Source organism: Schistocerca cancellata, chromosome 6 (assembly GCF_023864275.1).
Source record: "Schistocerca cancellata isolate TAMUIC-IGC-003103 chromosome 6, iqSchCanc2.1, whole genome shotgun sequence".
Lineage (NCBI taxonomy): Eukaryota > Metazoa > Arthropoda > Insecta > Orthoptera > Acrididae > Schistocerca > Schistocerca cancellata.
In genome coordinates this window covers 706,663,327-706,912,818 of record NC_064631.1, presented here as the reverse complement: position 1 = coordinate 706,912,818, position 249,492 = coordinate 706,663,327, and the positions used below count along the sequence as shown (strand labels likewise).

The following is a 249,492-nucleotide window of genomic DNA, read 5'->3' as shown; positions in this document are numbered from 1 at the left end:
CTTTTAATTAATGCAAAAGAGATGTCAAAAACAATTCATCAGGATCTTTTTGTGGTACAGCACAAGTTGAATAATGTGTCAAAACTTTTACCAACTCTCTTCCAAATGGACCCTGAAGTTTCCTTTTGTTTGCTTTAGCAGTGGAAGGCTTATCAGCAGTGTTAGGTGGCAATGTACTGTCTTCATTATGCTTTTCCGCTTCACCATCCTCAAGAATAGAGGCATCAATCATATTCCCTGAGGTCCTGAAATTAAATGAAATTTTTTTGGAAAAATCCACATGTCAGTTTGTACAGTACAAATGTGTGTGATGTGATAAGCAAAAACTAAGTCGGTATTAAGAAAGTAATTAACTATCATATCCAATGGAAATACATTTAAATGTTATGGAATTACAGAAGAAAATTTTTACTTACTGCCTCAATTCCATGGCTTCTTGCAGGAAAGACATCTGTCTATAGTAGACATATGATTTTTGTAGTCGTTGTGCTGCCAGTCTTTTTATTTTATTTTTTTAAATTCTTTCAGGCTGCGACTGTATGCATCACACATTTTTTCCGCCGCTTTTGTACTTCTTTTCCTGTAGGAACATTTAAAAAAATTATTCTTACTCCTGCTCATTGAAATTAATTAATTTCCACCAACCTGTATTGTGTTTTAGACTCTACTTATTTATAACAGGTACCTTGGAATGGGATGCTCCATGAAGTCTCTGCAATATGAGTTTGTACTAGGACGCTCAACTGTTGCATTTATAATTGAAGATACATGCAGAAAAAATTGGAACAGCTTACAACCAAAGTACATGTCAATGCAAACGAAAAAGGACGTTCAAGAAATATCTCTGAATTTTGAGAAAACTACAAAATTTCCTCACAACATAGGTGCTATTTATGGTAAGCAAGTGTGGTTGGTGAAGCCGTCAAATAGTGGAAGTGAATTTTTTTGTCTTAAACAGTTTGATTCCATAGTGCTTATGGCATTTGTGGATAATGACTATTGCTTCGGGATACATTGATATAGGAGGATATGGAAATGATGATGATTCAAAGATTTTATATGGAATAACTTCAGAAGAGCACTTTATATTGTAAGGTTATCTTTTCCAGACGCCAAACTTTGACTGATGAACCAAGCAATGAAGATGCGCCTTTCGTATTTATAGGCGGCGAAGGTTTTGCTCTTGATAAACACTTGATGCGGCCTTTTGCAAGAAAATCACACACATTCTCGAGGAGAGTGTTTAATTATAGGCTGAGTAGAGCAAGGCATGTAGTAGAATGTTCGTTTGGCATCCTTGCTAACAATTTGCGAATTTTCCACAGGGACATAGACATTAATATTAACTTGGCTGAAAGTTTTATAAAAACCTGTTGCATGCAGCATAACTTTGTGTGGAAGCATGATGGCTATCGGTTAGAAGATACTTTAACCTGTTCTTTGGAATCTATGGAAAACGTAGGACTAAGAGGTAGCAATTATGGTTGTTACATTAGAGACATGTTTTGCAACTGCTTTTGCTCTGTGGAAGAATCAGTTCCTTGGAAAAATGCATACATTGTGGATAAAGATAAATAGACATCTACAGATGAGGATGTCAAAAGCCATACTTAGTTGTACTAATAGTTGATACATTTCATGTTCACATTGTCATGTTACACTATATAGTTTATGACTTAAACACATAATGCTATGAATACATTCACAAGAATACCATTCTTTCAAACAACCCTTATAGTTTCCCTTTTAACTTTTGAAATAACTTATTCCATAAAACCTTAAGTTTTCGACTTTTTTCAACTGTATCCTCATAACGTAAGTAATATTGGGTCATGATATTAGTAAGAAAAATTTGTACAAATTCAGAGTATTTGCATATTTTTATTACTTTGATAAAATATTGAAAATAGTCTGAAAATATCTGTAAAAAACATTGTGTTAAATAATGCAAAGTTTCAACACAATTAATGAAATTGTTTTGGCTCAACAGGTTTGTATGCATGTCAAACTATTAGAGGGAGAATGAAAAATAAAAATTAAATTACTTTTTTTAGTAGTTGTCTAGGTGAAAGTTACATCGATTGTTAAGATTTTTTGCATGCACCTATATACAAGCATGTATGTATATCATCTTACCTATTGCATTGTGTGTATCCAGTGATGACGAGTTCCACTTCTCAGCCCCACCAACATCTGCACACAGCTTCTACCATGCTTCTGTCTTCATTAGACGATTTTCATAATCTTGCGATTTTATGTTGTAGAGACAGGGATATTTCTCCATCTCAATTATTATCAGTTCACTGTCCAAATGGTCCACTGGAACGACATTTGCAGAGTTTTCGGATATTGCCACACGCAGACCAAACAGAACTGTGCACAGTATCCTTGTGGCTGGCTGCTGCACGAATGGCGATAGTAACAGTTTAGTGTGGCAGACATGCTGACGATTATTGCCGCGCCAAAAATAGGCCTGGGCTCATCTGACAGCGACAGTCCCGCATGGAAACTTAAAGGAGCGACAATTACAGCCCATTGTGACACCTTCCGTTTGCAGCATGGAGCTCCATTTCCGGCGCAACAAAAATCGTTGACCTTGAACAGAGAAAATCGCCTAGCCTAACGTTGAAATTTCTGGTGACATGTATGTCATTTGAATGCTCAAAGTCTAGTTGTGTAATATCAACAAACATGATTACTAAAATTCTATGGACACTCGTGAAGGAATTGTATCCGCCTGACAAGGATATGTCCAGGCAACCGACATAAAACTGTTTTTTCGTTTTGCAATAATTTGGTGAAACTGACATGCATTACGCAGACCTCCTGCTAGTCACTGCGGATATATGACGCATTTTTTCGAAATGGAAGCGTTTTTCCAAATTTGTTATCTAATTCACCAACCTGCACTGAACTAAGCAATGTCATAGAGAATCCTCCGTCGACCATTCTGAAGTGGTATATACAATGATTACTCTTGCATAGGTCTATTAAAATCGTTTTATGTTAAGAACACCACTTCAAACATTGAATCTAAGGTATGGAATGAAAAAAGGTGAATTAAAACAAACAGTGCACACTAACGCTGTGAGGGTGATATATGAAGCTCTGTCAACATCTGAATGGAGAATATTGTTAGACTGTCAGTACTTGACCTCAAACGTTCAATATGTATTGACAATACCAAGAATATTTTGAAGGCTATCAATACTGCTCGTACATATTTCTACTACTGACGTCCTCAAACAGTTAATATTATTGAACGTGCGAAGGCACAAGAAACTTCCGTAAGGGCCAATTGTATAATCTCCGGTTAGCTGCCGGTAAGCGCTATTCTCTACTACCGGAATAGCGCGAGAAACGCGTTATACGAAACTGGAATAACGCCTAACAGGAGAATAAACAAGGAATAACTAATCGGCGATTTCTGGCCAGGTAGCGAGCATAATTTGGGAATAAGCTTTCAAGGTGGTGGAAATACTGACAAATGCTGCTAGCGATGATGGCATTTTGGCTATAGTGTTCATGAGAATGAGGAAGAAGAAGAAATAATGCCGATTCCGAATTTATGTCCATATTTCTCTTATCAAAGGAAGCTATGCTTCGTCTTTCCAATCTTGTAAGTGAGAAACTAGAGCATATGACACAAGGTGAGACTATTTTTCTGTTTTCTTAAGTGATATTGTTTGTTTATAGTAATATGAATTTGAATTCAGTACTTTGTGAATTCTGCCGTGTTACTTATGCAAACCAGGCACATTACAAGGACTATGCGTGCAAAAATAGCCTTGTTTATCTGAGCTGTGTTACAATTGCTGCAGCAATGTAAAGGACTGTTTCGCTTTATTTAGCAGACAGAGCCGCAATAGAAGTAACCATATCGAAAAACCGTATGAGTTACGTATACTAATTGTACAGGGTGTCTATAAATGAATATTGTGGTTTTAACGCTTTATAATATTTACTACATTAAACTTACATTTATAAATGATATGTCAAATGAAAGAGCAACTCAAACAGTTTTACCAAGAACCTTAAAAATGTTCAACGTGAGCGCCATACCTAGATTGGTTGAACTTCACTGTACCAAAGCGCTGTATAGGCCGCAAGGGGCCCAATGACAGTGCTTCCTTTGCATGGCCTTCACATTCACCTGACCTAACGCCATGCGATTTTTTCCTTTGGGGCTTCATCAAGAATCGTGTCTACGTGCCTCCGCTACCAGCAGACCTCCCTGAATTAAGAAACCGGATTGAAGTAGCTGTTGCTACTATCACTGAAGACACACTTAACAACATTTGGGAAGAACTCGGCTATAGACTTGAAGTGTGCCGTGTGACAGATGGTGCTCGCATTGAACATTTATAAGGTTCTTGGTAAAATTGTTTGAGTTGCTCTTTTATCTGGCATATCATTTATATCTGTAAGTTTAATATAATAAATATTATAAAGCGTTAAAACACCGATATTCATTTATAAACATCCTGTATTAACAGCTTTTTCTGTTTTAGACAAAACATCGACTTTTCGTGTGGCAAAACGCTTTGATAAAACAGTAGTATCCCAATTTCACTCAGCCGCATTACGTCAATAGCAGAAAATATTGTCCCACTTTGTTTTCTATTATGAATGACCACAGTAGTGTCAGAACGACTTCCCGTTATTTAGTGAAAATGTAGGGATGACAGGTCCATTAATACTTCAGAGCAACAATATTATCTTCCAACTACCATTATTCACTGAAGCCTGTGAACTATTTGTGCGTGCACATGCTAAGTTTAACATACTAAGTTTAAGAAGAAAGTTAGATGTGATGCTTACCCAGTACAGAACGTATCTGCTGTGTTTTTCACTTATTAGTGTTATCCACGCACCATATCTATCCAAAAATAATAGCTGTATACATCTTTTATAAGAGACAAAGAGGAATCTAGTTATTGAATCTTCATCGTTGTAATATGAATGAGTGCATAGAATGCTTTGTTTTCACCTTTTCTTAAATATCAACTAATTTTCAGTGTCTTCCTTCATGTGAAGTTGTAGCTAGTTGAAGGTAACTTTAATTGAAATATCTTATATTTACTTGTGTGAAGTACCATTTTTATGAAATTGATGGCTTATTCTGATTGTTTAATATCATAAAAAGTGTAATAGGACACTAATGTCCTGAGTTCATTAAGCTACATCTGTGGCAGAAAATATTGTTCGCTCTTATCTCCCCTTGGGACAACATCTTTCTGTCTTTTGGTGAATGCGTCAGAGCAACAAAATTGTCCACCAACTAGCATTATTCCCATAAACATTTAAATTATTTGTGCTTACTCAAGCTAATTTTAACATTAAAATTAACAGGAAAGTCATCTTTTTAAGGAAGCTATAGCAGATAGGTGTTGTATTTCTCAATTATTAGTATTATCCACATAACTACATCCATATTCATTATAAAATAATTGTTATCTCTGTGTTATAAGAACATAGGTACTTGTCATTCAGCTAACAGGAATCTTTAGTTATTGACTCTATATAATCATAGCAGTAGAAGGAGTGGCTGGCAAGCTATGTTTTTAAATTTCTCTTGAATTGTCACATGTCATTCTTTTCTTTCTTTCAGAAATGATTTTGTTCCACCCATGAACCAGCTACTAATGACACACAGATATTTTGCCTCTGGTGATTTCCTTCTGTCCATTGGAGACTTCATTGGTATTGGCAAGGGGACAGTCAGCAGAATTATTAAGAGGACGCATATGACACTGGACAACATGCAGGGGAGACAGTTTTTTAATTTTTTAAGTTCTCTGGTGCTATTAAATGAAAATAAAATAAACCAATGTATATGGATTAACATAGTTTTATTCTGAAATCATTTGTTTTAGTTTTCATTTTGTGATCCTCCTTCTGAGCTTTACATAGTTCTTCCTCCATTCTCTGGTTCTTGTCAAGCTACTTTCGCAGCAGTGCCATCTGCAACTCTGCTAATTCTTTTACATTTGAGAACATGGATTTTTTGTTCTGAAAACGAAACTGACAGTTCTAAACTTCGGTGACTGTAGACAAGAAGGAAGAACACAGTGAAGGTGACACATCTCCAGTTACTTCTCCTTTCCTCTCAGATTACATGTAGCTGCTAGAGATGATTGCACAAGCCAAAACTACGTATGAAATAATTACAGGGCAAAATTATGTATTACTTAGCTACTGTTAATCTAACATTTAGTGTCACATACAATAACAACACCCTCCAGTTTGGTATGTGCTATAGGTAAATATCTGCTCCAGGATTATAAAAAAAGGTCCCTGGATTTACTCTGAGATTGTACAACTGGCCCTAATTCACTTCTGAAAGTAAATATTTTCCTAACGTGTTTACAGTAGAACAAGAACTGGCGCAAGTTTTCTTCTGCTTGTACCTGGGGAAGGAACTTGCTGCAAGTAGTTGGGAAGTCATGTCAAGGCCAATTCACACTGACTGTCACGTCACATCATGTCCCATCCCATCAAAACATTCTGCAATGCATTGCAAATGGCGGCATCCACACTGGCCATCCTGTCCCATCATATCATATCAAGGCACTGTCAAGGTGCAAAGATGTTTTGATGACTGAGCACTCATCTGATGTTGATCACGTGATCCCCAAGCTAGTTTACTCCTGATATATGGCCATGCCCAGGTATCCATATTTCGTTTAGTTGTGGTTTTAGTACAGTTGTTTTTTTGTTTGTTATTTGTCATAAAACTGATTTGTTCGTTATTTCTTTCGTTAAAATTCATAATAAATGATGTAAGATTAATTGAAGCAGTGAGACAGCAGTCTGTGTTGTATGACAAGAGAATACTAAATTACTTGCTCTCTACTGCATTTATAAAGCGGATTTTTGTACCTACCGGTATGATATTTTATATTTTACAATGAAATTCATGCAATATGGATGCAACTGAAAGTTTGGACAGTAATGTGGATGGAATCAGATTGATTAGTAGGAGGAATTTATTTGTATATTGCTGTATTCTCTGTAGCCGCTTTTTTGTCACCTCATTGTCTCTGTAGAGCTGTAGAATGGGAAGCAAGGAGAGGAGGTTGGTTGATGCCGTTCTGTAACATAAACAGCACACAGTTATTAACTGGGTCCGTTATTCATAAAGAATGAGTTACTTACCGTCTAAGGTGCTGCAGTCATTGACTGTGCAGCTGATCCTGGAGGAGGTTCGAGTTCTCCCTCGGGCATGGGTGTGTGTGTGTTTGTCCTTAGGATAACTGAGGTTAAGTAGTGTGTAAGCTTAGGGACTGATGACCTTAGCAGTTAAATCCCATAAGATTTCACACACATTTGAAAATTTTGAGTTACTTACCTTTATTCTCCATGTGCTGTGGTACAAGCTCTCTTCTGGGGCCCTATTCTATATCGTTCATATCGATCGGTGTAGTAGGTTTGTCTCGGTAGTGATATCATTTTCGGTTCTTTACCGAAATATCCTATTCAGTAAGCTTCTGAGACTTGTTACCGAAAGGTCCTCCCACCGATTTTACAATTGTACCGAAAGGTTTTGGATTTCGGTGTGGCCCTGGCGATCGGTGAGCTGTGGTTTATGTACACCTATAATTTGTTATTTTAAACATATTTAGCGGTTTTAGCTTTGGATTTAGTGACTGTGTTACTAAAGAGTCACCAGAGGACGCATCCAGTTGGAAAGTGAGTTCATAGTAGACTATGTTCCTTTGTTAGAATTGTGGTTACGTTAGGTTAGGTTGTTACTGTGAATGATTACATCAAAAAAAGTTTTTGGTCTATATTCTCTCAAAACACGTGTTATTTTTATGCAAATAAGAGTTTAATGATCATTAAATATAAGGACATTGGCTGTGCTTACGAATATTACATGACTGTGAACTGACATTACTAGTGACTTTGTGTACTTTTTCCCACAAATGGTTTAGTTAGTAATTATCGAGTCGTGTTTAGCACTTTCAAGTAACAATGGAAAGCAATCATGTGAAGCCTGATATTGGAAACCTCCCAAACTATCACGCATTTATGCCTTACGCAGCACCGTTTGGCAATGAAGTCAGCCTTCGTTCCTCTCCGCTATAGTACAGGAATTGAGCTTTAATTTCCGTTGTTTGGCGTGGCCAAGTGGTAATGAGGGATCAAAAAATAAATAAAAGTGGTTAGCACGCGAGAATGGGAAATGAAAGACCACGGGTTCGCGCACGGATGGGTACAAAAATATTTTTTTTCCTCTTCATATATGCAACACGTTCTGAGACATTGTTATTCGTGTAAGTTAAGATTTTTCTGCAATGTTCGTTATTACTTACATGTAAGAGCGCACATCCTCAGTAATGATTTCGTGATTTCTGAGTGTTTAAGAAACGAAATATGAAATTGCTGGAGATGAAATTTCTGTGAGTGAAACAACCGACAGCGACCTCTATATTTTTTCTTGTCAGAAATAATTCACCATTTTTTCTGAATATGTAGCGATTTCCGAGTACTTGGTTAAACAGGAATCTAAGAGCACAATTTAAATTTCTGGGAATGTAACTAGCAGCAGTCATCTTCATAATCTTGCTTGTCACAGGTATTTATCTGCGATCGAATCCTCAACAACAGTAGAAAGAGATAAAAGATCTCCGTCATAATATTTTTAGACTGTAGTACCATATACGAAATATTTTCATTCATGAGATGCATGTTATAAACTTCGACGAACTGCAGGAGCTCTCGAAAACGCGTTTTTTCAATTTTGTTTTTAAGACCCAAATCGTTGACGTATCATATAGGGAAGTGGGCTACTTAATCATTTGGATCTCTAGGAGCGAGTTACAACCACATTCTGTTTATCTTCTTATTCTTTGAAACTCTCAGAATCAAGTTTTCGGGTGTTTTTATAGATGTATTAGTACAATGTGCTACTACCCATTATTCCTAATTCATTTTCCGAAACATAAAATCCAAAACACGATGTCAGTGTGAATAAGAATAAGATGACATAATGTGGCATTTACGACAATCTGCAGAATACAGTCAAATACGCTATCGTTATCATGCATGCATGGAAACGTTTGGTCAGGGAAACTGTAAAAAATTTCAATGCATTTCAGCTGAGAATCATGGAAATGGACGTACTGCGCCTGATACTGTTAAGGAGGAGGCAAGAGTGATGAAGGCGCACATGTCAGCTCGTTGGAATGCGGCGTCATGCGTTATGCCATAGCCTTATGGCAGCGTAAACACAATTTTCGGTAGTTCGAAGAATAGCGCGGCTGTGTCGTCTGCTAGCCGCTTTGTGTTCGTGGCGCTGTGCGCGCTGCAGTGCGCATGCGCGGATCTGCGGCCGCTAGCTTTCGATTGGCTTGCGTGATGCGAACCGACAACAGCGCTTCAGTTCTCTAGAGCCGAACGGTTCGCTTCCTAAGCGCATACAAAATAACACAGGGGCTCTAATTCGAGTACTAGACCGTTCGGCGCTCCTGAGTACCGGAACGATCGGCACAATGGCGGAAAGATACAGAATAGGCACCCTGTATAGTCCACGTACCCTCAGTGCTGTTGAAGTCCACTGTGTTCACTATAAGATTACTATATGCTGCCTGTCTCTATGCTAGAGGCTAAGTCTGTGGCTCCATTTTGGTGACATGCTGGAACTCGATGGTGCACAGCCTCGAATTACCTAGCTACTTACTGGCCCTCTGGTCCATGGCGGCGATCCTAAATACTGGCGGCTGAGAAGGCATTGGTGGTATGTTTCCAGCGAGTCTTGTCGTTGGCCTGTATCGATACTCTCATTACTTCTATGCCACATGGTGGGCTGACGCCAGTGTACGCCAGCACCTATATAGGGTGATTCTCGAAGGTATGCAGATATTTTAATATATTATTCTACAAGTAAAACTAAAGACAAAAGTTCATATAAACATAAGTCTGAAAATGTTTAGTTAGGGACTTATGGCTAATAAAAGATTTGGCATTAAATTTAGCAACTTCGCTAATATGAAGCAATCACACAACTGTACAAGGTAAAAGTAAAGCACGATTTCCATTTATTTTGTTGTTATTGGTCTGGTGAATCTAATAAAACAAGTCCCAGACGTGTATCTACAGTAGTTTTCCAGAACATCCAGAGAAGCAAAGATTATTATGTGAGTAAATTCGTCTACATTAAGAATGAAGAAACGTTTATGCCATTGTTGGCAACCATTAGTGAGTTGTTTCAGTCGTTTCCTAACCTTGAAACGAGTTCGTCTTTTGTATTTTTCAGTGAAAGAACATAATAACAGTGTATTTATGTGAAACCACATAGTAACTGTTGCAATTTGTAGATTATATATGAAATAGGGATGCCTTTCAAATTTACGACATAGGAATACGCCAATATGGTGATTATTTATGCAGATTTGATGGTAGTGCTCCGGTGCAGTTAACTAATATCGTGTATATTATCCAACTTGGATGATTCTGAATGCACGAGCCATTAGTGGAGTACTGTATTTCGAATGTTATGGAAGACAGGTTTTCTACCTAGCGTCCACAAACTGGATGCTCTGGAAAACTACTACAGGTACATGTCTGAGACATGTTTTATTTGATTCACCAGATCAATAACAACAAAATAAATGGAAATTTTGCTTTACTTTAGCCTCGTACAGTTTTGCGATGGCTTCATATTAGCGAAGTTGCAAAATTTCAGGCAAAATCTTTTATTAGCTGTAACTCTGTAACTAAACATTTGTGGATGTATGATTATATGAACATTTTTCTTTGCTTTTACTTGTAGAAAAACGTATTAAAGTATTTGCAAATCTTCTTGAATCACCCTGCATTTAAGGCATTTCACTTCAGACACTGCTAGTTGACTGTTTGAATATATGTTTGCGGCAGGATTATTTACTGTTAAATAGCTCTCTGGATGGTGTGTGGAACAGTTTTGCAGGTATCAGTGGTCAATATTTATGTGATTTCACTAGCTAACTCAGTACAGATAAAGCACTTGAACTATTAAAAGCCAAATACAAGACGGAAAGAAAACCTATAAATCTTGAAGGGGAAGCTCTTGAGGGAGATATGATTATTGCACAAAACTTTGCACTGGAGTAACAACGAAACTTAACATTAAACAAACCATTTTTTCATGGGATGTGATGACTGCTCGTAACACTGTGTTTCTTTTAGTAGTTCTGGGTACAGTTGGAAGTAACAAATAAAAAAACTGATGCTTCGACTTCCTCAAATATAAAATAAAGATTTCTCTTCCTTGAGCTCCTTGAATAGTGTGTGAAATACCTTCTCTGTAACACATAATGATAATTTTCGGACCTGAACTCTTTCTTTTTGTTGTCTCCCTTTTCTAATACAGGAGGTATCTCTGCAAATCATTTGAGTCCAATAAATGTCATTTTGGGAGAAATGTAGACTCAAATATTCGTGTGTATAAGCTACCACGCTGTGTATGTACACTTCATGTGTATAAACAGTTGAAAATCATCTAGCGAATGCCGCGATACCTCCGAAAAAAAAACAATTGAGGACAGCCATGCGAGTTGAGACCACGTGACTTGAATTGACCTGACGTGCTGTGATGTGACAGACAGTGTCAATACACCTTGACTTGACGGTGCCGTGACGTGATGGTGCCGTGACGAAGAGTGTGAATTGGCCTTTATTAGTTAGGAAAGTGTTAAATGAAATGAAATGTCATGTGGCTACAGACTCCGGTCAGGCACGCCGGTCCCCTGGTGCAGGTCTTTTTAGCTGACACCATTTCGGCAACTTGCATGTCGATGCGGATGAAATGATTATGATGAAGACAACAGAACACCCAATCCCTGGGCAAAGAAAATCTCTGACCCTGCCGGGAATCGAACCTGGGCCCCTCGGCATGGCATGCTGCCTCGCTGACCACACTTTTTCTTTTTTTTTCGTTATAGTTCGTTGTGTTTGGTCTGGGCGGACGTTATAAGACATCCGTTCAAGTTGATCGTTGATTCCTCGACTCAGTTTTTTTTAAATTACAGAGAGCACGCAGCCCTCTGACCGAACACGCTGAGCTACCGTGCCGGCGTTTTCAAGGAACATTATTGACCTAACTATTACCTGTTCATTTTACAATTGTCGATGGCAGAATGTGGAACTAAGTCTACGGACGGGACCAAAGGCTTCTGACAGTACTCGATAGTACCAAATGAGAGAAATGGCTCGGCACTGTACAGTCACGATTTGTCATAGTGCATTACTACTGTTGTGTATTCTTAGCACCTGCTGAAATGGACATTCATCGAGCAAATGTATGTTGTCAGAGAGTATGCTCAGATGGAAAAGTGTTGATTGGTAACGTAGTGCAGTTCTGTTGCCAACAAAAAGGGAAATGTTTTGCCAACACCTTTAGAAAGAGCTCTGGAGTGAGCAGCAGCCACATTAGGAAAGAGTGTAAGGATAGTGCATAGTGTTGTGAACGATGTTAAGAAAGCTAGATAGAGTGGTCAGAAAACTGTGACAATAAGGACGACTTTGATAAGAGGCAGATTCGGGCTCAACAGAGACAAGTGCTTTGGACTCTTCCAAGTCAGCAGATGAGGCAGAATGGTGTACAGAAGAGCTAGGTGTTCAGCCTTTATATGGATTAAGGGTTGTTGAAAACATTGTATTAATTTTTTCACTAAGTCAAATTTTTTATTCTGGTCTTTCTTTCTTCTTTTGGAATCCTTTTGTACGTGATTTTAATAATTTTTATTTATCTGTCATAATACTTAAACGTTTGAAAATGCAGATTTATTGATTAAAAAACAAAATCAAAATAATCTGTTTCTGTTGGTTGAGCAATGCAGCTAAAAATGTATTTCTCACTACAAGATTTAATAATATAGTGATCAAAGCCATTTCGATAAAGATTTGAAAATAAAAAAATTACAGCACCTGACGAGATTTAAACCTATAACCTCTTGGATAGAAAGCAGACAGGTTGTCCACTGCACTACTTCAGCTGTCAGTACTTGTTCTCAGTTTTAGTGTTATATAGTGTCACGTCAAAATCCGAAACGTTTTTTTCTTCATCCGTTACTTGTGAACGAGGGCCCACTAAGGTAAATCGCTCCAGGATGTGATACCTGGGATACAAAATCTTATATACGGTGTCAAAAGTCGATCCCCCCAGTAGGGACTTCACTTTGTTAGTAATTAGATCTTACGCCAAAATTTCTATTTCATTTTCATTTCTTGTGCTTTGTCGTTGAATGATGTATTAACAATGAATGTATTTTTATTTGCTGCTATGAGATGGGCGAGTTCGTGAACACTGTCAAAAATGCCCTTTGTAGCATTCCAGGCACGAATAGTCTAAATGAGGATCTAGACAGGTTACACCAAATGAGGTCCATTGGGCCTAGCAAATTCACTTGTTTTAGCTGATGAGCTGTTGAACTGTCATGCGAATACTGATGCAGCTGCTCATCCATAGCTTGTGCTGCCCTAAAGTGATCATAATGTATTCCAAAGGAAATTTTAATGACTCCAGAAAAAAATCAGCCACTACATTTTCTGCCACTCTTAGGTATCTTATGTCTGAATTACCCAATGAAATCTATCTGGCAGAACCGCTGGCGCGAAAAATCTTCCTTGATCTTGCTAACGGCGAAAGTGATCGGGTTATGATCTGTGTAGGTTGTGAAGGGTCTAGATTCAACATTAAGGCGGTAGTTTCACACAACTTTGTAAATGGCCAGCAGCTCTTGCTTGTATGCACTCTAATTAGTTTGAGCCCTTGTTAGCTTCCAGAAGAAAACCCCAAAGGTTCCCATCTGTTCTCGACGTATAGCACGTGCAATGTATAGCACCCAATAGCCTGTTGGATGGCATCCACCACCATCGCTAATGGAGCGTTATGGACTGTGTGGGATAAGAGTATTGCTTTTCGCAAACCAGTCCTTACCTTTTCAAAGGCTTGCAGCACTGCATGTGTCCATGGCAGGGGACACCTGCCCATAGCGTTGTTACCTGCCACTGTGCCCTTTAGCAGCATCTACATCTCTGCTGCTCTGTGTAGGTAATGTCGGTAATCGTTCATGATCTCCAAGAATATTCTTAATCGCTGGTAATCCGACTGCCGATGAATTTTCTTAATGTTTTCTATCTTCTCTTTAAGAGGACTAATACGCATAGCTGAGACAATATCACAGAGAAATGCCATCTGTTTTTTTATGCAGAGGACATTTTTCTTCATTTATTATCAGACCATGCGTATATTTCCTGTCAAATACTGCCTTAAGGTATCCCTCACGTAATTCAGCTCTCTTTGAAAATATCAAAATATCGTCTAAGTAGATGAAGCAGAAATTCAAGCCCCCTAGGTCTTCGTCTACAAACCCTTGTCATGACTGAGCTGTATTCTTTAAACGAAATGGTATGGATATATATTCGAAGAGACCAAAAGGCGTTATTACAGCAGTCTTGGGAATATCTTCCTTTGTTACTGGAATCTGGTTATAAGCTTTCTTGCAGTCTACAACACTGAAAACTGTAGCTCCAGCTAAAACGTTCCTGAATCCCTTAGGTTACTCACAGGATAGTGGACGGGGATTGTTCGTGCATTTAGAGTGCAGTAATCGCCACTGGACCTCAAGGTGCCGTCTCTCTTTTGACTAGATGTAATGGCGATGCCCGTGGGCTGTCAGTCCTTCATATGATGCTTGCCTGTAACATATCTTGAAATTCTGCTTTCGCTGCTGAGAACCTGTAGGATACTTGTCTCTTTGGCCTTTCAGAGACTGGTTGTCTGGTTGTCGTCTTAATCTGATGCACTGTGGTAAGCAATACTTTCCATAATTGGCAGACAACCTCTTGTCTAGCTTCTGGACTGACCAAACTACTGGATGAAGTGACACTATTTTTAGCACTTCTGTATGTAGTACCCATTATCTCCCCACTGTCCATCTCAATTTGTGCCGTACTTAGCTATATCTTCAGTCATTGGTAGTATAATATCGGTTCATTAATATTTACCTGTATGAATCTCCAATTGGACTTTTTAATGAAGTCCAGGTCCACTGTCACTTAATACTCGCCTTATGTTGTGAGGCTCAAGCACACGGTCTGATTCCACCTGTTCACTTTGACCCATGACGTTTTGTAGGACACCATGGAAAGGATATAAGTGACCGGTTGTTAAACAAAAGAAAGTTATTCACAATTGCGAATATGATCAGACTCCAGCTACACAAAGTATTGGCGACAATGAAGAATTGTACCTGACTGGGACTCGAACCCACATTTCCTGCTCTTCACAAGCAGTCGCCTTAACTGCTTTAGCCATCCGAACACACCTACAGGGCTGACCCAAACTTCCATATGTAACCATGAGTCTGCGTCCTGTACTCGCATAATTACCGTGATTCCCGCACTGCGAGAGATATATGATTATTGTCGCGGCGTTATCTTGGGAAATAATATATTGCTGTGCCTGTGTTTTTTACGATGTACTCTGCAATGTCCTGTGTTTTGCACGTTGTACTTTGCAATGTCCTGAATGATATCCCAGAGTACATCATAAAAACACAGGCAATGCACTATAGTACTTCATGCCAAGATAAGGTCACGAGAATAATCGTGTCTCTCCCTGTGTGGGAATCGTGGCAGTTGTCCGAGTACAGGACGTACACGCAAGAAGGCATACGGAAGTTTGGATCGATCCTGGAGGCATGCTCAGAGTGTCGAAGAAGTTAAGGCAGTGTGATATATTACTTCACGCCGTGACAAGACCATGACAATAATGCCAAGTCTCTCCCTGTGCAGAAATCACAGCAATTGTGCAAGTAAAGGACACGGACACACGGAGACCTGCGGGTTGGGTTAATTTGGTGGAAGAGACCAAACAGCGAGGTCATCGGTCTCATTGGATTAGGGAAGGATGGGGAAGGACGTCGGCCGTGCGGTTTCAAAGGAACCCTCCCGGCATTTGCCTGAACAGATTGGGAGAAATCACGTACAACCTAAATGAGAATGGCCGGTGGCGGGATTGAACCGTCATCCTCCCGAATGCGAGTCCAGTGTGCTGACCACTGCGCCACCTCGCTCGGTGGAGACAGAGGGAAGTTTGGATCGGTCCTGAAGCGTGCTATGATATCCGAGGCATCTAAGGCGACCACTTGCATAAAGCAGGAAATCTGGGTTCAAGTCCCAGTCGGGTACAAATTTTCATTGTTACCAATGCAGTTGGAGTCCGATCACGTTTGCAATTCCGAATACATTTCTTGTACTTCATACAGCTATCGGTTGCAGCAGTGCTTGTCCCTTCAGGCACGCATACATGTATGAGGGACATTACAGAGTACGTTGTAAAGCACTCGCACACTGCAGTGTAGTTTTTCATGCCAAGGCAGAGACGCGACAATAAGGGCGATGCCGCACTGGGATGCCACGGCATCTGTGCTGGCAGCACGGGGTCTGCCGGTGCGGCAGCCAGCAGGGACCCCCTGTGGCCAGGGGGGACTCCTTCAGTGGGCGTGGAGGAGCTAGTAGCTGTGCTTTGTGTGCGTCGTCGACAGAGAAAGAGAATGCAGAGAAAGAAGAATTTCTGGGTACACCCCTTCATTGCTGATCGTGATGTAAACGGATTATTTCATACACTATACAATGATTTAAGAAATTACAGTGATAAATTTTTTAATTACGTGAGAATGTCAGTACGTTCATTCGACGAATTAGTGGAGATCTGCCGAGGTGAACTGAAGAAAAAGGACACTGTTTTAAGGAAAGCCATCTCACCAGAAGAAAAGATTTTCGTGACGTTAAGATAACTAATTACCTGTCTACTCAGTAGCTAATTATTTGTTTTATGCAGTGATACTTGAAATTTGAGTTGTAACTGTAACATATACGAGGTGCATTCAAGTTCTAAGGCCTCCGATTTTTTTTCTCCGGACCGGAAAGAGATAGAAACATGGGCATTGTTTTAAAATGAGGCCGCGTTCATTGTCAATATGTCCCAGAGATGGCAGCGCCATATGGCAGATGGAATTTTACCGCCATCGGCGAGAATGAGAACTGTTTTAAATACTTAAAATGGCGACGTTTTCCTTACTTGAACAGCGTGCAATCATTCGTTTTCTGAATTTGCGTGGTGTGAAACCAATTGAAATTCATCGACAGTTGAAGGAGACATGTGGTGATGGAGTTATGGATGTGTCGAAAGTGCGTTCGTGGGTGCGACAATTTAATGAAGGCAGAACATCGTGTGACAACAAACCGAAACAAACTCGGGCTCGCACAAACAAGTCGGACGACGTGATCAAGAAAGTGGAGAGAATTGTTTTGGGGGATCGCCGAATGACTGTTGAACAGATCGCCTCCAGAGTTGGCATTTCTGTGGGTTCTGTGCACACAATCCTGCATGACGACCTGAAAATGCGAAAAGTGCCATCCAGGTGGGTGCCACGAATGCTGACGGATGACCACACGGCTGCCCGTGTGGCATGTTGCCGAGCAATGTTGACGCGCAACGACAGAATGAATGGGACTTTCTTTTCGTCGATTGTGACAATGGATGAGACGTGGATGCGATTTTTCAATCCAGAAACAAAGCGCCAGTCAGCTCAATGGAAGCACACAGATTCACCGCCACCAAAAAAATTTCGGGTAACCGCCAGTGCGGAAAAAATGATGGTGTCCATGTTCTGGGACAGCGAGGGCGTAATACTTACCCATTGCGTTCCAAAGGGCACTACGGTAACATCTGCATCCTACGAAAATATTTTGAAGAACAAATTCCTTCCTGCACTGCAACAAAAACGTCCGGGAAGGGCTGCGCGTGTGCTGTTTCACCAAGACAACGCACCCACACATCGAGCTAACGTTACGCAACAGTTTCTTCGTGATAACAACTTTGAAGTGATTCCTCAAGCTCCCTACTCACCTGACCTGGCTCCTAGTGGCTTTTGGCTTTTTCCAACAATGAAAGACACTCTCCGTGGCCGCACATTCACCAGCCGTGCTGCTATTGCCTCAGCGATTTTCCAGTGGTCACAACAGACTCCTAAAGAAGCCTTCGCCACTGCCATGGAATAATGGCGTCAGCGTTGTGTAAAATGTGTACGTGTGCAGGGCGATTACGTCGAGAAGTAACGCCAGTTTCATCGATTTCGGGTGAGTAGTTAATTAGAAAAAAGATCGGAGGCCTTAGAACTTGAATGCACCTCGTACATAGAAGTGTTTTATTAGTTTTAATCCGAAAAGTACTTTATTACAAAATAAAATTCAGTATTACAAATGAAACTTGAAACAATATTACAATTAAACTTAAAGCAATACTACAAATGAGACAAAGCAATATTACAAAAAAACTTAAAACAAATCAACAACGTCTGACGACTCTGACCCATTAACATCACTTGCTGCAGCTGGAGACGTAACTGTGTAATTTTGTTCTGGAGGTGCATGTTGTGGATAGTAATTTACTGCGTTAGTAGTTTGCGACTGCAGTGGAGCATCAGGTACAGGGTGACAGGAAACTGTAGGACGATAATTTCCTATTGGCCAGTGTCCTGAATGAACATTACTCTGTAAATAGCGTGGTCCGTACTGAGCTTCATTTATCACACTCATTATTTTAATTTTCTTCTCCATTTTCCTTTCCTTGGGAATACCACGAAGGGGGTTTAACAGAGACAACAAAAACATTCTGTCTTCATCCTCTTCTGCTTAACGCTCACGTAATTCTCTTTGCTGAATACTCACATTAAGTAGCTTAATCTGTTGGTCTTCGTCATCTTCTTTCCTCTTTTTTCTATTTCTTCTTAACGGAACCGCACCGGCACGAGATGCAGCTTCTTCTTCTTCTTCATTTTCGTGCGGATCCTCAGCTTGTTCAGATTTCCTTATGCTGACAACGGTCTGAAGGAACGACATTTGTTTAAAGTAAATGTATTGGCTCTTCCTTGTGGCACCCGATCCTGACTTTAAGGATTTCCTGTTGTAGGGAAGCAGCCTACTCACGCCGTATAAAATTCTCATCAGTCTTTCCATTGTGTGCCAGCCTAGTCCGCTATAACTAGCTCTGACGTCATAAATGTTGCGCAATACTTTTAAAATCAAGTAAATAACCTGAAACGTTTCTGGCATGTCAGGAGTAATACTAAATCAACATGTGTTGAATGTCAGTTCAATAACTTTAACCATTTTCTAAATTTGGACGTTTTTCTGTAAAAATCATTGGCGCAACAGAAAAGAGCTAGAGACTTAAAAATTTATATTTAGATTCCTTTTTCATAATAATTTAGTAGAAACAGTCTTCTGGATCTCACAAATTAAGATTTTAGTTGAAATTCATTATTTTCTGGTTTTTGTCTTAAAAATTAAGGAAGCAAGCTAGATTAAGTAGGCTAATAAATAAGGCTAGGATGTTTAAATTTAAGTAGAATGGAGATCCGCTATAATCATAAAGATGTGAGAAGTTTCAATTGAATAACTGTAGAACTATTGCGATAGCGTATCTCCAAAGGGCAAGTTCAGAGCTCGTCTACTGCGTGTAGTGTAATTAAATTAATTCTCTCGCCCAAAATATTTGACTTAGCCACGTCAGACTTTTATTATGATTACTTACCTGTGTGCTGATTGCACATTTAGATTTAGAGCTTCATCGGCCATCAGCAAAGGAAGTGATGATTTATTCAAGAACTTAAATTGGTGCATTACTAGCCCAGCGGCTAGTCGGGTGAGCCGATTTGATCAGGCGTTCCCTTAGCCGTCCGCACCGCGGCTTTATATATAAGAACGCTGCGCGCTCCAAAGTGAATTGCAGTGACAAAGTCACTGCACAGTGGAAATTTACTGGCCCACCAACACAGTTAGACCGCAACAGACCGGTGATGCTGTATTGTAACCTATCACCTCGGACTACAAGTCCATTTAAAAAAAAAAAAAAAAAGAGAGAGAGGAAGGCCCAAGTTCTCTCCAGATGCTGAATAGCATACCACCTGTGTCGGGAGTCGCGTCGCGTCGGTATCATTGCTATAAACAGCCTCGGATGCCGTATTAAGTTACTCAGGTTACGCGTAACCATGAAATCATTTTCATGTGAAGTGTTAATTCTGGGATGACTTTAATGATCTATCTTCAGTTTGCATATGTCGTATTCTCACGTGCCGTCGCGGGACAGACATTCTACCATTATTTAGCGTGGCGGTTGATGAGCATATTCATAAAATTATGGCGAGCATTCATTTAAACATTTAATTTGAACAGTTATAGTTGTATCAGCGCATTAGACTCTGAACTGCTCTGGTAGTTGGATTGTGTGGATTATTTTTTTTTCATCTGTGACTTTCAGAATATATCGAACGTTTATTTTCACGTTCGTTTTTGATTATGAATCGCAGACAATCTCCTAATTCCTCAGAGCTGCAAGCTGTAGCTATAAGTGTATTTCTCAGATGAAGTGGGCACTAGGAATTCTAATTACAGGCTTCACGTTTTGCTAATCACTTTCTGGTTGCCAATATTGTAGTTAGAGAGCCAGTGTTGAGAACGGCAAAAGACAGCATAAATAATAGGAACATTTATATAACAATTAATTCCACCCGCCGCTCCACATATGGTTAAACGGCAGGGAAATGCATCTTTTCTACATTACAAACTAAACATTAAATAACAACAGAATAAATTCCACCCGCCGCCCCACATTGTGTTGTAGCTCACGCGCAAAAGAGCCTCTGAGATTCTTCCACCTCTTCTGCAACGCCAAGACTGCACAAAATATATGCGCGTTTTGTCACGATCCGTGTTATTTATCAGAAATAGTCCCATCTTTTTTTAAAAAAAATTCAAATATACGGTGGAGACTGCATTATACGGACCTCAGTGATACGTATTCGTGATTATCCGAATTGTAACGGACATGTCGCGCTGCTACTACCCGTGTGAGATTCGTGCGATCCCTGTCCCATGCTTTTGATTATTGTTTGATTAGACAGTTGGCGATCGCGACGCCGTGTCGCGTTAGTTCTTAAATACGTGAAAGCGCAAGAGAACGGCGTTATCGCTTAAAGATAAACATTACTAATAATTCATTAAAAAAAGGGGAGAAACTGGTCTTGAGTTAGTCGATAAGTACGATGTACAGTAGGTACTTTTCTATGATAAGCGACACTAAGATGAATACCTATTCAATTTCGATGTACACATGCAAACTTGATAATGTAGACGAGAGTAAACATCGAAAAGTGATGAATACAGAAAAATTAACTTTTGCAAGACGCTTTGTATTGTTGGTTATTGCGTCCATTATAGCACAGCTTTCAATATTTCACAGAAAAGTCGTTTACTTTCATGTGGCATTTTACCTTATATAAAAAGAAAACTAGTCATACGAATCGCTTGTCGTACTCATTGTTGCCTAATTTATTACAGGTATCTGGCGACTGGCTGTTCTTTCATGGAACTGCATTATGGATACCGTCTCGGGCACCCAACAATCACAGAAATTGTTGGAGAAGTATGTATCCCGTTATGGCAGAAACTGTATGCAAGTAAAGCTATGCCGACAACAGACGAATGGTTAAAAATAGCAAATACCTTCGAAAAGAATGCCAACTTTCCTCACTGCATTGGAGCAATTGATGGCAAACATGTACGAGTGATTAAGCCCACTCACTCAGGTACCTTGTACTACTACTACAAAAATTACTTTTCCATTGTTTTGCTCGCTGTGTGCGATGCTAACTATAACTTGACTTTCGTAGACATCGGAGCTTATGGGAAAAGTAATGATTCGGCAATTTCCAAAGACAGTTTGTTCTACAAGAAACTAATGAGCAATTCCCTGAAGATACCTAAAGCTTCACCACTGACAGAAAAAGATTCAGCTGTTTTTCCTTATGTGTTGGTAGGAAATGAGGCTTTTGGCATGAGTGAAAATTTGATGCGTCCATACGGTGGAAATAATCTTAGTTACGAGAAGAAGATCTTAAATTACAGATTATCCAGGGCTAGGCGTTATGTGGAATGTGCCTTTGGTATTCTCTCCAACAAGTGGAGAATCTTTCATTGTCCACTAAATGTGGGCGAGGATTTTGCGCAAGGTATAGTTAAAGCTTGTTGTGCTTTGCATAATTTTGTACATGCAAGAGATGGATTCGTCTATGAAGACTCACTCGAAGTAACTGGTTTTGAGAACAATGAATGTGCAGGCCATTCAGGCAGAAGCGGTCGATCTGCACTTGCAGTGAGAGACAAATTTTCAGAGTATTTTGTTAATCATGATCCCCTCAAGTGGCAAAGTACTTACGTTCAGTAAACTTTAGTAATGAAAAATGAAATGTTTTTGGAGCACTTACCGAGTTCTTTCTTCACTTCCAAAGACGATTCTTTTCCTCCTAAAATATCAACAACTTGTTCCCAACACGTTTTTTTCAGTTCACGGTTCGAATAATCCACGGATGATGTGCCCCAAATTGCTGGTCTCGCCTGAATTTCACATATAAAAGCTTCCGTATCGAAACTATCCATGGTGGCACACGTGCAAAACTGAGCACAGGTGAGCGGCAGGTAGCGCGTGGCAGGTCTGCTGGCGTCAGGGTGCGGCAGCTCCCGTAAGCCGCCTCGTGTTTCATTGGCAGCCTGGCAGCGCTGCCAGCGTCAGGTGCCAAGCGCGGCAGGCCCCACTGAGACCAATGTACGAGGTGCATTCAAGTTCTAAGGCCTCGGATTTTTTTTCTCCGGACTGGAAAGAGATAGAAACATGTGCATTGTTTTAAAATGAGGCCGCGTTCATTGTCAATACGTCCCAGAGATGGCAGCACCGTACGGCAGATGGAATTTTACCGCCAGCGGCGAGAATGAGAACTGTTTTAAATACTTAAAATGGCGACGTTTTCCTTACTTGAACAGCATGCAATCATTCGTTTTCTGAATTTGCGTGGTGTGAAACCAATTGAAATTCATCGACGGTTGCAGGAGACATGTGGTGATGGAGTTATGGATGTGTCGAAAGTGCGTTCGTGGGTGCGACTGCTTAATGAAGGCAGAACATCGTGCGACAACAAACCAAAACAACCTCGGGCTCACACAACCCCGAGAAAGTGGAGAGAATTGTTTTGGGGGATCGCCGAATGAATGTTGAACAGATTGCCTCCAGAGTTGGCATTTCTGTGGGCTCTGTGCACACAATCCTGCATGACGACCTGAAAATGCGAAAAGTGTCGTCCAGGTGGGTGCCACGAATGCTGACGGACGACCACACGGCTGCCCGTGTGGCATGTTGCCAAGCAATGTTGACGCGCGACGACAGCACGAATGGGACTTTCTTTTCGTCGGTTGTGACAATGGATGAGACGTGGATGCGATTTTTCAATCCAGAAACAAAGCGCCAGTCAGCTCAATGGAAGCAAACAGATTCACCGCCACCAAAAAAATTTCGGGTAACCGCCAGTGCTGAAAAAATTATGGTGTCCATGTTCTGGGACAGCGAGGGCGTAATCCTTACCCATTGCGTTCCAAAGGGCACTACGTTAACAGGTGCATCTTACGAAAATGTTTTGAAGAACAAATTCCTTCCTGCACTGCAACAAAAACGTCCGGGAAGGGCTGCGCGTGTGCTGTTTCACCAAGACAACGCACCCGCACATCGAGCTAACGTTACGCAACAGTTTCTTCGTGATAACAACTTTGAAGTGATTCCTCAAGCTCCCTACTCACCTGACCTGGCTCCTAGTGGCTTTTGGCTTTTTCCAACAATGAAAGACACTCTCCGTGGCCGCACATTCACCAGCCGTGCTGCTATTGCCTCAGCGATTTTCCAGTGGTCACAACAGACTCCTAAAGAAGCCTTCGCCACTGCCATGGAATCATGGCGTCAGCGTTGTGAAAAATGTGTACGTGTGCAGGGCGATTACGTCGAGAAGTAACGCCAGTTTCATCGATTTCGGGTGAGTAGTTAATTAGAAAAAAGATCGGAGGCCTTAGAACTTGAATGCACCTCGTACATAGAAGTGTTTTATTAGTTTTAATCCGAAAAGTGCTTTATTACAAAATAAAATTCAGTATTACAAATAAAACTTGAAACAATATTACAATTAAACTTAAAGCAATACTACAAATTAGACAAAGCAATATTACAAAAAAACTTAAAACAAATCAACAACGTCTGACGACTCTGACTCATTAACATCACTTGCTGCAGCTGGAGACGTAACTGTATAATTTTGTTCTGGAGGTGCATGTTGTGGATAGTAATTTACTGTGTTAGCAGTTTGCGACTGCAGTGGAGCATCAGGTACAGGGTGACAGGAAACTGTAGGACGATAATTTCCTATTGGCCAGTGTCCTGAATGAACATTACTCTGTAAATAGCGTGATCCGTACTGAGCTTCATTTATCACACACATTATTTTAATTTTCGTCTCCATTTTCCTTTCCTTGGGAATACCACGAAGGGGGTTTAACAGAGCCAACAAAAACATTCTGTCTTCATCCTCTTCTGCTTAACGCTCCCGTAATTCTCTTTGCTGAATACTCACATTAAGTAGCTTAATCAGTTGGTCTTCGTGATCTTCTTTCCTCTTTTTTTCTATTTCTTCTTAACGGAACCGCACCTGCACGAGATGCAGCTTCTTCTTCTTCTTCATTTTCGTGCGGATCCTCAGCTTGTTCAGATTTCCTTATGCTGACAACGGTCTGAAGGAACGACAGTTGGTTAAAGTAAATGTATTGGCTCTTCCTTGTGGCACCCGATCCTGATTTTAAGGATTTCCTGCGTTGTAGCTCACGCGCAAAAGAGCCTCTGAGATTCTTCCACCTCTTCTGCAACGCCAAGCCTGCAACAAAATATATGCACGTTTTGTCACGATCCGTATTATTTGTCAGAAATAGTACCATCATTTAAAAAAAAATTTAAATATACGGTGGAGACTGCATTATACGGACCTCAGTGATACGTATTCGTGATTATCCGAATTGTAACGGACATGTCGCGCTGCTACTACCCGTGTGAGATTCGTGCGATCCCTGTCCCATGCTTTTGATTATTGTTTGATTAGACAGTTGGCGATCGCGACGCCGTGTCGCGTTAGTTCTTAAATACGCGAAAGCGCAAGAGAACGGCGTTATCGCTTAAAGATAAACATTACTAATAATTCATTAAAAAAAGGGGAGAAACTGGTCTTGAGTTAGTCGATAAGTAGCATGTACAATAGGTACTTTTCTACGATAAGCGACACTAAGATGAATACCTATTCAATTTTGATGTACACATGCAAACTTGATAATGTAGACGCGAGTAAACATCGAAAAGTGATGAATACAGAAAAATTAACTTTTGCAAGACGCTTTGCATTGTTGGTTTTTGCGTCCATTATAGCACAGCTTTCAATATTTCACAGAAAAGTCGTTTACTTTCATGTGGCATTTTACCTTATATAAAAAGAAAACTAGTCATACGAATCGCTTGTCGTACTCATTGTTGCCTAATTTATTACAGGTATCTGGCGACTGGCTGTTCATGGAACTGCATTATGGATACCGTCTCGGGCACCCAACAATCACAGAAATTGTTGGAGAAGTGTGTATCCCGTTATGGCAGGAACTGTATGCAAGTAAAGCTATGCCGACAACAGACGAATGGTTAAAAATAGCAAATACCTTCGAAAAGAATGCCAACTTTCCTGACTGCATTGGAGCAATTGATGGCAAACATGTACGAGTGATTAAGCCCACTCACTGAGGTTCCTTGTACTACTACTACTACAAAAATTACTTTTCCATTGTTTTGCTCGCTGTGTGCGATGCTAACTATAACTTGACTTTCGTAAACGTCGGAGCTTATGGGAAAAGTAATGATTCGGCAATTTCCAAAGACAGTTTGTTTTACAAGAAACTAATGAGCAATTCCCTGAAGATACCTAAAGCTTCACCACTGACAGAAAAAGATTCAGCTGTTTTTCCTTATGTGTTGGTAGGAAATGAGGCTTTTGGCACGAGTGAAAATTTGATGCGTCCATACGGTGGAAATAATCTTAGTTACGAGAAGAAGATCTTAAATTACAGATTATCCAGGGCTAGGCGTTATGTGGAATGTGCCTTTGGTATTCTCTCCAACAAGTGGAGAATCTTTCATTGTCCACTAAATGTGGGCGAGGATTTTGCGCAAGGTATAGTTAAAGCTTGTTGTGCTTTGCATAATTTTGTACGTGCAAGAGATGGATTCGTCTATGAAGACTCACTCGAAGTAACTGGTTTTGAGAACAATGAATGTGCAGGCCATTCAGGCAGAAGCGGTCGATCTGCACTTGCAGTGAGAGACAAATTTTCAGAGTATTTTGTTAATCGTGATCCCCTCAAGTGGCAAAGTACTTACGTTCAGTAAACTTTAGTAACGAAAAATAAAATGTTTTTGAAGCACTTACCGAGTTCTTTCTTCACTTCCAAAGACGATTCTTTTCCTCCGAAAATATCAACAACTTATTCCCAACACGTTTTTTTCAGTCCGCGGTTCGAATAATCCATGGATGATGTGTCCCAAATTGCTGGTCTCGCCTGAATTTCACATATAAGAGCTTCCGTATCGAAACTATCCATGGTGGCACACATGTAAAACTGCAACAAAACTGAGCACAGGGGAGCGGCAGGTAGCGCGTGGCAGGTCTGCTGGCGTCAGGGTGCGGCAGCTCCCGTAAGCAGCCTCGTGTTTCATTGGCAGCCTGGCAGCGCTGCCAGTGTCAGGTGCCAGGTGCGGCAGGCCCCACTGAGCCCAATGTCAAGGTGCACTCAAGTTCTAAGGCCTCCGATTTTTTTTTCTGCGGACTGGAAAGAGATAGAAACATGCACATTGTTTTAAAATGAGGCCGCGTTCATTGTCAATACGTCCCAGAGGTGGCAGCACCGTACGGCAGATGGAATTTTACCGCCAGCGGCGAGAATGAGAACTGTTTAAAATATTTAAAATGGCGACGTTTTCCTTACTTGAACAGCGTGCAATCATTCGTTTTCTGAATTTGCGTGGTGTGAAACCAATTGAAATTCATCGACAGTTGAAGGAGACATGTGGTGATGGAGTTATGGATGTGTCGAAAGTGCGTTCGTGGGTGCGACAGTTTAATGAAGGCAGAACATCGTGTGACAACAAACCAAAACAACCTCGGGCTCGCACAAGCCCGAGAAAGTGGAGAGAATTGTTTTGGGGGATCGCCGAATGACTGTTGAACAGACCGCCTCCAGAGTTGGCATTTCTGTGGGTTCTGTGCACACAATCCTGCATGACGACCTGAAAATGCGAAAAGTGTCATCCAGGTGGGTGCCACGAATGCTGACGGACGACCACACGGCTGCCCGTGTGGCATGTTGCCAAGCAATGTTGACGCGCGACGACAGCACGAATGGGACTTTCTTTTCATCGGTTGTGACAATGGATGAGACGTGGATGCCATTTTTCAATCCAGAAACAAAGCGCCAGTCAGCTCAATGGAAGCAAACAGATTCACCGCCACCAAAAAAATTTCAGGTAACCGCTAGTGCTGAAAAAATGATGGTGTCCATGTTCTGGGACAGCGAGGGCGTAATCCTTACCCATTGCGTTCCAAAGGGCACTACGGTAACAGGTGCATCCTACGAAATTGTTTTGAAGAACAAATTCCTTCCTGCACTGCAACAAAAACGTCCGGGAAGGGCTGCGCGTGTGCTGTTTCACCAAGACAACGCACCCGCACATCGAGCTAACGTTACGCAACAGTTTCTTCATGATAACAACTTTGAAGTGATTCCTCATGCTCCCTACTCGCCTGACCTGGCTCCTAGTGACTTTTGGCTTTTTCCAACAATGAAAGACACTCTCCGTGGCCGCACATTCACCAGCCGTGCTGCTATTGCCTCAGCGATTTTCCAGTGGTCAAAACAGACTCCTAAAGAAGCCTTCGCCGCTGCCATGGAATCATGGCGTCAGCGTGGTGAAAAATGTGTACGTCTGCAGGGCGATTACGTCGAGAAGTAACGCCAGTTTCATCGATTTCGGGTGAGTAGTTAATTAGAAAAAAAATCGGAGGCCTTAGAACTTGAATGCACCTCGTATTGTATCGGGCGTCACTGCCAGCAGAGATGCCGTGGCATCCCAGTGTGGCACGGCCCTAAGTCTCACAGTAGTTTTGAGAGTACAGGACGTAGACACAAGGGTACACATGAAGGTCAGGGTCGGTCCTGGAGGCGGGCTCATATGGCCAACACGGCCAGGGCGATCGCTCATTTAAGGCATAAAACCAGTGTTGGAGTCCCAGTGCACAAACTGTCATTTTACCAACACACTGCAGCTGGAGTCTGGTCATATTCACAATTGGGAGTACATTTTTTTTATTTCACACATCTGCCAACTGCACCAGTACCCATTTTTTTTAGACTGTATGCATGTCTGAAGGACATTGCAGAGTAAATTGTAAAAAAAAAAAAACACATTAAATGTTATCTGTCAATGTCTAAGTAATGCGTGTAAATTATGATGTTTATTTCCGTTTTCGTCATGATTTCCGAGGGTGAAGTAAGCTACGAGCTTATGAGCACAACTTAAATTGTTATGAGTTTAACGATTAGCGATCAGTGTTGTTTCTTACAGTTCTTTGTCTGTTTTTGTAATATAATACGTTTGTTGAGGTTAGGCAGGAACCTAAGTGCATAGCTCAAATGGTTGTGAGTGCAACGAGTAGTGATTTTGAGGGGCGGTGTATTTGAAATGGATTGTTTTTATGGTGGTCAGGTTGCTGTTAGCGTAAGTGTGTGTGTGTGTGTGTGTGTGTGTGTGTGCTGTGTGTGTGTAGAATGTTATGTGGTTAGCCTTGATTAATTTGGAGTTGTTTTTATGAACTTCTTCATTTGTTTTGAGACTGTAGTTGTGCCCTTTCATAGCTTTCGTAATGTCAGTTGGTAGAACGTATAGACCATGGGAGGTTAGTTAAGGTTTTTCATGGATTACGAGAGGGGAGTAGCTTTGGGTTGGGTTATGGGATCTGGTTTTTTCCCTGCTAAAGTAGAGAGTTTCAATTTGGGGTAGGGGATGATGTTTGCTTGATGCTTACGTGTTGGTATTCAATGATTTTGTCCTTTATGTGTTTTGGATTTGTGAATGTTGCGTGTAAACCTATATGCAAATTCTTGATTTTATTTGGATACTTTGCTGGCCATCGATATTTCTGGGTCAGTGTGTGTCTCGTCATTACATGGGAGAGGTTTGTGAGGTGCGGTTGTTTCAGGTGTGTGTATGTGTGTGTGTGTGTGTGTGTGTGTCGGTGTGTGTGTGTGTCGGTGTGTGTTTGTGTCGGTGTGTGTTTGTGTCGGTGTGTGTTTGTGTCGGTGTGTGTTTGTGTCGGTGTGTGTTTGTGTCGGTGTGTGTTTGTGTCGGTGTGTGTTTGTGTCGGTGTGTGTGTTTTGTTTGGTGACCAACCAAGATTAGTGTGGAGCAGACGATGATTGGTAAGCACGTTTTTATTATATTTATTTATTCTAAGTTTGGCTCTGAGCACTATGGGACTTAACGTCTGTGGTCATCAGTCCCCTAGAACTTAGAACTACTTAAACCTAACTAACCTAAGGACATAACACACATCCATGCCTGAGGCAGTATTCGAACCTGCGACTGTAGCGGTCACGCGGTTCCAGACTGAAGCGCCTAGAACCGCACGGCCACAGCGGCTGGCTATTTTAAGTTTCTATTTTGTTTCTGGAAGGGAGATTTACTTCACTAGATGGTTTTAAATTTCGTGTTTCGTTATTATCATTTGGAGGAGTATGTTTTTGGTATTGGTACCACCGTTTCAGTTGTATAAACCTAACAAAAAAATTGCAATACTGCTTCTCACGGTTCAGTTTCAAGTTTTTTGGTATCACTGCCTTCGTTTGAACTACAAAGTCAAGAAAAACATTCAGTTCAAATTGTGCGATTTTGTTTTTTTGTTTTCATGTTTCATTTAATCTAGACGGATGCTTGTGTGTTATTTCTCGATTATCTTGCGTTTTCGAATGCGAGATGTCTGATATCGCTGTCTTCGTTTGAGTTATACCTGTCAAGATAATTGTTGGATTCCAATTTTGTATTTTATGCCTTTTTAGGTGTTCCGTTTCTTCTATATGAGTTCGCCTGCCCCATTTTTCGATCTTTTTCGTTTGCTGTACATTAGGTTTATATCCTCCTCTTCTTATGTATGTTCCTACCCAAAACCCCCTTCATTCCCGCGGTTGCCCATTAATTTCATTTTTTTTGCTGATTGCAATACACTTTAAGACAGAAAGACACTGCATCACAGAGGAATTATCCTAGTGGGACAGAAATAGGATGGGGTGGTGTTCATGTACAGACAAACAAATGATTACAGTTTCAGAAAAAGTGGGTGATTTGTTCAAGAGAAAGAGCTTCACAAAGTGAGGAAGTCAATAACACACTGGTCCTCCTCTGGCTGTTTGCATCAGTTATTCGGCTTGGCACTGACTGATTGACATAGCTGTTGGAGCTCCTCTTGTGGGATATCACGCCAAATTCTGTCCAAGTGGGGCATTACATCCTCAAAATCAATAGATGTTTGGAGGGTCCTGCCCATAATGTTCCAAATGTTTTCAATTTTGGGGAGATCCAGCAACATTGCTGGTCAAGGTAGGGTTTGGCAAGCACGAAGACAAGCACCATGTGGTGTATTATCTTGGTGAAATGTAAGCCCAAGGTTCCTTACCATGAAGGGTAACAAGGTGGAGCACAGAATATTGTTGAGGTAGCGTTGTGCTGCTACCTCTGATACATCACCACAGGTGTCTGCAAAAGTACTGGCGACTCCTTCATCTACACTTTGGTGCGCTTCTGGAACTGTGAGGCCCATTGCTCCTTCTGCAGGCCGATCTGGCCATTTTGAATGAGCAGGGAGATACGTGTCTCATGGCCTGATCGCCAAAGCTCTTATACTACCAACATACACAGCAATTTTGTCCTCATTGTACCAGCTTACCGTCTATTTGATTCTGCTCACTGGATGTATGCCCCTCTTTTTCTATCTTTATTTGTCTACGTCTTCTTTTTAGTTGCCACTGCCAGCAGTTGTTTCTGAATTGCGTCTGTGCTGGTTTAAGCTGTCGCAAGCACAACCGTCGGCAAAGAAGTTGCAAGAAGATCAATAATAGGCGCTGAATCAAGTGCGCCCATCAGGAGAGAGGCCAAAGACATGCAAGCAACGCGCCGCCAACGCCCTCTCGATTGCCAGTATTTAGATCGCCGCCAAGGACTGGAGGGCCCAATAACTCACAGATAGTCAGCCCAGTCACAGGCAGAGTCAGTCACAGTTGCAGTTGTAAGGTGTCAGGCAAATCCAACACCTTCCATGAAAACCCTCACATGATAGCAAATCCGGCAGTATGTCACATAGCTCCGAATAAATCCTGACATTAAATTGACCAAAGTAGTACAATCAACGAGTGAGCAAATGGAATACCACACACTAACACAAGTACGCCTAAATGCATGTCATACCTTCCCACCGTGAAACAGACGCAGTTCCGAGGGCAGAAACGAGAACAAAAGCCGAGAGCAGAGCTGTGTAGGCTAGAAGGCCCTACGATAAGAGAGGACACCCACATCGCCAGCCGATCGCCGAGCGGTCAACCCCCCCCCCCCCCCCCAGCCCATGTTAAAAGATAGAGCCCTCCGGAAGAACAGTATAGATCTTACGATAACACTAAAAGGGCCACACCAGTTGTAAGTTTTAGCGTGAAACTACACGCATCTCTGTTACGTAGCAAACATTAAAAACATTGCCCCACCATGAAAAGTATAACGTTTCTCATTGGATAGGCAGAATTTTTGTAGACGGAGCTTAGGGTTAACATTGAGACGCTGATTGGTCAGTTGAAAACATAGCCAGATACCTTTTTCTTAAACCACCTTCGGTAAACAGTAGTAAGGGTAGGTTTGAGAGAGTTGCTACCGAGACGGCGAGGTGTGTGGAGCTACGCCGCCGCCGCCCCTGACGCTGCCTAACCACCGACAAGGTAATGGACGCACGCGATGCCGCATAAGAGCGCATAAGGCTTCACTCAGAACAGTAGAAGTCTCATCTGTTACATCCCCTTTTTATGTAAAACTAGTGTCGATCGTCAATTAAACTTCATGGTATTCACATTTGCTGCTTGAAGTTAAAATCTGAAACGTGATGATTTTTCTGTTATATAGTTATTGAGAAGTCACATCAGCCACTGTAATTTTCGACAAGTTAGATAAGTAATTAAAGATAATTGACGGTCACTGTAGACCATTTTTTATAGTTTTCTCTTTTATGAGACTTAATTTAGACCTAGATTATAGATGTGATATGGCATAGGTCATCCTTCGATCCATTATAGAATTTGGAAACCCATTCAGGGAACATACGTTCACATTTTTGTTGAACGCAGTTGGTTTTTATCATCCTGTATTAAAATATTTCCTTTTATCAATAGTGCAATTTATAAACAATGTTTTGTAAGTAGAATAAAAAGTCCAATGGTAAACTTAACTGCCTTTTCGACGTTATTTTACAAGCTAACTAAAAATAGGAAATTTAGTTGGTATTAAGATTCTTTTTCAGGGAGTGCAGTGGAGCTGACGCTGAAATCATTAAGTATTTGATTATATCATCGCTAGTCTCACTGAACTCTTCTGAACTCTACATGTCATGTGTGGTCTGGCGTCTCCTTACTAGCAACAGTTCCCAGGTTCAAACTAGTCAATTCCCTAAAAAACACGCTCAGAGCGTCGTTGCGCGAAAGTGGTAGGGAGACTCGACTTAGAACAAACAGACACCACGCAGAATGTTAGACAGTCAGTTCACTAACTACACTCCTGGAAATGGAAAAAAGAACACATTGACACCGGTGTGTCAGACCCACCATACTTGCTCCGGACACTGCGAGAGGGCTGTACAAGCAATGATCACACGCACGGCACAGCGGACACACCAGGAACCGCGGTGTTGGCCGTCGAATGGCGCTAGCTGCGCAGCATTTGTGCACCGCCGCCGTCAGTGTCAGCCAGTTTGCCGTGGCATACGGAGCTCCATCGCAGTCTTTAACACTGGTAGCATGCCGCGACAGCGTGGACGTGAACCGTATGTGCAGTTGACGGACTTTGAGCGAGGGCGTATAGTGGGCATGCGGGAGGCCGGGTGGACGTACCGCCGAATTGCTCAACACGTGGGGCGTGAGGTCTCCACAGTACATCCATGTTGTCGCCAGTGGTCGGCGGAAGGTACACGTGCCCGTCGACCTGGGACCGGACCGCAGCGACGAACGGATGCACGCCAAGACCGTAGGATCCTACGCAGTGCCGTAGGGGACCGCACCGCCACTTCCCAGCAAATTAGGGACACTGTTGCTCCTGGGGTATTGGCGAGGACCATTCGCAACCGTCTCCATGAAGCTGAGCTACGGTCCCGCACACCGTTAGGCCGTCTTCCGCTCACGCCCCAACATCGTGCAGCCCGCCTCCAGTGGTGTCGCGACAGGCGTGAATGGAGGGACGAATGGAGACGTGTCGTCTTCAGCGATGAGAGTCGCTTCTGCCTTGGTGCCAATGATGGTCGTATGCGTGTTTGGCGCCGTGCAGGTGAGCGCCACAATCAGGACTGCATACGACCGAGGCACACAGGGCCAACACCCGGCATCATGGTGTGGGGAGCGATCTCCTACACTGGCCGTACACCACTGGTGATCGTCGAGGGGACACTGAATAGTGCACGGTACATCCAAACCGTCATCGAACCCATCGTTCTACCATTCCTAGACCGGCAAGGGAACTTGCTGTTCCAACAGGACAATGCACGTCCGCATGTATCCCGTGCCACCCAACGTGCTCTAGAAGGTGTAAGTCAACTACCCTGGCCAGCAAGATCTCCGGATCTGTCCCCCATTGAGCATGTTTGGGACTGGATGAAGCGTCGTCTCACGCGGTCTGCACGTCCAGCACGAACGCTGGTCCAACTGAGGCGCCAGGTGGAAATGGCATGGCAAGCCGTTCCACAGGACTACATCCAGCATCTCAACGATCGTCTCCATGGGAGAATAGCAGCCTGCATTGCTGCGAAAGGTGGATATACACTGTACTAGTGCCGACATTGTGCATGCTCTGTTGCCTGTGTCTATGTGCCTGTGGTTCTGTCAGTGTGATCATGTGATGCATCTGACCCCAGGAATGTGTCAATAAAGTTTCCCCTTCCTGGGACAATGAATTCACGGTGTTCTTATTTCAATTTCCAGGAGTGTAGCTCGGTCACTATTCTAGTTACCGAGCGAGGTGGCGCAGTGGTAGCACACTGGACTCGCATTCGGGAGGACGACGGTTCAATCCCGCGTCCGGCCATCCTGATTTAGGTTTTCCTTGATTTCCCTAAAATCGCTCCAGGCAAATGCCGGGATGGTTCCTTTCAAAGGGCACGGCCGACTTCCTTCCCCGTCCTTCCCTAATCTGATGAACCGATGTCCTCGCTGTCTGGTCTCCTTCCCCAAAACAACCCAACTATTCTAGTTGGCGTCTGTCAGTTCACATCACCGCCTACGAGAGTGTAGTGTTTATAGCAGGACTTGTACTTTACCTGCAGTGAGGACAATGTGGGCTATTAGGGAAGAGCTTGTACCACAACAACCTTCTTAAAGATAAGTAGCTTCTTGTTCTTATGAATCAAGAACCCTGTTAATACAGTTGTGTTGTAGAAAGAGGATACCAGCCAGCAAATAGCATCCTCTCCTTGTTTCCCCTGGTACAAGACTCTACGGTGGCAATGTGACGATACAAAAGTGACGACGAAGATAATTCAACAGTGCAGATTCAATATGGCCGAAGATTTTGTTCACTTCTCTAATGTTTTAGCTTGCAGGGGTGATCATTTTGCTAATTTGTTGTTGTGTTCTTACATTTATTCCAGGAGGGGAGCCGCAGAACTAACCAAGTTTCTCTTTTCAGAGCCTTTGCTGTGTTTTCTTTGCTATAACATCTTTATGTAAACCATGGATACCCCGACTCCTCCACCAGCTGTCCCCGCGCCTCAGCTGCAGACAGCGTATTTTTTGGATCTAATACCAATTTTTCAGTTTCAGAAGCAACAAACTGCTGCTTTACTGACGATGGTACAACTACTACTGGCTGCACAGACCGCGTCGGCCACACAGCCAACCAACAAATCAGCATACCACCGTTTCGGCAATTTGACAGACACAAGAGGAATGGCTTGAATACCTGACACAGTCCGAAGCACATTGTGAAGCTCATTGAGTTAGAGGTACTATGAAGCTACAATACTTTCTTTCGATTGTGGGGTCCGCAGTGTTCAGGTTCCCCAGTGTTCAGGTTAATACAAAAACTATTCCCAACTGCGTCTCCCGGTAAACTCAGTTACGACCAAGTAATCGTTGCATTAACTCAATATTATGACCTACGTTTCTAGCATTTGTAGACTTAGAGAAAGCTTTTGACAATGTTGACTGGAATACTCTCTTTCAAATTCTAAAGGTGGCAGGGGTAAAATACAGGGAGCGAAAGGCTATTTACAATTTGTACAGAAACCAGATGGCAGTTACAAGAGTCGAGGGGCGTGAAAAGGAAGCAGTGGTTGGGAAGGGAGTAAGACAGAGTTGTAGCCTCTCCCCGATGTTATTCAATCTGTATATTGAGCAAGCAGTAAAGGAAACAAAAGAAAAATTCGGAGTCGGTATTAAAATACATGGAGAAGAAATAAAAACTTCGAGGGTCGCCGATGACATTGTAATTCTGTCAGAAACAGCAAAGGACTTGGAAGAGCGGAATGGATGGTGTCTTGAAGGGAGGATATAAGATGAACATCAACAAAAGCAAAACGAGGATAATGGAATGTAGTCGAATTAAGTCGGGTGATGTTGAGGGTATTAGATTAGGAAATGAGACACTTAAAGTAGTAAAGGAGTTTTGCTATTTGGGGAGCAAAATAACTGATGATGGTCGAAGTAGAGAGGATATAAAATGTAGACTGGCAATGGCAAGGAAAGCATTTCTGAAGAAGAGAAATTTGTTAACATCGAGTATAGATTTGTGTCAGGAAGTCGTTTCTGAAAGTATTTGTATGGAGTGTAGCCATGTATGGAAGTGAAACATGGACGATAAATAGTTTGGACAAGAAGAGAATAGAAGCTTTTGAAATGTGGTGCTACAGAAGAATGCTGAAGATTACATGGGTAGATCACATAACTAATGAGGAGATATTGAATACAATTGGGGAGAAGAGAAGTTTGTGGCACAACTTGACCAGAAGAAGGGATCGGTTGGTAGGACATGTTCTGAGGCATCAAGGGATCACAAATTTAGTATTGGACGGCAGCGTGGAGGGTAAAAATCGTAGGGGGAGACCAAGAGATGAATACACTAAGCAGATTCAGAAAGATGTAGGTTGCAGTAGGTACTGGGAGATGAAGAAGCTTGCACAGGATAGAGTAGCATGGAGAGCTGCGTCAAACCAGTCTCAGGACTGAAGACCACAACAACAACAACAACATGACCAGCAAGTCCAAGTAGCTGTTGCCAGATATCAGTTACTTCGCTTGCAGAAAAAGCCGGCACAGACGTACCGTCAGTGGTACACAGAATTAACGGGCATGACCAGGAAGTGTAAATTAAAGTGTAGCTGCGGAAACTTTTAAAGTAATTTGATGATAAGAGATGTCATAACATTCAATGTCCCAGATAGTAGAATATGGGAACAGACCTTAAAATACTCTGATCCATTACTTCCTGAAGTACTGCAAATCTTAGAGCAATACGATTCGATTGCCGCAGCGGCCAATAAGTTTGACCACTCCGCGATTTGTCGGCCGAGTCGCCCCTTGCTCGAGACCGCCTCAAGCAGCGTACATAGCCGCGCGAACAGCCACTTATACAGGTAAACAGACCTGTGAACTTATCTTGCCCTAGATGTTTTTCTCGCTACAAAAGACAGGATTAAAAAAATGGTTCAAATGGCTCTGAGCACTATGGGACTCAACATCTTAGGTCATAAGTCCCCTAGAACTTAGAACTACTTAAACCTAACTAACCTAAGGACAGCACACAACACCCAGCCATCACGAGGCAGAGAAAATCCCTGACCCCGCCGGGAATCGAACCCGGGAACCCGGGCGTGGGAAGCGAGAACGCTACCGCACGACCACGAGATGCGAGCATGAAGTAATGCAAAGTGTTACACGTGTGTAAAAAAAGGCCATGTCCAAGCAGTTTGTTTGAGACGGCACAAAAACGCCAATTTTGCTCACTTTCATTAAAAAAACAGGCTCGTGCACATCCAGTGAACGCTGTGTTTTCAAAACCTAGAACAGGTTCCGACAGAAGTAGGGTTCAGGTTGTGCCTCCCTGTTGCCATAGTGCTGTGCAAAGACGTTCTAAAAAAAAAAAAAAAACTATTTGTCTCGTTACGAATTGCTGGTCGTCGTGTGAACTTTCAATTAGACACAGGTGCCTCGGTAACTTTGCTTAATCGTGCCACTTACGAACAGTTAGGCTCACCACACCTTTCTAAATCTAGCAAGCACCTCACTGCTTACAACGGACAGGAAATTCCATTGCTTGGACAGTGTAGTTTTCTGTGTATAAGTACATGATGAAGGACCCCCAGGATGCCGCAAAGTTAACATACTATCTGGACACCTGGCTGAAAATGACTTACAAATTCGTGGCGCCATCCCTCGGTTAGCCTTGATGACAGATTCCAGTCTCGCAGGCATACGTTCAATCAGGTGTTGGAAGGCTTCTTCGGGAATGGCAGCCCATTCTTCACTGAGTGCTGCACTGAGGAGAGGTATCGATGTTGGTCGGTGAGGCATGGCACGAAGTCGGAGTTCCAAAACATCCAAAAGGTGATCTTTAGGAGTCAGGTCAGGACTCTGTAGGCCAATCCGTTACAGGGATGTTATTGTCGTGTAGCCACTCCGCCACAGGCCGTGCATTACGAACAGGTGATCGATCGTGTTGAAAGATGCAATCGCTATCCCCGGATATCTCTTCAACAGTGCGAAGCAAAAACGTGTTTCAAACGTCAGTGCAGGCCTGTGCTGTGATAGTGCCACGCAAAACAATAAGAGGTCCAAGCCCCCTCCATGAAAACCACGACCACACCATAACACTACAGCCTCTGAATTTTACTGTTGGCACTACACGCGCTGGCAGATGGCGTTCACCGAGTATTCGGCATACCCACACGCTGCCATCGGATCGCCACATTGTGTACCGTGTTTCGTCACACCACACTACGTTTTTCCGTTGTTCAATCGTCCAATGTTTACTCTCCTTACACGGAGCGAGGCGTCGTTTGCCATTTACCGGAGTGATACGTGGCTTATGAGTAGCCGCTAGACCATGAAATTCAAGTTTTCTCACCTCTCGCCTAACTGCCATAGTACTTGCAGTGGATCCAGATGCAGTTTGAAATTCCTGTGCGATGGTCTGGGTAGATGTCTGAATATTACACATTCTGATCCTCTTCAACTGTCGGCGGCCTCTGTCAGTCAACAGACGAGGTCGTCCTGTACACTTTTGTACTATATGTGTCCCTTCACGTTTCCACTTCACTATCACATCGGAAACAGTGGATCTAGATGTTTAGGAGTGTGGAAATCTCGCGTACAAAAGTATGACACAAATGACAGCCTATCACCTGACCATGTTCGAAGTCCTTGAGTTCTGCGGAGCGCCCCATTCTGCTCTCTCACGATGCCTAATGACTGCTGAGGCCACTGATATGGAGTACCTGGTAATAGGTGGCAGCACAATGCACCTAATAAGAAAAACGCATGTTTTTGGGAGTGTTAGGACACTATAGATCACGTACTGTATTTATTTAAGAACAAAACAAAATGAAACACCGATCGAACAGAAGCACAAGCAATGATGTTAATTATGAATGCTCGGTAAGGCACAGACAAATGAAAAGACATTTTTTCATTCTTTTTTTTTGCGCAGTTTCTTGTTTTAGACAGAAACACTCAGACTCTCTCGTATGTAGAAGGACGATGGGGATGTGTGATTTTAGATATGAAGTTTTGCGACTCGATGTGTCATATGTGTGCATAATAATATGATGCTGAAAAACTATATAAAGCATTTTATTTATTGAAGTGAAGAGGAAAACTATAGTAAGAGGATTTTCGTGATTACGACAAGCGCCGATGTTCTTGGAGTCCGCCGCCTGCACCTTCAACTAAAAAGAAAACGAAGTCCGATCGCCAAGAAAAATTAAGATAAGCACAGACATTTTAATAAAGCAATCATATTCAATTGTATTTCTTTAATAATTATATTTATTTTTAAAAAAATTTATATTATAGCTGTCGACCTGTGTGCCAGGACTTCAGGCCACCGGTCGTGTGTAGTGTTTGTTAACTATTTTTCTAGTAACAAATTTCTCTGACATTGTTATGAACTATAAAATCTAATTGCCTGTATTTTCTGTTCGCATGAATCACGACGGGGAGCAAGTAACGCAAAAAGCCAAAACTGAGGAGAACATTTTTGAAAGGAATAAGAATTGGACCCAGGTCACGTAAAATTTTCCATACAAAGTTGTTTTGTTCAACGCAGCGAAGGTAGAACGGCTACGCAAGTTGCTTGCAAGGTTACGCTTGGTAGCGCCTCTTTTGATGTAGATAGAAACCTTTTCCTCATTATTCCATTCCTTGAATTTTATTGGCGAAAAATTTACAGCAATTTTTCGCTGTGATACGTATTGCCAGTAAAACATAAAAGACTTGTGACACAATAGTTTTCACATTATAATAGACGTAAAACAGGTTTTGACATTACGTAAATTACATTTATCAAGTGTAATAATTAGCGTATGAAATTTTAACATTTTTGTGAAATTTCTGTTTTTGGCATATTCATATAACGTGGCCGAAAATTGTATGCCCATTGTTGATAACGATAGCGTAAACGCAATCAGCCAAGATGGCGTAGAATTGCGAGATCGAACAATTGAAGCTGAAGCGCCATGCATGCCTACTGCAGAATGTTAAAGTAGATCAGAGATGAGTGTCGCAGGAGTGACAAATGATAGCGACGCTCCACAACAGAATAACCTAGACGACACAATGTTTAGCATTGACGAGACAATATCCCTCGTCTCCCAGAGCAACATATCGTTCATGAATGAAACGTCGGAGAGCGATCCAAATATGAATCTTGACAACACGCTACAAACACCACTATGTCACAACACAAACATTAACTTGGGTTCAAATTGTTCAAATGGCTCTAAGCACTAAGGGACTTAACATCTGATATCATCAGTTCCATAGACTTAGAACTACTTACACCTAACTAACCAAAGGACATCACACTCATCCATGCCCGAAGCAGGTTTCGAACCTGCAACCGTAGCAGCAGCGCGGTTCCGGACTGAAGCGCCTAGAACCGCGCGGTCACAGCGGCCGCCATTAACTTGGGAAGTACAGCAGGCAGCAGCAACGGTAGTAAAACTAACGCACAGCTATGGCAGTTATTATATACCATAAACACCAATCTCAGCGATATGAAACAAGACATGAATACAAAATTGATAATTTGACACAAGATATGAACACGGTAAAACAGCAACAAAACACTGTTACACAAGATCTAAATGCAATGAAGCAAGAACAAAAACAAGTATTCAAGGATTTGCAAGACACGGTCTCACAGAAATTCGATGACTTAGCCAAAAATTTTCGCACTGAAATCGACGAAAAATTGAAAGATACGAAAACACAAATAAAGCTTGAAGTACTTTCTGAAGTTACCAGTAACATTACGGAGGTAAAACAGAAGGTAGAACTACAGATAAAGAAAATCACAGACGCAAACACAACCATTGAAGCCACTCAAAACCAGTTGGTTTCGACAGTAAAAAAGGTAACCACTATCGTTAACAGACTGAACAGAGACTATGAAGGTGTGCCTCTAGCTGTAGAAGGGCTTACGTTAAGGGTAGCAACATCAGAAGTTGAGTCAGCATGTGCTATGCAGGAGAGAGAGAAGTTTAATGAATATCTGAGTGATATCATTAGTCAATTTAAAGCAGGTACGTTAGATATGGGTAATACCATTGCAGAGAAGTTAGTAACCGATTGCAAGTTATACACAGATGTAGTAGAAATGGCTACTTATAAAAAAGAAAATGAAATCGTGAGAAAGGTAAACATTAACCTAGAAGCTGTGGAAAATAGGATCCACAATTTTTTAGAAGAAAATATTACCGGATTTCGAAATATGCATGTAAATAATACACAGGCTACAGTGAACAAACCACAACCTGAAGTTACAATGAAATGAATACCCTTAGCTGCATACAGGCGTTGATGTAAGTCAACGGGGACAACTGAACATGTGTGCCCCGATTGGGACTCGAACCCGGGATCTCCTGCTTACATGGCAGATGCTCTTTCCATCTGAGCCACCGAGGACACAGAGGATAGTGCGACTGCAGGGACGCCTCCCGTGAGACCGCCATTCGCAACTTACTGTCCCGCGCTATATTCGGACATGTCCGAAAGAACAGATACCATCTATATATATACTCCTGGAAATTGAAATAAGAACACCGTGAATTCATTGTCCCAGGAAAGGGAAACTTTATTGACACATTCCTGGGGTCAGATACATCACATGATCACACTGACAGAACCACAGGCACATAGACACAGGCAACAGAGCATGCACAATGTCGGCACTAGTACAGTGTATATCCACCTTTCGCAGCAATGCAGGCTGCTATTCTCCCATGGAGACGATCGTAGAGATGCTGGATGTAGTCCTGTGGAACGGCTTGCCATGCCATTTCCACCTGGATGCCTCAGTTGGACCAGCGTTCGTGCTGGACGTGCAGACCGCGTGAGACGACGCTTCATCCAGTCCCAAACATGCTCAATGGGGGACAGATCCGGAGATCTTGCTGGCCAGGGTAGTTGACTTACACCTTCTAGAGCACGTTGGGTGGCACGGGATACATGCGGACGTGCATTGTCCTGTTGGAACAGCAAGTTCCCTTGCCGGTCTAGGAATGGTAGAACGATGGGTTCGATGACGGTTTGGATGTACCGTGCACTGTTCAGTGTCCCCTCGACGATCACCAGTGGTGTACGGCCAGTGTAGGAGATCGCTCCCCACACCATGATGCCGGGTGTTGGCCCTGCGTGCCTCGGTCGTATGCAGTCCTGATTGTGGCGCTCACCTGCACGGCGCCAAAAACGCATACGACCATCATTGGCACCAAGGCAGAAGCGACTCTCATCGCTGAAGACGACACGTCTCCATTCGTCCCTCCATTCACGCCTGTCGCGACACCACTGGAGGCGGGCTGCACGATGTTGGGGCGTGAGCGGAAGACGGCCTAACGGTGTGCGGGACCGTAGCCCAGCTTCATGGAGACGGTTGCGAATGGTCCTCGCCGATACCCCAGGAGCAACAGTGTCCCTAATTTGCTGGGAAGTGGCGGTGCGGTCCCCTACGGCACTGCGTAGGATCCTACGGTCTTGGCGTGCATCCGTGCGTCGCTGCGGTCCGGTCCCAGGTCGACGGGCACGTGCACCTTCCGCCGACCACTGGAGACAACATCGATGTACTGTGGAGACCTCACGCCCCACGTGTTGAGCAATTCGGCGGTACGTCCACCCGGCCTCCCGCATGCCCACTATACGCCCTCGCTCAAAGTCCGTCAACTGCACATACGGTTCACGTCCACGCTGTCGCGGCATGCTACCAGTGTTAAAGACTGCGATGGAGCTCCGTATGCCACGGCAAACTGGCTGACACTGACAGCGGCGGTGCACAAATGCTGCGCAGCTAGCGCCATTCGACGGCCAACACCGCGGTTCCTGGTGTGTCCGCTGTGCCGTGCGTGTGATCATTGCTTGTACAGCCCTCTCGCAGTGTCCGGAGCAAGTATGGTGGGTCTGACACACCGGTGTCAATGTGTTCTTTTTTCCATTTCCAGGAGTATATATAGTTAAGGCTCACCGGCCCATTGACCATCTCCTTCTGTGCGGATGCACAAACAGTGTCCGAACTCTTACGGGAATCGGCGGTAAAGCCGCTAGTAATGTTTATGATGGGTAGGGGCACTATGAATATAGTGCGAGACAATAAGTTGCGAATGTGGGTCTCACGGGAGGCGTGCCAGAGATAAGTCCCTGCAGTCGCACTATTCTCTGTGTCCTCGGTGGCTGAGATGGATAGAGCGTCTGCCATGTAAACAGGAGACTCGGGTCGAGTCCCGGTCGGGGCACACATGTTCAACTGTCCCCGTTGACTTATATCAACGCCTGTATGCAGCTATGAGTATTCATTTCATTCTAACGATCTGCATGGTCACCGGTGGTATCTGTTCTTCCGGACATGTCCGAAAGAACAGATACCATCTTCGTATACAAACCACAACCTGTTGGTATCTATTCACAAATTGTCACGAGTCCCACAGCAGGTACCAGTGACAATTGTAGATTGCAAAATGTGAACATACCCACAACTCCAATACCTGTACACGTACCAGCCGAAATTACAGGTAACTACAATAACAACATAAATACGACCGAAAATGCCATGTGTCTATCAACTAGTTTTTCAGACGAAGGTTTGCTGAGATTTCGACAATTTCCTACATTCACTATTGAAGATAAAAGAAGGAATCCCGTAGTATTTATTAGTGCTTTACGTCATGTATTTCCACGCAACGACGGAAGCACAGAAAATCAGATTTGTCGTGGGATATACGCAAGGTGATGTGCTTTTGTGGGCAACTGGAGTGGCCGAACGTTGCATCACATATACCCAATTAAAACGAGCTTTCCTCGACAAATGCTGGTCTGAGGCAGTGCCAGAAAGACTCAAACGCGAGATTTTCATCCCCGCACCAGTCAATGGCAAATACTGTAGTCTACGTGGATACTTTGAAAAATACGTGAACAAGACACGCTGCTGGACGAACCCCATATCACAGGCAGACGTGTTAAAAATTTTGAAAAGTCGTTTACCATCACATATTAGAGATAAATTAGTCACAGCGCCAGAGCATGACATTGACTATTTTTTTGTCAGTACTTGATTCTATCGACTTAATTTATGAAGAAAGACCTGTACCCAATAGAGCAACAGAAAATCAGACACAACAACAACATAATTATGTAAATCAGTCAGCAAAACGTGATTTAAACACACAGTAAGGTTGGAACACACCACAGCAAAATTACGTACCCAGGCGTTAGGAATTTGTTTATTCCGTATAAGAAATAGTGGTAAATAATACTAGTGATGCGGTCACTGTTGGTTGGTAATATTTACTGGCAAAATGCAACCTAACACTAGATTGCGTACTTACGGCTATCCTGTGTGGCCGTTTTTCAGTACGACTTGAAAAGAGAGAGATTATTAATTGATCACCGATGCGTCGGTTCTCGATTGTGTTCAGGAGACATACGGATTGATTGCGCGAAGGGGTTTTCTTAATTGACGTTTTGACCCGGATTGCCTGCACGCAATCAGAATCTTCGATGAAAATACCTAAGGGACCTATTTGAATATAAAAATGGAAATGAAAGCAAATTAGTGGAATTTCGTAAGAGAAAGATTAACAGATCCGAAGTTGAACACATTGGTGGTCTCCCAAATACAACCGAGACACCGCGATAAAGAGCGAACCTGTAACAAAGCACATATACATTTGAACATCATTTTTGGTTAGTTAAAGAAAAGTATAAGAAGAAAATTACTGCATCGTAAAATATTAATATATTTCGAACAAATTGGCTTTAAACTTCTAGAAATTGACAAATACACAATGAATACATAACTTACATCTGATATTTCTTTTGTACAGGATACAGTCCAATAATCGCTGCTTTCTCAGTCCGCCCCTTCTTAAGATTTAAATGTCCTTGCGTGAGCGAGAGTACGTTATATCTTCACCCGAGTTACCGAAATGTTTGTTCGTCGTTTCACATAATTTTTACACAAAATAAAAATACAAGTTGTAGCAGTGCTATGTAGTACGTCTTAACATGTCGGCGACCAAAAGTACAAGGGTTAATGAAGTCTCTAGAATATTTATTAACAAAAGATAGATTGTTCTTTCTTCTGTTTCGCACCTTATTGCTATCAAGCACTGTGGTAATGATTTTAAATATCTGCGCCCAGTGGGTCATAGTGTTTATTTAAAGTACTTAAACGCTAGACACGCGTCTTGATATATGCGCACATTATAAAAATATTTCGTCTCTTTACTCTCGCGCTGTGATGCTTAGCATCTTTACGAACTACAGCTCGTTGGTTGTCCTTTTCTTTTATGACAATTATCTCATATGCAAAGTATCTGAAATGCAATACTATTACAACCCAATAGAGAAACAGAAAATCAGGCACAACAACAACATAATTATGTAAATTAGTCAGCAAAACGTGATTTAAACACACAGCAAGGTTGGCACACACCACAGCAAAATTACGTACGCAGAGGTAACGAGTACGGTAACGGGAACGGAAAGAACAAACGATTTAAAATAAACTTGCAAAACAACAGGGGTAATTTCAACGCACGAGCCTGTTACAATTCACCATCACAAGGCCCTATGCCAAATCTGAATAGAAACCGTAGCCGACGCGCGGCAACACTGCCATGCCTTACGCTTTACCACAGCCGACCCTTGGGCAGAATAACACCCCAAATATAGATAAAAGATATAAAAATTAGTTATCCTGATCTTAACGGTAGCTACTGGCAACAAAATATTAACACTATTGAAAGTTTGACCAACAGAAATACTGGGGAACCAACAACATCTATTCCACGGAAAGAACTAAATAAAGACTATCAGATGATCACTTAATCTACGAAGCATGATACTCTAAATAAATAATTCGAAGTATATGCTTTACGAAGATTAAAACCCAGACGAGATAAAGTGATCAGAGATAACACTTATCCAAGAAAAGAGTTGTAGCCGCATCGGGCTGTAAGCTCGCTGCGACTGCAATAAAAAACTTCTTTGGAGATGTTAATTCGCCCTCTTGTAGACGTCGCGATAGAAGCATGCTTATTGACCGATACTAGATTGTTTCAGACCGATCTGGAATTTTAAAGTGTTTCAAGTTCTTCTTGACGTATTAGTCAAAGTTCTGAAGAAAAGTAATAGAACATTTACCGTTTAGCCAGACAAAGGAATAGACATTATACGCGAGGGAAAAGTAACTCGCCTGATACTAAATCAATTCTGGGACTTAGTCGTCGTGATCTGTGATCGTCACGAACATTGATGGACACAGAAATACACCAAACGCTGACATAAACTCCACAAATAGACTTGAGCAGGAAACATATACACGCAATCATGAAGAATTCATAGGTACGCCGTGTTCTCGGAAGCTGTAGTCAATGTCAGAATTGCTGATGTAAATCGTAGCTTCGATTGCTTGATTGACAGATCGGTGTGCTTTCCAGTGCAGTGGTTAGGTAATTCAGAAGTTCAATAAAGTCAGTTACAACTTTAATACTTCGTGTCGGATACATCATTCAATTGAACATTGTATTACGACGCTTTCTGTACGTTATTTAGAGAATACATTATCACTGGATTTACGACGTAGGAGTTGTTGAATTAGCACCGTAGCGACGCATTAACGACGCTATAATACTTCACAAATCAACATCCTCGCAAGACTATAATGTGGCATCGGCTTGAATGGTGGAACTTATAATTCTTGACATCGTATTATCTACGTTTGAACACTCGTTTGCAAAGCGGGCATCAAAACTACCGTTATCGAGTTTCGCATAAGCTTATACGCCCGTCGCGAACGCGCGAAGGATATTTGGTTTATTGTTTCAGGTAAAGGGAGTTCTGGGTTCCGAATAGTGCAGACGCTGTGTGTAGCAGTAAACAAGACAGACATCCTTCGAACACCACTGCAATTATAAGAGAGGGCCTCTTATACATTTCGGCATGCTGCTCCATCGATACGCAGATATCTGTTAAAGGGAGATACGAGGTGCATTCAACTTCTAAGGCCTCCGATTTTTTTTCTCCGGACTGGAAAGAGATAGAAACATGCGCATTGTTTTAAAATGAGGCCGCGTTCATTGTCAATACGTCCCAGAGATGGCAGCACCGTACGGCAGATGGAATTTTACCCCCAGCGGCGATAATGAGAACTGTTTACATACTTAAAATGGCGACGTTTTCCTTACTTGAACAGCGTGCAACCATTCGTTTTCTGAATTTGCGTGGTGTGAAACCAATTGAAATTCATCGACAGTTGAAGGAGACATGTGGTGATGGAGTTATGGATGTGTCGAAACTGCGTTCGTGGGAGCGACAGTTTAATGAAGGCAGAACATCGTGTGACAACAAACCAAAACAACCTCGGGCTCGCACAAGCCGGTCTGACGACATGATCGAGAAAGCGGAGAGAATTGTTTTGGGGGATCGCCGAATGACTGTTGAACAGATCGCCTCCAGAGTTGGCATTTCTGTGGGTTCTGTGCACACAATCCTGCATGACGACCTCAAAATGCGAAAAGTGTCATCCAGGTGGGTGCCACGAATGCTGACGGACGACCACACGGCTGCCCGTGTGGCATGTTCCCAAGCATTATTGACGCGCAATGACAGCATGAATGGGACTTTCTTTTCGTCGGTTGTGACAATGGATGAGACGTGGATGCCATTTTTCAATCTAGAAACAAAGCGCCAGTCAGCTCAATGGAAGCACACAGATTCACAGCCACCAAAAAAATTTCGGGTAACCACCAGTGCTGAAAAAATGATGGTGTCCATGTTCTGGGACAGCGAGGGCGTAATCCTTACCCATTGCGTTCCAAAGGGCACTACGGTATCAGGTGCATCCTACGAAAATGTTTTGAAGAACAAATTCCTTCCTGCACTGCAACAAAAACGTCCGGGAAGGGCTGCGCGTGTGCTGTTTCACCAAGACAACGCACCCGCACATCGAGCTAACGTTACGCAACAGTTTCTTCGTGATAACAACTTTGAAGTGATTGCTCATGCTCCCTACTCACCTGACCTGGCTCCTAGTGTCTTTTGGCTTGTTCCAACAATGAAACACACTCTCCGTGGCCGCACATTCACCAGCCGTGCTGCTATTGCCTCAGCGATTTTCCAGTGGCCAAAACAGACTCCTAAAGAAGCCTTCGCCGTTGCCATGGAATCATGGCGTCAGCGTTGTGAAAAATGTGTACGTCTGCAGGGCGATTACGTCGAGAAGTAACGCCAGTTTCATCGATTTCGGGTGAGTAGTTAATTAGAAAAAAAATCGGAGGCCTTAGAACTTGAATGCACCTCGTAGTATCTGAAACTAAACAAACAAAGCGAGGAGTTTGTTTTAACAGTTATAAATCGGAGTTGCGACCGACGGACGCCGACCTGTGTCAACCAGTTTTGAACAACCATCCCTATCGAGCCGAGACACACACACACACACACACACACACACACACACACACACACACACACACATTATTTGGCGCCGACAACGTGCGGGGCCGACGGTACACGAGCCCACTAGCAGAGGGAGTTCAACGCAACGCGTCGGAGAACCGCACCAGAGCTGAACGTTGCTCGTGACAACGACACGGCTGCCGACAGTGACGTGAGCGAGACTCCAGCAGCATGCAAGCAGACAACAAGTATTAAATCACTACTCAAAATAAGTGATTGTCCAGGTACGGTAAAATTTTGTTTTACCTAGTAGGTAACTGTAAGAATTTGATTGTGCTGGTGTCGAGTAGATAGTAAGGCTAAGATCATGTGACGATTGTGACAATAACTATTGTGGGTCCTAGTAAAAAGAGATAAAAAATTTTAAATCGTGTCTCGGAGAGGGAGAAGTTTGCGCAGCGATTTCAAAAAACGTGTACAGGAATCGTGTGAGGTATCTGACAATGATGGGGGGGGGGGGGGGGGTTTAAGGGCGCTCAACTACTGAGGTCATTAGCGTGACAATGATGAAAACAATCAAATGATTGTTAATGTTGGGGTAGAATCTTTTGCCGAGTCAAATAAAACTAATGTTCCTAAGTATCTGACTCCAGGCCCGAAAGTAATGAAACTATATGTAATGATAAGACTTCCGATGATAAGTTTTTCATTGCAGTCGCAGCGAACTTACAGCTCGATGCGGCTACAACTCTTTTCTCGGATAAATGTTATCTCTGATCACTTTATCTCGTCTGGGTTTTAATCTTCGTAAAGCATATATTTTGAATTCTTTATTTAGAGTTTAATGCTTCGTAGATTAAGTGATCATCTGATAGTTTTACATTTAGTTCTTTCCGTGGAATAGATGTTGTTAGTTGCCTAGTATTTCTGTTGGTCAAACTTTCAATAGTGTTAATATTTTGTTGCCAGTAGCTGCCGTCAGGGTCAGGATAACTAATTTTTATATCTTTTGCTGTCAAAAGGGATGTCATTAGGGGCTCTGTATTTTGGGTGTTATGTGTGCCCCCCGAAAAATGAAGTGGGTACGTGACTTACCACATCAATGTCCTTAACCACGTGCAGTCTCTTTTTATTGGCTCACTAGCGTCCACACACATACACAAACTAAAAATCAAAATCATTACAGTGTTCTTTTTACATCAATAATGAACGTCGATTTCGTGCTCCTTAAATATCTCATCACTTCATTATAATATCACACTTATATCTTCGGCGCATTGCCGCACTGCCGCTGCAACCGCACCAGGCCTTGCAAAGCGCGAACATGGCCCAGTTCGATGCCAGTGTCTTCTTATCGAGCGACCAGGACGAAGCTGCAACGGCATCGGACCGTATACGGCAGCGAGTACGATCCGATTATGCCCTCTCGTCTGGTTTCTCAGTGGCTGCGCTACCATCAGACTGTATCAACATGTCAGCACAATCCGTCCGAAGATCGTCTTCATCACCTCTGTTGAGTGTGCTGAAACATCTAAATCACTTCTCTTTTCGTGGTAAGTACCTTAGTTAATACTTGCACTGACACACGTGTGCTGTCAGTTTGTGAACACACACAACACTCCTTACACCGGTACCGTTCCTTTGTTCCTACCAGTTAGCTTTTAGTTTTACAAGCATTACTGATTCATTCATTTACTTCATATTCACTTTTACTCATCTCTTAGCATCTCACTCCTCAAAACAAGTGATTTTGTTAAATACATTCCCCTATTCACGAATGACTATAGTAAGATCTTTCATTGTGCTCGTCGGCCTGTGTGGCCGAGCGGTTCTAGGCGCTTCAGTCTGGAACCGCGCGACCGCTATGGTCGCAGATTCGAATCCTGCCTCGGGCATGGATGTGTGTGATGTCCTTAGGTTAGTTAGGTTTAAGTAGTTCTAAGTTCTAGGGGACTGATGACCTCAGCTGTTAAGCCCCATAGTGCTCAGAGCCATTTGAACCATTTTGATTGTGCTCGTGTGCGCATTCTACACTAGTGCCTCGTTAAACAAAACATATTGAGACTTGTCAGCATGAAAACATCAACTGTTAACATGAGAACATCAACATAACAGTTTCTACTTAACTAAACAAAGATAAATGAATACAAATTAATTATTGTTGAGAACTTGTTGCTCATAACATTTCTTGATGAACTAACCAGATCCAACAAATTTCCTGTTCCTTATTACTGTCTTTGGGCTTAACGCTTAATACAATTCTCTTCTTTTTTTAGGAATCTCCCAAAGTGAACTTATACTAACGTAATAATATTCTATCGCATAAAATCGTAACATCAGTAACTCCTTTAGCAAGACCTACTTACAATTAATTCACTGTCACTAATTCTACATGAAAAATAATCAAAACAGTTCACAAACATTATTGTAAAATATTTCTGCATCATGCCTTCTCCTTTGCGGAATTAACGCCTAAATCTTCAGTTAACTAAAGTATCTTTTTCACTCGATGTGGGGATACACCCCCTTGATCTTCTTGGTTTCTTCATCCTCTAATAAGTAGCTTCCTTCATGTGGGATATTAACGATTTTATATGGTCCCTTATAAAGATTGTTCCACTTTCAGTTTATTTTTCTTAGCTTTCAAGACTTGGGATGATTCTTCAAGAGAATCCTACGACCAACCTTATAAGTCAAAATATCCACGGGTGTGCTGCCGGTCTATAGTGTCCAACGGGCACAGTATTTCGGGGATCATACATGTCGCCATCATCAGGTGGACTGACGGACTGAGCTCCTGTGAACGTGCCGGCACGGAGATCCGTACGCTATGGCTGCTCAGAGGGAACTGGGTTCGGTCGCGGCGGCGGCCGATTTAAATACCCTCCGCCTGCGGCGCGCTCCCTCCGCCGTCCGCACCCCGCGCCACGGCCGCGCGGTGGAACAGATTGCGACGGCGTCTGAGATGACGTCGGTGTGATGGCTCTGTCCGCCATGGTCGTCACAACTATACGTTTGCTCGATTTACTCTTGATTAACCCAATCGCTGGTTCCCAAGCCTTGCTAAGATTATAGCCACAGTCACGGTTGATGAGGTCGTCATTGGTGCGAATTTCGATGGCCTCTCTAACAACGCTGTCCCAGTATCTCGACGTCTGTACCAGAATCCTCGTGCGGTCATACTCCAGGGCGTGATTTTCCGACAAACAATGTTCACCAATGACGACCTCATAAACCGTGACTGTGGCTATAATCTTAGCAAGGCTTGGGAACCAGCGATTGGGTTAATCAAGAGTAAATCAAGCAAACGTATAGTTGTGACGACCACGGCGGACAGAGCCATCACACCGACGTCATCTCAGACGCCGTCGCAATCTGTTCCACCGCGCGACCGTGGCGCGGGGCGCGGACGGCGGAGGGAGCGCGCCGCGGGCGGAGGGTATTTAAATGGGCCGCCGCCGCGACCGAACCCAGTTCCCTCTGAGCAGCCATAGCGTACGGATCTCCGTGCCGGCACGTTCACAGGAGCTCAGTCCGTCAGTCCACCTGATGATGGCGACATGTATGATCGCCAAAATATTGTGCCCGTTGGACACTATAGACCGGCAGCACACCCGTGGATATTTTGATTATCAAATACGCCGGGAGAAACTCAAGAATCAAACCTTATAAGTGACTACTAAGCCTAGCTTTTAATCAAATTGATGTTTACAAATACTTGCTTTATGTTGCAAGTTCAGATATACCTTCTTTATAATTGTGTGACGATCCTTTGGTTCATTTTGAACACATGGTAAATTACTAAGCCAATTGTTACTATTCGCTTATTAAATAGAACCTCATTGGGCGAATACCCAGTTGATATATGTGGTAAGTCGTTGTACATCTTTTCAAAATCTTCAATTATTTCGATCTACCTATGGTGTTGATTCGGTACAAGAGCAAAATAACTGCACAGCAGTTAACGACACAAATTGGCGAAGTACAAACACAGTGCAACTAACTGAAATTTTTCCAGGTAATGAACTAAGTCATACAACGCCGTCGGAAAACACTAACCGATTGAAGTTAACTCCAGGCTATTGACATCTTAGGGAGTGGGGGCAAGGCAGAACTACAAACACGTTTCATGAGATTTAACAAACGAGGTGACATCAAGGATGATTTGTATCAGCATGAGTTAGATATAGTAGATAAAGTCAAGGAAAAACAAGTACAAGCAATCATTAAGGTGAAAATATTTAACATTGACATACATTTAATTTTAGATACAGGTTCAACTACCAACCTAATGTCAAATGCATTTTTTTATGAATTGAATAAGAGAGGCAAGTTCCCAATATTTCCTCTACAAAATGGCAAGGAGCAAACAGCTGCAGGCAGTAAAACTAAATTGGTTGAACATTAGGCACTTACTCCATTACAAATTGAACATTTTACAGTGAAGTGCAACTTTCGTATAATTGACAAACTTATAGTTAATTGTCTTATTGCCATAGACACGTTTAGAACATACAAAACACAGATTGACATAGGTAATGATAAATGCCACTTTTATGTAAAGGATCAGATTTTTTCTATTGACTTAGTCGAAACACCTGATGAAAGTAACAAAAACAAACCAGAGTCAAATGTAGTGGTTCAATATTCCTTTCCAACTGTATGTCACAAACAAATTTGATATTGAACAAGAAGAAACACTGAGGTTAGTTAGGAAATGGTAGAGCAGAAACTAAGTGAGTCACAGGTACTAAATGAGTTGCAACACCAAGAACGTCCTAACTTGTTATTTAAGTATGCCAGTGTTTTCCGTAAGGAGCTAGGAGTAATCAAAGAGTATGAATATAAATTTGAAGTCTATCCACATGAAACATTTGGTGTACTGTCATATCCCATTTCATGGGCAAAACGAGAGGTGGTAAGGGAAGGGATCAACTGTATGATTAAATAACAATAAATACAACCTTCATTTTCATCCTATTGTACTCCAATATTACCAGTAAGCAAAACAGATAGATCTGTGAGATTAGTTCTCGATGCTAGAGGTATTGTAAGTAGGCTGTTTATGTTTTCTTATTGGCAACATTACGTGGCGCTCTGTATGAAAATCACTGGCTGGGCTGTGTGCAGTATGTGGCTAGTTTGCATTGTTGTCTGCCATTGTAGTGTTGGGCAGCGGCAGCTGGATGTGAACAGCGCGTAGCGTTGCACAGTTGGAGGTGAGCCGCCAGCAGTGGTGGATGTGGGGAGAGAGATGGCGGAGTTTTGTAATTTGTCATGAACTGCTATATATATTATGACTATTAAGGTAAATACATTGTTTGTTCTCTATTAATATCTTTCATTTGCTAACTATCCCTATCAGTAGTTAGTGCCTTCCGTAGTTTGAATCTTTTATTTAGCTGGCAGTAGTGGCGCTCGCTGTATTGCAGTAGTTCAAGTAATGAAGATTTTTGTAAGGTAAGTTATTTGTGAAAGGTATAGTTTAATGTTAGTCAGGGCCATTCTTTTGTAGGGATTTTTGAAAGTCAGATTGCGTTGCGCTAAAAATATTGTGTGTCAGTTTAAGAACAGTCGTGTATAAATTGTTCTAAGGGGACGTTTCAGTATCAATATGATTATAGTACACCTTCTAAAGTTTTACAACACAAAATATTTCAGTATACTCGATCTCAAAATGTCCTACTGGCAAATAAAACTACACGAAGAAAGTCAAAAATATACAGCATTTGTTTGTGGTGGCCTAAGTTACGAATTCCGTGTTCTACCTTTTGGACTGAACATTAGTGCAGGAGTGTTTATATCTGCATTGGACAAGGTTTTAGGACCAGAATTGCTTAGCAAAGTCACTGTCTATGTAGACGACCTGCTAATCCACACCCACTTAGTTAGAACATATTGAACAGGTGCTTCAACGATTTGCAGATTATGGAGTAACAGCCAGTTTATAAAAGTCTAGTTTTGGTAAGAAGCAAGTCACATTTTTAGTGCATGTTGTGTCAGAACAAGGTATATTATCTGATCTGAAAAAAATCTGATGCCATACGCAATTGTCCAGCTTCAAGGAACAAAAAAAAATTAAAAGCCTTTTTAGGACTAGCTTAGTTTTTTCATAAATTCGTACCACAACAACTGATGAACAATATGCATTACTCAACTTGTTACGAAAAAATTGGCTTTGATTATGGGATGACCAGTGTCAAGAGGACTTGAATAACATTAAGCAGGCATTAGTCAACGCAAACATTCTTAGCCACCCTGATATGTTCAAGGATTTTTGTCTATGCACAGATGCCTGTCTTAAGGGCTGGGGTCATGCTTGCTCCAGATGCGAGAGGAAGAAGATAAGGTACTACCCAAAGTCATCATTTTGCTAGTCGAACGTTATCAGAAGCAGAAAGGTCTTACTCTGTGTCAGAACTGGAATGTTTAGCGGTAATATGGGAATTTAAAAAGTTTGAATTTTTTTTGAGCTGCAAGAGTACCAAAGTTTACTGTGACTATCAGTCACTGTCATTTCTTTTAACATGTAAAATATTGCACCGTAGATTAGCTAGGTGGTGTCCATATTTACAAGAATTCAATTTCGAAATCATTTATATCCAAGGAAGTCAGAACATTATTGCAGATGCCTTCTCTAGGCTACCACAAGGTTTAGAGGAATTTGGTGAATTAACAGAGCAGGATGCAGAAATCAGAACGTTATTAATGCAATGTACAGCACAACAATCTGATTACCATAAGTTTTGTAAGCAAATGAAAATGATACAACAGCAAGATCGCAGATGGAGAAAAGTATGTAAAACCTTAAGCAAGATGAAGGTGGAAAGGTAAGAAAATGGTATCAGGAGTACAAGGACGTTTTGTTTCACAAAAAATATGAAAAATCTGGTCAATGGGGTGTGTGTATTCCTGAAGATTATATCGACGTATTTATAAGACACACACATAAAGTATGGGGACATTATGGAATGAGCAAAACTACTGCAAAAATTGCAGCACTTTGTTATTTTCCAAATTTGAGAAGGCGAGTCCTACAGGTGTTAAGAAACTGTGCGATATGTCAAAAGTCAAAACAGTCAAATGTGTCAAAATATACTGAGCTACACCCAATAATCACAAAAAACCCTCTAGATAGGCTATATTATCCCTGGACATAGCTGGTATATATCCAAAAAGTAAAGGAGGAGTAAAATATGTAGTAGCAACATATAAAACATATAAAAATGTATGCCATTAAAAATGCAACAGACACAAATATCAGAAAGAGAATTGAGGGAGACTATTTGAGAAGAGTAGGTAAACCAAAGGTACTACTAACTGATGATCCTTCTCACTTCGGTGGGCAAAAGTGGAAACAATTTATGACCTCACAGGGCATAAAGCACGTATTAGTAAGCCTTTTTCACTTAGAAGAAAGTCCAGTTGAACGAGACTTTAAGGAATTTAACCGGTTTATTAGGACATAAACCCCTCACAAACACACCCAATGGGTAGGATACGTAACTCCTTTCATGAAAGTTGTTAATAACTTCCCACATTGTTCAACAGGTTTCACACCTAATGAATTGGTGTTCCGCACAAAAAACACGAATGAGTGGGAGTCGACCATACCAAAGGTACCCACTACAGAAATGACACTATAAGATAAAATTAAACATGCCATAGTTAAACTAGAAAACAGCGCCGGGTACAGAAAGAAAATTTATAATAAGAAACTGAAACGTGTTACACACTTTTTTGAAGGACAACGAGTCCTCTTATGGACACATCCTAAATCGACAAAAATTGGCAAACTAAATAAGAAGTGGCAATTACTGTAATCAGGACCGTATGTAATTTCCGAAATACCATATCATGGGACGTACAGCTTAGTTTATGATACAACAGGAAGAGACAGGGGTCTCCACCCTCACAAAGATATAAGATCCTTTATAGAATGACGAAGCGTAGTAACATTTTATTTTTATCGCAAGATAATTGTACATAGTGTACATAATTCAAAGTGTAATTTTTCTTATGGAGTGTATTTTAAGATAAAGTAATGTGTATAGGCATAAACGCTTCTTTTGATTTTTACATGTAGGCATAAAATTATTAGCAATCAGAAGTAACACACCGCTTCATGCGAAGCGAATGTACAAACAAAATTAGCTTATGGCTCGGCTGTCGGGCGTTCAAAATACGCGCTGACGTCAGTAGCAGGAGAGGAGACATTGACTTGTGTACTTAAGTACAAAGTAAACGGAAATGCTACGGAAATACATCTACTGTCTTGGAACTAAGGAATCTATTGATATATGTACACAGAAAATTGACTACTAAGCTATGTACAACATATTTACAACCAAAAGGAAGCATTGTGGAAAACTATACGAGTCGTGTAAGCTAAGGACTAACGACAAAATACCGTATGAAATGGAAGACAATTTTTTTTCAGGGTAAATGATCATAAAGGGTAACAGAATAAACGAATGTCTACGAATTTAAACAAAATATGGAAATATCTGTGGACGTATGCAATGACCAAATGTATCAGTGGCCACCGAGCTACAAAATGCAATTACTTTCGAATTAGTTTTAAGTTTTTTCTTTCAGCGACCAGTGCATCGTCACGGCGCAGAAGAAGAGAATTACGTCGAGAGTAGCAGGTACCAAATGAAAAAACGGGGCACACCTCGAGTAAACTATTTAGTTATAAGGATAATTTACGAAGGTCATAAGGTAAATGAGAAATGAAATATGCATCGTCGCAGTGTGTCTCCGTGACAATTGCCAGTACCTATTCGCTGCAGAGTACACTTAAGCATTTATGCATGAGATTTGACAAAAAAAAACAGTTAATTGTTAATCATGTCACATGAAAACTTGAATAATGAGACTTTCAGGTATTTGATAAAGATGGTTAAAACGTCATGTGTCATACTAAGCTACATGTGAATTGAAGTAAACAGCACTAGCACCTGAAGAAACAACATGGTTAAAACGTCATGTGTCATTAGATTAGATTAGATTTACTTTCATTCCAATTGATCCGTAGTGAGGAGGTCCTCCAGGATGTGGAACATGTCAGAAAAACAACAATACATGACAAATATTTACAACTAAAACAAATAAGCTAATGTACCATTCCGCAGGTCCCAAGTGGAATGATCGTCATTTTTTAATGAACACTAAGAGTCATTTTACAAATACTATTGCACTGAATTTAAAATAAAAAAGTTTTTTATTTATTTATAAGGTAAGAAACATGTAATACAACTACTGTAATACTATTTACAATGAACACATTACTGCACTGAAATGGTGCAGAAGTTAGATTATACTTACACACTTACACACACACAAGCACACACACACACACACACACACACAAATTTTCAGTGAACACATTACTGCACTGAAATTGTGCAGAAGTTATGTTGTACTTATATACAAATCAGTTGGTTTTACTAAGAAATTCATCAATGGAGTAGAAGGAGTTGGCCACCAATAAATCCTTTAGGCTTCTCTTAAACTGAATTTCATTGGTTGTTAAGCTTTTTATGGCTGCTGGCAAGTTATTGAAAATGTGTGTTCCTGAATAATGCACACCTTTTTGTACAAGACTAAGTGACTTTAAATCCTTGTGAAGATTATTCTTATTTCTAGTATTGATTCCATGAATTGAGCTGTTGGTTTGAAAAAGTGATATATTTTTAATGACAAATTTCATTAAGGAATAAATATATTGGGAAGCTGTAGTTAGTATCCCTAGTTCCCTAAACAGGCTTCTGCAGGATGTTCTTGAGTTCACACCACATATAATTCTTACCGCACGTTTTTGTGCCCGGAAAACTTTAGCTTGGCTTGATGAATTACCCCAGAAAATAATTCCATATGACATTATGGAATGAAAGTAAGCATAGTATGCCACTTTTTCATTTTTATATCCCCTATGTCTGACAAAATTCGCATTGCAAACAGAGATTTGTTAAGACGCTTCAGCAGTTCTGTGGTGTGCTCCTCCCAGTTGAATTTATTATCAAGCTGTAATCCCAAGAATTTAACACCGTCCACGTCTTCTATCTTCTTGTCATCATATGTTAGACATATACTCTTGGGACACCCCTTACAAGTTCTGAACTGCATGTAGTGTGTTTTTTCAAAGTTTAGTGACAAAGAATTGGCTAGGAACCAGTGATTAATGTCCGCAAATATTTTATTGGCTGATCTTTCTAAGACTACACTTGATTTGCTATTTATTGCAATGTTTGTATCATCAGCAAACAAAACAAACTTGGCATCTGGTAATGTTACTGATGAAAGGTCATTGATATACACAAGAAAAAGTAAGGGCCCCAAAATGGAACCTTGTGGGACCCCACATGTAATTAGTTCCCAGTTGGATGATGCCTGATAGCTTGATACATGTCTCTTTCCTAATAACACCCTTTGTTTCCTGCCAGAGATATAAGATTTGAACCATTTTGCAGCATTTCCTGTTACACTATAATATTCTAGTTTACTTAAAAGGATATTGTGATTTACACAGTCAAATGCCTTTGACAGATCACAAAATATACCAGTTGCCTGCAATTTTTTGTCTAATGAATTAAGAACATTTTCACTGTAAGTGTAGATAGCCTTCTCAATATCAGAACCTTTTAGAAATCCAAACTGTGACTTTGACAGTATGTTATTTGAGATAAGATGGTTATAAAGACGACTGTACATTACTTTTTCGAAAATTTTTGAGAATGCTGGCAACAGTGAAATTGGACGGAAATTTGATGCTATTTCTTTATCTCCCTTCTTAAACAGTGGCTTAACTTCAGCATATTTCAGCCATTCAGGAAATATTCCACTGATAAATGACTGGTTACACAGATAGCTTAATATGTTACTTAGCTCAGAATCACATTCTTTAATTAACTTTGTTGATATTTCATCATACCCACTAGATGTTTTTGATTTTAAAGATTTTATGATGGACATTATTTCTGTTGGGGTAGTGAGGGTCAAATTCATATTATGGAAGTTACTTGAAATGTCTGGTCTAAGGTAATCCATAGCAGCATCTACCGAACCTGACAACCCCATCTTTTCAGTAACAGTTATAAAATGTTTGTTAAAAAGTTCTGCAACACTATACACATCTGTCACCAATGCATCATTTACTCTTAATGCTATTTGTTCCTCTTCATGTCTGGTTCTACCGGTCTCCTCCTTCACTATATCCCATATTGTCTTTATTTTGTTATCTGATATGACTATCTTTTCCTTGTAATATATTTGCTTTGACATCCGTATTACAGTCTTTAATATTTTGCAGTATTTCTTATAATGTGCTATAGCATCAACATTGGAAATGTTTCGGATTGACAGATACAGTTTTCTTTTGGTTTTACAAGATACCCCTATTCCTCGAGTAATCCATGGCTTCTTTGTAGACTTTGCTCTAACCTTGGTAAGTTTTGGGGGAAAGCAGTGTTCGAATAAGGTAAGCACTTTATTAGCAAAAATGTTATATTTTTCATTCATGCCATGAGCACTGTAAACATCAGTCCAGTGAATGTCTCTGAGGAGTGTCCTAAAATAATCAATTTTTGGCTTACTGATTACCCTCTTGAGCTCAGATTTATCAGATTTTATATCCTGTTCAGTATTAACATTTAACAGAAGGAACTGCATGTCATGGTCTGAGAGGCCATTGACTATTGGTTTTGTAATATAATTTTGTTCATTTGACTTTTCTATAAAGATATTATCAATGGCTGTTTGTGAGCAAGTGGCTATCCTAGTGGGGAACTTTACTGTGGGAATTAAGTTGAATGATAGTGTTACTAACTCAAATAAGTTCTTATTGGGAGAGTCTTTAAGGAAATCTACATTGAAATCACCAGCAACCACTATTTCTTTGTTTTTGGTTGTTAAATGGGCCAGTACAGCTTCAAGGTGGTTTACAAACAGGTTAAAGTTACCTGCAGGTGCTCGATATACACTTAATATTATGAAAGATTTTTTGTGAAAAACTAATTCTGTTGCACATGCTTCCATATGCTGTTCTAGGCAAAATTTATGAATGTCTATGTTCTTAAATTTATGACAGTTCCTGATGAATGTGGCAACTCCTCCTTTCTCCATTTCTGATCTACAAAAGTGAGATGCTAACCTAAACCCTGTAACACTTAAAAGTTCTATACCAGTGGTCACATGATGTTCGGAGAGGCAGATTATGTCAGCTGGGTTTGAAGACTCTAATTCATCTATGCAGATAGTTAATTCATTAATTTTATTTCTCAGTCCTCGAATATTTTGATGCAATAAAGATAGCTGACATTTCACATTGACTGAGTTAAAATTGGGTGGAGTTAAAATATCTGCTGACAGTTGAAAATTCTTAACCAATGGCTGTTTATGTTGATGTAATAAGCTGGAATTATGTTTTTTGATTTCTTTCTCAAACTGAAGGTTTGTCTCAGTTCTAACCTCTCTTAAAATTTGTTTTCTTTCTGTCCTCCCTACCCTAAAAAAGGGTCTTTTCTGAATCCTATAACCACTGGTATTTTACCACTCATGACAGTGCCTCCCCCCTTTAACTTTCCTGCTATTTCCCCAGCCAATTTACCCTTCCCCTTCCTGTTGAGGTGAAGGCCATGCCTAGTATAATCCCACCTACTGATAGAATCAACATGAACCACACCAATGTGTGACCCCGCACCCGACATGAGCAGCCGTTCCAGCTCCAAATGAACTCTCTTGACAGAAGAGTTCAAATGAGGTCGGTCATGGCGCCCAAGAACAGATACAAACTCAACACTGGTATGCCTCGATGCTGATGCAATCTTCGCCAGGTCACACTCTATGCTGTACCCAGGATCTCTGTCAATACTGTTACCTGCCCCACCCACTATAACCACGGTGTCTTCCTTAGTGAAATCTTTGCAAAGTGATCCTAAATCCTCTGTCACCTGCTCCAGACCAGCACTAGGTTTAAAAAAATTGGTGACCTGGTATTCTGATCCTAGTTCATCCTGCAAGAGTTGGCCAACACCTCTTCCATGGGAACTACCTAACAACAACACTTTCTTTCTCTTTACTGATTTCCCTACATTCTTACTTTTCAATTTGCTGCTGAAAGTTTGTTGTGCCCTGTCTACACCTGTAACTGCTTGAGGCTCACCAGCTTCTAACTGAAGCAACAGGTCAAATCTATTTTCCACATTCACCATAAAGCTGTCAGACAAAGTTCTAGGCCTGTTCCTCCTGTTGCCTGTTGCCACTTCCCACCTCTCTTTACCCTTGTCCCTCCTTAATCTGTCAAGATCTCCCCTGGCCTTGTCTAACTCAGCCTGAAGGGCAGCAATTTTCCCCTCCTGTTCCAGTATCTTCCTATCTCTACTACAAATCCTACAAAACCACTGATGAGTCTCATTTACTTCCCCTATTCCCACGCCACTACAGTCACCCACATGGAAAAAACTACAGCACCCATCACACCAAAGCCCCGACCTAACTATTCTACGGCAAGTCAAGCACTTTTCACTCATGATAAACGTAATAATTTATTAAGAATAAGTCAGTTAAATTACAGATAAACACGAAAATATGGTTACACAAATTTGGCCTATACGCAACTGTGTGTAAACAAAAACAAAAGTGCAAAGTTTCTGAAACAACAAGTTAAACTTTACGCTACTTTCCGGAAATGCTAGTTAAATAATGAAGAGGTACGCTAAGTTAAATTGCTGGAGAGAGCAAGGAACAACTAAACGAAATTCTATAGATTTGCTGCAGCAGAACGTAAACAGAAAATACGACTGTACGGTCTTTTCGCGTTTTCTGCTATATTACGTAAAGAAAATTGAAACCTTTAATGGTACACTTAAACGGCACACTAATACACTTATTTACCACGTAATCAGTACTAATCTATATGTTTTATAATCTAAAATAACTTATCTTTACGAGAACACCAAAACTCGCGCTAGTCGCCTGGCTGCAGGGCTGCCAACCTTCATACTAAGCTAGATTTGAATTGAAGTAAACAGCACTAGCACATGAAGAATCAACATGGTTAAAACGTCATGTGTCATACTAAGCTAGATTTAAATTGAAGTAAACAGCACTATCACATGAAGAAACAACATGACACTTCGCAATGATTAGTCAGTACACATTCTTTCAATGAAATAAAGTTCCTTGGCAACATTTCCTCATAAATCCTTGAATCACTAAATGAGTGTTTCCCTTCTTCCCTCCCAAATAAAGGAGACGGTGCCAAGCGTAGTTAGGCCAGCAATGCACAGTGCTTTAGTCCCATTTCGAATGTTTTTTCCCTCCTCTACCTAAGAAAGAAATGAGCTTCCATAAGTGATAAAAGCCTATCTATAAAATGAAGCAAAAATGTATCATATGCTTGTGTTGTGTCATAAACATGTGATATTTAATTAATTTGTATATATGATGTGAACGAAGATAAGTTGAAGATAACAAAATGTAGTAACAGAACTCACTCTCGTGTAATGTTGCTGTCCCACCTCATGTCTTGCCAAACATTCCGGTTATAGTCGAATGCGTGGCGTCTAAAACGGTCAATAAGTGAGTTTTCGATATCCAAAATATGAGACATAACGTGCCGTACTTCTCGATTGCATTGGCTTATAACACAACTCATTTGCTGTGATGCAAACTAGTGTTACCCTCTGGGATGCTTTTGGGTTTGGCCGTATGTTTGTCTAATGGATAAGGGGTATCGGGCAGCGATTTAGATTATAATGCAACTTATAGGAAACTAAACAGGCTTTAATTTGAGGGTAATTAAAGTATAAAAGTTCATACGAATGAAACAATAAACGGTCGCCAGCCTAATTAAGATTACCTTTGAGTTGTACACTGGATACACACGAATACAGGGCGATCTAAGATGTGGGTAGCAGTAGTTGCCACAAATGCACAAACCAGTTATCATAGAAAGTAAGATTGTACTCCACTCATAACAATAACAGTTACGCTCACAATCATTATGTAACTCAGTACTGAGATGTTACTGCAGGAAGCAATGAACTAAAGTTGGTCATGAGAAGAGTTCTGACTTAACTGAAAAATAAATACCACAAATGAAGTTAAATAATACTATATATACACTTTATATACTCCCATTTATATAAAAGTATCAGATTTCTTCAGTAGCAATAAATATCAGAATTATCTTTCTGATATGAGGAGAATATAGTGGGGACCCATAAACTGATACTATCTCTCTAGGCAAACTCTATGAGTATTTCAGAACCAAAGTTCAATTCAATCACCATTAATTCTTAGCCTCACTTGGAATAATTTATGTTTACATCCTTAAAACATATTACTCAACACTGAGCTCTATTAATAAAAAAAATCGTTCATGATAGCAATCAAGACTAAATTATGTTTCAAGTAGGTTTAATTTAAGTGCCTTTTTCAGCACCTTGAAGCAGGTATTTTAGACAGTAACATTTACACTCTCTGGCACTGAATTTCTGCTGATTTAATACACAGAAACAAATCACTAGTTAGTTAGAAAGAGGATACTCGTTTTTCTGCACACTTAGGATGGAATCCTTCTTCGGTTCATGATTAGGATAAAGTTAGGGTTCAAAACACGGGTTTATAGCACTTGGATTAATATTGAAAACACTCACACCAATTTATCGGTCCATGCTACAATACATATCTGTGTGCATGAAGTTGGTAGAGCAGTGGTGAAATAGTAGTGGCAAGCAATGTGGCTGCTAACCGTACCCACGGCTCTTGATGCTGAATGCTCGTTACAATTTCTTCTTGGCGACGGCTTTTTATCGTGTTAGAGTCATTCTGTATTGCCGAGAGTACTATGCAACAACCAAATCTACATCCGACGCTATTTTCCATGCAAAACGGCTCCAAAATGCCTCCCTTGGCACCTTCTATGTTTACCGCGCAATGGCTAGCCCCTGACTGCGTGCCGTTCCCTCCAAGTAGCTGCCCAGTCCAACCGCCAAACCCACCTTTTACATGGCGGCAAGTCACTTCCGTTGCGGACAGACTTCCATACAGCTTTTACCTTTCACAATACAACTTCGCTAAGCATGAACCAGCTTCCAATATACAAACTTTTCTTTATGAAGATACATATATTATAAAATTTCATTATTTTTAAACATCATTTACCTTTTACAACGTATATATTACAGACCTTAACCTGCCTGATGATAAAATCTTCTCGGGTTGAAAGCCGAGTCAATGTGTTGTTGTCCAGCAACGTTTCTGCAAGTTTCTTACTTGCCATCTTCAGGCGAAGTGTCGGCTTCACGTCTCCTCCGGATCTTTATAGCCGCTGGACCACAGGCTTCTCTGCTATCACCCAGCACAACGGAAATCCGTGCTCACTACTCTTGTCTGCAGAGCTCATGACATATGTGACAAGGTCAGTTTATCTACTGAGATTCAGCACCTGAAGAAAACCTTCCAGAAGAATGGTTACACCGAAATGCAGATTAGACGCACTCTCAAGTTGAGCAAGAAGAAGAAGAAGAAGGACCTTCAGGAAGAAGAGAACAACAAAGGTCTGGCGTTCCTCACATATGCAGGGCCGCCTGCAGTCAAGATTGCCAGGATACTGGAGAAGAACAAGATAAAGACCATCTTCCATCCTCCAGCAGAAATCGGACATATGCTGGGCGCAGTGAATGACAACTTGGGTCTAAGAACACCGGGTGTCTACAGTATTTCCTGTGAGTGTGGGAAACAATATATCGGTGTGTGTGTGTGTGTGTGTTGGGGTTTATGGGCGCTCAACATCGAGGTCATCAGCGCCCCAATATATCGGACGGATGCAGCATTCCTTAACTCAACGCATCTCTGAACATGTGAGAAGCGTCCGCCTCGGACAAAAAGAAAAATCCACAGTAGCAGAGCACAGCCTCAGTGAAGAACACACGTTTCAATTTGAAGAAACCAAGAGACTGTGTAGAGCAAAAGGTTTCTGGGACTCCCAGCAGAGCGTGGAACACAACATTATCAAGAATGAGACGAGAGCGCACCGATGGAGGCAGATCGGTGGCGGCGGATGGAATAAACAGGCCGCACCGAGACGAGACACCAGGACCTGGCGCCCGCGGCTCCCACCCCCACCCCTTATCCCCCTCCCACCTAGCGTCTCCGCACCGATTCCGCTCGCGCCTGATTGGCCCGACTGGCGCCGAGGATGCAGAGAAGCCCACTGTTGAGCGGCTATAAAGATCAGGACGAGACGTGAAACCGACACTTCGCCTGAAGATGGCAAGTAAGAATCTTGCTGAAACGTTGTTGACTCCGCTGGCAACCCGAGAAGATTTTATCGTCGAGATTCGCCGAGAAGGCATGCTTTCTCATTTAACCTTCCTGTCACAAATCAATGACCTTAACTAACAAAGGACAAACACTTCATTCTTACAGATACATAGTTACATAGAATAAATCTATTGCTAATCGATATTGGTGTTAAGACTTAGAAGCTTTTCTTTTGTGCCAAACGAGGAGATCAAATGCCTCACTACGCGACGCAAATTTCCGACCAATACCTGTAACGATTCCCGAGAGAAAGGCGAGGAATGTGATGTTCTGGCATTACGACAATATGAAAACAAATGAGAAAAAAAGGAACGTTTTCTTAAGAATTTAATAGAAATTATTACATTTCTCGTTTATCCAGCTTTGTAACTTACTTTTATTTGGTTGTCACAATGTTCGTGGGAAATTATACCGTTTCTTTCGGCCCAGCTGTATTTTTGCTCTGATCTAAACGAAAGTAGATGCGACCTTAGCAGGATAGTGGTGAAAAAGCGCCCTCAACCTTTTTTACTGTCATTTCCCCATACCCTTTGTTGTCAGCGAACAGAAAAGAAATGGTCAAATTAATCTACCCGTAATAAATATTGAGCAGAAAACTATCAGTTCTCTTGGATATAATAAGTTTTATATGTCACCTATTAAACTTAAGTTTTGGGGCATGGCATATCTCGAAACTCACCAACTCATTTATATAAAAAATGGCAGTTTAAGAGTTTTGCGCTCTCCCAGCTGGATAAACTTCTGCGGACACTCTTGCTCACTGGATAGTTTATGGAAGATTTTTATGGCTGAATACCTCACTTCTTTTTGTGGCATACTAAGGATAAGTGATGGACAGTGTAAGTCATTTCTCCTAATAATATTATATTTATGAATGTTACTATTTGCAGTTTGTGGTGGATTGTTGACGACAACCTTCATAAGGGAGTAAATTTATGGTGAGGCTGTTGCCAGTATGCACAACTTTTTAACCCTAGCAATATCAACGCTTTTTCCGTAACTTGTGTTACCAAGGGTTGGGGAGGGGGGAGGAGGAGGAGGAGGAGGGAGTACTACATACCAACCCTAAGAAAAGTAAAAAAAAATCTAATCTGATAGTTGTTGTTAACTTTATAGTAACAACATACATTTTAAAGAGGCAATGACGTGTAAGTGGGACCCGAAACACGTAAATAACTTCCAGCACACTCTTAGCAATACTAACGCACTTTCAATAACGTGTACTACCAAGGGGGATATGGATACTTTATTAGAACCTCAAAGAAAATAAAAAAAATCGTTCATTTTCGTTTGCTTCTAGTCGCAACATATTTTTTGTAGAGATACTCCTGGGTCCTGACGTTCATTGTGGAAAGGCACGTCTACTACTAAGAATTAAATTTTGAAGTTAAGTTAAACGGAAAAATTTAAAACATTTGTGGAATCTCGTAGAAGACTTCATTGAAAACAATAAATATTTATTCAAAATTTTGAAATAAAAAATACCTGGCTAGATTACAACACCTTCAAAAGGTGGGCGTAAAGTGTCCCTACCCCCTTGGTATTGCGTTAAAGAGTTGTCTACAAGAGGTTCTACAGTGGGAACCACACATTAACCAAAATACACGATTCTGTGCAGCAAACACTTCTTTCCTCAATGACAAATTACCTTAGAATATGATGGCATAAAACATTTCCGTTCTGTTGTTTAGGCAACAAAATCACTGAAGATGGGTGAAGCAGAGATGATACAAAATGAAGGTAGGCAATAGCACGAAATGAGGTCGTGGAAAAAAAAGTTAACATCAAATATAAATAAGTGCTACGACGGCTTCTAAGGTATTTCTCAGCGGTGGTAGTGAAACTTGGACGATAAACAGCCTAGATAAGAAGAGAAAAGAAGCTTTTTAAATACGTTGATTCAGAAGAATGCTAAAGGTTTTGTGGGTACATGGGACAGCTACTGAAGAGGAACTAAATACACTCCTGGAAATGGAAAAAAGAACACATTGACACCGGTGTGTCAGACCCATCATACTTGCTCCGGACACTGCGAGAGGGCTGTACAAGCAATGATCACACGCACGGCACAGCGGACACACCAGGAACCGCGGTGTTGGCCGTCGAATGGCGCTAGCTGCGCAGCATTTGTGCACCGCCGCCGGCAGTGTCAGCCAGTTTGCCGTGGCATACGGAGCTCCATCGCAGTCTTTAACACTGGTAGCATGCCGCGACAGCGTGGACGTGAACCGTATGTGCAGTTGACGGACTTTGAGCGAGGGCGTATAGTGGGCATGCGGGAGGCCGGGTTGACGTACCGCCGAATTGATCAACACGTGGGGCGTGAGGTCTCCACAGTACATCGATGTTGTCGCCAGTGGTCGGCGGAACGTGCACGTGCCCGTCGATCTGGGACCGGACCGCAGCGACGCACAGATGCACGCCAAGACCGTAGGATCCTACGCAGTGCCGTAGGGGACCGCACCGCCACTTCCCAGCAAATTAGGGACACTGTTGCTCCTGGGGTATCGGCGAGGACCATTCGCAACCGTCTCCATGAAGCTGGGCTACGGTCCCGCACACCGTTAGGCCGTCTTCCGCTCACGCCCCAACATCGTGCAGCCCGCCTCCAGTGGTGTCGCGACAGGCGTGAATGGAGGAACGAATGGAGACGTGTCGTCTTCAGCGATGAGAGTCGCTTCTGCCTTGGTGCCAATGATGGTCGTATGCGTGTTTGGCGCCGTGCAGGTGAGCGCCACAATCAGGACTGCATACGACCGAGGCACACAGGGCCAACACCCGGCATCATGGTGTGGGGAGCGATCTCCTACACTGGCCGTACACCACTGGTGATCGTCGAGGGGACACTGAATAGTGCACGGTACATCCAAACCGTCATCGAACCCATCGTTCTACCATTCCTAGACCGGCAAGGGAACTTGCTGTTCCAACAGGACAATGCACGTCCGCATGTATCCCGTGCCACCCAACGTGCTCTAGAAGGTGTAAGTCAACTACCCTGGCCAGCAAGATCTCCGGATCTGTCCCCCATTGAGCATGTTTGGGACTGGATGAAGCGTCGTCTCACGCGGTCTGCACGTCCAGCACGAACGCTGGTCCAACTGAGGCGCCAGGTGGAAATGGCATGGCAAGCCGTTCCACAGGACTACATCCAGCATCTCTACGATCGTCTCCATGGGAGAATAGCAGCCTGCATTGCTGCGAAAGGTGGATATACACTGTACTAGTGCCGACATTGTGCATGCTCTGTTGCCTGTGTCTATGTGCCTGTGGTTCTGTCAGTGTGATCATGTGATGTATCTGACCCCAGGAATGTGTCAATAAAGTTTCCCCTTCCTGGGACAATGAATTCACGGTGTTCTTATTTCAATTTCCAGGAGTGTATAATGCGTGAGAAAAGACTTCTGTGGCGCAACTTGACTAAAAGAAGGGATCTGTTGTTGACAGGACACAACCTGAGGCCTCAATGAATTGTTAGTTTGATGTCAGAGGGAATGTGGTGGTAAACGTTTTAGGGACAGACCAAGGACTGACTACAGCAGGTAGGTTTAAATGTACTTAGTTTGCAGGAGTTATGCAGAGATGGAGAGTCTTCCACAGTACAGACTAACACGGAGAACTGCATCAAGCCGGTCTTTGGACTGAAGTCCACAACAAAAAGATATTAGTGAATGAAAAGAGGAAAAACAAGTAAGCTTTTTGACATTTTTTATTTCCAAAATCTGATTTACACGTAACACAAGCTTAGACTTTAAATAAATTCTGTAACACGTGACTTGCAGTTCAGATTTTTATCAATATAAACACATCAGAATTTAGAATTTTTTCTTCAGTTTATTGATTTACCCTTCTATATTATGCCTATGGTAGGTAATAGCACGAAATGAGTTGCTGGAAAAGAAAAGTTGACATCGAATATAAATTTAAGTACTGTGGTCAAACCTTATGTCAATTTGCAGGGAAGTATGTATTAAATATTGTTGTTATTACCAAGTGTTGAAGTTTTTCCACTAGCAGAAGCTGGACGAGATAGTTTCATAAAATATCTAGATGCTGTGTAAATGCAGTCATTGATTAAAGATGCATCTGTTACTTCATCTGCCATGTTGGCAGATTGTTTTCCCTGATTGTGTTATTATAAAAGATGTAAGCTTGTACCGCAACCAGCCTCTATGTTTGAGATTGTTAATCTTATGGCATTCATTTATTGCTGACACGTTACGAACCACCAGTGATTGTCGTCAGGCATTAATTCATGAAAATCACTTCAACATTATTTATGCTACCACGTCCTTAACAACGCACGCCTTCACGAAATTATTTTCTTTTCGACGGTTTATGGCGGGGGGAAATTTGTAAAAAAGTTCGAAATGGTCTACTACGTCCTTTCCTACTGTTATAAAAAGAACAAAATGAATGGCAGGATTGGAACAAGTTAAGGACTTCTCAAGACTGCAAGCACAGCTGAAAACATCAAGAAATTGCCCAATACAATGCGACAATCGGCGATTAAAGGTAGACAGGATAGCTACCGCCATAGGCATCTCGCACGGTACATCTCACAGCAAGAATCAGCTATTAGAAGCTCTGTACAGGATGGATCTGCACTTGTTAAATGCTACCAAAAGGCAAATGCGAAATCGCAAGAACGATTGCTCGGTTTGAAACAAAAATAGATCGATTGTTTTCAATGGACGTGGTGGCTGATTGGTAAGGCACTGGACCACTATTCGGGAGGATTGCGGTCCAAATCTCCGTCCCGCCCATCAGAACTAAATTTTTTGAGAGTTCCCTACATTACTTAAGGCAAATGTCGGGAAGATTCCCTTGAAGAGGACACAGTCGATTTCTTTCCTCAGCCTGAACTTGTGCAATGTCACTAATACCTCATCGTCCTAGGCTTCCTTCCTTCCTTACTTCGACTGATTTTATGTGTCAATTTGTTGTCCGTCACTTCAAACCAAAAACGAAGTAGCAATTAAAGCAGTGGCGGAGAGGTTATGGTCAGAGTTATCTCGGATGCAAAACAGGATCTCCTTACTAAGTATCCTCTGACAGGTCTTTCTTTCTCTCTCTGGGAAGCGACCTCCGAATTACATTTGCTACCCCCATGAACCATGGACCTTGCCGTTGGTGGGGAGGCTTGCATGCCTCAGCAATACAGATGGCCGTATCGTAGGTGCAACCACAACGAGGGGTATCTGTTGAGAGGCCAGACAAACGTGTGGTTCCTGAAGAGGGGCAGCAGCCTTTTCAGTAGTTGCAGGGACAACAGTCTGCATGATTGACTGATCTGGCCTTTTAACACTAACCAAAACGGCCTTGCTGTGCTGGTACTGCGAACGGCTGAAAGCAAGGGGAAACTACAGCCGTAAATTTTCCCGAGGGCATGCAGCTTTACTGTATGGTTAAATGGTGATGGCGTCCTCTTGGGTAAAATATTCCGGAGATAAAATAGTCCCCCATTCGGATCTCCGGGCGGGGACTACTCAAGAGGACGTTATTATCAGGAGAAAGAAAACAGGCGTTCTACGGATCGGAGCGTGGAATGTCAGATCCCTTAATTGGGCAGGTAGGTTAGAAAATTTAAAAAGGGAAATGGATAGGTTAAAGTTAGATATAGTGCGAATTAGTGAAGTTCGGTGGCAGGAGGAACAAGACTTCTGGTCAGGTGAATACAGGGTTATAAATACAAAATCAAATAGGGGTAATGCAAGAGTAGGTTTAATAATGAATAAAAAAATAAGAGTGCGGGTAAGCTACTACCAACGGCATAGTGAACGCATTATTGTGGCCAAGATAGACACGAAGCCCATGCCTACTACACCAGTTCAAGTTTATATGCCAACTAGCTCTGCAGATGATGAAGAAATTGATGAAATGTATGATGAGATAAAAGAAATTATTCAGGTAGAGAAGGGAGACGAAAATTTAATAGTCATGGGTGACTGGAATTCGAGAGTAGGAAAAAGGAGAGAAGGAAACATAGTGGGCTAATATGGATTGGGGGAGAGAAATGAAACAGGAAACCCTCTGGTAGAATTTTGCACAGAGCATAACTTAATCATAGCTAACACTTGGTTCAAGAATCATAAAAGAAGGTTGTATACATGGAAGAATCCTGGATATATTAGAAGGTATCAGATAGATTATATAATGGTAAGACAGAGATTTAGGAACCAGGTTTTAAATTGTAAGACATTGCCAGGGGCAGATGTGGACTCTGACCAAAATCTATTGGTTATGAACTGTAGATTAAATCTGAAGAAACTGCAAAAAGGTGTGAATTAAAGGAGATGGGACCTGGATAAACTGACTAAACAAGAGGTTCTACAGAGTTTCAGGGAGAGCATAAGGGAACAATTGACAGGAATGTGGGAAAGAAATACAGTGAAGAAGAATGGGTAGCTCTGAGGGATGAAGTAGTGAAGGCAGCAGAGGATCAAGTAGGTAAAAAGACAAGGCCTAGTAGAAATCCTTGGGTAACAGAAGAAATATAGAATTTAATTGATGAAACGAGAAAGTATAAAAATGCAATAAATGAAGCAGGCAAAAAGAAATACAAACGTCTCAAAAATGAGATCGATAGGAAGTGCAAAATGGCTAAGCAGGGATGGATAGAGGACAAATGTAAGGATGTAGAGGCTTATCTCACTAGGGGTAAGATAGATACTGCCTATAGGAAAATTAAAGAGACCTTTGGAGATAAGAGAACCACTTGTATGAACAGATGGAAACCCAGTTCTAAGCAAAGAAGGGAAAGCAGAAAGGTGAAGGAGTATATAGAGGGTCTATACAAGGGCGATGTACTTGAGGACAATATTATGGAAATGGAAGAGGATGTAGATGAAGATGAAATGGGAGATATAATACTGCGTGAAGAGTTTGACAGAGCACTGAAAGACCTGAGTCGAAACAATGCCCCGGGAGTAGACAACATTCCATTAGAACTACTGACGGCCTTGGGAGAGCCAGTCCTGACAAAACTCTACCATCTGGTGAGCAAGATGTATGAGACAGGCGAAATACCCTCAGACTTCAAGAAGAATATAATAATTCCAATCCCAAAGAAAGCAGGTGTTGACAGATGTGTAAATTACCGAACTATCAGTTTAATAAGTCACAGCTGCAAAATACTAACGCGAATTCTTTACAGACGAATGGAAAAACTGGTAGAAGCCGACCTCGGGGAAGATCAGTTTGGATTCCGCAGAAATGTTGGAACACGTGAGGCAATACTGACCTTAGACTTATCTTAAAAAATAGATCAAGGAAAGGCAAACCTACGTTTATAGCATTTGTAGACTTAGATAAAGTTTTGACAATGTTGACTGGAGTACTCTCTTTCAAATTCTAAAGGTGGAATGGGTAAAATACAGGGAGCGAAAGGCTATTTACAATTTGTACAGAAACCAGATGGCTGTTACAAGAGTCGAGGGACATGAAAAGGAAGCAGTGGTTGGGAAGTTAGTGAGATCTGGTTGTAGCCTCTCCCCGATGTTATTCAATCTGTATATTGAGCAAGCAGTAAAGGAAACAAAAGAAAAATTCAGAGTAGGTATTAAAATCCATGGAGAAGAAATAAAAACTTCGAAGTTCGCCGATGACATTGTAATTTTGTCAGAGACGGCAAAGGAGTTGGAAGAGCAGTTGAACGGAATGGACAATGTCTTGAAAGGAGGGTATAAGATGAACATCAACGAAAGCAAAACAAGGATAATGGAATGTAGTCGAATTAAATCGGCTGATGCTGAGGGAATTAGATTACGAAATGAGGCACTTAAAGTAGTAAAGGAGTTTTGCTATTTGGGGAGCAAAATAACTGATGATGGTCGAAGTAGAGAGGATATAAAATGTAGACTGCCAATGGCAAGGAAAGCGTTTCTGAAGAAGAGAAATTTGTTAACATCGAGTATAGATTTAAGTGTCAGGAAGTCGTTTCTGAAAGTATTTGTATGGAGTGTAACCATGTATGGAAGTGAAACATGGACGATAAATAGTTCAGACAAGAAGAGAATAGAAGCTTTTGAAATGTGGTTGTACAGATGAATGCTGAAGATTAGATGGATAGATCATATAACTAATGAGGAGGTATTGAACAGAATTGGGGAGAAGAGGAGTTTGTGGCACAACTTGACAAGAAGATTGGACCGGTTGGTAGGACATGTTCTGAGGCATCAAGGGATCACAAATTTAGTATTGTGAGGTCAGCGTGGAGGGTAAAAATCGTAGAGGGATACCAAGAGATGAATACACTAAGCAGATTCAGAAGGATGTAGGTTGCAGTAAGTACTGGGAGATGAAGAAGCTTGCACAGGATAGAGTAGCATGGAGAGTTGCATCAAACCAGTCCCAGGACTGAAGACCACAACAACAACCGTGAGGCGATATACAAATGAACTATTTACTGCACTCAGAAAAAAATGGCTCAAATGGCTCTGAGCACTATGGGACTTAACATCTATGGTCATCAGTCCCCTAGAACTTGGAACTACTTAAACCTAACTAACCTAAGGACAGCAAACAACACCCAGCCATCACGAGGCAGAGAAAATCCCTGACCCCGCCGGGAATCGAACCCGGGAACCCGGGCGTGGGAAGCGAGAACGCTACAGCACGACCACGAGATGCGGGCCTGCACTCAGAATTCTATTATAAATTCCCCCAATGTGTGTCTTACGCGCTTAATGACAAATGACTATACAATCCAGGCCTCTGATGACAAATCGGATTGGGTGAGTTCGCTTGCCTCACAGAAAGTGGTGATGCATGTAAATCTACGAAAGTCGTTGAATAAGTAATGCCCCACTTAAAAAAAATAAAATAAAATAAAGCCATTAATATACACAGACCAATGCCCTTGTTGGCGCTTCACATTTGATCTTTGTTTGTGCGCCGGTGAAGTTTCGAACCGTTCTGGCAAATGGCAGAGACGTAATAGAGCGTCAAAATGGCGTCTACATACAACTCACATTACAAGCAGCGTGCCGTTTCCAGAATGAGATTTTCACTCTGCAGCGGAGTGTGCGCTGATATGAAACTTCCTGGCAGATTAAAACTGTGTGCCCGACCGAGACTCGAAATCGGGACCTTTGCCTTTCGCGGGCAAGTGCTCTACCATCTGAGCTACCGAAACACGACTCACGCCCGGTACTCACTGCTTTACTTCTGCCAGTATCTCGTCTCCTACCTTCCAAACTTTACAGAAGGAGAGCTTCGGTAGCTCAGATGGTAGAGCACTTGCCCGCGAAAGGCAAAGGTCCAGAGTTCGAGTCTCGGTCGGGCACACAGTTTTAATCTGCCAGGAAGTTTCAGCGTGCCGTTATTGAATTCTTGTGTGCAGAAAAAGAAACCGTGGTGAACATCCATAAACGTTTGTGTGCAGTTTATGGCGATGCTGCACTTGAGAGGAGTACAGTTGGGCGATGGGTAAGGAAAGCTACAGGCTCAGTAAATGCAGAAACAGAGATACATGATCGGCCACGCTCGGGAAGTCCTGTCGCAGCCACTGCTCCAGATATGCTGAATCGTGCGGATGCCATTATTCATGTCGACAGACGCATTACAACTCGACAATTGGCTCTACAGTTGTCGGTCAGCATTGGAAGTGCGTCTGCGATGATCGACACTCGCGGATATTCGAAGTGGTGCTCGCGATGGGGTCCACGAACGCTCACAGCAGATCACAAGTTTCAAACAAAGGCCATTTCATCTGAATTGTTGGAGCCTTTTGAGACCGACGGAGAGGCCTTTCTGTCACGAATCGTTACGGGGAAAGAAGGCTGGGTGCACCACTTTGGGCCGGAAACAAAAAGGCAGTCCATGGGGTGGCATCATCCTCATTTACCACAAAAGAAGAAATTCAAGATATCCCCCTACGCCGGAAAAGCATGGTGACAGTCTTCTGGGATTGTAATGGCATTATTCTCGTGGATGTGATGCCAAGAGGGTCAGCCATCAATTCAGAAGCATACTTGAAGACTCAGAATAAGAACAGTTTCCGACGTGTTCGATCGGACAAGAATCCAGCAGAAATCTTGCTTCAACACGATAATGCACGCCCATACACAATTGTGAGAACAGGGGAACACATCGCCAAATTGGGTTGGACATCACTGCCTCATGCACCCTACAGCCCAAACCTGGCACCCTGGACTTCCATCTCTTTGGGCCGCTTAAAGCTTCTCTATGGGGAACTCACTTTGAGCATGACAAGAGTGTCAGTGATGCAGTGAAAACATGGCTACGCCTACAGGACAAAAGCTTTTACCAGCAGGGAATACATGCTCTTCCATAACGTTGGCGTACGGCTATAGAACGTGATGGAGACTACATAGAAAAATAGGACGTGGACAAGACATGGCCGGCCGAAGTGGCCGTGCGGTTCTAGGCGCTGCAGTCTGGAACCGCGAGACCGCTACGGTCGCAGGTTCGAATCCTGCCTCGGGCATGGATGTGTGTGATGTCCTTAGGTTAGTTAGGTTTAATTAGTTCTAAGTTCTAGGGGACTAATGACCTCAGAAGTTGAGTCCCATAATGCTCAGAGCCATTTGAGAAGGCATGTTGATGTATATTGTCATCAAACTCTGACTCTTAACAATGAATATGTTTTGAGAAAAAAAAATGTAGGGCATTACTTATTGACAGATCCTCGTAGGTTGCCACCTTGCATCTCTCTCTCTCTCTCTCTCTCTCTCTCTCTCTCTCTCTCTCTGTCTCTCTATCTGTCTATCTCATACACACAAACACACACACACACACTCACACATACGCTCCTTAACTGTGCAGCTATTATTCCAGAGTTTGGTGGTATGTAAATTCAAAAGCAGATGGAAATAATTTATTGGTAGCTCAGTAACCACACTATAAGCTAAATGAAGAATGACAGAGAGGAGGTCGAAATACTGAATTCGGTCTTCCTAAACTTTTTCACCGCGGAAGAGCATAATGCGGTTTCTTCTATCAAAATTCACACGAACGCCGAAATAGCAGATATTTGATCGCAGATTAGGAAAGCACCTCATCATCATCATCATCATCATTTAAGACTGATTATGCCTTTCAGCGTTCAGTCTGGAGCATAGCCCCCCTTCTTAGGAGTGCCTGGTTTGCCAGTTAGAGGTGGGACTCCGTCACCTCCAAAGGTCCGAGGCATTTTGCTCTGATTGTTGCCAGCATCATATTTAAAGTACCAGGGAAGCAGGTTGCTAGCCTTACTTGCCCCGAGTCCCATTGGGTTTTACCCCTAACGGCTGAGGGACTAACTGGTGGATTTGATAGGCTTTGGCGTATGAGCACAAAGGTGACCACGACTCAGAATATGTCCGAGATGCCCAGCCTTATTCCAAAGTAACTGGTATCCCGACACCTGTAATTGCCAAATACTGGAAAGATATCTTGACGGGACGAGATATCTGTGAGGTTATACAGAGATTATGCAAAAAGAACTTGTTCCCCCTTAGCATTAGTTTACCGTAGGTCACCGGACCAATGAAGGGTAACAACAGACTGGAAAAAGCGTTAAGTCATTGCTGTTTGCACTGTTTTCACGAACGGTCGTGGAAGAGATGTTGGTCCACTTCGCTGTTGCCGATCTTTCGTAGAATTCTGGAACATGTTTTCTGTTTACTTACTAGGATGTTTTTGGAGAACGAAAACCTGCTATGTAAAAATCGACATGGATTCCGCAAACAGAGATCTTGCGAAACTCAACTTACTCTATTAGTCCATCAGATCCATAGTTCTGTAAACATAAAAAATGGTTCAAATGGCTCTGAGCACTATATGACTTAACATCTTAGGTCATCAGTCCCCTAGAACTTAGAACTACTTAAACCTAACTATCCTAAGGACATCACACACATCCATGCCCGAAGCAGGATTCGAACCTGCGATCGTATAGGTCGCGCGGTTCTAGACTGAAGCGCCTGGAACCGCTTGGCCACTCCGGCTGGCTCTGTAGTCATCGATGCCCATGTTGATGCCGTGTTCCTTGACATCAGGAACGTGTTCTGGACAGTTACACAGTTGCGTTTATGGCACAAAATACCGGCTCACGCTGTATCGGACTGGACTTGTGACTGATTTCAGGACTTATTAGCGGGCAGGGCTCAACACGTCGCTATTAACGGAACAAAATAGAGAGATGCAAAGATAATTTCAGGAGTAGACCAAGGAAGTGTGAGACGGCAGTTACTGTTAACGGTATATTTAAATGATGTAATGGATAACGTAGGAAGCTCCATGAGGCTATTCTCAGATGATTGCAATTGTCTATAAGAAGGTACACTACCGCCATTAAAATTGCTACACCACGAAGATGGCGTGCTACAGACGCGTAATTTAACCGACAGGAAGAATATGCTGTGATATGCAAATGATTAGCTTTTCAGACCATTCAGAAAAGGTTGGCGTCGGTGGCGACACCTACAACTTGTTGACACGAGGAAAGTTTCCAACCGATTTCTCATACACAAACAGCAGTTGGCCAGCGTTGCCTGGTGAAACGTTGTTGTGATGCCTCGTGTAAGGAGGAGAAATGCGTACCATCGCGTTTCCGACTTTGATAAAAGTCGGATTGTAGCCTATAGCGATTGCGTTTTATCCTATCGCGACACTGCTGCTCGCGTTGGTCGAGATCCAATGACTGTTAGCAGAATATCGAATCAGTGGGTTCAGGAGGGTAATACGGAACGCCGTGCTGGATCCCAACGGCCTCGTATCACTAGCAGTCGAGATGACAGGCATCTTATCCGCATGGCTGTAACGGATCGTGCAGCCACCTCTCGATCCCTGAGTCAACAGATGGGGACGTTTGCCAGACAACAACCATCTGCACGAACAGTTCGACGACGTTTGCAGGAGCATGGACTATCAGCTCGGCGACCATGGCTGCGGTTACCGTTGACGCTGCATCACAGACAGGAGCGCATGCGATGGTATACTCAACGCCGAACCTGGTTGCACGAATGGCAAAACGTTATTTCATCGGATGAAGCCAGGTTCTGTTTACAGCATCATGATGGTCGTATCCGTGTCTGGCGACATCGCGGTGAACGCACATTGTAAGCGTGTATTCGTCATCGCCATACTGGCGTATCACCCGGCATGATGGTATGGGGTGCCATTGGTTACACGTCTCGGTCACCTCTTGTTCGCATTGACGGCACTTTGAACAGTGGACGTTACATTTCAGATGTGTTACGACCCGTGGCTCTACCCTTCATTCGATCCCTGCGAAACCCTACAATTCAGCAGGATAATGCACGACTGCATGTTGCAGGTCCAGTACGGGCCTTTCTGGACACAGAAAATGTTCGATTGCTGCCCTGTCCAGCACATTCTCCAGATCTCTCACCAATTGAAAACGTCTGGTCAATGGTGTCTGAGCAACTGGCTCGTCGCAATACGCCAGCCACTACTCTTGATGAACAGTGGTATCGCGTTGAAGGTGCATGGGCAGTTGTACCTCTACACGCCATACAAGCTCTGTTTGACTCAATGCCCAGGCGTATCAAGGCCGTTATTACGGCCAGAGGTGGTTGTTCTGGTTACTTATTTCTCAGGATCTATGCACCCAAATTGCCTGAAAATGTAATCACATTTCAGTTCTAGTACAATATATCTGTCCAATGAATACCCGTTTATCATCTGCATTTCTTCTTGGTCTAGCACTTTTAATGGCCGGTAGTGTAATAATGCAAAGAGACTGTAACGAACTGCAGGAAGACCTGCAATGGATCGACGCCTGCTGCAGGGTCTGACCTTTATTCCTGAAAGTAAACAAACGTGACGTTTTGCGGATAAATAGGCGAAAAAACCATTACTGAGATGTTCAGGCAACTGCAGTAGCAGACGCTGCAAGAGCGCCTATCTGTATCGCGGTTTGGTTTGCTGTTGAAGTTCCGAGAACGTATATTCCTTGAAAAGTCAACCGATACATTACTTCCTCCTACGTGTATCTCGCCAGAAGATTATGAAGATAAAATTATACAGATTCGAGCCCACACAGAGGCTTGCAGCAATCGCTCTTTCCGCGAATCGCTCGCGACTGGAACAGGAAAAAGGTGAAAAGACACTGGTCGCGGAAAGTAAACTACGCCGCACACCGTAAACTGGCTTGCGGGGTGTAGATGTGGATGAAGATGTACTGTACAATCACACTGTTGGTATCAAATCACTGGAAACAGTAAATACCGAAAAATACCCAGCAGTAACCATCTGGAGAGACTTAAATGTGTAATGGTGAAGATTATGGGAGAAGCAAGCCCCAGACTGAGATTCATTGGAAGAATCTTAAGGAAATGTAATTCGACAACGAAAGAAGTACTGACAAAACACTTGTAACGTCGATTCTTGGGTACTGCCCGTCAGTCTGGGAGCCTTACCAGGTTTGGTTAATAGAAGCGATAGAGAAAATCCAACGAAGAGCGGCACGTTTCGTCACGGGATCGTTGAGTCGGTGCGAGAGCGTTAAGGAGCTGCTCACTAACTTCAGCGGCATACACTACAAGAAAGCCGATGATCATCACGGAAAGATTTAGCGTAAAGTGCCTATATTTAGGATTGTTGCCTAATTGCGTGTAGCGGAATATTTGCCTTGCTTGATGCTGCACTCCGTAGATCTCTTCGACCAGTAGCGAATGTCATTCTGGTATACCATTGTGAATTTGGCGCCGGTGCTCTTAACGTTTCTTCTCCACAGCTGTTTTTTCGTTGTGGCCAAGATAAGCATTTTCTACAGAGTTTCATTGGAGGTCCTTCCTCAAGCCGCGTAAGACTTACTTTCAAATTATTTCATGTGAGACAGTAGTTTGAATCATACTCTTTCTTATTTACTCGATAAAATGTGTCGTCCACAGTCCACTTGGGTTAGGTTGTGCCTAAACAGAAGTAAGGGATGGTCCCTAATAGCGTGTACTAATGGGCTGCACTATTTAGGGTGCCCGAATATTGGCGTCAGTTTGTACAAACAGATGTTCCGAATTCTATTCCAGATATCACCTATCTGGTATTTGAGAGACAAAGACATTGGGGGTGGGCGCACTGCAGAGCCGCAACAATGGAAGTGGCTGCAAATGGTTAAAGAAATGTGGGATCTGTCCTTGTGACCCCGTGGTTTCTTCATCTATGGATTTTCCTCCTCAGCAACCTGCAGCAAATGCGGATGAGGCCTAAGAAGCCACAGCAGGGCCATTGTCGACTTCATTTAATGGAATACACTCACAGTGGTTTCTAATTCGAAAGAAATCCACCTCCTGTACTTCCACCCCCAAACCCAACACCAACAACAATTAATTAGTGGTGCTGACTTGATCTCCTTTTAAAAGGAACCTCTGGCTAAACGGAAAAACAAAGCAAATACCAAGACTACAGGAGAGACACCACCTGCTCCAGGATCCGATGCACCTTCGGCACCTGGGGCTACCAAGAGAAAGCTCTTCGCAAAAAGAACCAGAGTCACGAAGCAACAGGATCATGGTTAATATGAAGAGGACGAGGAGTGCATTTACTACGACCCACTGTGTTCAGCTGATACACCTACACACCTACACGTGTATCGGTTGCTTTCACTGGTGTTATGAACTTTGTGCAGGTACCGACGATGATACTTTTAAAGTATATAAACGTAACCTCTGTATCAAAAAGCACGAATACTGAGCATTTTTCTTGTTATGGTTGAACGTCTGCAGAGTAACAGACAGTTATGCAGCACTCTTTACTTTTGTAACAAACATTTGTGTGAATGAAGGCTATGATACTAATGATTAAATTGCAGTGTTCATTTACAATTCGTAATTATCAAACCCGAAATTAGCAGACATATTTTCCGAAGGTAAAAATTGTTTCTTCAGCTATACAGCATGAGAAAATATTCTGAAGTTTTTTTTTTTTTTTTGCAAGCATGTTATTGAAATATTCAATAGCGACAGTAAATAACATTTTCCATAATTTAAAGACGTCTAATTTACTGGTAATTTGAAATTTAAAAACGGTACCCGGTAACAGAGTAATTTGACCTACTTCAGAAATTCCGAGAGAGTACGTTCCGCGAAGAATTGGGCAACATATTACTTCCTCTCACATACGTCTCGCGAGCTGGAGAAAGTTAGAGAAATTAGAGCTAATGCGGACGTTTATCGTTCACGAATGGGACGAGGTAGTTGGGAAATGGGTAATTACACTCCGCTGCAGACGGCAAGGTGACTTGAGGAGTAAAGATATAGATGGAAGGCAGGATGATGAGATAAACAGTATAAAGTGGGACGCGGACCTTCTTCATTAAATTCAAAGATAGACTGATAGCTGACGAAGGGACCTTGTTTCTGAAATATTCGGTTTAGTTAAACAAAAAATGTAAATCTCGTGTGACCAGGGCCTCCCGTCGGGTAGACCGTTCGTCGAGTGCAAGTCTTTCGATTTGACGCCACTTCGGCGACTTTCACGTCGATGGGGATGAAATGATGATAATAAGGACAACACAACACCCTGTCCCTGAGCGGTGAAAAATCTCTGACCCAGCTGGTAATCGAACCCGGGCCCTTAGGACTGACATTCTGTTGCGCTGACCACTTTTTTTTCTTTTTAATCTCATTTTATTCGTTTTCGTTCGTTGTATCTGCTCTGGGCGGACGTCGAAAGACACCCGTTTCAGTTCGTTGTTGATCCATTAACTCAGTATTTTTTTTATTACAGAGGGCAGCTAGCCCTCTGACCGAACACGCTGAGCTACCGTGCCGGCTGGCCACTCAGCTACCGGGGCAGGCTACAGTTAAATGAAAACAAGACATGCAGAAAAATGTAAGAAAACTGTTTATTAACTGAAAAGTTAATACAGTTATCCCATTGGGAGACAAGACAGTCAGTGCTCCATGGAAAAATGTTTGTTCTTGCCTATGGAATCATGACGGTACCCAAGCGTGCAACTCTTCGTCCGAAGCACATGGACGGCCACGAATGTCTTCCTTTAGGGTTCTAAAAATATGGAAATCACCTGGGGAGATACGGGAATCACACCAGAGAAACTTCTGCAGCGTATACGAAACAATCTTGGCAATGTATGGTCAGTCATTATCTTGCAAAAGACTGATGCCGTCCATCAACATTCCTGAGCTTTTGAAATGATGGCGCCCTTCAATTTTTGCAAAGTGTCCACGTATCGCTGTGCGGGACCGTGTTCCAGAAGGTTCGACTTTTCCGGAGCGTGTCTGTTGTTCGAAGACGCTGTAGAAGTTTTGCTGGGAAGCACTTAGACATCCTCCGCAGGGTCCCGATACCTCCCCACGCCATTTCCATGTTTATGGAGCCCTGAAGAAAGGTCTATTTGCTTCGGACGAAGAGGTGCCCTCGAGGTTCCGTAGGCAGCCACAAACATTCTTCTATGAAGGCATTGACAATCTTGTCGTACAGTGTGACAAATGTGTTAACGGTTACGACGATTACTTTTGAAATGATGAACAGTTTATTTACTTTTTCCGTTTGTCTCGTTTTCATTTAACTGCCCCTTATTCACTGTAAGAAGGAAGAAAGAAAGTTTGCGGTTTAACGTCCCGTTGACGTCGAGGTCAGTAGAGGCGGAGAATAACCTCGGCTATGGCAAGATGGAGAAGGAATTCGGCCGTTGTCTTATCAAAGGAAACATCCTGGCGTTTGTATTAAACGTTTTTGGGGAAACCACTGAAAACCAAATTTCGGATTGCCGGACAGTAAACTGAACTGCTGGTCTCCACATTGCGACCTAGCGACATACCACAAAGGCATCTTACTCGAGTGTAGGATGTGGAGCATATGAGTAACACATCTAAAAGTCGACAACTTCACTACTTCATGGCTACATCTGTCAGACGCGTGATATCCATTTTTAATAGCGGACGACTGATGGGGATAGTTTACGTCAATAATGCAAAACGCTTCTAATGGCAGGTAAACAGTTCTTTGTATTTCGCTGACCAACAGTGAGCAAATAAAAGAAGAAACAGCACGGCATGTCTCTAAAAGTTAGGAACACGTGTTTGTAATTAGCGAAGAATGGCGTAAAAATTTCAGGACAGGCACTTGGCAGCGTACTATTTGCTTCCACGACAAAAAGAATAAAAAGTAGCGATTCAAGGCAGTACGAAAGATTTTTCCTCTCAAGTGGACGCAGTTTTGGCGGTGAATTCGTACACACAGAAGTTAATGCTTCATTAATTCCGTTCTTCAGAAACGCAGAGGTCCCATCACATAAATAGTGACTCATCGCTGAGAGACCGTGCACACAAACGGAATGGAAAATTGTCCAAGTCCTTGGATTCGGAGAGAGTTTTGCCGGAGGAGTTACCACGTCGTCTCTGTTGCGGCAACTGTGGACGCGGCCATGGAGAAGATACGCGAAGAAGGTATAACTGGTCTGTTGTCAGACGATGTCATTGCTGCTTATTGTCCTTCCCTTCAAAAGTTTTGATCCGAGGAGGAAAACTTATTGCTAACTTGCAGAAAGTTTAGTGGTGTTGAAATCATTTAACTGAAACAAAGTGCCGGCCGCGGTGGCCGAGCGGTTCTAGGCGCTTCAGTCCGGAACCGCGCGACTGCTATGGTGTCAGGTTCGAATCCTGCCTCGGCCATGGATGTGTGTGATGTCCTTGGGTTAGTTACGTTTAAGTTCTAGGGGACTAATGACCTCAGATGTTAAGTCCGATAGTGCTCAGAGCCATTTGAACCATTTTTGAAACAAAGTTCACCTGTTATTCTCCGTAAGCCATATAACGTGGTGTCGCAGATGATACTTCTTCTATTATAGTTTACGTCTATCGTTTGCGATTGGACGATAGAGGAACGACTTTGAGGAGACTCTGTACGATCTGGATTTTCTCCGATTTTCACGTCATAAAGCGGGAAGGAGAGAAGAAGTAATACACTGACGGAAAAAATCGTAACACCAAAAAACTAATTAATGTAGAGTAATGAAATAAAAAAAAATGTTCAGGTGTGTGTGAAATCTTATGGGACGTAACTGCTAAGGTCCTCAGTCCCTAAGCTTACAGACTATTTAACCTAAATCATCCTAAGGACAAACACACACACCCATGCCCGAGGGAGGACTCGAACCTCCGCTGGAACCAGCCGCACAGTCCATGACTGCAGCGCCCTTAGACCGCTCGGCTAACCCCGCGTGGCAATGAAATTTTGGGAATACTTTTGTCTAGGTAACATTTTAAGTGATAAACATTGCAAGATCCCAAGATAATGTAAGCGCGAGATAAGCCATTACAAATGTGAAATGTTGGTACACTAATAACCGATGTCACTGTGATAACGTTAAATGCAAGCATGGAATTTGCATAGGTTGTGTTGTACAGGTGTCGGGAATCACTTTCTGGGTTGGAGTTCCATGCCTGTTGCACTTGGTCGTTCAATACAGGGACGGTTAATGCAATTTGTGGATGATGCTGGAATCCTCATCCGATGTTGTCACATATGTGCTCCATTGGAGACAGATCTGGTAATCAACCAAGCCAAGGCAAGATGTCGACACTCTTAGAGCATGTTGGGTTACAACAGCTGTATATGGGCGTGCGTTATCCTGTTGGAAATCACCTCCTAGAATGCCGTTCGTGAATAGCAGCACAAGGGGCCGAATCACCAGATTAATCTGTAAATTTTCCGTCAGGGTGCGTGGGATAAACACGAGAGTGGTCCTGCTGTGATACGAAATCGCACCTCAGATCTTACCACCTGGTGTAGACCCAGTGCGTCTAGCACGCTGAGTTGTTGGTTGCACCCATTCATCTGGCCTCCTCGTAACCAACGCACGGCCATCAGTGACAGTGAGGTAAAACCAACTTTCATCAAGAAACACATCACACCTCCACCCTGCCCTCCAATTATCTACCGAGCGAGGTGGTGCAGTGGTTAGACACTGGACTCGCATTCGGGAGGACGACGGTTCAATCCCGCGTCCGGCCATCCTGATTTAGGTTTTCCGTGATTTCCCTAAATCGCTCCAGGCAAATGCCGGGATGGTTCCTTTCAAAGGGCACGGCCGACTTCCTTCCCCGTCCTTCCCTAATCCTATGAGACCGATGACCTCGCTGTCTGGTCTCCTTCCCCGAAACAACCAACCAACCATCCAATTATCTCTTACTTGGCATCACTGAAGTCGCAAATGACGGTAGTTCGGGGTCAGTGGAATGTGCGCTACAGGGTGTCTGGCTCGGAGCTGTCCTTGATGTAACTCATCTGTAACATTTCATTGTGTCACTGTGATGCCAACTGTTGCTCAGATTGCTGCTACGGATGCAGTACGATATGCCAACTTTGAACACGTTGTTCCTCTCTCTCTCGGTAATGCCACGTGGCGTCCGGAGCCCGGCCCGGTCTTCTTGCGACCCTGCATACCTGTACTCGTACTTGTGACCACCGCTCAGTGGCTACATTCCCGCCGAGTCTTTCTGCAATATCGCAGAAGGGACATCCACCTTGTCGTAGCACTATGTCGCCTTAAAGGCATTCTTGGACTAACATAAACTAACTACGTCCATGAAACTTCCTGGCAGATTAAAACTGTGTGCCCGACCGAGACTCGAACTCGGGACCTTTGCCTTTCGCGGGCAAGTGCTCTACCACTGGTAGATCCTCATCCGATGTTGTCACATATGTGCTCCACTGGAGACAGATCTGGTAATCAACCAAGGCAAGGCAACATGTCGACACTCTTAGAGCATGTTGGGTTACAACAGCTGCATGGTAGAGCACTTGCCCGCGAAAGGCAAAGGTCCCGAGCTCGAGTCTCGGTAGGGCACACAGTTTTAATCTGCCAGGAAGTTTCATATCAGCGCACACTCCGCTGCAGAGTGAAAATCTCATTCTGGAAACATCCCCCAGGCTGTGGGTAAACCATGTCTCCGCAATATCCTTTCTTTCAGGCGTGCAGGTTCTGCCCTGTTCGGAGGAGAGCTTCTGTAAAGTTTGGAAGGTAGAGACGAGCTACTGGCAGAAGTAAAGCTGTGAGGACGGGGCGTGAGTCGCGCTTCGCTAGCTCAGATGGTAGAGCACTTGCCCGCGAAAGGCAAAGGTCCCGAGTTCGAGTCTCGGTCGGGCACACAGTTTTAATCTGCCAGGAAGTTTCGTATCAGCGCACACTCCGCTGCAGAGTGAAAGTCTCATTGTGGTAACTACGTCCGATCTCAAAGACAACTAATGCTCACGACTGTTGCAACGTATAATTAAAGCAAACCTGATCTGCATCCTCATAGTGGTGCTACTAACATCGCTCTTATGCGACTGGCGCAAAATCTGAATAGACGTCATCTTCCAGATGTAGAAACGCGCATACCAGCCTACTCCTTCTTGGTGCTGCGTTTTTGTTTTCCGTCGGTGTATTTCATCTTGCTCTTTTTGGAGCGTAAGTTCTAGAAATTTTCATTGTATTTTTTCCCCTGATGCACAGCACCATTCTTGTAGACTCTGTCAGTGGAGTGTGATGAGCGCCTCCGTAATGCTCGCGTTGTTCCTGTTAAATTAGCTCGTGTCGAAACCACAACTCTTTTCTGTATCTCAGGTATGACGCATCTCCTAGATACTTTACATTGATCTGATTAATCGCCATTAGTGTGACAGTGCAATAATAAGTCTGCATCCCTTTTTATGCACAATGCCCTACATATACGAGGGTTGGAACTTTAATAGTGGCAACTATTTATTTACAGCTCGTACAAAATAGATACGTGTTTCAAAGTTTTACTGACCTTCAAAGTAGTCACCAGCATTGTGTATAGCCTGTTGCCAGCGATGTGGAAGTCGTAGGATACTCTTAGCAGTGCCAGTTGTGTCGACAGTTCGAGCGACGCTGTCTATTGCCCGACGAATTTGTATCAGTTCTGAAGCGAATACCGTGAAGTGTTCCCTTCAGTTTACAAATCGAGTTGAACTTACGAGGGCTTAAGTCAGGAGAGTGCAGTAGGTGGTATAGCACTTAACAACCCCATCAGTCAAATAAATCAGTAACAGCTTGCACTGTACGTGTTTGAGCATTGTCCTGCAAAATGGTGGTCAGGACCAGCAGAAAGTGTCATCACTTCTGTCTCTTAGTTGGTCATAGGTTGTGTTCCAAATATAAACAGCATAGAGACAGAAGTGGTAACACTTTCTGCAGGTCCCAACCATCATTTTGCAGGACAAGTACGTACAGTGCAAGCTGTTACTGATTTGTCTGACTGATGGGGCTGCTAAGTGCTATACCACCTACTGCACTCCCCTGACTTAAGCCCTCGTGAGTTCAACTCGATTTCTAAACTGAAGGAAATACTTCACGGCATTCGCTTCAGAACTGCTACAAATTCGTCGGGCAATAGACAGTGCCGCTCGAACTGTCAACACAACTGGCAATGCTAAGACTATCCTACGACTTCCACATGGCTGGCAACGGGTTATACACAATGCTGGTGACTACTTCGAAGGTCTTACAGATCTTATAATTAAATGTTTCCTGCCAGGGCTGCTTGCCAGTATCGGAGAGCCCTGGCAGTAGTGACAATATGTAAGGGAAAGATGAATTGAAGTTTGTGTTGGGGAGGGCACCCATCTTAGGTTGTTCGTGCAGCAACATTGACCATCATCCTGTGGGGGTGTAATGGTTAGCATTTCAGCCCCGGTCGCTGCACAAATTTTAATTCATTTCGTCTGCTTCGATCATTATCGTAGACTTTAAAGGTCAGTAACTTTGAAACACGTATCTATTTTGTACGAGCTGTAAATAAACAGTTGTCACTATCAGATTCCAACCCTCATATAACGCGTCCCAGAAAAATGACCTGTTTTAAACATTTTATTACACCCTGAAGATATACAGCTACAGTAGTGCGCATTGTTCCAAAGATGACTTCAAACCATTTTATTAGAAATGTCACTTTTAATAAATTATGGCCTTAAGGTGTCCATCATTGTAGGCGATGCAATTTTCGGCACGAACACGCGCATTCGTCTTAGCCTTGCGAAGAATGTCACTTGTTCGGCCTCTATTTCGGTGTGAGTGTTGTTTTGTCAAGTCTTCAGTAGTTGTTGGTCTATTAGCATACACGTTGGATTTCAGAAATCCCGAATGAAAAAATTCACAAGCCGATAAACCGTGCGAACGGGGTGCCTAGGTGACGTCACACTCTAGGAAGATTCTGGGTAAGACCGTCATCGACGCTCCAGCTATGTGCTAACTATCCTGTTAGAACCATGAAACATTTTCTACATTAAGAACTGTTGACACATAACATATCGATCTGATGTTACTGTGGCAGTGTCACACGCATCATTCTCACAAAAATACGGACTGATTTCGACTTGCACGGATATGTCACACCATACAGAAACTTTCGCGCAATGAAGTGATCTTCCGTGTGTTTGATGAAGATTCGCCGGCACCCCGTTTTGTTTGGGCAAACAGTCCGATAAATGAAAACAGGCCTCGTCAGACATGATGAAATTGTTGAGAAAATCTGGTTGAGTGTTGATCTTTTCCATAGGCTGTATGTAGAACTTGTGACATTCTTGCTGTTCTCTGGGCAGTAATTGTTGCACCACTTGGAACTTGAAGGGATGGAAATGAATATCCAGAAGCAACGTCAGTCACACACTTTTGCCCAAGATTTTACGGACTTTCGGAAGCCGACGAACTAATCGCGCTGGACTTCCCCGAAAAGCAACTGTCAGGCGGCCTGCAGACGATCTGATTTGGTCAGGCGCTCTGGTGGATATTGTCAGATCAGATGCATTGTCAGTCATATGTAGCTTTGTCGGCTGACTGATCAGCTGTCCGATTTGTCAGGTGGCCGCGCCGATCAACTGTCTGACCGCATCAGGTCGTCTATAGCTATGTTGCGTGGTATAGACTGAAGAGCCAAAGAAACTGGTACAATTGCCTTCTATCGTATAGAGCGTCCGCGAGCACGCATAAGTGCCGCAATACGACGTGGCGTGGACTCGACTAATGTCTGATGTAATGCTGCAGGAAAATGACGCCAGGAATCGTGCAGGACTGTCCATAAATCCGTAAGAGTGCGAGAGGTTGGAGATCTCTTCTGAACAGCATGTTGCACGGCAAGGCATCCCAGATATGCTCAGTAATGTTCATATCTGGGGCGTTTGGTGGCCAGCGGAAGCGTTTAAACTCATAAGAGTGTTCCTGGAACCACTCTGTAGCAATTCTGGACGCGTGGGGTGTCGCAAGGTCCTGCTGAAACTGTCCAAGTCCGTCGGAATGCACAATGGACATGAATGGATGCAGGTGATCAGACAGGATGCTTACATATGTGCCACCTCCCTAAACGTATCAGGCATCCCATATCACTCCAATTGCTCACGCCCCACACCATTACAGAGCCTCCACCAGCTTGAAGTCCCCTGCTGACAGGCAGGGTCCATGGATTCATGAGGTTGTCTCCATACCCGTACACGTCCATCCGCTCGGTACAACTTGAAACGTGACTCGTCCGACAAGGCAACATGTTTCCAATCACCAACAGTTCAATGTTGGTGCTGACGGGCCCAGGTGAGGCCTAAAGCTTTGTGTCGTTTAGCCATCAAGGGTACACGAGTGGGCCTTCGGCTCCGAAAGCCCTTATCGAGATGTTTTGTTGAATGGTTCGCATGCTGACGCTTGTTGATGGCCCAGCACTGAAATCTGTAGCAATCTACGGAAGAGTTGCATTTCTGCGACGTTGAACGATTCTCTTCAGCCGTCGTTGGTCCTTTTCTTGCAGGATCTTTTTCCCGCCGCAGCAAAGTCCGAGATCTGATGTTTTACCCGATTCCTGGTATTAATTTTACACTCGTGAAGTGGTCGAACAGGAAAATCCCAACTTCATCGCTACCTCGGAGTGCTGTGGTCCATCGCTCGTGCGCCGACTATAACACTACTTTCAAACTCACTTAAATCTTGATAACCTAAGATTGGAGCATCAGTAACCGATGTAACAATTGCGCTAGACACTTGTCTTTTATAGGCGTTGCCGACCGCAGCGCCGTATTCTGCCTGTTTACATATATCTGTATTTGAATAAGCATGCCTATACCAGTTTCATTGGCGGTTCAGTGCACCTTGTCAGGTTTGCTTGGACATTCACCACAATAAGCTCGTGCGCCCCAGCAACATAATTGTCACTATTTCTATTAAGCAACAAGTCATTATAGAGTTCTTAGAACTCTGTAAGGACTTCAAATGTTTGTGATATACTTCCGAAAAACGGTGTTGAAACAGGGAAACCAGAAATCACGCTCTATAAATCCTTGCAGAGAAACCAAAACCGCTTCAGGTACTTGAAAGACGTATGAAGGAAACACGGCCCATATCATGAAGGAGAAAACGTGCTTCAAATATCACAAGAAAACAGGTAAGAGTAATCGACATGGCATAGTCATTACTCTCATCTGAAAAGAAACCAGCGGAGATATATGGAATGGCTGTTGTCCTACAGGAAGGAGAGCTGAATGATGTTCAACGTTGCATTGCAGAAAAACTAGTATCCGATGTTATTCTGTACGGAAAATCGGGTAAGCTCAAAGTACAGTCATCGATAGCCAATTTAAGTGATACCATCCGTTGCTCTCATAGCCACCTTCATCGTCATCAGGCAAGTTCAGCGTCAGTTGTTCCAGCAGTACGTGCAATTCATTAGTTCAAAAATGGTTCAAATAGCTCTGACCACTATGGGACTTAACATCTAAGGTCATCAGTCCCCTAGAACTTAGAACTACTTAACCCTAACTAACCTAAGGACATCACACACATCCATGCCCGAGGCAGGATTCGAACCTGCGACCGTAGCGGTCTCGCGGTTCCAGACTGACGCGCCTAGAATCGTTCGGTCACACCGGCCGGCTTCAGTAGTTCCCTCGATTGTTTAAAATATACGCACTGCTTAACGCGAAGCAGAAGAACAAGAATCCCGAAACAGTGCTTACAAACATGGCCAACTCCATTTTTTTTAAATCGGGGTTATGGTTGACTCATAGTTAAGAATACGGGGAATCTGACGATGGTGTTAGTTTGTTTCAAAATCGGCCCGAACATTGTTAATTTAACAGTAGAAAATCAACCTACGTTGCAAAAACCTCCAACTCCTTGCTACATTGGTAACAAAATCGACCACCTCCACACCCACCAACACCCATAACATTCGATTTGGTAACGTGACTGGCGCGGGTGTTCATGGGAACTGGGAGTTAACAGTGGCTGTTGTTGACATCGCTCTGTAATACGGAGAACAAACGCCAGCCGTAGTGGCCCAGCGGTTCTAGGCGCTTCGGTCTGGAATTGCGCGACCGCTACGGTCGCAGGTTCGAATCCTGCCTCGGATATGGATGTGTGTAATGTCCTTAGGTTAGTTAGGTTCTAAGTTCTAGGGGACTGATGACCTCAGACGTTAAGTCCCATAGTGCTCAGAGCCATTCGAACCATTATAAAACTAACGCCACCTGGTGAAATCAGGAAGAAACTCGTCAGACGAGAAAAATGGAAACGTGAAAAAGAGAAGAAAGTGAGATTAGTAAATAAAAACTTATTTCCTTCAGAAGCAACTGTTATAACGGCCTAGTTACAACATGAGTTTTTATTAGTGTCTAACGTCATTGTGGTGCTATAGGTACGGACCGAAGTCTAACTAATGAAGTGGCTTCTGCAGCGTTTCATGAACTACACAGTAAAGCAGATTCGGGTATTTTCAGTGGTGTACACACCGTACGCCTTGTCGCGGATGGCTCTCCGGGACAAAATAAAAACACTACAGTTTTGACAATGTGCCTTTCCTGGTTATCCCGTACTCTACCGAACATTCAGAAGATGGAAGTTATTTTTCCTGTCACTGGTTATTCTTTCATGTCGAGTGATAGTGTTTGGAACAATTGAAAGAGATCCTAAGAAAAAGGAGAAAATTCAACTGGAAGAGTAGCATGAAGTTGTTAGGAAACATGGAATCATAAAGCTCTTGAATACTCGCTGGAATGATGTTGATTGGAGAGCTGAAGCTAAAACGTGTGTGAAAGATCCAGGAGCACTTAATTTTAAAATTTCACAAATTAAAAGACTTGTGCTGACTAGGAAGTCCAGCTCGGTCACTGTTAGTGGAGAACTCAACTATAATTTAGAGACTGCGCAGCCTTTGTCAGTGATGAAGAAAGGTAAACGGTCGAAAGACGTAAATCCTACAGAACTAGCTCCTGGCATCAGAGTAAATCCCTTGAAAGTACAACAGGTCAGAAAGTTGCTTCTAAAACATTACTGGGAGCGATGGAACAAACCTGAGGAACGGAAATGGTTTCAGAAGATCACTGATGAAAATGACACCAAACAAGAGGTACCCTTAGAAGCTGATCGCTGTGACTGCCTTATTCAGAATACTAAGACTGATTATGACGTTGTGGAAGTGATTGTATAATTTCACAAACTGAACACTATTGTGGAATATATAGGCTAACTTTCTTACATTTGTATCGCCAGTAAAATAATCTCTTCAAAAAAACTGGAAGTTTTGAGTTTTTGTTGAACGTATCTGTAATAAATTTTAACAATACTGAAGATTTTACAATGTTAGAACAGTGCAATTTGCGGAGTTCAGTTCTTTACATACACGACCAACTCCATTCCTTAGTTAAAAACAAGGCCAACGCCATATTTCAACAGTCATTTCCTACTCATCTACACAAGATCATACGAAAATGTTTATGTAAATACGATTCTGATGATGTTAAGAAACTGTACAATAACAACCAACTCGGAAGGCAGGTAGTAAATGTGCAAAACAGTTTTTTGCCTCTCCTGAAAAATTTTAAGAAATGGTGTTGGCCATGTTTGTAACTAGGCTACTCATGTTTAATAATACTGGTACACAATAAAATGCCTTGTCGCGTGAAATAAATTCTAAATAAATGATTTATATTCTCAAAAAATGTTTTGTTTATATGTATGTAGTTACTCAGAATTGTTTCAACGTTTCAGGGAGTATTCTTGAAAGTAAATGTCGAGAGACTGCAATACTGTACTTAAGATCTGCGTGGTCTGTTCCAGTAGCGAGAAATTTTAAATAGCAACCAGTCTTTCTTCAGCATGACACTGTTCTGCTTCGAAACCAATTGAGTCACCAAGTGCAGCAGTGTAAAGAAATTATTGTATTCTATTCTTAGGTAATTGTGAAAATCGTCACTGTCCAGTTCTCTCAATAACGCCAAATGACTAAACTGTTTTCGCTTCAGTAACCATTCTTTGGCTTACGTCGTTCTCTTTCTTAGGCGAGGATTATCTAGCAGTGTTACCTGAGTAATGTGCGCCTAGAACCACTCGGCCACCCCGGCCGGCAAAATAAGGAGCGACTTGGCATTTTTCTCATATACGAATCGCTGCCAGAGTCAAAAGAAGCAAGTGACAGCAATAACCCTACGACCGGCTGAAGACTTAATACTGTATCTTTAGATTTATAACCCCCTTCGACAGCGAGTCACACATGTTGCCATATACAAATACAAATTAACTGAAAACTGACTCGTTCTGCATCATTATGATGTGGAATGCAAATGACCCATGGAACATCTAACATCCTGGAAGAGAGTTTCTTTACATGATATGTGCTTAATTTGTGTTTGTTCTTATGAAAATATTTTTGCAGATGATACACTATCTGATCGGTTTCATCTGGACATCACTAGGTAATATGGAACTGGCCACTAGGTGACACGAGAGGCGCATACACAATTATGAAAGGAGGCCGGGAGTATTGTATTGCCAGTAGAGATCCAGTAAAAGCACAATGATTCGGCTAGGAGAGCTCTGTGACTTCGAATGTGAAGTAATCATTGGACGTCACTTCAGTTGCAACTCCATCAGGCACATTTCAGTCCTAAAACTTCCCAAGTCAACTGTTCGTGATGTGACTGCGAAGTACAGACATGAAAGAACGATCACAGCTAAACTAAGACCAGATAGCCCTCATGTACAGATGGACAGGGACCCTCGAGCATTGCAGAGGCTGGTTGTAAAAATCCGTACGAAATTTGCGAAAGGAATCATTTTGGAGTTTCAAAGTGCTAACAGTTGTCCAGCTGGTAGAAGCGGCAGTCAAATGAAACCGAGACAGGTGGGAAAAAGTAAACTGATTATTATTTCGAAAGTAATGGAAAAATGTTTGCCATTGCCTACGTAATCATGATTGTACACAGCCGTGCACGTATTCGTTCGAAGTTAGATTAGCAGTGCTCTCAAAACGTTTAAAGAATTGTTCCTGTAATGCTTTCAAGGCCACAATGAATTCTTGAAGCCAAACTTCAGTAAACTTAGCGAAGTGGACGCTGCTGTTTTGTCAGAATTTGTCCCTTCCATAATGTGATTATATTTTTAAATGCTCCCCGATCAACTCAGAAATAATTGGTTTCTCCCTTGCAATGTCTTGCTGTAGACTGTGTGCAGTCAAAGACATCTTAAAATGCGAGGTCTGCAATCCACTCCGCATGTTCTAATTATCATTCCTGTACTCCTTTTTCCTTCATAAACTGAAAAAAAGCTAATTTTAAATCAAAAATCGTTCCAGGCATGCCTCTTGACTTTGCTGCATTATATGCACTGAGGTGACCAAAGTATTGGACAGTGATATGCACATATACTGATAGTGCTAGTATCTCTTACACAATGTATAAAAGAGCAGGGCACCAATTCTAACCCCATCTTCCCCCTCCTACTCCTCAGGGCTCCCTCTCTCCTCCTATTCCCTCCTCCTTCGTCTCTCTTGTTTTTTTTGTCTCTCGCTCTCTGCTATTTTTATACTGTGACTGACATTTTGTGAGTGACTCCAGGGTATTTTAAATGCCCCACAACTCGCCAATTGTGTTTATTTAACTTTCTGTCTGGCAATGAACATCCCCATCTCAATGTATATTTTAACTTCCATTGTCTCCATTTACTGTGTTTTTATATCCCCCTTCTTTCGCCCTTTTTATGTATGTTTCCACTTTTTATATTTCGTAATGCCACTCGGCTGAAGAGCGGCGGATTGTGCCGCTGCCAGCCCTCCCCTGCCCATATGGGGCAGGGGAATGAAATCACAATAAAGGGGAAAAAACCTGCCGTCAGTCTTGCAACTCACCACGAAGATGGCCAGATGATATGCGGCCGAAATGTCGGTGGAAGAAGTAGTATTTGCGGCTGCATGCCCAGAATTTAATGGATTACTCATTACGTTGCAGGAAATTAAAAATGCACATCAAAGTCGATTGTATCATAAACCAGTTATTTTGAGCGGTTTTGGCAGCCAGGTTAAATTAGAGACGAAGAGAACCAGTGTAATGAAAATCGGTTGGTTGTTCCAGTGATAACCACCATCCCTGACCGCAATCCTAAATGAAATATCGCCCTGTATCGAATACTACCGAAAAGTTGAGAGATTGCAGGGCACTCTCACTTCTGATTTGGTGTAGGGAATACAATCTACAGCGATTTGACTTCATACATTGTGATGAAATGGTGGGCAGCAGTTTATGGTCTTGTTTGCGTGCTCTAGGGAAAGAAATACGGTAAGCTTTACCTGCGTTCAAAGGAACAGGGTGCCGACTTAAACGACTGCAGTAAAAGCACGGCATTGGTGGGGCGACAAAGCGCGTTTTTTCTGGAGAACGGTGAGGAGACATTTCCAGACGGGCCGTGCCCCGGTCGCACTATGCAGGAACACATTAAGCTTTGGCGCCAGACGTCCAGGTATACGGCCTAGCGTCGAAAAGTCGCCGACAGCGCGTTGTAGGCCTTGTTAGCGAGCAAGCCGCCAAAAGAAATGTAAACGTTCTGCAAATGTCCGTGGGACAGGAAAACTGGGGCCGAAACGTCCAGACTCTGTTTCAAAACATCTTTTGTCAATGCAAGTTTATGGCCATTCTTTGCAAATGAAACTTCCTGGCAGATTAAAACTGTGTGCCCGACCGAGACTCGAACTCGGGACCTTCGCCTTTCGCGGGCAAGTGCTCTACCACTTGCCCGCGAAAGGCGAAGGTCCCGAGTTCGAGTCTCGGTCGGGCACACAGTTTTAATCTGCCAGGAAGTTTCATATCAGCGCACACTCCGCTGCAGAGTGAAAATCTCATTCTGGATTCTTTGCAAACTTTGAAATGGACGCAATAGGGGAGATAACAAGCTGTTTATGGAGGGCTGTGCTTCCACCCTGTATTGTGTTAACAAAAGACATGGCAAACGTATGGGAAAGAGGCTGAGAAGCTGAAGTTTTTTCCGTTTTCTGCGAATTAACTTTAAGACCCTGATTGGTCAAATCGGTTTGCAGTGCAAAGACCATTCACCGAGCTTAGAATACCAGGGTCCAACTTGTGACTGACTTGTGCGAAATTGGTGGAAGTCAAAAAAGAGAAAGGTGCTTTTGGAACCGAGCTGAGAAGGCAACACAGAGAAAAAGACATCAGCACTCTTGTACAAGTCTCTTGTACTGGCGCTTCGCTAGTAAAGAACTGCAGGTCTCTACATAAACGGTGAGACTTGTGTCCTTTGCTAGGGCGCGACTTAGAGCCTGTGCCAGTCACCTTCTGAACCATCAGAGGTACTGCTTATATCATCACGGTCACAACGAGTGATGCGTGGGTGTACTTATTTGTCTTGAGTCGCCCGTATAAACATTTGACGTATTTCGACATGCGCAGTCATGGCAGAGAGTCAAACTGGTTTGGCAGCCCAGCAAACGCGTCCACGTGCACACTGGAATCTGTCGGGGTTTCAGAGGCTCACAGGGAAGTACCTGCATTCTGAATTAACCGAACGCAAGACTGCGTACTTGCATTTTTCGGGAACGCGCATTTAATAACAGATTGCCGCCGTCCATGACTTCAGTCGCCAAACGCATCGTAGTGTGGCGCCTTGACCAGTAGGATGGTAAAGTATTCTCTGCTGCGACGTAGGGCTATAATATCTATTTCTCAGCACCCTGTTCTTTCGAACCATATTTTTCCTTTTTTTGTATGGTAGAGTATAGATGCTTGGCGGTGGCGTAGTTTGATGCCATAACCTGGATTCACGTGTATGAAGTAAGATAGAGCAAGTATTGTTCTGGTTAGTGTCGTGTGTCGATCTCCAGCAGATCATTTTGTGCACATAAATCACAATTTTAGTAAGGCTTTTGTTAAATAAATAATTTTTTGTATGATGATTCTTTAATAATTTTGTTGTCTTGTCTTGTTTAAGATCAATAAATTGATTGTGAATTAGAGTACAACTTCTCCCTGAGTTCTGATTAACAGTTCCTTCGCATTTTTATCGCAGTCTAGATCAGAAACATAAGGAGTAGCTTTTTCATTTGGTGTCCACTGCGTGGATCTTTTACTTCATTAACCGTAATCATCTTTCAAAGTAACGAGCAAAGCCGAGACTGGCCCAGCACAGACTCTCACGCGGTACTCGCGTGCGGCTCGGCACACCGCGCCCGAGCCTGACGCGGTGTACTTGAAAGTTGTAAACACGTTTCAATAATTGCTAACTAAACCATTTGTGGGAAAAAGTACACAAAGTCAGTAGTAACACCAGTTCACACTCATGTAATACACGTGAGCAGAGCCGATGTCTTGATATTTAATGATCTTGAAACTCATCATCATCATCATTTAAGACTGATTATGCCTTTCAGCGTTCAGTCTGGAGCATAGCCCGCCTTATACAGTTCCTCCATGATCCCCTATTCAGTGCTAACATTGGTGCCTCTTCTGATGTTAAACCTATTACTTCAAAATCATTCTTAACCGAATCCAGGTACCTTCTCCTCAGTCTGCCCCGACTCCTCCTACCCTCTACTGCTGAATCCATGAGTCTCTTGGGTAACCTTGCTTCTCCCATGCGTGTAACATGACCCCACCATCAAAGCCTGTTCGCCCTGACTGCTACATCTACAGAGTTCATTCCCAGTGTTTCTTTGATTTCCTCATTGTGGACACCCTCCTGCCATTGTTCCCATCTACTAGTACCTGCAATCACCCTAGCTACTTTCACATCCGTAACCTCAACCTTGTTGATAAGGTAACCTGAATCCACCCAGCTTTCGCTCCCATACAACAAAGTTGGTCGAAAGATTGAACGGTGCACAGATAACTTAGTCTTGGTACTGACTTCCTTCTTGCAGAAGAGAGTAGATCGTAGCTGAGTGCTCACTGCATTAGCTTTGCTACACCTCGCTTCCAGTTCTTTCACTATGTTGCCATCCTGTGAGAATATGCATCCTAAGTACTTGAAACCGTCCACCTGTTCTAACTTTGTTCCTCCTATTTGGCACTCAATTCGTTTATATTTCTTTCCCACTGACATTACTTTCGTTTTGGAGATGCTAATCTTCATACCATAGTCCTTACATTTCTGATCTAGCTCTGAAATATTACTTTGCAAACTTTCAATCGAATCTGCCATCACAACTAAGTCATCCGCATATGCAAGACTGCTTATTTTGTGTTCACATATCTTAATCTCACCCAGCCAGTCTATTGTTTTCAACATATGATCCATAAATAATATGAACAACAGTGGAGACAGGTTGCAGCCTTGTCTTACCCCTGAAACTACTCTGAACCATGAACTCAATTTACCGTCAACTCTAACTGCTGCCTGACTATCCTTGTAAAGACCTTTAATTGCTTGCAAAAGTTTGCCTCCTATTCCATAATCTCGTAGAACAGACAATAACTTCCTCCTAGGAACCCGGTCATATGCCTTTTCTAAATCTATAAAGCATAGATACACTTCACTGTTCCACTCATAACACTTCTCCATTATTTGCCGTAAGCTAAAGATCTGGTCCCGACAACCTCTAAGAGGCCTAAACCCACACTGATTTTCATCCAATTCGTCCTCAACTAATACTCGCACTTTCCTTTCAACAATACCTGAGAAGATTTTACCCACAACGCTGATTAAAGAGATACCTCTGTAGTTGTTACAAACTTTTCTGTTTCCATGTTTAAAGATTGGTGTGATTACTGCTTTTGTCCAGTCTGATGGAACCTGTCCCAACTCCCAGGCCATTTCAATTATCCTGTGTAGCTATTTAAGACCTGACATTCCACTGTATTTGATGAGTTCCGACTTAATTTCATCCACCCCAGCCGCTTTATTGCACTGCAGTCTATTGACCATTTTTTCCACTTCATCAAATGTGATCCTATTTCCATCATCATTCCTATCCCATTCTACCTCGAAATCTGAAACATTACTGATCGCATTTTCACCTACATTGAGCAACTCTTCAAAATATTCCCTCCATCTGCCCAAGGCATCCACAGGACTCACCAGCAGTTTTCCTGACCTGTCCAAAATACTTGTCATTTCCTTCTTACCTCCCTTTCGAAGACTGCTAATTACACTCCAGAATGGTTTTCCAGCAGCTTGACCCATAGTCTCCAACCTGTTTCCAAAGTCTTCCCACGATTTCTTCTTGGATGCCGCAATTATCTGTTTGGCTTTGTTTCTTTCTTCAACATAACTTTCTCTGTCTACCTGGGTTCTGGTATGTAGCCATTTTTGATACGCCTTTTTTTTCCTTTTACAGGCTGCCTTGACTGTATCATTCCACCAAGCTGTTTGCTTCATCCTACTTTTACACACTACTGTTCCAAGACATTCTTTAGCCACTTCTAGTACTGTGTCCCTGTACCGTGTCCATTCCTTTTCCAATGACTGTAATTGACTACATTCAACGAACTGGTACCTTTCTGAGATCGCTGAAACTCTTATTTGCGTAAAAAATAACACGTATTTTGAGAGAATACTGACCGAAAACGTTTTTTTTTAATTTTTGGATTTACTCATTCACAGTAACAACCTAACCTAACCGTATTTCTAACAAAGGAAAAACACTCTATTATGAACTCACTTTCCAACCGGATGCATCCTCTGGTGATTCTTTAGTAACACGATCACTAAATCCACCGCTAAAACCGCTAAATATATTTAAAATAACAAATTATAGGTGTACATAAACCACAGCTCACCGATCGACAGGGCCACACCGAAGTCCAAAACCTCTCGGTACAACTGTCGTAAAATCGGTGGGAGGACCGTCCCGTAAGAGGTCTCACAAGGTTACTGAATAGGATATTTCGGTTGTTGTTGTTGTGGTCTTCAGTCCTTAGACTGGTTTGATGCAGCTCTCCATGCTACTCTATCCTGTGCAAGCTTCTTCATCTCCCAGTACCTACTGCAACCTACATCCTTCTGAATCTGCTTAGTGTATTCATCTCTTGGTCTCCCCCTACGATTTTTACCCTCCACGCTGTCCTCCAATACTAAATTGGTGATCCCTTGATGCCTCAGAACATGTCCTATCAACCGATCCCTTCTTCTGGTCAAGTTGTGCCACAAACTTCTCTTCTCCCCAATCCTATTCAATACTTCCTCATTAGTTACGTGATCTACCCATCTAATCTTCAGCATTCTTCTGTAGCACCACATTTCGAAAGCTTCTATTCTCTTCTTGTCCAAACTGTTTATCGTCCATGTTTCACTTCCATACATGGCTACACTCCATACAAATACTTTCAGAAATGATTTCCTGACACTTAAATCTATACTCGATGTTAACAAATTTCTCTTCTTCAGAAACGCTTTCCTTGCCATTGCCAGTCTACATTTTATATCCTCTCTACTTCGATCATCGTCAGTTATTTTGCTACCAAAATAGCAAAACTCCTTTACTACTTTAAGTGTCTCATATCCTAATCTAATACCCTCAGCATCACCCGACTTAATTCGACTACATTCCATTATCCTTGTTTTGCTTTTGTTGATGTTCATCTTATATCCTCCCTTCAAGACACCACCCATTCCGTTCAACTGCTCTTCCAAGTCCTTTGCTGTCTCTGAGAGAATTACAGTGTCATCGGCGAACCTCAAAGTTTTTATTTCTCCTCCATGGATTTTAATACCTACTCGAAATTAATAACATATTTCGGTAAAGAACCGAAAATGACGTCACTACCGAGACTAACCTACTGCACCGATCGGTATGAACGATACAGAATAGGGCCCGTGACGCGGGGTACGAACGTGTCGTGCAGGGACGGCGCCGGCCGTGCGGACGGACGCTCGGCTGCCGCGGACGCTGCTGCGCGCCGTGGGGGCGTGGTCGCCGCGCGGCCGCCCCTGGGCCAGGCGCCTGTACGCCGGCTACTCGGCCGCCGTCGCCGCGTCGCTGCTCGCCTTCGTGGCCAGCCAGCTGACCGCCATGCTGCACTTCTGGGGAGACCTGCTCAGCGTCACCACCAACGCCTGCGTCACCTTCACCTACTCCCTGGCCGTCTTCAAGCTCGTCGCCTTCCTCCGGATGCGCCGCTCCGTCGACTGCCTCGTAGCAGACCTCGACAGGTGCATGCAAGTACGCTGCTCCCTTACTTCGTTTATTCCGCATTCAGTCCCAATGCTCACCACGCTGAGAGATTCGTCGTCGCACGAAGTGCACCTACGTCCGCTACTCCGCAATGTTTTGAGGCTTACACCAAGTGAAAGAGATATAGTGAGAGGGAATTGTGTGTTGTAATATTTTTGGGTTTCGGATGCTCTGTATATAACATTACTACTGGCCATTAAAACTGCTACACCACGAAGATGACGTGCTACAGACGCGAAATTTAACCGACAGGAAGAAGATGCTCTGATATGCAAATGGATTAGCTTTTCAGAGCATCCGCACGAGGTTGGCGCCGATGCCGACACATAAAACGTGCTGACACGAGGAAAGTTTCCAACCGATTTCTCATAAACAAACAGCAGTTGACCGGCGTTGCCTGGCTAAACATTGTTGTGATGCCTCGTGTAAGGAGCAGAAATGCGTACCATCGCGTTTCCGACTTTGATAAAGGTCGGATTGTAGCCTATCGCGATTGCGGTTTATCGTATCGCGACATTGCTGCTCGCGTTGGCCGAGATCCAATGACTGTTAGCAGAATATGGAATCGGTGGGTTCAGGAGGGTACTACGGAACGCCGATCGGGATCCCAATGGCCTCGTATCACTAGCAGTCGAGATGACAGGCATCTTATCCGCAAGACTGTAACGGATCGTGCAGCCACCTCTCGATCCCTGACTCAACATGAAACGTCTCCTTTGAACAATTTATACAAAACTGTGCTTAAACTGACACACAATATTTTTTTTTAGCGCAACGCAATCTGACTATCAAAGATCCCTACAAAAGAATGGCCCTGAGTAACATTAAACTATACCTTTCAGAAATCACTTACCTCACAAAAATCTTCGTTACTCGAACTACTGCAATACAGCGAGCGCCACTACTGCCAGCTAAATAAAAGATTCAAACTACGGAAGGCACTAACTACTGATAGAGATAGTTAGCAAATGAAAGATATTAATAGAGAACAAACAATGTATTTACCTTAATATCATCACAAGTCATAATATATGTAATTTCAAAACTCCGCCATCTCTCTCCTCACATCCACCACTGCTGGAGGCTCACCTCTAACTGCGCAACGCTACGCGCTGTTCACATCCAGCTGCCGCTGCCTAACACTGCAATGGCAGACAACAATGCAAACTAGCCACAGACTGCACACAGCACAGCCAGTGATTTTCATACAGAGCGCTACGTAACGTTGCCAATAAGAAAACATAAACAGCAAACTTACATAAAGAAAACATAAACAGCCTACTTACATAGAGAAAACATAAACAGCCTACTTACATAAAGAAAACATAAACAGCCTACTTACAAACAGATGGGGACGTTTGCCAGACAACAACCATCTGCACGAACAGTTCGACGCCGTTTGTAGCAGCATGGACTATCAGCTCGGAGACCGTGCTGCGGTTACCCTTGACGCTGCATCACAGACAGGACCGCCTGTGATGGTGTACTCAACGACGAACCTTGGTGCACAAATGGCAAAACGTCATTTTTTCGGATGAATCCAGGTTGTGTTTTTAGCATCATGATGGTCGCATCCGTGTTTGCCGACATCGCGGTGAACGCACATTGGAGGCGTGTATTCGTCATCGCCATACTGGCGTATCACCCGGCGTGATTGTGTGGGGTGCCGTTGGTTACACGTCTCGGTCACCTCTTGTTCGCATTGATGTCACTTTGAACACTGGATGTTAAATTTCAAATGTGATACGACCCCGTGGCTCTACCCTTCATTCGATCCCTGAGAAACCCTACATTTCACCAGGATAATGCACGACCGCATGTTGCAGGTCCTGTACGGGCCTTCCTGTATACAGAAAATGTTCTACTGCTGCCCTGGCCAGCACATTCTCCAGATCTCTCACCAATTGAAAACGTCTGGTGAATGGTGGCCGAGCAACTGGCTCGTCACAATACGCCAGTCACTACTCTTGATGAACTGTGGTATCGTGTTGAAGCTGCACGGGCAGCTGTACCTGTACACGCCATTCAACCTCTGTTCAACTCAATGCCCAGGCGTATCAAGGCCGTTATTACAGCCAGAGGTGGTTGTTCTGGGTACTGATTTCTGAGGATCTATGCACCCAAATTGGGTGAAAATGTAATCACATGTCAGTTCTAGTATAATATATTTGTCCAATGAATACCTGTTTATCATCTGCATTTCTTCTTGGTGTAGCAATTTTAATGGCCAGTAGTGTATTTGTCATAAAAGAGAAGGACAGCCATCGAGCCGTAGTTGGTAAACTATTACGCATCGCAGCGCAAATGTTAAGAAAAGAAAAAATTTGTAATGTGGGTCTACACAAATACGCGAGTCCAGCATTAACTGCTACAAATAAACACTATGACCCAACAACCGCAGATATGCAAATAATTGCCGCAGCGCTCGATCCTAATAAAATACGAAACATATGAATCATAAAAATTTTGTCTGTTGTTATGAATAGTTCTAAAGACTTGGTTACCTTTACTGTTTCGATGCTGACGTGTTAAGAAGTGCAGTGTAGCATCGCTACAAGTTTTATAAAATGTTTTTGTACCATCGCTACAAGTTTTATAAAATGTTTGTATATCAGAAGTCCGGTCGGGGTGGCCGAGCGGTTCTAGGCGCTACAGTATGGAACCGCGCGACCGCTACGGTCGCAGGTTCGAATCCTGCCTCGGGCATGGATGTGTGTGATGTCCTTAGGTTAGTTAGGTTTAAGTAGTTCTAAGTTCTAGGGGACTGATGACCTCAGACGTTATGTAAATTTTCGAACGAACGCTTCGATAAACAGTGCGACGCCATGAAATATTCACGCGCACCCAAGGAGGATTAATTCTGAGAAAATACTGGACATACAAGAAAGGACATTGTCGTAGCACGTTATGTGTCGAAGCTGCATTGGTAAAGTACACGAACTTCAAGCGCTGATAGAAAGCACCGAAGCTGAAATCGTTATAGGAACGGAAAGCTGGCTGAAGCCAGAGATAAATTCTGCCGAAATTTTTACAAAGGCACAGACGGCGTTTAGAAAGGATAGATTGCATGCAACCGGTGGTGGCGTGTTTGTCGCTGTTACTAGTAGTTTATCCTGTAGTAAAGTAGAAGTGGATGTTCCTGTGAATTATTATGGGTGGAGGTTACACTCAACAACCGAGCTAGGTTAATAATTGGCTCCTTTTATCGACCTCCCGACTCAGCAGCATTAGTGGCAGAACAACTGAGAGAAAGTCTGGAATACATTTCACATAAATTTTCTCAGCATGTTATAGTATTAGGTGGAGATTTCAATTTACCAGATATAGACTGGGACACTCAGATGTTTAGGACGGGTGGTAGGGACAGAGCATCGAGTGACATTATACTGAGTTCACTTTCCGAAAATTACCTCGAGCAATTAAACAGAGAACCGACTCGTGGAGATAACATCTTGGACCTACTGATAACAAACAGACCCGAACTTTTCGACTCTGTGAGTGCAGAACAGGGAATCAGTGATCATAAGGCCGTTGCAGCATCCCTGAATATGGAAGTTAATAGGAATATAAAAAAAGGGAGGAAGGTCGATCTGTTTAGCAAGAGTAATAGAAGGCAGATTTCAGACTACCTAACAGATCAAAACAAAAATTTCTGTTCAGACACTGACAATGTTGAGTGTTTATGGAAAAAGTTCAAGGCAACCGTAAAATACGTGTTAGACAGGTACGTGCCGAGTAAAACTGGGAGGGACGGGAAAAACCACCGTGGTTCAACAACAAAGTTAGGAAACTACTGCGAAAGCAAAGAGAGCTTCACTCCAAGTTTAAACGCAGCCAAAACCTCTCAGACAAACATAAGCTAAACGATGTCAAAGTTATCGTAAGGAGGGCTATGCGTGAAGCATTCAGTGAATTCGAAAGTAAAATTCTATGTACCGACTTGACAGAAAATCCTAGGAAGTTCTGGTCTTACGTTAAATCAGTAAGTCGATCGAAACAGCATATCCAGACACTCCGGGATGATGATGGCATTGAAACAGAGGATGACACGCGTAAAGCTGAAGTACTAAACACCTTTTTCCAAAGCTGTTTCACAGAGGAAGACCGCACTGCAGTTCCTTCTCTAAATCCTCGCACAAACGAAAAAATGGCTGACATCGAAATAAGTGTCCAAGGAATAGAAAAGCAACTGGAATCACTCAACAAAGGAAAGTCCACTGGACCTGACGGGATACCAATTCGATTCTACACAGAGTACGCGAAAGAACTTGCCCCCCTTCTAACAGCCGTGTACCGCAAGTCTCTAGAGGAACGGAAGATTCCAAATGATTGGAAAAGAGCACAGGTAGTTCCAGTTTTCAAGAAGGGTCGTCGAGCAGATGCGCAAAACTATAGACCTATATCTCTGACGTCGATCTGTTGTAGAATTTTAGAACACGTTTATTGCTCGCGTGTCATGTCGTTTCTAGAAACCCAGAATCTACTCTGTAGGAATCAACATGGATTCCGGAAACAGCGATCGTGTGAGACCCAACTCGCTTTATTTGTTCATGAGACCCAGAAAATATTAGATACAGGCTCCCAGGTAGATGCTATTTTCCTTGACTTCCGGAAGGCGTTCGATACAGTTCCGCACTGTCGCCTGATAAACAAAGTAAGAGCCTACGGAATATCAGACCAGCTGTGTGGCTGGATTGAAGAGTTTTTAGCAAACAGAACACAGCATGTTGTTCTCAATGGAGAGACGTCTACAGACGTTAAAGTAACCTCTTGCGTGCCACAGGGGAGTGTTATGGGACCATTGCTTTTCACGATATATATAAATGACCTAGTAGATAGTGTCGGAAGTTCCATACGGCTTTTCGCGGATGGTGTTGTGGTATACAGAGAAGTTGCAGCATTAGAAAATCGTAGCGAAATGCAGGAAGATCTGCAGCGGATAGGCACTTGGTGCAGGGAGTGGCAACTGACCCTTAACATAGACAAATTGTAATGTATTGTGAATACATAGAAAGAAGGATCCTTTATTGTATGATTATATGATAGCGGAACAAACACTGGTAGCAGTTACTTCTGTAAAATATCTGGGAGTATGCATACGGAAGGATTTGAAGTGGAATGATCATATAAAATTAATTGTTGGTAAGGCGGGTACCAGGTTGGGATTCATTGGGAGAGTCCTTAGAAAATGTAGTCCATCAATAAAGGAGGTGGCTTACAAAACACTCGTTCGACCTATACTTGAGTATTGCTCATCAGTGTGGGATCCGTACCAGATCGGGTTGACGGAGGAGATAGAGAAGATCCAAAGAAGAGCGGCGCGTTTCGTCACAGGGTTATTTGGTAAGCGTGATAGCGTTACGGAGATCTTTAGCAAACTCAAGTGGCAGACTCCGCAAGAGAGGCGTTCTGCATCGCGGTGTAGCTTGCTGTCCAGGTTTCGAGAGGGTGCGATTCTGGATGAGGTATCGAATATATTGCTTCCCGCTACTTATACCTCCCGAGGAGATCACGAATGTAAAATTAGAGAGATTCGAGAGCGCACGGAGGCTTTCCGGCAGTCGTTCTTCCCGCGAACCATACGCGACTGGAACAGGAAAGGAAGGTAATGACAGTGGCACGTAAAGTGCCCTCCGCCACACACCGTTGGGTGGCTTGCGGAGTATAAATGTAGATGTAGATGTAGATGTAGAAGTGCAAAATGTAAGTTTTATAAATCATGGTTATTTGTTCGTGCTTAGTGGTACGGATTATTTCAGAATATACTGATGTGTTATAATGAAGTCCCTTTTTTTTCTTTTTTTCTTTGAGTAACCTCAGTGTTTTTCCGTAGTATGCAAACTATGTTACAGGGCAGCACTTCACAGAGGTATATTGGTTGTTTTCGGGAGGCTACTAATATATTCAATCTCAGATTTGATAACCACTACCATAACCCACTTTCCTTCATTTCACTTTCTATATTCAGTTAGGTCCCTTAGGCATTTGTATCAAAAATCAGATTGTGTGAAGGAAATCCGGGTTAAATGTCAGGTTCAAACGACCTTCGCGTAATCAAACACTATTCCTCCTGGACACAATCGAGAACTGACGCAACGCAGTTCACAAAATCTGCTCTCTCTCTCTCTCTCTCCAATCTGCACCAAAATCGGTAAAAAAATTATCATGAGTTCAAGATGTAGTATAATTACTATCGTCTTACCACATTACATACAACTTATATATATATATATATATATATATATATATATATATATATATATGTGTGTGTGTGTGTGTGTGTGTGTGTGTGTGTGTGTCCATTGATCTGACAGGGCCAAATATCTCACGAAATAAGCGTCAAACGAAAAAACTAAAAAGAACGAAACTCGTCTAGCTTGAAGGGGGAAACCAGATGGCGCTATGGCTGGCCCGTTAGATGGCGCTTCCATAGGTCAAACGGATATCAACAGCGTTTTTTAAAATAAGAACCCCCATTTTTATTACATATTCGTGTAGTACGTAAAGACATATGAACGTCTTAGTTGGACCACATTTTTCGCTTTGTGAAAGATGGCGCTGTAATAGTCACAAACGTATAAGTACGTGGTATCACGTAACATTCCGCCAGTGCGTACAGTATTTGCTTGGTGATACATTACCCGTGTTAAAATGTACCGTTTACCAATTGCGGAAAAGGTCGATATCGTGTTGATGTATGGCTATTGAAATCAAAATGCCCAACGGCGTGTGCTATGTATGCTGCTCGGTATCCTGGACGACATCATCCAAGTGTCCGGACCGTTCGCCGGATATTTAAGGAAACAGGAAGTGTTCAGCCACACGTGAAACGTCAACGACGACCTACAACAAATGATGATGTCCAAGTAGGTGTTTTAGCTGCTGTCGCGGCTAATCCGCACATCAGTAGCAGACAGATTACGCGAGAATCGGGAATCTCAAAAACGCCAGTGTTGAGAATGCTACATCAACATCGATTGCACCCGTACCATATTTCTATGCACCAGGAATTTCATGGCGACTACTTTGAACGTCGTGTACAGTTCTGCCACTGGGCACAAGAGAAATTACGCCAAGATGACAGATTTTTTGTACGCGTTCTGTTTAGCGACGAAGCGTCATTCACCAACAGCAGTAAGGTAAACCGGCATAATACGCCCTACTGGGCAACGGAAAATCCACGATGGCTGCGACATGTGGAACATCAGCGAGGGTTAATGTATGGTGCGGCATTATGGGAGGAAGGATAATTGGCCTCCATTTTATCGATGGCAATCTAATTTGTGCAATGTATGCTGATTTCCTACATAATGTTCTACTGATGTTGCTAGAAGATGTTTCACTGCATGACAGAATGGCGATGTACTTCCAACATGATGGATGTCCGGCACATAGGTCGCATGCGGTTGAAGCGGTATTGAATAGCATATTTCATGACAGGTGGACTGGTCGTCGAAGCACCATACCGTGGCCCGCACGTTCACCGTATCTGACGTCCCCGGATTTCTTTCACTGGGGAGAGTTGAAGGATATTTGCTATCGTGATCCACCGACAACGCCTGACAACATGCGTCAGCGCATTGTCAATGCATATGCAAACATAACGGAAGGCGAACTACTCGGTGTTGAGAGGAATGTCGTTAAACGTATTGCCAAATGCATTGAGGTTGACGGACATCATTTTGAGTATGTATTGTGTTAATGTGGTATTTACAGGTAATCACGCTGTAACAGCATGCGTTCTCAGAAATGATAAGGTACATGTATCACATTGGAACAACCGAAATAAAATGTTCAAACGTATTTTTCTTCCTTTATTGTTGTTTTAACACCTGTGCATCAGGTAGGCTGGCAGCAGCATCCTACGATGCTCTTCAGCCTCAGGAGTTGACAGTAAGAAAACAGAAAGAAGACACATAAGAGACTGAACAAATTGGCGGGTAATAAACAGTAGACATAGAATACAAAAAAACACGAAGCTGTTCACACTCGACGAGAAACGCACGAAAAACTGACGGCACGGCGCACAGACGCTGACGACTTCGACGGCACAGGTGAATGTTGGAGCGTGACGGCGAACACTAAACACAGACACGATGTCACACACACGAGACACTGATGGCGATGATCCCCGGCGCGAATGTCCACTTAGGGTGTGAGAGTCCGGGGACCTGCCAAGAGGGGAAGAAGGGGGTGAGGGGGGAGAGGGGAGAACAAAGATGCCAATGGCATAGGAGATGGTAGGAGGAATGGAGGTATGGGGGTTGGGGAAGCCCGGGGGAGGAAAAAATGGTTCAAATGGCTCTGAGCACTATGGGACTTAACATCTATGGTCATCAGCCCTCTAGAACTTACAACTACTTAAACCTAGCTAACCTAAGTACTTCACACAACACCCAGTCATCACGAGGCAGAGAAAATCTCTGACCCCGCCGGGAATCGAACCCGGGAACCCAGGTGCGGGAAGCGAGAACGCTTCCGCACGACTACGAGCTGCGGACCCGGGGGAGGAGTGGGGAGAAAGTGAGGAGGGAGGGAAGCGGGAGAGAAGGGAGAGAGGGTGCCCATAGGAACAAACACAGGAAGAGGGAGGGGGTATCAAAGTTGGTAGGGGGGTAGATGGAGGGGAGGAGGGCATCATCAGGGAGGGGGAGCTGGCGGAAGCCACCTTGGGAGAGGGTGTGGAGAGTGGAGAGATGGAGAGCAGGTGGGACGTGGGAATACAGGCGCGGCTGCGGACACTGGTGGAAGAGGATGGGAGAGACCAGCGGGTGAGGAGGATCGAGTTTACGGGAGGTGTAGAGGATCCGTATCCGTTCGAGGAAAAGGAGGAGGTGGGAGAATGGAATAGGGTCGTACAGGATCCGCGTGGGGGAGGGGAGACGGATGTGATAGGCGGGGCGAAGAGCATCTGAAGGGATTTGTAAATGGAAAGGGGGGGGCGGAGATCCAGGCAGGGTAGGCGTAGGAAAGGATAGGGCGAATGAGGGATTTATAGGTATGGAGGACGGTGGAGGGGTCCAGACCCAAAGTATGGCCGGAAAGGAGCTTGAGGAGACAGAGTCGGGAGCGTGCCTTGGCTTGGATCGTCCGGAGGTGGGGGGTCCTGGAGAGGCGACGGTCGAGGGTGACATCAAGGTACTTTAGGGTGGGGGTGAGGGCGATAGGACGGCCAAAGATGGTGACGTAGAAATCGAGGAGGCGGAAGGAAGGGGTGGTTTTGCCTACAGTGATCGCCTGGGTTTTGGAAGGACTGACCTTAAGCAACCACTGGTTGCACCAAGCGGTGAACCAGTCAAGATGGGATTGGAGAAGGTGTTGGGAGCGCTGCAGGGTGGGGGCGAGGGCAAGGAAGGCGGTGTCAACGGCGTACTGGAGAAGGTGGACGGGGGTTGACGGCGGCGGCATGTCCACCGTACACAAAAGGTACAGAAGAGGGGAGAGGACGGAACCTTGGGGCACACCAGCGGAGGGGAAAAAGGTGTAGGAATCCGTGTTGTGGATGGTGACGTAGGAAGGACGTTGGGAAAGAAAGGAGCCGATCAGACGGACGTAGTTAATAGGAATGGCGTAGGTTTGGAGCTTGAAGAGGAGACCGGAATGCCACACGCTGTCATAGGCTCGTTCAAGGTCAAGGGAGAGGAAGATAGCCGAGCGACGGGAATTAAGCTGTTCGGAGAGGAGATGAGTGAGATGAAGGAGAAGGTCATCGGAAGAGAAGGACGGCCGAAAGCCACACTGAGTAACGGGAAGGAGGCGGTGCTGGCGGATATGCTGGTGGATGTGTCGGCTGAGGATGGATTCCAGGACCTTGCTGAAGACCGAGGTAAGGCTGATGGGACGGTAGGAGGAGACATCGGGCGGCGGTTTACCGGGTTTAAGGAACATCAGGATACGGGAGGTTTTCCACAGGTCGAGGTAGTAGCCGGTGGACAGGACAACATTGTAGGGCCTGGCCAGGGTGGAGAGTTCAAACGTACCTACGTTCTGTATTTAAATTTAAAAAACCTACCTCTTACCAACTGTTCGTCTAAAATTGTGAGCCATATGTTTGTGACTATCAAAGCTCCATCTATCACGAAGCGAAAAAAGTGGTCCAACTAAAACATTCATATTTGTTTACGTACTACACGAATATGTAATGAAAAATGGGGGTTCCTATTTTAAAAAAAACGCAGTTGATATCCGTTTGACCTATGGCAGCGCCATCTAACGGGCCAACCATAGCACCATCTGGTTTTCCCCCTCAAGCTAGACAAGTTTCGTTCTTTGAGGTATTTTTTCGTTTGACGCTTATTTCGCGAGGTATTTGGCCCGGTCACGATCAATGGACCACCCTGTAAATATTTATATTATACTAGAGTGTGTATGAGAAATCCCTTCCCTCGAAAATTTCCTTCCGTCGTACCTCCTCTGTGTTAATACAGATGACGTGTTACTTATCTCATTTGTAGTTAAGACTGCAGTACACGCGAGATGCCTAGTTGCTTCCACCGCCCTGAGTGGAATGCTTGTTCTAAGTCTTCTATAGTTGTTGTCCCCTGCACAGAAAACAGCACGTAGGTCGTGAATCAGTTATCTTGAGGCTGTAGCTGTTAGCGAGGAACTGGTACTATATAAATAATCAAATTTCGAATTGGTTTGTTTAAACGGGATGCCACTCGTTTTTTATTAGCGGAGTACGAGAAACAGCACAGTTACAGTGCACTGTATTAATCACTAATACGTAATTTTCATTCTTCACATTTTCACAGAGAGAAAATAAAATAATGAATTTCATGTTTGCATAATTACCACTAAACAATGAAACTTCCTGGCAGATTAAAACTGTGTGCGGGACCGAGTCTCGAAGTCGGGACCTTTGCCTTTCGCGGGCAAGTGCTCCACCATCCGAGCTACCCAAGCACGACTCACGCCCCGTCCTCACAGCTTTACTTCTGCCAGTACCTCGTCTCATACCTTCCAAACTTTACAGAAGCTCTCCTCCGAACAGGGCAGAACTAGCACGCCTGAAAGAAAGGATATTGCGGAGACATGGCTTAGCCACAGCCTGGGGGATGTTTCCAGAATGAGATTTTCACTATGCATCGGAGTGTGCGCTGATATGAAACTTCCTGGCAGATTAAAACTGTGTGCCGGACCGAGACTCGAACTCGGCACCTTTGCCTTTCGCGGGCAAGTGCTCCACCATCCGAGCTACCCAAGCACGACTCACACCCCGTCCTCACAGCTTTACTTCTGCCAGTACCTCGCCTCCTACCTTCCAAACTTTACAGAAGCTCTCCTGCGAACCTTGCAGAACTAGAACTCCTGAAAGAAAGGATATTGCGGAGACATGGCTTAGCCACAGCCTGGGGGATGTTTCCAGAATGAGATTTTCACTCTGCAGCGGAGTGTGCACTGATATGAAACTTCCTGGCAGATTAAAAGTGTGTGCCGGACCGAGACTCGAACTCGGGACCTTTGCCTTTCGCGGGCAAGTGCTCTACCATCCGAGCTACCCAAGCACGACTCACGCCCCGTCCTCACAGCTTTACTTCTGCCAGTAGGCAAAGGTCCCGAGTTCGAGTCTCGGTCCGGCAGACAGTTTTAATCTGTCAGGAAGTTTCATATCAGCTCACACTCCGTTGCAGAGTGAAAATCTCATTCTGGAACCATCAAACTAGTTCTCAATTACATGTCCAAAAATCAGATATTGCTAATTATGCTCTTAACCAAAACCGACCATGGCAGACAATATGTTTGTCCTCCTTAAATACCGATAGAGCTCTCACATTCAGAAACCAATGATTGCTATTTAAGTCGAAGCTGATACCGACTGCGGTAGACAACATGCCTCTCCTCCGAGACTGCCGAGCGTACTCTTGTCTGACAGCCCAACCACCTCGCCCGCCATCCCAGTTAGGAGCGAACCGAACGTCTCCGAAGTGTTTCGTCTGCCTTTTCATTTAGCAATTGTTTATTATTCTGCCGGCAATTAAAACCTTCGAAATAATGGAATGATAGCCCGCTAGTGTGAGATGCTTTTATATGAAATACAAGTAAATTCACTATTTAGTTTTCCCAATATTAATGACAGAAGTTTATCATTTTGCCACGCTACTTCCGAACCCAGCGGCCAATGCTGCAGAACTATCACAATGTAGCTTGTCTTTCTCACGATACTCGTGCCGAATAAACCAATTGTCACCGTTACACCGCGTTACGTCATCTTCCCATACTGGCTTCTCAACTGCTCTAAGAAGAGCTTCTTTTAGCTGAATATGACTGCAAATCCAGAAATATTAGAGGCTCAAGTAATAACAAATACAGAAAAGTTAAGATGGTGCTTTTAACGCATGGCGTGTGCTGCATATCCGCCTTCTCCACTTGAGCACAACGCGCAGAACGTTCATATACCCATGTGAAACTGTCAGAAAAGCCCTTCTCTGGAATGTTGTTTAACTCACGCCTCACATTGTCCCCTTCTTCGGTGTTGGCAAGCCATCAGAGTCACATTCTGCACTTTGTCGTTTTGTGATATTTCATACTGATAATGCAAAGTCTCGTACCCACGGAGATTTATTTACGGACAAAACCACCCACATTTTGTATTTCAGTCGTGTCATGGCAGGCGTCCACTCATCGTTATTTTTGTTCAGAAGTCAAAGTGCGCGGGACAAACGTTGCACACACTTTTCTCGCCCTCAAAACATTTTTCAGAAGACGATATCACAGTTCCACATTACAATACAATGTTTCTTCGGACAAGCGGGCATGCCCAAAGGAACACTGCATCGTAATAACATACGCACTGCAGTATCGTATTTAACCGCCGACAGACGCCATGCGATTTTCAAGTAAAATGTCTCTCCTGTGCGGGAATACAAAGGGTTCGGCGCTTAAATCCGGTTCAAATGGCTGGCTCTGAGCACTATGGGACTTAATATCTGAGGTCATCAGTCCCCTAGAACTTAGAACTACTTAAACCTAACTAACCTAAGGACATCACACACATCCATGCCCGAGGCAGGATTCGAACCTGCGACCGTAGCGGTCACGCGGTTCCAAACAGATGCGCTTAGAACCGCACGGCCACACCGGCCGGCCACTTACATCCGGACAAATGAAACTGTTTTAAAGAATTTTACGAGGGTAATACCAAAAGTAAGGTCTCCTGTTTTTTTTTTATAAGTACACAGACCTGTTTATTTCTACAATGGTTTACATCAGTTTACAGCTTGAACATTTAGCTATGTTTCGACATAATCACCATTTCTTTCGATGCATTTTTGTGGACGCTTTGGCAGTTTTTGTATGCCCATGTCATACCAGCTCGCCGCAATGCTGTTCAGAAAGTTGTGAACCTCTTCTTCCACCTCGTCGTCGGAGCTGAATCGCTTTCCGGCCAAATGTTCTTTTAACCTAGGGAAGAGGTGATAGTTACTGGGCGCCAAGTCAGGACTATAGGGTGGGTGGGTGATTATGTTCCACTGAAACTCTTGCAGGAGAGCAACGGTTTGCCGAGCGATGTGTGAGCGAGAGAATGTGTACGCCCTTGCTCAACATTCCTCTTCTCCGGTTCTGAATTGCCCGTTTGAGTTTTTTCAGAGTCTCACAGTACCTGTCAGCGTTAATTGTGGTCCCAGCGATTCAGCTCCGACGACGAGGTGAAAGAAGAGGTTCACAACTTTCTGAACAGCATGGCGGCGAGCTGGTATGACATGGGCATACAAAAACTGCCACCGCGTCAACAAAAATGCATCGACAAAAATGGTGATTATCTCAAAAAATAGCTAAATGTTCAAGCTGTAAACTGATGCAAAGCATTGTAGAAATAAACAGGTGTATGTATTTACAAAAAAATAGGAGACCTTACTTTTGGGATTACCCTCGTAATAAAACAACATCCAAATGAAATTAAAAATCCTTTTACATGTGAATAGTGGTATCTTACAAGAGTAAAGTTACTCGATGTAGTCCCGTTTAGCCGCAATGACTGCCTCCAATCTTGTCCTGAAGCGATCGCACGCGCTGTTCAACACATGATGACTGGGTGTTGTGTGCTGTCCTTAGGTTAGTTAGGTTTAAGTAGTTCTAAGTTCTAGGGGACTGATGACCATAGATGTTCCATAGTGCTCAGAGCCATTTTTTGTTCAAAAGAGCGGTGTCCATATCCGCAAATGCTGCTTTGATAGAGATGCGACCTTAGTGTGCCTCGTCTTATTGGTAACTGTTTCGACTACGCTCGAAACATAGTAGTCGAGGGGGTTCAAATCCGGGCTATTCGGGGCTCAGAACTCCTTTGACCAGAACATGCCAAAGTTATCCGAGAGCCAGTTTTGGACTAAATGGCTCGTGTGATATCCTCCTCTGCCATCCGACGCATTGTTCACTCGCTGACGTTCAATACTGACGCCAATTTCCTCAGCGATTGCCCCCGATCGTCTGAAATCAGCGCCTGAGCCTTTTCGATGACTGCCGCAGTTCGTGACGCAAGTTTCCTGGAGTGAGGTTTCCTCGCCGCGTCAGCGGAACCTTCCCCAGACTTCTCCGAATCATTATACTTGGCCACAAATCGTAAACAATTGGTCTCGGGTACCCGAAGAATCCAACTACTTCAGCGGGCTAACGCCCAGCGCGAAGACTTTCGATAATCGCGGCTCTTCGGTTGTACTCCACATTTGTCCGTAACATCTCGGCCATTTTCAGGTTCTAACTGTTTACTAGATGCCTATGGCTTTCAAGACGCCAATCGCGACCTCCGGCGGAACTACGATATGGGCGGCAAATTCAAACTGAAATTTGTCCGGATTTAAGCGTCGCACCCTGCACAGGTTGCAGACACTTGATTGAAGAAATACGGAAGTGTGGGTCTGGACTTGAGTCATGTCGAGGCCCACGAGAAAGACAGGCCGCGACGCGTACGTCACGGAAGTAGTGCTGAACTCGCTCGGTCGCTCAGCTCAGCGGACAAAATGCGTTTCTAAACCTGTTAACTCGCAGCTGGGCGTGTAAGTACTGTAAGTAGGCTGTTTATGTTTTCTTATTGGCAACGTTACATAGCGCTCTGTATGAAAATCACTGGCTGTGCTGTGTGCAGTCTGTGGCTAGTTTGCATTGTTGTCTGCCATTGTAGTGTATGGCAGCGGCAGCTGGATGTGAACAGCGCGTAGCGTTGCGCAGTTGGAGGTGAGCCGCCAGCAGTGGTGGATGTGGGGAGAGAGACGGCGGAGTTTTGAAATTTGTTGGACTGGATGTCATGAACTACATATATATATTATGATTATTAAGGTAAATACATTGTTTGTTCTCTACAAAAATCTTTCATTTGCTAACTATACCTATCAGTAGTTAGTGCCTTCGGTAGTTTGAATCTTTTATTTAGCTGGCAGTAGTGGCGCTCGCTGTATTGCAGTAGTTCGAGTAACGGAGATTTTTGGTGAGGTAAGTGATTTGTGAAAGGTATAGATTAATGTTAGTCAGGGCCATTCTTTTGCAGGGATTTTTGAAAGTCAGATTGCGTTGCGCTAAAAATTATTGTGTCTCAGTTTAAGCACAGTCGTGTACAATTGTTCTAAGGGGACGTTTCAGTACTAACGAGAATTGCATGGAATCTGCTATTATGAAGTCTTACTTATTATCAGTACTACAGCAAAATTTAATTTAAGATCAATACTCGATATAAATCGTATAACGGCTTGTTTATAGCATTTAGTCTCTTCTGCTTAACTACTCATTACATGCTGGAAGTGGTGCCTTATGCAACTGATAATCATTTTAGCATGATTTTATTTTATTGTACGCCAGTACAGCTGTAACAAATTATAAGTAGGCCCATGGACTTCCCATCATTTTAGGACTAATAACAGTAAGATTCCATAATAGCGGATTCCAGTAGAAGATTCAGTTTTCGTTTGTACGGACACGCCTAGTTACGAGTTAACAGGTACAGGGACGTAGTTTGCTGATTTAAGCGAGCGAGCGAGCGGAGGACTATCTTCGTGACGTACGCGCCGCGGCCCGTCTTTCTCGTAGGCCTCGGTCATGTTCGGACTGCCTAATACAGGAGTGGTCAAATGCTGCACGCTGTGCAATAGTGCGGAAGTGCGGCACATGTGCGCGCACATCTCAGCCAGCGGGCAAAGCGAGCGGGCAAAGCGGAATGCCGGCGTCTGTGACTAGGCACGTATACCAAATGAGCGCTTCTTTGTTTGCGCAGTATCAGGAGGACCGAAGCTTACGCATTTTTGCTTCTCTCTGGCGCCTCTAGCCTTACGTGAGACGTACCGAGAAATGCCCAATATTGCAAACAAGCAAAGAACGGGAGATCTGTGTTAAACACGACTGGGAACTGCAATGCTTCTTTACAGCAGCAGGTGAAAACTTACAGTGGTTGCTGTGCCGCCGAATAATAGGCGACAGCGCAAGGTGACAACTGAAAGACTCTACATCTCACCGAGCGAGGTGGCGTAGCACACTGGACTCGCATGCGGAAGGACGACGGTTCATTCCCGCGTCCGGCCATCCTGATTTAGGTTTTCCGTGATTTCCCTAAATCACTCCAGGCAAATGCCGGGATGGTTACTTCCCCGTCCTTCCCTAATCCGATGAGACCGATGACTTCGCTGTCTGGTCTCCTCCCCCCCAACAACTCAACCCTCTACAACTCATTTCACACAGACGAATGTAGTGTATTGAACAGTGAAGAGGGGCAAGCCAAATTAAGTGCGCATAAGAAAATGGATGAGGCACATCAATAGGTGGTTAATGTAAGTCATAATAACTGATAGCTCTTGAACTCTTCGTTTCTGTGTTACATTTGTATCTATATTACTATACAATTTCTCGTTTTCAATTCTCCACAATGACAATCACAATGCATCTGGACTGCGAACAAGTTTCAAGATTGCATTAAGAATAGCAAGGTCCGGGAAACCGTTTTCCGAAAGGGTGTTTATAAAAGACTGTCTCATTGATGCTGCAGAACTGTTTTTGTCCCGTGAACGTTAGCAGGTTTGAAGATACCGGCCTTTCCAATCAGTGACACGACGCGTAAGTGTTATGGCCGGCGATGTGCAAAGGCAGTTAATAAATAAGGATAAGGGCGTCGTTGCTTTCTCTGTTCCGTTGGATGAAGCAAAAGATCTTACAGATACACCTCAGGTAGTGATATACCGGGTGATCATAAAGTCAGTATAAATTTGAAAACTTTATAAACCACGGAATAATGTAGATAGAGAGGTAAAAATTGACACACATGTTTGGAAGGACATGGGGTTTTGTTAGAACCACCTCATATTGCTAGACGCGTGAAAGATCTCTTGCGCGCGTCGTTTGGTGATGATCGTGTGCTCAGCCGCCACTTTCGTCATGCTTGGCCTCCCAGGTCCCCAGACCTCAGTCCTTGCGATTATTGGCTTTGGGGTTACCTGAAGTCGCAAGTGTATCGTGATCGACCGACATCTCTAGGGATGCTGAAAGACAACATCCGACGCCATTGCCTCACCATAACTCCGGACATGCTTTACGGTGCTGTTCACAACATTATTCCTCGACTACATCTATTGTTGAGGAATGATGGTGGATATATTGAGCATTTCCTGTAAAGAACATCATCTTTGCTTTGTCTTACTTTGTTATGCTAATTATTGCTATACTGATCAGATGAAGCGCCATCTGTCGGACATTTTTTGGACGTCTGTATTGGTTTGGTTCTAATAAAACCCCATGTCATTCCAAGCATGTGTGTCAATTTGTACCTCTCTATCTACATTATTCCGTGATTTATTCAGTTTTCAAATTTATACTGATTGTTTGATCACCCGGTACATACGATGTGTCGATAATGCTCTGCATGTAACTGAGGACGTTTTGGACGTAGTGCCTTTAAAGGAACTAGGACAGGTGTAGACTTACTTCTAGCTGTCGAGCAAGCGATTGATGGTGTCGGTATGGACTGGAATTAGTTTAATCTCAGTGACCAAGGACGGAGGACCGTCAATGCAAGGCCATCAGAGAGGACTCGCAGTATTGATGCGCAAAAAGCTAGGGCTCACAGAAGAGGCGTTGTGTGGCATTCACTGCATTCTACATCGAGAGGTGCTTTGTGCAATATCAGTGACGGTAGAAAACGTCACGCAAATTGTTGTGCTAATGTAAACTATCTGAAAACACATAGGCTTACGCATCGCCACTTTTGGCAGTTCTTGGGAGAATTAGAGGAGGAGTACGACGACAAACTGTGGGGCGGCAGGTGGAATTATATTGTTAATATGTTTTGTAGAATGTTATGTAGAAAAGATGCATTTCCCTGCCGTTTAACCATATGTGGGGCGGCGGGTGGAATTAATTGCTATATAAATGTTCCTATTATTTATGCAGTCTTTTGCCGTTCTCAACACTGGCTCTCTAACTGCAATATTGGCAACCAGAAAGTGATTAACAAAACGTGAAGCCTGTAATTAGAATTCCTAGTGCCCACTTCATCAGAGAAATACACTTATAGCTACAGCTTATAGCTCTGAGGAATTAGGAGATTGTCTGGGATTCATAATCAAAAACGATCCTGTAAAAACATTTGCTATATTCTGAAAGTCACAGATAAAAAAAAGGAATCCACACAATCCAGCTACGAGAGCAGTTCAGAGTGTAATGCGCTCATGCAACTATAACTGTGCAAATTAAACGTTTAAGTGAATGCTCGCCATAATTTGATGAAAATGTTCATCAAAGGCCACGCTAAATAATGGTAGAATGTCTGTCTCGCGGTGGCACGTGCAAATACGACATACGCAAACTGAAGATAAATCATTAAAGTCATCCCAGAATTAACACTTCACTAGAAAACGATTTCATGGTTACGCGTATCCCGAGTAACGTAATGCGGCATCCGAGGCTGTTTATAGCAATGATACCGACGCGACGCGACTCCCGGCACAGGTGGTGTGCTATTCAGCGTCTGGAGAGAACTGGGGCCTACTTCGCTCGCGCAGCGTTCTTATATATAAAGCCGCGGTGCGGACGGCTAAGGTAACGCCTGATCAATTCCGCTCTCCCGACTAGCCGCTGGGCTAGTAATGCACCACTTTAAGTTATCGAATAAATCATTGCTTCCTTTTCTGATGGCCGATGAAGCTCACAATTTAAATGTGCATTCAGCACACAGGTAAGTAATCATAATAAAAAAATCTGACGTGGCTAAGTCAAATATTTTGGGCGAGAGGATTAATTTAATTACACTACATGTAGTAGAAGAGCTCTGAACTTGCTCTTTGGAGATACGCTATCGCTATAGTTTTATAGTTATTCAATTAAAACTTCTCACATCTTTATGATTATAGCGGATCTCCATTCTACTTAAATTTAAGCATCCTAGCCTTATTTATTCGCCTACTTAACCTATCTTGCTTCCTTAATTTTTAAGACAAAAATCAGAAAATATTGAATTTCAACTAAAATCTTAATTTGTGAGATCCAGAAGACTGTTTCTACTAAATTATTATGAAAAAGGAATGTAAATATAAATTTTTAAGTCTCTAGCTCTTTTCTGTTGCGCCAATGATTTTTACAGAAAAACGTCCAAATTTTGAAAATGGTTAAAGTTATTGAACTGACATTCAACACATATTGATTTAGTATTACTCCTGACATGCCAGAAATGTTTCAGGTTATTTACTTGATTTTTAAAGTATTGCGCAACATTTATGACGTCAGAGCTAGTTACAGCGGACTAGGCTGGCATACAATGGAAAGACTGATGAGAATTTTATAAGGCGTGAGTAGGCTGCTTCCCTACAATACCTTTCTATACCGAAGTGCGCTGGTTCATCATCATAAACCAAAGGCTACGCCTTGTCGATTTAGCCACGTCCCTCTCTCCATTGCCATCCTCTTCAATTCTTCATATGATTTTATCCCCAAATCTACTTTAATGTTATTACAATACGTTGCTCTTGGCCTGCCTCTTGACTTTTCTCTAAAACTTTTCCTTCAAATACATTCTTTAGGAACTGGTTGTGTCTCATTATGTGCCCTATCATTTTTTATTTTCTTCTTCCTATATAATTTAACAGCGTTCTGTTCTCATTCACTTCTCTTAAGACCTGCTCATTACTTTTTCTATCTATCCGGCTTGTTTTCGTCATTCTTCTCCATATCCACATTTACATTACTTCCAGTCTCTCTTTTTCTCTGCCTTTCCCAGAGTCCACGCTTCACATACGTATGTTAAGACGCTCCAGACAAAAGTTTTGGCAAACTTTTTCCTACTTTCTAGGCCTGTATCATTGTCTGTTAGTAAATTCCTTTTATTTTGGAAAGCTTGCTTTGCCAAGGCTATTCTTCTCTTTATATCTGTGATACATTTATTGTCGTCAGTGATTGTGCTCCCCAAATAACAGATGTTCTCAACCTGCTCTAGAACATCATCTTATAGTTTAATATTAACTTTACCATTTTATTTTGTCTTCCCTGCTACCATAGTTTTTGTTTTCTTCTTATTTATTTTTAGATTAAATTCTCTTAGGATTTTGGCAAATTTTAGTAACATAAACTCCATTTCCTTAACTGAGTCAGCAAGTACTACTACATTATCTGCAAAAAGATTTTTTTATTTATGTTTGGCCGTAGTACATTTCTTACATGAGAAGGGAAAGACTAAACCGAAATTAGAAGACCCTTGATGGATATCAGAGCTTGCGTTTCTCGTGAACATTACGCCTCATATGAACGTCAGTTTCCAAGGTGAAGATAATTTAATTTCTGACATGTTGGGAAATCTAACTGCTTTTGAAAGTTAGTTTGCTCTTTGAGAGAGACGATTATTGTCTGAAAACACTGCACATTTCCCTACCCTTGGTTTGATCCATGAAAGTGCTAGATTACAAGAATGCATGTCAATAATTATAAAAATTAAGGAGCAATATCTATCACGATTTGTGGATGTTACGAGTGTGTCTCCTTTCATTAGTTACTTTGCACGACCGATTTTTGCATCCGTTGATGACGCCCCGAATTTTTTACAGATGGAACTGGTCGACCTAGAGTGCAGTATATGGCTAAAGGACAAGTTTTTTTTGCAGCACAAAGTACAAAAGAATTGTACGAAAACTTTCCACAGCAAGAATTTCCACATCTAGCCAAACGAATCTGTGGGAGTTATATCATTGTTCGGATCTACTTGCATGTGTGGAAGATTCTTCTCAATAACGAAAATGAATAAATCAAGATTTCGATCGAGTATTGGTTAGGAAAACATTCACAACTGCTTGCTTTTATCAATGTGCCGTGCTTTTGTGTTCGACATTTCTATCGTTTCTCATAACTAATTATAAACATGTTTCCTTCTTCTAATTTAAAATTGTTATTTACAAACTATGCCTCATACTGCTCCATGTTACATAGGCGAACATTGTTATCTGAAAAATTTGGTATTAAACTGGTTATTCAAGGTATACTTACATGCTTAAAAATTGTCCTTAAATTATTGAGAGACATGTTTGATACCCTTGCTATGAAGGGTAAGTAGCTATTCAACATGGGCGTATAGCCAATCCGGCGTATTTATGTACCATCTGTTTTTATGTTTTGTTTTAGAACAGTGACTCTTGTCGATAGGGAGATGGAATAACGTTGTACCTTCCCATTATTGCATTGCACACTGTGAAAAGAGCACGCGGGTGTCCCAGGTACGGCGTATGTCAGCTAGTGGGTAATGCGAAGCGGCGACATCTGTGCGTAGAGTAAGTGTGCGGTGACAGTTCCTTTGCTCTATTTACACGTCTGGTAAGTGTACACACTGCGACCAGGAAGTTGCGCATGTGTACCAGGACCCCCACGTGGTCAAAATTTCTGACTGGCCCTGGTCTAATGTCAAGGCGGCCGCTTGCGATAAGCGGCAAATCCGAGTTCAAGTCCCGGTCTGGCACAAGTTTATTACTGTGTCGCTCCATTAAAAAGCTCATCGTTGTCCATATTTGCAACTGCCAATACATTTCATGTATTCTTGCGAAAGTCTTGAACACCTGGTTTTTGGAGATGTTACTCCACTGCTGTTTCTAACACAAAAACGTTGACACAGTACGGTCGCACATTCAGTACTAAAGATTGCCCGCTCACTTGACGAATGAAGATCTATTGTTTACAGTTGTTCGTTCAAACTGCCACCGTAGCTGATGTGTTTCATACACGAGGAATGAACTCAGACTCGGCACTTTTTGGGCGGACGGTGTACAAAAGCTGTTCCGACACGACCGTAGCATGTATCACCTACTTTTCTGTTGTTATATCGTCTATGTTATAAAGAGGTACGCTAAACCAGTAAACGTCTTCGCTGATTTTGTCAGTCACCGTGGTTTTTATGTTTGGCTTTCGTTTATTAAACCGTGCTGCTAACATAGAGGCTCCCAGGTAGATGCTATTTTCCTCGACTTCCGGAAGGCGTTCGATACAGTTCCGCACTGTCGCCTGATAAACAAAGTAAGAGCCTACGGAATATCAGACCAGCTGTGTGGCTGGATTGAAGAGTTTTTAGCAGACAGAACGCAGGATGTTGTTATCAATGGAGAGACGTCTACAGACGTTAAAGTAACCTCTGGCGTGCCACAGGGGAGTGTTATGGGACCATTGCTTTTCACAATATATATAAATGACCTAGTAGATAGTGTCGGAAGTTCCATGCGGCTTTTCGCGGATGATGCTGTAGTATAGAGAGAAGTTGCAGCATTAGAAAATTGTAGCGAAATGCAGGAAGATCTGCAGCGGATAGGCACTTGGTGCAGGGAGTGGCAACTGACCCTTAACATAGACAAATGAAATGTATTGCGAATACATAGAAAGAAGGATCCTTTATTGTATGATTGTATGATAACGGAACAAACACTGGTAGCAGTTACTTCTGTAAAATATCTGGGAGTATGCGTACGGAACGATTAGAAGTGGAATGAGCATATAAAATTAATTGTTGGTAAGGCGGGTACCAGGTTGAGATTCATTGGGAGAGTCCTTAGAAAATGTAATCCATCAACAAAGGAGGTGGCTTACAAAACACTCGTTCAACCTATACCTGAGTATTGCTCATCAGTGTGAGATCCGTACCAGATCGGGTTGACAGAAGATCCAAAGAAGAGCGGCGCGTTTCGTCACAGGGTTATTTGGTAACCGTGATAGCGTTACGGAGATGTTTAGCAAACTCAAGTGGCAGACTCTGCAAGAGAGGCGCTCTGCATCGCGGTGTAGCTTGCTCGCCAGGTTTCGAGAGGGTGCGTTTCTGGATGAGGTATCGAATATATTGCTTCCCCCTACTTATACCTCCCGAGGAGATCACGAATGTAAAATTAGAGAGATTAGAGCGCGCACGGAGGCTTTCAGACGGTCGTTCTTCCCGCGAACCATACGTGACTGGAACAGAAAACGGAGGTAATGACAGTGGCACGTAAAGTGCCCTCCGCCACACACCGTTGGGTGGCTTGCGGAGTATAAATGTAGATGTAGAACTTATAAATTTTAGTGTTGATGACAGCCTTCCACCACTAGTGACTCCCTGGCACCTTTCTCTGCGGCCTCGCAGCAGTACGGGCGGCAGCTGGAGGCCGAGAAGCGGGCGGTGTTCGCGGCGTGCGCGCGCCGCGGGCTGCGCGTCTCCGGCGCCCGCCTCGCCCTGGCCGCCGTCTTCTACGTCAGCTGGGTGGCGCAGCCCGCGCTCCGGGCCCGCGCCTGCCACACCGCCGCCTGCCGCAAGCAGGGCGGCTTCCCGGCGCTCATCTGGCTACCCTTCGACTACGCCGAGCAGCCGGCCTACGAGGTAGGCGCTACTCGTCGTAAATCTGGAGTACTTCCTGCCAACGAAACCTGCACTGCTGGCCATTAAAACTGCTACTCCAAGAGGAAATGCAGATGCTAAACCGGTATTCATTTGTTGTTTTTGTTGTGGTCTTCAGTTCTGAGACTGGTTTGATGCAGCTCTCCATGCTACTCTATCCTCTGCAAGCTTCTTCATCTCCCAGTATCTACTGCAACCTACATCCTTCTGAATCTGCTTAGTGTATTCATCTCTTGGTCTCCCTCTACGATTTTTACCCTCCACGCTGCCCTCCAATACTAAATTTGTGATCCCTTGATGCCTCAAAACATGTCCTACCAACCGATCCCTTCTTCTAGTCAAGTTGTGCCACAAACTTCTCTTCTCCCCAATCCTATTCAATACCTCCTCATTAGTTACGTGATCTACCCACCTTATCTTCAGCATTCTTCTGTAGCACCACATTTCGAACGCTTCTATCCTCTTCTTGTCCAAACTTGTTATCGTCCACGTTTCACTTCCATACATGGCTACACTCCATACAAATACTTTCAGAAACGACTTCCTGACACTTACATCTATACTCGATGTTAACAAATTCCTCTTCTTCAGAAACGCTTTCCTTGCCATTGCCAGTCTACATTTTATATCCTCTCTAATTCGACCATCATCGGTTATTTTACTCCCTAAATAGCAAAACTCTTTTACTGCTTTAAGTGTCTCATTTCCTAATCTAATTCCCTCAGCATCACCCGACTTAATTTGACTACATTCCCTTATCCTCGTTTTGTTTTTGTTGATGTTCATCTTATATCCTCCCTTCAAGACACTGTCCATTCCGTTCAACTGCTCTTCCAAGTCCTTTGCTGTCTCTGACAGAATTACAATGTCATCGGCGAACCTCAAAGTTTTTATTTCTTCTCCATGAATTTTAATACCTACTCCGAATTTTTCTTTTGTTTCCTTTACTGCTTGCTCAATATACAGATTGAATAACATCGGGGAGAGGCTACAACCCTGTCTTACTCCTTTCCCAACCACTGCTTCCCTTTCATGCCCCTCGACTCTTATAACTGCCATCTGCTTTCTGTACAAACTGTAAATAGCCTTTCGCTCCCTGTATTTTACCCCTGCCACCTTCAGAATTTGAAAGAGAGTATTCCAGTTAACATTGTCAAAAGCTTTCTCTAAGTCTACAAAACGTAGGTTTGTCTTTTCTTAATCTTTCTTCTAAGATAAGTCGTTAGGTCAGTATTGCCTCACGTGTTCCAACATTTCTACGGAATCCAAACTGATCTTCCCCGAGGTCGGATTCTACCAGTTTTTCCATTCGTCTGTAAAGAATTCACGTTAGTATTTTGCAGCTGTGACTTATTAAACTGATAGTTCGGTAATTTTCACATCTGTCAACACCTGCTTTCTTTGGGATTGGAATTACTATATTCTTCTTGAAGTCTGAGGGTATTTCGCCTGTCTCATACATCGTGCTCACCAGATGGTAGAGTTTTGTCATGACTGGCTCTCCCGAGGCCATCAGTAGTTCAAATGGAATGTTGTCTACTCCCGGGGCCTTGTTTCGACTCAGGTCTTTCAGTGCTCTGTCAAACTCTTCACGCAGTATCTTATCTCCCATTTCGTCTTCATCTACATCCTCTTCCATTTCCATAATATTGTCCTCAAGTACATCGCCCTTGTATAAACCCTCTATATACTCCTTCCACCTTTCTGCCTCCCCTTCTTTGCTTAGAACTGGGTTGCCATCTGAGCTCTTGATATTCATGCAAGTGGTTCTCTTCTCTCCAAATGTCTCTTTAATTTTCCTGTAGGCAATATCTATCTTACCCCTAGTGAGACAAGCCTCTACATTCATCGGACAAATATATTATACTAGAACTCACATGTGATTACATTTTCAGGCAATTTGGGTGCATAGATCCTGAGAAATCAGAACCCAGGAGAACCGCCTCTGCCCGTAATAACGGCCTTCATACGCCTGAGCATTGAGTCAAACAGAGCTTGGATGGCGTGTACAGGTACAGCTGCCTATGCAGCTTCAACACGATACCACACTTCATCAAGAGTAGTCACTGGCGCATTGTGACGAGCCAGTCGCTCGGCCACCATTGACCAGACGTTTTCAATTGGTGAAAGATGTGGAGAATGTGCTGGCCAGGGCAGCAGTCGAACATTTTCTGTATCCAGAAAGGCCCGTACAGGACCTGCAACATGCGGTCGTCCATTATTCTGCTGAAATGTAGGGTTTCGCAGGGACCGAATGGAGGGCAGAGCCACTGGTGGTAACACATCTTAAATGTAACGTCCACTGTTCAAAGTACCGTCAATGCGAAAAGAGGTGACCTAGACGTGTAAGCAATGGCACCCCATACCATCACGCCGGGTGATACGCGAGTATGGCGAAGGCGAATACACGCTTCCAATGTGCGTTCACCGCGATGTCGGCAAACACGGATGCGACCATCATTATGCTGTAAACACAAGCTGGATTCATCCAAAAAAATGTCGTTTTGCCATTCGTTCACCCAGGTTCGTCGTTGAGTACACCATCGCAGGCGCTCCTGTCTGTAATGCAGCTTCAAGGGTAACCGCAGCCGTGGTCTCCGAGGTGATAGTCCATGCTGCTGCAAACGTCGTCGAACTGTTCGTGCAGATGGTTGTTGTCTTGCAAACGTCCCCATCTGTTGACTCAGGGATCGAGACGTGGCTGCACGATCCGTTACAGCCGTGCGGATAAGATGCCTGTCATATCGACTGAACCCACCGATTCCATATTCTCCTAACAGTCATTGTATCTCGACCAACGCGAGCAGCAATTTCGCGATACGATAAATTGCAATCGGGATAGACTACAATCCGACATTTTTCAAAGTCGGAAACGTGATGGTATGCATCTCTCCTCCTTACACGAGGCATCACAACAACGTTTCACCAGGCAACGCCGGTCAACTGCTGTTTGTGTATGAGAAATTGGCTGGAAACTTTCCTCATGTCATCACGTTGTAGGTGTCGCCATCGGCGCCAGTCTTGTGTGAATGCTCTGAAAAGCTAATCATTTGCATACCACAGCGTCTTCTTCCTGTCGGTTAAATTTCGCGTCTGTAGCACGTCATCTTCGTGGTCTAGCAATTTTAAAGGCCACTAGTGTACATGTACACTATCCGACCAATGGTATTCGGAAAGCGTTTGGTGGACATAAATTCAAGGTGTGATTCAGAACTTTGAAGACCGATTCATTTCTGAGTAGCGAAGCGCGCGCGGACCGGTGCCACCGGGTGGGGGAAGTAGTGGGGGTCGCAGGGAACGAACTGACGCTGCGGCAGTTGCCTCCGGAACCCTGGAGAGTGAGCATCACTTGCAGCGTGAATGCGTGTCATTGTCCTCGGTCGAAAAGTGGGAGAGGCGAAAATGGAGCAGCGTTACGCGATTAAGTTTTGTGTGCGACTGAACAAAACCGCCACGGAGGCTCTCAGTAAGATTCAAGAGGCCTTTAATGAAGAAGCCATGTCCCGTCCAATGGTTTTCATGTGGCACAAACGTTTCGAAGATGGCCACGGGAATGTTGAACACGACGACTGCTCTGGGTGGCCATCATCAAGCCGACCGGATCAAAATGTCGAAAGAGTGTGGGAACTTTTAAACAATGACCCTCGTCTTTGTACATGATTAATTGCCGATGAACTGGGACTCAGTCAGAGTACGGTGTGGAGGATTGTGACGGAGAATTTGATGATGCGAAAAGTGTGTGTCAGACTTGTGCCAAAAGTTTTGTCGGTGGATCAGAAGAAACGGCGCATGTTTGTTTGCCAGGAAATGCTCCAATGGTTGAATGTTGATCCGAACCTTCTGGAGAAAGTGGTTACTGGTGATGAGACTCTACAAATACCATCCTGAGTCGAAGCGTCAAAGCTCAGAATGGCACATGGCTGCCTCGTCGAAGCCCAAGAAAGCTCGCATGAGCAGGTCGTGTGTGAAGTGCATGCTGATTGTTTTTTTTATTTTTGTGGTAAAGAAATGATTGACAAGGCGTTTGTTGCTCGTGGACAGACTGTCACAGGTGACTTTTACGCTGAAGTGCTCCGCCGCTTGAGGGATCGAGTTCACCGAGTCCGCCTGGCGCTCGAGGGAGATTGGATTTTCCACCACGACAACGCGCCCACTCACACGCCGCCGAAGTTTTGGTCAAGTTCAGCGTGACAACACTGCCGTAGCCACCTTACAGCCCCGACTTGGCTCCAAGTGACTTTTTTCTCTTCCCCCCCCCCAAATCAAGACAGGCCTAAAAGGGAAGCGATTCGACTCCATAGACGCCATCCAGCAGGCGTAGACGAGAGTCCTTGACAGCATGACGCCCGAGGCCTTCCAGAAGGGCTACGAACAGTGGAACACGAGCTGGCAGCGCTTTGTTGATGCTGAAGGATCATATTTTGAAGCATTTTAACCCGCTGTACTTAAATGTCCAATAAGTTTCTAGTTCTGAGTTAAGTCTTGAAACTTTTGAATCACACCCTGTAGAGGATGTGTCGGCCCTTCGCGTTTATGATGGCTTCAATTCTGCTGGGGACACTACCAATGAGATGTTTCGGTGGCTGTGGAGATATGACAGGGCAGCCCATTCTTCCTCAAGAGCCGAAACCAAATAGGTAGAGATATAAGACGCTGGGGTCTGGAACAAAATCAACGTTCTAACTCATCCCAAAGTAGTTCCATTGGGTTGAAGTCGGCACTGCAGACAGACGAGTTCATTTCAGCCATGTTCTTGCCCACAAACCATTCCTTCGCTGATGCTGCTTTATGGCAGAGTGCATTATTATGCTGCTACAATCGTCGCCTCCGATGCTTTCATATTCTTCCGCATTCGGCATTTTTAAGTGCAGTGAGGGGACCACGCACTAACCAAGTAAAACTCTTCCAAACTGTACCACCAGCTCCTCCATACTTCACGTTTGACACTATATATGATGGTAGTTAACTTTCTGCAGGCATTTACCAAACCCAAACCCTTCCATCGGGTTGCTACAGGGTATAAAGTGATTCGCCAATCTAAATCGCATCCACTCTCCAGTGATGTCGCTCTTTACACCACATCAAAAGACACTTAGTGCTGACTACATAAATGTGGGGCTCACCAGGAGCTTCTCAACCACTGCACCCTATTCGCCTTAACTCCCTACGTTAATAGATGAGGCCTACCTGTTCTTGGGTTATTTCTTCGCATTTCCACTTCACAGTCACGTCACCAACAATCTACTTGCACAGCTTTAGGAGAGTTGAACTGTCTTTGATGCATTTGTTGCTCCGATGACATTCAATAACTAGTCCACATTCGAGGTCAATAAAGTCTCCTGACCGATCCATTTTGCTACTACTGTTTCTCTACTGACAACGCAAAACCCCCACCTCCCTTTATGCTAGTGGATTTGCCTCTCGTGACATCTAGTGGTCAGGTCCACACAGTGGCGGATACAGAAAAACCTCAAGGCGGGGACGCTACAGATATCTTGAGCTACCTTTAATTTTACCACCATAAAAAGTACTTGTCCAGAGAGTAAGTTCCGATCGGTCGCGAAATGGAAACCACTGAAAAAAAAATGCGGTAAAGCTTTGACCAGATGTGTTGGGCAGTGTATCTAGGCCCGTCGATCGTGTCGCGTCGCTCCTTTTAGTTTTAAGCGGACAGTGAGCACGTAAAGATACCTAGAGAATAGCGTCTCCCGCCAAGTATGAGGGCCTGGTTAGTGATTTCGCCTGTGCCATGCAGCCCACATAACACAACTTCGAGCAGTTCCTTCTTCTTGCCAATTCTCGGTCGCACACTGCAGGGCAATGAGAACGCTCCTGCAGCGTTTCCGATGAGAAGTGTTTGACCACCCACAATACAGTCTGTAATTGGCTCCCCCTGAGTCTCATCTCTGCTCACAAGAACCGCTGGCTATGAAGACAAAATTTTTCCACAGACAACGAGCTGCATACCAGTGCAGATAACTGGCCGAAAGCACAAGCGGCTGCTTTCTAAGACAAGGATATTGGAAAGTTGATACAACACTACGACAAAACTCGAAGTTGCAGTGGCGACTATGTAGAGAAGTAGGTGGTAAGTGTACCTAACTGCTGCAAATAAAACGCGTCTGGTTTTCACTGTTGTTTCCATTTCGCGACCGATCGGAACTTACTTTCTGGACAACCCTCGTAATCAAGAGAAAGTATTATGAATTACTATTATTAAGACACATTGTAATTCTGTCAGAGACAGCAAAGGACTTGGAAGAACAGTTGAACGGAATGGACAGTGTCTTGAAAGGAGGGTATAAGATGAACATCAACAAAGGCAAAACGAGGATAATGGAATGTAGTCTAATTAAGTCGTGTGATGCTGAGGGAATTAGATTAGGAAATGAGACACTTAAAGTAGTAAAGGAGTTTTGCTATTTGGGGAGCAAAATAACTGATGATGGTCGAAGTAGAGAGGATATAAAATGTAGACTAGCAATGGCAAGGAAAGCGTTTCTGAAGAAGAGAAATTTGTTAATATCGAGTATAGATTTAAATGTCAGGAAGTCTTTTTTGAAAGTATTTGTATGGAGTGTAGCCATGTATGGAAGTGAAACGTGGACGATAAATAGCTTAGACAAGAGGAGAATAGAAGCTTTCGAAATGTGGTGCTACAGAAGAATGCTGAAGATTAGATGGGTAGATCACATAACTAATGAGGAGGTATTGAATAGATTTGGGGAGAAGAGGAGCTTGTGGCACAACTTGACTAAAAGAAGGGATCGGTTGGTAGGACATGTTCTGAGACATCGAGGTATCACCAATTTAGTACTGGAGGGCAGCGTGGAGGGTAAAAATCATAGAGGGAGACCAAGAGATGAATACACTAAGCAGATTCAGAAGGATGTAGGCTGCAGTAGGTACTGGGAGATGAAGAAGCTTGCACAGGATAGAGTAGCATGGAGAGCTGCATCAAACCAATCTCAGGACTGAAGACCACAACAACAACAACAACAACATTATTAACACTTCACAATCAACAGATCACTCTCACTCTTGACTAATCTTCACACTTGCACTTTCTACAACTAGGATTTTTTACTTATTTATTCCTCAGTCGTAATTTTTCTGCTTCTGAATGTAAACTAGCTCCCTATTCGGCGAACAGCCCGTATTCGAACAAATGCCAGACGGAATAACGTATCGAGATCACTAGGAACTCGCGACTTCTCTCGTAGGTATGTGTTAGCTATCTACGTGCCGCTGTGTCGTCCTCAGCCGATAAGCGTCGCTGGATGCGGATATGGTGGGGCATGAGCTCAGCACACCGTTCTCCCAAGTGTTGTCAGTTTTCTTGACCGGACCTGCTGCTTCTCAGGCAAGTAGCTCCTCATTTGGCCTCACAAGGGCTGAGTGCATCCTGCCTGTCAACAGCGCTAGGCAGACCCTAACGGTCACACATCCGAATGCTAGCCAAGCCCGACAGTGCGTAACTTCGGTGATCTGACGGGAACTGGTATTACCACTGCGTCAAGGCCGTTAACATAGCAGGAAGAATACATGATTATATTTAGAGGTGATTTGGGACTGTAGAAGGTGCTCAGTTTTCTACTCAGACCTGCCATCTCCAGCAGTAACTGTGGTGTCACCGCCAGACACCACACTTGCTAGGTGGTAGCCTTTAAATCGGCCGCGGTCCGTTAGTATACGTCGGACCCGCGTGTCGCCGCTATCAGTGATTGCAGACCGAGCGCCGCCACACGGCAGGTCTAGAGAGTCTTCCTAGCACTCGCCCCAGTTGTACAGCCGACTTTGCTAGCGATGGTTCACTGACAAATTACGCTCTCATTTGCCGAGACGATAGTTAGCATAGCCTTCAGCTACGTCATTTGCTACGACCTAGCTAGGCGCCATTACCAGTTACTATTGATGCTGTAAAACATGTACCGTCAAGAGCGATGTTCACCATTTATGGATTAAAGTTAAGTATTCCACAGCTACGTCCTTTTTTTGCTAGTCTCATTTCCTTGACCTGTTCCAGACATCACGCCAGCCTGCGTGAGCTAAAACGCGTGCCTTTCGGCTTCCTCTCATAGTGGGTTGGCTCTCTTGCCAATCCACAACAGTAACAATGTATTTAACCCGCCAGGAATACAAGTCGAAATGTGCTTGGATAAATAATATGGGTGCGTCGTTACATACTCCTTCAACCCTACCCTATAGAGGTCACAAATCCTAGTGGCCAGTCAGCAGTGATATGCCCATCTCTCGGCGACCTAGAGGGTGAGTCACTAACTACTTCCACCAACAATAACTCCGAAAGTATGATGGTAGCTGTTGTGACTGACAATTCGCAATTTTTCACAACATAACTTTTATTTATGTAAGTTTACAAGATCGATGACTGAACAACAAAAGAAAGATAACAATAACGATGCCAGTAAAAGTCTCCTAATTGAGGCAAACAAAAGTTCACTTCTAATTTTCCACAAAGGTTCGTGGTAACACACACGCTCTAGTAAAAGTCCAATTCAGAGACGAAGACGTAATCTGCAGCGGTCGAAGTCCACGAAGTCGGCATCCGGAGTGAACTGAACTTCGGGGCTAGTTCTAGCCCCTAAATAGCTGTCTCCATCCAGTCAGGTTTTGGTGAAGTGATACTTCCTGCAGGCTGTGGCTCGAGCTCCCCCTGCAGGAAGTAGTGTTCGGAATGTCTGTTTCCTTTATCTTGTATATACAGGTTGTTTCAAAAATGACCGGTATATTTGAAACGGCAATACGAACTAAACGAGCAGCGATAGAAATACACCGTTTGTTGCAATATGCTTGGGACAACAGTACATATTCAGGCAGACAAACTTTCGAAATTACAGTAGTTACAATTGTCAACAACAGATGGCGCTGCGGTCTGGGAAACTCTATAGTACGATATTTTCCACATATCCACCATGCGTAGCAATAATATGGCGTAGTCTCTGAATGAAATTACCCGAAACCTTTGACAACGTGTCTGGCGGAATGGCTTCACATGCAGATGAGATGTACTGCTTCAGCTGTTCAATTGTTTCTGGATTTTGGCGGTACACCTGGTCTTTCAAGTGTCCCCACAGAAACAAGTCACAGGGGTTCTTGTCTGGCGAATAGGGAGGCCAATCCACGCCGCCTCCTGTATGTTTCGGATAGCCCAAAGCAATCACACGATCATCGAAATATTCATTCAGGAAATTAAAGACGTCGGCCGTGCGATGTGGCCGGGCACCATCTTGCATAAACCACGAGGTGTCCGCAGTGTCGTCTAAGGCAGTTTGTACCGCCACAAATTCACGAAGAATGTCCAGATAGAGTGATGCAGCAATCGTTTCGGATCTGAAAAATGGGTCAATGATTCCTTTGGAAGAAATGGCGGCCCAGACCAGTACTTTTTGAGGATGCAGGGACGATGGGACTGCAACATGGGGCTTTTCGGTTCCCCATATGCGCCAGTTCTGTTTATTGACGAAGCCGTCCAGGTAAAAATAAGCTTCGTCAGTAAACCAAATGCTGCCCACATGCATATCGCCGTCATCAATCCTGTGCACTATATCGTTAGCGAATGTCTCTCGTGCAGCAATGGTAGCGGCGCTGAGGGGTTGCCGCGTTTGAATTTTGTACGGATAGAGGTGTAAACTCTGGCGCATGAGACGATACGTGGACGTTGGCGTCATTTGGACCGCAGCTGCAACACGGCGAACGGAAACCCGAGGCCGCTGTCGGATCACCTGCTGCACTAGCTGCGCGTTGCCCTCCGTGGTTGCCGTACGCGGTCGCCCTACCTTTCCAGCACGTTCATCCGTCACGTTCCCATTCCGTTGAAATTTTTCAAACAGATCCTTTATTGTATCGCTTTTCGGTCCTTTGGTTACATTAAACCTCAGTTGAAAACTTCGTCTTGTTGCAACAACACTGTGTTCTAGGCGGTGGAATTCCAACACCAGAAAAATCCTCTGTTCTAAGGAATAAACCATGTTGTCCACAGCACACTTGCACGTTGTGAACAGCACACGCTTACAGCAGAAAGATGACGTACAGAATGGCGCACCCACAGACTGCGTTGTCTTCTATATCTTTCACATCACTTGCAGCGCCATTTGTTGTTGAAAATTGTAACTACTGTAATTTCGAAAGTTTGTCCGCCTGAAAATGTACTGTTGTCCCAAGCATATTGCAACAAACGGTGTATTTCTATCGCTGCTCGTTTAGTTTTTATTGCCGTTTCAAATATACCGGTCATTTTTGAAACACCCTGTATGTGCCGCTGTGTCGTCCTCCGTCGATAAGCGTCGCTGGATGCGGATATGGAGGGGGATGTGCTCAGCACACCGTTCTCCCAAGTGTTGTCAGTTTTCTTGACCGGACCTGCTACTTCTCAGGCAAGTAGCTCCTCATTTGGCCTCACAAGGGCTGGGTGCACCATGCCTGTCAACAGCGCTTGGCAGACCCTAACGGTCACACATCCGAATGCTAGCCAAGCCCGACAGTGCGTAACTTCGGTGATCTGACGGGAACTGGTATTACCACTGCGTCAAGGCCGTTAACATAGCAGGAAGAATACATGATTATATTTAGAGGTGATTTGGGACTGTAGAAGGTGCTCAGTTTTCTACTCAGACCTGCCATCTCCAGCAGTAACTATGGTGTCACCGCCAGACACCACACTTGCTAGGTGGTAGCCTTTAAATCGGCCGCGGTCCGTTAGTATACGTCGGACCCGCGTGTCGCCACTATCAGTGATTGCAGACCGAGCGCCGCCACACGGCAGGTCTAGAGAGTCTTCCTAGCACTCGCCCCAGTTGTACAGATGGTTGCTAGCGATGGTTCACTGACAAATTACGCTCTCATTTGCCGAGACGATAGTTACCATAGCCTTCAGCTACGTCATTTGCTACGACCTAGCAAGGCGCCATTACCAGTTACTATTGATGCTGTAAAACATGTACCGTCAAGAGAGATGTTCACCATTTATGGATTAAAGTTAATTATTCCAAAGCTACGTCCTTTTTTTGCTAGTCTTATTTCCTTGACCTGTTCCAGACCTCACGCCAGCCTGCGTGAGCTAAAACGCGTGCCTTTCGGCTTCCTCTCATAGTGGGTTGGCTCTCTTGCCAATCCACAACAGTAACAATGTATTTAACCCGCCAGGAAATCAAGTCGAAATGTGCTTGGATAAATAATATGGGTGCGTCGTTACATACTCCTTCAACCCTACCCTATAGAGGCCATAAATCGTAGTGGCCAGTCAGCAGTGACATGCTCATCTCTCGGCAACCTAGAGGGTGACTCACTAACTATTTCCACCAAGAATAACTCCGAAAGTATGATGGTAGCTGTTGTGACTGACAATTCGCAATTTTTCACATCACAACTTTTATTTATGTAAGTTTACAAGGTTGATGACTGAACAACAAAAGAAAGATAACAATAACGATGCCAGTAAAAGTCTCCTAATTGAGGCAAACAAAAGTTCACTTCTAATTTTCCACAAAGGTTCGTCGTAACACACATACACTAGTAAAAGTCCAATTCAGAGACGAAGACGTAATCTTCAGCGGTCGAAGTCCACGAAGTCCGGAGTGAACTGAACTTCGGGGCTGGTTCTAGCCCCTAAATAGCTGTCTCCAGCCAGTCAGGTTTTGGCGAAGTGATACTTCCTGCAGGCTGTGGCTCGAGCTCCCCCTGCAGGAAGTAGTGTTCGGAATGTCTGTTTCCTTTATCTTGTATGTAAAGAGCCGGTCTTCACCATGGTGCCTTTAGTACGCCTTGGACATAGACAACCCGTCCCCTGTGGCGTAATATGGGCTGTCGGCTCTCCGGCTGTTGGCTCCAGCATAACAGTAGCTGAAAACTTTGTGGGCCATAATACACTCCTGGAAATGGAAAAAAGAACACATTGACACCGGTGTGTCAGACCTACCATACTTGCTCCGGACACTGCGAGAGGGCTGTACAAGCAATGATCACACGCACGGCACAGCGGACACACCAGGAACCGCGGTGTTCGCCGTCGAATGGCGCTAGCTGCGCAGCATTTGTGCACCGCCGCCGTCAGTGTCAGCCAGTTTGCCGTGGCATACGGAGCTCCATCGCAGTCTTTATCACTGGTAGCATGCCGCGACAGCGTGAACGTGAACCGTATGTGCAGTTGACGGACTTTGAGCGAGGGCGTATAGTGGGCATGCGGGAGGCCGGGTGGACGTACCGCCGAATTGCTCAACACGTGGGGCGTGAGGTCTCCACAGTACATCGATGTTGTCGCCAGTGGTCGGCGGAAGGTGCACGTGCCCGTCGACCTGGGACCGGACCGCAGCGACGCACGGATGCACGCCAAGACCGTAGGATCCTACGCAGTGCCGTAGGGGACCGCACCGCCGCTTCCCAGCAAATTAGGGACACTGTTGCTCCTGGGGTATCGGCGAGGACCATTCGCAACCGTCTCCATGAAGCTGGGCTACGGTCCCGCACACCGTTAGGCCGTCTTCCGCTCACGCCCCAACATCGTGCAGCCCGCCTCCAGTGGTGTCGCGACAGGCGTGAATGGAGGGACGAATGGAGACGTGTCGTCTTCAGCGATGAGAGTCGCTTCTGCCTTGGTGCCAATGATGGTCGTATGCGTGTTTGGCGCCGTGCAGGTGAGCGCCACAATCAGGACTGCATACGACCGAGGCACACAGGGCCAACACCCGGCATCATGTTGTGGGGAGCGATCTCCTACACTGGCCGTACACCACTGGTGATCGTCGAGGGGACACTGAATAGTGCACGGTACATCCAAACCGTCATCGAACCCATCGTTCTACCATTCCTAGACCGGCAAGGGAACTTGCTGTTCCAACAGGACAATGCACGTCCGCATGTATCCCGTGCCACCCAACGTGCTCTAGAAGGTGTAAGTCAACTACCCTGGCCAGCAAGATCTCCGGATCTGTCCCCCATTGAGCATGTTTGGGACTGGATGAAGCGTCGTCTCACGCGGTCTGCACGTCCAGCACGAACGCTGGTCCAACTGAGGCGCCAGGTGGAAATGGCATGGCAAGCCGTTCCACAGGACTACATCCAGCATCTCTACGATCGTCTCCATGGGAGAATAGCAGCCTGCATTGCTGCGGAAGGTGGATATACACTGTACTAGTGCCGACATTGTGCATGCTCTGTTGCCTGTGTCTATGTGCCTGTGGTTCTGTCAGTGTGATCATGTGATGTATCTGACCCCAGGAATGTGTCAATAAAGTTTCCCCTTCCTGGGACAATGAATTCACGGTGTTCTTATTTCAATTTCCAGGAGTGTATGACGTTGGGTTTTTGTTGCTAGGGGGTCGCTTCAGAAATATGAATGTCAACTTTGTTTTTTTTTTAAATGGGATGCTATAGTTTGGTACTTATTTTCTGACAGCGGCAACCGAGACGAATCCAATGGTGTGTAACAGTAAGGTCTTTGAAGGTCAACGAAGGTCACAATGGTATGAATGTCCATTTACAGAAGGTGTTCGAAGGTATCAATGCAGTGCTGCAATCTTCTTATCATGGATTGAGTGGTATTCCTTATTACATCGGCAGTTGTCAAAGCACATTCTCTGAAAGTTCTCTCTCACATATCTACATATGTTGTTGGAATGTCTTTATAAACAATGTCTTTTACGAATCTCCACAAGAAAAAATCCAGAGGCGTCAAGTGTGGCGAACGAGCCGACCACGACACATCTTCTCCGCGTCCAATCCACCGATTTGAGAATTGTCTCTGCAACTCTTTTCTAGCCACCAGTGAAAAATGTGCCGGAGACCAATCGTGTTGATACCTCATTCTGTTTCTTCTTCCTAAAGGTATTTCTTCCAATAACAGACCTAATGTTTCTTGCAGGAATGTGGTGTACTTCCTACCATTAAGATTTCCTTCGATGAAATAGGGGCCTATAATTCTGTCCTCCAGAATCCCAAACCATACATTCACCGACCACAGTTTTTGGTGTGCAACTTGCTGCAGCCAACAAGGATTTTCAGTTACCCGATAATGGATGTTATGCAAATTAACATTTCCATGAATTGTGAATGTAGCCTCGTCAGTAAATAAAATCGAATTAATAAATGTGTCATCCCTTGAATATGAAGTTGAGCCCATCAGCAGAATTCAACGGGACGCATACAATCCGTACCAGTTAATTGTTGGCGCAGAGTGATACGGTAAGGATGATATTTATGGCGCTGCAGAACACGAACAACACTACTCTGACTCATGCCAGATTCCGTTGCGATTTGACGCGAACTAACACAAGGATCTCGAACCACAGTGGCAAGAGTACCAATTTCCGTTTCCTCGTTAGTAACTTTCCTTTGCCGGATATGTTTTCGATGCGTTAAAGATCCAGTTGTTCTCAGTTTATCATACACATATTTAAATGTACGACGTGTAAGGTGAGTACGTCAAGAATATCTTTCAGCGTATAAGTATCTAGCTCTCACTGAATTTCGTTAACATTCTCCATAAATGAGAAGCATTTCGACTTGTTCTTCGAAGGAGTACATCATTCACATTCGCCTGATTTGACGATACTAGTCTTACCGTTCCTATTAGTGTCGTATTGCGACACCGTCGAAGGGTGTTCACATGTCAGTGGCACGTTAGATGGATATGGCGTATTCGGCGAATATTTACTATTTGCACGACATACGACAGAGAATTGTCAGAGCATGTGCTTCGATAAGTGCTACAATGATAAGGAATACCACTCAATCCATGATAATCAGTTGCAGCACTGCATTGATACCAATTGTATTGTTGGCAGAAGAGCCAACACTGTGGGGCAAGAGGAGGCCGAAATGCACGCGTCAACTCACGCAGGTGGTGCTAGGTCTGAAACAGGATACGTAATGAATGCTATAAAGAAATGTATGTAGCTGCTGGAATACTTAACTTTAATCCATCATTTGTATACAGCATTCTTGATGATACAAGTGAGACTCTCTCTAGATATGGTTAATGGCGCCTTGCTAGGTCGTAGCCATGGACTTAGCTGAAGGCTATTCCATCTATCTCTCGGCAAATGAGAGAAAAGCTTCGTCAGTGTAGTCGCTAGCAAAGTCGTCGTACAACTGGGGCGAGTGCTAGTACGTCTCTCTAGACCTGCCGTGTGGTGGCGCTCGGTCTGCAATTACTGACAGTGGCGACACGCGGGTCCGACATGTACTAATGGACCGCGGCCGATTTAAAGCTACCACCTAGCAAGTGTGGTGTCTGGTGGTGACACCACACCAATAGTCATCACTTCGAACACCTTCTGTAAAAGGACGTTCATGCCACCTTTGTGACCATCGTTGATCTTCAAAGACCTTACTGTTACACATCATTCGATTAGTCTCGATAGCCGCTATCAGAAAATAAGTACCAAACTGCAGCATCCAACTTTTTTTTTAAAAAAAAGGTTGACCTTCATATCTCTGACGCGACCCAACCTAGCAACAAAAAATCAACGGCATATTATGGCCCTCGTCGTCCCATGCAACATTTGTCCCACAATCTTTTCAGCTACGATCATACTTTCGAAGTTATTCTAGGTGGCAATAGTTAGTGACTCACCCCGTATAACCAGATGTTTTCAATGGGTGAGAGAGCTCGAGAACCTTCTGTCCATGTCACACGGACATGCGAACCAGAAATGATCTTGTTGTATACTCAATAGCACTGCATACTATCAAGCCAGATACAGGGCTTTATGACGATATCGAATGCGATCTGGAACCGTTCGTTCTTCTCGGAGCCTCCACGTAGGGGTACATAAATCTTGATGCTGAGTGCAAATCCGGAAATCGACAACAGTCTGTTGTTGTTAAGCTCACACTGTAGGCCCTCCTCTTCCTGCTGCGTCTCAAGGGAAGCTACAACAGTGGTCGCCATGTTGGCGTTGAGTATGGCCCTGCTGAAGACACAGATTCCGTATTCGATTGGCAGTGGTCGGATCGCGAACAATGCGAGCAGCGATATCGCAAAACGATAAACCGCAAGTCTCGACAGTCCAAGTCCTTACGCTGTGAATTCCGACATGTGCCGACGAACGTTTCTTCTTCATACACGGGGAATAACACGATCTTCTCACAAACAAACAATACGAAAATGAGATTTCTGAATCAGATACCCGCTGCGTAATTTTATCCTTATACGCAAAACAAACACAGCGTTAACCCCCCTACAGGAGATGGACAAACATATGGAAACACCAGGAGAAATGCATCCTTGAACGTAAAAACAGATGCAAGCCAAACCCGCAGGTTGTGCTGTTGTACTTGACCACGGACGACGCATGTGCTATGTCCTCAGTACGTTGCAGTTGTCAGTCGGCGTCAGAACAGTGTTCTGTGAAGTTGTGAGTGCGTTACGTTGGAGCTAAGTGAATTCGAACGCGGGCAAATTGTTACTGCTCGTATGACGCGTGCCTCGCGTAACTGAGGTAGCCGACGTGTTTGGTGTCTCAAGATGCGCTGTATCGAAAATCTGTACCGCATACAGCGAAAGCGGAATTACATTGGTACGGATGTTACTTAACAACTGTTTGTTTAACCTTTAAATCTAAAGGGGGTGGAAGCGATGACCCAATGAAGAGAACATTTCAGTTCCGATGGGTTTATTAGCTACCCAAAACACTCACATAAAATTTGACAGGCGCCACTCGGGCAAGATTATTTAAGAGACTTACATTACATAAAATCATAAGCACGTTAATAAATCACTAGCCAAACATTAAGAACCGCCACTCAGGCGAAATATGACCATAACTTTTGTTGTGGGTTGGCAGGAGAGCCAACACCGTGATATTAGAGGAAGCCGAAAGGCACGCGTTTTAGCTCACGCAGGCTATCGTGAGGTCTGGAACAGGACAAGGAAATTAGACTTCAGAAAAAAAGGACGTAGCTGGTGGAATACTTAACTTTAATCCATTAATGATGAGCGTCGCGCCCGCATCTCGTGGTTGTGCGGTAGCGTTCTCGCTTCCCACGCCCGGGTTCCCGGGTTCGATTCCCGGCGGGGTCAGGGATTTTCTCTGCCTCGTGATGGGTGGGTGTTGTGTGATGTCCTTAGATTAGTTAGGTTTAAGTAGTTCTAAGTTCTAGAGGACTGATGGCCATAGATGTTAAGTCCCATAGTGCTCAGAGCCATTTGATGAGCGTCGCTCTTGACGGTAGATGATTACAGTATCAATAGTAACTGGTAATGGCGCTTTGCTAGGTCGTAGCAAATGACGTAGCTGAAGGCTATGTTAACTATCGTCTAGGCAAATGAGAGCGTATTTTGTCAGTGAACCATCGCTAGCAAAGTCGGTTGTACAACTGGGGCGAGTGCTAGGAAGTCTCTCTAGACCTGCCGTGTGGCGGCGCTCGGTCTGCAATCACTGATAGTGGCGACACGCGGGTCCGACGTATACTAACGGACCGCGGCCGATTTAAAGGCTACCACCTAGCAAGTGTGGTGTCTGGCGGTGACACCACAACTTTAACAAAGCAACTCTAGTTAAGACACAACAGAAAATATGTACCAACCGAAGCAAGGCCCAAGCTTTTAATGCCGAAGTTTAACCACGAACGGTGCAACCGACTGAGAGAAGTAACATTTAACTTCGAAACAAGACGTGGCTCCGTTTGCAACCCCACGTCGAGTAGGCCACCGAAATGTGAACCCAGCAAACGCTACCGATGAGGAACACACGAGTTCAGGCGAAGTCCACCGCCCGTAAGCCAAACTTGTAATCTAAAGGGAAGCTCTATGCTTCAGTTGCCCGCTGCCTCAGCTCACTGAAACACAGACCACACACGGCAACAGAAGGCACAAAACTTTTCTTAAGTTTAACATGTAAGATAGACCAGTAAATTAACTCTATAAATTCAAGGCTAAACAACAACTAATTTCACTCGCAAGTCCTTCAAGTGGAACAATACTTGATAAACGCTGAGTGGGAAATGAACTGGCTCACGAGACCCGACACTGACTAGAACTTAAGGACACACATCTGAAAATATATCGACATTTTGCGGTAGCAGAGCACACGCTTAGTAAGGAGCCTCAAATGAAATCAAACAAACAAAACATCACGCGTCTTGCAACGTCTTACTGTACCAAGAGCGACCACAACGACAGTTAACTAGCGCTCCTAGTAAATAGCGTACTTGGTGTCTTGATGCTGGGGTAATTTTTCCGAAGATGTCAAACCATCGCTTCGCAAGACCATAACAGCGTGTCCCTCCAAGGAAGGGGGCACATCCACAGCTCACGAGGTTGGCAGAAAATCCTAAGAAATTTTGGTCTTATGTCAAAGCGGTAGGTGGATCAAAACAAAATGTCCAGACACTCTGTCACCAAAATGGTACTGAAACAGAGGATGACAGACTAAAGGCCGAAATACTAGATGTCTTTTTCCAAAGTTGTTTCACAGAGGAAGATTGCACTGTAGTTCCCTCTCTAGATTGTCGCACAGATGACAAAATGGTAGATATCGAAATAGACGACAAAGGGATAGAGAAACAATTAAAATCACTCAAAAGAGGAAAGGCCTCTGGACCTGATGGGATACCAGTTCAATTTTACACAGAGAACGCGAAGGAACTTGCCCCCCTTCTTGCAGCGGTGTACCGTAGGTCTCTAGAAGAGCGTAGCGTTCCAAAGGATTGGAAAAGGGCACAGGTCATCCCCGTTTTCAAGAAGAGACGTCTAACACATGTGTAGAACTATAGACCTATATCTCTAACGTCGATCAGTTGTAGAATTTTGGAACACGTATTGTGTTCGAGTATAATGACTTTTCTGGAGACTAGAAATCTACTCTGTAGGAATCAGCATGGGTTTCGAAAAAGACGGTCATGTGAAACCCAGCTCGCGCTATTCGTCCACGAGACTCAGAGGGCCGTAGACACGGGTTCACAGGTACATGCCGTGTTTCTTGACTTTCACAAGGCGTTCGATACAGTTCCCCACAGTCGTTTAATGAACAAAGTAAGAGCATATGGACTATCAGACCAATTGTGTGATTGGATTGAGGAGTTCCTAGATAACAGGACGCAGCATGTCATTCTCAATGGAAAGAAGTCTTCCGAAGTAAGAGTGATTTCAGGTGTGCCGCAGGGGAGTGTCATAGGACCGTTGCTATTCATAATATACATAAATGACCTGGTGGATGACATTGGAAGATCACTGAGGCTTTTTGCAGATGATGCTGTGGTGTATCGAGAGGTTGTAACAATGGAAAATTGTACTGAAATGCAGGAGGATCTGCAGCGAATTGACGCATGGTGCAGGGAATGGCAATTGAATCTCAATGTAGACAAGTGTAATGTGCTGCGAATACACAGAAAGATAGATCCTTTATCATTTAGCTACAAAATAGCAGGTCAGCAACTGGAAGCAGTTAATTCCATAAATTATCTGGGAGTACGCATTAGGAGTGATTTAAAATGGAATGATCATATAATGTTGATCGTCGGTAAAGCAGATGCCAGACTGAGATTCATTGGAAGAATCCTAAGGAAATGCAATCCGAAAACAAAGGAAGTAGGTTACAGTACGCTTGTTCGCCCACTGCCTGAATACTGCTCAGCAGTGTGGGATCCGTACCAGATAGGGTTGACAGAAGAGATAGAGAAGATCCAACGGAGAGCAGCACGCTTCGTTACAGGATCATTTAGTAATCGCGAAAGCGTTACGGAGATGATAGATAAACTCCAGTGGAAGACTCTGCAGGAGAGACGCTCAGTAGCTCGGTACGGGCTTTTGTCAAAGTTTCGAGAACATACCTTCACCGAAGAGTCAAGCAGTATATTGCTCCCTCCCACGTATATCTCGCGAAGAGACCATGAGGATAAAATCAGAGAGATTAGAGCCCACACAGAGGCATACCGACAATCCTTCTTTCCACGAACAATACGAGACTGGAATAGAAGGGAGAACCGATAGAGGTACTGAAGGTACCCTCCGCCACACACCGTCAGGTGGCTTGCGGAGTATGGATGTAGATGTAGATGTAGATGTAGATGCCGCCGACTCCAGTACAACCACGTGACAACCGCCGCCCGGTCTCAGGCACGCCGTCTTCGCTTCTGACCGCCAGCCAATCGCCGACTCGCGCACCGCGGCGTAACGTTCTCAGAGCGTTCTGTCCTCTCTCCTAGTCGCGGTCGGCACACCCTTAAATCTCGAGCTGGCCCAAGCCAAGACAAACCTCTGCACTAGGAAATCGATCGTACTCATCTCAGAGATACTACGGGGCGCCAGTCCCGCCACGGCTGAAACATCTATCGCTAAGTCACAACGCTGACGAACGTGTGTGTTTAGTAACTGTGACAGAGAGTCGCTGAAGAGCGTTGCGAAGAAAAACAAGGGGACGACAGTTGCAAAAGTCACTGCAGAACTGAACGTCGCATTCCCGAACCCTGTCAGCAAAAAAAAAAAAAAAAAAAAAAAAAAAAAAAAAAAAAAAAAAAAAAAAAAAAAAAAAAAAAAAAACGAAAGAAACTGCATAAGTAGGTAATTGCTGGGTAAGTGGAATTCCAAAATCAATCATCAGTGATCCAAATGGCCCTAACAGGGAAACGAGGCACCGAAACCACAGAACCTGATTTATGGAGAAATAGGAGACTGTCATCTGGTCCCATCAGTCTTGTGTCACTCTGTTTCCAACTACTGGACCAGTTTTACGTCCCAAGAGTGAAACATGGCAGCGGTTCGTTTATTATTTGGGCAGCCATATCGTAGTGTTCCACGAGACCCATGATTATTGTAGAATGTTGCATTCTTGCCAAGGGTTATTTGACCATTTTGACTGCTCAGGTCCATCATGGGGTACAATGTTTGTTATCCAGTGATGATACTGTGTTCCAAAACGATAAGGGCCCTGCTCACGCAACTCACATCGTCCAGGACTTCAGCACGAGAATGACATGTCGCATCTGCTCTGACCACCAGTCACCAGATCTCATGGTTACTGAAACTTTGTGATGTGCTTTGGAGAGAACGGTGAGTGAACTCTGTCCACCTCCTTCATCGTTACCGGAACTTGCCATTGTTTGCAGCAAGAATCTACATCTACATGCATACTCTTCAAATCACATTTAAGTGCCTGGCAGAGGGTTCGTCGAACCACCTTCACATTTCTCTATTATTGCAATCTCGTATAGCGCGCGGAAAGAAGGAACACCTATATCTTTCCGTACGACCTCTTGTTTCCCTTATTTTTGAGAGGCACCCACATGCCTAGCTCATACTGTGGCATCAAGCAGTCAGGCCTGCAAGATGAGTGGTCTGCCAAGCGAGTGGATTCATTCTTAGTTATCGAGTAATATTAGCTCTAGTACTCTCACTTAAGTTACAAGTTATCCTCCTATATGATTACTACGCAACGGAAACGCATATCTGACTATCAGTGATTTACAGAACTCTGACTGTACACTACGCACTGGCAGTACCACATTTTCTTTTTGTCTTTTATTTGACGGCTTTTATTAACACGTGGCCATCCCACTGAATATGAATGGCGCACACATTATAAATTCGGGACATTATGACAACATACAATTTGAAGGAATAGTCTACCAATCTCTTTCTTTTCACTATCTGATTTATTCTGATAAATTCCCTAACCTAAACACACAAATTCTATAACCTACAAGAATAACATATGAGAAACTCCGCCCAGTGGGCATGGCTTTACATTAGTGAATCTCTATATTATGGTCTCGTAATTTATTTAACGCTACAGTGCACTTTCTGGATAGTATGGTGGATCTTTTATTATACCTCACACTTCGACTCTCACAATCATCATCACGAAACTTTCCTCCAGACCGAGCGGTACAGAAGGAACAAGCATAACCCACTAATCTTTTGAAACTACTTCGCTACACACCCATGGAAACCACACATACCCAAATTACATGACATACACTACACAACAATATGAAATACTACACAGAGAATGGTTACAACATCATCACTTTCAGCTTTCCCACTTCAATTAATATTGATCCCAGTTTCACACGACACTGCCTCACTTTGTAATTCTACTTTCCTACTGTGAACTCTGGAGATAAATGCACGTCTTCCTGTGCAATGCAAGCCATGTGGCGTTGCTGGATAGACGGCCGACTCACCTTACTTCTCCCTCAGAGTTTGAATCTAGCGTCACACGCAATGTAGTATTAATGTATTCATCACACACGCGAACTGATGCCATGGACGAGTACTTCTCTTTATCCATTGTCTCATACACAGATTGAGACTCACACAGTACTCACCACATGGAAGTACTCGTCTCTAATTTCAAGTCCTGCACACGCCATTTCTTAAATATTTCAACTTATGGTACACACGCTATTTCTTAAATATTTCAACTTATTGTACACACGCTAGTAATTCAGCTTAGCTTAAGCACACGGAAGTATTTCAACTTATTGCTACACGTGGTTTCTTTGTGACCGTTGGTCACTTCCGAAGATTACTACAATCCCATTAATATTACCTGCCTGACATTTAATTCTCCCCACAAAAGTTCCTGAAATAGAGAAATTATTATTTCAAACTACTCTTAAATATTCCACATGCATACCATGCCTCCACCCTTTCGTCATTACGGGGCACATCTAAAACAGGTGTTAACAGCACAGGATCCAGCGGCAGAGTGCCTAAAACATGGCCGTTCTCGAGGTCCTCTCCACCTCTGCTGAAGTGGGGGAGCACCTTACTACCCTATTGGCCAGCTACATTTCAGGCGCTCAAAGCTCTGGTAAATTTCATCTCTTTGGTTCCACCAAAGGTGGCCAAAGGATCGACTCAAAGATGATCATATATTCACATTCACTATCTGTGGTTAGCAGACGACCATACATTCATTCATTTCAAAAGATCTCACCAAACTGGATGTAGGGATTTATTTTGTGGGAGTGCACATATGATAAATTAAATAAATAAATTGTCATTCTTTCCTACACCGGTATCCGGCTTCGCTGTATTAATTGAAATTGAGTTATTTTACAAAAAAAAGTGTTGTTCTGACAAAAATACTGAAGTATGTTGTACCTATATTCAATGTCGGGCGGTACTGTACCCTTTCACCACCGGCTACCCATGCAGAAAAAAATGGCACGGTACTATCCTTGCAATGCGAGGTTAGTTCCGAACATTTTTTTAAGAAAACTGTATTAGAACAAACATAACAAGTCATCAAAGTAACCAGGAGGAGACCTTAGCCCCTGGTGACCTCAAATTGACGACCAAATGTTGTTACTTTAGCAAATTTTTGACACAGTTGTTGCATTATTGTACTCTCCACAATCCGGAGTAACGTACACATACATAGTTACAACAATCCAAATGACAAATAAAACATCACATCATACAAATAAAATAAATAATGGTGAGATAAAAATTGGCTTAGTTACTGGGATCTTCGTTATTTTTATGAGTAATCCAAACTTCACTAATTCTATGAGAAATAAAAAAAATACTAATTGTACTCATGAAATTTTAAATAGCTCACCGTCCAAGCACAGAGCAAGTAATCTGACATTCATAAATTGCGGGGTAAAAACCTTTACACAGCAAAGTCTAAATACAAAACAAAATCAACAAAAGAAAAACATTGCGTACACTAGTTACATGTTGAATCTCAGGCTCCATACCATTACTCTAAAATATACATCAAACCTACAGAGAAATAAAACTGAGAAGAAAAACAATGAAATATACCACAAGTTACATACTGGTTACGTAATATAGTTCATCTAAGACATCATGTCATACCTAATTAACTATCATCACTTAAGCAATTGCCACAACTACTCGACAGTGAGTTTAACCTTATCCTTATCCACCAGTACAAATACCTGCTGCTGAGCTAGTCAGTCCATCAACTTGGATCAATACACGCAGTAAATAGTTTTGCAATAAGTGCTTGAATCTACCAGTAGCTCTCGTATCTTACTCTACTGCTCATTTCTCTGTTGTTACACAGTTAGACGACAAGAACTTGCATTTCGACTAGCCTTCTTTACACTTTAATGTGAAATATCACCACTGTGATAATGCAAATAAGTGGCTTCAGTCAACACACCAACAAGATCATTACTGTCCACGACATCAAAATGCATCAGTTAATCCCGATATTTGTTGTGCAATGCAAATTCCCGTCCCCTATGACAACCTTACTGACCAATGCAACAAGAGCCGCTACGTTACTATTACGCCACTGGCTAATAATTAAAACATCATTGTACCAAATATTCTAATAAACATGTTACATGTACTTGATAACCCAGAACAAACAAACAACAACAAAAAACACACTAACTATTCTAAACACAAATGTTAATGAAATACAATTACACTTGCTGTCCCTTCAGGAATGAAACATATAAAAAAAACATTTACACAATTACAAATACATTATTCCCTATCTTGCGAGTCACACGGAAACATTTCATTCTGTGATTTTCTTGGGGTCAAAAAAGTTGCTGACAGGTTCCCTAGAAACACTGTCTCGGTGTCAAAGCTCTCCCGTGGTTACCCGGACGAAAGTCTTTAAGTCACTTAAATCGGCATTTTGAACACGCACTGAACAGTAAACTGTATCTCACATTAAATACAAGTGTCATAGTCACACTCAGCGTACCATCCACACGAATCTAGTCGTCCAGATATGGCCCCACAACCACTATTACCCACGGTTCTGTCCTTTCAGTTCATGGTGTAATTAAAAGTCGTAAGTCCCAACAAACAGCACTTATTCCCGCACCAATTCAAGAAATGTCTCCTACTACAGACGCAAATGTCAATGTCCCACTCTAGTTTCTTGCGTTCATACAATAATTAGTCACCAAACGACAACTGTCCTCTTCAAGAATACCAAGCGTCCCACATGCAATTCACAAAGCACACTGAACAAGTCACTGCCAAAAGTTTATGGATCCCACCGTTCAGTGGTCAAGACAAAACAAAACGATCCTCCTGTCTGCTAAAGACAAAATCTTTTCCACCACTCATAACGTGGAAACACCAGTCCTTCACTTTCCACCTTATGGAGACATACGAGCAGTCGTCTTGTTTCACGGCTCCACAGTCCAGTACTAGTTAATAGTTGCTGGTAAAAAATGCCCGCCGGGCTCTGTCGCGCGTCGTCCTTTCTGCCGTGGCGCCGCCGCGCGCGCCCCATTGAGCAGAAGAAACCACCCGCTGTTGTCTCCGCGGGATACTTTCCCCAGTCGTAAGGGTGGCGGAACTTATGAATGGCCAGTGGTACGTGCGTGTCGCCCCAGGCCGTTGACCTGCTGTAGCGGGCGCGTGGAGCGTACCTCGACCGGCAGTGGAGTGGGGAGTGCCGCGGTTCTGTTGCCGCCGTCTGCTTGGCTTATGTGGTACGGGCGTGTTCGGTGTAGCCCTCAGCGCTATGACACCCAATCAGTCAGACCCTTCCGTGCATCTCGCAACATTACAGACAAAAGGATATTGTTACATTATTTAAATACTCATTGATTACATGTATAATCTATTAGATACATTGGTAATAAAAGAATCTTTGTTCTAAAAAACATAAAATTATACACCCTAGTTTTCTACACATACAACATCAACATTTATCTCTTTTCTATATACAGCCCATACTTGTGCTACTGATTGTACCTGTCGTCCTTCATACAAAACATGAAAGTGTTAAAAAAAAGGAATAAGAAACAATCTATACAGCTCATAATTACAATATCAAATAGTTGACTACTTTAACATCCTATCATAGTGAAAATATTAGAAACTGTTCTCCTAATACTACAATATACAACGCACCTTTGTGCTTGTGACAGACTGAAATTAATACCCCTTGAAAGTGTTCCAACAAAAAAAATAAGAAATAATCTACACAGCTCACAATTACCTATCACATGTTATTAAGTGGTAAACTACTTTAACATCCTAACACAATAAACATTTCAGAAACTGATGACTCTAAATCTACCACATACAATGCACCTTTGTGCTTGTGACACACTGAAATTAGTATCTCTTTATCTATTTTACACTTTATTATATATAACAACATTTCTAGGACACGTATGTACCATCCACATGTTAGATCCTGACCTGCCATCGAGGTTCATCCAAATCAAACAATACACAATAATGTTTTAGTTACAGATCGGTAGCATCCCCTTTACAGGAGTGTGCGCATTGATCACAGTACTCTACGACTCTCACTCACCAGACATCACATTTTCCTTCTCATTCAGTCCATTAATACACTAACAGAATAGGTCTAGAAGTCAGCTAACCTTAACACCACCACACTCACGACAACATACCATACCTTTGTTCCCTTATACTCAACCACATAACACATGAAGCTGTTTCGGAGATAGCTTTCCAGTCTCCAAATTCGTCCTTTCACTCTGGCACCTCTCTCCATCGGCTTACCTCTGCATTCCTCCTGCTAAATATCACTTAGAATTGCGACATTTCATCTAAGAACAAAAAAATACACAAATTACTCATCCTGCAAAATAACTGTACACATTCTTGGTACCGTTTTAATTAGTTATACTGGTACCAGGCTTCAACAACAACAAAAAATATTATTTTCACCAAATTGCAAATCTTATGGTAGGAATTAGATCTACACTTATATTACATCTTACGTCAGTATTCCACAACGTTCACCATCTGAATCTCATACTCCCTTCATGTCCCTTCACATTGTGCAGTTGTCCTCATCTCTTCATTCGTATTTCGGCTCTCCGTCCGTCCATTACTGCATCATTTCCTGGTCTTCCTTCGCCATTGACATCAATCTCTATTGCAGCATACACAGGCCTCTCTGTAACATACATCTAAGACATCTCGACATTATTAATTCTACTCATCTTTATTTACCACTGTTTCATCCCGTCGAATCTCTTTTTATTAATCACACTGCTTCACGTCGCTTCTTTCCTTAAATATCACCTTTATCTACTACTATTTATCACGTCGCTTCTCTATCTACCATCTTTATCCACTCATTAATCATCACGTCGTTTCTGCTTGATCCTTATTCATATGACAAAAAATACGTACATACACCACTCTGTCGACTCCTGTTCATGACTCATTCGACCAGTCTATTCCGTCATACTTCCTGACATCCCGCCTGAAAATTCTTATGTTCGATTTGACCCTGCACAACGTTACACACCACAAATAAATACACTGACTAGCTACCATAAATTGCCTACTTTAGATCTATCCTTAACTTTTCCATAATTTGATGTTAGAAATGTGATGAAGCCCACGAGATTGTTTTCCCTTGATCGTCTCAATCAGTACAGCATTTTCATGGACAATCCGCCTCACTCTGAATGGTCCACTATACACCGTAAAGAATTTGCTAGTTAGGAATCTGTGCTTCTTTGATAATCGATGAGTTTTAATTAGAACCTTGTCTCCTACTGCCAATTCGATCTTACGGATCTTTCCTTTCTGCTTCTCCTGCCTATCCTTAGCTGCTTTCTTAATACGCTCTATCGCAACCTTGACAATTTCTGTGTGCCTCTGCTTTCCTGATCGCGGAAAATCTACCAGCTCCCTGACACGATCTGGTGGTGGTTCATTCTTTAGTACCGTAATTGGTGATAAACCAGTTGCTCCATGTGGTAGCTCATTGAGGATGTCCTGAAAATCTTTGAGAAAAATACTCCAACTTCTATGTTGCCTATGGCAATAGATCTTACACAACTTTCCCAGTTCTTTTACTACTCTTTCACTGGGGTTACTTGCAGCATGGTATCGGGATATGAACACCGGTTTTATCCTTCTTCTCTTCAGTGTGGTTAGCCATTGTCTGGATCTATATTGTGGTCCATTGTCAGCTATGAACTTTTCTACAGTTCCTACTTCTCGCAAAAAGTTTTTAACGATCGCTGCTGCCACTGTCCTTCCCGTCGCACGTTTCAATGCCGTAAAAGTCACATACTTCGACACCAATTCCACTGCTACTAAAACATATCTATACCCCTGCACTGACTTAGGTAGCGGGCCAAACAAATCTGTTGCTCCGAATTCCCTCAATCTACCTGGCACTATCGGAAAAAGCGGTGCTTTGCATGAGATAGTTAACGATTTTGCCTTCTGGCACAATTTGCAACTACCAAGCACGTTCTTGATCCTCCTCTCCATACTAATGAAATAAACTGATTCCCTTAACTTCTTACAACATTTCCTTGCCCCGTAATGCCCGTAACTTAGGTGTGTGTACCAGATCAACTTGTTGACTATTTCATTTGGTATACACAACACCCAGTCCTGTGTGTTCGGATTTCTACGGTAGAAAAGGACCCCGTTCTGAATTGTATAAAAGCGCGCTATATTGGCATCTGAGTTCGCTCTAACTCTGTCCTTCACCATTCTCCATGACGCGTCTTTATCCTGCTCTTTCGCGATATTTGTGAGTACCGCCCCTATGTATTTCTCGAACGGCACGCCCTGCATATACAATATATCATATCTGTTCTCGTTTACCTCCTCATCAAAGCATTGACCATGACCTACTGGGCTCCTTGACAACGCATCTGCCACTATATTCTGTGGCCCAGGAATATACATGACCGAAAACTGAAACTCCTGTAAATAGAGTGCCCACCTAGCGAGTCGTCTATGATTAAGTTTGGCCGACATCAGAAACTGTAGTGACTTGTGGTCAGTATAGATTTTAGTATGCCTCCCATACAAATAGTATCTAAACTTACTAAAACCCCATACTATTGCCAAAGCTTCAAGCTCAGTTACCGTGTAATTTCTCTCAGCTTTGCTAAGCACTCGGCTCGCAAATGCAATAGGTTGTTGTATTACCTCTCCTCCTTGCTCTTGCTCTTGGAACAATGTTACCCCAAGTCCACTACGGGAACTGTCCGTGGCCATACAAAACTCTTTCCCTAGGTCTGGATGCCCGAGAAGAGGTGCCGATAGCAGTGCCTTCTTTAACGCCTCATACTCTTTCTGCGCGACAGAGTCCCAATTCCATACCGTTTTCTTTCCAGTCAGCTGACATAGTCTGGGTGTCGCTGCACCCCCAATCTTAATGAACCTCCTGTAAAAATTGATTAATCCTAAATAACCCCGTAGCTGACGTTTTGTTCTTGGCACCGGAAAATCTCTGATTGCTTCGAGTTTGTCTGGATTTGGTCTTATTCCCTCTGGTGTCACAATGTGACCTAGAAACTCGATTTCTTTTCGTCCAAATTCTGACTTTCCCAAATTCACGGTTACCCCATGTCTCTCCAATGCACCGAGCAATATGCTTAACGTTCTATTGTGGTCTTCCCAGTTTCTTTCTGCTATCAGGACATCATCCACGTACTGTGTTACCTTATCTTTTATTTCATTAGGAATGACAGTATTTAGCGCTCTGATAAATGCCGCGGATGATACATTTAACCCAAATGGGAGTTTCCGGAATTGATACGATTTCCCGTAGCACAAGAACGCAGTGTATTTTCTACACCCCCTATCTAACTCCACCTGCCAGAAACTCATTCTCAAATCAACTGAGCTGAGAACTCTGATCCCGTGGAACTTTTGCAGCAATTCGTCAAGTGTCAGCGGCCGATCTGTCTCTGGCTCTATTATCTTATTAATCCTTCTTGCGTCCAAAACTAATCTAATTGACCCATCCTTTTTTTCAACACAAACTAAAGGGCTGTTGTACGGACTGGATGCTGGTTCGATAATCCCTTGTTGTAGCATGCTTTCGATCTCAGCTTCCACTCTTTCTTTGTATACAACGGGTATCGGGTACACTTGGGCCCTAAACTGTTTATGTGGCTTGACCTTGAATCTATACACAAAATTTCTTATTGTACCCGCAGCATGTTTAAATACCTTTCTATTCTCGTATAAAATTTTCTGCAATTCCCCGTAGACCGTGGTCCCTCGTAAATGCCAGATTTTCTCCCTGATCTCCTCCTCCAAACATTTATGAATTTCCTTCTCCTCTTGTTCGAACCCCGTATTCTGTGCCTGTCTACCGGACTTTACCGCGAGACACAACGCTAAGTGTGCGTTATCTTTAGCATATAAGCAATCGTCGAATCTTAATGTAATTTCCTCCGAATCTCGTTTCAACTCCATCGAACCATTTCTCATATTAACGACTGCATTATATTGGTTCAAAAAATTAACGCCTAATATCCCTTCAACAGTTAGAGACGACACAATCATGAACACTGTACTAAACCTCCTCGCCTGGCACACAAAGTCTACCTGCGCTTGTAACTTCACCTCAATTCCCTTTCCTGTAACTGCCCCTCTCACTGTCGTCCTTTGCAATGGCAACGTTGGCCATGGTTTTGTAAGACTACAACACTTAAACACATCTTCCCTCAAAACACTCATTACACTGCCTGTGTCGATGACACAAGGTACGATTATATTATTTATTTCTACGCTAATTATTGGGTGGACTTCACTCCCCACATCTCCTACCTCCTCTAACAGATTCTCCCTTAGTTTTCCGTAATCGATATACCTAATATTTACGTCATTTATGGTACTGGTTTGTACCCGTCTATCATGTAGTCACCTTCTTGTCCCTCCGTCATTGTGAGAGTGATTGTCCTCTCGTGAACCCAATGACTGCCTATCCTCTCTTCGCCCATCATTTTCATTTTCCCTTCTTCTTCCATCTCTGTCCCATCTTCTATTTTCGCGGTTTGCCGGTCGATATCCCCATGAATTCTGCCCCCTATTTCCTCGCCATCTTCCATTTCCGTCATTCCTCTGATTCCATGCTCTCCTGTCATTATGATAGTTTCTGCCGTTCCTATCCTCAACTCTGTCTGACCTATGAGTCGTGTCGCCGTTCACAATGTTGCTCTCATTACCCAGTTCCTGTAATAAGTGCTGAAATGATGCGGAATCGTCTATGCCTCTGCCTGCTATCACTATATCTCTGCGCAATCTCACTGGCAACTTCGTTATACAGATCCTAATGAGCTCCCCAGTTTCGTATGGCACATCCAAATACCTATTTCGTCTCAGCATTTCCTGATAGCACGACACTGGATCTCTTATACCACCTTCGTTACAATTTGGCATCATCAATATGCTTTGCTTAACCTGGTCCTGCTTACTTTTCGACCAGAATTCATTTAAAAACTTGTCACAAAATATCTTGTAGCTACTACAATCTTTAATAACTTCCTGCATTTTCGCTCTAGCCTCGTCCCTCAAATGGTTACACACAAACTTCATTTTGAGGAGCGGTCCCCACGATGAAGGTAATGAATCTTGAAACTGTGACAGCCACAGGCATGGATGTTGGTAATTATCAGGATCCGGAAAACAAGTGTACGTTTGTACCGACACGAAGTGCCTCCTACATTCTTCTTCCCCACTTATGTTTTCCGACCTTGGACTATACCCAGTTGGGTTTGCCATCTGTTTTATCCGACACAACCGTTCTTCTAAGTCTCTGAGTTCGTCTTCCTCTTTCTGCCTATTTTCGTTTTTTGAATTTATCTCACTCTCCCTCTGCAGTCTACCTGGCGGTGTTTCTCCTTCACTTCTGCACGCTAATTGCAACTGTGCAAGTTCTTCCCTATGTTTCCTATTTGTTTCTAATTGTGCCTCTCTAAACTGTAATAGTGATTGTATCTCCTCCTGGTCGGCATAAACCTCTCGCTGCGTACTGTCAGAGCCTGTTTCCCCTCTCATACTGATCTTTTCTACATCTGCGCTAATCGTATTCATTCTGACCACTACCTCCGCAACTTCATCTCTGTGTTTATTTAGCGCCACTTCCTGCCGTGTGACTTGAGCTTCCACGCTGTCTAATGCCCCTTGTTTATCTGCAAGTAATTCCTCCACTATCTCTTTGATTCGCTCATCCGGCCACACGCCCCTATTTTCTGTAATATCGCTCTCTATTGCAGTTATTCGTACCTCCAAATTATTGGCTTTTTCTTTCACGCCATCACATACTTGCCTCAACGCACCCAGATTCTTCTCCCCCTCATCTAACCGATTATTAACTGCGGACAGACGCTCATCGATAACTGTGTGTAGCTTCCTCATTGCCTCTTTATTCCCCTTATCCATTGCCTCCAATCTTTCCTTAGTTGCTTCAAATCTTTCCTTATTCTCCCTATCTCTCTCTTTATTCTCCCTATCTCTCTCCTTATTGTCTCTATTCGTCGCTTCCCATCTTTCCTTATTATCTTGATTCATCCTCTGTAATAACTGCAGTAGCACACTGTCATTTGCTACTTTCGGTACGCTCATCTCGTTCGCCTGTGAAACCGTAGCTTCGCTAAGGGTAGCTGCACTTTCACTGCATACCTGACCTAGTCCCGGCTTGCCCGCGTCGTCGGGAAAAGCCCGCGTTTGTGGACAAAGCCCGCCGCATAAAGGATCACCTTGCAGCGGTCCAGTGAACAATTCAACCCCTTCTGAGTGCTTGCCGTCCCCGCTGATTAACCCATGGTCAACAGCTACTTCCTGCTGCACTGCTACGTCCACCCTAGAATCGCTATTCTCCATGGTGGCTACACTTTTCGACTGCGACCTAGTTACTACGGACATTACGCAAAAAAAAAATTATACCACGATCTTCCAGCCTAGGACGATATAGCAATTAATTACATAAAAAATAAAAGATCCTCACCAATCCAGAAAGAAATTGCAAACAGAAAAAAAACTTTACTTCTTAGCGCTATCACAATATATTCCATCAAAAAATAAAAAAAAATCTTAACAGCAAAACCTAACAGCAAAATATCCTGGAAAAATAATCTGGGAAAATATCCTGGCAGGGTCGAAATTATGAGAGGCACCCACATGCCTAGCTCATACTGTGGCATCAAGCAGTCAGGCCTGCAAGATGAGTGGTCTGCCAAGCGAGTGGATTCATTCTTAGTTATCGAGTAATATTAGCTCTAGTACTCTCACTTAAGTTACAAGTTATCCTCCTATATGATTACTACGCAACGGAAACGCATATCTGACTATCAGTGATTTACAGAACTCTGACTGTACACTACGCACTGGCAGTACCACATTTTCTTTTTGTCTTTTATTTGACGGCTTTTATTAACACGTGGCCATCCCACTGAATATGAATGGCGCACACATTATAAATTCGGGACATTATGACAACATACAATTTGAAGGAATAGTCTACCAATCTCTTTCTTTTCACTATCTGATTTATTCTGATAAATTCCCTAACCTAAACACACAAATTCTATAACCTACAAGAATAACATATGAGAAACTCCGCCCAGTGGGCATGGCTTTACATTAGTGAATCTCTATATTATGGTCTCGTAATTTATTTAACGCTACAGTGCACTTTCTGGATAGTATGGTGGATCTTTTATTATACCTCACACTTCGACTCTCACAATCATCATCACGAAACTTTCCTCCAGACCGAGCGGTACAGAAGGAACAAGCATAACCCACTAATCTTTTGAAACTACTTCGCTACACACCCATGGAAACCACACATACCCAAATTACATGACATACACTACACAACAATATGAAATACTACACAGAGAATGGTTACAACATCATCACTTTCAGCTTTCCCACTTCAATTAATATTGATCCCAGTTTCACACGACACTGCCTCACTTTGTAATTCTACTTTCCTACTGTGAACTCTGGAGATAAATGCACGTCTTCCTGTGCAATGCAAGCCATGTGGCGTTGCTGGATAGACGGCCGACTCACCTTACTTCTCCCTCAGAGTTTGAATCTAGCGTCACACGCAATGTAGTATTAATGTATTCATCACACACGCGAACTGATGCCATGGACGAGTACTTCTCTTTATCCATTGTCTCATACACAGATTGAGACTCACACAGTACTCACCACATGGAAGTACTCGTCTCTAATTTCAAGTCCTGCACACGCCATTTCTTAAATATTTCAACTTATGGTACACACGCTATTTCTTAAATATTTCAACTTATTGTACACACGCTAGTAATTCAGCTTAGCTTAAGCACACGGAAGTATTTCAACTTATTGCTACACGTGGTTTCTTTGTGACCGTTGGTCACTTCCGAAGATTACTACAATCCCATTAATATTACCTGCCTGACATTTAATTCTCCCCACAAAAGTTCCTGAAATAGAGAAATTATTATTTCAAACTACTCTTAAATATTCCACATGCATACCATGCCTCCACTCTTTCGTCATTACGGGGCACATCTAAAACAGGTGTTAACAGCACAGGATCCAGCGGCAGAGTGCCTAAAACATGGCCGTTCTCGAGGTCCTCTCCACCTCTGCTGAAGTGGGGGAGCACCTTACTACCCTATTGGCCAGCTACATTTCAGGCGCTCAAAGCTCTGGTAAATTTCATCTCTTTGGTTCCACCAAAGGTGGCCAAAGGATCGACTCAAAGATGATCATATATTCACATTCACTATCTGTGGTCAGCAGACGACCATACATTCATTCATTTCAAAAGATCTCACCAAACTGGATGTAGGGATTTATTTTGTGGGAGTGCACATATGATAAATTAAATAAATAAATTGTCATTCTTTCCTACACCGGTATCCGGCTTCGCTGTATTAATTGAAATTGAGTTATTTTACAAAAAAAAGTGTTGTTCTGACAAAAATACTGAAGTATGTTGTACCTATATTCAATGTCGGGCGGTACTGTACCCTTTCAATCCAGTGATGATACTGTGTTCCAAAACGATAAGGGCCCTGCTCACGCAACTCACATCGTCCAGGACTTCAGCACGAGAATGACATGTCGCATCTGCTCTGACCACCAGTCACCAGATCTCATGGTTACTGAAACTTTGTGATGTGCTTTGGAGAGAACGGTGAGTGAACTCTGTCCACCTCCTTCATCGTTACCGGAACTTGCCATTGTTTGCAGCAAGAATCTACATCTACATGCATACTCTTCAAATCACATTTAAGTGCCTGGCAGAGGGTTCGTCGAACCACCTTCACATTTCTCTATTATTGCAATCTCGTATAGCGCGCGGAAAGAAGGAACACCTATATCTTTCCGTACGACCTCTTGTTTCCCTTATTTTATCGTGGTGATCGTTTCTCTCTATGTAGGTCGGTGTCATCAAAATATATTTTCGCATTCGGAGGAGAAAGTTGGTGATTGAAATTTCACGAGAAAATTCCGCCGCAACCAAATACGATTTGTTTTAATGATGTCCACCCCAAGTCCTGTGTCATTTCAGTGACACTCTCTTCCATATTAAGCGATAATATAAAACGTGCTAACCTTCTTTGAACTTTTTCGATGTACTCCGTCAGTCCTATCTGGTAAGGATCCCACACCGCGCAACAGAATTCTAAAAGAGGACGGACAAGCGTAGTGTAGGCAGTCTCCTTAGTAGCTCTGTTACATTTTCTAGGTGTCCTGCCAATAAAACGCAGTCTTGGTTAGACTTCCCCACAACATTTTCTATGTGTTCCTTCCAATTTAAATTGTTCTTAATTGTAATTCCTAGGTATTTAATTGAATTTACAGCTTTTATATTGGATTGATTTATCGTGTAACCGAAGTTTAACGGATTCCTTTTAGCACTCATGTGGATGACCTCACACTTTTCGTTTTTTAGGGTCAACTGCCAATTTTCGCACCATTCAGATATCTTTTCTAAATCGTTTTGATCTTCTGATGACTTTATTAGTCGATAAACGACATCTGCAAAAAACCTGAGAAGGCTGCTCAGATTGTCTCCCAAATCGTCTGTACAGATAAGGAACAGCAAAGAGCTATAACACTGCCTTGGGGAACGCGAGAAATCACTTCTGTTTTACTCGATGACCTTCCATCAATTACTACGAACTGTGACCTCTCTGACAGAAAATCACAAATCCAGTCACATGAAAAAAAAAAGTCACATAGCTGAGACGATATTCCGTAAGCACGCAATTTCACTATAAGCCGCCTGTGTGGTACAGTGTCAAAAGCCTTCTGGAAATACAGTAATACGGAATAGATCTGAAATCCCTTGTCAATAGCACTCAACACTTCATGCGAATAAAGAGCTAGTTGTATTTCACAAGAATAATGTTTTCTACACCCATGTTGACTGTATGTCAATAGATCGTTTTCTTCGAGGTAATTCATAATGCTTGAACACAATATATATTCCAGAATCCTTCTGCATATCGACGTTAATGATATGGGCCTGTAATTAAGTGGATTACTCCTACTACCTTTCTTGAATGTTGGTGTCACCTGTGGAACTTTCCAGTGTTTGGGTACGGATCTTTCGTCGAGCGAACGGTTGTATATGATTGTCAATTATGGAGCTAATGCATCAGCATACTATGAAAAATAATGGTATTAGATTCTCCTGGAAGCCGTACAGGAACTGTATTTATCCATTCCGAGACGACAGGAAGCTGTTTTGAAGCCCAACGGGTTTCCTACACCTACCGCGCGCACGCCGGATAATCTTTGATGTTAGCAGATGATATTACTTACGATGAGAGATAATGCATGTGTAACCTCCCCCTCACTTATCGACCTTAATGACGCTGAAAAATTAAACCGCGTGTACCTAATAAAAATTTGGGAAAAGCAATCGTCACCGAAGTTAATCTGTCGGTAAAGAGGGAGGAAAGGGTTACATCTAAATGAAAGGAAAAATGCAAATGAAACTGGTGGAAATTAATTTTGAAAAGGGGTTAAGTTAATAAATAAAGTAAATGTGCGGCCGTTACGTTAACAATTAACTAGCGGTAATTAGATATTTGAGATTTGGGGAAAATTACGGTCGCCAGTCCTAAGGACAATTACTATAGTAACTGAAAGAGAAAGGTTATTACACATATAATTAGCACTAGAAGCGTGGCAACTGAAGGTTGACACGTGTAGTGTGAAAACTGAAAGTTTGTCAGAACCAATAAATTTCGCTACACTCTGACTTAATTTAGCAAAAGAATTAATAAAACCGGAAAATCGAAAGTTAATTTAGTGACTGAAGTTAATAGTAAGCTTTCTTTCTGAAGCACATCGAAATTCAGTAAAATACGGTTAGTCTTGGACTACCTCAAAAGCTACTTGAATCTACGCAATTTAGAAATAAGAGATTTAACTTTGAACTTGAATTAAATGATTCTGAACAATTAACAATAGTAAATTTTAGTACGTACCAAGCTGAGCTGCAGTCACAGGTATGCAAAAATACGGTAACAAAACTCGCACTCTTAATTCGTGCTTGTGTAATCTAAATATTGTAGCCAGCTATGAATACTTTAACTGAACTTTGAAATTTAAGCAGTGGAACGCTATAACATTACTTTAATGCTGGCGTTTGAATTTCAACGACACTCGGGTTCATTTCGGAAAAGGAAGGGACCCTGCTTGGCAATGCAATTGGGACAATGAGCAACAAAGGTTCATGCTAAGTTGCTGTAATTTTGTGATGCAACAATTTTAAAAGTTTGAAAAGCTGAGGTCTGCCATACAGTTCTAAAACTTAACGTGCGTCCAGTCTTCCTTGTTGGTTGATTTGTAACCTCCCCCTCACTTACCGACCTTAATGACAGTGAAAAATGAAACCGCGTGTACCTAATGGGAGTTTTGGAAAAGCAATCGTCACCGAAGTTAACCTGTCGATAAAGAGGGAGGGAAGGGTTACATCTAAATGAAAGGAAATGTGCTAATGAAACTGGTGGAAATTAATTTTGAAAAGGGGTAAAGTTAATAAAGAAAGTAAATGTGCAGCCGTTACGTTAACAATTAACTAGCGGTAATTAGGTATTTGAGATTTGGGGGATATTACGGTCGCCAGTCCTAAGGACAATTACTATAGTAACTGAAAAAGAAAGGTTATTACACATGTAATTAGCACTAGAAGTGTGGCAACTGAAGGTTGACACAGGTAGTGTGAAAACTGAAAGTTTGTCAGAAGTAATAAATTTCGCTACACTCTGACTTAATTTAGCAAAAGAATTAATAAAACAGGAAAATCGAAAGTTAATTTAGTGACTGAAGTTAATAGTGAGCTTTCTTTCTGAAGCACATCGAAATTCAGTAAAATACTGTTAGTCTTGGACTACCTCAACAATCATTTCAAAAACTACTTGAATCTACGCAATTTAGAAAGAAGAGATTTAACTTTGAGTCTGAATTAAATGATTCTGAACAATTAACAATAGTAAAATTTAGTACGTACCAAGCTGAGCTGCAGTCACAGGTAAGCTAAATATGCTAACAAAACTCGCCCTCTTAATTCGTGCTTATGTAATCTGAATATTGTAGCCAGCTGACTTTGAAATTAAAGCAGTGAAATCGAATGGTATAATTTTAATGCTGGCGTTTGAATTTCAACGACACTCGGGTTCATTTCGGAAAAGGAAGGGACCCTGCTTGGTAATGCAATTGGGACAATGAGCAACAAAGGTTTATGCTAAGTTGCTGTATTTATAGTTACGAAAATGGTACAGTTTGAAAAGCTGAGGTCTGCCATACAGTTCTAAAACTTTACTTGCTTCCAGTCTTCCTTGTTGGTTGATTGAAGGTTTGAAGCCGTCGGTCGAGGAGGTGGCGACAGTCACTCATTGTCGGCCGTCGCTGTTGCAGAAGCTGGATGTTGGCGCGCCTTCTTCTCGACACGGTCACCAGACGAAACGGGCTCTTGATGTGCACTAGTTAATGTTTCCCGTCCGCGACACCATGTCGGAAACTATCATCGCAAGTCGAGCGCAATTACATGCTGCCAAACCCCGAAAGCGCGGCAACTCGCGGGAGCGTCACACAACACACCTGCTCCACTCGCTACTCCCGCCACACTCCTTCCCTCAGCCCGCGCTCCACGCGGCAGAGTTAACACTACCAAAGATCCTACACACTTTGATTCTTCACACGACCTATCGACGTAATCGTTCGATAGCAGTTTTCCCTAGGCAAGACCCAGCGTAAAAATACAAATAATATTTACGAAACAAACCAATTATACATCGACATAAATGCATAAATATACAAATAGTAAAACAATTACAATATACAAATGGGCAGAAATGTCATATCTTGAGGTAACAAAGCAAGGAAAGAAAATAATAGCACAATAGATGGAAATAGGAGGATATGCATTTCCGGCGTTACACGTGCCCCACATTGTCTGAGGATGTTCGTGTAACGTAAACAGACTCAGAAAATGTCCCAAAAAAAGAAACAGCGGAAATGCATATGCTCAAAACATAACAAAATTTAGCATTCGTCTAATTAATCGTAAACCAATTTTGAGACGATAATAATTGAGTGGAGACACTCCTAATCTTATTCCACTCTGTCATCTTGCACAAAATAAAACAGGTTGACAACATATCTAAATTCATAGAAATCATAGAAAATGGTTTAGCTATTCCAAAATCATTAAAATTCGTAACACTATAAGAAATGGAATACTATTTGCAAAATTAATCAGAGTACATGGTCATAAAAAACAGGTATATCAAAATACGCAAACTAATAATTAATTACATAGAATACACATTTTTATGTAACCTTTTCATAATTAATATTCTCGTCATGTCCAATTAACGCTAAACAAGAAAATAATATACAGCAGATCGAAGTAAACATAAATATTGACAGCAGAATTCTTTCACATCAGCTGCCCGGGTAAGAAAAGCAACTCCACATTCCGTACTCGCGAGTACAAAGAATGCCGACAGCGGTACAAATGCCGACAGCGACACAAGAGCCGATAGCGGCTTCGCCTCGCAAGTATTGTTGCGCCCGCCTGTGCGGCACGCTTGATCTCACTCGCCTGCGTAACGGCATTTCCAGAACGTCCGTTTCACTGAATTCTTTCGGAAAAATTCACTCCCGAGTAATCTCAAGGAGTCCATAAACACTATCACAGTGGATAACTCAACACTGTCCATCATCACACGCATGTACTAGCCTGAAACTTAAAACAGCGTCTAAGTACATCGGCAATGACCAATAAAAACACACATTCATGAAATATTACAGCAAGTTACAAAATCATATTTACATTGCTTAATCTACTGTGACTCAGCTGAAAACTTAAACTAGCAGCTTGGATTTTTCAGATGATTACTAATCAGTTACTCTTAAATCATTTAGTCAAAATTAATTACTTGTTAATTACAACTTCTTTAATGACCTCTAGGTCAGGCAAAAGCATCGTAACATGGCACATCCTTAAATCTTACACTCTATATTTACATACTGTACAAATTACCCATTGTGTGGTATTAATCGATCCTAGGTTGGTACAATTTCAAGTCTACAATATTCCGTATACCTAATCGTTTTCCAGAGCTTGGATACTCTAAGCAATAAGCATTTGTGTGAGGTATACCAATGACTTTAAATGGTCCATTATAAACAAACTTAAATTTAGAGATTTCATTGTCTATCTCGCTCGATTTCTCATGAGCTTTTACAAGTACTAAGTCTCCGATTGCAAACTTAGCAAAACGCGCTTTTGCGTCATGACGACGTATGCGAGCATCGGCTTTTAACTTCATTACTTCTCGCAAACGATCTTTTTTCACACCAATACTAATGTCAATCCGTGGAGGGAATTTGATTATCTCTTCCAATTCACTTTCTACACTTTTGTCACTGCCGAAATTCCTCACGTTACGGCAGTTCAAATTCATTCCTACGTAAATGTCATCCGGCCAGTTAACAATGTGTATAGGCTGGTATTGCTTATGCACACCGTCTCCTGCCTCGTCAAAACTAACTACTATCGTTTTATCTTGTGACGTACATGTCAAAGTTTTGCTTTCGCAATTAATCACTGCACCGTACTTTAATAGCCAATCTAACCCGATAATTACTTCCGTAGTCAAGTCTGGCACGACGACAAACTCTTGTTCAAATCGGGCCCCACATATCTCGAAGTGGACAAAAATCTGTTTTGTGACCGGTTTACTGGCCTTCCCAGTAGCACCGATAATTTTCACTCCTGTTACTGGCATAACTACGATGCCAGGTCTGTCTTTCAGTAACTCAAATATTTTCCCAGATACAGCACTCAATTCTGCACCGGTGTCAATCAACACGTTTAGTTGTAGGTCGTGCATATTAACAGACACAACTATCTGTCTACACTTGTCCTCGACTGTATCTTTATTTTCCCACAGTAAATCCTCGTCTATATCCAGGTCATTCCAGAAAAAACCATCCGGCTTTGATCCTAAATTCGGCTTATCTGGCGGCTTTTTCAGCCTCTGTTCACATACAGTTTTAATTTCAACACGTTTGTCCTGAGGCTTAGCCCGTAGCTTCGCCTCCAATACCGAAACCTTTTCCTGTAACTCGTCAACTAGTGAGTGTTGGTTTGCTATCAATTCATTAATCGTCACCTTCGTTGATTCCACTTTGGTCAGATTAATCTCATCCGCCAATCTACCTGGAGGAATGTGTCCAGTAGTTTCTGCAATTACTTCCGCTAGATCTGCGCAACCCACACTGCTATCGTCTGACCGTATAATGTCAGCTCTAACCTCATACACGTTGTAATCTATGTGCTTTTCTACCAATCGTGTCCGGCTATCACTAAAGTTTTCGCAATCTTTCTCCTTAATACTCTCGCAATGTTTAAACTGGAGGTTTGCGTCGGATGGGTCGGTTACTTCTACCACTGGAACTTTCGGTAAGGTCTGCCGGTTAGGGCCAGAACCTTCCGTTACTACTTCAACATCTAACTCCTGCGGGACGAAACACGACGAATCTTGCTCGTGCTCCCCCTTAACATCAACTATTTCTAGTAAAGTCTGCCGATTAGGGCCAGAACTTTCTATCATTTCACAAACACTATCTTCCTGCGGGACGAGACGCGGAAAATCCTGCACGCGCTCCCCATAAACGCTTCTCCCATACAGACCCCTATAATCTCTTAGTTCGTCGTATAAGCGACCGAACTGCCTTAACCAGACCTCATCCCTCTCTGCATCCCCTCGCTCGATGACGGACGTTTTATCCGACATCTGATCTTCTCTCAACACTTGTGAATCATTATTAAACTCAATCTCCAGTTCCGCTGTGGGTATTACAGCTGCCACTTTATGATCGATTTCCGGAACACTACTTAAATTGTTCTCACTGACAGCGAATGTATTTTCTACTGCCGTGTATACAGCTGATCTACTACTTGTGGGCGCACTCTTTTCTCTTAACACTGGCACACTATCCCGCCGTTGATTATTCCATACGGAATTTTCATAACGGCGACACCTGGGTTTTCTCTTGTTATTGGGCCGCCAAAATTTCTCCACGCCCGCTCGGCCCCTCACCGGCGCGGCTAATGGTTTCCCTGTCTCGTCCCAGCAGATACGCTCCCCGGATGCTGCTGAGGCGGCTGATCACACCCTCTGGCGTTATTACTATTCTGTGAAGCCCGTATCACGTTAGTATGATACTGGTTTCTGTCATTCCTGTTATTATTTGCATTGTACCGATTGTTATTACGGTCCGAACCATTATTGTTATTGCTGCGGTACGCATTATTCCCATGGTTATCGTTGTTATGGTTGGGGTGGTACCCGTTGTTGTTACCACGGCGTCTACCACTGTCGCGATTATTGCGCCAATTGTCCTCGTCCTCAACTCTTTCCAGGAAATCATTGATTGTCCTGTAATTGCTTCCTACGTAGCGTTTTGTATCATCTGGAAGCTTCTTGTAGAGTTCCCAGACTATTTCGGATTCCGTGCGGCGATCACGCAAATATTCCACCTTGCGGATCCAGCCCTCACAAAACTCCCTCATCGAACCGCGCGAATTCGCATCGAAAGGCCTCGATACGACAAATTCGCGCCAGACACTTTGCTGTTTTTGCTCTGACCAGTATTCAGCCAGAAACAAATTTTTAAACTCGTCAAAAGTCAGGTTCGTAATGTTGAGGTTTAAGCCCCAACGCTTGGCATCACCAGCCAGCACATCAATAACCGCATTAATTTTTCTCTCATTAGTCCATGATCTGGGTAAAACTCTTTCACAATTTTTAATGAAATCCGTCGCGTGTATACCGCCTTTTTTCAAGGGGTCGAACCGCTCCTCTTTCGTCAACAATTCCGAACTATGTGCACAGATTGGCACATAGCTCTGTTTTTCGTCAAGTTTCTTTTCTAATTCCGACACTCTCGTAATTACTTGGCAAGTGGTTGTCGCAAGCGTTTCCACTTCCCTCTTTTTCTCTTCGCAGGTATTAGCCTGCTCCCTCACTTTAGTGTCTACTTCGGACACTAAAGCCTTTAAAGTTTCCACCTTCTGTTGATCCTCTTTTTTCACTAATTGAATTTGTTCCGTCACCTTATTCTCGATGATCGGAACAACTGCTTCTCCTACACTTTTCTCGATTCTGCTAATTTCGGAATCAAAACGAGTATTTATGCTCGCAATTTCCGCCTGAACGCCTATCATTTCCTGTTTAAGATTACCGATTTCGGTATTAATTACAACAATATCTTCTTCGATTTTATCAACTTTTGTATTAACAACTCCAACATTGTTGTTAACAACGTTAATAGCTTTGTTCTGATTGTCTAGCATACGTTCAATTTTTTCAGACTGAGCTTCTTGCTTGACCGCCTGAGCTTCTTGCTTGGCAGCCTGAGCTTCTTGCTTGGCAGCCTGATCTTCTTGCTTGGCAGACAGAGCTTTAATTTCTGCCGATTGACTCTTGATTTCGTTAATCAAAACATTCAATAAATCAGTTAAATTCCCGGACACTACCGGTTTTACTTCCGTAGCGGCTTCCTCTTTAATTGTCCCCCCGTATTCGTCATCAAGGGATTCACATCTGATTTTCACTTCCGATTCCGAAACATTTTCTAAAGTGTGGAATTCCATTTCTGCTCTTTGTTGCGTTTCAGCGGTCGCGTCTTTCATGCTAGCCGCCTGCCCCTGAACAATGGGTACCGCGGTGCGCGTTTCCCACTGTTCGACCGATTGTTCCGTATCCAATTCTACCAAATTTTGGTAATTGTTGCCTTCACTCATTTTAATAATTTTCAATATAAATGCCAAACCTCAAATATAATTAGGATTACTCCCACTACTTATTCTCGCTGACGTAACGGCCTGTACGTAACCAGTACTTTGTTACGATATTTGCACAATGCAAAATTCGTGTCCAGAACAACCTCAAATCCGAAGATTGTCCTGTCACCAGGTCGCCACGTGTAACCTCCCCCTCACTTACCGACCTTAATGACAGTGAAAAATGAAACCGCGTGTACCTAATGGGAGTTTTGGAAAAGCAATCGTCACCGAAGTTAACCTGTCGATAAAGAGGGAGGGAAGGGTTACATCTAAATGAAAGGAAATGTGCTAATGAAACTGGTGGAAATTAATTTTGAAAAGGGGTAAAGTTAATAAAGAAAGTAAATGTGCAGCCGTTACGTTAACAATTAACTAGCGGTAATTAGGTATTTGAGATTTGGGGGATATTACGGTCGCCAGTCCTAAGGACAATTACTATAGTAACTGAAAAAGAAAGGTTATTACACATGTAATTAGCACTAGAAGTGTGGCAACTGAAGGTTGACACAGGTAGTGTGAAAACTGAAAGTTTGTCAGAAGTAATAAATTTCGCTACACTCTGACTTAATTTAGCAAAAGAATTAATAAAACAGGAAAATCGAAAGTTAATTTAGTGACTGAAGTTAATAGTGAGCTTTCTTTCTGAAGCACATCGAAATTCAGTAAAATACTGTTAGTCTTGGACTACCTCAACAATCATTTCAAAAACTACTTGAATCTACGCAATTTAGAAAGAAGAGATTTAACTTTGAGTCTGAATTAAATGATTCTGAACAATTAACAATAGTAAAATTTAGTACGTACCAAGCTGAGCTGCAGTCACAGGTAAGCTAAATATGCTAACAAAACTCGCCCTCTTAATTCGTGCTTATGTAATCTGAATATTGTAGCCAGCTGACTTTGAAATTAAAGCAGTGAAATCGAATGGTATAATTTTAATGCTGGCGTTTGAATTTCAACGACACTCGGGTTCATTTCGGAAAAGGAAGGGACCCTGCTTGGTAATGCAATTGGGACAATGAGCAACAAAGGTTTATGCTAAGTTGCTGTAATTATAGTTACGAAAATGGTACAGTTTGAAAAGCTGAGGTCTGCCATACAGTTCTAAAACTTTACTTGCTTCCAGTCTTCCTTGTTGGTTGATTGAAGGTTTGAAGCCGTCGGTCGAGGAGGTGGCGACAGTCACTCATTGTCGGCCGTCGCTGTTGCAGAAGCTGGATGTTGGCGCGCCTTCTTCTCGACACGGTCACCAGACGAAACGGGCTCTTGATGTGCACTAGTTAATGTTTCCCGTCCGCGACACCATGTCGGAAACTATCATCGCAAGTCGAGCGCAATTACATGCTGCCAAACCCCGAAAGCGCGGCAACTCGCGGGAGCGTCACACAACACACCTGCTCCACTCGCTACTCCCGCCACACTTCTTCCCTCAGCCCGCGCTCCACGCGGCAGAGTTAACACTACCAAAGATCCTACACACTTTGATTCTTCACACGACCTATCGACGTAATCGTTCGATAGCAGTTTTCCCTAGGCAAGACCCAGCGTAAAAATACAAATAATATTTACGAAACAAACCAATTATACATCGACATAAATGCATAAATATACAAATAGTAAAACAATTACAATATACAAATGGGCAGAAATGTCATATCTTGAGGTAACAAAGCAAGGAAAGAAAATAATAGCACAATAGATGGAAATAGGAGGATATGCATTTCCGGCGTTACACGTGCCCCACATTGTCTGAGGATGTTCGTGTAACGTAAACAGACTCAGAAAATGTCCCAAAAAAAGAAACAGCGGAAATGCATATGCTCAAAACATAACAAAATTTAGCATTCGTCTAATTAATCGTAAACCAATTTTGAGACGATAATAATTGAGTGGAGACACTCCTAATCTTATTCCACTCTGTCATCTTGCACAAAATAAAACAGGTTGACAACATATCTAAATTCATAGAAATCATAGAAAATGGTTTATCTATTCCAAAATCATTAAAATTCGTAACACTATAAGAAATGGAATACTATTTGCAAAATTAATCAGAGTACATGGTCATAAAAAACAGGTATATCAAAATACGCAAACTAATAATTAATTACATAGAATACACATTTTTATGTAACCTTTTCATAATTAATATTCTCGTCATGTCCAATTAACGCTAAACAAGAAAATAATATACAGCAGATCGAAGTAAACATAAATATTGACAGCAGAATTCTTTCACATCAGCTGCCCGGGTAAGAAAAGCAACTCCACATTCCGTACTCGCGAGTACAAAGAATGCCGACAGCGGTACAAATGCCGACAGCGACACAAGAGCCGATAGCGGCTTCGCCTCGCAAGTATTGTTGCGCCCGCCTGTGCGGCACGCTTGATCTCACTCGCCTGCGTAACGGCATTTCCAGAACGTCCGTTTCACTGAATTCTTTCGGAAAAATTCACTCCCGAGTAATCTCAAGGAGTCCATAAACACTATCACAGTGGATAACTCAACACTGTCCATCATCACACGCATGTACTAGCCTGAAACTTAAAACAGCGTCTAAGTACATCGGCAATGACCAATAAAAACACACATTCATGAAATATTACAGCAAGTTACAAAATCATATTTACATTGCTTAATCTACTGTGACTCAGCTGAAAACTTAAACTAGCAGCTTGGATTTTTCAGATGATTACTAATCAGTTACTCTTAAATCATTTAGTCAAAATTAATTACTTGTTAATTACAACTTCTTTAATGACCTCTAGGTCAGGCAAAAGCATCGTAACATGGCACATCCTTAAATCTTACACTCTATATTTACATACTGTACAAATTACCCATTGTGTGGTATTAATCGATCCTAGGTTGGTACAATTTCAAGTCTACAATATTCCGTATACCTAATCGTTTTCCAGAGCTTGGATACTCTAAGCAATAAGCATTTGTGTGAGGTATACCAATGACTTTAAATGGTCCATTATAAACAAACTTAAATTTAGAGATTTCATTGTCTATCTCGCTCGATTTCTCATGAGCTTTTACAAGTACTAAGTCTCCGATTGCAAACTTAGCAAAACGCGCTTTTGCGTCATGACGACGTATGCGAGCATCGGCTTTTAACTTCATTACTTCTCGCAAACGATCTTTTTTCACACCAATACTAATGTCAATCCGTGGAGGGAATTTGATTATCTCTTCCAATTCACTTTCTACACTTTTGTCACTGCCGAAATTCCTCACGTTACGGCAGTTCAAATTCATTCCTACGTAAATGTCATCCGGCCAGTTAACAATGTGTATAGGCTGGTATTGCTTATGCACACCGTCTCCTGCCTCGTCAAAACTAACTACTATCGTTTTATCTTGTGACGTACATGTCAAAGTTTTGCTTTCGCAATTAATCACTGCACCGTACTTTAATAGCCAATCTAACCCGATAATTACTTCCGTAGTCAAGTCTGGCACGACGACAAACTCTTGTTCAAATCGGGCCCCACATATCTCGAAGTGGACAAAAATCTGTTTTGTGACCGGTTTACTGGCCTTCCCAGTAGCACCGATAATTTTCACTCCTGTTACTGGCATAACTACGATGCCAGGTCTGTCTTTCAGTAACTCAAATATTTTCCCAGATACAGCACTCAATTCTGCACCGGTGTCAATCAACACGTTTAGTTGTAGGTCGTGCATATTAACAGACACAACTATCTGTCTACACTTGTCCTCGACTGTATCTTTATTTTCCCACAGTAAATCCTCGTCTATATCCAGGTCATTCCAGAAAAAACCATCCGGCTTTGATCCTAAATTCGGCTTATCTGGCGGCTTTTTCAGCCTCTGTTCACATACAGTTTTAATTTCAACACGTTTGTCCTGAGGCTTAGCCCGTAGCTTCGCCTCCAATACCGAAACCTTTTCCTGTAACTCGTCAACTAGTGAGTGTTGGTTTGCTATCAATTCATTAATCGTCACCTTCGTTGATTCCACTTTGGTCAGATTAATCTCATCCGCCAATCTACCTGGAGGAATGTGTCCAGTAGTTTCTGCAATTACTTCCGCTAGATCTGCGCAACCCACACTGCTATCGTCTGACCGTATAATGTCAGCTCTAACCTCATACACGTTGTAATCTATGTGCTTTTCTACCAATCGTGTCCGGCTATCACTAAAGTTTTCGCAATCTTTCTCCTTAATACTCTCGCAATGTTTAAACTGGAGGTTTGCGTCGGATGGGTCGGTTACTTCTACCACTGGAACTTTCGGTAAGGTCTGCCGGTTAGGGCCAGAACCTTCCGTTACTACTTCAACATCTAACTCCTGCGGGACGAAACACGACGAATCTTGCTCGTGCTCCCCCTTAACATCAACTATTTCTAGTAAAGTCTGCCGATTAGGGCCAGAACTTTCTATCATTTCACAAACACTATCTTCCTGCGGGACGAGACGCGGAAAATCCTGCACGCGCTCCCCATAAACGCTTCTCCCATACAGACCCCTATAATCTCTTAGTTCGTCGTATAAGCGACCGAACTGCCTTAACCAGACCTCATCCCTCTCTGCATCCCCTCGCTCGATGACGGACGTTTTATCCGACATCTGATCTTCTCTCAACACTTGTGAATCATTATTAAACTCAATCTCCAGTTCCGCTGTGGGTATTACAGCTGCCACTTTATGATCGATTTCCGGAACACTACTTAAATTGTTCTCACTGACAGCGAATGTATTTTCTACTGCCGTGTATACAGCTGATCTACTACTTGTGGGCGCACTCTTTTCTCTTAACACTGGCACACTATCCCGCCGTTGATTATTCCATACGGAATTTTCATAACGGCGACACCTGGGTTTTCTCTTGTTATTGGGCCGCCAAAATTTCTCCACGCCCGCTCGGCCCCTCACCGGCGCGGCTAATGGTTTCCCTGTCTCGTCCCAGCAGATACGCTCCCCGGATGCTGCTGAGGCGGCTGATCACACCCTCTGGCGTTATTACTATTCTGTGAAGCCCGTATCACGTTAGTATGATACTGGTTTCTGTCATTCCTGTTATTATTTGCATTGTACCGATTGTTATTACGGTCCGAACCATTATTGTTATTGCTGCGGTACGCATTATTCCCATGGTTATCGTTGTTATGGTTGGGGTGGTACCCGTTGTTGTTACCACGGCGTCTACCACTGTCGCGATTATTGCGCCAATTGTCCTCGTCCTCAACTCTTTCCAGGAAATCATTGATTGTCCTGTAATTGCTTCCTACGTAGCGTTTTGTATCATCTGGAAGCTTCTTGTAGAGTTCCCAGACTATTTCGGATTCCGTGCGGCGATCACGCAAATATTCCACCTTGCGGATCCAGCCCTCACAAAACTCCCTCATCGAACCGCGCGAATTCGCATCGAAAGGCCTCGATACGACAAATTCGCGCCAGACACTTTGCTGTTTTTGCTCTGACCAGTATTCAGCCAGAAACAAATTTTTAAACTCGTCAAAAGTCAGGTTCGTAATGTTGAGGTTTAAGCCCCAACGCTTGGCATCACCAGCCAGCACATCAATAACCGCATTAATTTTTCTCTCATTAGTCCATGATCTGGGTAAAACTCTTTCACAATTTTTAATGAAATCCGTCGCGTGTATACCGCCTTTTTTCAAGGGGTCGAACCGCTCCTCTTTCGTCAACAATTCCGAACTATGTGCACAGATTGGCACATAGCTCTGTTTTTCGTCAAGTTTCTTTTCTAATTCCGACACTCTCGTAATTACTTGGCAAGTGGTTGTCGCAAGCGTTTCCACTTCCCTCTTTTTCTCTTCGCAGGTATTAGCCTGCTCCCTCACTTTAGTGTCTACTTCGGACACTAAAGCCTTTAAAGTTTCCACCTTCTGTTGATCCTCTTTTTTCACTAATTGAATTTGTTCCGTCACCTTATTCTCGATGATCGGAACAACTGCTTCTCCTACACTTTTCTCGATTCTGCTAATTTCGGAATCAAAACGAGTATTTATGCTCGCAATTTCCGCCTGAACGCCTATCATTTCCTGTTTAAGATTACCGATTTCGGTATTAATTACAACAATATCTTCTTCGATTTTATCAACTTTTGTATTAACAACTCCAACATTGTTGTTAACAACGTTAATAGCTTTGTTCTGATTGTCTAGCATACGTTCAATTTTTTCAGACTGAGCTTCTTGCTTGACCGCCTGAGCTTCTTGCTTGGCAGCCTGAGCTTCTTGCTTGGCAGCCTGATCTTCTTGCTTGGCAGACAGAGCTTTAATTTCTGCCGATTGACTCTTGATTTCGTTAATCAAAACATTCAATAAATCAGTTAAATTCCCGGACACTACCGGTTTTACTTCCGTAGCGGCTTCCTCTTTAATTGTCCCCCCGTATTCGTCATCAAGGGATTCACATCTGATTTTCACTTCCGATTCCGAAACATTTTCTAAAGTGTGGAATTCCATTTCTGCTCTTTGTTGCGTTTCAGCGGTCGCGTCTTTCATGCTAGCCGCCTGCCCCTGAACAATGGGTACCGCGGTGCGCGTTTCCCACTGTTCGACCGATTGTTCCGTATCCAATTCTACCAAATTTTGGTAATTGTTGCCTTCACTCATTTTAATAATTTTCAATATAAATGCCAAACCTCAAATATAATTAGGATTACTCCCACTACTTATTCTCGCTGACGTAACGGCCTGTACGTAACCAGTACTTTGTTACGATATTTGCACAATGCAAAATTCGTGTCCAGAACAACCTCAAATCCGAAGATTGTCCTGTCACCAGGTCGCCACGTGTAACCTCCCCCTCACTTACCGACCTTAATGACAGTGAAAAATGAAACCGCGTGTACCTAATGGGAGTTTTGGAAAAGCAATCGTCACCGAAGTTAACCTGTCGATAAAGAGGGAGGGAAGGGTTACATCTAAATGAAAGGAAATGTGCTAATGAAACTGGTGGAAATTAATTTTGAAAAGGGGTAAAGTTAATAAAGAAAGTAAATGTGCAGCCGTTACGTTAACAATTAACTAGCGGTAATTAGGTATTTGAGATTTGGGGGATATTACGGTCGCCAGTCCTAAGGACAATTACTATAGTAACTGAAAAAGAAAGGTTATTACACATGTAATTAGCACTAGAAGTGTGGCAACTGAAGGTTGACACAGGTAGTGTGAAAACTGAAAGTTTGTCAGAAGTAATAAATTTCGCTACACTCTGACTTAATTTAGCAAAAGAATTAATAAAACAGGAAAATCGAAAGTTAATTTAGTGACTGAAGTTAATAGTGAGCTTTCTTTCTGAAGCACATCGAAATTCAGTAAAATACTGTTAGTCTTGGACTACCTCAACAATCATTTCAAAAACTACTTGAATCTACGCAATTTAGAAAGAAGAGATTTAACTTTGAGTCTGAATTAAATGATTCTGAACAATTAACAATAGTAAAATTTAGTACGTACCAAGCTGAGCTGCAGTCACAGGTAAGCTAAATATGCTAACAAAACTCGCCCTCTTAATTCGTGCTTATGTAATCTGAATATTGTAGCCAGCTGACTTTGAAATTAAAGCAGTGAAATCGAATGGTATAATTTTAATGCTGGCGTTTGAATTTCAACGACACTCGGGTTCATTTCGGAAAAGGAAGGGACCCTGCTTGGTAATGCAATTGGGACAATGAGCAACAAAGGTTTATGCTAAGTTGCTGTATTTATAGTTACGAAAATGGTACAGTTTGAAAAGCTGAGGTCTGCCATACAGTTCTAAAACTTTACTTGCTTCCAGTCTTCCTTGTTGGTTGATTGAAGGTTTGAAGCCGTCGGTCGAGGAGGTGGCGACAGTCACTCATTGTCGGCCGTCGCTGTTGCAGAAGCTGGATGTTGGCGCGCCTTCTTCTCGACACGGTCACCAGACGAAACGGGCTCTTGATGTGCACTAGTTAATGTTTCCCGTCCGCGACACCATGTCGGAAACTATCATCGCAAGTCGAGCGCAATTACATGCTGCCAAACCCCGAAAGCGCGGCAACTCGCGGGAGCGTCAGACAACACACCTGCTCCACTCGCTACTCCCGCCACACTTCTTCCCTCAGCCCGCGCTCCACGCGGCAGAGTTAACACTACCAAAGATCCTACACACTTTGATTCTTCACACGACCTATCGACGTAATCGTTCGATAGCAGTTTTCCCTAGGCAAGACCCAGCGTAAAAATACAAATAATATTTACGAAACAAACCAATTATACATCGACATAAATGCATAAATATACAAATAGTAAAACAATTACAATATACAAATGGGCAGAAATGTCATATCTTGAGGTAACAAAGCAAGGAAAGAAAATAATAGCACAATAGATGGAAATAGGAGGATATGCATTTCCGGCGTTACAGATTGAAGGTTTGAAGCCGTCGATCGAGGAGGTGGCGACAGTCACTCATTGTCGGCCGTCGCTGTTGCAGAAGTTGGATGTTGGCGCGCCTTCTTCTCGACACGGTCACCAGACAAAACGGGCTCTTGATGTGCGCCAGCTAACGCTTCCCGTCCGCGACACCGTGTCAGAAACTACACTCCTGGAAATGGAAAAAAGAACACATTGACACCGGTGTGTCAGACCCACCATACTTGCTCCGGACACTGCGAGAGGGCTGTACAAGCAATGATCACACGCACGGCACAGCGGACACACCAGGAACCGCGGTGTTGGCCGTCGAATGGCGCTAGCTGCGCAGCATTTGTGCACCGCCGCCGTCAGTGTCAGCCAGTTTGCCGTGGCATACGGAGCTCCATCGCAGTCTTTAACACTGGTAGCATGCCGCGACAGCGTGGACGTGAACCGTGTGTGCAGTTGACGGACTTTGAGCGAGGGCGTATAGTGGGCATGCGGGAGGCCGGGTGGACGTACCGCCGAATTGCTCAACACGTGGGGCGTGAGGTCTCCACAGTACATCGATGTTGTCGCCAGTGGTCGGCGGAAGGTGCACGTGCCCGTCGACCTGGGACCGGACCGCAGCGACGCACGGATGCACGCCAAGACCGTAGGATCCTACGCAGTGCCGTAGGGGACCGCACCGCCACTTCCCAGCAAATTAGGGACACTGTTGCTCCTGGGGTATCGGCGAGGACCATTCGCAACCGTCTCCATGAAGCTGGGCTACGGTCCCGCACACCGTTAGGCCGTCTTCCGCTCACGCCCCAACATCGTGCAGCCCTCCTCCACTGGTGTCGCGACAGGCGTGAATGGAGGGACGAATGGAGACGTGTCGTCTTCAGCGATGAGAGTCGCTTCTGCCTTGGTGCCAATGATGGTCGTATGCGTGTTTGGCGCTGTGCAGGTGAGCGCCACAATCAGGACTGCATACGACCGAGGCACACAGGGCCAACACCCGGCATCATGGTGTGGGGAGCGATCTCCTACACTGGCCGTACACCACTGGTGATCGTCGAGGGGACACTGAATAGTGCATGGTACATCCAAACCGTCATCGAACCCATCGTTCTACCATTCCTAGACCGGCAAGGGAACTTGCTGTTTCAACAGGACAATGCACGTCCGCATGTATCCCGTGCCACCCAACGTGCTCTAGAAGGTGTAAGTCAACTACCCTGGCCAGCAAGATCTCCGGATCTGTCCCCCATTGAGCATGTTTGGGACTGGATGAAGCGTCGTCTCACGCGGTCTGCACGTCCAGCACGAACGCTGGTCCAACTGAGGCGCCAGGTGGAAATGGCATGGCAACCCGTTCCACAGGACTACATCCAGCAACTCTACGATCGTCTCCATGGGAGAATAGCAGCCAGCATTGCTGCGAAAGGTGGATATACACTGTACTAGTGCCGACATTGTGCATGCTCTGTTGCCTGTGTCTATGTGCCTGTGGTTCTGTCAGTGTGATCATGTGATGTATCTGACTCCAGGAATGTGTCAATAAAGTTTCCCCTTCCTGGGACAATGAATTCACGGTGTTCTTATTTCAATTTCCAGGAGTGTATCATAGCAAGTCGAGCGCAAATACATGCTGCCCAACCCCGAAAGCGCGGCAACTCACGGGAGCGTCACACAACACACCTGCTCCACTCGCTACTCCAGCCAGACTCCCTCTGCTCTGCCCGCGCTCCACGCGGCCGAGTTAACACTACCAAAGATCCTACACACTTTGATTCTTCACTCGACCTATCGATGTAATCGTTCGATAGCAGTTTTCCCTAGGCAAGACCCAGCGTAAAATACAAATAATATTTACGAAACAAACCAATTATACATCGACATAAATGCATAAATATATATATATATATATACAAATAGTAAAACAATTACAATATGTAAAGACACAGAAATGTCATATATTCAGGTAACAAAAATAAGGAAAACAAATTTATAGTACAATAGATGGAAATAGGAGGATATGCATTTCCGGCGTTACACATGTTATTCGTTATTACTGGTGAACAATTATTCTAATATTACAATACATAGCTACTGAACGTGCATATTCACACATACCATTGATCATTATGGACTTTCTAAGTGAACAGTGTTGGGCTAAATTTAATGAAGAGATCCGGCATGTCATTCAGAATCTCATATTTCCGCTTTTGGCCATGGATGATTACTTCCATTTCCTCTAATATGTCCTTTCTCCAGCTCTTTTGTCAAGTATTTATTACTTGACGATAGTATTCCGTTGTAACACTGTCATCCGTTTCCTTGAAGAGTTTAGCTATAGCAGATTTGTTGCACTTGTAAAGTCCAGTCAATGTGTTCTTGAAAACGAGCTTTTAAATTTTTCACTCTTTTGGCCTATGTAGTAGTTGTTCCACTGACAGCACATGCATGATCTGCTAATTTTCTTAGTTAATTGGGGGATTCATGCGCTAGGAGACAGTTCACGTGTGTATTTATTAATCAACTTTCATTGTCCAATAAGGCATGGCAGGCCGGGTGAACAAAGGGACCGAAGGCGAGTTTAGCGTCCTGGAGCCTTTTTCGGAGCCACCTACAATCTAAAGAAAAAGATACTGCATAATTTCTCTGTGAAGACACTCTGTAGAGCCGCGCGGGATTAGCCGAGCGGTCTTGGGCGCTGCAGTCATGGACTGTGCGGCTGGTCCCGACGGAGGTTCAAGTCCTCCCTCGGGCATGGGTGTGTGTGTTTGTCCTTAGGATAATTTAGGTTAAGTAGTGTGTAAGCTTAGGGACTGATGACCTTAGCAGTTAAGTCTCATAAGATTTCACACACAGTTGAACATTTGAACACTCTGTAGAAAGGACGAGGCCAGCCTGTGGCCAGAAACAGTAGAACCTATCTCGTTTTGTGGTCTCAGGATCTCTTGGAAGATTAATTCTTACTGAACTGGTTCAAATGGCTCTGAGCACTATGGGACTTAACATCTGAGGTCATCAGTCGCCTAGAATTTAGCACTAGTTAAGCCTAAGGAGATCGCACACATCTATGCCCGAGGCAGGATTCGAACCTGCGACCGTAGCAGTCGCTCGGTTCCGGACTGAAGCGCCTAGATCCGCTCGGCCACCGCGGCCGGCTCTTACTCAACTAAGAGCAGATTTTGCACATCAAAATCGAAAACTCCATCGTATTCTAATCCCTTCCTTATGCCACAAATGGATGGCTGAGGGGGAAACACAACGCCAACCGAGCAAAGTTGTGAACGAGCCACACCTCACCAGTGAAACACGTCACTCAAACCTGCCGTCTTGTCTCTGTACGCTGCTTGTCTCGAGCTTCCAGTAACTGGTGTCTTTTGGAGACTTCATCTCCTGACAGGCTCAAGCGACTAGTGGTTGCGTTAGCCAAAAGGGATCCGGCATATCCCCCACATTTCTCAACTCTTCGTAATTAATTTTTATATAAACTGGCGTTTGTACAAGAAAAAGAACCTTACCAGATGACGTACTGGAACAAGGCCTTTCGTTACGTAGTTTCAGTGAAGTTAACTGACCCTTTTATGGTACAGAGAGTATCTACGAGGGCAGTTCAATAAGTAATGCAACACATTTTTTTTCTGAAACAGGGGTAGTTTTATTCAGCATTGAAATACACCAGGTTATTCCCCTATCTTTTAGCTACACAACACTATTTTTCAACGTAATCTCCATTCAATGCTACGGTCTTACGCCACCTTGAAATGAGGACCTGTATGCCTGCACGGTATCATTCCACTGGTCGATGTCGGAGCCAACGTCGTACTGCATCAATAACTTCTTCATCATCCGCGTAGTGCCTCCCACGGATTGCGTCCTTCATTGGGCCAATCATATGGAAATCCGACGGTGCGAGATCGGGGCTGTAGGGTGCATGAGGAAGAACAGTCCACTGAAGTTTTGTGAGCTCCTCTCGGGTGCGAAGACTTGTGTGAGGTCTTGCGTTGTCATGAAGAAGGAGAAGTTCGTTCAGATTTTTGTGCCTACGAACACGCTGAAGTCGTTTCTTCAATTTCTGAAGAGTAGCACAATACACTTCAGAGTTGATCGTTTGACCATGGGGAAGGACATCGAACAGAATAACCCCTTCAGCGTCCCAGAAGACTGTAACCATGACTTTACCGGCTGAGGGTATGGCTTTAAACTTTTTCTTGGTAGGGGAGTGGGTGTGGCGCCACTCCATTGATTGCCGTTTTGTTTCAGGTTCGAAGTGAAGAACCCATGTTTCATCGCCTGTAACAATCTTTGACAAGAAATTGTTACCCTCAGCCACATGACGAGCAAGTAATTCCGCACAGATGGTTCTCCTTTGCTCTTTATGGTGTTCGGTTAGACAACGAGGGACCCAGCGGGAACAAACCTTTGAATATCCCAACTGGTGAACAATTGTGACAGCACTACCAACAGAGATGTCAAGTTGAGCACTGACTAGTTTGATGGTGATCCGTCGATCATATCGAACGAGTGTGTTCGCACGCTCCGCCATTGCAGGAGTCACAGCTGTGCACGGCCGGCACGCACGCGGGAGATCAGACAGTCTTGCTTGACCTTGTGGCGCTGATGACACACGCTTTGCCCAACGACTCACCGTGCTTTTGTCCACTGCCAGATCGCCGTAGACATTCTGCAAGCGCCTATGAATATCTGAGATGCCCTGGTTTTCCGCCAAAAGAAACTCGATCACTGCCCGTTGTTTGCAACGCACATCCGTTACAGACCCCTTTTTAACAGCTCCGTACAGCGCTGCCACCTGTCGGAATTCAATGAAACTATACGAGACGAAGCGGGAATGTTTGAAAATATTCCACAAGAAATTTCCGGTTTTTTCAACCAAAATTGACCGAGAAAAAAAATGTGTTGCATTACTTATTGAACTGCCCTCGTACAATTCAAGTGCCGGCCAGAGATTGTTCCATCTGTATGGAGGCGACGAGGGAGAGCAGACTCCGTTACCAGCCGTTGCGGCTGACTCTGCAGGATTTCGGTGCCGTAACGGCTGAGGCACTTACGCCTCCAAGTCGTCTCTGAGGCCAGCTTTCACATGACCAGACAAGCGCCGGCGGCGAGTTTTTCCTCCCCAGACATGACTTGGCACTTTCTCTTCACTAAACGGGCATTTAACATTCCAACCTACCTCTACTTCTATGTACCGACTTTACAGAAAATCGTAGGAAGTTCTGGTCTTACGTTAAGTCAGTAAGTAGCTCGAAATAGCATATCCAGACACTCTGTGATGATGAAGGCATTGAAACAGAGGATGACACGCGTAAAGCTGAAATACTAAAAAACTTTTTCCAAAGCTGTTTCACAGACGAAGTCCGCATTGCAGTTCCTTCTCTAAATCCTCACACAAACGAAAATATGGCTGACATCGAAATAAGTGTCCAAGGAATAGAAAAGCAACTGGAATCACTCAACAGAGGAAAGGCCATTGGACCTGACGGGATACCAATTCGATTCTACACAGAGTACGCGAAAGAACTTGCCCCCATTCTAACAGCCGTGTACCGCAAGTCTCTAGAGGAACGGAATGTTCCAAATGATTGGAAAAGAGCACAGGTAGTCCCAGTCTTCAAGAAGGGTCGTTGAGCAGATGCGCAAAACTATAGACATATATCTCTGACATCGATCTGTTGTAGAATTTTAGAACATGTTTTCTGCTCGCGTGTCATGTCATTTCTGGAAACCCAGAATCTACTCTGTAGAAATCTACATGGAGTCCGCAAACAGCGATCGTGTGAGACCCAACTCGCTTTATTTGTTCATGAGACCCCGAAAATATTAGATACAGGCTCCCAGGAAGATGCCATTTTTCTTGACTTCCGGAAGGCGTTCGATACACTTCCGCACTGTCGCCTGAGAAACAAAGTAAGAGCGTACGGAATATCAGACCAGCTGTGTGGCTGGATTGAAGAGTTTTTAGCAAACAGAACACAGCATGTTGTTCTCAATGGAGAGACGTCTACAGACGTTAAAGTAACCTCTGGCGTGCCACAGGGGAGTGTTATGGGACCATTGCTTTTCACAATATATATAAATTACCTAGTAGATAGTGTCGGAAGTTCCATACGGCTTTTCGCGGATGGTGTTGTGGTATACAGAGAAGTTGCAGCATTAGAAAATTGTAGCGAAATGCAGGAAGATCTGCAGCGGATAGACACTTGGTGCACGGAGTGGCAACTAACCCTCAACATAGACAAATGTAACATATTGCGAAGACGTAGAAATAAGGATCCTTTATTGTATGATTATATGATAGCGGAACAAACACTGGTAGCAGTTACTTCCGTAAAATATCTGGGAGTATGCGTACGGAACGATTTGAAACGGAATGATCATATAAAATTAGTTGTTAGTAAGGCGGGTGCCCCGTTGTGATCCATTGGGAGAGTCCTTATAAAATGTAGTCCATCAACAAAGGAGGTGGCTTACAAAACACTCGTTCGACCTATACTTGAATATTGCTCATCAGTGTGGGATCCGTACCAGGTCGGGTTGACGGAGGAGATAGAGAAGATCCAAAGAAGAGCGGCGCGTTTCGTCACAGGGTTATTTGGTAAGCGTGATAGCGTTACGGAGATGTTTAGCAAACTCAAGTGGCAGACTCTGCAAGAGAGGCGCTCTGCATCGCGGTGTAGCTTGCTGTCCAGGTTTCGAGAGGTTGCGTTTCTGGATGAGGTATCGAGTATATTGCTTCCCCCTACTTATACCTCCCGAGGAGATCACGAATGTAAAATTAGAGAGATTCGAGCGCGCACGGAGGCTTTCCGGCAGTCGTTCTTCCCGCGAACCATACGCGACTGGAACAGGAAACGGAGGTAATGACAGTGGCACGTAAAGTGCCCTCCGCCACACACCGTTGGGTGGCTTGCGGAGTATAAATGTAGATGTAGATGTAGATGTACTGAGGCGCCAACAGTGCCACACTGATCTTCTCAACGGCTGAGTGTGCGACTGACTGAAATATCTTCCAGATGGTGTACACTGTGCTGTCACTGGGGCTGTTCTACGGCAGCCACGTGTCCACCGGCCTGGACGGATTCTTCTGCACGCTCATCATCTACTTGGCGGGTCACCTGCGCTTCCTCAACATGATGCTCGCAAACACTTGCTCAGGCGTCGTTCGAGAGGATGCGGTCAGCGGCTACAAGCGGAAGAAGGCGGAAGCGTCACTGGACCCGGACAACCAAATGAGGTCTCGTCTTCGAGAGTGCATCCGCTACCATAACGACATCGACAGGTTCGAAACTGCGCTGCCGCCTCGTGCACGAAACACAAACCTACTTCTGCATCTGTTGCTTGTCTACCGTAACCTTTTCAGGGGGCATGACGGATGTATTCGTCTATGTTCTGCTCGTTCTCGGTGGATGCGACAGATGTGTCCGTCCGTAGTATTCCGTGGCTTGCAGCTAATCGGATGACTAATAAAGTTCCTGATACATTAAAACTGTGGGCCGTACCGAGACTCGAACTCGGGACCTTTGCCTTTCGCGGGCAAATGCTTTACCAGAGCAGTGAAAATCTCATCCTGGGAACATACCCAGGCTGTGGCTAAGCCGTGTCTCTGCCATATCCTTTGTTCCAGGAGTGCTAGTTCTGCAAGTTTCGCAAAAGAGCTTCTTTGAAGTTTGGAAGGTAGGAGATGAGGTACTGGCAGTATTGAAGCTGTGAAGACGGGTCGTGACTCGTGTTTGGATAGCTCAGTTGGTGGAGCACTTGGCCCTGAAAGGCAAAGGTGCCGAGTGGGAGTCTCGGTCCGGCATACACTTTTAATCTGTCGAGAAGTTTCACATTAGCGCACACTCCGCTGCAGAGTGAAAATCTCATTCATAACGGGATGGGTAGTTTTAGGCCACCAGGTGTTACAGTACTTTTACTTAATGCTTTATGCGCTAGATGCTAGATCTCGTCGGTCAAGACAATGTATTCTCAGCCTGTTATGTTTTCATTGTTTATGGTAGTAAATACACAAATTATGGCTATCGTTATTCTGAAGGGAAAATATTTTCTTGATTTTTTTGGGGGTTTGTCCACAATTTGCTCAGAAAAGGTTTTGTATCTACCTTGGCAACTCATACGCTAGTCCAACCAATGAGTAAGAACACCGACGTTGTGGCACTGTGCAGCAAAACAGATAAGAATTCTTTGACTTCACGAAACATTACAAACAGACAAAGCACGAATACGTAAAGGCGTACAGAACCAAGCAGATGCTGAGGATATGAAAGGGTAAGGGAGACACTTTGATGGACAGCGCGTCCTATTACGACACATTTTAGGAAGTAATGACGTCGTGCAAAAGCAAGTGTTCTTATTGAGTACAACAAGAATATAGCGATTCCAAGTTGCAAAGCTACCAAACGTCCACCAGCAGAGATTTTTCGCTATTTATTGGACGCTGCATGCTTCAGTGCTTACGTTCTGTACAAAAAACTAGCCGGCGAAGGAAACAGATTTCAATTGATGGTTAGGCTCGGGGAACAGACAGCCGCATCCTCTCCACAACAGGGTTTATCCGGACGCCGACGTCAAACACCGAAAACGACTCGCCTTATAGCCAACATTTTCCAGATTTTCTGCCAAGCACAACCAACAAATGGCCATCAAGGAAGTGTTGAGTATGCACGTGAAGAGGCCTCTGAAAAGAGACATCTTATTGGTATGTAGAGCGTGGAATTTCCTTTCTGTGCAGCGCCATACTTTAAAACAAAAATGGCTCTGATCATTGTGGGATTTAACATCTGAGGTCATCAGTCCCCTAGAACTACTTAAACCTAACTAACCTAAGGACATCACACACATCCATGGCCGAGGCAGTGCTCGAACATGCGATCGTAGCGGTCGCGCGACTCCAGACTGAAGCGCCTAGATCCGCTGGCACTTTAAAACATTATACAAAAAAAAGACCAGTAATTATGTGAATATAAAATTACATTCTCTTCTGTAATACTTTCTGTTCGATCTTAATCAACTATCGTTTGCTCCGTAAAGTAAATTCAACAATCCAGAATGAGATTTTCACTGCAGCGGAGTGTGCGCTGATATGAAACTTCCTGGCAGATTAAAACTGTGTGCCCGACCGAGACTCGAACTCGGGACCTTTGCCTTTCGCGGGCAAGTGCTCTAACATCTGAGCTACCGAAGCACGACTCACGCCCGCTACTCACAGCTTTACTTCTGCCAGTATCTCGTCTCCTACCTTCCAAACTTTACAGAAGCTCTCCTGCGAAACTTGCAGAACTAGCACCCCTGAAAGAAAGGATATAGCGGAGACATGGCTTGGCCACAGCCTGGGGGATGTTTCCAGAATGAGATTTTCACTCTGCAGCTTCTGTAAAGTTTGGAAGGTAGGAGACGAGATACTGGCAGAAGTAAAGCTGTGAGTACCGGCCGTGAGTCGTTCTTCGGTAGCTCAGATGGTAGAGCACTTGCCCGCGAAAGGCAAAGGTCCCGAGTTCGAGTCTCGGTCGGGCACACAGTTTTAATCTGCCAGGAAGTTTCAAAGTCAACAATGTTTAAATGAGTGAGCGACTGTGCCAACCAACGCTCGGACGAGTATTTGCACTGAGAAATTGGTCAAAATTATTTCACGCATTTTTTCGCATTGGGGTGAAGTGAAATTATTTGAACTTAATTATGTATTTATTTAAAAAATATTCTAACTTGGCATGCAAACTACTACAACATAACTTTATTAAGTGTGATACTGTTGGCCATAGTCCTCTTAGTCAGCTTTGCCTTCCTCTATAGTGTCCGCCCCGATAGCTGAGTCGCCGCCGGCACGGTAGCTCAGCGTGTTCTGTCAGAGGGTTAGCAGCCCTCTGTAATAAAAATAAAAAAAAAGAAAAAACTGAGTGAACGGATCAACGAAGCACAAGAACGGGTGTCATCGTACGTTCGCCTCGAAAAAAATTCAACGAACAATATAGAACAAAATGAAATAAACTAAAAAAAAAGTGGCCAGCTTGACAGATTACCGTCCTACGGGCCCGGGATCGGGTTCGATTCCCGGCTGGGTCGGGGATTTTCTGCGCTCAGGGACAGGGTGTTGTGTTGTCTTCATCATCATTTCATCCGCATCCGGCTCGCAGGTCGCCCTGTGTGGCGTCGAATGTAATAAGACCCGCACCAAGGCGGCCGGACCTGCCCTGCAAGGGGTCTCCCGGCCAATGACGCCAAACGCTCATTTCCATTTTTTTCCTCTATAGTTTCGTTGCTATCATTTTCATCTAGAGGTAAATACGTTGCGCTTGAGACCATTGGAATGATTGCCTCTTGCGAAAACGAGATACTTTTCTTATGACGCTGTGGTCTGCTAGAACTTAAATGTGGGTCTGAACTGCTGGCCGCTGTGACCGAGCGGTTCTAGGGGCTTCAGTGCGGAACCGCGCTGCTGCGACGGTCGCAGGTTCGAATCCTACCTCGGGCATGGATGTCTGTATTGTCCTCAGGTTAGTTAGGTTTAGGTAGTTCTAAGTCTAGGGGACTGATGATCTCAGATGTTAAGTCCCATAGTGCTTAGAGCCATTTAGCCATGGGTCTGAACTTAGTAACAATCTGCGTAGTACATCTATTACAACCCACACGCGAAAATTTACTAGCAGATATAAATTCATCACCATGCATTAAAACTTTGTGAAGACTTGGTCACACACAGATCTGTGTACATTTTTGCAGTTTGACGAGAAAAGGCATCAAATTTCTTAGCACAAGTACTGTTGCCACTCGAAACCAATTCCAGGATTACTTTGAATCGTTTAATTAAATGCACACTGAGGCCAGAGATCCGAGCATTCTGAGTCGACAAATAATCTTCTGGATGTGTCATCTCCCCAACAAACAGCTACTGCCGTAGATCTTGAATTTTTCGACGCTTGCTGCGTCACTTAATTCTTGGAATGCTTTCGGAGGTCGTCCCTGATTTCGTGCATGTTCCTCTGACCAGTAACGTAGTTCCATAGAAGAATTAAGACATTGTTCATTTATCTGCACGAGACGCTCATATTTGCAATTAGTGGCTGTCCATTTTTGTTTCTTGAAATCACTTTTGAAGTATAACAAAGCACGACATAAAACACATGTTTGATCAGCTGGACATTTTAACATTTCTGCAAGTCTTTCTTCCATGAACGAAAACGTCTCATCCATTTCTTCCCTTTAAATTGGTTCAGAACATCGTACAAACCTCTTGTGGTAAATTTCTTGACTCTACCCAAAGAGACTACAACAGAATAAGCGAAAAACTGATATGATGCAATGGTTTAACTAATCTGATATTTCAGTTCGAATGAATAAGAAACAAAATGGCGGACGAGGGCGGACTATGTTATTGTGTTAAATAACTGACAGCGGTCTAAATTTCAAGCGTGTGAAAGAAATATGGCTTGAAATGACCTGACTGGTAACTAAAAACATTGGTACATCGAGATTTTGAAGTAACAAATATAGTCACAGAAATACTGTCTACAAATATAAAATTTAAACAATAAAACAGTTAAGGTACAATGTAAGATAGTATGCGTCTTTCATCCCCATGTTCAGTAGGTGATTTTATTTAAACTTAACAACTGCATGGGGGCTTAATTAAATATTTATGCAAATATTTTTTAATTTTTTTGTAGGTGAATGTCCGGTTACGCAGTCTCGTAAACGGTTGGCCCTGACTGGTTTTAGTACGCAATCTGACTGCATAGAATAACAACAACGAATGAAACAAAACTTCCGTTAACACAATTAATTAATTAAGTCCCCAGCAACTATAGAACGTACGAAACCAAAGCACAAGTGTAACTGTTCTGTGTGTGGAAGTGTGATTCAACGTACACATCTGGCACGGTTCTTCTTCAATAAGAAAAGAAATTTTAAGTACCATTTATATTGAAGTAATTAAAAAAAAATAGAAATACTATAATTGCGCAAGAAAACCAGAATTACACTCTAATACAAGAACACAAGCCAGATGCTTTGTTGACTGAACCTGTAATGACGCATTATTTTTGAAATAATAAAAAGAAAGGGATTTTTTTTTACCTCATATATATCGACGAAAAGCACTCTGATCGTTACAATACCTCCATTTTCAACAACATCTGCTGTCTAGCCCATCAAAACTGCATAAAACATGGAACAAGCACTCTCCACCACGACTTCACAACAATGTGCTGCGAATACACAGAAAGATAGATCCTTTGTCATATAGGTACAAAATAGCAGGTCAGCAACAGGAAGCAGTTAATACCATAAATTATCTGGGAGTACGCATTAGGAGTGATTTAAAATGGAATGATCATATAATGTTGATTGTCGGTAAAGCAGATGCCAGACTGAGATTCATTGGAAGAATCCTAAGGAAATGCAATCCGAAAACAAAGGAAGTAGGTTACAGTACGCTTGTTCGCCCACTGCTTGAATACTGCTCAGCAGTGTGGGATCCGTACCAGATAGGGTTGATACAAGACATAGAGAAGATCCAACGGAGAGCAGCGCGCTTCGTTACAGGATCATTTAGTAATCGCGAAAGCGTTACGGAGATGATAGATAAACTCCAGTGGAAGACTCTGCAGGAGAGACGCTCAGTAGCTCGGTACGGGCTTTTGTCAAAGTTTCGAGAACATACCTTCACCGAAGAGTCAAGCAGTATATTGCTCCCTCCTACGTATATCTCGCGAAGAGACCATGAGGATAAAATCAGAGAGATTAGAGCCCACACAGAGGCATACCGACAATCCTTCTTTCCACGAACAATACGAGACTGGAATAGAAGGGAGAACCGATAGAGGTACTGAAGGTACCCTCCGCCACACACCGTCAGGTGGCTTGCGGAGTATGGATGTAGATGTAGATGTAGATGTAGATGTAGATGTAGATGTAGATGTAGATGTAGATGTAGATGTAAATGTAGAACTCTCCACTCCGACTTCACGACAAGCACTCTCTACCACCGCATCTGAACGACTACAGTCTACGACGACTTCTCTACAAGCACTCTCCACTACATCTGAACAACTACTGCCTGTGGAGGCGGCTGAATAATACTCTTTGGCGCAATCTCTGGCGCTGTGGCTCAGTGTAGCCACCTTTCACAACATAAGCGAGAGAAACAAATGTCACAAACACGAGCCCACGGACGAGCACACTTATTTCACTCTATGTCTGGTCTGTATCTGATTCTGCAACAGGTGGTGCCAGTGTACGGTTCTGGCTGCCGAACGACGGGCATGTTGTCGACCTCGAAGGTTAACAGCGTCGGCCGATGTACTAGCGCCCACTTCAGTGCTGCCCCCAGTCAATGTGGGACATATTTCACCGAAGCTGTCACATTTCAAGTCTTTTCTTTTTTTTTTTTTTTTTTTTTTTTTTTTTTTTTTTTTTTTTTTTTTTTTGAGCTTAGCTATGTCAGAGATTCCTTCCCAACAACACGACTACCGACGACGCGAGATGTATACCAACTCTTACTGCGCCGGTGCCCCAGGAATACCCCGGAAAAGAAGTACCCAGACAAGAACTGGCGACAGATATGGCGCGTTACACGGAACCGTCGGTACGCTCAACATGGTATGTGGTGGTTAATACACTCCTGGAAATGGAAAAAAGAACACATTGACACCGGTGTGACAGACCCACCATACTTGCTCCGGACACTGCGAGAGGGCTGTACAAGCAATGATCACACGCACGGCACAGCGGACACACCAGGAACCGCGGTGTTGGCCGTCGAATGGCGCTAGCTGCGCAGCATTTGTGCACCGCCGCCGTCAGTGTCAGCCAGTTTGCCGTGGCATACGGAGCTCCATCGCAGTCTTTAACACTGGTAGCATGCCGCGACAGCGTGGACGTGAACCGTATGTGCAGTTGACGGACTTTGAGCGAGGGCGTATAGTGGGCATGCGGGAGGCCGGGTGGACGTACCGCCGAATTGCTCAACACGTGGGGCGTGAGGTCTCCACAGTACATCGATGTTGTCGCCAGTGGTCGGCGGAAGGTGCACGTGCCCGTCGACCTGGGACCGGACCGCAGCGACGCACGTATGCACGCCAAGACCGTAGGATCCTACGCAGTGCCGTAGGGGACCGCACCGCCACTTCCCAGCAAATTAGGGACACTGTTGCTCCTGGGGTATCGGCGAGGACCATTCGCAACCGTCTCCATGAAGCTGGGCTACGGTCCCGCACACCGTTAGGCCGTCTTCCGCTCACGCCCCAACATCGTGCAGCCCGCCTCCAGTGGTGTCGCGACAGGCGTGAATGGAGGGACGAATGGAGACGTGTCGTCTTCAGCAATGAGAGTCGCTTCTGCCTTGGTGCCAATGATGGTCGTATGCGTGTTTGGCGCCGTGCAGGTGAGCGCCACAATCAGGACTGCATACGACCGAGGCACACAGGGCCAACACCCGGCATCATGGTGTGGGGAGCGATCTCCTACACTGGCGGTACACCACTGGTGATCGTCGAGGGGACACTGAATAGTGCACGGTACATCCAAACCGTCATCGAACCCATCGTTCTACCATTCCTAGACCGGCAAGGGAACTTGCTGTTCCAACAGGACAATGCACGTCCGCATGTATCCCGTGCCACCCAACGTGCTCTAGAAGGTGTAAGTCAACTACCCTGGCCAGCAAGATCTCCGGATCTGTCCCCCATTGAGCATGTTTGGGACTGGATGAAGCGTCGTCTCACGCGGTCTGCACGTCCAGCACGAACGCTGGTCCAACTGAGGCGCCAGGTGGAAATGGCATGGCAAGCCGTTCCACAGGACTACATCCAGCATCTCTACGATCGTCTCCATGGGAGAATAGCAGCCTGCATTGCTGCGAAAGGTGGATATACACTGTACTATTGCCGACATTGTGCATGCTCTGTTGCCTGTGTCTATGTGCCTGTGGTTCTGTCAGTGTGATGTATCTGACCCCAGGAATGTGTCAATAAAGTTTCCCCTTCCTGGGACAATGAATTCACGGTGTTCTTATTTCAATTTCCAGGAGTGTAGGAAGTTCGCAACGAATCAACGGCGGCACGCGATTCATTTGGCAGACACTCCACTATGTTTAGGCTGCGCAACAGTGGACACTGATGAACATCGTTTAGCATGTAGTGGGGACGGCTCCAGTGTGGCACTTAGCACAACAGATATTGGCGTTCCTGTTACGCCCCGCCCCTCACACAATTTCGTCAGACACACTTTTTTTCCCCCAAGAATCTTATTTTCCGGTCCAAAAAACCAATGCAGTGACGTGGGTACTGGGAATGGTGGTGGGCTACGTGTATAACGAATCGGAAAAGGATAACATTGATTTTTGGCATTTTCTCCTGGATGGACACACGAAGTTGCAACAGCATAAGAGATATGGGCAAGACTTCGCTAATTACTTGCGACTTACATTTACCGACCCGCCGGCCAGATGGGGTGTGACGGGTGAGAGATGAGATAGACGAAGAAGCCGAGATAGACATCGATCACACTTACGGACCCTTAGTTAATTTCGAGAAGACGACCCAGTCTTACACCAACGTCTGGGGAACGACTCGATAGATGGCTCTCTTGCTCTATCGAACGTCGGGTCGTGAGCAGGTGTCGCCCCCGACACGACTTTCATTTCATTGCTACAGAAGCATGTTTCTTTTGTATCTGTACTATCCGCAATGTCTTCCTGTCTTTCATTTGGGCATTTTCAGTTTTCTTCATTTCCTTAATTAATTAATTTTCTAATTAGCCACTGTTTGTCAACATATGGACATTGTAGACACTATTTATGCGGTAGTACAACAAAATGTATGTCAGCAAAGGTGGTAAGCCTGACATTGAAAAATAAATAAATAAATAAATAAATAAAAAAAAACAAAAAATAAAAACAAGGGGTAGCGTCTAAAAAAAACACGTTTGAAAGGATTTTAAAGCAACTTTGCGATTTTGATTTTTGACCGGTTTTAGAGTACAAATACTCCAACGTGCAGTGCGAGGGGAAATTACAGACTGGGCCAGAGAGCAGGGCGCACGCAAAATACTCACTTAACGGATTAAGTGGGGGAAGGGGCACATTTTAAATTTTCTATACTCTCCAGGGAGGTATAGATTCAGCACATCGGTAGCCCTAAGGGAATTGAAAGATTTTTTTTTAATTATGTGCGCAATAGGTACTGAAATTCGTTACAGAACCACGGTTGTAAAGAGGAGACATATCCAGTACATTGCTCGGTGCCAGACTACGGCAGCAATCATAATATTTAATTTGAGTTACAGTGATCAATATGTGTGTGGTTCCCAGTATTATTGTGAGTCTGGAGATGGCCGTAGAAAGCGTAGCAGCAAGCAAACAGGTCGGAGCCAGAAACAGTAACGCCTTTGTTCCGAGATGGGGCTTGCCCATCCTCTGTACATCAGTTCAGAGAGTCCAAGAAAGTTTATGGCTTATGACGATTTGGTTTGCGGCTCCCTCTGGGCGGATGAACTAATACCCAGTTTTTGTTGAGTTGCCTTCGGGACCGCGTTTGTCGCATGTATACTCTGCGAAAATTTGAGAATATTCAGTACAACGAGTTTTTGCACTGGGAGTATTGATAGCATTCTCCTGGGATGTGGGGTCGTCCAAGGCCGGCTGGCCTCCCTCCCTGGTTGACATTCTCTTCCGTGGCTGCGGTCATGGGCCGACTTTCCCTCCGTCGGCGCTCCACAGCGGGACAGTGAATAGGTGGATGTATTTGACGATATGTAGATCACTTTTGCAGGGTTTAACTGTCAATGCAATATGGTGATCTGTACAAAATAGTTTTTTGCCGCTGAAAGTCTCGCATGCAGGTGGATAGTGCTTCCACACTAACAACATCAATGATATGGTGGGTAAATTCAGTAAGAGACAACCAGAATGCTCTATTCAGTCACAAGACATCCTTTGTGCTGGGGCATAGGATCATCTACATGGCAGTGAGAACGTTTGTGTTTCGGAGATGTTTGTTGAAAGCAGGACTTAACGATTTCCAGGAAGGGTAACACGTGATGGATGGGGTGCCTTGTTGGGACCATCACGAAGAATGCAATCGTTGTTTTTCTGGGCTATTTTCGTGCACCACGTGAACATTTTGCGGTGATGTGTCAGCCACGTTGGGGAGGTAAACAAGTGCATGGCTAGATGCAGCTCACACGTCCTGTTAGGATCACTAGGTAGATTGCACCCTATGCTGTTCTGAGAAGCAATGGAACGGATTTCTATAGCGCGACCTGTGACATCAGTATGCATAAGTAGAGAGGTATCGTGCCAGCAACAGTAAACACATGCGAGCAGCCCAGAAGTGTGTCGTGTGTGCGAGCAGCGTAAATGCGCCCCCCGGCTTGCGCACCAAGAGGGTGACTTGGCTCTTATTTATGTAGACATGTGATGCCAATATAACACTCAAAGAACTCGAACTGTATACCGAAAATAGACGCGACTTTCACCTGCTGGCCGTGGGCTGCAAAGCACCTGTGTGGTGTCTGTGGCGTCGACATATGCGCACGTTGGAACAGTTCGCTGATACATCACGGTTGAAACTAGTTTAAAAGCGTTTTTTATCTGTACTGGGTGTTTGTGCACAGAATTATTTTCTTCTGTTTAAGTGTTGTGAGCGTGTTTGCAGAGCCTTTTACTTGCACTATTTTGACGGTTACCAGTTTTTTGCGTGTCTGTTGCATTATTTTGTGAGCAGGTCTGTAGGCTGTACCATACATTATTTCAGTAATTTACGAGTCTTTTGTGTGTCTCTGTATTATTGTAATGCATTATTTCAACAGTTTTTAATTATTGATCGTGTCTGCAGAGCGGTTTACATGCATTATTTTTACAATTTACGAATTGTTTGCGTGTGTGCATATCAGTGTACTGCATTTTATCGGTGATTTACGAGTATTTTGCAGGTCTGTATGCTGTGTATTGTGACCCCCTAGCGCGTCAGGGCGAGTGTTTTGTATCAGTGCAATAAACATACTATGGCAAATCTATCCCTAAATAAATTGCTCGAAAATCAACAAAGTACACTCCTTCCTCTCTCCAGGAGCCCAGCACAGGCTGAGTCATTTTCCCGCCATTTTTCCCCCAGATCGCCATGGAATGAAAGTGCACTCTGGTGGCAGTACTGTGTACTAGGTCAGTTGGACTACGGACCTCATGGTGGGCACAGTGGATGGAGCTACTGTCTCAAATTGTTTAAATAAAGACTGCCTGCAAAATAGAGACTGACTGTGTTAGGTGGGAATAAAATTTGAAGGTATACTGCATTCAGTGCTGCGCAAAACATTTCTGCAAGTTATTTACCCTTTCCACAACTAATGGTTACTTTATAAACACCCTGTACTTAATTTCGATGCTGTAGGTTCTTCTGTGTTTATATATATATATATATATATATATATATATATATATATATATATATATATATATATACACTCCTGGAAATGGAAAAAAGAACACATTGACACCGGTGTGTCAGACCCACCATACTTGCTCCAGACACTGCGAGAGGGCTGTACAACTAATGATCACACGCACGGCACAGCGGACACACCAGGAACCGCGGCGTTGGCCGTCGAATGGCGCTAGCTGCGCAGCATTTGTGCACCGCCGCCGTCAGTGTCAGCCAGTTTGCCGTGGCATACGGAGCTCCATCGCAGTCTTTAACACTGGTAGCATGCCGCGACAGCGATGACGTGAACCGTATGTGCAGTTGACGGACTTTGAGCGAGGGCGTATAGTGGGCATGCGGGAGGCCGGGTGGACGTACCGCCGAATTGCTCAACACGTGGGGCGTGAGGTCTCCACAGTACATCGATGTTGTCGCCAGTGGTCGGCGGAAGGTGCACGTGCCCGTCGACCTGGGACCGGACCGCAGCGACGCACGGATGCACGCCAAGACCGTAGGATCCTACGCAGTGCCATAGGGGACCGCACCGCCACTTCCCAGCAAATTAGGGACACTGTTGCTCCTGGGGTATCGGCGAGGACCATTCGCAACCGTCTCCATGAAGCTGGGCTACGGTCCCGCACACCGTTAGGCCGTCTTCTGCTCACGCCCCAACATCGTGCAGTCCGCCTCCAGTGGTGTCGCGACAGGCGTGAATGGAGGGGCGAATGGAGATGTGTCGTCTTCAGCGATGAGAGTCGCTTCTGCCTTGGTGCCAATGATGGTCGTATGCGTGTTTGGCGCCGTGCAGGTGAGCGCCACAATCAGGACTGCGTACGACCGAGGCACACAGGGCCAACACCCGGCATCATGGTGTGGGGAGCGATCTCCTACACTGGCCGTACACCACTGGTGATCGTCGAGGGGACACTGAATAGTGCACGGTACATCCAAACCGTCATCGAACCCATCGTTCTACCATTCCTAGACCGGCAAGGGAACTTGCTGTTCCAACAGGACAATGTACGTCCGCATGTATCCCGTGCCACCCAACGTGCTCTAGAAGGTGTAAGTCAACTACCCTGGCCAGCAAGATCTCCGGATCTGTCCCCCATTGAGCATGTTTGGGACTGGATGAAGCGTCGTCTCATGCGGTCTGCACGTCCAGCACGAACGCTGGTCCAACTGAGGCGCCAGGTGGAAATGGCATGGCAAGCCGTTCCACAGGACTACATCCAGCATCTCTACGATCGTCTCCATGGGAGAATAGCAGCCTGCATTGCTGCGAAAGGTGGATATACACTGTACTAGTGCCGACATTGTGCATGCTCTGTTGCCTGTGTCTATGTGCCTGTGGTTCTGTCAGTGTAATCATGTGATGTATCTGACCCCAGGAATGTGTCAATAAAGTTTCCCCTTCCTGGGACAATGAATTCACGGTGTTCTTATTTCAATTTCCAGGAGTGTATATATATATATATATATATATATATATATATATATATATATATATATATATATATATATATATATATAAGGTGGTCCATTGATAGTGACCGGGCCAAATATCTCACGAAATAAGCATCAAACGAAAAAACTACAAAGAATGAAACTCGTCTAGCTTGAAGGGGGAAACCAGATGGCGCAATGGTTGGCCCGCTAGATGGCGTTGTCATAGGTAAAATGGATATCAACTGCGTTATTTAAATAGGAACCCACATTTTTTATTACATACTCGTGTAGTACGTAAAGAAATATGAATGTTTTAATTGGACCACTTTTTTCGCTTTGTGATAGATGGCGCTGTAATAGTCACAAACATATGGCTCACAATTTTGGACGTTTAGTTGGTAACAGGTAGGTTTTTTAAATTAAAATACAGAACGTAGGTACGTTTGAACATTTTATTTCGGTTGTTCCAATGTGATACATATACCTTTGTGAACTTATTATTTCTGAGAATGCTTGCTGTTACAGCGTGGAGGTTGGGTCCCATGTACCATTTGATATTCAAGGGCCATTGAGTAGCATGTGGTAAATTACGACTATGTACCCATTTCTATTCCCCCGATTACAGCGACATCTGTGGCGAAACGAAGAAAATGCTTCAGTCAAAACTTGTGTAGATTTTCCATAGAATCGTTATCTGCAGTAACAAATGGGGGTTTCCACTGAAGGTTTCAAAGTTACCCCCGCCACCCACACACGGGATGGTATCGTTGGATGTCCCCCTCCGAGACAAAAGAAGTGGTACTATAACTTTTTTTCATCCGATGCGTAGTTTTCGAGATATTTCAATGTCTTCACTTAAAATGTATACCGTGCATAATGTATTGACAGTTCATCGTGATACGTAGTACAGGGCTATTACAAATGATTGAAGCGATTTCATAAATTCACTGTAGCTCCATTCATTGACATATGGTCACGACACACTACAGATACGTAGAAAAACTCATAAAGTTTTGTTCGGCTGAAGCCGCACTTCAGGTTTCTGCCGCCAGAGCGCTCGAGAGCGCAGTGAGACAAAATGGCGACAGGAGCCGAGAAAGCGTATGTCGTGCTTGAAATGCAGTCATAACAGTGCAACGACACTTCAGGACGAAGTTCAACAAAGATCCACCAATTCTTAACTCCATTCGGCGATGGTATGCGCAGTTTAAAGCTTCTGGATGCCTCTCTAGGGGGAAATCAACGGGTCGGCCTGCAGTGAGCAAAGAAACGGTTGAACACGTGCGGGCAAGTTTCACGCGTAGCCCGCGGAAGTCGACGAATAAAGCAAGCAGGGAGCTAAACGTACCAACGTTTTCAGTGATGAAGCAACATTTTTTCTTAATGATGAAGTGAACAGATACAATGTGCGAATCTGGGCGGTAGAGAATCCTCACGCATTCGTGCAGCAAATTCGCAATTCACCAAAAATTAACGTGTTTTGTGCAATCTCACGGTTTAAAGTTTAAGGCCCCTTTTTCTTCTGCGAAAAAAACGTTACAGGACACATGTATCTGGACATGCTGGAAAATTGGCTCATGCCACAACTGGAGACCTACAGCGCCGACTTCATCTTTCAACAGGATGGTGCTCCACCGCACTTCCATCATGATGTTCGGCATTTCTTGAACAGGAGATTGGAAAACCGATGCATCGGTCGTGGTGGAGATCACGATCAGCAATTCATGTCACCTCCTCCCACGCTCTCCCGACTTAACCCCATACGATTTCTTTCTGTGGGGTTATGTGAAAGATTCAGTGTTTAAACCTCCTCTACCAAGAAACGTGCCAGAACTGCGAGCTCGCATCAACGATGCTTTCGAACTCATTGATGGGGACATGCTGCGCCGAGTGTGGGAGGAACTTGATTATCGGCTTGATGTCTGCCGAATCACTAAAGGGGCACATATCGAACATTTGTGAATGCCTAAAAAAACTTTTTGAGTTTTTGTATGTGTGTGCAAAGCATTGTGAAAATATCTCAAATAATAAAGTTATTGTAGAGCTGTGAAATCGCTTCAATCATTTGTAATAACCCTGTATAAAAATACACCTAAAGTATATTACTGCGTAATCCTAACTGATCGACTATTGGTGAGAGTTCTCGTAATCAGTGGGATGAAATTTATAGAAACAGGCAAGACATAAATACTTATCGCACCAGGGACAACACACGAATTAAATTTCGACACACTGAGATGTTTTCTGGTACATTGTTAGTCGAAAACATAAGATTCACTTTGCTAAAAATAGATCAATCATATATTAATTTTGATGCGTACCAAGCACATAAAAGAATACCTTGAAAGACAGACGTGGACAACTAGTCATGGACCTTCCTTGTAATTCTCTGCCCTACTGTAATATCACATTACTTTGAAGTCGTGCGGTAAAAGTCTTCACCTGTTTGAGGAAGTACACATCACAAGGCTGACGAAGGGAGGTACATCTCGCTGGTGTCACTTTCACTTTGCAGGTCGGTTGAGCACCTTCTTCTACAGAAGTCCTATCGTAGCGTGTCATGTATCACGACTGTCAGTACTTTATACATACTTTTTTGCTTATCAATAACACCTGCCAATGTTTTACTTCAAACAAAGGAAAGAAAGAAAGGCATTCTCATGATCAGAACATTATCAGACACACCAAAAAAGTATCTAATGGAAATAAGCGAAGACCAGGAATCGAACACGGACCAGTAGTCTGGTAGTCTAGTGCTTTGAACGCTGGATCAACGACCACGCTCTGCTGGTTCATAGAATGGCAGGTACCCAAGAAGACACAAAAACGCTAATAACTCGAACATTATTGACTTTCGATCCGATATTGTACAGTAAGTTTTCTTACACTTGTTACGTACCCTCAGCTCACAAAAAGTTATTATAATTCAAATGCTCAGGAGGAATAGGCACTGAAATGAAATACTGCTCTGTGCAGACGTAGTTTATTACCAATCCAGCACGTACATTCTCAGAATCAGCATAGAGATCAAATTAAAAAAAAAAAAAAAACGAATACGAAACAAAACACACGGTGACAGATGCTGTCTATCCCGTACAATATCATTAAAGGGGAAGGGGGGGGTCAAACTAAAACGATGCTTCCCTCGGGGAAATAGCAACGACGCTTTCTGACTATGTGAGGTACTGACCGAGATCACCGGCCGGTGTGGCCGTGCGGTTCTAAGCGCTTCAGTTTGGAACCGCGTGACCACTACGGTCGCAGGTTCGAATCCTGCCTCGGGCGTGGATGTGTGTGATGTTCTTAGGTTAGTTAGGTTAAAGTAGTTCTAGGTCCTAGGGTACTGATGACCACAGATGTGAAGTCCCATATTGCTCAGAGCCATTTGAACCATTTTTTTGACCGAAATCGTGAACCGCTAGCTGAACGTCAATATGACATAGGATGGTTGGAATACAGGGCTGCAGGTCAGATGGACTCGCTGCAATGAAGACCAAGTCCACAGATAAAGATTGCTAGTAGACCCGGGCTGTCGATATGCTCACCACTGAACTGCCCAACGGGTAATGTGGAGGCTGGCTGTAGGTGCGCAGCTGCAGACGCCGCGGCCGGCGTACACTCGCGCCGAGATGTGCGGAGAATCACGGCTACCGCGCCGAAAGAACGAAGACTGTCCTCTGTGAAGACTGTCCTCTGTGAAGACTGTCCTCTGTGAGGACTGTCCTCTGTGAGGACTGTCCTCTGTGAGGACTGTCCTCTGTGAAGACTGTCCTCTGTGAAGACTGTCCTCTGTGAAGACTGTCCTCTGTGAAGACTGTCCTCTGTGCCGAACGTACAACGTACCTCGCCCGAACTGTCCAGACCGTCCTCTCCGGTGGACAGCCACCGAATGCCTCGAAAATGCCTCCCCTCTTCTGTCCAAGACACCAAAAATTGTCCACTATAATGACCAAGACGCCCGCACAATTGGCGACTGTGGCATACTTATGACACCGGGCCAGACCTCCTGCCGAGACACGGCATAGCGGGCTTCCTCCAACGTGAAAGTTTGCCGCCAAAATATCAGCTCCCCTCCCCCTCTAAACTTGGCGCCACAGAAACGCACGTGCATTTCACACCCCTTCCCAGAGCTTTCGTAAAGCTCTGTCGCTCACACACCTGAGGCGGACAATACGCCGCCAGAATGCAGGCCGCTGGCCGTTGCCTCCTGAAGACGGGGCGGCCGTCATGAGCCGTCTTGATGGCTATGCCACCGGCTGCACTCACAAACAAAGCGGTCACGCTTTTCTCAGGAGCCCGGATGCTTTCGTAGAAGAGCCTACGGCTCTTTCTTTCACTGCTGGCACCCTCGTCACATCTCCCTGCCGTCTTCACCGACACAGAAAAAAAAATCTAATGCCACAACTATTATTGTTCGCGCCAAACAAACTCTGTCATTCCCTGTCATACCAACAGGGTGTTTCAAAAATGACCGGTATATTTGAAACGGCAATAAAAACTAAACGAGCAGCGATAGAAATACACCGTTTGTTGCAATATACTTGGGACAACAGTACATTTTCAGGCGGACAAACTTTCGAAATTACAGTAGCTACAATTTTCAACAACAGATGGCGCTGCAAGTGATGTGAACGATATAGAAGACAACGCAGTCTGTGGGTGCGCCATTCTGTACGTCGTCTTTCTGCTGTAAGCGTGTGCTGTTCACAACGTGCAAGTGTGCTGTAGACAACATGATTTATTCCTTAGAACAGAGGATTTTTCTGGTGTTGGAATTCTACCCCCTAGAACACAGTGTTGTTGCAACAAGACGAAGTTTTCAACGGAGGTTTAATGTAACCAAAGGACCGAAAAGCGATACAATAAAGGATCTGTTTGAAAAATTTCAACGGACTGGGAACGTGACGGATGAACGTGCCGGAAAGGTAGGGCGACCGCGTACGGCAACCACAGAGGGCAACGCGCAGCTAGTGCAGCAAGTGATCCGACAGCGGCCTCGGGTTTCCGTTCGCCGTGTTGCAGCTGCGGTCCAAATGACGCCAACGTCCACGTATCGTCTCATGCGCCAGAGTTTACACCTCTATCCGTACAAAATTCAAACGCGCCAACCCCTCAGCGCCGCTACCATTTCTGCACGAGAGACATTCGCTAACGATATAGTGCACAGGATTGATGACGGCGATATGCATGTGGGCAGCATTTGGTTTACTGACGAAGCTTATTTTTACCTGGACGGCTTCGTCAATAAACAGAACTGGCGCATATGGGGAACCGAAAAGCCCCATGTTGCAGTCCCATCGTCACTGCATCCTCAAAAAGTACTGGTCTGGGCCGCCATTTCTTCCAAAGGAATCACTGGCCCATTTTTCAGATCCGAAACGATTACTGCATCACGCTATCTGGACATTCTTCGTGAATTTGTGGCGGTACAAACTGCCTTAGACGACACTGCGAAGACCTCGTGGTTTATGCGAGATGGTGCCCGGCCACATCGCACGGCCGACGTCTTTCATTTCCTGAATGAATATTTCGATGATCGTGTGATTGCTTTGGGCTATCCGAAACATACAGGAGGCGGCGTGGATTGGCCTCCCTATTCGCCAGACATGAACCCCTGTAACTTCTTTCTGTGGGGACACTTGAAAGACCAGGTGTACCGCCAGAATCCAGAAACAATTGAACAGCTGAAGCAGTACATCTCATCTGCATGTGAAGCCATTCCGCCAGACACGTTGTCAAAGGTTTCGGGTAATTTCATTCAGAGACTACGCCATATTATTGCTACGCATGGTGGATATGTGGAAAATATCGTACTATAGAGTTTCCCAGACCGCAGCGCCATCTGTTGTTGAAAATTGTAACTACTGTAATTTCGAAAGTTTGTCTGCCTGAAAATGTACTGTTGTCCCAAGCATATTGCAACAAACGGTGTATTTCTATCGCTGCTCGTTTAGTTTTTATTGCAGTTTCAAATATACCGGTCATTTTTGAAACACCCTGTATAAATTACCCGTTCTGATGACTCGCTACGTAGGTGAGATGGCTGCAGTGCCTCTCCAGGGACTACATAAAAACAAGGCATGAATGATGAAGTGCTCAGAGGTTCAACACCTTTCAATATTAGTAAAAATATGGCTGTTTTTAGACGATCTTTCGATGTAAAGCATTGAATTTACGATTTTTCATCATCAATTTTAACCTCGATTTTTTGAAAAACTACGGAGTGTCTCTTTATTTTCACTATAGAATGTCACTGCAAAAGTTGATGAAAATCGGTCATACAGATGTTAGACCCTCCCCTTGTAAGACAAGAGTGATGATGCATTGTCAGAAAAGAATACGAGTACATGTTCTGTGGTACGCTTAACAGATGCATCACAGTGTTGTCCTCTTTCACGCAAAAATTAGGCTATTGCCTGTTCCAGTATTACAGGGGGGGGGGGGGGGGGAGTGGAGTGGAATGTTGCGGAACTGGAAACGTACTCGGAGTTGATGTTCACTGTATAGTGAGCTTCTTGTTGGCAAAAAGTCTAAATTGCAAATTCTGGTGAAATGTGAACCAAATGCAGTGTCACTTCCACCTGTAGTGCAATGGTGCCAGCAATTTGACCGAGGCCACAGCGACGCTGACTGGAAAAAAAAAGCCCATCGACGTCGACCGCAGATGACATTATTCAGGTAGCTGAGGAACTGATTCGTAGCAGTCGGTTGAGAACATTCATACAGCGGTCCTAGATTGGCTCTACCACCAAGGAACGCATTTCTATCGCCGAGGAATTGAATGATTTTTAGAACGTTCCGGTCATTTTCTGCAGAAATTTGGTGACTATCTTGAAAAATAGTGTCATGTATATATGTCACTTTGAATTCACGTGCAGCATTCAAAAAAAGTTGCTTTGACTGGCATAATAATATACAAATTACACGATAGTCCCCTCGAAAGATATTCATTGTACAAAAATGTGCTATAAGTATTATTTGTAGACTATATCCTCAGACCTCTTATACACAACTGTTCAATTATAGGTATCAACTGTGGCTTTGTAGCCCAGTTTTCTTCTTTGTCAATCGTTCAGAATCTAAAAACAACAGCAGTGTTTATGATTTAAACGACCTTCTCTCCTCAAAGATTAGCCTGTTTCTGACACAGAGGAGAAAAGAATATGTCCATAAAGGAAATCAGCGACCTCTCTATTGGATTGAAGATGCTGATATACTTAATAACAAAAATATTATAAAACGAACTGAAACATTATTACTTGACAACAACAACTTTATAAAAGAGTTTATGAATGGACAATATCTCTCTGTTTCTCTCTTTTTGGTGTGTGTGTTTAAATAATCAACTATAGCCTATTTTCATTGAGAAAACATATCATTTTTGCAAGCCAGTTGATGCTTAGCACTCTTTGGTGAGATATCGTGAACATAATCTATGTAACATGAAAATATTTAACTAGCAAACAAATGGAAACGAACTTCCTTGCGCAGACGAATAAAATATAGTTTTTGAAAATGTGAGGTGTAAATGCAATACGAAAATAAGAACTTGTTAGAAGAGTGGAGAGGAACGAAACAGACGCACAGAACGGTTGATGACTCACTAACTGTAATGTTGCAGGTGCGTGCAGCTCCTAAGTGGTATGTTGGGACCCATCCTGCTGGGACAGTTCATCGTCAATATTATCACTATTAGCGCCACCGCTTTCATCGCCATAACGCTGGTAAGAGGCAGTACCGCCATACGATGTTCAGCTCCTCTTCCAACGTCAAATTAATCCTAACTGAACGTAAGAAGCACTGACATGATAAAAAAGCCTAATGCTACACACATATATTACGCAAGAACTCATGGCTGCATCGAGTTGCCTGGAATTACTATAATTTGTGTTTTCATGAATGATATAACTATAGTATAGATTTGGCAAGGCTAGCGACTCGACTAGTTTTTGTTTTATTTTAGGTGGATATATTTTCCTAAATTTGTGAATATCATTTAAGCAAGAGACAAATTGCTTGCATGCCGTTATAGTCTGCCCTTCCTCATTTTACTAAGATTTGAAGCTCCACTTTTCGTTCTTCCGTGTTTGCGGTTTAAAAACTGCGTTGTTTTGTAAATCAGCCTTATGCAAACACAATTAGCTTAGTTTTATATTTACCCAGACATATTTCGACACCAATGTGTCATCTTCTGTTGGTCAAATTTTTATTTCTGTAAAGTACAATGTCACATTTTTTAATATTTTAACTGCTGTAGGCCTAAGAAATACAATATTTGCAATTTGCTTCGTTTGGTTCAGACACTCACCTTAAAATTACATCGCTAACTGAATTGTATTATTATACTTCGATTTTAGTGCTCGTTTTCGTCTTTTTATTTTTTTATCTTTCTTATTTATTTATTTTTTTCTTTGACATCATGCCATTTGCAAACTAGCCATGGAGAAAATTGTTGCGTATTTGGGGAGAGCTATTTCGAGGTTAGAGGTTATGTACGTTTCTGTACTTACATTTTTCGCCCTGTTTCGCCTCCCTGGTTGGTGTCTCAATCAACAGCTATTTAGTACATTGTTTTCACTCAGTTTTTCACAAATTTCCGCTAACTGCTTCACCTTACATGCGCTTACACAAGATGTGGTGAAATGTGACCTATGCAGACACTTCAGACAACACACTCATTAAGAGGTGTTACGTTATTGTCGTTGCTCACTTGTTCATCGTTGGTCTTGTGTTTGTTATGGCGTTGATTTTGAGTATGTATGTGTGTGTGTGTGTGTGTGAGAGAGAGAGAGAGGAGGGGGGGGGGGGGGAGGGAGAGAGAGAGAGGGGGGGAGGGAGATGGAAAGAGGGAAAGTGTTCTATTTTCATTCAGGACTCTCTTTCCGTGTATTATTGCTTTTTGTATGTGGTAGTTCTCTTCTACTGTGAGTTTTTGATAGAGACTGTTGCTTTCTCTGAGTATCTTAAGTTCAGTTTCCATGTTTTTTGGGTGGTGGTTTTCAGGTATTAGATGGTCTGCAAAAGTGGAGTGTGTACTATCACTTCTTAGGGCTCTGAGATGTTCAGTACATCGTTTTGAAATTTCTGCATGTTTGGCCTATGTAGACCGACTGGCATGAATTGCAGGGTAACTATTCAAGCTTTGGAGAATTTGTCTGCAGAGGTGTTCTTAGATCTTAGATTCTTCTGTACTGTGTTATTTGTGCGGAATGATATTTGTAGCCCTTGTTTCTTCAATATGTTTCCCAGCCTGTGGGCGTTTTTGTTACTGTATGTTAGTATGTGCCATGCTGTACTCTTTGTAGGGTGTTCCTGGTATCCTGTGTTTGATTGGATCTTGTGTTCTTGGTTCTCTGTTGTGGCTGGTGGTTTGATGATTGTTTGTTCTCTTTTAATTTTTTAAAAATATTGTTGTTTAGTTTGTTTATAATTTGTGCGTTGTACCCGTTTTCTCTGGCTATTTGGTGTATTAAATGGTTCAAATGACTCTGAGCACTATGGGACTTAACATCTATGGTCATCAGTCCCCTAAACCTAACTAACCTAAGGACATCACACAACACCCAGTCATCACGAGGCAGAGAAAATCCCTGACCCCGACGGGAATCGAACCCGGGAACCCGGGCGTGGGAAGCGAGAACGCTACCGCACGACCACGAGCTGCGGACTTTGGTGTATTATATTTAGTTCCTGTGTGTAGTTGAGTTTGTCCAGTGGAGTTCTGTTGAGCTTGTGTAGCATGTGTGTGAAACTTGAGTGTGCTTGGGGGTGGTTGGAGTTGATGTGAATGGGTGTACTTGTGTCTGTAGGTTTCCTGAAAATACCAAAATTATGTATTTTGTAGATTCCGTGTATGGTAATGCCTAAGAAATTAAGCTTTATTTCCTCTTCTGTCTCAATGGTGAATTTTATTTTTGGATGAACTGTATTTATGTCACTATGTAATTGTTTTATTCGGGTATCTGCTTTGTCAATGAGGCAAATGATGTCATCTATATATCGGTACCAGTATATAATCTTGTACTGTTTTGGGTGTATAGTTTCATTGAATATTTTGTTTTCAATTTGGTTTAGAAATATGTTTGCAAGTAGACCATTGATGGATGAGCCCGTTGGTAGGCCATCTTTTTGCAGATAGAACTCTTGCTTGAAAGCGAAGTAGTTCTGTTGTGTTATAATCTCTAGGGTGGCTTCTATTTCATCTATGTGTGTACTTGTTATGCCCCCTTGATACTGCAGCTGTTTTTAACAATGCAGATTGTTTCTTCTACTGGTTCAAAATGGCTCAAATGGCCCTGAGCACTATGGGACTTTACTTCTGAGGTCATCAGTTCCCTAGAACTTAGAACTACTCAAGCCTAACTAATCTAAGGACATTACACACATCCATGCCCGAGGCAGGATTCGAACCTGCGACCGTAGCGGTCGCGCGGTTCCAGACTTTAGCGTCTAGAACCGCTCGGCCACACCGGCCGGCTCTTCTACGTCTACTGGTACATTTGTGTACATGGATGTGATGTCAAAAGATACCAGGGTTGCTGTTGATTGTATGTTTATTCCTTTTATCTTTTCTATCAGTTCACCGGTATTTTTTAGGTTTCTGTTATCTGTGAAAGTGTATAATTTCTTTTGTAATGTATGTAAGTCTCTAGCTAGGTGGTAAGATGGCGCATTTTTAAAATTAATTATCGGCCTGATTGGACAGTTATTTTTATGTGTCTTTGGTAAACTGTCCTTCCTAATTTATATGCTCATTTAGGATCATTTACGATTCTTAGTCTGTTTCTTGATGGGGTAACTTGGTATCATCAAGGAATATGGGAGGACGTACTTCACGAAAATGTTCGTTGATTAACGCTAGGAGCAATACGTCAACAACCTGTGACTCCTTCTGTAATACCTGTGGCTTTAGTTTGAAGCACGGGTATCGTGCCCATTATAATACTGATCAAAGGTCACTGAAACCCAGCGGAATGGAACGGTATGCACAGCTGACAGGGACAACAAGGGTGCATGCTACATGATTTTCGGTGTGTCCGAATTGCAGCATTTCAGTGTCAAAAGCCATAGCGATTACGTTGAGGACATCTCCCTGACGATTGTGTTTTTATCTCTTCATTCAAATTGCACATTTGCACTTCGATAAGAATAAGGGTAGAACGTGCGATAACACAACATTTGTTTTGGCAAACAGAACTCTGTTAGCGCTGCATGTGCGAACATACATTGTTTCAATCGAGTGTTAAGCTTTTTGCCAACTGATACTTCACTTATGGTTCTTGTAAATCTGGCGACCATAATTGTCTGTTAGCAGTATTGTCTCTTCAGCCATTGGTACCTCTGTAGCCTTTTGGAAAACTCTTGTATATTTGGTGGCCCGCAACCGGTTTTTTTTTTTGGTCATCAGTCTACTGACTGATTTGAAGCGGCCCGCCACGAATTCCTTTCCTGTGCTAACCTCTTCATCTCAGAGTAGCACTTGCAACCTACGTCCTCAATTATTTGCTTGACGTATTCCAAGCTCTGTCTTCCTCTACAGTTTTTGCCCTCTACAGCTCCCTCTAGTACCATGGAAGTCATTCCCTCATGTCTTAGCAGATGTCCTATCATCCTGTCCCTTCTCCTTATCAGTGTTTTCCACATATTCCTTTCCTCTCCGATTCTGTGTAGAACCTCCTCATTCCTTGCCTTATCAATCCACCTAATTTTCAACATTCGTCTATAGCACCACATCTCAAATGCTTCGATTCTCTTCTGTTCCGGTTTTCCCACAGTCCATGTTTTACTACCATACAATGCTGTACTCCAGACGTACATCCTCAGAAATTTCCTCCTCAAATTAAGGCCGGTATTTGATATTAGTAGACTTCTCTTGGCCAGAAATGCCTTTTTTGCCATAGCGAGTCTGCTTTTGATGTCCTCCTTGCTCCGTCCGTCATTGGTTATTTTACTGCCTAGGTAGCAGAATTCCTTAACTTCATTGACTTCGTGATCATCAATCCTGATGTTAAGTTTCTCGCTGTTCTCATTTCTACTACTTCTCATTACCTTCGTCTTTCTCCGATTTACTCTCAAACCATACTGTGTACTCATTAGACTGTTCATTCCATTCAGCAGATCATTTAATTCTTCTTCACTTTCACTCAGGATAGCAATGTCATCAGCGAATCGTAACATTGATATCCTTTCACCTTGTATTTTAATTCCACTCCTGAACCTTTCTTTTATTTCCATCATTGCTTCCTCGATGTACAGATTGAAGAGTAGGGGCGAAAGGCTACAGCCTTGTCTTACACCCTTCTTAATACGAGCACTTCGTTCTTGATCGTCCACTCTTATTATTCCCTCTTGGTTGTTGTACATATTGTATATGACCCGTCTCTCCCTATAGCTTACCCCTACTTTTTTCAGAATCTCGAACAGCTTGCACCATTTTATATTGTCGAACGCTTTTTCCAGGTCGACAAATCCTATGAAAGTGTCTTGATTTTTCCTTAGCCTTGCTTCCATTATTAGCCGTAACGTCAGAATTGCCTCTCTCGTCCCTTTACTTTTCCTAAGGCCAAACTGCTCGTCACCTAACGCATTCTCAATTTTCTTTTCCATTCTTCTGTATATTATTCTTGTAAGCAGCTTCGACGCATCAGCTGTTAAGCTGATTGTGCGATAATTCTCGCACTTGTCAGCTCTTGCCGTCTTCGGAATTGTGTGGATGATGCTTTTCCGAAAGTCAGATGGTATATCGCCAGACTCATATATTCTATACACCAACGTGAATAGTCGTTTTCTTGCCACTTCCCCCAATGATTTGAGAAATTCTGATGGAATGTTATCTATCCCTTCTGCCTTATTTGACCGTAAGTCCTCCAAAGCTCTTTTAAATTCCGATTTTAATACTGGATCCCCTATGTCTTCTAAATCGACTCCTGTTTCTTCTTCTATCACATCAGACAAACCTTCACCCTCATAGAGGCTTTCAATGTATTCTTTCCACCTATCTGCTCTCTCCTCTGCATTTAACAGTGGAATTCCCGTTGCACTCTTAATGTTACCACCGTTGCTTTTAATGTGACCAAAGGTTGTTTTGACTTTCCTGTATGCTGAGTCTGTCCTTCCGACAATCATATCTTTTTCGATGTCTTCACATTTTTCATGCAGCCATTTCGTCTTATCTTCCCTGCACTTCCTATTTATTCCATTCCTCAGCGGCCTGTATTTCTGTATTCCTGATTTTCCCGGAACATGTTTGTACTTCCTCCTTTCATCAATCAACTGAAGTATTTCTTCTGTTACCCATGGTTTCTTCGTAGCTACCTTCTTTGTACCTATGTTTTCCTTCCCAACTTCTGTGGTGGCCCTTTTTAGAGATGTCCATTCCTCTTCAACTGTACTGCCTACTGCACTATTCCTTATTGCTGTATCTATAGCGTTAGAGAACTTCAGCTGGTAAGTATTTATAAAAAACATCTTGCTGTTCACCATGAACTGCATGTAAAATATTTTATCGGCAGACCTGAATTTGGGCATAGAACCCATCCTCAGGGCCATCTAAAACAAACAAAGAACTGTATGCATATCGATGTTTTAGATATCTGTATGTAAACGACGTGTATCGGTATGTTTTAAGTATGATATGCATACAACAGTTTATTTTCCATCTGTGTCAGATGCCATTGACGAGGGGTTCTGTATCCGAACGCTGATCTGGTAAATATTTTACATGCAGCTCATGGCGCACAGCACTGTGTGTTTTAAAATATCTGTAGCCTTTTGACTGTCTGACCTGCAACCATCGGTTGTAAACAGATACAGAGTTTCATTTTGATTGGTGGTAAAACAGATATGTCTTCATATTTTAAAATCATTTTTATTATGTTTTAGCTGTTAGAGCTGGAGTGCTTCCCTCGTTGGAACACCTTTCTTTAATTTACCACCTTATGTAAGTTACGTAAAATTATTACGAGGGGCGTTCCAAATTGATTTACACTTTATTTTTTTCTATCATTAATGGTGCACGATTTGACTTGTTATTTCACTTGCGAGTTTGTACGAGTAGTATTTCGGTCTAAGCGTAGGTGACAGGAAAACCACTAGAGGCGTAATCTCCGCACAGTACAGCCCATTTTCCTAAGTGAGCGGACAACATGGAGTGTGATCATCAAGGAGAGCGCTGGACGACATGGTTTCTGTGGGAGGAGGGCGCGAGCACTGTGATTGTTGGCAGTGTGTGGAGAGTGTGCACTGTCACGAAAAGTCCTCTCGCAATACTATAACGCTCGTCGCCGTAGGAGTCGGAAAGCCATTGTCTGCCATCGCTGAGACAGAATTCCAGCTACTGCCACACCCACCGTTATTCTCCTGTCTTGGCCCCTTCAACTTCCGTAGGCCCTCCTCGAACCATTTTTCTGCAGCCTTCCGCACCCTCCGCAGGACAGCTGCTTGTAGTTCTTGGAAGTCTACTAATTTATGTCCGAGCAGAGATTTCTTCATAGCTGCAAACAGGTGGTAATCGAAAAAGGCCAAGTCAGGAGAATACAGTGAATAAGGCAGTACCAGGAACTCCATTTTTGCGACGGCAGTCATGGTTTCCCGAATCGCTGTCGTGTTTCAAGAGCACGTTTTGTGATGGTGCACACTCTTCACACACTGCCACCAATCGCCCATTAATATCGGCAGTGCTTACATTCTCCTTGCACAGAAACCACCTCATCCAGCACTGTTCTTGATGGTCAGACTGTAACCTCCCCCTCACTTACCGACCTTAATGACAGTGAAAAATTAAACCGCCTGTACCTAATTGAAATTTGGGAAAAGCAATCGTCACCGAAGTTAATTTGTCGGTAAAGAGGGAGGAAAGGGTTACATCTAAATGAAACGAAAAATGCAAATGAAACTGGTGGAAATTAATTTTGAAAAGGGGTAAACTTAATAAAGAAAGTAAATGTGCGGCCGTTACGTTAACAATTAACTAGCGGTAATTAGATATTTCAGATTTGGGGGAAATTACGGTCGCCAGTCCTAAGGACAATTACTATAGTAACCGAAAAAGAAAGGTTATTGCACATATAATTAGCACTAAAAGCGTGGCAACTGAAGGTTGACATGTGTTGTGTGAAAACTGTAAGTTTGTCAAAAGCAATAAATTTCGCTACACTCTGACTTAATTTAGCAAAAGAATTAATAAAACCGGAAAAATCGAAAGTTAATTTAGTGACTGAAGTTAATAGTGAGCTTTCTTTCTGAAGCACATCGAAATTCAGTCAAATACGGTTAGTCTTGGACTACCTCAACAATCATTTCAAAAGCTACTTGAATCTACGCAATTTAGAAATAAGAGATTTAACTTTGAACTTGAATTAAATGATTCTGAACAATTAACAATAGTAAAATTTAGTACGTACCAAGCTGAGCTGCAGTCACAGGTAAGCTAAAAGACGGTAACATAACTCGCACTCTTAATTTGTGCGTGTGTAATCTAAATATTGTAGCCAGCTATGAATACCTTAACTGAACTTTGAAATTAAAGCAGTGAAATCGAATGATGCTGGCGTTTGAATTTCAACGACACTCGGGTTCATTCAGGAAAAGGAAGGGACCCTGCTTGGTAATGCAATTGGGACAATGAGCAACAAAGGTTCATGCTACGTTGCTGTAATTTAGTTATGAAAATGGAACAGTTTGAAAAGCTGAGGTCTGCCATACAGTTCTAAAACTTTACGTGCTTCCAGTCTTCCTTGTTGGTTGATTGAAAGTTTGAAGCCGTCGATCGAGGAGGTGGCGACAGTCACTCATTGTCGGCCGTCGCTGTTGCAGAAGCTGGATGTTGGCGCGCCTTCTTCTCGACACGGTCACCAGGCGAAACGGGCTCTTGATGTGCGCCAGCTAATGCTTCCCGTCCGCGACACCGTGTCAGAAACTATCATAGCAAGTCGAGCGCAATTACATGCTGCCCAAGCCCGAAAGCGCGGCAACTCGCGGGAGCGTCACACAACACACCTGCTCCACTGCACTCCACGCAGACTGTCCCTCTTCCCGCGCTCCACGCGACAGAGTTAACACTACCAAAGATCCTAAACACTCTGGTTCTCCACACGACCTATCGATGTATTCGTTCGATAGCATAGTTTTCCCTAGGCAAGACCCAGCGTAAAAGTACAAATAATATTTACAAAACAACCAATTATACATCGACATAAATGCATATATATATATATATATATATATATATATATATATATATATATATATATACAAATAGTAAAACAATTACAATATATAAAGACACAGAAATGTCATATCTTGAAGTAACAAAACAAGGAAAAAAAAATTATAGTACAATGGATGGAAATAGGAGAAGATGCATTTCCGGCGTTACAAGACTATATGTTGTCCGCTAAGCTGGGAAAATTGGCTTTGCTGTGTAGGATTTACGCTTATAGTGATTATCCTGCACCTAGAGTTAGACGGAAGTACTAAGTACTTCCAACTGTAATGATGTGTGAAATGGCGCACCGGGAATGGTGGAAAAAAAAGTGTAAGTCAATACTCAACGACACTCGCAGTAAAATGTTTCCACTTTTATATTTACTTGAAATATGTGTCTTTTCGATAATAAATTTCCATCGTTTCCGGACAAGAGTTCTCCATCTCAAACTGAAGTACTTGCAATTCTCAATTTTTCATGGAATTTCGTATAATCATCATAGAAACACACTGAAATGGCTAATTAGCTCTTCTAATAAATTAGATGAAGCGTGCACAGCTGTGGAGCATAACAGTAACGTGTTGCTTTCAGAAAGCGGACTCTGCGTGGATCTTCAAGTACGGCTCCTACCTGTTCGCCATCGCAGTTCAGCTGTTGCTGTACTGCTGGTTCGGAAACGACATCGTTACAGAGGTGCGTGCCGTCTGCTGGCTTTACCCGTTTCGTGTTTTCATTCTTTTGCTATCCCTATGAACTCAGATTCTCCATCCGTTGGATTGGGGTGTGTTGCTACCATAGGGGTTCTGATGTACCGTCAAAGAGGCTCGAAATATTGGAAATTCTTTATGTTACTTACGTCTTTCTAGCACTAGTAGCAACTACTAATGAGCAACTACTACTGCGCTATCAAAATATTGTCATCGTTATCTTTAATGTTGCCCAAGTAGAAAAACATACTTTGGGTATAACTATTTGAGATAGATGATGAGCCGGCCTGGGCGGCCGAGCGGTTCTAGGCGCTTCAGTCTGGAACCGCGCGACCGCTACGGTCGCAGGTTCGAATCCTGCCTCGGGCATGGATGTGTGTGATGTCCTTAGGTTAGTTACGTTTAAGTAGTTCTAAGTTCTAGGGGAATGATGTCAGAAGTTAAGTCCCATAGTGCTCAGAGCCATTTGAACCATTTTGAAGATAGATGATGAAAAGTATCCAAACATCGTTAGTAGACATCAATAGGATATGTGATCATTCTTCGCCTTAATGATGTCTTTAACTCGGCAGGGGATACTTTCAATGAAAGGCCTGTGGGGGGAATGGCACCCATCCTTTATCTAGAACTGAAATCCGAAGAGGTAATGATGTTAAACGCTAAGGTCTGGAACGAAGTCGACTTTCTAACTCAATCCAAAAGCATTAGATGGGCTTGAGGGCGAGGCTCTGCGCAGGCCAGTCCGTTTTAGGAACGTTGTTCACCATAAACGATTGCATCACAGATACAAACATCGTCCCTGGGCTGTTCTTCCATTATATACAGTACATACGTAGATAATACTCTAAACTGCGTTCATATCCTCCTGCATTTAACATTTTCTTGAATGCTGTCAGAGGACCACACCCAAAGCATGAAAGAGTACCCCATGCCGTAAGACCAGCTCCTCCATACTTCACTGTTGGCACTAAACACGGCGGCGCGAACGTTCTCTGGGCAAACCCTTCCATCGGATTGTCACAGGGCATAGCGTTATCCATGACTCCAAATCACTCGCTTCCAGTCATCCACTGTGCAATGTCGTCGCTCCTTCCACCACCTCGAGCGTCACTTAGCAGTGGCTACAGAAGTGAGCGGCTTACGAGGAGCTTCTCGGCCATTGTACCAACTCTTTAAACTATCTGTGCACAACTATTGTGATAGAATTTTGGAACTCAAGAGTGATTTCTTCCTCTGATCTCGTGCAATTTATTTTTACAAACGTCTGCATTGCTTGACGATCCCTGCCTGTCAGTACACGAGCCCTACCTGATCTTGATCTAGCTGCGGGTGCGACTCCGTGTTTCCACTTCTCAGTCATATCACCAAAAGTCAACTTGGAAAGCCTTAGAAGGGCAGAAACGTCCCTGTTGGATTTGATATCCAATCACTTGTCCAGGCTCGAGGTCACTGAGCTCTCCTAACCGATCCATTCCGCCTTTACTGCTTCTCTATCGAGAACACAATATTCCCCCTTCTCCTTTTATGCTGGCGGTCCGCTTCTTGTGAGTTATAGTTCTCAATGTCGGACTGCAAAGCAGTGCCGGGATACTTTTCATCAGATACTGTGCGATGAAATGAAATGCTGGTCTAGCCGCGAAAGAATGGACTAATATACCATGTCCAAAAGCCAGCAAGCAAAATCTTTCACCTAAGAATCAGCAGAATATCACAGGTGGGGGGTTGTAACTGTCCATCCTTTGTATGAATTCTTGATGTCCGTTCTTTCGGACACTCGCAGCTGTGATACGCATTATGTAAATGGAAGGTGGAGGGGGAGAAAGGTAAGGAAAGGGAAGGAACTAAGGATACCAGTTGCATCGGGACTTCACCCAGAAACCGCAGCAGGCAATGGCGTTAACCAATGTACCACTCGCACATAGTGCTTGTCACAATTGCGCGAACTATCTCGACACGCTGGCCGACCGACCCACATTCCCACTAGCACCACCCATCTGCAGTCCCAGACCGTGTCTTCCATGCTTGCTAATTTTAGATTCCCACTGGAGACCGAACATAAATGTGCATCCACACTTAAGGTTGTGGATTGACTGGCCATCGAGGTCAATCAGTTCACCTCGATGGGCAATGGACCAGCAACCTTCAGTGCGGATGCACATTTACGTTCGACCTCCGGCAAGAATTTGAAATTAGCGAGAATATACACTACTGGTCACTAAAATTGCTACACCAAGAAGAAATGCAGATGCTAAACCGCTATTCATTGGACAAATATATTATACTAGAACTGACATGTGATTACATTTTCACGCAGTTTGGGCGCGTAGATCCTGAGAAATCAGTACCCAGAACAACCACCTCTTGCCGTAATACCGGCCTTGATACGCCTGGGCATTGAATCAAACAGAGCTTGGATGGCGTGTACAGGTACAGCTGCCCATGCAGCTTCAACACGATACCACAGTTCATCAAGGGTAGTCACTGGCGTATTGTGACTAGCCAGTTGCTCGGACACCATTGACCACACGTTTTCAGTTGTTGAGAGATCTGGAGAATGCGCTGGCCAGGGCAGCAGTCGAACATTTTCTGTATTCAGAAAGGCCCGTACAGGACCTGCGACATGCGGTCGTGCATTATCGTGCTGAAATGTAGGTTTCGCAGGGATCGAATGAAGGGTAGAGCCACGGGTCGTAACACATCTGAAATGTAACGTCCAGTGTTCAAAGTGCCGTCACTTTGAACAAGAGGTGACCGAGACGTGTAACCAATGGCACCCCATACCATCACGCTGGGTGATACGCCAGTATGGAGATGACGAATACATGCTTCCAATGTGCGTTCACCGCGATGTCGCCAAACATTGACGCGACCATCATGATGCTGTAAACAGAACCTGGATTCACCCGAAAAAATGACGTTCGTGCACCCAGGTTCGTCGTTGAGTACACCATCGCAAGGGCTCCTGTCTGCTAACAGTCATTGGATCTCGACCAACGCGAGCAGCAATGTCGCGATACGATAAACCGCAATCGCGATAGGCTACAATCCGACCTTTATCAAAGTCGGAAACGTGATGGTACGCATTTCTTCTCCTTATACTAGGCATCACAACAACATTGTTAAGGCTTCCGTGGCCACTTGTTGACAAACCGCCTATTGGCTTCTGTCTCGGGTTCTCCGGCCGACGTTCACCTAATGATTTTTCTGACGTTTCGCCAGCACAAGTGGCTGGCATCGTCAAAGCTTCACCCTCCATTGCCGGTGGTGAACTGAAGCCGAGCTCGCGGCCGCAGACTATATGTACCTGGCGCGCCAACGTCCGAGGGCTTCTCCGCGGTCATTTCCGGTGCGGTTCTCCTCTTGCTACCTGCGACGGTCGTTCGCTGCAGTACGGGAAGCCAGGATCCGTTTACCTTAAGGCTTTCCTCTTTCTTGTTGAAACTGTTCGCGTGTTTTTGTATTTCTACAGCTTCTCTGAACAAGCGCGTGTGATATTGCTTCTCTACAGCCAGAACTTCCGTGTCGGCGAATTTTATCACGTGGTCAGTCTCATTCAGTGCGTGCTCTGCCACAGCCGATTTCTCCACCTGCCCCAACCTGCAATGTCGCTTATGCTCTGGTGTTAATTGATCGTCCAGTCATTCCGACATAAACTTTTCCGCATGTGCATGGTATACGGTATATTCCCGACATTGCAAGTGGGTCTCTTTTCTCCTTCGCCAATCTAAGACACTCTTTCATCTTTCTTGTCGGTTTGAAAATCGTCTTTACGCCATGTTTGCGCAATATACGGCCGATTCTGTCCGTCACTCTGGGAATGTATGGCAGAAAGGCCGTACCCGACATTTCTTTTTCTGGTTCCTTACTTCGCCGAGTGTTTGGCTCTGTTACACTTCTAATGTAATTTGTGGAGTACCCATTGCTCCTCAGAACAGTTTCCACGTGTTGCATTTCTCGTTTGAGGTGTTGCGGCTCACATATTCGTCCTGCTCTCGTTACGAGCGTACTAATCATGCCTCTTTTCTGGCTCGGGTGGTGGTTTGACAGTTTGTGCAGGTATCGGTCCGTGTGTGTCGGTTTTCGATACACGCTGTGTCCCAGGTTTTCGCCTCCCCTTGTCACCAGCACATCTAGAAATGGCAGTTTCTTGTCCTTTTCTACTTCCATGGTAAATGTTATGTTGGCATGGAGGCTGTTCAAGTGTCTTAGGAAGTCATCGAGCTGTTCTTCACCATGGCTCCACACCACGAAAGTATCATCGACGTACCTGTACCACACCTTAGGTTGGACGTTGGCGCGCCAGGTACATATAGTCTGCGGCCGCGAGCTCGGCTCCAGTTCACCACCGGCAATGGAGGGTGAAGCTTTGACGATGCCAGCCACTCGTGCTGGCGAAACGTCAGAAAAATCATTAGATGAACGTCGGCCGAAGAACCCGAGACAGAAGCCAATAGGCAGTTTGTCATCACAACAACGTTTCACCAGGCAACGGCGGTCAACTGCCGTTTGTGTATGAGAAATCGGTTGGAAACTTTCCTCATGTGAGCACGTTGTAGGTGTCGCCACCTGCGCCAATCTTGTGTGAATGCTCTGAAAAGCTTATTTTCGTATCACAGCATCTTCTTCCTGTCGGTTAAATTTCGCGTCTCTAGCACGTCATCTTCGTGGTGTAGCAATTTTAATGGCCAGTAGTGTAGGACAGGAACAGGAACCGCGGATAGATGGCGCTAGGTGGGAATGTTGGTCAGCCGGGCAACGTGCCGAGATAGTTAGCGCAATTGCGACAAACACTATGTGCGAGTGGTACAGTGCTTAGCACAACTGCCTAGCAAGTGAGAGATCCAAGGTTCGACTTCTGGTCTGATACACATTTCCTCTCCCCACCGCTGACTCCGCATAAATTCCCGATGCAACTGATATCATTAGTTCCTTTCCTTTCTCTCCCCCTCCACCTGCCACTTACGAGGTGCATTCAAGTTCTAAGGCCTCCGATTTTTTTTCTGCGGACTGGAAAGAGATAGAAACATGCGCATTGTTTTAAAATGAGGCCGCGTTCATTGTCAATACGTCCCAGAGATGGCAGCACCGTACGGCAGATGGAATTTTACCGCCAGCGGCGAGAATGAGAACTGTTTTAAATAGTTAAAATGGCGACGTTTTCCTTTCTTGAACAGCGTGCAATCATTCGTTGTCTGAATTTGCGTGGTGTGAAACCAATTGAAATTCATCGACAGTTGAAGGAGACATGTGGTATTGGAGTTATGGATGTGTCGAAAATGCGTTCATGGGTGCGACAGTTTAATGAAGGCAGAACATCGTGTGACAACAAACCGAAACAACCTTGGGCTCGCACAAGCCGGTCTGACGACATGATCGAGAAAGTGGAGAGAATTGTTTTGGGGGATCGCCGAATGACTGTTGAACAGATTGCCTCCAGAGTTGGCATCTCTGTGGGTTCTGTGCACACAATCCTGCATGACGACCTGAAAATGCGAAAAGTGTCATCCAGGTGGGTGCCACGAATGCTGACGGACGACCACACGGCTGCCCGTGTGGCATGTTGCCAAGCAATGTTGACGTGCAAGGACAGCATGAATGGGACTTTCTTTTCGTCGGTTGTGACAATGGATGAGACCTGGATGCCATTTTTCAATCCAGAAACAAAGCGCCAGTCTGCTCAATGGAAGCACACAGATTCACCGCCACCAAAAAAATTTCGGGTAACCGCCAGTGCTGAAAAAATGATGGTGTCCATGTTCCGGGACAGCGAGGGCGTAATCCTTACCCATTGCGTTCCAAAGGGCACTATGGTAACAGGTGCATCGTACGAAAATGTTTTGAAGAACAAATGCCTTCCTGCACTGCACCAAAAACGTCCGGGAAGGGCTGCGCGTGTGCTGTTCACCAAGGCAACGGACCCGCACATCGAGCTAACGTTACGCAACAATTTCTTCGTGATAACAACTTTGAAGTGATTCCTCATGCCCCCTACTCACCTGACCTGGCTCCTAGTGACTTTTGGCTTTTTCCAACAATGAAAGACACTCTCCGTGGCCGCACATTCACCAGCCGTGCTGCTATTGCCTCAGCGATTTTTCAGTGGTCAAAACAGACTCCTAAAGAAGCCTTCGCCGCTGCCATGGAATCATGGCGTCAGCACTGTGAAAAATGTGTACGTCTGCAGGGCGATTACGTCGAGAAGTAACGCCAGTTGCATCGATTACGGGTGAAGAGTTAATTAGAAAAAAAATCGGAGGCCTTAGAACTTGAATGCACCTCGTACATAATTTCCATTTTTTTTCTCTTTCCGCCTTCTCCAATTCCCGATTATGGTTATTACCTTGTCGATGAGTTTGTAAACAGCCTGCGCGGTGCAGCAGTGTCTATTACAAAAGCAGAGTGTGCGCAGCGCGACGCGTTAGGATTATGTATGTTTGCCGGCAGAGCGAGCGCCTGCAGATGTCGGCGTACAGCAGCCAGTGGACGTCGGCGTCGCCGCGCTTCCGCAAGGAGCTGCGGCTGCTGCTGTGCCGCGCCCACCGGCCGCTCCGGCTCACCGCCAGCAAGTTCTACACCATCTCCAGGGAGACCTTCCTCGCGGTGGGTAGCGCTCTCCCACCTCGCCAGCGGCCAGCGCCACAGCCGCGCTAGAACACGTTCTTTTGTTTCTATTAAGTGACAGTTTCGGCTAATATCCGGTATACAAAGGGATTAGAGACATTAGCTGCCAGTGGAGATTGATTTATCAAGTTGAAAATCTGTGTCGGACCGGGAATCGAACCCGCGTCTCCCATTTAGCACTCAGATGCTCTGACCACAACGCTGTCCAGACACGGTAGTCACCCCAAATGCACGCACTACCCTAGCACAACTCCCCTCAGATCCAAATTCTCAGCTTACCCTCAGGCTTCAAGAAGAATATAATAATACCAATCCCAATGAAAGCAGGTGTCGACAGATGTGGAAATTACCGAACTATCAGTTTAATAAGTCACGGTTGCAAAATACTAACGCCGATTCTTTACAGACGACTGGAAAAACTGGTAGAGGCCGGCCTCGGGGAAGATCAGTTTGGATTCAGTAGAAATGTTGAAACACGTGAGGCAATACCGACCCTACAACTTATCTTAGAAGAAAGATTAAGGAAACGCAAACCTACGTTTCTAGCTTTTGTAGACTTAGAGAAAGCTTTTGACAATGTTGACTGGAATACTCTCTTTCAAATTCTGAAGGTGACAGGGCCAAAGTACAGGCAGCGAAAGGCTATCTACAATTTGTACAGAAACCATATGGCAGTTATAAGATCGACGGACATGAAAGGGAAGCAGTGGTTCGGAAGGGAGTGAGACAGATTTGTAGCCTCTCCCCGATGTTTGAGTAAGCAGTGAAGGAACAAAATAAAAATTCAGAGTACGTATTAAAATCCGTGGAGAAGAAATAAAAACTTTGAGGTTCGCCGATGACATTGTAATTCTGTCAGAGACAGCAAAGGACTTGGAAGAACAGTTGAACGGAATGGATAGTGTCTTGAAAGGAGGACATAAGATGAACATCAACAAAAGCAAAACGAGGATAATGGAATGTAGTCGAATTATGTAGGGTAATGCTGAAGGAATTAAATTAGGAAATGAGACACTTAAAGTAGTAAAGGAGTTTTGCTATTTGGGGAGCAAAATAACTGACGATGGTCGAAGTAGAGAGGATATAAAATGTAGTCTGGAAATGGCAAGGAAAGCGTTTCTGAAGAAGAGAAATTTGTTAACATCGAGTATAGATTTAAGTGTCAGGAAGTCGTTTCTGAAACTATTTGTATGGAGTGTAGCCATGTATGGAAGTGAAACGTGGACGATAAATAGTTTGGACAAGAAGAGAATAGAAGCTTTCGAAATGTGGTGCTACAGAAGAATGTTGAAGATTAGGTGGGTAGATCACATAAATAATGAGGAGGTATTGAATAGGATTGGGGAAAAGAGGAGTTCGTGGCACAAGTTGACTAGAAGAAGGGATCGGTTGGTAGGACATGTTCTGAGGCATCAAGGGATCACAAATTTAGTATTGGAGGGCAGCGTGGAGGGTAAAAATCGTAGAGGGAGACCAAGAGGTGAATACACTAAGCAGATTCAGAAGGATGTAGGCTGCAGTAGGTACTGGGAGATGAAGAAGCTTGCACAGGACAGAGTAGCATGAATAGCTGCATCAAACCAGTCTCAGGACTGAAGACAACAACAACAAAAACAACAACAACTGCACACCACTGATGTAGTTCCCCTGCTTATTAGCGTCATTACTCACGGCGTCTCGTCAAGTTGTGTAAAAGTGTGAGCTTGATGTGCATCTGCACTGAAGGGATCATTGGCCGTCATCAAATCAAATGGTTCAAATGGCTCTGAGCACTATGGGACTTAACATCTGAGATCATCAGTCCCCTAGAACTTAGAACTACTTAAATCTAACCAACCTAAGGACGTCACACACATCCATGCCCGAGGCAGGATTCGAACCTGCGACCGTAGCAGCAGCGCGGTTCCGGACTGAAGCGCCTAGAACCGCTCGGTCATAGCGGCCGGCTGGCCGTCATCACCTTCATTACACTCCTGGAAATTGAAATAAGAACACCGTGAATTCATTGTCCCAGGAAGGGGAAACTTTATTGACACATTCCTGGGGTCAGATACATCACATGATCACACTGACAGAACCACAGGCACATAGACACAGGCAACAGAGCATGCACAATGTCGGCACTAGTACAGTGTATATCCACCTTTCGCAGCAATGCAGGCTGCTATTCTCCCATAGAGACGATCGTAGAGATGCTGGATGTAGTCCTGTGGAACGGCTTGCCATGCCATTTCCACCTGGCGCCTCAGTTGGACCAGCGTTCGTGCTGGACGTGCAGACCGCGTGAGACGACGTTTCATCCAGTCCCAAACATGCTCAATGCGGGACAGATCCGGAGATCTTGCTGGCCAGGGTAGTTGACTTACACCTTCTAGAGCACGTTGGGTGGCACGGGATACATGCGGACGTGCATTGTCCTGTTGGAACAGCAAGTTCCCTTGCCGGTCTAGGAATGGTAGAACGATGGGTTCGATGACGGTTTGGATGTACCGTGCATTATTCAGTGTCCCCTCGACGATCACCAGTGGTGTACGGCCAGTGTAGGAGATGGCTCCCCACACCATGATGCCGGGTGTTGGCCCTGTGTGCCTCGGTCGTATGCAGTCCTGATTGTGGCGCTCACCTGCACGGCGCCAAACACGCATACGACCATCATTGGCACCAAGGCAGAAGCGACTCTCATCGCTGAAGACGACACGTCTCCATTCGTCCCTCCATTCACGCCTGTCGCGACACCACTGGAGGCGGGCTGCACGATGTTGGGGCGTGAGCGGAAGACGCCCTAACGGTGTGCGGGACCGTAGCCCAGCTTCATGGAGATGGTTGCGAATGGTCCTCGCCGATACCCCAGGAGCAACAGTGTCCCTAATTTGCTGGGAAGTGGCGGTGCGGTCCCCTACGGCACTGCGTAGGATCCTACGGTCTTGGCGTGCATCCGTGCGTCGCTGCGGTCCGGTCCCAGGTCGACGGGCACGTGCACCTTCCGCCGACCACTGGCGACAACATCGATGTACTGTGGAGACCTCACGCCCCACGTGTTGAGCAATTCGGCGGTACGTCCACCCGGCCTCCCGCATGCCCACTATACGCCCTCGCTCAAAGTCCGTCAACTGCACATACGGTTCACGTCCACGCTGTCGCGGCATGCTACCAGTGTTAAAGACTGCGATGGAGCTCCGTATGCCACGGCAAACTGGCTGACACTGACGGCGGCGGTGCACAAATGCTGCGCAGCTAGCGCCATTCGACGGCCAACACCGCGGTTCCTGGTGTGTCCGCTGTGCCGTGCGTGTGATCATTGCTTGTACAGCCCTCTCGCAGTGTCCGGAGCAAGTATGGTGGGTCTGACACACCGGTGTCAATGTGTTCTTTTTTCCATTTCCAGGAGTGTATATACTGAGTAACGGGGCTCGTGATCAGGGGGCACTACAGCAGTAGCGTGTGTTGTAAGTTCAGAATTTGTGTCTGACGGGAGCCATGCCAGGGAAGTCGGTGCAGTTACAGCGACCATTGTATCCAGGTGGAGCAGAGGTCAGCGCAACTTCCTAGTAAGCAGGAGACCCGGGTTCGAATCGCGGTCTAGCACAAATCTGCAACTTGTCCCAGTCATACAAATCGATGTACACTGGCAGGCATTTTTGAACAGGTCTTTAGGAGAGGAAATGAATTACCGTATAAACATACAGGGTGCCATTTAAAAAATCCATATCGCCGGCCGCGGTGGTCTAGCGGTTCTGGCGCTGCAGTCCGGAACCGCGGGACTGCTACGGTCGCAGGTTCGAATCCTGCCTCGGGCATGGGTGTGTGTGATGTCCTTAGGTTAGTTAGGTTTACGTAGAAGTTCTAGGGTACTTATGACCTAAGATGTTGAGTCCCATAGTGCTCAGAGCCATTTGAACCATTTTTTTGAAAAATCCATATCACAGTTCATATCTTTGTAAAAAAACAAAGCTACAACGAAAGGCAATAATGTTGAATGATGTCCCCCTGACGGCTAAAGAACATTTGCTTGAAATGTTTTGTAATTAGCATCTGGAAAAACAGTTATTTAGCGTGGTCAACATAAATGGAACACCCTGTATAATTACGTATATAATTAAGGCGAGGACCACCAATGATCCCTTCAGTGTGGATGCACAACAAGCTTTAACTCTTACCGGAACTAGCGAAATGCCGCGAGTAACGAGCAAGTGGGCAAGGGGCACTACACCAGCAGTGTCGCTGCCGCGAGATGTGTTAGGGTAATCAGTGCAGTTACGATGACCACTGTCTCCGGATGCCATAGTGGTCAGTGCATCTGCCCACTAAGCAGCAGACCCGGCTTCTTATCCCGGTCCAGCACAAATTTACAGTTTTCCCCTTTGTTTTTAATCAATGCCCACAGGCAACGAATGCCGTTAATTCCATCGTGTCTTGATTCATAGTGGCTGCTGAATCAAACATAGTGTCTCTTCTTTCGGACATGTAAAATTTGGAAATTTGTGGTAAGGTCTTATGGGACCAACTGCTAAGCTCATCGGTCTCTAAGCTTACACAGTACTTAATCTAACTTAAACTAACTTACGACTTACGCTAAGGACGACACACACACACCCATGCCAGATGGAGGACTCGAACCTCCGAGAGGGGGAGGGGGGTGGGGCCGCGCCGGCCGACCATGACAAGACCCCCCCTAGACCGCGCGGCTTCAACCTTCAGTATGTCACACTAGCCTTTGTAATATTATACCTTCTGTATTTTGTAAAATGTGGTACCTGACCTTACGACTTATCTTAGAAGAAAGATTAAGGAAAGGCAAAGCTACGTTTCTAGCATTTGTAGACTTTGAGAAAGCTTTTGACAATGTTGACTGGAATACTCTCTTTCAAATTCTAAAGGTGGCAGGGGTAAAATACAGGGAGCGAAAGGCTATCTACAATTTCTACAGAAACCAGATGGCAGTTATAAGATCGACGGACATGAAAGGGAAGCAGTGGTTGGGAAGGAAGTAAGACAGGGTTGTAGCCTGTCCCCGATGTTATTCAATCTGTATATTGAGCAAGCAGTAAAGGAAACAAAAGAAAAATTTGGAGTAGGTATTAAAATCCATGGAGAAGAAGTAAAAACTTTGAGGTTCGCCGATGACATTGTAATTCTGTCAGAGACAGCAAAGGACTTGGAAGAGCAGTTGAACGGAATGGATAGTGTCTTGAAAGGAGGACATAAGATGAACATCAACAAAAGCAAAACGAGGATAATGGAATGTAGTCGAATTATGTAGGGTAATGCTGAAGGAATTAAATTAGGAAATGAGACACTTAAAGTAGTAAAGGAGTTTTGCTATTTGGGGAGCAAAATAACTGACGATGGTCGAAGTAGAGAGGATATAAAATGTAGTCTGGAAATGGCAAGGAAAGCGTTTCTGAAGAAGAGAAATTTGTTAACATCGAGTATAGATTTAAGTGTCAGGAAGTCGTTTCTGAAACTATTTGTATGGAGTGTAGCCATGTATGGAAGTGAAACGTGGACGATAAATAGTTTGGACAAGAAGAGAATAGAAGCTTTCGAAATGTGGTGCTACAGAAGAATGTTGAAGATTAGGTGGGTAGATCACATAAATAATGAGGAGGTATTGAATAGGATTGGGGAAAAGAGGAGTTCGTGGCACAAGTTGACTAGAAGAAGGGATCGGTTGGTAGGACATGTTCTGAGGCATCAAGGGATCACAAATTTAGTATTGGAGGGCAGCGTGGAGGGTAAAAATCGTAGAGGGAGACCAAGAGGTGAATACACTAAGCAGATTCAGAAGGATGTAGGCTGCAGTAGGTACTGGGAGATGAAGAAGCTTGCACAGGACAGAGTAGCATGAATAGCTGCATCAAACCAGTCTCAGGACTGAAGACAACAACAACAAAAACAACAACAACTGCACACCACTGATGTAGTTCCCCTGCTTATTAGCGTCATTACTCACGGCGTCTCGTCAAGTTGTGTAAAAGTGTGAGCTTGATGTGCATCTGCACTGAAGGGATCATTGGCCGTCATCAAATCAAATGGTTCAAATGGCTCTGAGCACTATGGGACTTAACATCTGAGATCATCAGTCCCCTAGAACTTAGAACTACTTAAATCTAACCAACCTAAGGACGTCACACACATCCATGCCCGAGGCAGGATTCGAACCTGCGACCGTAGCAGCAGCGCGGTTCCGGACTGAAGCGCCTAGAACCGCTCGGTCATAGCGGCCGGCTGGCCGTCATCACCTTCATTACACTCCTGGAAATTGAAATAAGAACACCGTGAATTCATTGTCCCAGGAAGGGGAAACTTTATTGACACATTCCTGGGGTCAGATACATCACATGATCACACTGACAGAACCACAGGCACATAGACACAGGCAACAGAGCATGCACAATGTCGGCACTAGTACAGTGTATATCCACCTTTCGCAGCAATGCAGGCTGCTATTCTCCCATAGAGACGATCGTAGAGATGCTGGATGTAGTCCTGTGGAACGGCTTGCCATGCCATTTCCACCTGGCGCCTCAGTTGGACCAGCGTTCGTGCTGGACGTGCAGACCGCGTGAGACGACGCTTCATCCAGTCCCAAACATGCTCAATGCGGGACAGATCCGGAGATCTTGCTGGCCAGGGTAGTTGACTTACACCTTCTAGAGCACGTTGGGTGGCACGGGATACATGCGGACGTGCATTGTCCTGTTGGAACAGCAAGTTCCCTTGCCGGTCTAGGAATGGTAGAACGATGGGTTCGATGACGGTTTGGATGTACCGTGCATTATTCAGTGTCCCCTCGACGATCACCAGTGGTGTACGGCCAGTGTAGGAGATGGCTCCCCACACCATGATGCCGGGTGTTGGCCCTGTGTGCCTCGGTCGTATGCAGTCCTGATTGTGGCGCTCACCTGCACGGCGCCAAACACGCATACGACCATCATTGGCACCAAGGCAGAAGCGACTCTCATCGCTGAAGACGACACGTCTCCATTCGTCCCTCCATTCACGCCTGTCGCGACACCACTGGAGGCGGGCTGCACGATGTTGGGGCGTGAGCGGAAGACGCCCTAACGGTGTGCGGGACCGTAGCCCAGCTTCATGGAGATGGTTGCGAATGGTCCTCGCCGATACCCCAGGAGCAACAGTGTCCCTAATTTGCTGGGAAGTGGCGGTGCGGTCCCCTACGGCACTGCGTAGGATCCTACGGTCTTGGCGTGCATCCGTGCGTCGCTGCGGTCCGGTCCCAGGTCGACGGGCACGTGCACCTTCCGCCGACCACTGGCGACAACATCGATGTACTGTGGAGACCTCACGCCCCACGTGTTGAGCAATTCGGCGGTACGTCCACCCGGCCTCCCGCATGCCCACTATACGCCCTCGCTCAAAGTCCGTCAACTGCACATACGGTTCACGTCCACGCTGTCGCGGCATGCTACCAGTGTTAAAGACTGCGATGGAGCTCCGTATGCCACGGCAAACTGGCTGACACTGACGGCGGCGGTGCACAAATGCTGCGCAGCTAGCGCCATTCGACGGCCAACACCGCGGTTCCTGGTGTGTCCGCTGTGCCGTGCGTGTGATCATTGCTTGTACAGCCCTCTCGCAGTGTCCGGAGCAAGTATGGTGGGTCTGACACACCGGTGTCAATGTGTTCTTTTTTCCATTTCCAGGAGTGTATATACTGAGTAACGGGGCTCGTGATCAGGGGGCACTACAGCAGTAGCGTGTGTTGTAAGTTCAGAATTTGTGTCTGACGGGAGCCATGCCAGGGAAGTCGGTGCAGTTACAGCGACCATTGTATCCAGGTGGAGCAGAGGTCAGCGCAACTTCCTAGTAAGCAGGAGACCCGGGTTCGAATCGCGGTCTAGCACAAATCTGCAACTTGTCCCAGTCATACAAATCGATGTACACTGGCAGGCATTTTTGAACAGGTCTTTAGGAGAGGAAATGAATTACCGTATAAACATACAGGGTGCCATTTAAAAAATCCATATCGCCGGCCGCGGTGGTCTAGCGGTTCTGGCGCTGCAGTCCGGAACCGCGGGACTGCTACGGTCGCAGGTTCGAATCCTGCCTCGGGCATGGGTGTGTGTGATGTCCTTAGGTTAGTTAGGTTTACGTAGAAGTTCTAGGGTACTTATGACCTAAGATGTTGAGTCCCATAGTGCTCAGAGCCATTTGAACCATTTTTTTGAAAAATCCATATCACAGTTCATATCTTTGTAAAAAAACAAAGCTACAACGAAAGGCAATAATGTTGAATGATGTCCCCCTGACGGCTAAAGAACATTTGCTTGAAATGTTTTGTAATTAGCATCTGGAAAAACAGTTATTTAGCGTGGTCAACATAAATGGAACACCCTGTATAATTACGTATATAATTAAGGCGAGGACCACCAATGATCCCTTCAGTGTGGATGCACAACAAGCTTTAACTCTTACCGGAACTAGCGAAATGCCGCGAGTAACGAGCAAGTGGGCAAGGGGCACTACACCAGCAGTGTCGCTGCCGCGAGATGTGTTAGGGTAATCAGTGCAGTTACGATGACCACTGTCTCCGGATGCCATAGTGGTCAGTGCATCTGCCCACTAAGCAGCAGACCCGGCTTCTTATCCCGGTCCAGCACAAATTTACAGTTTTCCCCTTTGTTTTTAATCAATGCCCACAGGCAACGAATGCCGTTAATTCCATCGTGTCTTGATTCATAGTGGCTGCTGAATCAAACATAGTGTCTCTTCTTTCGGACATGTAAAATTTGGAAATTTGTGGTAAGGTCTTATGGGACCAACTGCTAAGCTCATCGGTCTCTAAGCTTACACAGTACTTAATCTAACTTAAACTAACTTACGACTTACGCTAAGGACGACACACACACACCCATGCCAGATGGAGGACTCGAACCTCCGAGAGGGGGAGGGGGGGGGGGGGCGCCGCGCCGGCCGACCATGACAAGACCCCTCCTAGACCGCGCGGCTTCAACCTTCAGTATGTCACACTAGCCTTTGTAATATTATACCTTCTGTATTTTGTAAAATGTGGTACCTGACCTTACGACTTATCTTAGAAGAAAGATTAAGGAAAGGCAAAGCTACGTTTCTAGCATTTGTAGACTTTGAGAAAGCTTTTGACAATGTTGACTGGAATACTCTCTTTCAAATTCTAAAGGTGGCAGGGGTAAAATACAGGGAGCGAAAGGCTATCTACAATTTCTACAGAAACCAGATGGCAGTTATAAGATCGACGGACATGAAAGGGAAGCAGTGGTTGGGAAGGAAGTAAGACAGGGTTGTAGCCTGTCCCCGATGTTATTCAATCTGTATATTGAGCAAGCAGTAAAGGAAACAAAAGAAAAATTTGGAGTAGGTATTAAAATCCATGGAGAAGAAGTAAAAACTTTGAGGTTCGCCGATGACATTGTAATTCTGTCAGAGACAGCAAAGGACTTGGAAGAGCAGTTGAACGGAATGGATGGTGTCTTGAAGGGAGGATATAAGATGAATATCAACAAAAGCAAAACGAGGATAATGGAATGTAGTCGAATTAAGTCGGGTGATGCTGAGGGAATTAGATTAGAAAATGAGACACTTAAAGTAGTGAAGGAGTTTTGCTATTTGGGGAGCAAAATAACTGATGATGGTCGAAGTAGAGAGGATATGAAATGTAGACTGGCAATGGCAAGGAAGGCGTTTCTGAAGAAGAGAAATTTGTTAACATCGAGTATTGATTTAAGTGTCAGGAAGTCATTTCTGAAAGTATTTGTATGGAGTGTAGCTATGTATGGAAGCGAATCATGGACGGTAAATAGTTTGGACAAGAAGAGAATAGAACCTTTCGAAATGTGGTGCTACAGAAGAATGCTGAAGATTAGATGGGTAGATCACATAACTAATGAGGAAGTATTGAATAGGATTGGGGAGAAGAGAAGTTTGTGGCACAACTTGACCAGAAGAAGGGATCGGTTGGTAGGACATGTACTGAGGCATCAAGGGATCACCAATTTAGTATTGGAGGGCAGCGTCGAGGGTAAAAATTGTAGGGGGAGACCAAGAGATGAATACACTAAGCAGATTCAGAAGGATGTAGGTTGCAGTAGGTACTGGGAGATGAAGAAGCTTGCACAGGGTAGAGTAGCATGGAGAGCTGCATCAAACCAGTCTCAGGACTGAAGACCACAACAACAACAACAACAACAACGGTACCTGATAAGCTGTGGGGGAGGAATATGATAGTAGCCGATTGAAATCACGCTTTCCTAAGAACCTTAAATTCCACCGTTATTAAACTTACAGCCCTCGTTTGATAATCGCTAAGTGCCACTACGATAAATCACCCAGATATTTATTATTTCTCTGACGAGACACGCCGAGTGCAGTCAACACCACCTAGAGACAAGGCCCATCAACAGTACCGTGACGTCATAACTAACAGTGATAAAAAGAACGACTCACCATGAAGGAATTATCCTAATGGGACGAAAATCGGTAGATGTGACATACATCTACAGACAAACAAGTGATCACAGTTGGAAAATTGGGTGATGTATTCAAGAGAAAGAGCTTCACAAACTCAGCAAGGCAATAACGCGTAGATCCACCTCTGGCCCTTATGCAAGCTGTTGTTCGCCTTAACATTGGTTGATATCCTCCTAGGACTGCCTGTTCTGCGCTCATAGGCAGCGCACCGCGCCTGGTACACGCGGCGCACGGGGACCACAGCACAGCTGCGACACCTGAGGATGGGCTTACAACAGTCCGAAACCGGCCGTGTGAAAACAAAGAAATTTACAACTGAAGCTGTATTTTCATCCTCTTTTGGACATCAGATAATTCGCTCCGTTTCCGCATTGTGAAAACGATTGCACTGTTTTCTGCGTGTCCCCCCCCCCCTCCCTCCCTCCCCCCCGCCCGACACACTTTATGTCCCTCCACTGCTAGTGCTGCTACCTGCTGTATGTGAGTGGTTATTACGCGGTGACGTGGAACGTAGGTGGTAGTCTCATTAATGTGACTGCACCATGTAATATACAGGGTGATTCAAAAAGAATACCACAACTTTAAAAATGTGTATTTAATGAAAGAAACATAATATAACCTTCTGTTATACATCATTACAAAGAGTATTTAAAAAGGTTTTTTTTCACTCAAAAACAAGTTCAGAGATGTTCAATATGGCCCCCTCCAGACACTCGAGCAATATCAACCCGATACTCCAACTCGTTCCACACTCTCTGTAGCATATCAGGCGTAACAGTTTGGATAGCTGCTGTTATTTCTCGTTTCAAATCATCAATGGTGGCTTGGAGAGGTGGCCGAAACACCATATCCTTAACATACCCCCATAAGAAAAAATCGCAGGGGGTAAGATCAGGGCTTCTTGGAGGCCAGTGATGAAGTGCTCTGTCACGGGCTGCCTGGCGGCCGATCCATCGCCTCGGGTAGTTGACGTTCAGGTTTCATAACTAACCTTTTTCGTAGGACTCTCCATACAGTTGATTGTGGAATTTGCAGCTCTCTGCTAGCTCTGCGAGTCGATTTTCCTGGGCTGCGAACAAATGCTTGCTGGATGCGTGCTACATTTTCATCACTCGTTCTCGGCCGTCCAGAACTTTTCCCTTTGCACAAACACCCATTCTCTGTTTATACCAACGTTTAATACATCACCTATCAGGAGGTTTAACACCATACTTCGTTCGAAATGCACGCTGAACAACTGTCGTCGATTCACTTCTGCCGTACTCAATAACACAAAAAGCTTTCTGTTGAGCGGTCGCCATCTTAGCATCAACTGACGCTGACGCCTAGTCAACAGCGCCTCAAGCGAACAAATGTACAACTAAATGAAACTTTATAGCTCCCTTAATTCGCCGACAGATAGTGCTTAGCTCTGCCTTTTGTCGTTGCAGAGTTTTAAATTCCTAAACTTGTGGTATTCTTTTTGAATCATCCTGTATAGTTGAAACTATGGTGGCAGTCGTTGCATAGTTTAGCAAACGTATGGTGACGAAACCAGCTGATTTGAAAGAACAGAACAAAAATAAATGTGTTCATTGTTTAAATTTCTTTTTTTGTTTCTACGTAATCGGTAATTGGTACTTACTTGTTTTTGAAAATGGTATCCACAAACAACGCCCGTTACTTTCAATAGACTGATTAACTCGAATTCTGAAGTACTGGTCAGTTTTTCCTGCATAACAGTGGGTATGCGGATTATTGCTTCGTAAACATTTTCACTCAATTGTGCAATAGTAAACAATGGATTTTGTACATCCCCATGAAAAAAGCCACAAGGGGCGGAACTAGGCGAGGATGGCGGCCAAGGAAAATCCCCTCTTAAGAAGATCGGCCTCCCGGGGAATTTTTCCCGAAAAACACGCAACGATCAGCAGAGCGTCGTGAGGCAATTTTTCAAGCAGCTTATCGAAGAACAAAATCGTGTTCACTCAGTTGTTGCATCACAGCCAGCTTGTATGGGTGCAAATGGAGGCCATCATGAGGAATTTCTCTCACAGAGTGATCAGAAATTCGGAAGGTAGCTGCTTGTTAGAGTAAGAATTTTTAGCATATTGCAGCCCCGTCAGCAACTGTGATAGACTAATATTTTGAAGAATCAGCCTCAATTGCACACATTTTCTGGTCTTTACCAGGTTTCGGCTAAATTAATCTAGCCTTCTTCAGAAGCATAAAATGACTATAACATGCCAGAGTAAGGCAATTAAAACCTATAGTACCGTGGTACCATGTCGAATTAAAACTACTTAACTGAAGTCCAGCCCCGGCATCTCTTCACCACGCGGTCAGTTGGCAGCGGCAACTTCGTTGGTTATGCTTCTGAAGAAGGCTAGATTAATTTAGCCGAAACTTGGTAAAGACCAGAAAATTTGTGCAACTGAGGATGATTCTTCAGAATATTAGCTTGTCAGCGTCTTGAGCGCCGAGGAACTCACCAAAGTTTCGGTGTTTTGTGGTGATCTGACGGACCGTGATTGCCCCACTCCTCTTCATGTAAATCCCCAATTGCCTTGAAAGTGTACACATTGAAACAATTGACTGCGCGGCAACAACCAACCGGACGTTGGGAAAAGTAGGTCTCCACGACAAACGCGCATTGCCCCTTCAGCCGAAGCATTGTCTCTTCTGAGGAGGATGATAAAAAAAGACTTTCCCGCCTAGAACGACGCCATCCCTTCACAGTGTCCGTCCACCGCATACCGCATTCAGATCAATTAGTTCGCCGCACTCTATATATAACTTTGAGTTACCACTGTGACCAGTTCTTTGGCACATAATCTTTTTTGCGCGGGTACTTCACGGATCCAAAGAAAACATTCTGTTACTATCTCTGCACATTACGTTGAGCCTAATGAACATTTTAAATGGGTTAAGAGGAGTCATGTCCACAGAAAAATATTTATTTGTAATGATAACGGGTCTCAGTCCAAGTGTGTCCATCTTCAGACCATTTATACACAAATGTAAACACAAGATGGTTTTAGAGGGAATTCTGATAATAGTAGTAAAATGCAAATTACATGGTATATAACCAAACGGATCAGTTGTTGTGGCTCCACGAACGTCAACTGATGAGAAGCGCAACACAGCTGTTGCTTAAATGTACGGTGCTCCACCCACCGCATATCGCATTACGTTAGCAATAGCCAGTTAGACACGCAGAACGCAAAACAGTTATTGGTTCAAATGGCTCTGAGCACTATGGGACTTAACATCTTAGGTCATCAGTCCCCGAGAACTGAGAACTACTTAAACCTAACTAACCTAAGGTTATCACACACATCCATGCCCGAGGCAGGATTCGAACCTGCGACCGTAGCAGTCTCGCGGTTCCGGACTGCAGCGCCTAGAACCGCATGGCCACCGCGGCCGGCCAAAACAGTTATTGCAATAAGGTATATACTGAATACGTATACGAAAGTTAATGACAAATGACGAAATAGTTACATTACATTACATAAATACAGATGTAGACAGCATTTCGTCGATACCTGATATACAGGATGTCCCATTTATCATGACCACCCTAAATAACTGTTTGTCCAGATGCACATTACAAAATGTTTCAAGCAAATGTTCTTTAGCCGTCAGGGAGACATCAATCAGCATGATTGCCTTCGTTGTAGCCTTGTTTTTTTTACATAGATATGAACAGCGGCATTACTTTTTTAAATGGCACCCTGTATTTTTTATTCGGCTGTGCATTTCCTCTCCTAAAGGCCTATTCAAAAATGTATCACGGTGTACCATTCACTGAAACACAACGTTATTAATTACACAACACAACATTGCCTTTGAGCCCCGGATCACAAACTCATCCACTTGCTGGAGTTGTCAGAAAACAAATGAAAAACAAGTATAAACGTAACACAAATTGACTTTGACTCTCCTGTACCATTGCCCAGTAGTAGAACATTCAAAGCTGCTCAAAGTGGTGACCGTGGACACCGATACACTGGTACACTCGTTGAATGAAAGAATTATTTACTGCTTCCAGTGTTGCCTGCTGAAGAGAATTACAAGCAAACACGATACGTTCCTGCATGTCTTCTGAAGTTGTTGGAATATCGCGATAAACAACGTCTTTAATGCACCCCCAAAGAAAAAAGTCCAGAGGATTTAAATCAGGCCAAGTAACTTTTCCTCCCCGACCAATCCATCTGGCAGGATACCTTCGGTTCAAAACACACAGATGACAAAATGATAGATATCGAAATAGACGACAGAGGGATAGAGAAACAATTAAAATCGCTCAAAAGAGGAAAGGCCTCTGGACCTGATGGGATACCAGTTCAATTTTACACAGAGTACGCGAAGGAACTTGCCCCCCTTCTTGCAGCGGTGTACCGTAGGTCTCTAGAAGAGCGTAGCGTTCCAAAGGATTGGAAAAGGGCACAGGTCATCCCCGTTTTCAAGAAGGGACGTCGAACAGGTGTGCAGAACTATAGACCTATATCTCTAACGTCGATCAGTTGCAGAATTTTGGAATACGTATTGTGTTCGAGTATAATGACTTTTCTGGAGACTAGAAATCTACTCTGTAGGAATCAGCATGGGTTTCGAAAAAGACGGTCATGTGAAACCCAGCTCGCGCTATTCGTCCACGAGACTCAGAGGGCCGTAGACACGGGTTCCCAGGTAGATGCCGTGTTTCTTGACTTCCGCAAGGCGTTCGATACTGTTCCCCACAGTCGTTTAATGAACAAAGTAAGAGCATATGGACTATCAGACCAATTGTGTGATTGGATTGAGGAGTTCCTAGATAACAGGACGCAGCATGTCATTCTCAATGGAGAGAAGTCTTCCGAAGTAAGAGTGATTTCAGGTGTGCCGCAGGGGAGTGTCATAGGACCGTTGCTATTCACAATATACATAAATGACCTTGTGGATGACATCGGAAGTTCACTGAGGCTTTTTGCAGATGATGCTGTGGTGTATCGAGAGGTTGTAACAATGGAAAATTATACTGAAATGCAGGAGGATCTGCAGCGAATTGACGCATGGTGCAGGGAATGGCAATTGAATCTCAATGTAGACAAGTGTAATGTGCTGCGAATACACAGAAAGATAGATCCTTTATCATTTAGCTACAAAATAGCAGGTCAGCAACTGGAAGCAGTTAATACCATAAATTATCTGGGAGTACGCATTAGGAGTGATTTAAAATGGAATGATCATATAATGTTGATCGTCGGTAAAGCGGATGCCAGACTGAGATTCATTGGAAGAATCCTAAGGAAATGCAATCCGAAAACAAAGGAAGTAGGTTACAGTACGCTTGTTCACCCACTGCTTGAATACTGCTCAGCAGTGTGGGATCCGTACCAGATAGGGTTGATAGAAGATGTAGAGAAGATCCAACGGAGAGCAGCGCGCTTCGTTACAGGATCATTTAGTAATCGCGAAAGTGTTACGGAGATGATACATAAACTCCAGTGGAAGACTCTGCAGGAGAGACGCTCAGTAGCTCGGTACGGGCTTTTATTGAAGTTTCGAGAACATACCTTCACCGAAGAGTCAAGCAGTATATTGCTCCCTCCTACGTATATCTCGCGAAGAGACCATGAAGACCATGAAGATAAAATCAGAGAGATTAGAGCCCACACAGAGGCATACCGACAATCCTTCTTTTCACGAACAATACGAGACTGGAATAGAAGGGAGAACCGATAGAGGTACTCAAGGTACCCTCCGCCACACACCGTCAGGTGGCTTGTGGAGTATGGATGTAGATGTAGATGTAGATGTGCTGGACATCCATCGTGTCGATACCACAAAGCATTCTGGTTCTTAGAAGCACTTCATCCAGAAGAGGAGGAAGAATTCGTCTGAGGAAGTTGGGATACGCTGTGCCGTTTAGACTACCATTGATGAAATAAGCGCCAATAATTGTAGTACCAAGCTTCCCACACCAGACGTTAACTGTACATTGACGCTGATGTTCCACCTGTCTAAGCCACCGTGGGTTGTCGCTGGACCAATAATGCATGTTCCTTGTATTTACTTGTCCTCTGAGGAGGAACATTCATCGGTAAATAGAACATTGGAGAAGGAGTTCGGGTTGGCGAGGATTTGCTGCTGTGCCCACTGACAGAACTGTACGTGATTCTGAAAATCATTCCCATGCAATTCTTGATGTAGGTGTACATGGTAACGATGGAACCGGTGACGTGTAAGAATACGATGTACACTGGTCTAAGGAATGCCAGTCTCGTGTTCAAGGCCGGCCGCGGTGGCCGTGCGGCTCTAGGCACTTCAGTCCGGAACCGCGTGACTGCTACGGTCGCAGGTTCGAATCCTGCCTCGGGCATGGATGTGTGTGATGTCCTTAGGTTAGTTAGGTTTAAGTAGTTCTCAGTTCTAGGGGACTGATCACCTCAGATGTTGAGTCCCATAGTGCTCAGAGTCATTTGAACCATTTTTTCTCGTGTTCAAGCTGTCGTGTGCTCACATGTGGATTCGTAGCAACGGAAGCGAGAACAGTAACTTCGGTAGCTTTGTCTGTGCGAGTGCTACAACGATTGCGTTGTCGTGGGTTGAAACTTCCCGTTTTCTGAAGCGTGGCAACAAGATGAGAAAATATCCGTCGGGAAGGTGGGCTCTTGTAAGGACATCGCTCTCTGTACAGTTCCGCTGCCTGCGTAGCATTTCGCCTACCTTCAGCAACAACAAAAAAAGGAACGTTATGTCGATGTAATTTGAAGGAAGGGCAGCCTTCACTGTATGACTACTCTTGGTTGAAATGGCTCTAAGCACTATGGGACTTAACATCTGAGATCATCAGTCCCCTAGACTTAAAACTACTTGAACCTAACTAAACAAAGGACATCACACACATCCATGCCCGAGGCAGGATTCAAACCTGCGACCGTAGCAGCAGCGCTGTTCCGGACTGAAGCGCCTAGAACCGCTCGGTCACAGCGGGCGGCTCCGCGGCCGGAAAGAGATAGTGCAAGAACGGGACCAACGACGACTGAAGAGAATCGTTCAACGTGTCACAAGTGCAACCTTTCCACAAATTGCTGCTGATTTCAATGCTGGCCATCAACAAGTGTCAGCGTGTGAACCACTCAACGAAACATCAACGATATGGGCTTTCGGAACCGAAGGCCTACTCGTTTATACTTCATGCCTGCATGACACAAAACCTTACGCCTCGCCTGGGCCCGTCAACACCGACATTGGACTGTTGATGACTGGAAACATGTTGCTTGGTCGGACGAGTCTCGTTTCAAACTGTATCGAGCGGTTGGACGTGTACAGGTATGGATGGAGACAAGCTCATCAATCCATGGACCCTGCATATCAGCAGGGGACTGTTCAAGCTGCTGGAGGCTCTGTGATGGTGTGGGGCGTGTGCAGTTGGAGTGATATGCGGTCCCTGTACGTCTAGATATGACTCTGACAAGTGACACTTACGTAAAGCACCCCGTCTCACCACTTGCATCCATTCATGTCCATTGTGTATTGGGCCGGACTTGGGCAATTCCAGCAGGACAATGCGACACCCCACACATCCAGATTTGCTACAGAGTGGCTCCAGGAACGCTCTTCTGAGTTTAAATACTTCCGCTGGCCACCAAACTCCCCAGACATGAACATTATTGAGCATATCTGGGATGCCTTGCAACGTGCTGTTCAGAAGAGATCTCCATCCCGTCTTACTCTCACGGATTTATGGACAGCCCTGCAGGATTCACGGTATCAGTTCCCTCCAGCACTATTTCAGACATTAGCCGAGTCCATGCCACGTCGTGATGCGGCACTTCTGTGTGCTCGCAGTGGCTCTAAGCGATATTAGGCGGGTGTACAAGTTTCTTTGGCTCTTCAGTGTATAATCTGTTCATTATGCGAGTGTTTAAATTAAGAGGCGTTTCTGTAAACGTAACGGGAATTAAAAATCAACTTTTACTCTTAAGAGCGCTAGATAGCAAACCTGCGCTTATGATCCATCTTGTAGTAATATTAGACCAGTAATTTTAGCATGTAGACTTGTATTTTAGACTTGTATATTTGAATTAAAGCTTTAGAGGCGTCCGATTCGAAAAAATACCGTAATGTAAATCCCCGGCTGCACAACTTTTTCGGGTTTCAATATTACTTGTGTCACCAGGCACAAACTCGACCACGTCTGATGTGATGCAAGAAGAACAACAGCTACTCATTACAACTATATTTGGTGAAACTCTCCAAGATTTTTTCTGCAGTGAAGTAGCGCATGCGGTGCCATATAACCTATAAGGCTGTACCTTCCTTGCTTTGGCTCTGCTATAAGAAACGGATCAGGATAGCTCCAAAACAACCAAGCGGCTGGAACACCTCGACACTGGTCTGTACTTTTTCGTTTTATTTGTTTTATTGGTTGTCTACGCTTTTATTTGTAAATATGAATGCCACAAAGTTACATATTTGTGGTTTTCAGAGAGTAATAACGATTAAATAATAAACAGTAATATGAATACTGGTTTATGACGGTTTGAGCGAATAACACAGGGGCTGTATGAGTATGAGAGTGTCATAATGTAGGACGTACGGCCTACCTGATGAAGGGGGCATGCAAGAGTGGCAGAAGTGTTAGTTTATTTTAGAACATAAATCTGTCACCAATCCGGATGAAAATGGATGCCGACCCTGGCCTATATTTTGTTGTTGTTGTAAATATTGCAGCATAAGCAGGAGTGTCTAATTAGCTGTGTAATTGTGTGTGTTGCAGCTGATGAACGCTTCCTTCTCGTACTTCATGGTGCTGAGGGAGTTGAACGCCGAATAGTCGTCACTTCCAGAAAGACACTAGCGCCGCCATGTAGCTATAGCACAAAGTTCTCCACCTCTGTTTAACCAATAAAGTGTTTATCCAAAAATTAGCCTTACCTTTCTTTCTCATTTAAACTTAAGTATGGAGAAAAATATAGAAATATATTACGCATCAAGAAATAACTAAGTATCTCAAGACAATAGCCTAAGAATCCTTCACCTAGAGATTACGCAGAAAGAACAGATCCACAGAAAACATTGAAAGCAGCAACAAACTCACTTATGAACGGAGGCAGCAGAAAGTTCAATAAAATCATTACTAACAAACTTATACATCGGGGTTATCAACATCCATATTTTTAATTACTACGCTGTCGCACCATTATGAACAAAGGGCTAGATCGAGTAATGCTGAATTCTCGTGGCAGTTCAAACACGAGTAAGGCCCCCTATTTAGTTATGCACGGCTAATTCTCAGAAACAAAGACTTTGTCATTAATAACATCGTTCAGAACGACTCAGGTATAGCTGAAAACAAAAGAAAACTACTAGTAAATTATTTTGCTGTATTTGGATGATTACTGGCTGATGTACAACACACAGAGAACGCATACCCACATTATTAAACTCAACAGTGCTAACCATAAGAGTTGACTTCGAGCTCAACACCATGATGGCAATGTTGTTGTTGTTGTGGTCTTCAGTCCTGAGACTGGTTTGATGCAACTCTCCACGCTACTCTATCCTGTGCAAGCTTCTTCATCTCCCAGTACCTACTGCAACCTACATCCTTCTGAATCTGCTTAGTGTATTCATCTCTTGGTCTCCCCCTACGATTTTTACCCTCCACGCTGCCCTCCAATACTAAATTGGTGATCCCTTGATGCCTCAGAACATGTCCTACCAACCGATCCCTTCTTCTGGTCAAGTTGTGCCACAAACTTCTCTTCTCCCCAATCCTATTCAATACTTCCTCATTAGTTATGTGATCTACCCATTTAATCTTCAGCATTCTTCTGTAGCACCACATTTCGAAAGCTTCTATTCTCTTCTTGTCCAAACTATTTACCGTCCATGTTTCACTTCCATACATGACTACACTCCATACAAATACTTTCAGAAACGACTTCCTGACACTTAAATCTATACTCGATGTTTACAAATTTCTCTTCTTCGGAAACGCTTTCCTTGCCATTCCCAATCTACATTTTATATCCTCTCTACTTCGACCATCATCAGTTATTTTGCTCCCCAAATAGCAAAACTCCTTTACTACTTTAAGTGTCTCATTTCCTAATCTAATACCCTCAGCATCACCCGACTTAATTGGACTACATTCCATTATCCTCGTTTTGCTTTTGTTGATGTTCATCTTAAGTCGCACAAATAGTCAACTGAGTCTCCCAAGCCTTAAGACGAGTGTCAAGTATACAACTTTCAATCATATTGATAATTTTAAAAACGTTTTGTAATACAGCAATCAGATTTGTTCTATTCCAGGAACATTTCGTCGAAAAATTAGCTGACTTTTTTTAAAAATCCCCACACCCTTAAAATGCCCTGTTAGGCAGACAAAATAGCAGGGCCTAAAGCTTCGTGCACGTTCGCAGCATGTATATCTGGCATACACTGAGATGACAAAAGTCATGGGATAGCGATATGCACATTTACAGATGGCGGTAGTATCGCGTACACAAAATATAAAAGGCCAGTGCACTGGCGAAGTTGTCATTTGCACTGAGGTGATTCATGAGGAAAAGTCTCTGACGTGATTATGGCCGCACGACTGGAATTAACAGACTTTGAACGCAGAATGAGACACTCCTGGAAATGGAAAAAAGAACACATTGACACCGGTGTGTCAGACCCACCATACTTGCTCCGGACACTGCGAGAGGGCTGTACAAGCAATGATCACACGCACGGCACAGCGGACACACCAGGAACCGCGGTGTTGGCCGTCGAATGGCGCTAGTTGCGCAGCATTTGTGCACCGCCGCCGTCAGTGTCAGCCAGTTTGCCGTGGCATACGGAGCTTCATCGCAGTCTTTAACACTGGTAGCATGCCGCGACAGCGTGGACGTGAACCGTATGTGCAGTTGACGGACTTTGAGCGAGGGCGTATAGTGGGCATGCGGGAGGCCGGGTGGACGTACCGCCGAATTGCTCAACACGTGGGGCGTGAGGTCTCCACAGTACATCGATGTTGTCGCCAGTGGTCGGCGGAAGGTGCACGTGCCCGTCGACCTGGGACCGGACCGCAGCGACGCACGGATGCACGCCAAGACCGTAGGATCCTACGCAGTGCCGTAGGGGACCGCACCGCCACTTCCCAGCAAATTAGGGACGCTGTTGCTCCTGGGGTATCGGCGAGGACCATTCGCAACCGTCTCCTTGAAGCTGGGCTACGGTCCCGCACACCGTTAGGCCGTCTTCCGCTCACGCCCCAACATCGTGCAGCCCGCCTCCAGTGGTGTCGCGACAGGCGTGAATGGAGGGACGAATGGAGACGTGTCGTCTTCAGCGATGAGAGTCGCTTCTGCCTTGGTGCCAATGATTGTCGTATGCGTGTTTGGCGCCGTGCAGGTGAGCGCCACAATCAGGACTGCATACGACCGAGGCACACAGGGCCAACACCCGGCATCATGGTGTGGGGAGCGATCTCCTACACTGGCCGTACACCACTGGTGATCGTCGAGGGGACACTGAATAGTGCACGGTACATCCAAACCGTCATCGAACCCATCGTTCTACCATTCCTAGACCGGCAAGGGAACTTGCTGTCCCAACAGGACAATGCACGTCCGCATGTATCCCGTGCCACCCAACGTGCTCTAGAAGGTGTAAGTCAACTACTCTGGCCAGCAAGATCTCCGGATCTGTCCCCCATTGAGCATGTTTGGGACTGGATGAAGCGTCGTCTCACGCGGTCTGCACGTCCAGCACGAACGCTGGTCCAACTGAGGCGCCAGGTGGAAATGGCATGGCAAGCCGTTCCACAGGACTACATCCAGCATCTCTACGATCGTCTCCATGGGAGAATAGCAGCCTGCATTGCTGCGAAAGGTGGATATACACTGTACTAGTGCCGACATTGTGCATGCTCTGTTGCCTGTGTCTATGTGCCTGTGGTTCTGTCAGTGTGATCATGTGATGTATCCGCCCCCAGGAATGTGTCAATAAAGTTTCCCCTTCCTGGGACAATGAATTCACGGTGTTCTTATTTCAATTTCCAGGAGTGTATGAAAGGCCAATGCATTGGCGAAGTTGTCATTTGTACTGAGGTGATTCATGTGGAAAAGTCTCTGACGTGATTATGGCCGCACGACTGGAATTAACAGACTTTGAACGCAGAATGATAGTTGGAGCAAGACGCTTGGGACATTCCATTTTGGAAATCGTTAGGGATTTCAGTACTCCGAGATCCACAGTGCCAAGACTGTGCCGCCAATTTCAAATTTCAGGCATTGCCTCTCACCTCGGACAACGCAGTGGCCGACGGCCTTCTCTCAACGACGGAGAGCAGCGCGTTTGTGTAGAGATTTCAGCGTTAGCAGTCAATCAACACTGCGTGAAATAAATGCAGAACTCAATATGGGAGGTATGACGAACTTATCCGTTAGCACAGTGCAGCGAAATTTGGATTTAATGGGCTATGGCAGCAGACGACCGACGCGAGTGCCTTTGCTAACAGCACACATCGCCTGTAGCGTCTAGACTTGGCCACTGTTTCTATGTTTCGATACAGTGTATCGACACGTGGAACTGTTTCTGTGTTTCGGAACGGTTGTGGTTCACTGTTTCGAAACAGTGGTGTTTCATTCCGCCCCTGTCTCGGACCAGATTTGATCTCGAGCCAGACACAGAAACTGTATCGTTGTTTCAAAATAAGGCTGTTTCAGTCCACCTGTGCCTGGAACGGACTAACTGTATCGAAACAGTGATGTTTCATTCCACTCTGTGTCGGACGAGATTCGGGCTCGGCACAAGTACTGAAACACAACATACCACTTCATGAAACTCTTTCAAGAGTGTCGAAATCTTTTTGACCAGCAATAGCATGAAGCTTAAGATATCCGAAAATAAAGCTTCGTTTCTAGCTGACTGTCCTGTTTCGAAATGGCGTAATATCTGCTTTATAAACACTAACCAAACAATAAAACAACGCAAACTATTCACATTCAAAATAATAAATATGTGAAAATCATTCAACTAAATTACACTTTTTTTATAACATACGCTTCTCTGTTCATGTACAGTAATCATATTAAGAAACGCAAGTTAGCCTACAACATTTTGAATAAAAAAAGGCGTGGAGTGACAGTTATTAGACATATACATAAATTTGATGTAAGTATAATTGCAGGCAATCTGTTTGACAAATCACTGATAGTGTAATGGTGTACGGGAAGGGCTGGGAAGCATGTTGAATTTATAGTAACGGTTCGAAACACCTTGAAAGACAAAAAAAATTTCTGTTATATTTTGTTATTTATTCGAATTGTTTGGCGTTATTTGTGAGTCTATAGTCACTGTGCCTATTATCCACAATGATTCCCCTTGTGTAGATGGAAATTAGCAGGATGGGTATATTACCCATACTAACGGAATGTGTGTTTCTGCAGTTTGCCCCCACCTCCATTTCCGTTCGTGGTTGTTCTTCTGTCTTCAGCTGTGGCTGTCCTCAGCCAATTGAAAAGTATGAAATTCACGCAACACGAAAGCAGCGCATTTGCTGCAGGAAATACGAAACTGCCAAGACGCCTAAGTGATAGTTTCATACTTTCTGCGACATGATTAGCGCTCTCACACCTTATTTGTGTTTATATGGACATACTTATACAGTAGACATTCAAGATGATAAAATTTGTAGGTTTTTTAGAATACAAAACACAAACTGTTTCACTGTTTCGAAACAACGTATCGGAACATTACATTGTACTGTTTCATTTGTTTCGAAACAGTCACGTGTTTCAGTTTGCCCATCTCTAGTAGCGTCTTTCCTGGGCGCCTGGCCATATTGGTTGGACCCTAGACGACTGGAAAACCGTTGTTGACATTGTCGCTTGCTGCAAACAGTGAACTGCGCCGGCAGGACGGCAAAGCTTTGTGAGACGCCGCCAGCACCGTCGTCCTTTTATGCGCGGACGAAGTCAGTCGCATTATAAAAATGTGCAAAACAAAGATGTCTCTGGCACCAGTTAACGAGACTAATAAAGCACGTCAACACTCTCAAAACTATATTTCGCCGAAGGTGGCGAAAAAAATACGGATACAGGAAAGCGGTTAAGTGTGCATGGCACTGGCTTTTTTTTAATATCCTTCGAACGAAATAACGCACACAACTGTCACAATTTAGTAAATTTTTAGCGAAGAGTGTTTATTAATGTGTTGTTTTCAATCATTCTAATTTCTCCGACAACAGAAACAAGTCCGGGCTTATCTCAGACAGTCCCTCTCCGCGATGGACAGCCTTGGATGCGGTCAATGTGAAGACAAATCCGAAGAAAGCCAGACTTGTGACAACTCTAAACCAGTAGGCAAATTTCTTCCACCCGATCTTATCGTCATTCCGGAAACGGCAGACTTTAGTTCCATGTTCTTCATTCATTGGCAAGGTTTCGTGACCTGAAAACTATTTGTTGTTGTTGTTGTAGTCTTCAGTTTAGTTTGATACAGCCCTCCATGCTAGTCTATCCTGTGCAAGCTTCTTCATCTCCACGTAGCTACAGCAACCTATACCCTTCTGAATCTGCTTATTGTATTCATCTCTTGGTCTCCCTCTACGATTTGTACCCTCCACGCTGCCCTCCAATACTAAATTGGTGATCCCTTGATGCTTCAGAACATGCCCTACCAACCGATCCCTTCTTCTAGTCAACTTGTGCCACAAATTCCTGTTCTCCCCAATTCTATTCAGGACCTCCTCATTAGTTATGTGATCTACCCATCTAATCTTCAGCAGTCTTCTGTAGCACCACATTTCGAAAGCTTCTATTCTCTTTTTGTCTAAACTATTTATCATACACGTTTCACATCCATACATGAGTACACTCCATACAAATACTTTGAGAAAAGACTTCCTGACACTTAAATCTATACTCGATATTAACAAATTTCTCTTCTTCAGAAACACTTTTCTTGTCATTGCCAATCTACATTTTATATACTCCCTACTTCGACCATGGTCAGTCGTTTTGCTTCCCAAATAGCGAAACTCATCAACTATTTTAAGTGTTTCATTTCCTAATTTAATTCCCTCGCATCACCTGATTTAATTAGACTACATTCCATTATCCTCGTTTTGCTTTTGTTGATGTTCGTCATATAGCCTCCTTTCAAAACACTGTCCATTCCATTCAACTGCTCCTCCAGGTCCTTTGCTGTCTCTGACAGAATTACAATGTCATCGACAAACCTCAACGTTTTTATTTCTTCTCCATGGATTGTAATTCATACACAAAATTTTTCTTTCGTTTCCTTTCGAAAATAGTGCAAATGGCTCTAAGCACTATGGGACTTAACATCTGAGGTCATCAGTCACCTAGACTTAGAACTACTTAAACCTAACTAACCTAAGGACATCACACACATCCATGCCCGAGGCAGGATTCGAACCTGCGACCATAGCAGCAGCGCGGTTCCGGACTGAAGCGCCTAGAACCGCTCAGTCACAGTGGCTGGTCTTGTTTCCTTTACTGCTTGCTCAATGTATAGATTGAATAACATCGGGAATAGGCTACAACCCTGTCTCACTCCCTTCCCAACCACTGCTTCTCTTTCATGTCCCTGACTCTTATAACTGCCATCTGGTTTCTGTACTAATTGTACATAGCCTTCCGCTCCCCGTATTGGACCCCTACCACCTTCAGAATTTGAAAGAGACTATTCCAGTCAACATTGTCAGAAGTTTCCTCTAAGTCTACAAATACTAGAAACGCAGGTTTGCCTTTCCTGAATCTATCTTCTACAATAGGTCGTAGGGTCAGTATTGCCTCGCGTGTTCTAACATTTCCACAGAATCCAAACTGATCTTCCCCGAGGCAGGCTTCTACCAGTTTTTCCATTCGTCTGTAAAGAATTCGTGGTAGTATTTTGCAGCTGTGACTTATTAAACTGATAGTTCGGTAATTTTCACACATGTCAACACCTGCTCTCTATGGGATTGGAATTATTGTATTCTTCTTGAAGTCTGAGGTTATTTCGCCTGTCTCATACATCTTGCTCATCAGATGGTAGAGTTTTGTGATGGCTGGCTCTCCCAAGGCTATCAGTAGTTCTAATGGAATGTTGTCTACTCCCAGTGCCTTGTTTCAACTTAGGTCGTTCAGTGCTGTGTCAAAGACCCTCACGCAGTATCATATCTCCCATTTCATCTTCATCTACGTCCTCTTCCATTTCCATAATATTGCCCTCAAGTACATCGCCATTGTATACACCCTCTATATACTCCTTCCACCTTTCTGCTTTCCCTGCTTTCTGGTTTTCCATCTGAGCTCTTGATATTCATACAAGTGGTTTTCTTTTCACCAAAGATCTCTTTAATTTTGCAGTAGGCAGTATCTATATAACCCCTAGTGAGATAAGCCTCTATATCCCCAAATTTTTCCTCTAGCTATTCTGCTTCGCCATTTTGCAATTCCTGTCGATCTCATTTTTGACACATTTGTATTCATTTTTGCCTGCTTCGTTTACTGCATTTTTAAATATTCTCCATCAAAATTCAATATCTCCTCTGTTACCCAAGGATTTCTACTAGCCCTCGTCTTTTTACCTACTTGATCCTCTGATGCCTTCACTATTTCATCTCTCGAAGCTACAGAAACAAGTCCGGGCTTTTCTGAGACAGTCCCTCTCCGCAATGGACAGCCTTTGATGCGGTCAGTGCGAAGACAAATCGGGAGAAAGCCAGACTTGTGACAACTCTAAACCAGTAGGCTATTACGCAATGGAAACTAATCTACTGTAATCTTGTATGATTTTAGAAAACACGTCTTCTCGCGACATCCGTCAGTGTTCCTTGTCTATAAAATGAGCTGTCTGCTAAAATATGATCCCCATAAAACAATCTTTGCTCATCTCGTGCCCCTAGTATGCACGTCGGTTCTTTTAAAAGTAGAAACAGAGGCGACAGCAAGTGTCGATCTGCATATACCTTTGGCATGTTGTGCAGCTCTGTATAGTATTACTGACGCACAGACTGCACGGGTGTGTTGTCTTTCGTCCCTTTTTGACAGGAGGACGATCATACGTGATTTCTAAAATGAAAATACGCTTATACATATTCTGTCTATCGAAAACTCACGTAGCCATAGTAGCTGGGGTGTCGTTGAAAAATTCTTCACACACAGTAAATATGACTGTTTCATAACGATACCTAGTCGTTTTGCTGTAGTAAGTTGAGTTACCTTTCGCATCACGATGGAACTCTTACTGAATACGTACACCCATGTAACAGATTAGTTTAAAAATTGGTCCCACTAGTATTGTGGCTATAACGT

General features: G+C 43.8%; 1 protein-coding gene and 1 pseudogene across 1 annotated transcript; one reads left to right on the top strand and one right to left on the bottom strand.

Annotated features, from left to right (window-relative positions):
- Nucleotides 1-24,514: 24,514 nt before the first annotated feature.
- LOC126088485 (uncharacterized) lies at nucleotides 24,515-26,556 on the bottom strand (annotated as a pseudogene).
- Nucleotides 26,557-91,054: 64,498 nt separating this feature from the next.
- On the top strand, nucleotides 91,055-241,038 carry LOC126088484 (odorant receptor 4-like). The gene is made up of 8 exons (XM_049906626.1): nucleotides 91,055-91,094; nucleotides 101,773-102,089; nucleotides 125,602-125,883; nucleotides 185,354-185,619; nucleotides 205,821-205,923; nucleotides 214,995-215,096; nucleotides 221,555-221,710; nucleotides 240,951-241,038. The coding sequence occupies exons 1-8, from the start codon at nucleotides 91,055-91,057 to the stop codon at nucleotides 241,005-241,007; spliced, it is 1,323 nt and encodes a 440-aa protein (XP_049762583.1). The 3' UTR covers nucleotides 241,008-241,038.
- Nucleotides 241,039-249,492: the final 8,454 nt, after the last annotated feature.

What these genes read in the sequence shown, in the direction of transcription:
- LOC126088484 (XM_049906626.1), top strand. Translation starts at nt 91,055, where the DNA reads ATGAAGGAGAAAACGTGCTTCAAATATCACAAGAAAACAG. An exon ending in GAAACGACATCGTTACAGAG is followed by an intron (nt 215,097 to 221,554) that starts GTGCGTGCCGTC and finishes GTTTGCCGGCAG; the next exon opens with AGCGAGCGCCTGCAGATGTC. An exon ending in CCAGGGAGACCTTCCTCGCG is followed by an intron (nt 221,711 to 240,950) that starts GTGGGTAGCGCT and finishes TGTGTGTTGCAG; the next exon opens with CTGATGAACGCTTCCTTCTC.